The sequence below is a fragment of the Fistularia commersonii genome, chromosome 21 (assembly GCF_037954325.1).
Source record: "Fistularia commersonii isolate RoL2024-O1a breed Wild chromosome 21, RoL_Fcom_v1.0, whole genome shotgun sequence".
Lineage (NCBI taxonomy): Eukaryota > Metazoa > Chordata > Actinopteri > Syngnathiformes > Fistulariidae > Fistularia > Fistularia commersonii.
The window spans coordinates 11,677,922-11,946,789 of NC_141304.1; the positions used below are offsets into that span (position 1 = coordinate 11,677,922).

At 41.5% G+C, this 268,868-nt stretch overlaps 11 protein-coding genes and 9 non-coding genes across 23 annotated transcripts; 10 read left to right on the plus strand and 10 right to left on the minus strand.

The window, feature by feature from the left end:
- The first annotated feature begins 10,426 nt into the window (after positions 1-10,426).
- Positions 10,427-19,371, plus strand: gata2a (GATA binding protein 2a). 2 transcript variants are annotated; one of them, XM_086169047.1, is made up of 6 exons: positions 10,427-10,784; positions 10,974-11,420; positions 12,144-12,718; positions 15,126-15,284; positions 17,384-17,509; positions 18,214-19,371. In XM_086169047.1, exons 2-6 carry the CDS (start codon positions 11,195-11,197, stop codon positions 18,511-18,513), a joined length of 1,386 nt encoding a protein of 461 aa, XP_086025173.1. In that variant the 5' UTR covers positions 10,427-10,784; positions 10,974-11,194; the 3' UTR covers positions 18,514-19,371. The 2 variants fall into 2 exon arrangements, with proteins under 2 accessions (XP_086025173.1, XP_086025174.1); XM_086169048.1 differs by having other exon boundaries at positions 10,428-10,784; positions 12,144-12,719; positions 15,139-15,284.
- Positions 19,372-77,720: 58,349 nt separating this feature from the next.
- On the minus strand, positions 77,721-90,302 carry LOC147222318 (inter-alpha-trypsin inhibitor heavy chain H3-like). The gene is made up of 21 exons (XM_086168807.1): positions 89,307-90,302; positions 87,360-87,383; positions 86,648-86,805; positions 86,464-86,568; positions 86,232-86,394; positions 86,018-86,128; positions 85,808-85,936; positions 84,973-85,089; positions 84,727-84,895; positions 84,208-84,333; positions 83,758-83,939; positions 83,099-83,284; positions 82,269-82,408; positions 81,973-82,133; positions 81,750-81,779; positions 81,623-81,661; positions 81,246-81,359; positions 80,940-81,141; positions 80,432-80,607; positions 80,201-80,312; positions 77,721-79,540 (listed from the first exon to the last, which is right to left on the minus strand). The coding sequence occupies exons 1-21, from the start codon at positions 89,427-89,429 to the stop codon at positions 79,396-79,398; spliced, it is 2,712 nt and encodes a 903-aa protein (XP_086024933.1). The 5' UTR covers positions 89,430-90,302; the 3' UTR covers positions 77,721-79,395.
- Positions 90,303-90,452: 150 nt separating this feature from the next.
- LOC147222319 (inter-alpha-trypsin inhibitor heavy chain H3-like) lies at positions 90,453-102,197 on the minus strand. Its single transcript, XM_086168806.1, has 22 exons — positions 102,050-102,197; positions 101,303-101,332; positions 100,826-100,849; positions 100,549-100,703; positions 100,333-100,437; positions 100,069-100,231; positions 99,855-99,965; positions 99,603-99,731; positions 98,717-98,833; positions 98,476-98,644; positions 98,258-98,383; positions 97,960-98,141; positions 97,135-97,326; positions 96,914-97,053; positions 96,642-96,802; positions 95,791-95,817; positions 95,129-95,200; positions 94,911-95,024; positions 93,601-93,802; positions 93,315-93,487; positions 92,059-92,170; positions 90,453-91,285 (listed from the first exon to the last, which is right to left on the minus strand). Exons 1-22 carry the CDS (start codon positions 102,161-102,163, stop codon positions 91,147-91,149), a joined length of 2,757 nt encoding a protein of 918 aa, XP_086024932.1. The 5' UTR covers positions 102,164-102,197; the 3' UTR covers positions 90,453-91,146.
- A 2,198-nt stretch (positions 102,198-104,395) lies between these two features.
- On the minus strand, positions 104,396-107,274 carry mustn1b (musculoskeletal, embryonic nuclear protein 1b). The gene is made up of 3 exons (XM_086168810.1): positions 107,178-107,274; positions 106,981-107,104; positions 104,396-104,739 (listed from the first exon to the last, which is right to left on the minus strand). The coding sequence occupies exons 1-3, from the start codon at positions 107,184-107,186 to the stop codon at positions 104,627-104,629; spliced, it is 246 nt and encodes an 81-aa protein (XP_086024936.1). The 5' UTR covers positions 107,187-107,274; the 3' UTR covers positions 104,396-104,626.
- trnae-cuc (transfer RNA glutamic acid (anticodon CUC)) lies at positions 106,753-106,824 on the plus strand. The gene has a single exon. It is a non-coding gene; the product is annotated as a tRNA-Glu (tRNA).
- Positions 107,275-109,293: 2,019 nt separating the features above from the next.
- Positions 109,294-109,365, plus strand: trnae-cuc (transfer RNA glutamic acid (anticodon CUC)). The gene has a single exon. It is a non-coding gene; the product is annotated as a tRNA-Glu (tRNA).
- Positions 109,366-109,427: 62 nt separating this feature from the next.
- On the minus strand, positions 109,428-120,385 carry stimate (STIM activating enhance). Its single transcript, XM_086168808.1, has 8 exons — positions 119,421-120,385; positions 116,960-117,008; positions 116,782-116,877; positions 116,488-116,609; positions 115,656-115,768; positions 114,512-114,589; positions 114,147-114,290; positions 109,428-111,275 (listed from the first exon to the last, which is right to left on the minus strand). Exons 1-8 carry the CDS (start codon positions 119,635-119,637, stop codon positions 111,162-111,164), a joined length of 933 nt encoding a protein of 310 aa, XP_086024934.1. The 5' UTR covers positions 119,638-120,385; the 3' UTR covers positions 109,428-111,161.
- trnar-acg (transfer RNA arginine (anticodon ACG)) lies at positions 111,848-111,920 on the minus strand. Its single transcript has one exon. It is a non-coding gene; the product is annotated as a tRNA-Arg (tRNA).
- trnar-acg (transfer RNA arginine (anticodon ACG)) lies at positions 112,216-112,288 on the minus strand. Its single transcript has one exon. It is a non-coding gene; the product is annotated as a tRNA-Arg (tRNA).
- Positions 114,967-115,038, plus strand: trnae-cuc (transfer RNA glutamic acid (anticodon CUC)). The gene has a single exon. It is a non-coding gene; the product is annotated as a tRNA-Glu (tRNA).
- Positions 120,386-120,479: 94 nt separating the features above from the next.
- On the minus strand, positions 120,480-145,274 carry sfmbt1 (Scm like with four mbt domains 1). The gene is made up of 21 exons (XM_086168811.1): positions 145,183-145,274; positions 139,965-140,022; positions 139,770-139,864; positions 135,952-136,195; positions 135,075-135,163; positions 134,020-134,272; positions 132,074-132,171; positions 131,838-131,939; positions 131,295-131,454; positions 130,093-130,175; positions 129,212-129,338; positions 128,837-128,950; positions 128,630-128,672; positions 127,913-127,980; positions 127,684-127,823; positions 126,771-126,880; positions 126,283-126,458; positions 125,050-125,231; positions 123,800-124,024; positions 122,852-122,980; positions 120,480-122,685 (listed from the first exon to the last, which is right to left on the minus strand). The coding sequence occupies exons 2-21, from the start codon at positions 139,987-139,989 to the stop codon at positions 122,545-122,547; spliced, it is 2,604 nt and encodes an 867-aa protein (XP_086024937.1). The 5' UTR covers positions 139,990-140,022; positions 145,183-145,274; the 3' UTR covers positions 120,480-122,544.
- A 1,975-nt stretch (positions 145,275-147,249) lies between these two features.
- Positions 147,250-171,744, minus strand: prkcdb (protein kinase C, delta b). The gene is made up of 17 exons (XM_086168278.1): positions 171,607-171,744; positions 159,485-159,615; positions 158,968-159,240; positions 156,350-156,518; positions 155,282-155,313; positions 155,105-155,190; positions 154,585-154,714; positions 154,384-154,484; positions 153,684-153,762; positions 153,342-153,469; positions 152,034-152,207; positions 151,737-151,828; positions 151,557-151,619; positions 150,510-150,648; positions 150,202-150,390; positions 149,549-149,677; positions 147,250-148,406 (listed from the first exon to the last, which is right to left on the minus strand). Exons 2-17 carry the CDS (start codon positions 159,591-159,593, stop codon positions 148,248-148,250), a joined length of 2,052 nt encoding a protein of 683 aa, XP_086024404.1. The 5' UTR covers positions 159,594-159,615; positions 171,607-171,744; the 3' UTR covers positions 147,250-148,247.
- A 7,006-nt stretch (positions 171,745-178,750) lies between these two features.
- fgd5a (FYVE, RhoGEF and PH domain containing 5a) lies at positions 178,751-211,052 on the minus strand. 2 transcript variants are annotated; one of them, XM_086168468.1, is made up of 21 exons: positions 210,797-211,052; positions 206,522-209,225; positions 200,422-200,539; positions 199,488-199,546; positions 198,591-198,621; positions 194,977-195,128; positions 193,540-193,696; positions 187,775-187,865; positions 187,633-187,683; positions 187,470-187,528; positions 186,715-186,786; positions 186,495-186,563; positions 183,473-183,556; positions 183,303-183,382; positions 183,089-183,185; positions 182,827-182,964; positions 182,601-182,703; positions 182,382-182,518; positions 181,354-181,482; positions 180,930-181,084; positions 178,751-179,926 (listed from the first exon to the last, which is right to left on the minus strand). In XM_086168468.1, exons 1-21 carry the CDS (start codon positions 210,804-210,806, stop codon positions 179,890-179,892), a joined length of 4,533 nt encoding a protein of 1,510 aa, XP_086024594.1. In that variant the 5' UTR covers positions 210,807-211,052; the 3' UTR covers positions 178,751-179,889. The 2 variants fall into 2 exon arrangements, with proteins under 2 accessions (XP_086024594.1, XP_086024595.1); XM_086168469.1 differs by having other exon boundaries at positions 179,738-179,926; positions 181,381-181,482.
- Positions 182,229-182,300, plus strand: trnae-cuc (transfer RNA glutamic acid (anticodon CUC)). The gene has a single exon. It is a non-coding gene; the product is annotated as a tRNA-Glu (tRNA).
- A 22,709-nt stretch (positions 211,053-233,761) lies between the features above and the next one.
- Positions 233,762-243,257, plus strand: uba3 (ubiquitin-like modifier activating enzyme 3). Its single transcript, XM_086168779.1, has 17 exons — positions 233,762-233,786; positions 236,156-236,276; positions 236,360-236,440; positions 236,535-236,617; positions 236,712-236,792; positions 237,378-237,421; positions 238,158-238,222; positions 240,133-240,288; positions 240,397-240,499; positions 240,627-240,740; positions 241,662-241,715; positions 241,867-241,903; positions 241,999-242,080; positions 242,170-242,270; positions 242,347-242,410; positions 242,494-242,548; positions 242,661-243,257. Exons 1-17 carry the CDS (start codon positions 233,767-233,769, stop codon positions 242,747-242,749), a joined length of 1,350 nt encoding a protein of 449 aa, XP_086024905.1. The 5' UTR covers positions 233,762-233,766; the 3' UTR covers positions 242,750-243,257.
- Positions 243,258-243,798: 541 nt separating this feature from the next.
- tmf1 (TATA element modulatory factor 1) lies at positions 243,799-253,981 on the plus strand. Its single transcript, XM_086168200.1, has 17 exons — positions 243,799-244,066; positions 244,168-245,567; positions 245,771-245,874; positions 246,274-246,400; positions 246,569-246,674; positions 246,953-247,095; positions 247,453-247,619; positions 248,213-248,369; positions 248,693-248,785; positions 248,887-249,043; positions 249,903-250,095; positions 251,859-251,928; positions 252,005-252,097; positions 252,218-252,331; positions 252,421-252,579; positions 252,725-252,850; positions 252,942-253,981. Exons 1-17 carry the CDS (start codon positions 243,931-243,933, stop codon positions 253,080-253,082), a joined length of 3,486 nt encoding a protein of 1,161 aa, XP_086024326.1. The 5' UTR covers positions 243,799-243,930; the 3' UTR covers positions 253,083-253,981.
- Positions 250,996-251,068, plus strand: trnar-acg (transfer RNA arginine (anticodon ACG)). Its single transcript has one exon. It is a non-coding gene; the product is annotated as a tRNA-Arg (tRNA).
- A 291-nt stretch (positions 253,982-254,272) lies between the features above and the next one.
- On the plus strand, positions 254,273-267,498 carry eogt (EGF domain-specific O-linked N-acetylglucosamine (GlcNAc) transferase). 2 transcript variants are annotated; one of them, XM_086168202.1, is made up of 16 exons: positions 254,273-254,331; positions 255,618-255,861; positions 256,781-256,881; positions 257,132-257,240; positions 257,472-257,566; positions 257,647-257,751; positions 259,444-259,550; positions 260,577-260,680; positions 261,354-261,446; positions 261,920-261,991; positions 262,466-262,552; positions 264,537-264,605; positions 264,933-264,994; positions 265,114-265,233; positions 265,589-265,691; positions 266,360-266,638. In XM_086168202.1, exons 2-16 carry the CDS (start codon positions 255,670-255,672, stop codon positions 266,504-266,506), a joined length of 1,566 nt encoding a protein of 521 aa, XP_086024328.1. In that variant the 5' UTR covers positions 254,273-254,331; positions 255,618-255,669; the 3' UTR covers positions 266,507-266,638. The 2 variants fall into 2 exon arrangements, with proteins under 2 accessions (XP_086024328.1, XP_086024327.1); XM_086168201.1 differs by lacking the exon at positions 254,273-254,331 and having other exon boundaries at positions 255,560-255,861; positions 266,360-267,498.
- trnae-cuc (transfer RNA glutamic acid (anticodon CUC)) lies at positions 257,895-257,966 on the minus strand. Its single transcript has one exon. It is a non-coding gene; the product is annotated as a tRNA-Glu (tRNA).
- trnar-acg (transfer RNA arginine (anticodon ACG)) lies at positions 258,529-258,601 on the plus strand. Its single transcript has one exon. It is a non-coding gene; the product is annotated as a tRNA-Arg (tRNA).
- Positions 267,499-268,868: the final 1,370 nt, after the last annotated feature.

Genomic DNA, 268,868 nt, shown 5'->3' on the forward strand with positions numbered 1-268,868 from the left:
AGAGTTGCTTTTCGTGATTTCATGAAACTTAAAATTATAAAAAAAAAAGTTCACCCTTGTCTCAACTCCTCTTTATAATCCCCATCTCCATTTTGGTGTGAATTGCAGGCTTCTAGAAATACTTAGACTAATGAGACTGAATAGATGTCTGTCTTAGGATCCACTAACTTTGTTACGATCAGTTTACTGGAGTAACATTAAGGTCATGAAGACACTTTTCTCTAAAACAACTTCATTCTGTGTTGTGATTTGGGCCATGAACCATCTCTCTAATGTCTCTCAATCGCATTCGTACAGATGACATGTTATATTCAAAAACACTGAGAATGCTGTGCGACAATTTATATATTTTTTCCTTCCCATTTATTGAAAATGCAACAAAATAAAAATCTATCTATCTATCTATCTATCTATCTATCTATCTATCTATCTATCTATCTATCTATCTATCTATCTATCTATCTATCTATCTATCTATTCTAGCAATCAAGTCAAACAAAAAAATCAATAAAATAAGTGAACAAATGAGTTAAATCAAATTAATTGCTAAATTTCACTGTTTTAATTTTACAATTTTTTATCTTAATGTACTTTATTGACTATTGAAAAAAAATATAATCTTATAGTGCCACACTAATCTGTATCTCATAGCTGCTGTTTTTTAAGGAATCCCTGCCTTATATTACTTTGCCTAAAAATATATCTTTTAACAGTGATATAGATTCATCGTGTGTTCTACTGGTGTTTCTTTCAGTTTTTTTTTTTTTTTTTTTGATTTAAGGCCCTTCAGTTTTTTCAGTTCCAACCTTGTCCTCTGGCCCAGGATGTGATTACCAGTCGCAGAAGAACTGCGGTTTATCTGTTGGCATAAGCAGAGCAGAATTCTGTTTAAACCGGAATTCATGCGCAGCGCTGTATCCTGATGTGGCAAAACGTGCATTTGTGCGCGTTTGAGGTAGAAGAGGGGATTTGTACAGGGTGCTGGTCTGGTTGGGCCATGTGGTTGAGTTTTCATGGCCCTCCCCCTGCATACATGAAGTAGATTATTATCTCCCTATCCTGAAGTGTAGTAATGATGCAGAGTGTGTTGTTTCCCTATCTGCCCCAAATAATGAATATGCAAAAATATAGAGCAAAACTATGTATCATTTGGAAAGGTAATGCTCAAGTCCTAGACCTCACGACGTGGTGGTGATTGATTACATTGAGGGCTCACCTGCACCACTCTCCCTCTTAATCTTTCTCACTCTAAAATATACAACACACACACACACACAAACACACACACACACATATACACATACACACAGAGGCAGAAGTCACCAGTCAGGGAACAATATCCTGCTCAGAAGACCCTTCACAGCACACCCTCATAAATCACTGAGACAGAGCCACCACCCTCACTGTCAGCATGTTATTGTGCGCGCACGTACACACACATACACGTGCACACGCTCAGGTGCACGTCCGTCGCGACATACATTCATGCAGTCCAGTCAATCCTTCTCGTCCCGCATAAAAGGATGTCAACAAATAGGAGAAATATGAGCTGAATTCAGACTCGCAATGTGCCCTCAAGTAAACCCCGGTCTACATTCATTCCCTCTGGCTCCGCATGAAACACGCATCCTCACAACGGCGGGCCTGTGTGCCGCTCGGCCCCTGCCGTCCGCACCGGCCATTCCTCATTGACAGAGTGCCGGGACGAGAGGATGAGAGGCTATGAAGGGCGAGCTGAGGGACGGATGAAAGCCTTACAGCTCAGGTAGCGGCGCTCTGCCTCCAGCGCAGGTGGCAGGTGTGATCCGCCCGGGTCCAGGCGCGTGAGGGTGAGGACGGGGAGGACAAAGAGGGCGTATGTGGCCCTTGTTGCAGCTGCAGGAGGCGGGGAGGAGCGGGGATGACAGATAAGACGGTTCAGACCGACGGAGGAAGAGAAAGACGGCGTGGGGAGTGCGGAGATGGAGATGGGACTTCAAACGGGGGGGATTGGGCCCTGGGTGCAGAGAGATGCATTCTTGTCTGGCAGTGAAGAGGTGGGGACAGAGAGCGGGGAAGATAGATGACAAAAAAAAGGCACACATCAAAGTGAACTGGCATGTTCCTCCCAATGCGGATGTTTACATCACACACGTTTACTCCAAGCCTATATCAGTGTGCATATTGATGTCAACCTCCCTCTCTGTGTGGATTTGTATCGATGAGACAGTAATCCTCTTCCCTTGTAGCCCTTGTGTGCAACTGTCCACAGCTCCCACTAAGACCCACTGATCTCTGCCACATGGCGCTCCATCAAAGCACCGATGGTCATGCCTCTCAGGGCAAGTTTTGCCAAAAAAACATGCCCGCATGGCTCATATATGTCCCTCAGTGCAGAGGATAAGCGGCAGATGAAGGTCTGAGCATTGCTTTAGACTTTGTATCATCTCGGATCACATGAAGGCGAGAGAAACAGAGCTTCCCCTCTGTTAAGTACTCTTGTCTGAGCCTGTGCACAGCAACACACACACACACACACACACACGTTTCCTACATTCTCTATCAGACCTGATTAGAGTGACAGGGGCACTTCCCATTGGCTGTGAGAGTGGCCCTCTCCTTCCCAGGGCAGCCAATTTCCCCTACTTCAGAGCTGATAGGAAACTTTGATTGTCCACCAAGCTCAGGAGAGACAAAGACATTTTTCCTCTTGCAATCCACATATCGCTCCATCACATCTCTTCTTACAATCTCCCTTCCCCACTTGCTCTCTCCTGCTCTCCCGCACCACCTCTCTTGATTCTTCATCCCTTATTTCCATGGACACATACGAACTTTCGGTCGCGGGCCGCAGATTGCCAGTCCATTAATCCAGCGCTGACTGCTTTGATGAGCAGGAAGTTTCATTTCATGTGGTGACATCTGCGTCCTGTGACACAATCCCACCCGGTGTATATGCTCTACTGACTTCACTCGCCACTCTGACACCGGGCCAACGATTCAATCCTGCGAGCGCATTTTTCTACGGTCTTGTCCGAGGGTACAAACTAAACACATTGTGGTGCGGTCAGCCCGAGCGAGGCGCTTAAACATGTGGCGAGCCAACAGGAAACATCTTCGTCTCTCCTCCCCAACCCCCCCCCCTCCTCTGCCTGATGCTGGCTCTCCATGAGAACACACTTCCTGTCAGACCTCCTTTAACTTCCTGTCCAGCCACCGGGAATCCCAGCTGGAACATTCCAGCTGTGGAGCAATGCTCCCTCCCTCCCTCCCTCCCTCTCTCACGCTGACACTCCGATTATCAAAATTTGCTTAGCCCTTTTGGACACAATCATGCCTAGGGTATATCTTCTAAATAGCATGTGCACATAGGAGGTGTGTGTGTGTGTGGAGGGGTGGGGGTCGTTTGCTGCTATTGCGTCCTCTGCTCGCCAGGGGTCGCTACATAACAGCCCATTTCCAAATTTCCAGGCGTCGCAGCGCTTGTCTGCCACGGTGTGAAACTCTCGCCTAGATGCTGCTGGGAGGTGGGAGGTATGGGGGGGGGGACACATGGGCTCCTCTATCTGCTCTTATTTATATTTGTAGTTTTAGCGCACGGAGCTATTAGTCTAATGGCATTAAATGAAATGGCACATGCATTTGTATGAATGTGTCTTCACGTAGGAGGGGGGGGGGGATTGCAGGGAGGGGGGTGAGCAGGTTTGGTGACTTTGTGTATGACCTTTTCAGAAAGGGAGCTAATCCCGAGCTATAATAGACTCCAGGACCGATATGGAAAACTGCTGCACCGTTATCTCGGTTGTCTAGGAGACCATCAGAGCACCGGGGCTGGCGAAGATGCCACGGTATTAAAAGGGAGTGTGTGCATGTGTGTGTGTGTGTGTGTGTGTGTGCATTGAGAAAATGTTTTTTTTTTTCTCCCTTATGTGTCATAAGTGTCACTCATACATACTATATTATATCGCATGCTCCACTGTGGATCAACCTTTTTTTTTTTTGTCCAGCAGCATTTTATGAAAAATATAAGTCTAATAAAAAAAAAATCTTGCAAAAGATGGGCGCGGATGCAATGCTTGGTATAACTGTCAGCAATGGGAAGACATAAAATTAAACTAAACGTACAAGATCTGAATTTTACGAGACAGATTTCTGTCTCCAGCGGTGCAGGGCCTGATTCCTGGCCCAGGCGATCTGCAGAAATGGCCCGCTGCCCGGAACAACGCGAAATCTGAGAAAATCAACGTTGCATGGGGAAATATGTCGATTAAAATATATATACTTTTTTTTTTTTCAAACAGCCAGACAAAGGTTCTATCAACTCGCTCTGTATTTGAGAAACGGGCTTAAAAATGCAATATGTAAAGCTTAATTAAGTGTGACTCGGAAAAAAAAAACTGAAAATACCCTGTTATTCTATAAATACTCGAAATTGGCTTTTGCAGCGTTTCTCAAAAAAAAAAGGAGGGGGGTTAAATTTCATAAATGGCCGCATCCAATCTGAGATGGCTCTAATCAAAGAGATAAGCATCATATCACAGTGATGTATGTTTAATATAGCTTGTATTGATATGTTAAGTGTGTGTACCGATGGTCTGGCCAATAAACTCCCTCTATAATGCCAAATAGAGACCCATATTGGCTGCGATGCCACAGCGCGTAAAACGTGTAAATATCTGCTTCTATCAACCTGCAGGATCTGCCCCCCCCCCCCCCAAACACACACACACACACACACACACACACACACGCACATGCACGCACGCACACAAATGATGCATTAGATGCATTGAATGTATTTGTTGTGCAAGTTTGAAAAGGCGGCGATAATCTGGGAGGGAGAGATAAGGAACACCAATTTATTCAGCAGCACTTTGGACCCCGCTCCCAGCCTCGGTCGGCGCTGACACCCCCAGCAGTTTGCTGATAACGATTAGGCCATTTATTATCTTCACAGAGAACAAAGATTGCGTGGTGCCGATGAAATATTACCCCTGGTAATAATCAGAAGAAGAAGGGCCCTGGCATCTAATGCACTGTGCATATAATATCATCCCAGATGAAAACAGTGCACACGCACGGGTAGCCTCCTGCGAAACATGCAGAAAATTGATAACCAAAGAAAACCAAGGGGCCTGTTATTTTATTTATTATTATTACTATTGGTTGTTTTGGGTTGTAGTGGAAATAATACTATTAAAAGTAGCAGTAGTAGTCGCGGTATTAGTGGAAGTAACACTATTATTACACACAAACAAATCTCTCACCTGGTGCGAGATGTGTGTGTGTGTGTGTGTGTGCGTGTGTGTGTGTGTGTGCGTGTGTGTGTGTGTGTGTTGGACACACATATACATTCACTGTAGCTTATAATCAACTTTTTCCACAAACACAACATATTCTATCACACTGCGGATTTGAAAATGACTGCGTGACACACACACACACACACACACACACACACACACACACACACACACACAGGGGTAGTGTATTGAACATGGGGCGCATGTCAAACGGTATTTCGTTTGGTTTTTGTTTTCTTTTTTTTCCTCTCTTCTTATGGAAAACTCGCGAGAACTCCAAAACGTTATTTTAAAGAAAACTCTAGGGAGCACGAGCCCCGGGTAGCAGAGGTCCTCGCGCCCCTTGCACCTGCCTGGGCCCGGGTAGCGCGCACGAGCGCGGGTCGCGTGCAGGAGATTTCAGGGGCTTTGCATGTTTTAAATATATAAAAAAAAAAGAAGAAGAGAAAGAATGAAAGAAAAGAAAGAAAAGTAGTTGTCGCTGCGGGGATATAAGGCACAAAAGAGAGGGAGGGAACCGTCTTCCTCCGCTTTAATACGTTGACAAAAAAAAAAAAACGTCAGGAGGAAGAGTGGGGGGGGCATTTTGCAAAACCTCACTCACTTTATGCAAATAAATTTGTTTTTCTACAGGTTCAATTAATAAAAATCAAGAATAAAAATTTATTCTGTTTAAGGGATTTAAAAAAGAAAAAAAAGTTCAAAGTTATTTCTTCCCGTTTTTTTTTTTTTTACTCCCTCCGCCCCCGCCCCCTCCCACCTTGAAAACGCACACAGCACGATGGGTATCTTCTTGCCAGAGGAGTTGCTGTGCGTGTACTTTCAGGGTCGTGCACGCAAAGCAATCCCGGTGATAACGATTGGAAAATTAAATGTGGATTTGCAGCAGAGCTGCGTGATTCTGAGGGGGCGAAAAAAAAAAAACGGGGGTTGGAAGTTGGGGTGGTGGTGGTGGTGTGGGGGTGTCTCTCCGATCACCTCCGTGGGACGTGTCCTGCTGCCAGATCGTGTGTGTTTGCTTCGGACCCGGAAGGAGGGCTGCTGGCTGACGTGCCGTTACGTGGCCTCACAACTTTCCGTCCACGCGGAGGCGCGCCGTGGAAACAAGCGCGCTGCCGCGGCTCCGTTCCGGACGCACCGTCGCCAGACTACAACGCGCGGTCCCCCCCCCCCTCACATACACACACCACCCCATCCTCAGTGTCGGTTTTGTCTTTTTTTTAAAAAAAAAAAAAAAAAAAGGAAACGCCACCCATCAGAAAAGCTCCGTTCGATAATTATTATTCTATTTAAAATTATTTTTATTTTGCCGTTTCCTCGGAGGGAGGGGAATCGGATGGAGGCTCGACGTCTGGTTGGTCTCCGAAAGCGCAGCAGCTCCGCTCCCATCCGGACAGGTAAGAGAGCCGCTCCGCTGAATATACATTTCTTTTTACATTATTTATATTTTTAACGTTTTGCAAAAAAAAAAAGAAAAAGACCAATCGAGTGTATTATTTATGCGGGTAGTTGTAGAGCAGCGTGTTTCCATCGTGCACGCCGAGTTTTGCAGAGGATCAATATCAGCTTCACGTTTGTTAGTAAACCGCAGCCTGCATTTAAATTCAGAGTCGGGACTTTCACGGCGATTTGGATACGAAGAGTCGAAACCTTCAGCCAACGAAAAGTGGCTTAAAACAAGAAGAATAGCTAATCCCATCCGTTAAGATTAAGAATTAGGCTCTGCCACTTTCGCCAGATGCTGTCCCCCCTCTTATCCGTTTTAGATTCAATATTTTTCTCAAGATTCGATTAAGACACAAATAATAATAATAATAATAATTCTAAAAGGAAAAAAAAATCACATTACTAAGCAGTAAATGACGCGTGTTTTTATTCACTTGCACACTCGGGAATATATGTGACATCCCCGGAATTAAAAGACCCGTATATGTATATATTATTTATTTATAATGTGTTTTAAGAGTGGGGCGGGGTGCCTCCGACCCACGCGGAGGAGAAATGGATTATTGGGGTATCATCGGCGTGATATTGGTGACGACACAGGGGTTCGGCTGTCACGTTTAAGAAAAAAAAAAACACGCACAATGACCGGGGCGATGCGTTTTCATCGGCGGAGAGAGCAATGCCATCGGTACAATGGCGGAGCAGACACGGAGGGTGGGGTGGAGGGGGTCTGGGTCTGGGTCACCCCCCATCCACCCTCCTACCCAACCCGCCCCTCTCTTACCTGCTCTCCTGTCTGCATCTTTTGGATCGTGTGTGTGTCCGTGTATGTGTGTGTGTGTGTGCGGGAGAGGAGTGTGAGTGCGAGCGGATTCTTTAAATCACGCAGGACATCCGGGGAGTGGAGCAGCGTGATTGCTGGGGATTTTTAAAGTGCCCGGGAACTGAATTAAATATTCAGGATTTATAGAAACTGAGTTTCCATTTGTAGTACATATGTTATAACACACCAGTATATAAGAGCTGTACTTTCTAAGAGATTTGTGGACATTTTTGAGCGGTTTCACAAAAAGGATGAACACCAACATCTCCACATTTTCCAAAAGATTTAAAAAAAATGTCACGTCACATACCAGGCCTGTGTTTTCATTTTAACACCTGATCAGCTGGACATCAGCCCACTGAAAAAAATGTTGTGATGTCACAAATCCGCCTGTTAAAATCTAAATAATAACGATGAAAAAAAATAATAATCATAAATTTTCCAGAATATCCAGCCTCTAAAGCACCCGGGTGGTGTTACGAACCGCGCCGAACCTTTCAAGTGCAGGATCAGCAAGGGATCTCCGTGACATGAGATATGTTGCGTCCTGTCTCGAAATGTTATTATTCTGTGCACAAACTGCCCCAAATGGGAAGTGAGTGCGGCTGTCGCGGCGTCGTCCAGGCCCCCACCGGCCACCAGCCACCGCTCCCAGCAGATATATGGCCGTGCGTCTGGGTGCCGGTGGCTGCAAAGCCCCTTGGAGCCCGGGTTCGATCTAATTAGCTGCGAGTAAAGGGGACAATAATGCTTCAGCTGGTTTGTGTCATTCTCTTCTCCCTGGCTCTGCTTATCTTCACAAGACCCACATGGCTCTTCGTGCACACAAAGACTCAAACACACACACACACGCAATGAGACGCATTCGCGCGGTCACACACCTTCACTCTGGATAATGATGGATGACCGTGCCCAATGGGAACAAACAGGTAGATAAAGCCAATCCCATTTAATAACAGCATGGATCGGAATGATAATCTTGTTGTTCATTAGCCGCTGTGGCTGCACAGCGATACAGTTGTTACACACAGTTCTCACCCACTGCAGGAGGTAGGGGTGGGGGGTGGGGGGGGGTGGCTTGGTTCTCCAGACTGGGAGAGCATCTCTCTGCACCAAACAATGCTGCTGTGTCCTTGAGAAAGACCGAGGAAAAGCGAAATACCCCCCCACCCCCCGCACACACACACACACACACACACACACACACACACACACTCCATCCTCTCCTGTCTTTTGTTAAGAGCGAAGATACAAATGGGATTAATGAAGGTAGAAATTACAGAGAGCTAAATCCTGCTGAGTAATCCATTTGGCAAACATGCAAACAACAATGGGGCGCGCTTGCAGCGCCTCTAAGGCCCGGCGGTGTGCGCAACACACGCACGCTGACCGCGGCGGGCTGCTGAGGAGAAAGGGGGGGGGGTTGTAGCAGGTTTGACAGGAAAGAAAGAGACCACAGCACCGCAACCCCCGCAAAACGGAGAGCATCATTCGTTCATCCTTTCGTCGCACTAAGCGTGGAAGGTTTTTGTTTTTTTTTTCCACGCGAGAATAAATAACCCGCGTTAATGTGAGCGCGGTCCGTGTCGTTCCGCAGGTAATCCGTCCTCCGCAGACTAACAGGCGCTAATTTGTTGATTTTAGAGGTTGACAACCTCATCAAGCCGTTGCCCGGGGCAACGTGACAGCTACTTTACGACCGGGAGTCCGTGCAGGTACCGGCCACAGGATTAGACCTGCACAGCGTAGAGGGCGTGGATCCCCGCCACCCCCTCCCAACCCCCCCCCCCCCCACACACACACACACACACTCCACCCCCCCCGTGGATCATCTTGTGACGTCGGGATCCCGGCGACGGCGTGGCGCCCGTGGAGGCCCGGGGCGCACGCCGAGCATTCCCCGTTTGTCACACGCCAAAACAACAATTTACACACACATTAAATGTACCACTGCGATCCCCCCCCCTCACACACAAACGCATACACACTCACATTCTAGTATTATTTTCGCTTTCAGTAAAAATGTGCGTGTCGCGCTCGGATTAACAATAAACTATGGGAACACAATGTTAAAACAACGCTGTTGAAAGTTTTTGGGTGGATTAATACCACTTTGAACATTTTTTTTTTTCCCATACAGGTGAGCCCCCCCCACACACACCCAAACCCCCTTCCACCTCGCCCAGCTAAAAGAAAAAAGTGGCTGGGTGGGTTTTTGGATAGTATTCTTATGCAAACCGTGCGTGATGGCTGCGTCCACAAGACAAAACCCGCTGTTTTCACAGGAGGAATGCGCCGCCGCAAATTAAAGACAATTAGGCGCTCCCAGGACCGACGGGCCAAATTTGGGGGTCATAAATCGACTCCTCCTCTGTTGTTTTAAGAGGTGCTGATAAAACGCCTTGTATTTACATAACAACCCCCCCCCTTCAATAGAAAAAAATGCGGCTCGATCAGCGAATAAAGTCTTTAGAAGAAAACAAGCATGTTGGTGCGTAAACATGCACAAACAATACCAGTCTAAATTAGTTAACATTCCTGTTTTTTTTTTAATGGTTGGGTTCTGATAGATACGACATTTAACATCAAATATCACAACGCGGTGTTTTTTTTCCCAGAAATCTGCAGCCCCTCCTCGGGGGAAAATATCAGTCTTCAACCGTTAAAAAAGGGTTTATCACGGACCGATTGCTCATTCAGTGTGAGCCTCATGAGAGAAGCCCGAGAAATTACACCGCTGATTGATAAGTCTTTTAGTTTTTTCTCTTTTTTTTTCCGGCGGAGGCGGCCAGACGCAGAAAGAGGGAGAGTAGGATGCGGTGAGCCAATTGCAGCAAGCCTGGCTGTGATTGGCTGAGCTTGAAGCCCCGCCCACCGTGGCTTGATATGGGAATTTACTGGCGCCAGCCGCATCAGTCTGCGCCACATCTCATTAATGCTCTCGCACCGCACGGATCAGGAGGTTTTTACACATCCGATCTGCAGCAGCCTCTTTTTTTTCCTCCCCTCCCTCTCTCCTTCCCTCCTCCTCCTTCTTTCTCCTCCTCCTCCTCTCTCACCCCCCTCCCGGCGTCAGCTGATCCCCAAACCGCAACAGGTATCCGGAGGAAACGTTTGCATTTTTTTTTTTACCCTCCTTGTCTTTTTTTTTTTTTTTTCTTGTTGCCGGGATGCTTTTCTTCCGACGCTGAGACGCGCAACCGCCGAGACCAGCCTGTTCCGGGACTCCCGACGTGCGTAAAAACAAAGTTCACCTCACGTGTCTCCGATTTGGTTAGATGTAAACACGGAGGATCGGGCTTTTGCCGTGGAAGTGTGTGTGTGTGTGTGTGTGTGTGTGTGTGTGTGTGTGGAGGGGAGGGGGTTGAACACGCCGCTCTTTTAACATCCTTCTAAAAAAAAAAATTCCGTTTCTTTTGCAGGTATCGACGAGGAGAAAAGGAGGAGACCGGGTTATTTGAGGATTTTATTTCTCCGGTAAATAAGCCGAGTCTTTACGCAGCTAAGGGACTGTATTATAAGGAGGATTTAACTCCCCCCGCCGCCACCTCACACACACACCTTCGGAGGTAAACACCAGCCTAAAAACAAGCCCGACACAGAAGGAGGCATTCAGAGGGAAGGAGGCGGCCGAAGCTCAGCCATGGAGGTCGCGGCGGATCAGTCCCGGTGGATGGCGCACCACCACGCCGTGCTGAACGGCCAGCACCCGGACTCCCACCACCACGGCCTGAGCCACAACTACATGGAACCGATGGCACCTCTGCTGCCCCAAGACGAGGTCGATATGTTTCTGAACCACTTGGACTCTCAAGGGAACCCGTACTACACCAACTCCCGGGCCAGGGTCACCTACAGCCAAGCGCACGGTGAGACAGGCTTTAAAACGTCTTTGCAGCAGCAGCGGCTCGGAATCAAACTGCGAGATAAACTTATTGTGCATGAAAAAAAGTATAATAGGAGTTACAAAAATGCACGTGCATTAAAAAAAAAAATACGTGCAGATTTATTTATTTTTTGAATTTATTTATCCCACAATTTCCACCATGTGCAAATAATTTACCCGAAATGTCCTTAGTGACATTTCTAGTTGAAACATGAAAAAGGAATTTCTAGCAAATGACAGCGCGAGGAAAAGGAAGTGTGTCATTTAACCCCTCTCTGTTGGGGCAGGGGTTTCTGCAGGGGAGAGAGAGGGGAGAGAGAGAGAGCCACTTCCCGGATATAAAATAAAAACCGCAAATTTACTAATAACAATCTTTACTCGGGGAGCTGCTGCCGATGAAATTACTGCCCTGCAGATACAGTTTGCTGCTTTAGCTGTTTCTCTGGAGGATCTGATCTCCTCGAAACTGACAAGGCTGTGCGAGGCTTCTCCTCCACATGGAAACCCGTATCTGTCTTTTAGAATTAGGATTTTGTTGAAAGTTAAATGTCGGGCTTGGGTGATTCTGGCCTTTTTTCCGGTAAGAAATGCGTTTGTATTCCCTCCCCGTCGTGCTGTGAAAGGTGCGATTCACGAAAGAAAAAGTGAAATTCAAAAACGTCTTTTGTTTTTTTTTTTTTGTTGTTTTTTTTTATTTTAATTCCAGCTCGCCTCGCTGGGAACCAGGTTTGCCGGCCACACCTTATCCACAGCCCCGGTATTCCCTGGCTGGACCCCGGAAAAGCAGCCCTGTCCGCGGCCCACCACCATAACGCATGGGCGGTGAGCCACTTCAGCAAACCCGGCCTCCACCCCACCGGCTCCGGCTACCCCTGCAGCAGCAGCACCGGCACGGCTCCGGTGTCGTCTCTCACCCCGGCGTCTCACTCCAGCCCGCACCTCTACAGCTTCCCCCCCACCCCGCCCAAAGACGTGTCCCCGGACCCGGGGCCTACCTCCCCGACCTCCACCTCCACCCGGATGGACGAGAAGGAGTCGATTAAGTACCAAGTGCCGCTGGCGGACGGCATGAAAATGGAGAGCTGCAGCCCCCTGCGCGGCGGCCTGGCCTCGATGAACGGCCAGGCCCCGGCCACGCATCACCCCATCCCGACCTATCCGGCCTACCCCCTGCCCGCACCCCACGACTACAGCGGCAGCCTCTTCCACCCGGGCAGCCTGCTGGGGGGGTCTTCCTCCAGTTTCACGCCCAAATGCAAAAGCAAAGCCAGGTCGAGCTCAGGTGAGTCTCACTTGAGTGCATCGTGTTCATTTTTTGCATGTATTTTTATTTAAATACAAGTGAATAGATCTGTATTTAAAAGAGAATTTACTTTTACAATAATTACCAAATTATTATATATTGTAGGTTGTTTGTTTTTAAAGTTAAGGTTCTGCTCCAGCTTATTTTGCCTCTTCTCTACATGTATGTATACTTCTCGAAAGTTCATCTAACTTAGAAGGGGGGCAACTTGTTGCTCCTTGGACACAAAAAACAAGATGGCCCTTTTCTTCCCCCTTCCAAACTCGCCTTGTTGATTTGTTTTATCTCTGCGATCGCATCTGTAAACACCTTGGCTTCAGATATAGTCGAAACCGACATGAAACTGGAGTTGGGCGCTCTCCCTCACACTCACCTCAACTTTCTCTTATAAGGAGAAAAAAAACTCATTGCAACATGGCTTTGAAAAAAAAATATATATATATATTGGCAAACAAAAATTGTGTTTGGCAAAAGATGAAAACAAAATTACAACTATAATAAAACTTTTGTTTCATCACTTAAAAGGGGTATCATGTAACACGGTGACCTCATGTACACACATTTCTTCCATTTTTAAGTGGCCTTTATTGCAGTTAAACACACACACACACACACACACACACACACACACACACACACACACACACACACACACGGAGTCACGACGCCCTGGCTCCTGCCATATCCTGTATACCTCCGAGTGAACAAATCACGACCTCCACCCCCGCCCACCGCCCGTCCTAACAAAGAGCAGGCGACAGAGCCCCGCTGTTTGTGTTCTTAAGCCCCGGCCTTGGCGCTCCACAGTGGAGGCACCGCCGGCCGCGGAGGAGAACACTCAGCATCGTGTCCTATCGAAAAAAAAAAAAAAAAAAAAAAAAAAACACCAACTCGACTGTTTTTAGCTTAAAAAAAAGAAACATGCAAATAAAATTAAAAAAAAAAAAAACAGGATTAAAAGAAAAAGCAGTCTGGACGAGCACCTGATTCAATAGAACTGTGAGTTAGGGTGGGGGGCATTAGAAGGAGAGGGGGTGGGGGGGTTGAAAAACATTTCTGTCTGGAAATGGCTGTAATTTTCCTACATTGTTGCAGCTGCTGAATAAATGCACCAGCAGAACAGCGGACAAGTTGCTCCCCATGTTAGCGGCCCGGTTATCAAAACTGCCATCCATTGTCCCAGTGTTGTTGCCCCCGCCCACCCGCCCAATACACCTGGGCAGCGCTCACAGGCAGATCCTCAGACTGATGGGAGCTTTTGAAGCAGAGAAATGTTAGACTGTGACATTTAGAAAGGAGCTGGCCAGACTACGCTCGAATCAGTTACACAAACATATCAGCCGCGGTGATAAAAAAAAAAAGACTCTTATCACTCAAAGTGATGTCCAGTGCTAGTAATGGTGATTGATTGTTGTACAAAATGCCACAATGACATTTCAGCTGTCAGCAACATATACCTTGCAGTGGCGCCGCATCCTGTTGAGCCCCCCGAACCAAGAACTTCTCCTTCTACCCTTTTCTCACAAAGCTTTTCATCTTCACACTTTTTTTTTTTTTTGCCAAATTAAATTTCAACACTTAACATTACATGACCCTCCCTCCCCCCACCGCTGGTGATGAATATTTATAGTATTATAGCTTACGCCTTAATGTGGTTCCCAGATTCGCAAAAAGACTCGGGAGGAAGAGACGGGAGGTACAAAAAAAAGGGCTGAGGTGCATTTCAAAAGGAACATAGCTTTTTGCTCAGGTCAGATTCTATTGTGGAGCAAAGGGAGGGACTTTGGGTGTCGCTGGCATTATAACAGGAATAATGAGGTGATGCTCAGGGGAGAGAGGGATACTTGAATTAAATGAAACGGTCCGTTTAGCAACAGGCTTTCGGGGGCTGGGGTGGCCGGGGGAGAACGGTTAAAAAAAAGAAAGCCCCTTTTTATTTCCACTTATCCCACAAACGAACAGTCCGTGTTAAAATGTCATTTCAGTTTTTTCGTTCGGAACCCCACAAATTCCATCAAAATCAAAACATTGTCGGAGTTAAAGCCACGATGATTGTTGAGTTATTTGCAGGGACACCTAATGTCAACGTGAACTTCGGTTTCACGTTTTTGGCCCCCTTGAGCTGATAAATAATGTAGTTTTAATTTGATTGCGGGTCTCATTCGTCTTGTTGGACACCTCTGGACATGTTCTGGCCTCCGCGCTCGGGATCAGTTTACATAGGTGTCTTTGTCCACGGTCGCCATGCTCATTGCTGAACGCGGTCAGCGCACGTGCTCTTTTTATCCGGGACCATCCAGGTGATCCCTCTGTGTCCGGCTTCTGCGGCGCCGCTGACCCTCAGTGAATTTTTTAATTATATAAAATTTCCTCTTGTCTCCTCTTGAATTATATGCAGAGGGCCGTGAATGTGTAAACTGCGGTGCCACCTCCACCCCTCTGTGGCGAAGGGATGGTACCGGCCACTACCTGTGCAACGCCTGTGGACTGTACCACAAGATGAACGGGCAGAACCGGCCGCTTATCAAACCCAAACGCAGACTGGTGAGTTCTACTTCTCTCTCCATCCCTGTGCTCTGGGTGAAGGCACCCAAATATGAGCACAAAGCAGATGCCGGCAGCACAATTCCAGGAAAGTTATATTTTCCCTATGATCTTCCTGGAATTGTTTGTCCCTCTCACCCCCTGATGATCCGCCTTCATGGCCTGTTACAATACTGCTACTATTGCCATTGTTCCTGCTATCATTATTGCTGGTACTTCTGATACTGTCACTGATACCAATGCCCATGCTGCTTTAGTTAACACCACGCTCGAGTAAATGAAAAGCATGGACACGTAACATTCCTGTTGCTGATGCACAGCCCCTTCTGCCTTTAACCCCGCCGAGGTCGGACACGTTTCCGTGTGGCAAAGGCTTACTGACGGAATGGATTCCATATAATGTGGTCAAAATGTATTATAGTTGTTTTTAACCTAATCGATCAAACTCAACTAAATATATAAACAGTGTTTAGATTTAAAATATGAGGGAAAGAATGGGATATGAAAAAAAAACCATTTGATATTATAAACAGAGACTTAATAGCAAAAAGCTCATCGTTGCTCATTATAGGGGTTGATAAATCAGTGTTTCTCAACAAAATCTAAAAAGACAATATTGTCATAAGTATAAAGTAATAATTAGATCTGAGGTTATCATTTTATTATTATTTCTTTTAATTAGACAGATTGGGACACCTCAAAGTGTGGGCTCGTTGGTGTCAATGGCGTGGCCGTGATTTGCCTGTTTTCCCAATTCGTTATTTACAGGCTTGACGGTTGAAACAATGAAGGTCAAACGCATTTTTTTTTAAAAAGAAAACATTAACCTGCATATTATTCTTTAGCCTGGTTCCTTGAACACTTTTTTTTTTTTTGACTGCGTTGCTGCTCCACGAAAGGTCCATATATATTTTTTTTTTCCACTGGCTCGACTGCGTGCGCCTGTAGCTTTTTGCATTTTGCAGCTCAAGTGTTTGTCAGAGTTGTGTTCAAAGGGGCATCCAGTTGTTTCCTATCCGGATATCTGCCCGGCCCAGATAAGGAAGTCAGGCTCCCGGCTGTTTCCGCCTTCAACCAGCGCGCTGCATTCTCCATGGCCAGACTGACATATACTGTAAAGAGATTATCACAACACTGGAGGAGCCGCTTATGTGCTGTGGAGAGACAGACCGTGAGGGCGGCCATTGGAAAATAAATGGATTTATGTTCCCCTTTTTTTTTTTTTTCTTCTTTTCCTCTGTTTTGTTTGACTTTATCGTCGTTGCGGGCGCACCGGTGAACCACGTGACGCGCCCGTTCGCTCCACGCGTCACCGTCTCTCGTCCCCGCACGACGACGCCGCCGCCGCCGCAACTGCATCTGACCCGCAGAGTAAACGTTTCTCCACCTGAAGTTGATTAACAGAAAAAAAGCCAAAAGAAAACCTGGATGCCGCTCGGAAAGCATAAGAGCCCGGGGGGTGGGGAGAGATAGAGAGGGAAAAGGAGGAGGAGGAAGAGGAGGGGGTTCTTGCATGTAAAGTTAATGTTTCTTATTATGTGTGAAGAATTGATCCGTAATGGACGCGGGAGCACGTTGCCAGGCAGGACACCGGCTTTTTTTTGCAACGACTTGTAGCCCAGTTTTCTCGGATCACGACAAAACAGAGAAGTTTTGTTTTTTTTTTAATACAAGGGCTGCATTATAGGACGTTTAAAACTGGCGTACTTATTTAATTCATTAGAAACAATTATTAACAGCAGACGGGCGCAGACAGACTGCACAAAAAAAAGAAATGTCCTCGTATCTTAATGCACAAATAAGTAAATACGATCATGGCAGTGGCGGTCTGCGTTTCTAATTGATTTAAATATTTTTTTCCAGTCCGTGTTTCGCCGCTTTTGAAGTTTTTTTTCTCCCTCCCCCCTCAGCTTGACCAGTTCTGTGGTTTAAGTTCGACTATAAAATACACTCGAAAAACAAACACACGCACTAAATTCTACTTTTCCACGCGGATGAGTGTGGAGGTGGCCGAGTGTGACACCCCGACGCGTCTGAACGGCTTTTCATCCTCTTGTTTTTTCTCCCTCCCCACTCCCACACCCACTCCCACTCCACAGTCCGCGGCACGACGCGCGGGCACCTGCTGCGCAAACTGCCAGACCACCACCACCACCCTGTGGAGGCGCAACGGGAACGGGGACCCGGTGTGCAACGCCTGCGGCCTTTACTTCAAACTGCACAACGTAAGTAGCCCGAAAGGAGGAGTGTGTGGGGTGTGTATTGTGGGGTTTGTGTGTGTGTGTGTGCACGGTGCTGGTCTTTAGCTGGTCAAGTGGGCGGACAGCTCGTATCGATTCAGACGCGGAGCAAGTGTGAGAGTGTCAAAGCAAAGCCAGCTCACCCTGTGGAGCAGAACCAACCGCCACCCCTCCAACCCCCTCCCCGTCTTCTTGTTGTTTTTTTTTTTATATATAATTCATTAATCCATCGTTGCCTCAATGGGAGGCGTTACTCCCTGGAGAGGCTGCAGGGTGCAACTTTCATTCATGGTAACGGCGTCAGTTACACTGATGGGGGATTTGTCTGAGGCTGGTTCTTTCAGTTCCAGCCAGGCCCTTATCCCCATGTGTTCATATTGACCACCGCCACTGTGTTTGGTTTCTAAATTACACAAAAGCCGAAAACGCCCCCCGACTCACCTTATAATTCAGCCATATATGCAAAGCAGCTGCTTATCATTTATAGCTTCTATTTTGCCCCAGTCCTAATTAGAATTTTGGGGGGGTTACAATGAACAAAGTGAAAACGTGCGTTGTTTTCCCGGTGATATAAGTGAACTGGAATTCACAGCAAAGTAAACCTTAAAGAAACGCGAAAAAGAGATATTTGTGTCATGAGTTGCCGCTTTTGTCTAGGATGCCGTGATCTAATGCGCTGCTCCCTGCAGGTCAACAGACCGCTGACCATGAAGAAAGAAGGCATCCAGACACGCAACCGCAAAATGTCCAGCAAATCCAAGAGGAACAAGCGCTCGGGGGACGGCTTCGACGAGCTATCCAAGTGCATGCAGGACAAGACCTCTCCGTTCGGCGGTGCCCCCGGCCTTACGAGCCACATGACCCACATGGGTCATCTACCCCCCTTCAGCCACTCCGGACACATGCTGCCAACTCCTACGCCCATTCACCCTTCATTCGCCCACCCCCACCACTCCAATCGCTCACCAGTCTGGGCCGAGCCTCACTGAGGCCCCCCTAGACCCCATGACTTTCGCCGTGTCGCCATTAGCATTAAATGGCCCCCACATTGCGCCGGAAGCTGTGCAGACTTGTTGCATCATGTACAGTGGTTGGAAGGGAGGAACTTTCAGTTGGACTTAATAACCGAGGGGCCGCTTCAAGTCTCGACTTCAGTGATGGAGCGATGGAACTGGCGGGCCTTCTGTGGACTCTGTGAAGAGCTTATGCCATGAAGGCCGCCCAGGAATGGAGTGAACGGACACAGTTGTCATTCCTTTTTTTTTTTTTTTTTTTTTTTTGCTTATTTTTACTAAGTCACTTTGGTACCCACCTCTCTTTGACCCTGTTACAGGTGACTCATGAGAGCGCTTAAAAAGAACCTCTGTTTTTCACCTCATCTCATTTTGAGGATTCACGCGCCCAGTTCATCCTCGGGCTGTAACTGCTGTGGACACACCTTCCTCTCTGGAAGTCGAACGCCTGGGCGATCACCGAAAAGCCGCGGACCCAGACTACAGTACCCATAAACCAGTGCGCTCCTCATGCTGGATTGTACTCCACCAAAATGTTCACCTGGTTTTAATAATGGCCTTTTATGGAAAAAAAAGACACAGTAAATAGAGTGTTTATAAATGCTTAATTGCTATTGTTCTTATATTTGATGTTATAATTATTGCTACAATAATTTATTTTCACTCTTTAAGCTTTCGTCAAAAACACATGGAAACTATTATGAATTCAATTTCATGGTTATTACGCAAGGAAAAACACTGACCTATCCTAGATGAGAAGTCCATGAGCTGTACGTTTTTATCATTTTCCATCTCACAGAAGTAAAGAAAATAAAGTTTAATACTGAAGCAAAACCTGTCACTGCCTTGTTACTTAGTCCGTCTCCTTTTAATCTTTTTTTCTTTTTTGCATCTAAATGTAAAACCATTAAGTAGCTGTATTTTACAAAGAACCCCGTCTGGATGTGCCATTGACCCCGTGTGAAATTGCCTAAAAAGCATCCACACAAGAGTTCAGCGGCTTCTTGGCAGCTCCGTCCAGACGAATGTCTTACCTACTTAACTGACCACGGGGTGGTTTTGAGGGTAGCAATTTAATTGACTGGATAAAAAAGCCACTTGGCTTCATGACACACAATGATACACTTAATGACTAACAGCGATGATGCTCTCTTACCAATCACTGGGCCGTGCTGTTTTTTTTTTTTTTTTTTAGTTACCTGGAACACAAAAAGGGGGGAGGCCATAAAAAGTACCGGACATCACCCAAAATTTTCCCTGAATTAAAAAAAAAAAAGAAAAATAGGAAGTTGGGAGTATAGTGGGGTCAGTACTACAAACCGGAAAAGCAGCATTATAGACACAGGCAAACGTATGATGAAGAGTGCTTGATTATTAAAATCATAAGCGATATCAGATGTATCAAGGATAGCTCTGTGATCTTTAAAGCGTGGAAATGCTTTGGTAAGGCTCCTCCTCTATCTGTGATGGCACGTTGTTAAGAGAAGGCTTCTTTGTAGAGCTAAAGGCCCCGGGCTGGACTATTGTACCCAGACAGCAGGCTCCAACGATGGGCTCCGCAGTTATGCATGCCCATGTGCACGCACATGCATGCTTGCGCGCACACACACACACACACACACACACACACTTACTCTAAAATACAAACAACCAAGCCAAATTCACACCATTATTTCATCAAGTAATGCACACAACATCCCCTTTTTAATCTCCCAGCCAGAGTTTTTTTAATGCTACAAATACTGAGTCATGAGTGAAGTTCAGAGGGAGTTGTTGTCCCTGTGTCTACAGCCTCTCTTGGCTGCGGTGATTGGAGTGAGAGGAAGGACAGCGGGTCTTTAGCGGGAGAGAGAAGAGGAAGGAAAGGCAATCAGGCGACCTGAGCAAACACGTGGGGGTCTGCTCAGACCCTTTGCACACAGATGTTCATGCAGCTGAGGCTGCCAGGAAGCAGGCGTCGACTTGGTTTCTCCCTCATCCCTTTTTCTTTCTATGTTTTTATTTCGATTCTTTTCCCACCATCAACTTTTTCTCTTTCAACACTTGTATTTTTCTGTTACTGTCCGCCATACTTTTCCCTCTTTGCTGGTAACCCCCCCCTCCCCCTTCGCTCCCATTTGGACAATTACGCTAAAATAAAGGGGTCGAAGAAATTTCAAACAGAGCCAGACACTAATGAGTCTGCTCGATTAGGGCCAATTTGAGGTCATCATCACTGAGTTCAGCGTGCCCTCACACACCCACAGAACAAACCATCCGATTAAAGAGTCCAAAGTCGACTTCTACCCCTCCCTGAACCCTCCGCCCGACTCACATCTGCTGGACTGCAGCGAAGGCCGATTTACTCGGGATTCCCGGAGGCTTGATCACTTCAAATTGGAAATAATGTTTGTTTCTGGATTTTTATAGGCACTGTTTTATTTCATGACAGGCTCAAGAACTTTGTTGTCAGCGAAAGCTTCATCAGTCAATACGCCGTTAGTCTGCGAACGCGTGCTTACAACTCGTGGACTATATCAGTGTCCTTTTTTTAGAGTGGGGGGGTTTGGAACCCCCCCTCCCCCCCACCTCCGTCAACTTACTGAACACCAGTGAAAATGAAACACTCAGCTGCCAAGAGGCAGGCTAGCTCTGCGTGTGCAGCGCAGCACTGTGAGGGCTGTGCTGTGTGCAAGCCACGGCTCCAGCGGGTTGTGGGCTGCTGCAGCCAGCGAGCCTGCTCAGCTGGGCTTGGCCAAACTCCAGGAGCTCGAGAGGGGGGGACAGAGAGAGCCAGCACTCTTCAATGAGGCCCTCCAGAGGGAAAGAACAGTCCTCCCAAAAATAATATAGCAGTCTGCCAGGCCAGTGACTCCCAGAGCTGCCTTCTCCTGAACGCGCACGTCCAGAGACATGAGCATGCACGTGTACGTACGCGCCAACAAGGACAGTGTGTGTGACAAAGCCTCTCATGTTTGACACAGAGGCAGTGTTTGTGTTTGCGGGAAGCGGGGCAGCATTTCATTTCCTAAGGCTGCGAAGACATTAGGTACCAGCCACATGACATGTACATTTGCTCTTGAAATAAATATCTGTTCAGATTGGTGATGCTTTTACATGCCGTAATATGAGGATAATGTGCAACTATCATTATTAGATCAACAACCACAGAGGACATGACATCCTTTTCAAACTGACCTTATGAATAATGCTCAACAAAAAAAAAAAGAGCCATAAATTGTAATGGTTCTTATCTTTGCGATCAGAGAGACGTCCAATTGCAGAGATGAAGCGGGAAGCTCCAGATGCAGCAGCAGGGTGAACATGGTGGCCACCTAGATCACAGCATGGAGAGGTTTACGACTTCAACCTGGAACTGGACGTTTCGACTCATCATGACTCCCTCCCTCATAGACCCCCCCACCACCTCCCCGCTCCTTTTTGGAGTTTGTCCTCTGCAACCCTTCCACCACCATCTCTCCTTGCCTCGCTGAGCCCCATGTAATGCACCATCACCCCCCCCCCACACACCCCTCTGCTACTCCCACTCTTTCCTTGTCTCCCACTCCCCCAATGTATTTGTTTTTTCATTAAATTGAATTAGGGGAATCAAAAGGTATCCCAACCATTCCTTCACAAAGTTGAGTTAGGGAGAGAGGGACACTGAAGATGAAAGGAAGTGGAGTGCAGTTCAGATGCAGGTCTTAGTGTGTGTGTTGCAATGGGGGTTGACCTTTGCTTGGGCCTAACTAAAAAAAGCATCACTCTTCCCTAAGACCCCTAGAAGGATATTAACACGGCAAGACAGGACAGTCCTGAAATAAAATAAACACTTGACATATTTTCCTGCGTTTATCTGTTACGGAGTTAGTTGCTTGTTTCTTCCTATTGGTCCTCGTGAATAACTTTTATCTCGTTTTTCTTCTGTATTTGTTCGGAACACAAAGCAATGCAGGGACAGAAAATCCTGTTTGGCATTAATGAGACAGCAATGCTTGTGCTTACACCGAGGTGTATGCTGATGGATGAGGTTGGATCTTAAATTCGACACATAGCTCAGGCGATTTGCAATCAGCATTACGAAATACCCCAATAACCAAGTGGAAGAGCTGCAGACTTTAGAGGGGTGTGTTTTCGACGAAGGTAGAAAAAAACTGAAGGTAATGTTAAACAGTGAGAAAGAAATAAGCCTCGGCACCAAAAAGAAAACAACGCCTCTTTACTTTTTAAAGTTTTCATATGGGAAAAAAAAATCAAGTGTCATCAGCAGGATATCTGGGCCAGAAAAGCACAAAAAGCACGGCAAGAGATCATCATCATCGCACTTAATACTCTGTTCCCTCCTCCAAATACACACACACACACACACGCACACACACACACACACACACACACGCACACACACACACACACACACACAGTGAAATCAAAAGAAATGTTTCCATCTGAACCAAAACCATCTGTCTGCATCTTCAAAGGGATTTCTTCAAAGTTTAATGCATCGCTTGATTTCAAATTATACATATTTGAAACACTTGAATTTTATTTCATCCATCGAGTTTCACTTGCTCATTTTAATTGCGAGCTACAAACCCATTTGGTATGATAGCATATTGTATGTATGATTTAAACAGATCTGACTGCACTTTCTACTTTCTAGTTTTAGGACAACAGCAGTCAACTGGTGCTACATCATGAAAATCAATCAATAAATAATATTTTCTCTGTGTTTTTACAAAGTATGGCAGTTTATCATAATTCAGATTTGCCCACATGAGGCACAATTTGGCTTTGTGTTTTTAGTCTTTAAATGTATTCTAGGGCACTCTTTAATTTTGATTCTACCAAAGAACAAGCTCAATGCTTGGGAAATTAATGATGAATGCAACAGAAGTTCTTAAATTACTTGCACGCACAATTTAACATCAAGTCTGCGTGTATGGCAATTTCATATACGAAGCCAACTGAGTAGAAAGAGTTGTTTAAAAATGTTTTAATAGGTCACATTCAGAGCAGTTGTATGGGAACCAAAAATAAACATATTCTTTTATGGACTCATAAAAAAAAAGACAAATTCAGAGAAATACAGAGAATTAAAAGAGTCTCCTGGGAAAAATTCAGCGAAACACCTGCTGAAAGCTTTTTTTGGAAGGAACCTCGGATTGTACTCGAGAATAAATCTAATATTTTAGTAATAAACCATAGCATGTAAAGGAAATGTAAGCGTTGACAGTAACAACGGACACTCATAGAAGCCGAGTTGACAGATTGTCAGCGATGACCTTCGCTGACAGGATACAACCACATCCTGACCTGCCAGAACACCCAATCTCACCGATGATCTCTTCAAACGTCAGAAATTAATTTGAAAAAGTGTTTAGATCTTGCATTCCTTTTTCCATCAACGTGCTGGTTACAGTCAGTAAACCACCTCTTTGACTGACGGCATGAGTTTCCAAAGCAATTAAAGAGAGAAAAACAGGAAGCGAGACTTTGAACAGGAAATACTTACATTGTGGCATTAGCACCAATTAAGACAAGGGGTTTGGGAGGGACAGTGGTAAGAGACTGATTACAAGAGGGCAAAAGTTTGAATGGTGTCAGAAGAAACCTGCTTGGGAGATTTCATCCTGCTTGCTTTTCTTGTACTTGGTGAGATCACATGATGATAACTATAACCAATTAAATCTAAGGGTATTTTGGCAATAATAATGACAAAAACTAGTTGCTCTATCATCTATTAGGTAGAAAAGAAACATTCCAGAAATTGTAAAATTGATTGCGTCTGTGACGGTTCTCAGGTCATGGTCTATAATAGTCAGATCTTCTTGTGGAAAATGAACTTTGTTTAGTTTCTTGGAAATGTTTTACCTCTCATCCAAGAAGCTTTTTCAGGGCTGAAGAAGCCATAAAATGAATTTTAAATACATACATTTAGAGCAGAATGCAGAATGAAATGGTAAAAGAAGGCAGTTGATTGTCTCTAATACTGAATTGAGCTTCCAGTGGTGGTGGGGATTTCACCTTGTTGCTCCTTTTTTTGGTTTGAAAAAGCAATTTCTACATGGAACTTAGCAATAACGCGGTTTAGGGATGCATGGAAATACACACTTTTAGCTACTTTTTCATGGTTCCTGATGAACTTCCCGTCTCAAACGAGTTAACCACTTGTCAATCTCAATTTCAAAGGATGTTACTCAGTCTCTCAGTCTGGCGCCCTCTTTTTATACACAGTCGCGTTGAAATGAAGCATTCAGCTCGCCTAATCACATGAACTTGCAGCAATACAAATTAAGACCTTCATGAATTAACATCATTCATCTGACTGTCCCCACTCTCTACCGTGCTCATACATTCTTTTCTAAATAAGTGAGTGTGTAATCAGCTTAAAAAGGTAGCGGTTACAGACAGGGCGTGGACATGCAGAACGGCCCTCTTGTCTCTCAACTTGCCCGAAAAATTAGGTCAGTCCCATCTCACCTGGGACGAGGGGCATTCAGGAGGTTCACCTGGAACAGGTTGTGTTCAGATCTCATTCATGCATTTTTCTGCTGCGCTGAGGCACCCTACCTGCCTGCTCCGACAGACAAATCCATCCCCACTGTCTGAGGACAAACGAGCCCATTCATCTTGAGGCTCCCATTGACAAAACAGGGAGCAAATACAGTACTCATGCCCTAGAAGGCTCTGGGGAGTGAGTGTCTGGACCCGCCATCCCCTTCCACGCCTATATAATATCTTCACCATTCCCAGAACTCGCTCCACCCAATTAGCTTTCACAGGCAGGTAACTGGAGAAAGGTAAAATGGGACAGTCCAGGGCACAATGGCACCGAGCCAGGAGTGAGAGGAAAGATCCCGGTGCCTACCCCTGGATGGGCCCTCTGGACTCTCCCACAGGGACTTCCTATGCCCCGCTCAGACACCCAAGCTATTCATCTACCCATTGTAAGCTTACGATGGTTACTAGTCAGGTGGATTAAGTATCAGGACTGTTGAGTGGTTTGTTCTGAATACAGCATACTTCCCTGGCATCGTTGTGCTTGTCCTCACAAGCCATGAAACACACTGTAACCTTGCATTTACACTGCAAACAGCGACACGTAGGGGAACACAAACTTGCCGATCGATGCCCGGCACAATCGTCGACTTACGTAACGTTACCACGGACACATTTATTTAATGGTTAATTCCAGAGGTGGCAAGATTCAAAGTTATATTGGTGGTGCAAATAGCATGTACGGATGTGGCCATTTTTTAAAAGAAGTCGTTTCGCTGCGAAAAAAAAAAATGATGCAACAAAGCGGAGCCAGAAACAACTTCTGAAACAGACAATTCTGCAATTATTAACACGAGGGCTCCCAGTGTTGACACATCGAATTCATCAAAAATTATTCACATAAATACAATCAAGAACCAAGTTACCCAGAGTCAAGAAAAACTGTGGACAAGAAAGCATTTAAGTCGTGATCAAAAAATAAATTAAGCAAAGATACATTTGCTTAAAAGACATTTTTTGTATGTAAGCATCTAACAGCTGTTTAAAATCACAAAATACAAAAAGGTCAGATTGTTTTGATTAACTTTTTCTCATTCTTAAAACAAATGACGGAAAATGTCAGAGAGAGAAATTGTGGTTGGTCAGTGCAAGTAGGCATTAATAACGGCACATTTTATTTATGTATTTTTTTCAGATAAAAAAGTCCTTGGAACCCGCTCATACGAAAAGTTGTTTTTCAGAGTCATTGTGGTTTACATCATACAGACTAGTGGTTTTCACGGGGGCAGATAGGTTCACTGCACATTGCACAATCCAATCGCTTATGAAAATTTACCGTGGATGGTTCGAACTTCATGGCTGTACTGGAAATCTCTGTGTTTTTCCAAAAACAAAAAACAGTGGCTTCATTTTTGAAGGATTTTGATCTTATACTAGGAGGCAGATCAGGGAGGACTGGATCTATATTTGAAAGTCTGATAGAAGGAATAAAAAAAAGCTGGGCAGGTTTAATTTCATTCCTGTTGATCGTGTCACTCATGTAAACACACAAGGCAAAGGTATTTCTTGATGACTTCACAGAGATTTTGTTGTGTCTCCTGTTTTTGTGTGCTCAGTGGTTGTCAGGTTTGTAGAGATATTCAACATAGATAGCAAAAACTGTCCCAGATACTTCTTTGGCTGAAATTTGGCCTGGAATAATGCGCTAACTTCAGTTGTGGCTACACATGGGTCGACTTGCATGTAAATGGGCATACATATGACACGTAAACACTTGCAATCCGGTCTTGTTCAAAATATCTGGGTCCAACAGCAGATTATGTCCAAAAATACATGATTCTGGGACAAACAAAAGACACAGAGAGGCCGGTCAGTTTCGATTTACATGTTTTTTTTGGGTGCTCAAAGACATCTGTACCTTCTTTGATACTCTTCAAAAGCATCCTGCCTCTTCAGCAGCCACTACACTCGTGGACAATATAACTGGCTACAGTATAAATAGTCATGGCTACTAAAAATTTGCCAGCGTAAAGCACTCTTGTTATGATAAAAATCAACAGAACAAAAGGCGACGGTCTTGAAAGAGTCCTAGATTTTACCACCAATCTATCCTGGTGCAAAAGGTTGAAGATGGGACAGATATACAAGATAAACGCATTACAATGACATAAAATAAGCCACAAAAAAGCAATGACAGAGTGTGAACCTCGAGAGGTGATAATGAAGTTGCCAAGCTGTCCCCACACTATTTGTAATTCATGCTACATCGTCATCGTTCTCACATGTAATGGGAGCCGTTGATGATCATTATTGTTTCTGCCCTTTAAACTAGCTGGCTGCTGATTGACGATTAGGAAAATAAACTCAGTGCGATTTGATAACTGGATGTGAATTGAATGGTTGACAGATATGAGTATAAAAAAAAAAAACATAACTCTTTTGGGGGGGGGGGCATCTGTAATATTATTGCTGAAATTACCAACCTATGACTTGTCTAAAGGGTAAATATGTGATTTTTTTTTACTGTCTTACACTTTAATCAGTGGGACAATGTGCTTCATAAACAACCATTAAACCACTGCAGGGTCATGTTGAAAAGCGGTGAAAAAAGATGAAAGCATTGTTTCTCTGGGGCATACTTGTGGAGGCGATGAGGATTAGATTCTAACATTAGATAACATGGGAAGAAGGAAATTTCTGATATTTTTTGACATGACAGTGTTCAATTAAACATGTATCATTCCTTTTCAATATGGCCATAATAATATAAATAGTATTAGTCAGCATTCCAATGGAAATGCAAAATAATGAATCCCAGCGATAAACCCAGTACAGTCGGAAGTCTCGTTTCCAAGAGAATCACATGAGATTCGGAGAATGGACTGGACACAAACAACCTGCTCTTCAACTGTATCTCTGCATTTATGTTTGGAATTCTATAAACCAGTTTCAGGGAAGGAGACATGCGCAGGCCTGCAACCATTTCATGGTAGATGCCAGAATTTAGACGGAAATTATCAGTGGCATCACACACACTCACAGACGCACGGCAGGCCTATCTGTAGAGGATCGGTATGAACGGGCGTTGTGCTCACTCATTGGCTCAGAGATGTTGCAACCCCAGCACCTAACTGGTCCTTATCTCCCCTGAGCAGACTGCACAGCGTGATATGCATCTGTCATATTTGTCGGAAAGAAAAGACACCGCGGTTAGAGCACGATGAGTCAAAAAACGGTCCAGCGACATAAACTCCCTTCCCTGCGGTTTCTGCATGACAGCGGCCATTAGCTTGTTTGTGTCGAGTCTCTGGGTTAGGAGATGCTGAGGACGAAACCTTCCCACACTTCTGAGGATACAGAATAATCGAAGCCCAAATCGTGCTATTTTCTCGCATGCGGATGTCTTTGTGCGCCTGATCGGCGAGTGACTGTGCCTACATGCCTGCACTGGTGTACGTTTTATTCATCCTGCGTAAAAATGTGGGGGAAAGGGAAGATTGTCATCATTCCATCATGGCCATCACCATGACGACAGATAAGGCCCTGTTCTCTTGTCGTCATAGCGGCCTTGCATCTGCTTCATCAGCTGCTGTGGCAAGCCGAGCCTGTGGCTGTGGGCATGAGTGTAGAGTGTATCTGAAGGATATCTGACCGATAAGAGCCGAGAAACATCCAGCAGCACGAAAAGTTTAGGCCCGGCTGGACGCATTTAAGGTTGCAAATATTACAATGTCATAGATATGCCATCTCCTCATGTACGTGGTTCCTGAATCGAACATGGCCATTCTTCAAATGGAAATTAAAAGTAGCACTCATGTTTAAGACTTCTTCCTTTCGCACCTGATTAGTCTGCGGCCAAGGGTCACGGGGGCAAGTATAATCTAGTCGAGTTCTTTTTTGCCGTGTGACATTTATGCCTCTGATTGACTTTTAGCCTGCCAATCTATCATGAATTGGCATCAAACACACACTCAAACACATTATACACACAGAGGCAAGCACGCAGGCATTCATGTAAGCCGACCCACACATAGAGAACATCTAATCCAGCTAAGCCACCCTGCCAGTTGAAAAACTGGTAACACGGTTAATCAGCCATGTAAAAATAAAGACAAGACCAAATTGGCTGATAGAATTATTCCATTTACCCGTCTGATTAAAACATTTCACCACTGCCATGGTTCAGTGGAGATCATCTGGAGGAAAAAAAAAGAAAACATCACATGAAAATTAATTAAAACTCAGTGATGTAAATGGCTTCATTCAATTATTGGTGCAAATAACAAGCTATGTAGCATGATAACTGGCACATACAGACAGAACAAAAGCCGCGAGGAAAAATAAGGAATCGTAAGCTACTTTGAAACCCTTTGAAAGGGCAGCATCGACTTGTGAAACAGGAGACATTTTCCGAAGACCGAGGAACACTTACTGCCGAAAGGAAAGAAGGAGCGTTTTTACGACAGCCCGTCGGCCGGTCGCAATGCTCTCTCCGGCCACGAGCTCGCTTGACCTCGGGTCAGCGCTTCGCAGTCCTCGCCCTTGGTGTGACATCATAAGCTACGGCGGTCAAAGAGAAGTGTGCGGAGACAGTAGGGTAAGTACCGTACGAACGGCTGAGAAAGGCAGAGTGAGACAAAGGAAAAGCGTGGTGACTGAGAGAGGGCTCTCTGATTCGTTTCTTTGGCAGGATGACAAAACTGTGCGGAATGCTGTGGAGAGGGGAAAGAGAAGTGATCAAGAGCTCAAGAACGAAAAGGGGGGAAAAAATAGACGACTGCTTGAGGAGAGAGGCCTGCTGAATACGCCGGGGTGGCAGTGCCTTGGACTGATTCATTTCCCCTTTCCCACACTATTAACGCTCTCCAGTTATCCCTCCCGCTGACTCTTTGTAAACGCGCAGCCATTAAAAACTTGACTCGCTGTACAGCGACAGATTATTAACGTGTACGTTGAACACGCGAGCGGCACCAACGGGGCAATTAAGAAAAATCTACAATGGATTTAGACTACGCATACAGGCAGCGGGCACACACATCCACAGACACAGGAGGCTACACACACCCAAACACACAGAAATTACAGTCAAGAGGGCAGCAGCCTGCTGCCTCTGTCAGCCACATTTCACAGTGGCGCATCAGGGCCAGGCATCCTAGGCCTGCAGCCAACCGCTGCTTATGCATCGGGCAAATGCTCTCACCTCGGCCGCATGTAGTCTCATACACACTCGCTAAGCAGGAAAACACCCCAGTCACACATAGCGGCTGCGTGATTAATGTAGTGGGAGTATTCAGCATGACAGTGTTACTTTCTATGATTAAGAGCCACACACAGCCACTCTGTTTTCTTTGAGCCGCTTTTGTGCCCATCGCTGTGTCCGTTCTTTGTTCGCCGACTGAACGGCAGCAAGCCGGCACTCCACTTCCCGGAGAATTACCACCTTAGCATAACGTTTCTTCTAATTTGACAGTGATGAAATGCTGGGTAATTTGATAAGACTTCTATTTGACTTTATTTCCATTTTAATTCTTTTCTATACTGAATACTGGAGAGAGATCTATCTGTTATTGATAGCCGTGGAGTGTAACAGAGATTCACTCGAGTGCTGTATTTCAAATGTAATTTTGCGCCGCCTCTACTTTAGTATTTCCATTTTGTAAGACTTCATATGTCATCGGGAAATACTGACTTTTTTTTTTTTTTTTTTGGACCGCTCGGTTATTTGACAGCTCAATAAGGTTTCCGTTGGAAGATTTTAAACAAAAAACTGCATATGAACTTCCTGGTTTTGAAATTGCCATTTGGATTTTCCCCCCAAAATGTGATTGTGACTCGTGTGACATTCACCACGGGTAGAAAAACATCACCTAGCGCGCGACCAACAGTTGAGAGCCGGTGACATTCATTGGAGAACAGGTTTGTGGTGACAAGGTTGTAACATGCATCAAGATCCTAACGGCTATAATTGCAATACTGTTCTTTGTGCACAGAGAAGTGTATCTTCTAATACAGCAATGATAGTTATTCTAGAGTGCTGAACTGAATGCTAACTCAGGTCATGAGTCATTTGCTCAGTTATTCAACAGTTTGAATGTAGTTTGGCTTCATTATATGCCCATCATGTGACAGCAGTCAGCCAGAGTGCCCCCCTCCATGGCTCCTCTTGCCTCCTCTCTGTCTTCTCATGCCCGTCTCTCATCCCCCTACCCCACGCTCTACTGGCGCCTGTACGGTTAGTTAGGGATTGCCACAGGACATCATGTGACAAACAAGCAAACACACACACAAACAGGCTGCCCTGTGCTTCCACGCACGCACGCACGCACACACACACACACACACACACACACACACACACACACACACCAACAGCCGTACGAGGGCCAGGGTTAGCACCAATACATTCATTCGTCATTCCCCCTTCCATTGACTTCTTTCATGTGGGCTAACTTGAATGAGCAGTAGAACTCAGCAAACAATAGAATCCATTCTACTGGCAGCGTCAAGGCTGTGTGTCTATGTGTATTAGTCCCAGCAGAGGCCAGACACACCTTGAGGCAAAATGTTATCACTGACTTAGTAGATACAGGCTTGCTGAATTTAGGATCTGTTTCTTGTTTTTCTTTGTGACAAGTTAATTTAGGCTGGTTATGAATCAGTGTTTCCAAAGTACCCAAAGTATAAGCGTTGTTCTTGATGACTCTGTGGCCATTAATTTTTTTCTGAGAAAGAAGACAGTTCAGGCTTGAAGCACTTTGATTCATTTGGGGGGTTTTCTTGTTTTGAGAAGTATGGATGTTGGAGCAACGAGAAATGTTAATATCTTAAAGAGAGAAACCATTACAACGATAACACCCTGTTTATCCTGGTTGATCCCGATACTCATTACTTGACCTTCTTACCTACAGTATCCAACCCAGCCGCGGCTCCCCTGAATTCCCCCCCCCTTGTCTGGCTGACTTCCAACATCTGAAACTCTAGACAACACTGGTTCTGCCCTTTCTACAAAATTTAGGAAGCCATTAGCAACATCAAATCATTACTTCAGGAAAAGGGAGAGAGAGCAATGCGTGGGTGGCTTGAGCAACGAGGAAAGAGAGACAGAGCAAGAACAGGAGACACACAGAAACACAGATATCAGATTTCTCCTTTTTTTAGTCAGTCCATTACAATCATTTCTATTTTGCTTGCACATAATAAAGTGATACTCAAAATAAACCGAATCACTGACCACAAGGGCTAAATTTAACTAACTCACTAGGTAAGTCATGCAAGCTCACAAGAAAGCAGGAGCACAAAACCTAAGGCTCAATCACAGGCTGCGATTATTTCATTTTTACATTAGAATAACTCAACATCTTAACCGCGACCCGCGGGTAAAGATTCCGAAAACACAAACGGCTCAAACCAGCACAGGGAATTTTACCTGTTGTATGTACAGAACAACTTGATCCTCCGGTCATGTGCTCAAATACTTTGCTTTGCCCGACTTTCACTCTCCCCCCCTTTAGTTACTGCACTGTCACCCCAACACTAATCCAGTTCAAATGTAAACAGGCTTAGGTCTTCATTCCTCACTTAAACCGTATCAAATGTATCAAAGCGGAGGCTCAGTGGTGTCCCTGGCTACAGAGGGGTCAGACCAGGGCTACACGGGGCCACACACTTTACCCAACTAGGCCAGCCGACTGGTTTTTCTGACCAAGAGTGAGCATATGTGCATGTGTATAGCCACTTATTTGTACATAACACAATATATCAGTGTGTAATCATATGCGAGTGTGTGACTGAATGTAAATGTTGCAATGCACTGGGTTAATAGGTCAGTTCACGCTTATAAAGGGTATGTGTATATAATTGTGTGAGCCTGTGTATGTGTGTCAAGGAGGGACATGGAGATTCAAAGCTACACCAACCAAAAGTGAAAATATGTGAAAGGTTGTCTGCAGGCTACGTGCAATAATACAGTCTGTGTCTGCAGTAAAATTATTTCTCTGGTTAAGTCAGAAGCCCCGGAGGAGTCCTCGATGGCCTTGAGAGCACATCGCTCTGAATGTCCTCTTTTTCTTTTAAATAACACATTGCCTCTCAGAACTGAAACACATGAATTTTGCAAGCTAAAGCTTCTGCCTTTCATCTAACATCTAAAACAAGTATTTTTAACCATGAGCAATTTATAAGACATAATCAGTTAATCACAATGCCACAAGTTGTTACCAGGAAAAGGATTTGTTTACATAAGACTAACAAATGTGTTAAATTCGTCCATTTTATGGCTGATTCCTATCTGCCACTGCAGACTCATTTAAAAAGATAATTTGGTCATTTCTTGTTTTGTCCTGAGGGGAATTCTAAGTCCTCACATGTAATGGTTTTCTCCAAATACAATCCTTGCTGCTACCCTTTGACCCTTTTTACAATGTGTTGGTTTATTCATGGTTGAAACGTATGTGGGAATCAACCACAACGAAAGCTCTCATTGTATTAACAATTCCTGCTCTATCATAGATGAGAGGAGGAGAAGAACCGTCCCAGGAGACGCTTCAATTCGTTTTCTTGTCAAGCTCCAATCTCATCAGCAACAAATAGCTTATTGCTCTTTCAGACGCAAGAGCTAATTGAATACAATCATTGTAATTAGCAAACCTGGAACCATAGTTAACAGCATTTTAACTCGGCGAATCAAAGAGCGAATACAGAACTAATAATGATAATAATAGTCAAAATAATATTTGATTTTCACTTCAGTGATTTTCTCCTAATGTAGTAAATAGTATTATAACAGCCAACATATTTTTGTGGGCTCCGAAGCTCCCTTAGGGCCTTCAGGCAGAAAGGACCTCCTCCAAATCTCAATCCCAAGCCCATTACTCTTCCTCGGGCACTCAACTGTCAATCCAGGCCTGATGTGGGAACCCAGTCTTATCTGATCCCCCAGGGCTCCCACAGGAGCTCGTGGAGGTAGTTGCGCTGGAGCGTCCAAGCCAAGCCAATGCTATAAACGTCGCTTTACAACGCTAGCATGTAACTTTCACCCCATGAGGTGAAATTTTAAGCAGGCAGTCACTGCATAAAGTGAATAAAATTACACACGAAGACCACTGCAATGAAAGTGACTGTAACGATACAATTACCTTTTTTTTTTTTTTTTTTTTTTTTTTTTTTTAAATCATGAACAGATATCGGGAATAAGCTTATGGATAATCAAAGCTGTATTCACATTCCAATTGCAATGAAAATACTAAAATAAGGATTTAAAAAGCATGTTCTGGAAAATGTCAATCAGACATCATAACCAAAACCACAGGACTGTCACTCTAGGTTAACTATTTCTAAGTAATACACATTTGGACAATGTCATGCTCCTGATTGTTCCAGATAGCTGATTGAAAAAAAAAAAAATAAAAGAGAGAGAGATTTTATGCGACTGGATGCCAGTCATTCTGAACGAGACGTGTATGTAAGAAAATAACTGAAAATAACTGACAAAGAATGGCTGTCACACAAGCCCTGTAATGAAAAGCCCAGCTGCAAATTATGGGAGTAATCAAGCAGAGTGGATGGGACTGCACTTAACTAAGTCCAACACTTAAGTAGTACCTTAAAATGGTAATTCTTTAAATGGCCATTGCTGTGGAAACTAGCTAACAATCTGCTTTCGCATACCGAGCAGAAAAGGTGAATCTGAACTGCGCGAAAAAATCCAGTTGCACTGATTTTTACCGCATACGGACGAAACACATCGCGTTTTAACAGAGTTTAGAAATAAAAGCACATAGAGTAACAACATACAATAGAAATGTCCTATTTGTGTTTTCACTAAATTCTATTCTCTCAAATAAATAGCACATGAACAAAAGATTCATTAAAAACATGATGTGTAGTAACCAGAATAGACTTATGACAAATGACAGCAGTTAAATCCTTATTTCCTTCCATCAATAGGCCATTAGAATTTAAGTGAAAGCTCTATCAGTGCGTTTGTCCACCTCTCTGTGTGTATGACATTGCATCAGTGTGTTGACTTGTCTCCTTCCGTTTATCGATGGATTCCATCAAGCCCCGCAGAAATAAGCTTTGTCAGGTCTTGAAGCTAATCGTTGCCAGGCTTGCCAGCAGACACAGATCAGATTCAATTGGAGCCTTTTAATTAATAATGCTGTTTATCGTGGGTGGACATCAGGTACTGGGACGCAAGGGGGGAACATTGGGAACTCGTCTTTGTAATTGGGAGCCCTGATTAGGCTCCGGATGAAGCTTTTAAGCCAGCAAGGTTATCAGTGCTCCTCCCCTCTTCTGTCATCATCTCGTCAATGAGGACTCCCATTTTCTTTCACTCTTGTCTGATCACCTTTATTATATTATCTGTCCCTGTTCCTGTTTCTCTCCCCCCCCCTTTTTAATCTAGCCTGCGCTGCCTTCCACAGGTGTCTAATGTGATTTCCTGCAGGCAACCCACTAAAGGAATTTTATACGTTATATATTATTTCACCTTCCCCCTGACTTACAGAGCTTCAACCAGGCTGCAGTGTCTCAGCACTGAGAAGGCTGGACAGCTCCTGTCCAGTCTGATGTGAATGGAGAATTATTGATCCCAGCAGACTGTGGTTAAGGGGGTCCTAATGCATTTACACTCACCACAGTTCCTCTACACATTCAGTTTGTCCCTCTTAATTACAGTGACACCATTACAGATCCATACAACTCCCCTGACACTCAATGACTTTCTCTTATCCCATTCTCCTCTTTTACCCTCTTTTCCCCATTTTCTCCTCCACCCTCTGCCTCTGTCCTCTGCGATCCCTGGGGTATTATCTCTAACGGTGTAGTTCTAAAAGCCCGTCTGGTGCTGGCCTGGATGCTTTTGCGCTTTCAAATAGATTCAAATTGACCAATAGCGCATAGCAACAAAGAGGAAACGCCCAACCGCCAACTGAGGTTTCGTTTTGTTGTAAGTGCCTTTAAATAAGTAATAAATAAATGATTTCCACCGATTATTTACATTTCAGGATCTTAGCATCATATCACATTGCTCTCTTGGGAAATTGTAACAAAAAAGCCCCACACCTCCATAGGCAATCAAATAATCTAAATTTCATCATGGAGAATTTGGGATGTCAATGTATAATGTCTGTATTAAATTACTGAACGTTGAACTGTAAAAGAATGTCCACCACAGAGCAGTGCAGGGAAATTACAAGATTGATAGAAGGATCAAACTAAGGAAAATGAGGGGAAAGAGATAAAACATCATTGTTTTACTAGTGTGAATTACTGCATCTTGACAGATCAAACGACATTTATGTTAGTGTAGTGTAAAACGTGTCTTCCTCTCTCCCTCCCTGCACCTCGGCCGTCTTCTCTCAGTACGCTCATGATCTCGAAGGAATGTCCCACCCCGCCTCCGAGTCCAACTATTAACCCCACCTCTACCTCCTGAAAAATGATATTCTTACATCTCCGTCCAGACCTGACCTTTTTGTTACTCCTGTGCCTCCTCTCTCTTGTGTTGCATGTTGATACCAATCAGAGAAGCCCTGGTCAGCTAAAGGAAAACATCAGGTACAGAAAACCCTGATCTTTTAAATTAAAGGTTCCTATGAACCAACACACGGATGACTAATAGCAATAATAAACGAATCATGCAATAAACCACATTAATGTCCCATGTGACTAATATCTAACAAGGAGATAATGGCGCAGAGGGCTGTACTGAGGAGAACTGTGATCTTTGTCAGCCTGTTTGGAAAACACATGTAAATCTTTGGAGGAAAGTCTTAAAATGTGACACGAGAGAGAAAGAGATAAGAGGAACGTGGGGGGAGTGTTGGGACAATGAGACCAGTGCTTACATTCCAGTCTGTTTATGACAATGATCATTTTTAAATGCCTAGCCTGACACTTTAAAATGCGATTAATTTTGTCACAATCCAATCGTTAAGTTGAAAATAAACTGTGTCAAAGTGCCTTTTCATTGAAAGCGTTTTGCCTGGACAGTTTGGCTAAAGCACGGGTGTCCTGTCTGTCCCTCGCCGACAGATGTCAATTTGACTGTAACTCCCCGAGTTGTTGGCTCAGCAAAGGGCCAATCTGTCCTCTCAGTCCCGCTTTGTGCACGATTATACAGAGTAAAATAGCTGCCAAAAATTCACCACAATAACCCTTTAATGCCAAACATTTTGAGCAATTCTATCTGATTTAATAGTGTTTAAATTGAAAAGGTATAGTCACACATTGGTAAAAGCTATAGTGTATGTAAAATAGTTAAATAGTAAAATAGAAGAAAGTGTTTGCAGTGTAAAAATGAAATAATCATATAATACAACCTAAACAATATAAACACTGTAAAAGTGATCCTGAAATGTCGATCAGTATTCCATTTACTACATTGTTTTTAAAAACAGAGTGTAAATAATCTATTGGTCTGGGTCATTGTATGCCAACATACAGAGGGTACTATTATCAAGTGGTCATTCTTGTAAAGTATGGATTAATTCTTTTGTATCCTGCATGAGCACCTTTACCTACCAAACATGGTGATCATAAAAGGGATATATACAGTAATCTAAATGTTTATTTCTTCATTTTTTGTACGATTGTTTTCTTTTTTAATGCTACAACCATTACATTACATTACATTACATTACAGTCACTTAGCAGACGCTTTTATCCAACGCGACTTACAAAAATTCCAATTCAATAACCGAAAATCCAAAGTACCAATAGTTGTTATTCAGAAGTCACCACTCTGCCAAATAGCCATCTCAAAACCATATACATACATACATTCATTTCTCCATTTATTTATTTTTTAAAAGCATTAAAAGCATCAATTGCTCGGTTAAATTATATATCGTTGTCAGTCAGTGACTGTCCACTTTGTGGCCCCTTTTCATCCTCAATTATTTGAATAATGTATTTCAAAGTAATTTCTTATGTAGTATAAGAAATAATGTATTTCTTATGTACATCAGAAAAAAGAAGAAAGACATATATTTCATTGTGTTTCCTCAATAGCTGTTTGAAAGTTCCGTATATTCCTCTATATAAGCACTGCTTATAATGGGCTTCAGAGCTTTCAGCTTTTGCCGTTGTAGGAAATTATTATGAAAAGAGTTATAAATGTTTGAACTACATCAGAATCCATGAAATAGTGACAAGTTTCCGTGACTATTTCTAAGATACAACTACAAAACACTGTGTTTATTTGAATGTTTGGATTCAGTGTTGGATAAGATTAAAATGAATTATTTAATTAATGTGCTATTCGTCAAAGGAAAATGGAGATGTCTAAATAATTAGCTTGTATATGTGCTCCAGCACATGCCACCATGTGCTTCATGCTGTGGACTGATTTATTTGCTTTGCCTTGAAATGCTTTGCCATTAAGCCCGTACCACTACCAGAGTCTTTGGTTTCTTTTGTTGAAGGTTCCACTAATTTCTTTTATCTGTTAAGCTATGAACAAATTATATAAGTTGTGTCGGCCCATTGTGCTGTCAAAAGGATTTAAAGAGGAAAAACACAAAACGGTTGTGATTTTTGCTTGTGGGCCTTTTTTATGGGAATGTGGCAGTTTTCAATTTGCCCTTCTAAGCTCATTTTATGTAAAAAGTCCTAAAGTAAATTCAGTAGGCTGTATTTAACAAGGCAAAGCTTGTTAAATGTCGCTTTTTACATTTTCAGTGGAGGGATGCAACATTTTTGTCTAATAAATCCCCACAGCCCACCATGATAAATGAACAATTCCTCATGCAGACCACCCCTCATGAGTTCAGTTTATTATTTTAGTAAGTGAATTATGCTATTTGATGCCGTTTTATCCGGAGGAAATTGTAATATTAAGACCTGTCGCACTTGCAGTTTACGAAGCTCGAGCTGTTCGGTTCATTAAAATACAATTGAAAGTACCTTCAATATTTCCAATTTACGGCTTTTCAGAGACACATATCATACCGTTCAATTCCCTCCATTTATTTTACATTGTTGATATTCTTGAGCACGTTGATGTTTAAACCATTGCAGTTTAAATTGCTTTTTAAAGAACTGCGTATAACGTACCATAAAATGTTTGCAAACAAATCCATCTTCTGTTTATAGATAATATAATAAGACAAAGGAGGATTACTCTTCATCTATCAGAGTATCTAAAACTTGCCTCACACCTTGACAAATAAAAAATGGTCTGTCGAGCTTTTTGTTTGCTGGGCTGAAAAATAGAAAATGAAAATCATAGAATGATTAATTAAATGCCAAAAAAAAGTTACCCCGTACTGTGACAGACCGGAGGATGACAACTGTAATATGATGAATGACTTGACGATGCTGACTCACGTCAGTTTTGTGTGAATGAGTCACCCCCCTGCTACCCACTGTATTGATCCTCTCACATCTCAAACATCTCCATTTGGTGTGGTCTTAAGTGGTTGAACTCGGGAGTTCTGTCCCGCGGCCCATCCGTTGGCTGGCTCCTAATCCAGTTAGGGCTGAGGGGGTCTGGCGTTTCCCGTCTTGGCTGAGCAGGCTGTGCTAAATGAGGTTTTTACTTGCCCCGAGGAGCCCGACTTAAATGAACCCAGCTAAATGAACACGTGAAGGAGAGAGCTCTAGACACAAGTTGACTCGGAACGGAGGAGAAATAAGGACAGTGACAGTTATTATCAGGTAAAGTGATCAACTAATCTTGTAATCGATTAAATGTGGATCTTTCAATCAATTACAGAGATGTATCCTCAAAACAAGAAAGAGAACAAAGCTGCTGACATCTACTGGCAAGTATAAACATGTTATTTGGAAAATAAGACTATGGTAATGCTATAAAGCTATTAGTGACGCAAAATGCAGAAGTCTACACAGTAACCAGTCCTCTTCCTTTGTGCCACTGCAGCAAGAACTCCATTGTGTATGAGTGTATTTATAATACGTAGTCACTGTTACGAATGCTTGGTTCCCTTTGGAACGGTTAGAAAATAGCTCAGTCCAAATCCCTTCACTCTTTCTCTTGTGCACGGACACACAAACAAACAGCCCTCCACTCCACCCTTTCCCACTGGGTCCATGGGATGGGCAGTGGACTCAGGGGAAATGAGGTAACTCATACACACCCTCTCTCTCTCTGACACACACACTCACACACACATACGCACGCTGAAAAACACAGTGGCAATGCTGCAGCATTTGGGCCTCTGTTCTTCACTGTCCATCAAAACTGTCAATCTCTTGGCTTTTCTCATTGCTTTCCTCGTTGGACCTCAACCCACCTTTTAAGACCCGGAATATTTTGTTCAGTCAGTTGCCATGGGGATCATCCAGATGTTGGCCTCTGATTAGCTGGCGACGGTCAAATGAAATCAGAACAAGTGAGATAAAATCGCAGGGGCAACAGAGACTGGAGAGAGTGGTGGCTGCAGGCAGGGGGAGGGTGTGTGTGTGTGTGTGTGTGTGTGTGTGTGTGTGTGTGTGTGTGTGCGGGGGGGTTGAATAAGAAGATGTCATAGGACTTATAAAAAGGGAAGATAGGCATTAGTACACTGTTTGCTGGCGCATTCATATACTTAAATACATTTCACTGGTTACTGCTGTGACGCTGCTGTGTGGTAGTTTTCGCTCAAAAGCAACCTCCTGTTTGTTATCTGAATGAAAGACTGACATAAGGATATGTGCTTCCTGACAACAGAGCACATTTGACTCCTCTCCTTCATTCACTATGAGTAAAAAAAAAAAATGAATGTCTATAATCAGCATTAATTCCACGCAAAGGCTGATGCTAAGTGACCTGTACGACTTTGAATTTCCAGCGAACGCTGTACTTTCCCTCTGGTGAGACTGATTCCTCCGGTGATATGAGCGCTACAAGCGCACATTCAAATGGCTATTAAACAAAGTCCAAACAGCGCTTCTCTTTTCCCCTACCTGTCCTGCAAGTACCTAATCACATCCCAAGTCCCATTTCCTGTCAATGAAATTACATTAAACATCTCCCTCTAGGTCCTTGTCCAAAGTGACCCCAAACTCGCAGTGACTGATAAGAGTGATAACTAGGTAAAGGCTGAAGCACTTTGTGAAAATAGTTACATTGAGAGGAACACAGGGAGCTTGGCCCTGCCCCTGCTCTCTCCATTTTCCAATAAACTCCAGCAATCAGATCAGAGCTGCTTTAAAAGGACGATTTGATGGTAGCAGGCTGCATTAGCTGCTGGTGTTCTCTCAATCCAATTAGACAGAGACAGTGACAGTTTCCAGCCAAAAGAGGCAGGTAACACACACACACATACACACACACACACACGCACGCACACACGCACACACGCAGGCACGCACACAAACAGACGCACGCACGCACGCTTCAATAATTGTTATTTTCAAGTTGTTGTAGTCATACTGGCATATTAGCAGCACCTTCAGGGTATCAGGGTAAAGGTCACAACCCGAGGCTGGGTTGCATACCTGTGTGCAGACACACACATTTATTTTGTTGCATGTGCATGTCAGTGATTTATGCATCTGAAAAAAACTCTCTGCAATAGCTTCCATCCACAGAGGACTGTCCATATGTGACCATCCAATTACCCCTTACTGTTTAATTATTACAAAATACTGCATTTACCGCTCCATACGTGAAGTCTGACAGCTGACCGGCACCAGGCCAAGTGTAACGGGAAGTATCATAAAAATGGCTGCCATATCCCAGAAAGCTAAAACATCTTTCACTGCAGCCACTCATCTTCAAGACTTGAAGCAGAGAGAATAGCCTCTCAGAGTGCTTATCTGGTAAGATAACCCTAAATGATGCAAACTGATGGCTGGGTTATATGAGACTGTAAGTGTGAGGTAGAGACTGAAAACTCAGGTCGTTATCACGAGGTGAGACTGAGGAGTGAGACTGTACTTAACAGATTTAGACACTCAGTGAAGCCAAGCACCTGGACACGGTGGAAAAGGGCACAGGGCTGACTCTCAGGTTACTGTGTAGCCTGTCCGTTTAATTCAAAGAGGTAGAGAGAAGATCTGCACAGGTGAACGGCGGAACCATAAAGTACAGTAAAAGCTTCGTATGTCCCTGATTCAGATCACGCGTACGCTTGGTTTTGATCCGTTTTTTTCAACTTTGGATAGTTCCACAGTTCGGTCCACTGCTCGCCTCTTCAAACCCTCCGGCAGCTTTTTACAATGTGGGCCGCACATACGAGCAAAAGGAAGGTAGCTGTAGATGGAAAGATTGAAATGAGTTTAATTCTTCAATGCCGAGAGCTGATAAAAGCAGACCACCGGGTGTTTTTTGGCGTTTTATGTTCAAAACATTTGTGCTACGCTGCACTACCTGACGCCTTCTGATCCTGTTGCTGATGATGGACTGTGGATCAGCCAGTTAATTTAGGCCAGATAAAAGCCTCTCATCTCTGCTGAGGTAGATTACTGTAATAGCAGCCTTTTCATCTTTTGATCTTTTTTACTGCTGCGTATGTTCATTTGCATGTGTCAAGAGATACAGATTTATTTAGTGCGCTTATTAATGGGAACAGGAGGGATTCTAGATACTAAAACCTGAGGAAGATTAACACTGACCCCCTGGATCTTAGATGCATGCTGTTTCTTTACATACATTTATGAGCATTATCTGTGTTTGCAAGTACTGGCTCACATCCTATAAGACTGTAAATGCACATTCAGGCTTGCTGGAGCTACCGAGACGCGTTTAATCTTATGAAGCAATTTTTTTTTTTTGCACAAACAGCTTTAAGACAAGAGTGCAAACAGAAAGTGGTATATTAAAAGATGCAGAGTTGCAAACCCACAACAGGCAAATTCCGGAAAAAAACACAAACATCCCGTCTTGTCTGCCCCCTCACTGACAGTTTGTTGGACTTCTAAGCGTTCTCTTGGGCCTCGGCCTGTCATCCTCCCGTCTCGCTCAGCTGCCTCACTACGGCAGATATGGTCGATGCGGACGTGTACTTTGTCCAGATCATCCATGAGATGAGATGAGAGGAAGTGGGAGGTATTGTTCTTCCTGTGGCGCTAAGCCCCTGGGCGATTACCCTGTCAGGAGAGAGAACTCGTTGCTGGAGCCGACTGCCACAAACTTGCACTAAATCCCAACTGATCGCAAAAGAGGCCGATTTTACACTTTAGATTCTTCCCATCTCTTAATGCGGCCGATGAGGCAGAGGATCTTCGCCTCTCCCTCATCTTATCCAAACGCTGCTATCCTCCGCAGCCGGTAGCGTCAACCCCTAAGCTTGCGCGGCGGGGATAAGACTCAACGCCTTGTCAGGCCAGATCAATGTGATTTTACAATGCGGTCCGAAAGAGAGGCCCATATAGTCAAGTAGGGCTAAACACCAGAGCATACCCCCTTCCGCAAGCTCAAGCGCTGCTCAAATGTAACTTGCCATCTCCTCATATGTGGCTTGCTCAAATAAGATACCGTAATCTAACAACAATCTTGTACACAAGACCTGCAAACTGGATCTCCTAAATCTGACTACCTCACACATACCTTGACTATCTCTCCCCTTTACTTACTCTATCTGGTAGTTTATCAGAGGGGATGATCTCTCTGAATGCCTCATTGAACCACTCCGTCGGTTTATCTTATCTATTTTCTCAGAAACACTCCTCGGGACAGTTCTTCAAATTCCTCTTCAAGTCGTCAAAGCATTTTTTTAGTGAGATCACTTGAGGATACAGTCCCTGAAGATGACACTATCACATCTGTGTGTGCTATGTGTGTGACAGAGGATGTTGATCTTCAAGGGGAATTAATAATAATACAGCAATTTTGATATTGCATAATGCAGTCAGTGAGTTTATTATTATGATTTTCTTTTTTATTGCATTTCCCTCCGCAGACAAGAAAATGAGGAAAGGGTTTTTGTTTGAAAAAAAAAAAAAAAAAGGCTCAGGGGCAAAATGACCGAAGGTGAAGTATGAAATAACAGCAATATTGTGCTTCATCACAGCCTTCAGCTGCATGATGACATCCTCCTCCCTGCCGAGTCCTGAAACTGATTTCCTGTTAGGCTTTGATTATCAAATCAGGTCTCACCATCCACTCCCTTGCCTCTCTTCTGCCTCCTTTCAGATTTACAAGTGACAACTGGGAATACAGTAGAGCGTAAAGCTCTAGCTATAATAAAAAAGGTACTCAGAACAGAGTTCCTTCCTCAGGATGGTTTGTCTCTTCCTCATTAAAACATGAAAAACCCGTATCCTTTGAAAGCCCACAGTGCCTCAAAATATGTTACTCTTCTATCTCTGAGTTTCGGTGTTAAATCTGGATTAAAAGTCTCAGTAGATTCATGTTGTGAGCCAAAAATATCCAGAATTAAGCAACAAAGATGATGGGAATAAAAAAATGTGCGTACATGATGGTCCCCTCACAATAACACCAGTAATGACTTGCACGCACATACAATGTTCCCTTTGCCTGACCACATTCCTGTAAAGGGCAGCCATGAATCTTGGCCAGGAATTTTGAGTACTGTGATGGTAATGCAGCCCGTGGCAGCATTTCTCCCGTCCATCCCCTATAAAGTCATTCCTGGGTGGGCAGGAGAGCCCCACGCTTTCCTGACCTCTATCCATCAGCCACAGGGGAGTGCTTGCCTCTGCTCAGAGACTGGATCTTAAATCCATCTTTTAGCATGCAGAAACAGCTACATCTAGATACAGACACACACACACACACACACACGGACACTCACATCCCTTCCAGCAGAATTGGTTAGGACGCCCACAGGTGTGGAAACATGCGCAAACATCTCCAAATGCTTATCATTCAACTGTGAGATAATGGTGTCAAGTAGTAGACTTAACACTTACAAATCCATTTTCTATGCCTACTATTTAGAAATGACAAATGACAAATAGCTACCAGCAGTCAGAACATGTAAAGGGGAATGTCAAGAGAAAAATGCGAGTTCTCGAACAGAGCACATACTAAAAGTAAACATTCATATTTATGTTTATCACTAAGCGCCTCAAGTTGGACATGTTCCAGATACATGATACCAACGGGACTTTTCGGTGAAAGACATAAGAAATCGATAGCAGACATTGAATTGTGATAACTGGCATAAATGCGTTCTGTCTCGAATGATCGGCTAAGAGGCACGCGATCGATCTCACGATTGGTAAACGTCTCACAACCGCAAACACTTCTCAGTTCCGATCTTTTCAAGAGAGTGTGATGAGAAAATCAAGTCAAGTCAGATTTTATTTATAAAAGGACAAACCACAATTGAGTTGTCCGATGTCTCTTTTAATGTCGAGTGGGTCCAGACCACCCTCTTTAAAATTATTTACAGAAACTAAACTATCTCCAAAGAGCGAGCACTTGGTGGCAGTGTCAGGGAAAGACGGCGGACCTTTTACCCGCTAGAGACCTCGGACAGATCCGACCTCGGTGTCTCGACCGTTCGTGTTCAAAAAAGAGAGGGAAAGACGGACAGAGAGATAGAAAGAAAGACTGTGAAAGAGAAAGAGGGGGTATGAGGGTTGACAGAAACAGGCACAGATCATCCATTACTACAAATACCAGTAGCACTGACAGTTACATGGTAATAGCCGATATCAGAGAGCAATGACGCAATGATGAGGTCATTAATACAATTATATACAATTAGCAATACCCCATAACTCTTGGTCTGTTTCTCACGAGGGTGGGGCTGTGAGGCCCATGCTGTCACTTCCTGTGCCCGTAGGCCTCAGCCAATCGCCATCAGATAAAGGCCACCGCCGTTCCAATCAGAGCCTGGCCACAACTACACATGACTAGACAGCGGACACGATAAGGACCAAACTCGCCAGGAAAAATGTCTAGATCTCAATTGTAGCCCCTTCAGAACCCGACCCTCTCCCCCCCTTCCCACCAAAATAGTTGTTTGGAGACAAGGTTTCTTTTTGTCTTTTGCCCATAATTACGTTCCCTTTCATCTGCCCCCCTGTTCCCCTTGACCTCTACTCTGGGGTCAGTGGCCAGGATATCCCACTCTCCTCAAGCCAATAATGTGCCTTTTAGGGGGGATGAAGAGGGGCATTCATGCCAGGGCAGACAGGAGAGCAGCAAAGAGAGTAATCACTCCATCACGCTCTGCCCCCGTCTGTCCCCGCTTGTGCCCAAACATCCCAGCAGCTCGCCTCGTTCCTTACATCAAAGATCTGAACCCAGACTGTAGCCTCGGCCTCAGCCCTGGACGGCACAGAGGCTGACTGTGTCACCAGCCGGGGAGAAGCAAAGTGCTTCACCCATGTACTTGTGATTAACATGGAAACCCCCCCTCCCCCCCATGGAGATTACAGTATCACAATTGGTGACATAGTGACCATATTTCTGCAGCTGAAGGACAACTTAAAACCTACATAATGACTCATGAAGGGGAGGAAGGGTGACTCTTGGGAATTTTCCATTAACTGGACTTTAACCAGTTATGCGGGTGTTACATACATTAGCATTGTTCCTGAGCAGCGGTCACAGGTGATGGCCTGGCAAGTTCCTGGATGTTGTGTGAGCAGCACCGCATGGTGTCAGGTTATGCAGACATTGCGGACGTATTTTAAAGTGAAACACACAAAAGGGGTATGTGGCACCTCTGCGGTATGCCTATAAATACCCGAGTGTCTGAATTAACCGTAAAAGCTCTCTTGACCTGCATGCAAAGAACAATAAGTGAGATGCGGGCTTTTAATGCAATGCTAAAAAGTGAATGAGTGGAATTTGACAAAAATCTTTCATGCCGTCAAGATCCATGCATCCTGTCTGTTACAGAAACCAAATGTATTGTGATACGGCAAACCTGACTTTCGGGTCTTACGTGTTCTTTTTGTTTTGGTGAGGATCTGAAACACCAGGCTTGATTTTCCTGATTTTGAAGAAAGGGCAACGGTGCATGTCAGTGTCAGCTACTCACACAAAATACTTTAATGAAAAATCTGTGATGCTCTGCCTTTATCAGCGATGTCAGCTACTGGTTTGAACAAACCTCAACCAGCCTCTGACCCTTTTCACTGATCAATGGCTGGATTAATTGTTGAAAGGGTGGAAGGAGAGGAGAAGGACTGTGGAGGGGGAAGGGGGATCATTAGAGCCTGAGGCATGGGAGGGTTAAGATGGTGCCCCCTTGCTGCGATCGTGGGGGTTAAGATGGTGCTGACAGGCAGAGAACGCAAGAAAGATTTAAAAGGCAAGCGGAGGGGAGTTTGAGTTGGAGCAATAAGGACTAGAGAGCTTCAACCCCCACTCCTGCCCCACTCACCTGGCAGCAAACAGGGCGGCGGGCCGTCAGATTAGGATCTGAGAGGGGGAGATAACGAGTTTATTGCCCCCTGGACGGGGCTGTTGGAGCCAGCGAAGGAGGAGGCCAGGCCAAACAGGCTGAGGTTGGAGGCTGAATGGTGGTGGGCGTTTGTATTTGTTTTAACCTGGGGAGATAGATGCAACCAGGCAGGTTCTATTCGAAGCAGCACACTGGGAGGGCTATAAAACAGGCAGAATAGTTACAATACCGGCAACAGCAATAACCTCTCCGAGAAGGCCATTAATCAAATCCACAATGCGCACGCAAGAAAAAAAAAGCATTCTTATGTGCATCTGCTTGGAAACACGCACATACTTGAAATGTTTTTGTTTTTCAATAGGTTAGCAAGTAGCTGCACAAAAGTGATTGTCTTGTGTTCATTTAATAACTGATATACCATCGGCTTGCAATTTCTGCAACTGTGTTAATTTTTTCTGAATTAAAAAAATGTCTATGGGCCTTTCCATAAATCAACTTTCAAATTGATCAACAATGCGTGCTTTCATCTTATCTCCTGAGTTATTGGAAATGGAATAAACCTGATCCTATTACAAGCAAACACTGAACAACATATGAAATCTATATGTATTTCACACCTCTATGATCTTTTGTCACTGAATTCTGAGCACGTACTGGGAGCCTGTATTAGCTTTGCGTGTCTGGCCCAGGCTCTGGAAGAGAGATAAGGGGAGCGGATATGAGAAATATGAAAAATAGCACTGCGATAGGATGATCAGTGAGAATGAGCAATACAGGCTGTGGTGACAAATGGGATAGGGAGCCAAAGAGGAGCACAATGCAAAACAGCATTAGAGCCAAGGACAGAGTGGTTTTCCAAGATGAGTGGAGATGAAACAAACGAACAGGTCAGTAATAAGCCCCTGATATCAGCCATTTATTTTACTTTCAAGTTTTTCAATTTTGCATCATTCATTAGAATCTACTGAACACTGAAACTGAAATGTAACACAGCAGAAAAACGGCACGTATTTATTCGCATTATGTAATAAACTGTCTTCGGATCGCAAGACAAACGTAAGCCAAAGCGCAGGCAACACCGGAGAAGACTCGTGCTTCTTGTTGTGTGTGATCTTACAAAGATAAGATTAGATTACATGATAAGTTTTTAGGTTTTCAGTGAATAATCCATCCAAACAATTGAAAATGGACAGACACCCAAAACATCAAGATAACACACACAAACCCCCACTTTCCCTTTAGCACTCACTCTCATAGACACACTCAAAGAGATTTTGGGGCCCTGCGGAGCGGCACGTGAGCAGCCCTCTGTCAGCTGTGTTTGCAGTGAGGTAGGCGAGGGGCACCCTGCGCCATCGAAAAAGAGTAAGCGACCCCGGGAAAAGGGAGAAAAGAGGGGTGCTCTGTGCAAAGGCCAAGGCCTGGAGAGGAAAGAAAAGAGCAGCCACAAAACAGCTTTCCTCAAGAGAGACAGAGAGAGAGAGAGGGAGGGAGAGAGACAGACAGACATACAGGGAGAGAGAAAGAGAGAGGCGGGGGGAGAAGAGGGTAGTTGGAACAATACCCCTTCAGCTGCAGGTGCAATGGCTAAGGCTATGTGTGTCTGTGTGTGTGTGTGTGTGTGTGTGTCTGTGTGTGCACGGTGAGCGCTTTCTTTTTTGTGTTAATTGAGCTGATCTGTTGTCTTTTCTGTGCTGCAAGTTTAACTCACAGCTGATTAACATGTGGCCTTTTGGAGCTCCCGTGTGTGCGTTTGCGCGCGTGTGTGTGTGTGTGTGTGTGTGCGCGGTGTTTGCAGAATAACAGAGTGAGCGCCTTTTGCCAGTGTGAGCAGAGTAATGACACAGGCTAACAGAGAGAGTTAACTCGATTTGCACTTGTATGGAGCACAGAGCAATGGTTAACACATCTGAATAAAGGCTTTATGTGCTACATGTTGTACAAATGGAAGTGCACAGAGGCGTCACTCAGCCACTAGATTAAATAGCATACACAGAGGATTAAAGGCTTTGTACCTAAGAACAGTAATGCAGTATAACAGCCACACATTCAGCTCACCTACTGTATTTCCTTCCACTGAGTAATATTTCAGGCATGACAATGCAATAGTACTATGCGTAATTCAATGATGTACTGATGTGTTTTCCTACACAATTTGGTGACAGTTATTATGACCACAGTAGGTTAAACAAAGAACATTTTAATATTATTGAGTTTGACATCAAAACACTGTGGCAAATGAACTTAATGAGGTCCCGATCCTGACGCCGATGGTCTGTCCCTGACAGCTGCCCCATGGTGAGAGATTGTGATATTCAGTCCTCACAAGACTGGCCTGCCCTGTTTGGACAACTGGTTCCTATCCCTGCACTCACATGAGACATTACGGCCGAAGGATGAAGGCCCCGCAGCCTTAGGGCACACTGCGGCCAGGTCTTAGTGCTAACACACTGCTGGAGAGATGCCCAAGTACCACCCACCGGCATTAAAGGTGGTCTTCACCTACACAAGGGAGCAGAATTTGTGTGTTTAAAGAGTGGACCCATGCATATCAACTCACTCTCACACACATACGCACCCTCAAAGTGAGAGCCCGAGGGCCATCAGCAGGGAGCTCAGACAGCCCCAGTGTGACAGAAACATAGAAACATGTGTAGAGCCTTGGAGAAAACACACTTTTTACTGAGAAGTGTGTCCCCCGTTCCTTACCCATCCCATACCTCGCTCCATCCCTTACAAAGAAAATGATTCGGAGAGAGAGGAATAGGGGTAAAGATAAGGAACCGTGATATGGAAGAGAGAGCGAAGAAGATAAAGACAGAAACAGAGATTTTGCTCTCCACCCCTCTCTGCAGATATTACTGCTTAATTAAAAGGGCAGCATGTGCTAAGTATTATTCCAGCTGAGATCTCTATCTTCAGCCTATGTAATAAGATCTTCAGCAGGCTTACAGCTAAATTTTCGAGCAAATTTCCTTCCTATTCTTTGCCCTTATTTCCTCTTTGCCTATATGTGTTTTGTGCTGTCGCTGCAATCTTTTTGCGTGCCTGTACTGCAAGTGTGTGTGAACCGTGACTGTTTTGCATGTTAATTAATGTAATATTTTGTACACCACTCTGGAGTGTGTAAGTGTTCTCGTGAATGTGTTCCAATTAAGAAACATCCACCAGGCACAAATTGATTTAGACACACTGTAACTGTTCTCCTATATTTACATATTTGGGAGACAATGAAGAATGTGAACAAAATGCAGAATTTACAACAGTGCCAGTGCTTAAAACACGATTTTTGCTCGAGTCTTACTGAGGGGCTCGCTTCCCTAAAACCGTCAGTCCTAGAGATGTTTCCCTGTTTCCATCTGCTCCATATCCAGGACATGATTCACGTCTGCTGCTAATGCGGTGTCAGACAGCCATAACAATGCTGTTGCATATGTCAAGTGTAATGCAAATCTGGACAAATGGAATTATTCAGAAAATGGAAAGAATGTTATTTCATTTGTATTGCTCAAAATCCAAAAGTGAGCCTCATAAGGGATTTGGACATTTTCTACAGAATACACACTCTGAAACTTTTACAGTATTAACCATTCATAGGGTGATGTTAATAAACTGGAAATAAGTGAAAAAACCATAGCTGAATTTGATAAAACATTAAAATGGCAATGAAAACAGAAAAGGTGTGTCTCACTAAAAATATTCCAATGTAGATTGTAGAAGTCACTCGATGATAATGACTTGGTTCTTTTTCAAAATAAAAAGGAAGAAAGTGAGTAAAGTAGGCTACAGTGAAACGATTGTACACCTAATTTACAATCCAGTTTTCCTCTCTTTCCTTAAAAACGTGACCATTGTTACCATTCTCAAAAAGCAGGAATTACCCCACAACATGAATGGGAGACTCCACAATCTGTACAAAATTTGTTTTAATAGTTTAAAGATAACAGTGTTGATGTGCTCCCAGCCTTAAAACAAAACTGACCAAATGTGTTAAAGCAGTAGAAAAACTACATGAAAATGTGGTAAAAAAATGCACTGCACATATTAATACCTTTAGACCTCTAATTTGGAAATCCCCCTGACAGAGCATGTAAGGAGAAAGGAAAATCTTCAGGAAAACAAACAGAAAATGGATCTTCCGTTCAGGATGAATGACACTCCAGTAAAAAAGTCATAATACACTTGAATAATACATTTACCAGCTGACAAAAAAACAACAAAACTTAAACTTCTGATTGCACTTTGACAGAAGGGACAAAATCACCAACTCCTCTGTTAATGGAAACTTTTGAAGAGGGAAAAAAAAACTCCAATCCTAAGACAGATTCAAGATGGAGATTTTTTTTTTTTTTTCACACAGAGGAAGAGACTCACGAAAAAGCTGAGTTTTTTTGAATATTAACAAGTCCTGGAAGGAAAATAAAAATATCACCTTCTGAACGTTTCATCCTGGCATGAAAGTGAGACACAATAACATTTAACACAGACTTGTATGTGCATTGGGGAGGTGGCCCTGAACCCCTTAAACATTTTTTTTTCTCAAAAGAGTGGCTTTGGACTCACATTCAATCATCTGGTAAATTAGTTTAATCCTGCAGCAAATCTGTCCCTCTCCTGGGACGTTTCCAGAGGTGTCAATCCGAGATAAGGTCTGTATTACAATAAAGCCACCAATCCACATGGGGGGCGCTGCTCTTCAACTCTTTCATACAATCAATGGTATTTAATTTATGGGAGCTGGAAAAACATTTTCCTTCTAAAGGAAAGAAAGAAAAGACAAGGGTCGAAAGCGGGCCTGTCCAAAATGTTACCTTTATCATTTTGTGTTGTTAGCGTACGCACGATGTGTATATAAACATCAGTATTACCGCTGGGATATGCATACAATGTGTATTCATAAGTACTATCAAAGCACTGTGGTGTTTGATTTAAATTTCATGATAGTTAAATCATATTTCAAATAGTGGTTAATTTCTTATATGTATTATATCACAGTGGGTAAACAGTGTATCTCTTTTGGCATCTTTTAACAGTTGGATACACAGAAAGATTCATCAAAGGAATAAACAAGCGTCAAAACATATCGGCAGAAGACCAAATAAGATCCCATATTCACACGTGTGCGCGCACAGACACAAACAGACACATGCACACACATCAGTGTATCCCCGTGTGGGTCTTTTTAATGTGGGTCTCCTTTGAGTCTCTGCAGAGCACTTCTGCCCTCTATTGACTAAAACCAGGACTGCAAAGATGTTACAATAAAGGGTGTGATTAAATAAGGCTGGATAATAAAAACGCATATTGCACGAACAGTGACATTAACTGCAATAAGAGAGAACCCAGAAACAGAAAAAAAACCTCATTGTCACTCACATGGGAAACACTTAGAATGCAATTGTATTACATATAAACCTAAGTCAAAACTGTTGACAGTTCAGTGTAGAAAGTACAAATACAAATTTAAGTATATGAAATGTCAGCACTTGGAACGTAGGAGGATTTTGGGGGTAAAAGATTAAATCATACAGTATTTTGTCAATTGGTAAATCCACTCAGCATTACAACATTATATGATGATAGTTCCAAAAAATTAAATCTGAGGCAGTCTCAAATTATTCTATTTCACTGCGGCACAAGAAATAGTACATAAGCAGTGCAGTAAAAGGGGGAAAAAAAGCACTTGATCAGAATCTGCACTATTTCTTCATGTATTCATGACTTGGAACTGCCATTGGTGGATGACTAAAATGTGTGAATAATTATGTAAAGATGCTATACTTATTCTATCCTGGTGCAAGCCAAAAAAATAAAAACTAATTTGGGACGTACTTTGTAAATCTATAAAGCGTTCCACAAACAGTCAGCTGGGAGCTGATACATTGCAGGAAGGCATAGCAGAACAGGGCAATTTAATGTGAATCATTTTAACATTAAAACAAGTGGGAGACAGAGGAAACAAAAAGAGCAAAGGAGGAAAGAAAACTTCAAAATGGTCTTTGAGGAAAATGAGATCACAGGCTGCAATTATATAATTCATGTCAACTGATGGTGGCGATAGCCCAAGAGGAATGCTAGTGTGCACACCCCCAACACACACACACACACACACACACACACACACACACACACACACACACACACACACACACACACACACACACACACACATACTTTGAAACACATATACATGGATAAACTCCAGCAGGAGAAAAGCCCTCTTGACTACATTTTTAAATGTTGGAAAGTTATGGGGGTCACATGAGGGTCAGATACAGGAAGAGCATGCGTGTGTCTAAATGTGTGTGTGAGTCAGGTCCTGAACACTGGGCCCCTGATAAAAGCACTTTTTTTCTGATTTCTCCTTCGCTTTTTGTCTTAGTCCATTTGGTACTTCTCCGTTGAGTTTTGACGAAAGTCAAAAAGCCAAGCGTTCCCAAATGTTTCCTGATGCTATGTAAAAATTGGAAAGGGGGAGTACAGTTTGTGTCCAAAGTGTCCAAAGTTTCCATGCATGTGTTAATGCGTGTACATGTAAAATACGTGATGGACAGCTATTTACAAAGATAGACATAATTTATTCTACACGACACATAGGTATACAGTATGCATGTGAGTGTGTGTGTGTGTGTGTGTGTGTGTGTGCATGCACGCGTGTGTGTGAGAACACGCGCACTAACACAAAACTGGTGGGGCCAGGGGGTCTGCTGCTAAGTTCCCAGGGAGTCTCACTGGTCTGATGGAGGCACTTTGTCTGAAGCTGGAGCAGACTACAGCAGACTCCAGAGGAGATGCCTATCAGCTACTGGCTATGCTACAGCCTAGAGGAGAGAGGGAGGGACAAAGGGGGAGAAAGAAGGAGAGTGGGAGAGCAAGGACTACAGGGCAATATGCTGAATGAAAAGATAATCGACATCAACATGGAAATCAGAAAAAACTAATTGCTCACTAAAGATAGAAACCAAAAACAATTCACACAAACATGACTTTTAGGTCTGTATCAAACGAAACCAAATATTTACTTCCTGTGAGTCGAGTACAGCAGACACCAATATCAGTGAACTGTGACGGTCAGATTGGGCTAAATCCCTCAATGGGTGAAGTTAAAGAGTCCAACTACTCTCATTGACAAAACTAACCCTCTGGCATGTGGCACGCCGGAGATAACAATAGCTACCGAGGCCACGGGCAAGTGTTGACAGGCGGAGTGATGTATAGTCATACTGGGGCAGTGTCAGGTCAGAGACACAAGAAAGGTCAACATAGAGCATGATCTCTCCAGGTGTGGCCTCCCGTCTCAGTTCCAGCGGCGCAGACACACTTCACACATGCGTCATGCTCGTTTTAATCCTTCTAAATGATCTCTGTCAGGTTAAAAAAGGATATGCAATATACAGTTCATCTTTCATTCTGACAGGTATTTTAAGGTGTTGAGCAACGATAGTAACCGCAAAATGTGGATACAAGGAAAAATGCAATTCTGTTCTGTCATCATTTTCTCTAATCTCTCTCTGATTACCACGGCAGTGCAGGGTTATGGATTGGGAGGGAGAACCGACATCGTAGGAGACAGATCTAATGTCCGCTGTCTGCAGCGTGGCGACTTCTTATTTAGAGCGTGAGGGCGAAGAATATGGTGAGGGGGGAGTTGGGCTGGAGGAACTCGCACTGTGACCCAAGGATCTCCACGGCCTCAGTCAGTGGAAAATTAGATTACAACATTCGGACCAGGGGGTGACTAAGGATGGGGCGTCGAGAGGTCTAAATATAGAGGGCTCAGAATGTCCATAATCACTTTATACAAGTTAATAGAACAAAAAGACTTATCTCCTCGTCGCTGTCCAGATTGTCTATTCTGGTGTTGAGTGTCTGTATGTTGTGAAGTTTCAATGCCACAAATCCTATTCAGCTGTGTTACCTCCGTGGTGCCCTTTTTACAGGGAAGGGGAAAATGAAGTGAACGGGTTGAGCATAACCAGTGGGGATATGTTTGAACGGAGGGTTTCGACACGGTAGCGGCCAAAACAGGCACATTCAGACGGTGCCTTTCCAAGAATCTGGCACAAATACATGAAACAGTATGTCCGTTTGGATTAACGGTTGGAATGATCAACCCGGGGAGGACTTTTTTTTTCCCATGTCAAAAAAGTCCTTGCTATATCTCTCTAACTGGGCCAAAGGATACACATATGCCACATATTGAATTTATTGATAATTGACTTTAGCTTGATATAAATCAGTTGGGCAGTCAGTCAGGACTCTCTGAAACACAGAGCTAAAGGAAGTCTGGTAGACAGACACTGACGGCAACTGAGAATGAGCGGTGGCAGCAGACGGCATTGGTGATGAGACAGAGAAGAGAAAGAGTGGGGGCTGGGGGTGGGTGATGAACAGAGACAGAGCAGAAAATTGAAGTACATGTAACATGACACAAATGGACAAAAGTATTTAGCTAATGATTTATTATTAAACAGAGCAGGCAGCTCTCCCTGGCACAATCCCCCAGCCTAGTCCAGGCTCTGGCCCTATTGTAGAGAGATGGAGAGGCAGATAAGCTGGGCTATAATGGTAGTCAGATGGCAGGTGGGCTGGCCGAATCCGGGGTTAATCACTGCTAAGTGCTGTGGAGAGGGGAGGACACGGGGTCTGACTGAAACACTGTATCCTGCAGGGCAATGAGAGGCCAGGTAAGTCAGCCCAGGTAACTCACCTCTGTCTCCTGGAGAGACAGCTGGACTCCTGCACTGGTTGGCTAATGGTGTTAACATCAACACATGTCTCACTCTCTGTCTTGCGCTTTCAAATCATGTTAGGATCTTTTGTACGTGCTCCATTCTGCCTTATTGCTTGGAGCATTTCCGAGTAACACAAGTGATTTAATCTGTCTGAGAGCAAGACGAGAACACTGTGTAACAGAGCAACAACATAGAGGGGCCTGTGGACTTTTAGAATTGTGCTAGTCTAGGGAAAAACGTCAACTTCAACTGCTGATTTTTTACACTGTACAATAGGAGCATGCTAATATTGGATGGAAAAGAGAGAATAAATTACACCAATAAGAAAACCCTCACCGGGATATCTTTTACGGTGCAAATGTTTATTTTAACAAATTATGGCTGAAAGGATAGAACAAGATAAAACATCCACACAGCCACGTACATTAGTATCAGTTCAAACATATCTTTGGTGTATTTTAATTTTTACTTGAGCTGCCCTCTGTTGGTGGGTGTCTCCACACTGTGAGCAGCAAAGCTCCTCGAGCATATATCAGGCTACATGCGAAAAAAAACAGCAACATGCAGTGTCTCCTGCCTCAGCATGAAATGCAGGCAGCCGTGCATCGAAACATAAGATGACAAACCCGCAATGAAGGCAGTAATTGAAACAACATTCAGGTCCACCGTTCATGTCTCACTCTGGTATCCCTGCTGCCATCAGGCCTGTCTCCCAAATCATTCCCAAACGTCCGGGAAATCAAAACAAAACACAAGGAAAGGAGCAGAACTTTACAGAGCAGTGACTCCTGATGGGCCATTTCTGCTGGAGACTTCAGTCTGCGAAAGGAAGGCCTTACTAAGCCCTTAACATGAAACAGGCTGCTACTCTGGGCTACATTCAGCCGGGGCCATCAAAGCTGTGCACTATTACTCCGACACACATGAGCTGCTGTGTCTGAAAATACAAGTTGCATAAAGGGAGTCTGCACTGCATGAGGAGGAGGGGGGGGGGGAATAAACCTTCCCGTACGCGGGGTTGCGCAAATTTAACGCTCACGCATGCATCATCGCCTTAAACCATAGTTACACATGCAGCTCCATCAACTGCTAAGCTAGTTCATTTCTCTGCCTGCTTCCATAAAACAGACTTGTCGTAAACAACAGATGAAGTCATCTTGTTTCAGAGGAGGAAAAGAGGAGAGGTCAAGTTGAACAGAGAGCCTTAGTTAAATCATCTGCTTGTAGTAAACAGTTGAGAGGAACATCTATCAGCCAGGCACGTGGCGCTGACAGTATAATAAGGTAGCCAGTGCTGGAGCGTGTACTGAAAACAGATGAAGAGAGCCACTTCTCTCCAGAGGTAGCGGGGACGAGAGAGTGAGAGAGAGAGAGAGAGAGAGAGGGAGGACAAACAGAAAAAGAAAAGTAGCTCATCACCTTTTCCATCAGCGTGGCGGGTGGTGCTGGTGAGACTGAGCACAGTAACACTGCGGACCCTGTTCATAATCACAAGGTTACTGTTCATTGTTCGACGTGACCCGCGGGATATGAGTGACAAGGTGGGCAGGAGGCTCTGTGCTACCGTGCGGATAATTACCTCATGACGACAAAGTGAACTTTGATGTACAGTCTCCCACTGTAATATTTTAATGACCTTAGAGCTGGTATGTGTGCCTGTTAGTGTATATGTTTGTGATGAAAATGCCCATACACACTCAACATGCGCACATGCATAACGGAGAGTACTCAGACTCATATACTCTCTTGCTGTCTCTCTCTCTCTCTCTCACACACACACACACACACACATACGCACGCACACACACACACGCACACACACGCACACACACACACAGCTTGATGTCAATCAAGTGGGTGTCTAATTAAAAGTAACAGGAGAAAGCTGCTGGGGACAGCAATTGCTATCGGACTCCCATTTTCATATGAATGGCTTTTTTTTAATTAAACTCAACAGCTAATAAGCTTCAGTATCCAGACCATGTAGCAGTTTAACAGACAAAGAAACACAAAGAAAACACACATACACACGCATGCATAAAGGAGAATGGGTGATGAGAGGTAAAGACAGAAGGTTGAATAATGAAGAGTCAGAAGCAGAATGATGCATTGCCTTTGAACCTGTTGGCTCTCCTTTGTTTGTGGAGGCGCTTTGCCAGCAGCTATTGTTGTCAACAAAGTTTATTTAGTATTGATGGCATTGAGGAGCACAGTCAAACAGTATTTGCCTTTGCCATGAGACAGGGGGAAATTAAAGTGAGGAGAAAGAAAGACTAAAGAGAACTATCTTTTTCTCAGATGAAAAAGAGTCTACAAACAGTTTGAGCACGTGCATTGGTTATTCCACCCCGCAGCTGAAGGGTAATTATACATTTTATTTGACTTGAATGGCTGGCTCACACATGAAACTAAAGAAGCTGTGTGGAGAAGAGAAAGGAAAAACAATTACAGTATTTTACTAAATGATTCGGGGTATCCATAAATGGCATTGAATGTATCATGTGACTTACAAAAGTAAAAATGTCACAGTAAAATTCAATCTCATTTCCATCAATGGATTAGGAGCTATTGAAACAACATGAAAAAAGGAGAAAAAAAGAATTACAGCTAATTCAGTGACATTAATTTAATGCTTAGCGGCATGGTTATATGATGTTCAGAGTTATGCTGCCAAGCTCTAACAATGACATTTAGCAGCTCCAAAATATGCTTTGTTCATGAGCCAGACATAATTAATGTGTTGATCCTCTTCTACATCAAATTAGAAAAAGCATTCAAATCCAGTATTTCTGAAAAAGGATAGATTTTCTCCTTCAGCACCCCTCCCCTCTCATATCAACAGTGTGTCGGCAAACACATATAATCGCACCAGGTTGCCAAAAGCTGTGTGGAGAGAGACAATGGGCGAGAAAAGGCTAAATAAATGGGACGTATGATTCCCATACTGCTAAGATTTCTCTGTGGAAGAGATTATGGTTCAGTTCTAACAAACACGACAAATCTCCATTTTCCCAACCTTTTACAGCAGATAAAGGGCCTTGGATCCCTTTTCCACACTAAATCCCAGATCAACTTCTTCTTAGCTATTCAAACCACCCAGCAGGTTGTTTCTAAAAGGCTTGTAAGTGAGCGAAGAGATAGCCAGCTCTGGCATCTCAAATGAGCTCTGCCGTGACTTCCTCTTTCTTACTTCTTAAGAAACTTCTGAAATCATGACCCCGAGAAACATTTGCAAACTATAACAATAAAATTAACTTGTAATGAGCAAAATAACCGCACATCAAACGCCGCTTGATGGTGAAGCGCAAGCTCGGAAGAAAGGCACCAATTTGCAGATTACATGGCTCATGACTACCGAAGTTCAAAACACAGAGAAATTGGTTGTGAAGTGAGAAAAAATGGCCCTTCCAAAATGACTCCGAAGCATTCTTTAAACTTGTGTAATGGATATGCTGCGGGCAACTGGGCGAATTTACCATGCAAAGAATCTCCATTCTGCACGCAGAACTTCAAAGGCTAAAGGAACTGAGTTTCAGGGAGCCACTGGGCACGGGGAGAGGGGGGAATGAACTCGGCGATGCACATTTGTCTCCCGGAGTGACAGAAATTGGCGGGGGGGTGTTCTAAATGAGAGATTTAGCTGATCTAGGGCAGAGTAGCAGTTCAGTCAACACCACAGCGCTCCTCAATCTTCAAAAACAGAGCAGAATCATAGCAAAAGGGGGGAAACAGAAACTTGAAAATGAGATTTGGAGGGAAAAAAAAAAAAAAAAAAAGAGGCAAGACGTGTGTCAAAACTGCGACCGGGACCGAAGACATTTTTCTCACCATTGCTCAGACGTAATAGAGAGTGAGCAAAAGAAAGGTCAGGAGATAGAAGATAGGGAGATAAATGGTGACTAGGCCAAGTTGTTGTGCTATATTTTTCTCTATTAGGCAGAAGTCTTTTGTGTTGTTGTTTGTAGTGGAAGCGGGAGCAAAAGATTACATTAGTAATGATAAAGTGACCAATGCCTCGCTGTGTCTTATCATCAGATTACACACACGTGTAATAACAGATTAGAACTGGAAAACACCGCAAAACCCTGATACACTCTGGGCTGCTGTGGACAGCTAATATCACCTGTACAAGTCCACGTACAGAGAAAAAAAAAATCTTTTTTTTTCTTTCCCAAAATAAAAACCAGGGTACAGTCCTCAGTTATTAGAGGTATAAGCATGCTGAAATGTATGCACTTCCTCAATGTCTCCTTCTCGTCCACAGTGTATTACTCTGGTTGAATATTTAAGCGTCTCTGTAAAAAATAAAACAAGTATGTGCAGCTTATAAATTAGAGGGTTCAAATTCACTAATTAATAGTGCAAAAGGTCCATGAGCTCAATACAAAACCTCATTTTAAGAAACAGACCTATAAGCTTGATTTGTGAAATGACAAATATTTTCAACCCATCAGCGAAATATTTAGGGAATAATTGCTTCAAGATTGCTTACAGAAAATAAATGTTATAGTGAAGTGGGAACACATTCTGCAATTTACCTTTTTAAAGGAATCATTCATACGGATTTGTTTTGGAAATTCGAAATCCAATAGAATGAGCCGGTCGGATTTTAAGAATTACAACTGCGTTCATTGGAGCATATCGCATATCTTGGTGTATGTGTGAACCGGATCTTCGGGCCGCTTCTACTGTTGACATCTTTTGTAGGTAAAACACTGAACAAGGTCATGGAAATGTTATGGTAAAATGCCAAAGGGTCCGATAGAAAGTTGCTCGAGGCAACAACGTGTTATTTAGTTGCCTCAAAAGCATTTTTTTAAAAAAAGAGGCCATTGCTCATATTGCCTCCGCTTTCACCCTGCACCCATTCTCAGTCTATCCTCCACCCTTCTCTCGCTCACATGGCAGTCTCCTTCTCCTGTTCTGGAGTCTTATCTGATGGGAGCGCTGCCACTGTTTGCATAAAACACTGTTTATAAGGGGTTGCATATGTTAAAACATTAAAACACACATTAGCGTGCACGCACACACACGCATACTGCATGCAGATGTGCGCACACTGACAAGTTGAGCTGTTCTGACCTTGCTAAAAAGCCGGGAAACTGACGTGCAGTAGATTTGTTTAAATAAGGCTTCTCCTTTTATATTATCAAGGAAACAAAATAAAGAGAACACACACACACATGTTGTGTAACTACAGTTATGACATACACTTTGATAACAGGATTTGTGAAGCATTTAGCACAGTTTAATGATGAGTTAATTCTTATAATTTAGTTTTTTATTTAAAAAAAGCAAACATATGCAATTTTATTCCTTTAATGAAATGACATAGGAAAAACCAAACAAAAAAATTAAATACTACCATGACAAAAGAAACCTATTTTGATCAGGAGAGTGCTAATTGTGAACTTATTTAAACCTTTGAATAAAACATACAAGCAATGAATCTAATAGAAGTAGCAGTGCAATTAAAAAAATCTTTATTAATTCGATGCTAATTATTTTGACAGTGAATAGGATTAGTCTTCAAATCCAGGACTAAGTATTACCCTAAAAGCATTACAGAAATAGCTGTTCAAATAATCCAATACATAATTATTATTTAACATATAAAACCTTTTTATTTCAAATGAGTGCTCTCACAGATTCATTTCAGACTTTTATTAGGAATGAAAACCACAATGAGGTATCACACACTCACTACTGATCTCCACTTCACTTCACTTCTATTGATTTTACTTTGCCCTCTTAAACCAAACACAGGACAGTGATAATTGCTGTGGCAGCCTCATTTAGTCTTTCCATCAGTCTCTCTTCATTTTCCCTCACTCTGCCTGGTAAGCTGACCACCAGATTACCCAATTAAAATTCCGCCATTTGTTTTCTCTAAAAATTAGGTTACTTCTGCAAATTTACACTGATTTACTTAACTTGCACAAACCTCAGGCTACAGCCATTGAAAAGAGTCTGCTGTTGGCTCAACATGCAGCTTGAACTCTGTGACTTTTCCTTAAGTTTCCCTTCACCCCATTTCATCCCTCTCTATTCTTAGACATGGGAACATTGATCCATGCTCTTTGGGGGATTTAAACCAAAGATATCGCCGCCTTTTTGATCAAGGTTAAAAATAATGAACTACACCCAGTTTAAACAGGGAAGTATATCATTATGCTATTTCTTCTATTCTAAGTCAATCAGAGCATATCTTTAGGGGACATTTTCATCCAAGCTCGCCTCTTGAGAGAATGACTTGTTGATAACTGAACTGCCAACAATTGCTGTCTGTGCTTTGGTCAGTCACGTCAGCCTGTCGTTTCCTGTGTGGAAAGAGCCCTTTAAGCAGCCAGGGAGTACAGTTCCCAGGAGGTTGAGGAGTGCAAGTTGTGTACGGACTGGAAAGGGTGCTGTTAAAAGAGACAAGCCTTTTGGCCTGACACATGACCTGACAACTTCCGGGTCGTGCCACGATAGCCCTGCTGAGGGTTATTCAGAGTGCCAGCAGTTTTTCACATGACCTCCAACACGCCACATTCCTCAGCCCTAATATCACAAAGCCCAACCCCCCGCCGGGCCGATCGGACCCGTGCAAAGTATGTCGATCAAGGGCGTTTGATGTGTGAATATCAAACCAGGGCGGGTAAGTGTCCACAGCTGAGTCATGGGAGTTAATGGAGGTGACAGCAAGAGCAAGGGTCTTAACCACAGCACACTTTGTCTGTTGACAAGCATGACTGAAGATCATCATCATTAGAGTCTGTGTTTTCAGCGATGAACTCCTCGTGAACGGATTGCGGCGCTCATTTGTCATGTCTTTCATCAGAAATAAACTACTTCCTACAACAATTGTGTCAATTTGTGACTCTATGAGGCGCACGGTATGAAAACTATCCCAAAAACTCTGTTTCTCGGGATTAACAATAATCATTATAATATGTTACGGTGACCACGTAAGGAGTCAAAAATTCAGTTATTTTGTGTTTGGTAAAACAATACATTTTAGTTGGGTCTTAAACTCTTTTTGTAGGTTATGGACATTGACGAGCACTTTTACCAAATGTATTCATTGTACAGAATTAAAAATACCACCTGTGGCAGCCTGACTAAAATTCTGACTGAGGACTATTACTTGATATTACTTTCTACTGCATCCGAATCTGTTGATTTAAAATGAAATTAACTGTGATCAAGGTGAAAACTATATGTTCACTGTGATTTTATTCACAAAGGTCTGACGGATTGATTTGACATTGAGTAATAGAAAAAACAACTTTTGTTCTGAGGGAAAACATAGGGAAAATAGTCTCCACATGTAAGGCATCGTTTACAACTTAATAGACTGACAAAAAAAAAAACTAGTTTAACTGAAATGACTAACAATGAAAGACATTGAAAGACAATACTTTTACTGGAAAACAATCAGTGCATACAACATGCACACTATGTGAAAGACAAAGGTTGTACGTTCATTATGAAATGGTGGGGTTAAATCATAATTTACTACATTTCATCACTCCCCAAAATTTCCAAGAATTTAAGAGAATTTACCAACTTTTGCATACTTATATACATAGAACGGGAGGTACTTTTAACAGAAAAATAATGTTGATCTATTTTCCCATTATTTGCCCGCTCACTGGCTAGGGAAAACAAATAAGGGGTAACAAATGATCTGTCATATGCTCATGCTTTTGCTTTAATTAAAACCTGTGTATCCAAATGATCTTATATTCTTGCCGCCGCATACAGATAGATCAAGCCATGCACTGGTTTGTTATTAAATGCCAACACACCAGAACAGAGTTTTAGTTGCAGGTTGGAAGAGGCTTGCAATACAGTGAAGTTGATGTTTTACGGTTGTTCTAGATTGTCTGCATTTTCATCAGAACCAAACAAAAACAAACAAAAAATGTTTTCCCATATTATACCTTCTCTGATGTCCAAGCTAATGTAAATAGTATATTTTCCAGCAATGAAATTCTCCTTTAACCATTTGTACTTTTGTCTGGTTCCAGACTCACATAGTGCCTTCGAACCTCTGGGTGAACCCCCGACGCTGTGCTCAACTTTCACCGGATAAACAAGGAGTAGTGTCTGGAGTCATTAGGGTAGGCTGGAGGTATTTAGAGGGTGCACTGAGGTAATGTGATGGGTTCCCACAGCTCAGAAACTTTGTTTCCCTAAAGCTACGGCAGGCAGCAGAGTTTAGGGACAGACTAATGGACAATCATTATGCTTTCTGGCTTTGTTCACTCTCATTTATACTTGTAGTGTGAGAACATGGAGCTTCGAGCCCCCCGGCACAGAACGACAGTGATATCTGCACTTTGTTCATTATGCTGCATAAGTGATATCCCATTTTCCCATTTCTTGGCTTTTATTCATTTTAATTCATTCTCTAGTTGAGCCATTTCCCTAGCTGTCCTGCTCCACACAGGTCTGTACTCTATCTCTTAATTCCTTTCTGATTGGTGGAACCAAAAGAAGCAAAGTAAAAATGAATAAAAAGGCATCTATAAAGTTCAGCCTGTTCAAACTCAATACTAAATTATCAATGTCTTTGAAGCCAAAAACAGCTTTGTTTTACTTTGCTAAAAATCACAAGACCCCCTCCAAAGTATGTGGATGTGGTGTGGCATTGCTAAAAGCAGTTCATCACGGCACATTTGAAACAAAAGACAACTTTTATGTTTTCAGTTCTGTTGTTTGCCGAGTTTGATAACCATTTTTTTGGTTACAATGGTCGACAGCATGCTGTCCTCCAGCCACAGTAGCTGTCCAGTCTCAGCTGGGCTTGCATGGACAGAAGAAAGGCTTGGGCTGAAGTAACATGGCTGCAGTTGTTAAAGTATGCTTGAAAGACAGCCAAAAGAGACAGACATGCTAAACAGGGCCAAAAGAAAGCTGAGTGAATTGTGTGTGCATATATGATGTGTGTGCATTTAGGGGCAGCAGGGATGGGAGATGTCAACACTCCTTCAGAGTGCCCATCTCCATTTGCATAATTTCCATTCTTTGTTACTGGCATGGAAAAGCAGATACTCAAACAAATCGAAAAATTGACGAGTGAACAATGGTGGCCTGAAGGGTCACTTGCCGAGGGCGAAAATGTCCTAAATCGTGGTTTAATATTTTGTCAGGCTACTTTTGTGAAGGACAACTTTGCTAGAAGTCAGCAAGACCCCTGCTTTGTTAGATTCGATTAGCAAAGAATGCTCCATATGAATAGTAAAGAAGAAAAACATGCCTCTCATTTCACTTGTCAGAATCCCATGACTCTGACTCCACTGCAAGAAAAAAATGAATTGGAGTAGATAAAGGCACAAAGGATGGTAGACATATGAATGATTAATGTTCATCCCTCCAAAGTCGTGTTTGAGATGCAAAATCCATTATACCAATGTGCCAGATGCGCGACGCTAGACTCGACAAACACTTCAAAATGAAATAAACCGCGGCTCGGGTGGACAGTGGCTTTAGAAGGACATATAGTTCATGAACAACAAGGTCTAACTAAACTGCGCAAGTTCACAAAAAAAGGCCTAAACCTCTGTTGGGCAGCAACGGATGCGGAGAAAATGGGCGTTTTAATAGCTTTGTGAAATCGCCGCTGGTAAAAGGGCACATACAGCTGGCAGAGGGGCAGGTGTAGAATGTGACAGGGTTGATCAAAAGGCGAACGAGTGCCCCGGCAGGCAGGCAAAGATGGATGATGGATGGTGTTGATACAGGAGGCAGAAGCACTGCTTTATCTGGGCAGCACAAGCCAGACCTGCCGGGGTGATGGGTGGGCTGTCAGCCCTTTGTTTATGGACCACCACCCATCTCCCATCTCCTATATACCCCAAAAGCCTAGATCACTCAAAAATAGTAACTACGTCACCTCTTTTTGTCTCCACATCTCTCGCCCTCATCCTATTTCATTGTGTTTTCAAACAAATGTCATTTTGTTCTCCCCACTTTGCTTCAAAAGTGCAGCGGAGAAAAAGAAAAGACTTTGTCCCTTGGTAAGCAGGTATAATATAATAAATATAAGACTTACTGTAAAAATTGCAAATGTTGATAATGGAATATGGCTTGCAGACTTTTAAGTCAACAGATGAGGAAAAAGAAGAAAGACAGCAGAGGGAGGAAGTGAACCTAATTCAACCGTATCCCCACGAGTTGCACGCTTCCAATTAACGATTGGTTGGTTTATCAGTCTCCAACGGGTGATTGCTGTTTTTAATCATTTTCTTTCTCTACATGGTTCCTTTCCCTCTATCAGTCCTTCCCACTCTTATCATCTATCCCCCTCCCTGTGCTGTTTCGCTTCCCACCCCCTCCGTTCAGTGGTACGGTTTTGGTTTCATCATGTTCTCATGAAACCGTGAGCTCAAGCTGTGTCCAGCAATGTCTTTATGTTAAATAAAAACTTTGATGTGAGTTTAAAATCTGCCTGTGGCCATGTACTGACACTGCAACTTCCACAACAAAAAAATTATCCGGATCCACATGCCATCAATGCCCAAAACAATAGTGTGAGCAACAAACAAACGGAGCCTGAACAGTTGAGAAACTAAAGCCAATCGAAATAAGTTGCTTTTATCAAGGGTGCCGAAGTTAGACAAAGTATGAGTCTTGTGATGAACAAAGAGGACGCTGAGACATTTTCCCCCGACTCGTGCAGAAATGCAACTGTGTTACTCTGAAAAAACAAATCAACATCACCCCTTTCACCTGCCTTTGTTACCGTGATGGATTTGGTGACCTGAAATGTGCCTGTCATACTGATTGATAAGTCCACTGTAGGTGGTTCAGGGGTGGGGGTATGGTAATAAATGGGTGATGATGTCCGGTTGACAGAGCGGCAGTTACGGCTTCTTTAATTTACTCAGCGCCTCGCGCTGACAGAGAGTCATAATAACGTGACATGGTGCAGTAATGGCTATGCTCAGTCACCTCTTGGATGGAGGAAGACGGAGGAAGAGGGAGCGGGATATCTGCTTGTGTTTGACTTTTTGGGGTTTGTTTGCGGTAGTGGTTGCGTCCGTAGGGACACGCGAAGATGCTCACTTATTCGATGCTGCCCCTTCTCCTTCTGGTCAAGGTGTTATTGAGAGAGGTGGTGTTATCTCTGTCCATAAGGTCACCCGCCACCTCGCTAATGAGACTACACCAGCCATACCAATCCCAGCGAGCAGCGCAACATGTCCGGGTGTGTCGTCGCTAACCACATCCCACTGGGTGGGCTATAACTCATCTCCAGGCGAGGATAGGGTCTTATCTCAGTCCTCCTCCACAGGCCTGCCACTTTGCCTGCTTTGTCTTAAGGAAAAGATTTTCTGGTGCCCCAGTGTGTGAGTTATAGTTGGGGTTAAGGTGACTGAATAGGCCTGTCTGTTTGGGCTGTCTCAGTGGATTTATGTCTCTGTGGGCAGAGGAATTTAAGGGTGTGTGTGCATTAATACAGTAAATGTGTTTATAACTGAGATTGATTTGCTCCAGTTCGGCGTCTGCTCACCATAATATATCCCATCTCATGAGGTGAAACAATGTTGTTATAAGTTTAATCATGTGAAGGACATTGTTATAGTTTCATCTGAGTTTCGCCCCTCCCTCTTCCATGTGCACATGCACACACCCACCTACCCCATCCACACCGCCTCTCTCTGTCATCTTGGCCTATCAATCAAAAATGTATTAAGTCCAGAGTCGGGCCCGATCAAAGGCAGAATTCCTGGGAGGAGAGCAGATAAGACCTATCTCATTAATAAGTGCTTTACCATCGTAGGGGCCCGCGCGCCTCGCCACACCCTGCCTGCCTCCCTTTGATATCTAATTATCCATCCGTTTCATTCTGTCAGAGAGGGAAGAGAGGGACGACTCAGAGTGTCATCACAACCAAATACTGTTGCGTGCGTGTCTGAGGATCAGGACAAGGTGCTACAGCACGAAATCACAACAAATACCAACTCAAAATGCGCAGAGACTGGCACATGTAAACAGATGCAAATAAGATGCTTTTGCAAAGGATGCCGGGCCCTCTTTTGTAGGGCACCCCTCCTTAAAATCTGTCATGGATGTAGTGTGAGCTCAAGATGGAGAGACAGATTTATTATACAGGCTGAAATGCTAACAGCTGACTGCTATGACCACGGGGCAGCTCCGAGTGTGGAACTAAAGACAGTTTACGTAGCGATGTTTAAAGGAAAGAAACAAGATATTAAAAGATCAAGCTAACGCACAGCATAAAAGGGACAATGGAGGGAGTGCACAGGTTAAGACGATTTTTAAGAAACGCTGGATAAAGATTGATGGCCCAAAGCGGAAGAATAAATGAAGAAGGAAGGGAGAAGTAGACAGGAGAAACGAGAGAATGGGAAATGGGAGGGAGAGAAAGACTAAGGCATTCTTTTCCCTCTTCTCCTTGGTTTTCTGTAAGAGAAGCTCAGGAAGATAAGGCTAAAAGGTCCGTCAGTCTGTTGTGGAACAATCCGTTCTGTGTCTCTCCCCTTTTACTCTCTTTTTCTGTCTCAAGATACTGCCTCTCTCTCTGTCTAATGGCACAACTCAGATTTCTAGTGATGCCTCTTGTGATATGGCTCATCTCTGGTGGCATGGTTTACTGACATCACTTGTCCGACACAGCCATCCCATAAAGACAGAATCAGCTTTAATTCTACTGTGATGGAGAGAGCTCGGCAAAACAGGTTGGGTAATTTCTCCTGTAAAGACAAAAAGCCCCTCAAAAAAGCTGAGACTCAAACTAGTGTCATTTATTGATACAAAGAACAAGTATTCAAAGCCGAAATAAAGGGCTGAAATTATGTCGTCTTCATTAAACGGAGGAGTTCAAACTCCCGTCTCTAATCGCTCAAAGCAGAGCTTGGAGATGAGCATAAACCAAGGAGGATTTGGGAGAACAAAACCAACACAAAACACAGAACCCACATGCATAACAAAGACTCCCAAGTCTGCCTCCCCATCCCGTGCCTTTTTTTTTAAAAGAGACCTTCATCTTTTGGTGTTACAGTTATGAGGAGACTTTCTTCAAGAGGAGAAAGGAGGCCTGTCAAAGATATGGGTCACGGTGTTTACAAAGATGACTTTTAATCCAATCACAGTATCCCCCTGCTTTTATTTCCTGTTTCATGGGATTAAAATTAAATGAAACATAATTAAAAAAAACAATTAATTTATGACTGAATAACATACTTTTCGGTTTTATGGGGATGCTTTAAAAGGAATTTACAAAGCAAATAATTAGAGCCAAGGAAAGAAATTAAGTTTCTTAGACCTGAAAATATATTTTGTTTTCTTAAGAATGGCATTTTTTTGATGTAAATCCATGCCAACAATGCCCACAAAGCACTGATAAACAGATCATTGTCGGAGCCATGACTGTTTTTCTAATTCTAAAAAACAAAAAAGACACCAGTTAATCAGCGAATAATCAGCTACACATATACATAGCGCTCTCACAACCACTCTCTGTCTCTCTGACCTGTTGTAAAGCTGCCTGGGGGTTTAAATAACTGTCTGGTGCCATGCTGCCTCACCCAAAGGCCTTATGGGAGATGAAGAAGGGGTCAGCAGGGTTTAGTGTGTGTTTGTGTGTGTATACACGTGAAGGTGTGTGCCTTTGGCTTATATTGCGCATCAACAGATGAAAGGCTAAGAATGGAAAAAGTTTGTAAATGGAAAAACATGAAATTAGTTGGACAGAGTGGCTGCGGCGAATTTAAGTCATGGGGTGTAGGAGACGACAAAATTCATAACAATGACCTATTCACAATAATAACTCAGTGTTAACAAATACAGTCAAGTCACAGTGCAGCATATACGTGATTTTGTCGAGAAACATTGAAAGATTTAGGGATTATATTCCCTCCTATGTATTTTACAAACATATGTATGTTACCCCAATAAATATAGAACCAGGAATCACGATTTACCACAAACAAAACAATGTAATGATAATTATGGTGGCTGTCATTATCATCATCATTGTAACATTTGAATCTTATCCATGCTGTAAAAAATATTCATGATGCAGGCAAATGCACGTGCACAACGACAAATGCATTTGAGGCAGACTTGAGACAGCTTCTTTATATTTCTTACACCTGGCCCTTCCTCCTCTACCGGGTATGAGAGATGATCGGAGGCCCACATGCAGATGAAAGAGGTCAATCCCAAAAAACAACTGCTTCTCGTGCTAACCAGACCTCGAGGGGCTGCCTGCCTGGGTGGCAATACTTTCCTCCGTAGATGAACGGATCTGGTTATGATTTGGTTCAGTGGACACTAAGACACATCAGTCTCTTCCCTCATTCTTTTCTGTTCCCAGGATGCATTGGCTAACATGGGCTGGAAGGAGTGACAGAGAGGTCAGAGGGGCTCCAGTCGACTGAGCCCTGAGGGGGAATCCTGGTGAGGGAAAGGAGAGTTGTAGCTGAAAGCGGGAGGGGGGGGTCTCCCTCAGGACCCCGGCCCCTCCCAAATCAAAAACAAACAAATAGAATGGTTCTCTGATCTAATCTGGCAGAACTAAAGCCCCCCAAACAGACAGCCTGAAGCAGCTACTACACTGGTCAGCATGTCCTGTGCCTTACAGAAAATCAGAAGCACTGTAAGCAAAAAAAAAATCCCATTGTCTTTTACATCATAAATCAATACACAAAACAATCCAAAGATTGAAGGTTCAGTTCAGTTTTTGCCTTTCTTTTTGGTTCAATGTTTCCCACTTTGAACTGCAGGATAGCGTAGCTGAAAGATTAAAAAAAAAAAAACACATTGTCGCAGATGTCACAAAAACTACAAGCGTTAAGTTCTGAAATGAATGTATTCGGTTTTTTATTTAGACCAAGAGACCAGTGGCAGGATCCTTTCAGCCTGCTGACAATGGAAGCTGAAATGTTTGAGTCTTTAGATTCTAGCCCTAAAAAACAAGCTGTTTCTGTGTTGAAAAACGTGCTGCGCTTCAGACATCAAACTCAACTTCTCACTGGCTAACAGACACCAATACAATGCAAAACAAATTCCCCTTGCTCAGCAGTACACCCAATTGCAGTGCAGTGTTCTGTCAGGTGACTGGTGAGAGAGGCTGAGGGTGAGATTTGACCAATCAGGGGTCAGGTTGAGGTTATCACAACCACTTGAAAACTAAAACAGATGGAGAACGTATTGCAGCGCGACTCAACATCTACTGTCGGACTCATATCTTTAGGGCATATATTCTTCCGCACCGCTGGACGGGAAGAATGTCAGCTTTACTTTTGGTTTGACATTCTTGCTCATGTTACTTTAGAAATATGTGATGCTTGGAGTGTGGATCGGTGACTTTTAGTTTTTGACACGAGACATGTGAAACTTTGTCTCTTTGAGGAAGAAATATTACAGAATCAACTAGTAAAATGTAAAAAAAAACACCCTCATGATATATATAAATAGAATCTTTGTGGCAAGGTGAAACCCCACCCTAAATACCTACAATTATCCAGCAATGGGATAGAACATTAATGTTTGGTGCTTGAAATGAACTACTAAAACACTGTTAATGTCACACTACAGTACTGAAAGCTTTTCTTAAAACATTTATTCTACCTGTGCAGACTAATCATTTTATGGAAATGGGAGGTGGGCAAAAAATCTCCCAAAATGGAGAAGAAAGGATGCAATATGAGTTATTACATTAGGTTTGAAAAGGACACCACATGAAGAAGTGCCAAATTGTGTGATTTTTTTCAAGGTGTGTTTTTCTTTCTTTTTCAAAAGCAAGAAAATAATAAGTAACTCTGTTCAGCTGTGATGTAAACGGATATATTTTAACCTCTGCAACCATGTGTCACCTTTGCCCTAAAGATCATTCCTTACGTTTGTCAATTTGCTCTTACATTCTGCCGTATTTTGTCTGTTTTTTTCATAATTGTTTGCTTGTTTTCATTATCCCTCCATCTGGAATACAACTCTCTGCAGTGATAAACACAAGGCCCCTCTAAGTCTCTTTCTTCCTCATTCTCTTCCCAACTACTGGCACCTAGATGAGATGTAATTGTGATTAACTGCGCCGTGACAAGAGGACACAAGACTTTCGTCATGTTGGAAAAAACAAACAAACAAATCAGATGAGATAAAATGATGGAAATATGTACAATGTCTTATCACAGATGCTAATTGTTTCCGTGTGGGAGGGGAGGATGGCCATGAAGGGGAACGTTGCACGTGGGGGATGGGGGTGGAGGGAACTTGAGAATATCCTCCGTGTGCCTTTGGCCTGCGCCTGACTTCAGAGCTAAGCCCTCTCTCAAGAGAGGGTCAACATCAGGTTCAACTTTTCACCTCGGCAGCACGAGAGAACACACTAAATACCAAGGATTACACCATGGCGCACAGCAATATTGTCTGCCCTTTCAGTGTGTTTCAGAAAAGGACTATGGAGCACATTTCAAAACCACAAAATTCAAGAATGCACTTCCAATATAAAGCAAATGCCACAACAAAATGCCTGCTGTTGTAGGGTGAAGCATTCTTGATATATACTTGACAAAAAATATGAGTGTATTTGACAGAAAAACAACATGTATTATTTTGCAATAATATGAACATGAAAAGCTGCAGCACAGTGTAATCACATTCAGACACATTTTTTTTTGTATTTCAAATTACTAACAAATCACATTTTCATTACAGTTTGCACACTTTCATCTCATTGCACAAAACAAAAATTTCACTATCTTTATTGCCTCTTCCATGTTGGGGACAAGTTCGCAGAACACTGTGGCAATTTTACTGCTGCGCACCATGCAAAGTTTTCTGTGCGTGTGTGTGTGTTCAAGTCAGTGCTGATCAGGTGTAACTGAACAGACAGACAGGCGGCCGGTCGACTGGCGTCAGTGGCCACACGCCTGTCACGACACACCACACGCTGAGGAACCACATACCGCAGCACCCACATCGCGTACATACAAAGAGCGCTCAGTCCTCTACATCACGCACCAGGGGCAGCAGAAATGTGAAATATTCACACAGGGACAAAAGGTAGAGATGGCTGGTGGAGGAGGGAGACCATGGAGGTGAGGATGGAGGAAAGAGCTCATAACAGAGGGGTTGAAATAGTCCCGTGACGTAAAATAATAACATGGGAAAAACGTTCAAATATACGAATGTTTAACAATAAAGTTGCTGTTTAAAGTCAAGAAAAGTCAAAAGTAAAGTCAATAAAATCGTGGCTACAAGCGAAACATGAGTCGGAAATGCGATCAAAAAAGGCTGGAGAAATTCAAAAGCCGTAAATGATGACTGGAAACGTTGCTCCAATATTCTTTCCAAAAAAGCAAAGATCCTAACATATCTGAAATATATGCAAATTTGCACCATAACTTGCAAGTAATGCAATGTTTATCAGCTACAGTAACTGTGCGGCTTCTAACAGCTAACAGGTATTTTAACAAACACATAAAAATGACAGAATTTACCTTCTACCACAACATTTAAAGACGTTACATCTCTCTCTTAGGGTGGTTGACAAAAGATTGAGGACTAACAGTCTTTCATAGCATAATTCACAGCAAATTAATTATTTATACTTTTTGCTATTAAATGACACATTTTACATAGTACGAGATAGTCGTACTGATGGTGCTTTGATTAAAATCTGAAATTGTTTTTAAATTGACTTTTAGGATTACAGGGTGGAGAAAACTGTCAGCTCGCTTGTTGCTTTCCTCAATTTGACCTACGCTCACTGAAAGCGATGATGCGGGAATGTTATATCCAGAACAGCACAACAACTTTTGAGCTGCAGTTGTTGCCCCCCCCATACATATTGATTTCCTGAATTGGAAGGGTTTTAAGTTTATTTTGCTGTCAAGTAATAAACAGCGATCTATAACAAAGCTATTTGTTCACACTAAAAATAACCATTACTACGATACCACAGTAATGCTTAACATTTTATCGATGACACATACACTACAATTCAATGACTCTAGGATACATTAAATGCTTTAGATTTATTAGAAAATATATTTATTTAATGTATTTATTTAAAAATATATTCATATTTTATAGATACTTTAGGGGATAAAAAAATGTGATCATTTTCCTTGCTGCAACTAGTCACACTTGAGGTATTTAAATGTACTGGGATTGTTTTGTATTTAAAGTGCAATAAAGTGAAATTTCAAAAATCATTTGGGAAGAAAAACCCTCTGTAAAGTTAAGTTATGATTTTTTTTATTTATTTACCTTACAATATTCACTTCCAAGTGGAACTTCAGAAGCCACAGATGATTTACAGCTCTCTCCCACCCTCTGCTGGAATGATAGGAGACCTACATTAACGCGCTGTCTTAGTTGGACAACCTCCTTATTAAACTTCCTTTAGGTTAGGCTGACCTAATGTTTCTAACCTTGCAGGGATCTAGGGGATGAACACCATAGATCTTAATGTCAGCCATGTGTGAAGAAGTCGCTTGAGCATTTTCAGCAACCAGGGCTGGACAAAATACAGTGGGGCCCTCTCAATCTACTGCCCGGCACCCTGAGCCCTGCACATCTGGTGTTAATCAGCAGAGCTTACAAAAACACACACATGCAAAGAGACAGACACACACAGGCAAACACTTCTCCAAATATCCCCTTAAGAAAATCCCTCTCAACTTCTGAACTTCCAACATGACTGGGGTCAACACACTTGCCCTGGATCTATTAGTACACACACCACAGACATGTAATAAGAGCTGGTGAGTTGTTACAGTACAAAGGAGCGCTCTCTCGCACCTCTTTCACACACACACACACACACACACATACATACACACACACACACACACACACTTAGCCTCACTGTTTAGCACAGCAGGAACCATCATTCTACATACAGGATGCAAAGACGAGTTCTTACAATGAAATACAATAACAATGACAATGAAATTTCCATTACATTGCAAACATAGTTAGTGCATGCAGAACGATACAAGTCCTAGAATTCACAAGAGGTGTAAAGACAATAATACACCGACATAAATAACAAAAAGACAAATAAAGAAAATTGGAATTTAAAAAAGGGTGGATATTAAAAATAAAAAATCAAATCGCACATCGTGCATGAATAATTTATCTATTAAAAGAGCGCATTTTTAAACGGCTTAAGTGTGTCGTGTTGAGTGATACCTGTTCAGGTGTAGCTGAGGGGCTCAAAAGACGCTCGTAGAGCCTCGTCCACCCTGAGAAACCCTAAAATGTATAAATAAGAAATTGTTATTTCCCAAACTAATAACACGAGAAACATTCAAGACAACTTTCAGTTGTTGTTATTTAATAATTCATTTGGTTCCACATGAAAAATGAGACATTGAATAAAAGCTGCCAAGGACTACAAACGCTAGCTTTGCGCAAGCTACTTTAAAATCATTGGGAATTAAGCTTTAAAACAAATCCCTCGCATCTCGGTAGGCCTACTTTTTAAGACACATTTAACGAAACGTAAATCTCACCACTTTGTGATTCGACAAGAGTTTTCTGACTTTTGTGTCCTGTATGTTTATTTTCTCTTTTAATGACGTCGTCGCCGCAGGTCGAAGTGGCGTCACCGGAAAGCCGTTTATACTCACGTCTCCAACCGTCACTGCACTTCCGGTCACATCATTTAGCAACATAAACAGAAATGTCTCCAGTAAATTCCATTTTCACACAGAATCAGAATAAATATCTCTGAGACAACCCAACACATATTTAATGCATACACATAAATATTGTTTTATTGTGGCTGGGTGAAAGGTAACTTCAACATTCATTTTCAATCATGCTCAGATCTAGTTGCTTGCAATGACATACAGTAATTTTGCAAGTATGGAAATGCATGGGAGAAATATAAAAAAAAAAGTGATTCTTTTTGAAAATTAAAAGCAGAACTTGAACTTTCTCCTGGATCGCATAGCTTTTCAAAAGATTCTAACCCCTTGAGTTCCTCTGGTAGACCTCAGCAGAGGAATTCTTGACCTTATCTGCTTAATTGCACAGTGTAAACACCACGGTTTAAGGAAAACACCCAGAAAAACAAAAAAATATGATCTATTTGTGACAAGTGAGCAGCCACTAACAAAACCGCTGGCTTGCTTGTTGAGTCTGAGATGTCAGCACTTTGCAGAGTAGTGATATTTCAATTCTGGACTGTTTCAGTTTGTTTATTCAAATTTTTTCTCTGTGAAATTAGTGTAAACGCACAAAGCACACATTATAGATTCTGTGCATTTTATGGGTGAATCGTGTCACTTATTGCCCCCCTGTCTCTTTGCTCAAAGAAAGAAGAGATCACACAGGCACATGGAAGAGGAACAAACAGGTCCCGAACTGTGCAGCTTTCCAATTATATGCTTCACTCGCATTCCTTTAACGCATCAGAGGGTAGATTTAAGGACAGCAGCCGCTTGTCATCTGGGTCCCAATATTTCACTCTGTGGGCTGCTGTGGTAGTAAGTGATGAACAATTGGTCCATCCATAATACTTATTTATTTACTTAATTATCCACAATTATAGTGGCACGCTCCACTCCAGTTTCCAGCTCCATCCAAATAGCTGACTTGGATATTTCTATGTGAAGTTTGCATGTTTTCCCCTATTCTGCATGGGTTCTGGCTTCCCTCCTCAGACCAAAACATGCAAAAGACTGAGTGAAGACACTAGATTGTCTGCAAGTGTGAATGAGAGGGTGAATGTGTCTTTACATGGTCATCGGACATGATAACACGTGATAAGCGAGTGCTGGTCCAGGATGTACCCAGCCTCAGCAAACACTGAATAGCATGCATCTCTCAGCCTGAATGTGCCAGAAAAGCAATGTTTGTAATGAATGAATAAATAATGCATCCTTCTTACAGGTATCAGCACAGGGACCAGGACCAGCAGGCGGTTATTTGCACTTCTAAAGATGCCAGGGTTTCAAAATGTATTTGGATCGTGGATCAACAAGATGCGGCGACTTTACCACTGCTGGCCAACAAATGGTTTAAATGTTGATATGGTGAAATTACATCTTGTGTTGTGCAGCTCCAGCACTGTCCTGCTCAAAAGTGAAGATTAATAATGAACAAAGATAATCATATCATTAGAAATACAAAAATTGTACTAGATCCTTCATAGCAGAGGAAACTCAGATACCTGAAATTTCATGCCCACTTTGCACATTTAAACCAAGATGACACATTATGCGAAAACAAACTTTGTGGAAAAGGGACAAAGCAATGGTTGTTTTTCCCTTAAACAGTTAAAGAATTTTATAACAAATAATGACCACCCACTAGAGAGGCATGCAGAGATTTTGTTCTGACTTGATGCATATTTGAACAGGAGTGTGTGTGTGTGTGTGTGTGTGTGGGGGGGGGGGGGTGTCTGGAAATGAAAAATCTAACTTCCCCTCATCTCTAAACCCACTTTCTGCAATAACACAAATATTGACACAAAGATATCTCTGTGTAAATCAAGGTGCAGGTGCCAAAGCACAGCCAAGTGTGGTAAAAACACACATATTGTGGCTGGCAGTGTACACACTGTTTAGGTCATATCAGGACAAGGCATTCCAAAGTATTATCAGTTGTGCTTTTTCTGTGCGACAAATATGAACATCTACGAAAAATAACAAGGCACAACTGAATGCGGGGAATTCTTGTGATTTTAAGCAGGTCATCAATACTATATGCACATTACAACTTTGGACATAAATAGTTTTATTGAAAGCATATATAAAAAAGATAGAGCACCTGAAACCTTGTTGTTAGAGAATCAGATATACAACACATTGGTCCTTTATTAAATCTATTAGGCTTTATTTTATGTTGTTTTTTTTTAGAAACTGATAGAAAATTATATGTTTCAGTGTGGAGCAGATAAATGTAATCTCTGTTAACATCACTAAAATTGATCAACCTAACTCATTATCACTGAGTGGTAGGGAGCGATTCTCTGCAGGTTCATGTGACTCAAAACACAAAACACAAAAAGAAAACTCATGTTATTGCTCCTTGATTTTGTATGGTTAGTTTTAAATGAGACAAAAAAAGAAGAAAAACAACAACTACAAAAATACAGAATATATTGTGTGACACATTTAAAGCCATTTGTTAGCTTAAACAACAACCAAGAGAATTACCTCTTTGACATATCATTTGATGAATGGATGTTATCAAACAAGTAACAAATCTGATTCTATCAAATGTCAAATGAAAAAGTGGTCTGTTTTTAAAATATAGCAAATACACATGACTTTTATATGGTAAATGACTATGCTATCAGGGCGAAAAAGACCAAATGAGATAGCATACATCCCCATTCTGAGATAAATGTTCACTGCACTAAGGAACTTAACCATAGGTTGAATGCTGGATTACAGAAAATGGGAAAGAAAAGAGCATTGTAAACACCTAGATCAATAATGACAATAATTAGCCTTAATTCTCTTTGTAATGACAATTGTATGATCTAAAGTAGAAAATGAAAACTTAGGTACTTAAAGCTTGGTGTATATTTAAAATGTTTACATTCATGGAGGGAATATTTATATCAATATCTGCAATTAACAACAATTAACAAAATACACATCTACATTGTTTTTCAGATTATTTATCAACTTTGAAAAAAGCTTACTTTTTTTTAAGAATCAAAATAGTATAAAAAAGGAATATACATCATTGTGGTTCTAGAAACACTAAATGATAGAAGAAAATATATTCAAAAAAATAAAATAACAATAAGCACACGACCCAGCCTCATACAGATTGTGCTTTTAGACTAACAGTGAAGTAACTACAAATCATAGTGGCTCTGTCATATTTCCTCCATGAGAAAATATCTCGTCCCCCATCCCTGTTTGTGTACATTCATACACGAGTTTGAAAATGTATATATGAAAATGTATATAATTGCTTTAGCTTATGACGTTTACTCAGTATAATGGTACTGAATTGGATGTCCAAATCCTAAATTATCTTTTACTTTAGATGTTGTGTATAAACTGTGTTTTCCACAGTGGACTGAAAACTGTCAAGTGCTTAGTCCACTGGTTCAGGGGCCAACTGAACCTCCTAGTGGCTGTGGCCAGAAATGCAGACTAATGTAAAAAAATGTTTGCCTTATTACCATCAAACAATGTTGATGGGATATCATTTTTTAATTTGAATTTACATTTTCCACAATTTTCACTAACACTGAAAACAATAAAAAAAAAACCTGATCAAAATTCGGCTTGTATGATGTCTTGTAGAAGAATTTCAAAGCTGTGAGTGTAATGTGTTTAAATTGAAAGGCACTGCTATTGATATCATTTACAGTACAATGCCATGGTGACATAATTTATAGCTCTGATTTAAACCCAAAAAATCTCACTGAGTTAAAACGTTTCCGACACAAAAAGGTCCGGCACAATATAATCAGCAGCTTTCCCATCGACGAGACCCATTCCATTATTGTTAACAAACCAGCAGGACACACTTTCCCCATCCCTCACATCTGTACTGAAGTCCCTCTGCCAGTGTCTGCAAATGAGAGAAAACCACTGGTGAAAATATGGATACACTATTACATGCACAGGAACACCCTGCATTTATTTAAGGGTATTACTGAATACCCTTGAGGTGTTTTCAAAAAAAATCATCTTGCAATTTGGGCAGTATTGTGGTACCTCTTGTGGTACCTTGGCAGATTCTAATATTCTGAAAGGAAATTTAGTGATTAAGGAGGTAAGCCTTCATTTAACAGCATGACTATGGAAAAACCTTATAATGAGATAAAATATAGGAGTGATATAAGAACATTTGTAAACGGGTAGCCTGAAAATTAACAAATGGGGACTGAGGATAAACAAAAGGGAAATAAAGAGAGAGAACATTTCTCTTAATCATACATGCAAATTTTGAGTGCTTGAAGAAAAAAACATTCACTTATCAAAACTAGAGAAAATGTCACTTTTGATTTTTAAAAATGCAATTTAAAGCTCTTTGTCATTCCAGTGTGCGACAGACTTCTGAACAGCAAGTGCACCTCAAAGCCTCTCACATGCATTTTAATAAAAGTGAGATCACACCACTTCTTATTGTGCTCAACATAAAGATTAAACCTTAAATGATTGTATATTCTTTATTTTAATGATGTCTAAACCCTAAACTTAAAACTCCAATCTCAAGAGACACGCTTACCTGGTCACATTCAGTGTGTGTCCCTTCACATACATGATGGCATCTGCTTTCTTCTCCACTTCTGCTGTGGTTGAATCTGTCACTTCATACTTGATGCCATGGTAGAACTGACCTTGGGGGGGCAGAGGACAGTTCTATTCAGATAATTACTTTTTGTACAAACATAAAACATCAATTAAAGCAGCAGATCATCATCAGGGAAAACTCTCAAGCATCTCATCGTGTTCCCACCGAGAAGGCCGTGGACTGAAGGGGACAAGTGGTGACTGTCCAGTGTGTAGAAACCCAGGTAGTTCTGTTGTTGATGTCGTCTCCTCCACACCTTTGTGTGTCTGATGACCATGAATTTAATGGCATGTCTCAGAGTGACGGTCAGGCTGCAATTCTTTGACAGCCTTAGGTCCATACTGGAGGAGATCATATAGAAAAAAAAACAAAAAACACATGATTATGAGAAATTCAGTGGACCTGTTGTCGTTTGTTACTTTTGTTTCTTATTTTAAGGGAGTGAAACATGTCGCAAGGTACATGGGGATGTTTTAATCTTACTCAGCAGCAACAAATGTCTTTTTTTTTGTAAAGTCGCTCTTTACTTTGTAATCTATTCTGCTTCCTCTAAAATGACATTTTCCAGTTTCATTTAATTTTGAAAAAGAAGATTCGGAAAATCTTCACACGCTAGTTACAGGTGACATAGTTCAGACATGTAAGATAAGCTTAACGTATGAATACAACTCACTTGGTGTTTTTAATCGAGGTTTTGTCGGACCACAGAAGAGTGATCTGCTTCCCATCTTGGAGCACTGAAATATTCTGGGTGCTCACCTCCAGCCTCACCCCAAGCTGCCGGTGGATGATACCAAATCGCCCAAAGTAGGTGTTCGGCTTACTGTCTGGGACAGCTTTCTTCTTGCCGATAATTTGCCCGTTCACTACAAAGCCTGAGAGTAAATTAGATGTTTAGTGTCCCTTCTTCTGTTTTTTTTTTTTTTGGGGGGGGGGGGGGGGGGGGGAAGCGAAATTTGCTCAAAAAGAGATTTCTTACCTGATTCGGTGTCTCTCACCAGGTTAAATATGTTTCCAGGTTTGTCATTAATGTTAAAGCAAAGTGCATCATCTTTGCTTGGAAGCTCTATCATGAAATGTGGATCTCCATCCACTGTGCAAGCATCATTAAAACGGAATGAGTGACAAAATGTATATTTAATATTTGTTTTTTCTCAAATACAACGTCAAACTGACAAATAATTATTTCCCCAGCAACATAAACAAATAACTCTCTCCTCTCATCTCATTAGTGCAAAAGACTTAAGTGTTTGGTGAATAGTACAGTATCATTATTTTAGAAAATAAGATAAAGGAGACTTGCAGAGAGTCCAATACACCACAAAAACTGAAATCCCCAAAATGCAATCACTATACCATCAGACTGCACAGGATCATCGAAGGATGCAGGATAAGCTAACAACATGAAGAAAGTACTGTTAGTTGGTCCAAACTAAAAATGACCAAAATCTCCTTTGAATCAAGTGAATAGTGAGTGTCTTACCAGCCATCTGCTCTGCCTTCTGCCGCTCCCCTGTGAAATAGGACAGGAAAAAGTGCTGACAACTCAAAATAAACTTTACAACACGCAGAAAAGGCTCAACTTTACATTTGAAACCCTTGCGCATCTTTGAATGACGTTTTTTTGGATAAAAACCATAAATGTACGCTCTTGTTTAGTCAAAGAAAAATGTTAAAAATACTTCAACGGGTCAAATTTCTGTTACCCTCTGTCATTTTATCAGCGATGAGAGGGCTTTTATTTCCGTCCTCCGTTTCAGGCTTGATGACCAACAAGGAAGTGAGCGGAGTGACAAAGTTGTAATGGAGGGACATGTCGAGGATTCTGTCCGTGATACGCTTCTTCTCCTGCTGAGAAGCAATGTCCCTGAGGAAAAAATAAATTGTTAAATGCTTATCAATGACAAATAGTGTATTATAAGGAGTCAGGTTGATTAACTACATCGTGATTTTTTTTTTTGTAGAAGGATAAAGCTGACATAAGTTGTACAGATAAAGACACCTTTTCTCCAGTAACTGCTGGATGGTGAGGTAGGCCCACAGGCGCTCTGTGAAATTCCCAAAGATGTACTCCTGATCTGGGTACACGTCAGCCCAGTTGACTGAACTAGGCTTTCCCTGCACTTGGAAATCTGTCTCAGGCTGTGGGAGATGAGGTATATAACAGAAAAGAAATGAGAAAAAATAATTTCCACTCTGTGTTTGGTATGTTCATGTCGTCACACGATTAGAGACACTGGCGATTTCAACTTGCAATGTACAGCAGATGTTGTGGGTTGATTAAATTTGAAAGCAATTTTTTTTATTACTCAAACATTGATATGTGTGACAAATATAAGCTATTTCTAGTCAATAAGGCTCATATAGATTTTTTTCAGATGGATTATTCCTTGGATCAAGTGCATTGTGAGAGAAAAAAAATGTAAAAGATATCATTCATTTAGTTTCCTTCTGATGATTTTTGAGAATTATCGGATAAAAGAAAATAATCTTGCACACATGCCCTGCTCTGCATGTGGTGCCCCGATTATTATTATCATGAGGAGGATGAGAGCGTCTGTGATCTGAATGGTCTGGTTTCCAATTTTTGCCGGATAATAAATATTTTTTTCTGATCCATAACCTTAATCCACCTTATGACTTCAGAAATTAGGATCCACTGTACAATTACATGCTGGGCGCAAATGCATTCGGAAATCCGCATTTATTGAATAAAAACTCTGTATTTAGAAACCGCTCGATTTAATGCTCATTCAATATTCGTTCATAAAGGAACTGATTGATTTGTCAGGAAGGAATAAGTGCATGTACTGGTTTCTTTCAGTTGCTCACCCCCCGGCCAAACACATCCACCAGGAAGTTATCCTGCAGGCTGTTGCCAAGACGACCAGCCACCACGATCTCCGAGCCGTTGAACAAATAGCTGTAGTTACTCTTGGTCACGATGGCCACTTCATTTTCAGGATAACGCAGGTTCACCTCTGAAAGCAAAGGGCTGGATATCTCCTCATAGAAACCCTGTAGCAAAGTCCGCCCAAACACAGCACCAGTGTCTTGTTATTCAAAACAACAGTTACACAACATTTAACCATTATTGAGGTATAGAGCGATGTGTTTTTTTTCTTCGTTTAAAATGTCTATTTATCATCAGGTTAAAAGTTTGGTGTTCCCCTTCAAGAGCCCTCTGTTTAATATGTATTAATATGTGTGAAGTAATATGTAAAACATTGAGATTATCTACTGAGATGACCTCTGATACCAAATTAAAAACCTATGCCCAAATGTTTTCACTGGGTGATGGATTATCACTGAAACATATTTTCGTTAATGTGAAATATAGATCATTTTTCGAGTGCCTGAAATGATTAGTATTCTATTTTTCATGTTGACAATTTTTTTTGACTCTTGTTAAAAAAACATAACCGACCACATGATTGACCCTGGGTACGCACTGAATATGGATGATTAAATAATAATTTAATACAGCTTGCCTGTAGCTGAAGAGCTGCATCTGAAGCTTCAAAAATTCTCCGTGCAAGTCCTTTGTTTTGTTTGCTCATTACATCCAGGAAGGAGTAATCCACATCATTCCCAAATCCAAGACAGAACAGAGACATCCTCCCCTCAATAGCCTCACGCACATTCTTCTGGATTATCAGCAGTTTGGAAACTCCTGTGGGATTAGATATGTGAGCATGAAACACAGGTTCACTTGTAAAGGCTCCAATTGTATGTCCATGGTTTTAACAATTGAATTCTTTTGAGAATCAAATTGTTCCATTCATGAGCCAAGTTTTAATGCACAAGGTAGTATAACTCCACAAAATCATGTTTTTGTCTTCTTTTTAATTATTTATTAATATCAAAATCAACATTATTATTATGATTATTATTATAGCATACTGGATATAACTACGTTCTTCAAAGTTATGTTGACTTACCAGAGTTTGGCATTCCGTCAGTCAACAAAATAATCATATCCACGCTCCTCTGTGGAAGTTTTCCATTTTCTCTGTCTCTCAACAACATTAAAACTGCCTTTATCAGGGCGTCATTGATATTAGTCGCTAAAAGGAAGAGACACATTGAAGATATTACAGTGTTTACAACATGGACCTATGAGTTATGATTATCTCAAACTCTTAAATGTGACAGAAATGGCATTACAAGAAAAGCAGAACAACTACATGATTATTGGAATGATGAATGTTGGCCTTGCTTGATTGAAAGGTAGGACAGACAAAAAATGTAAATAATCCTCTCTGATGATTATTTATGTTTTGAGTTTCAAAGCCATATGCGACTATTCCAGTTAATCTTTTATTGGCTGGTATATTACAAAGAAACCTGGCAACAATGGTAGCAAATTGTCAATAATCCTACTTTATATTTTTCTGAATACTTAGGACGAAATGTCATCATTGCAAAACAGAAGTTGACATTAAAACCGGCCCTCTAACCTCCATTGTCTCTTATTTTCCTGACGTAGGCAATGGCCTTGTTCACATTGTGTTTGGATGCTTTGGTAAGAGAATCTTTCCAGGTGATGATCTTATTATCAAACTGGATGATGGCAAAGTGGTCATCCTCGTGGACGTCTTCCAGGATGGCTGCCATTGCGATGCGGGTCTGCAAAGTTTCACAAGTTCACGTAGCTGTTTTTTGTGCTGAAAACGCATTTCACTTGCTTCCAAGTTGGTTTTCACCTGCTCGATCTTTCTTCCGCTCATCGAGCCGCTCCTGTCGATCACAAACACCACATTCTTCGGGACCCTGGGGAGGTCGGGTGGAGCGAAGTAGTGGACAAAGTATCCATTGACAATCTGTGGAAAAACATAAATAAACATGGAGATACGACACAGTAGCACGTTTGAACTATTAACGGCGTTAAACAGAGACGCGGAGAAAACTGGTATTTTTTCTGAATCACTGTGAAGGACGGCAGAGGACAGTTTCAAGATATCATCCGGTGATTTCAAACGAATGTAAAAAGTTCATTTTATTCTTGTTTTGTTTCACAAATTCATGCTATTTTAGCAAAATGTGACCTCACGAGTTCATCCTTTTGCATTGTATTTATATCTGCTGAATATTGAACCAAGCTTGTTTGTTATGTTCATGTCGTCACACAACCAGAGACACTGGTGATTTCAAATTGCGATGTACAGCAGATGTGGGTTTTTTATAGCTAAAATATTGGTATGTGTGACAAATATAAGCTACTTCTAGTCAACAAGGTTCATATTGATTTTTTTCGTGTGGATTATTTCTTGGATCAAGAACATTGTGAGAGAAAAAAAAAAATGCCTGACTAAGCCTGACCTCCTAACTATTTGTGACAGCCTTGTCTATTTCAAAATAACATTTGTGCAGTCATCTCAAGCAGTCATACTCAGACATTCAACTGTAGCCAAAAGCTATTTAGAAAAGTGCATTTCTTTTCCAATGTTGATGTTCAGAAATGTTGAAATGTGTGAATCGACGCCCGCCCGGTGTCGGCCTGTTTCACGTGCAGCTGTACCGTCTTTGCAGGCGGCTGACCTGAATTTCCCCGAGGTTTCCTGCCCGTCTCACATCATACCGGACGATGAAATCCCCGTCGATTAAGGTGCCCGGACATTTTGGACATTTCCTCTGCTGTTCCAATGTCGGCGAAAAAGAGATATACGCCTGAAACACAGAGATCCACTTCAATGGAAAATACCACATGCGTGTTTAACCTTCCATAAACTGAATAAATTCAGACTTTACCTTGGTGTCTGTGACTGTTTTCTTCACCAGCGGGAGCAAATCGTTGCTGATGAAGGTTCCGGTGGCTTCAACAAAAGCGGTTCCCTGGGGCTCGTAGATATTCACAGTAATCTGCTTCCACAGACACCCATCATTAATGCCCGAGATCAATGTTTACATCGGCAACCGCTGACCAACAAATCAAGTCGAATAAAGGCGGTGAGTTATTTTTAACCTGAAAGTCCTGGACCGGTTGTTTGGGTTGAACTCGGGTCAGAATCTCGTACCGGCCCTGATTTCTCTGAATGAGCTCCTCATAAGTCAGAACAAACGTCACGTTGCTTTGGGCGGCAACATTGACGGATACGGAAAAAGTCTCCAACTTTCTCCCGGATGCCCTGAAATGATTGAAATTCATTAGGCGGGTGTGATACCCCGGTCAAAATAATTTCTAAAATTCCCCGTACTTCACCAGTCCAGATGTTTTTCCCGAAGAAACAGCCTTTTCATACTCTTTTTTGGCTTTTTCTTTCTCCTTCACCTCACCAGCATACACCTCACCATCGATTTCCCTGGCGGGGGGGCGCCAGACATTAATTTGAGGTGAAGAGATCCAGTGGTCTTTGTAATGATAATTTAGTTCTCACTTACATGGTGAAACCGGTGATGAAGGCCGTCTTCGGCAATTCCACTTCAAAGAAGATCTCCTTCGAGACATTCGCATGGTTCTGAGCGGAGGAGGTCATTACGGTGCGAGCGTATCGGGACGCCACCGTACAGTCCACTAGAAAGCGATTCACCTCCACCATCTGCACGACAAAAAATCAGGGCGCCAAAGAGTGTTAGTGTGAAGAAAACGGCATTTTTGGCAACTGGTGGTCAGGTCATCTGTTTTATTTGATTCTATTATCGAATGAAATCCCCATTTGATTATCTAATCACGTCTGTTGACTGCAGTTAGAAATCTGGGTCCATTCAGGCACACAGAGGAGATGAGGAGGGATAACCCGAAAAATTAATAGTGGCAGTAATAAAACTCCACCTGGCCATAAACCTCGCTGATGAAGAAGAAGAGGAGGAAGAAGAAAAAGGAAATAAACACACACATACAGTCAAAGGGGAAACCATCTTGCAACAAATTTGCCATCTGACCTCTGCTCTGTTTCAAGACCACTGGAAATAAGGGCTGATAAAAGAGAAATGAGAGAAATGAACGGCTAAACAATAACAACAGTGAAAACAGAAGTCTCGCGGCCCGTAGTTTTAAGTTATTCGTTAGCATTATTGTAACCATGTTTAACAAGAAATGAACTTGACGGCAGAGCAGTGAGAGGCTCTTTGATGTTATTATGGAGTTACTTACATTCAAGATCTCTGTGCTTCTTTTCTGGAAAGACAAAAAAAAGAAGATCAAGTGTCTGGACTCTGGCAAGAGAAGACAGTTGGTTTGGGAGCGGCGTTAGAGACGCATCCTTGTCCAACAAGAGAGTCGGTCACTCAAGAGAGGAGGAGGCCTGCTCTGCTCATTGAGGGTTCATAGATCCTCATCAGACACAACCAACCCCGTTTAAACTCATATTCGGTCTAATTAAACCTTCGTTTCTTTCCATACAACCCATGTATTAATGCATAAAACCCAGTTCAAAACAAAAATTAGGTAGCCCACCCAACTTGTCTTTTTTTTTTTTTGTTAATCTGGGAAGGTTTAAAAGTCATACAATAAAATACAACAAGTAATTTCTCATTTCATTTTGTGATGATTTCTTTATCATCTGTATTAACTCATGGCCCGGGGCTTCTCTGGCTTCCTTTACCATAAAATAGAAAAGAGAAGAATTGTGTAGTATTAATAAATGCTAATCAAAGTACAACTATTTTAAAATCTTATTTTCACTCATTTGCTTTATGAACCTGTGGTAGCCGGTGCTATAGTTCCATTGTCTTCTGTGCAATAAACAAAGTTAAAAGTATGTAAAAATACAAAAAACTGTATGAAACGTATATCCATGTGTATTTACAAGTACATGTATATGATTACATGTAGTAATTATGTGTATAAGTAGCCGTTGTTGTACAATAAAACATTTTTATTTATTCATTTTTATTTTCCACTATTTTATTTATTTTTATTTATGAGTTTAATTTTGATTCTTCCCCACTTGACTCTGTAGCAGGAGCTGCTTTCAATGAAAATCAATTTTCCCCTGGGAGATCAATAAAGCATTGTGATTCCGATAAACATAAAATTAACTGATTTCTTGATCAGTCAGTGGAAATTGTTGCATTATATTTAACATTTTATTTAGTTATTTTTTATTTTCCTTTTTCAGCAACGGTAACGGATATTCTGCTGAAAAAAAAGATGTTTTGATAGCCTTTTTTTTTACATGTGCATTTATTTTGACTGATCACTTTTAACAAACTCATCTTGCCTATAAAATTATCTTCTTTATATCATGTTTGGTCTCTTTCTTCAAAAAGCATGAAGGAACATGGCTGGAAAAAATCAGAACTAAGGCAGATGTGGGGATAAAGCCATGTGGAATTTATACGGTAAACAACTGGTTATAAATAAAGAAGAGAATAGGATGACAATAATGTGGAAATCATCAGTGGAAGAGGAGGAACACTTCTGCCCGGGAGCAGAAGAAAAACTGCATCCCCGCCAGAGTTCACTACAATATTCCTCTTTGTTAAATATATTATGGGCTGACCAGAGCGGGAGGCTTTAGTCTGCTGCAAAACTTAAAGGATGTGTACTCTATTTGAATTTTTTCTTGGTTGTTGTCCCCAAAATTCAAAACTGAGGATGCCCGAAACCAAACATATCCAGCTTTATAAGACACAGCTCCAGATATTTAAATCAGACAAGCGACCAAATATTACAAATATTGCAGAATATGTGCAGCATATGGTTCAAACTAAACTTAATTTTCAGGTGAATGTGCAGTTCATTTTAAACACCATCTGCCATATTTTGCAACCGCAATGATTTTTAAATCAATCCCAGTTTGATGTCAAAATGAACTGCAACACCGTGATCCAATAGAAGCCCCTTATTTTGAATTGAACTTGAATAACAGGAGTTTTTCCCCCGGGTTCATTTTTACAAGCGGCTTAAAATAAGTTGAGGTTATACAAAGAAAAAAGGTTTTGAGCCAACCTCTTTATTGCTGCTGCGGCTCAGGTTTTTCTGTTCAGTTTTCACACAAGACTCAAATACTGAATTCATACTGACCCTTGATATATTGCTTTTCTTCACATTATATGAGGGAGCCGGGCTGGCCTGAGTGAGCGGCACATGAATTACCTTCATCAATGCACTTCTGCGGGAAACAAGCACAGCTCCTGAAGCCAGAGAGAGAAGCTCCGTGCAGACAAAAAGCATCGGCAGTAGGGCCCTCCGTCGTGCAGCCATGTTTGGGACGTTCATAAAAAGGCAGATCCAGAGTAAAGACTGAAAACAAGAGTGGTGGGAATTCAAGGCATGTGGGGATCAAGTCTTCCTGTGACAGCTTTACTCCGCCCCTCTGTACTCCAAGACGGGAAAGTATCGCCCACAGTGTGTGACTCATGCGTGTTCCCAGTAATTTGGGAGGCACGGGATAGGAACAAGATGATCCTCAACGACATCCTGACGACTTGCCTGCTAAATGCTTGTTTTCGAATCTGATTGTCCAACAGTGCGCATTTCAATGCAGGAATCATGGAGATTTCCCTTTATAGATGCATTTCTGGGGGAATTTTTTTTCCGGAAAGAATGTTTCACCAATTAGCTTTATTCGATTTGACGCATTTTAAGACAAGGCCTCCTCAAGCAAGTATCATATGATGTGGGCTGATATGATATCCAGTGATCAAATCAAATTATTATCGTTTTTGGAACTGGATATTCCTGGTTCGATTCCCGGCTCCTCCCAGCTTGTTGAAGTTTTGTTGAGCAAGACAATAAACCCCAAACTGCTCCCCTGGCGCTGGTCGACAACAGCCCATGGTTCATCCATGATGGGCTAATTGCAGAGAACGAATTTCCCCATAAGGATTGATAAATTATTATTCAAAAAAACAACATACTGTATATCCTATTTTTATTAATTCATTTCTTAAAAAGATAAAATGACTGAGAAAAACACTTTTTTTTTCCTTTTTTTTTTTTTTTTTTGCTGGTAATAATTTCATTTAATTTTTCCAAATTCATTTGTCACATCCCTGAGACCTTTTTTTGTTTTACGCCTCACTTTGTGGCAAGAAATTATGCAAAAAAAAAAAAAATACAAGAAATTACTGAATTTTTTTTTTTTTTTGCCGGTAATAATTCAATTTAATTTTTCCAATTTCATTTGTCACATCCCCGAGGCCTTTTTTTTCGTTTTACGCCTCACTTAGTTGATCAAAATCGTGAGAAGTGGGCAAGAAATTATGCAAAAAAAAAACAACAACAAGAAATTACTGAAAATTTTTTTTTTTTTTTTTTGCCGGACATAATTTAATTTAATTTTTCCAAATTCATTTGTCACATCCCCGAGGCCTTGTTTTTGTTTTACGTCTGATCAAAATCGTGAAAAGTGGGCAAGAAATGATGCAAGAATCTGGCAGAAATTAACTCAAATTACCCGGTTTGCGAGGGAGAGACATCAATTTTAAGAGAATCAACAACTATTAGGCCAAATGAGATTGTGTAGCAACACAATAAGGGCAAATAGAAACCGAATACACGTAGTTGATTGACAGGAATGTCGATCTTTTAATGTTCCTTCTGCATGACTAATCATAGTATCACATTCAAGTCATGTCAAGTTAGATTTTACTCATAAGGCGCCTGTTTGATATGGAGTTGTCTCATCACACCTTACAAGTAGAGCAGATCCAGACCATGCTATTTAAATTAGTGACTAGCCTACATTCCTCTGGGAATGTTGCCAAGCAGACACTTTGGACAGATCCCAGCTCAGTTTGAGAAAACAGTTTGGAAGCAAACTGCAGCTGTGATTACTCTTTATCACTAACGATACTACAACACAAGGAGGACATGTCAAATGTGTGCAAATGACACACATTTGGTTTATATAACTGATTGGATTTTATGCATGTATTTGGTGCTACTAAATTGAATCCGTGCATTTATGGGAAGGAAATTGAAAAGGCTGTCTTTAAGTTGTTTTGAAAAGGCCCGACACGATATAGTCTGAAGCGTTTCCATCGATGAGGCCGGTTCCATTACTGTGGACGAACCAGCAGGGAACGTTCACCCCATTCTTCGTATCCCGCTTGAAATCCCTCTGCCAGCCCCTGGGGATGAAAGAAGAGAATTTGAGCCCATAAAATCAAAACCACATTTCACAGAACAGAAAAGTGGTCATTTAGGGGAGGCACTCCTAGTATAGGATGCCGCGAAGAGCGAAGAGGATGGCATCTACTGCAGTGTTTTTTATATCAGTGTTTGTGTCGATTCCTTTCTAATTGTGTGCAATCACGCACCCGGATGGTCCCCGACACTTTATGTGTGCTGTTTCAGCCTGAGGGAAGGATTTGGCCCAACCCATCGTTTTGATATCGTAAAAAAAACACTTCGCCTTGTTTTGTATTTTTCTCGCGGACAGGGATCAGCTCACGATGCAGAAACACTGCCCTTGATACTATTTTTCGGCAGGAATATCCAATTCAGCTGTCATATATTAACAGCTATTAATAAAGAGAACTTGCTTGCATTTTCACCTGGTTCAAATCAAAAGCTTGCCAATTTCATTTGTTTGCCCGGTGGTTGTTCTCTTTTCTAGTGGCGAGGGAGAATCAGAGAACAACCAACGGCAGACAACCAAGGCTTAAGGTCACGGCGTTTCTGTGGTATGTTAGATAATCACATTTGTGTTTACTATTTTTCTGCCTTTTCTCATTCACTTCATCGAAGAAAGGCTGTAAGAATCGCCAGGAAATTCTATTTTGCTAGAATTCTCCTCATTGTCTGGTGACATATAAATTTCTAATTTATTTGTGTTCATCCCCAAAAAGGAAATAAAATGAAGCCATGGTTTGAGAGGTTTCAGGCACATAATGGTCAGTACCTGGTCACGTTAAGAGTGTGTCCTTTCACAAACATAGTGGCGTCTGGCTTCTCCGGGACTTCACCTGGACGCAGGTCTGTAACCTCATATTCAATTCCAGGGTAAAACTGACCTAGAGGATGAAATGGAAATCATTTTAGCGTTGCATCGTTCTGGTGCTGTGTCTCCTCCTCACTTCAAGCTGTTGAGACATAGTCATGTTTGGATATGGCATGTTATACTGTATATCTGTTGTTAATGCAATAATGATGATGCAGGATTTTTAGAATTGCATAGGATGTAAGAAAAAGTAAACAACTAGAAAAGCACATTTCCAAAAGACGTATTAGTCAGCAATGTAGTCCGTCGCTGTTCCTTGTATTTCAGGGGTTGGCGACCCGCGGCCGTTTGAGCCCTCTAATACGGCTTCCTGTGGCTTTTGAAAACAATTAAAAAGTATTTAATTAAAATGTTTTTCATTTTACTTCATTCATTTTTCAGTGCAATTTTAAATTTGATTTGAAGATTATTACGGTCTCGTAACATCAAAATAAAACGCGTTAAAATATTTTTGCACACGTCAGTAAAAGGATGACAGCACACAGAGGACGGCCTTTTTTGGTCTGCTGCCGGTGGATAATTTAATTTCATAAATAAAAGGAAACAAATAGACATTGAGTATTTTGCTTCCACCCAACGTTTTTTTTTAATATAAAAATGTTGTTGCATGCAGAAATGTTCTCTGCAATACATATTTTGTTTATAAATAGCATAAAGGAAAAAAAAACGTTACAGTATATGCAGTGTTAATTCATTTTAAATTTCAAAAAGGTTGTGTGGCTTCTAGTGTTTTCTTTACTGTGAAAGGGAAAGGGGTTTTGTGTCACAGCAAATTGCCACAAGTAATGGTCATTCATAGTTCATTCCATCGGAAGCAGGAATAAACAGCTGGGACACACAACGCTGACATATTAACATGGAACGACAATAAAATTTCTTTTTAATTAGCAGTCCTGCAACAACAGTTCAGATATATCAAAGGACTCATTTATACTTCACTGAATTTTTTCAGTGACGTGGGGGGTTAATTCACTTTTAATTAACATTTAATTTTTTTTTATTTTGCATTCATTCATGTTCTACCGCTTATTCTGCACTCAGGATCGCATTTTTTTTTTTCAAGTTGCTCAAAACTATAAATGGTGATTTACAATGAGTATTTGGCTGACCCTCCTTCCTTGCTGATGCACTGAGGCTCGGAGCGTTTGGTGTCTTACCTAGCAGGCCGTGAACATGGGGGGACAGCAGGTGGGTGTCCACTGCGTAGAAACCCAAGTAGTCCCGGTGGTATGGATGCATCGTCCACACTTTGTGGAGCAGGATCACAAACTTGACGGAATCTCTGAAAGTTATCGTCAGACTGCGATCCTTGGTCACTACAATGTCCATACTGGTGGAATACAACAGAAGTTAGAGAGGACGGGAAGAGAACTGAAAATCAGGCCATTCTTTTGGATGGCCCATGTATGAAAGAGAGGATATTCACAACTCACAAACACTCACTTGGTCCCTTTAAGGGAAGGTGTGTCCGACCACAGCAGCTTAAACTTCCTACCGTCCTGGAGCACTGAGATGTCCTCGGTGCTCACTTGCAGTTTCACCCCAAACTTCTGATGAATGATGCCAAAACGCCAAAAGTAGGTGTTGATTTTACCATCGGGGGGGATCTTTTTGTCTCCGATGATCTGACCGTTGACCAAAATACCTGAGAAAAGAATTTTCAATTTCGTCTGTTTTTAACAATTCAGAATAAGAATAAGAATAAGAATAAGAATAAGAATAAGAATAAGAATAAGAATAAGAATAAGAATAAGAATAAGAATAAGAATAAGAATAAGAATAAGAATAAGAATAAGAATAAGAATAAGAATAAGAATAAGAATAAGAATAAGAATAAGAACAACTTTATTTATCCCAGAGGAAATTGTTGTGCCAGTTACAAGAAAAACATAACAATAATAAATAATAGTAGAAAATTGTATAAACGGTAAAAAAAAGGGGAGAATAAGAAATTCAAATAAACTATGAAGTGCCTTAAATAACAAGTGAAAACTATAAGGTGTCTTAAGGTCTTAAGTACCAAGTGAAAGATAAAGGAGTGCACAAGAGTGCAAAAAGATATTGTACATGTAGCTGTTATGAAATGATATATTGCAGTATGAACATTCACTGATCGGAGTTGACGTTTGGATGGTTTGCATACTGTATTGAAATTAAATTTACAATTCAAAGTCAAAATCAGCTTTTTTGTCAATTTCTCCATATGTACTGGACATCGAGATGATGTTTCTCAAAATCCCACGGTGACAAGAAATTAACAAAATAACAATAAAAACAGAGTTCAAATTAGCAGTTAAGTGCACTGTTACATTAAACAGAACATTAAACTATGAGGTATAAAGTATAAAGTGATTCAATAGCACTGCCTCAGCTCATGGCTTCCTCCTCTCCGATTGCGCGAGCGACAGAGGAGCAAGTGGAGAAGAGTAAGCAGCTCATTGCTGCCTCACTTTGGGTCTTTTTACCGTATTTGAAAAGGAAAATACACAAATTCAGCTAAATTGAAAATAAAAATCATTGGAAATATTTACAATTTTTTTTTTTTGATCATTATTTGTTTTTATGATGACACCGCATGTCACTGAGTAGCAGCATGATGGTTTTCTCAGTAGAAAGTAGTAGCATTGCAAAAAACAAGTTGTGGCAACAACCAGTGGCTGTTAAAATAGTGTTTCCATAACATCTGTCATCAATGGGACGGAGAGTTAAACTTCATCAAACACATTAAAATGCACTGAAATGCTGGTGCCAACCTGATATTGGGTCCATGACCAGGTTGAAAATGGTTCCCGGTCTGTCGTTGATGTTGAAGCACAGAGAGTCGTTTCTGTCTGGCAGCTCGATCATGAAATGAGGATCTCCATCCACTGAGAGGAAGATGAAAATTACCATAAAAATAATCAAAAGAACTTTAAAACGTGTGCTTTTTATGTGCAGACTGAAATGGTTGAGCATTGACCTCAGAGCTTACCAAAGTACAAGGGTGGTGCGTTGCTGTAATAATTGGTGTTTCTCGATAAGAGGACAGGGGTTGGTATATAACCTGCAAAAGAAAAAAAAATCATCCAAATTAAAAGGGATATATATCTATAACTATAGTTATGTGGGTGCACATATGGACACACACACAGACACACGCACACATACATATATATATATATATATACACAACACAAACAAATGTGCAGGTGTGTATGTATATATGTGTGTATATGTATAATAATAATAATAATAATACATGGGATTTTTATTGCGCTTTTCATGACACTCAAAGACGCTTCACAAGTAAAAACAGAAAGAACAGAACATACACAGAATTATTGGGAATTATTATCTGATTTTTTTTTTCTTTATTAAAAAAAAAACCGTGTACATATATATGTGTGTATATGTACATGTATATATCTATGTTTATGTAGGTATGTATGTATGCATGTGTATTTATGTAAATATATCTGTATTTATGTTATACCGCTATATACATCTATACGTATACACACACACACACATATATGCACGTATATACACGTACTGTATATACATATATATACACATCGTGTGTATTTGTGTGTATTGACTTGCTATGATGCACAAAGTGTCTCAATGTCGCCTGTAAAAAGATCTTTTTCTTACCTAACCGTTCTGCCTGTTGCCTCTGATCTGTCAAAAGCAGAGAAAGAGAGAAAACAAACTTGGTCCATTCAGCAGTTCAACAGAATCAATGGCTTAAACACCGTCCACAATGCTGCTCATCGGTGTTACCATCAATCTTTGGCTTTTCAGAGGCGAGCTAGTCAGCAGCTCGGTCTGACTGGTGCATCGGTCAAGTAATTAAAATCTGATATCAGTAAAACACTGGATCAATGTGTTTTATATTCATTTTTATCAGGGGTTTTGCAGGACGAATAAGTAATTCAGCTGTTAACGCTGGTTGATTTTTACTTCTAATTTCAGGGTTTAATGTAAACCACTTTGACTCGGATGAAGGTGACATCTGGCACTAATCCTGCCCTGTTTGAAGCAGTGTTGTGACGCAGCCAGGATCCTATGTCTGCAAGAAAAGTCTACAATATGAGATACACATATATATGTGTATATATGTATATATGTATGTATATATGTATATATGTGTGTATATATATATGTGTGTGTGTATATATATATATATATATATATATATGTATCTCATATTGTAGACTATATATATATATATTATATATATATATGTATCTCATATTGTAGACTTTTCTTGCAGACATAGGTCCTGGCTACATCCCATATATATATATGCACTTATATTTTTTGTTATATTTGTGTTGGAAGTTCAATATGTATTTTAATGTAAAGTTTGGATGTCATTAATAGGCACCGGTGTAATCATGTGTTAAAAATGCTTCACATGTTTGACCTTAAATCTCAAATATCAGCGTATTTGCCTGTATCAAAAAATCTTAGATATGCCTATCAGGATTCTGTCGTCTTACCCTCTGTCAGCTTATCAGCGATGAGAGGACTGTCTGTCCCGTCCTCCGTCTCAGGTTTGGTGACGACCATCGAGGTGAGCGGTGTGACAAAACTATACTTCAAGGACATATCCAAGGCTCTGGCTGTAGCATTTTCTTTCTCATCCGAGCTGCCACTGTTGCTGCAAGACACCGTGAACACATACTTGTGGGATGATAGGCAAAATTAGCCACAAAGATATTTGTGCTTCAGCATTTCGGGGCTGAGCTTCGGCGAAGCTGTTGCGACTGACCTCTTCTCCAGGAGCTGCTGGATGGTCAGGTAAGCCCACAGACGCTCTGTGAAATCCCCAAAGATGTACTCTTCATCAGGGTAAATCACATTCCAGTCCAGAGTGGAGGCCTGGCCTGTAACCTTGAAATCCTCCTCAAACTGCCAGGGAAAAAACAAAAAAACATAAACCAATGCTGTAAAAAAAAAAAAAATCAAGACAACTCTGTATCTTGATCTTACCCCCTTTCCAACCACCTCCACCAGGAAGTTATCTAGATCGTTGTCAGCGAGCCGACCAGCTACCACAATCTCTGAGCCGTTGAACAACTGGGTGAAGTGGTTGGTGGTCAGGAAGTTGGAATCAACAGCGCTGTCAGGGTACCGTAAATCCACTTCAAGAAGCAAGGGGCTGGACACCTCCTCAAAGAAACCCTGGAATAAATTCATAGCAACATTTTAAAGAATATTTCCGTCATCATGCTATATAATAAAAATAATAAAAATGTATTATTATTATTATTATTATTATTATTGTTGTTGTTTTATTATTATAATCATACTTATTATTATTATTATTATTATATTTTTTCTTGCAAATTTGAACTAACTCAATTGTTTCATCTGTTTCTTCTTCTTCTTCTACTTCTTCTTTTCATTATTATTATTACTATAAATAAAAGCAATGATAATAACAATAACTTATTGTTAATAATATCATTATGTGATCGCATATTTGGTCTGGTAACATGGAGTGACTGAAGGAATGTTTTCTGAAGCAAAGAAAGAAAATAAAACACCAAAATAAATAATGTTGATATCATTGTACTATAATTCAATAATGTTTATAATTATCTTACTGTTAAGCATCTTGGTGTATTTATTCGTGTGATTGAGTTTTCGGTTTATCATATGATCCTGTTGTTCCTATTTTTCCTGTTGTCATTGGACTTAAGAGCAATTTGTTCTTTGAACATGTAAAGCACCAAATAAAGTTAAATAAAACGAATATACTGACTTTTGTATGTGGCAAATACAAAAGTCCAACAAACGAATTAAAACCTCCACCTGAAGCTGAAGTGTTGCATCTGAGGCCTCGTAGATTTTGCGGGCGAGGCCTTTGTTTTGTTTGCTCATCACATCCAGGAAAGAGTACGCCACATCGTTCCCGAATCCAAGACAGAATAGCGACATTTTCCCATCAGCAGCTTCACGCACGTTTTGCTGTATCACAGATGGGGTACTCACACCTTTGCAGAATCAACATGCACAGTACATATTAATTTCATCCAACAGTGTTTGCTCTGATAAAAAAAAAAAAAAAAAAAACATAACACAGACTATTCTGGGGTGTTCACATGCTCACCGCTGTTTGGCATTCCATCGGTCAGTAGAATCATCATGTCAATACTTCGCTCCGGGAGCCTCTTCGCCTCTCTGTCTTCCTTCAGCATTTTGACAGCGGTCAACACTCCGCCGTTGATATCAGTTCCTGGAGGAACGACATTTAACGATTATATTTTCATCCCTTATTTCAGTCTTGTTTTTAATTAATCTGTTTATTTTGACATTTTTTCCCTTAACCTCCGTTGCTGTGAATTTTCCTGGTATATTCCATGGCCTCAGTCACGTTCGCTTTGGTTGCCCTGCTTAATGAACTTCTCCAAGAAATGATATCGTGATCAAACTGTATAATGTTAAAGGAGTCATCCTCCTGGAGGTCATTGAGGATGGCCAGCATTGCTTCCCGAGTCTGGAGGAGAACGACATGCAGTCAGAGGGCAGAACTTGTGTGTATCAAAGTATCCGTGGAACAGCGTCCCACCTGGCTCATCTTGATTCCCGACATTGAGCCGCTCCTATCAATTATAAACACCACGTTCTTGGGGACTCTGGCGAGGTCGGATGGAGCGAAAAAGTGTACAAAATATCCATTGACAATCTGCAGGCAAGAGAAGCATAAGAAGAATGTAGTTGAAATAAAAGAACTTCACTGAAAAGAAAAAAAAAAATCTTCGAGTGTAGTTTTACAGATTGGTTTCCTCTACACACGAGCCCCACGGATGTCTTATCGCTACAACCATTTGCATGTAAATCGGTGAAAAGGCCGGATTTAAATGTATTTCAAGGTGCAGTTGAATGTCCATTTCCTCAATTATTTCATTCCAGGTTTAGGGAAACGACCAGTTAACAGGCAGCGGGACAAACACAACTTGCACCCCCCCCCCCTCCCCCCGTATATTAAAAACAATAAAACCAACCATATAACATTGTTAACTAACTAAAATTATAACAACCGCCTCAAAAACAAGTGGAATTTGGAGACTCCTATATGAGCCTGGAAAACAACCTGCAACACTATTCTCGATAACTACTGCACTGAAAGACCCTTCTATAACACTGGAAAGTCTTATTTAGATACTTTATTCCACTTGGATTACTGCAAGGTATCTTATTCAGACACGTTTCCTATCTCATCTGATTATTTCATTTTTTTTTTCCTGTTAAGTAGATGCATGCAATATGATTGATCTGTGCAATGTGAATTATGTGAATGGGATCGATAAAGTATCTCTACTACAACTAAAAACTGCTGATTCCAATGTACAAAAAAAAATCCCAAATGCAATCGGTTACAAAGATTGAGGGCTGAAGTACACAAATATGGTGATTTTGCAGCATTTTTATTCTTACGGATGCTCGTTGCTAACCTGAATGTCACCGAGGCTCTCTTGACGATTCACATCATATTTGATGATGAAATCTCCGTCTATCAGTGTCCCGTCGCAACTTGCACACTTCCTTTGCTGCTCCATAGTCGGCGAGAAAGAGATGTGCGCCTGACAAGAAGAAGCATATCCGGTCGACCCGATCTTATTTCTTAAATACTTCCCACGACAAAGAGGTAGATATTATTTTTCATCATTGAAACACAGACGGGTAATTTGCAATATGTTTCATACCCTTTTCTCTGTGACGGTTTTCTCCACCAGGGGGAGCAGGTCGTTGGAGAGAAAAGATGCGTGAGAATCTAGGAAGGCAATTCCCTGAGGCTCATAGATGTCTGTCACAATCTGTTTGCACACACACACACACACACACACACACAAGAAATATTCAGTTATGAAGCTGTTCAACACCCACGTGTCAGCATTTGCATGCGTGCTTTTGCTCGACCTGGAAATCCTGGACCAGCTGTTTGGGCTTCAATCGGGTGAGGATCTCATACTGGCCCAATTTCCTCTGGAGAAGCTCCTCGTAAGTCAGAATGAAGGTGACGTTGCTCTCAGCTTCAATGTTGACAGACACCGAAAACTTCTCCATCTTTCTCCCCGAGGCCCTGGAATGAGACACGCCATGACTTCTAATGTCGAACTTGAAACATTTGGGGATTTTAAATGAAAGAAAAAAAGAGAGTCCATAAACCGGACACGGTTTTACCTCACCAATCCGGCGGTCTGCCCTGAAGAAACCGCCTTCTCATACTGCTTTTTGGCCTTTTCCTTCTCCTTCACCTCCCCGACATACTCCTCACCTTGGATTTCCCTTTCGAGACAAGACCAGATATGAGCGATCGCCGAACGAATAATTGAATCGGAGAAACACAAGGACGCAAACACAGGCGTGGATGATTTTTAGACACATGATCGGGCTAACATGCTGAAGTTGGTGATGAAGGCCGTCTTTGGCAGCTCCACTTCAAAGAAGATTTCCTGCGACACGTTTGCTTTATTTAAAGCCGTGGAGGTCATGACGGTGTGTGCAAAGCGAGACGCCACCTTGCAGTTCACCATTACGCTTTGAACCTCCACCTGTGACACACAAGAAGGCGGAAAGCGAAACAAAAACAAAGAAAATAGGGGATATGCTTTCTATTACAAGCAGCAAGAAGCACTTTTTATTGTTTGACATTTTGTGTGACCGCTTTTCTTACCGAGGCCTCAGTTGTACTTCTTTTCTGTATGAAAAGAGACAAAGGAGATGATGTTCTTTTCTGATATTAATAATATTTAAACCATGATGGAGCTATTTGTAGAATATAACCAAGTATTTGTATTTTCGCATAAAGATCATTCAACTCTTGACTATCGTTGGATGTTTGAGGTTATTTACCAATTTCAAATATTATTCTTACCCACCATTTATTCCATGCTTTTCTTCGTATATAAATTATGGTCAGAAAAATCATGACATCCTAAAATCTTAAAGTTGGCGGTCAGCCATTCACTCAAATAATCAAACATATTATGTAATTAAAGGGATTATTTCTGAATCTGTGTCTAATCACCACCCCTTCGAGAACCTCTGAAGTTTAGTAACAGCTGAGCTTTTAACAATGACCAAGGGATTATTTAATAATGTTTAATAAGAACCCCGCGGCCGTATTACATAACATGGAAAGACTGAATACCTGCAATGATCTGGCAACACCTCCTATCTCCTGAAATGCAAACACAGCAGAGTGGACCACCATGGTGTTAGTATGTCAGTATGTACAGGCTGATGATTTTACGGTTTTATTTGTCCGAATACACGCTCTGACCGAATTCAGAGATTTCAAACGGTAGAATACAGATAACAGATGATGCAGAGGTTTTGTTGACTCGTCGCTTCTGATGTTAAAGGGTCAAAATCCAACATTTCATAAATGTCGTAATGTCAACATTGGTGAAAATAAAATATGTACTTTGTGGAAACAGGAGGTATTTGAACTTTAACAGGTTCTAATTTTGGAAGATCTCAAATAATCAGATAACATAAAAGTTTACGGTACCATGTTAGAATGTAAAAAAAAAAAAAAAAAATCTTTTCATTAAATGTCTTTTTAAATGGATTGTTGTAGGTCATTCTTCAACCCTGGTCCTTTACCACTGGTTATCGCCGTCTTGTGTTTGTATTTAATACCACACTCTCAAATACAGATCTGAAAAATGAATGTCGATATATTTTTCATTTTTTAAATCGCAATTCCAGATCAGCCTGATTTTTATGGCTTTAGTCAAATCTAAAATCTCCTTACGGGCATCTCTCTCATGTTACACTAACTTTGCAGTTTTGGGATCACCACATTAAAAACATTCAGTCGACTGTAATGAAAAAAAATGAAAAGCAGGTTATATGAAAATATATTAAAAAGTGTGTGTGTGTATGCGGATACCTGTGCGGCATCGGGGCTCCTGGATATGACAAGAGCCCCCTGGGCCAGATTCGGCATCCAGAGACAGGCGCTGCCCCAGAGCAGCAGCAGCTGAACGCCCAACAGTCCAGACATGATCGAGCTCGACTGAACACTGGATGAATTCACCGCGGAGGAAACAGCTCTCTGCCCAGGGGGAGGGACACACATTGGGTGTGTTGTCCTGAATCGCTGACCAACAAGCTTTGACTCAGAGCGCAGGAGGCCCGAGGTCAAAACCCTGAAGCCTGTAAAGCTCAGAGAAAATATTACTGATTTGTGCAACGGTGAACCTGGAACCAAAAATCACTCGGTGAGAGAAATCGCTGAAGCATCAACCAGCTGCAGCAAAAAAAAAAGTAAACTTTCTCTGATTGCTATCGCGAGGCGGAAGAAAAATGACGCCATTTACAGATTTAGGTAGTTAATTGAGTTCAGTTCAATTCTGTATGTTTTTTTTTTTGACTGAGGGTTCTAGTTCAGTCACAAAACCTTTTCACTTTTGTTATTTTGTCAGTAGCCCGCGGTAAGAATCATCTCATAAATGATGGAGAAAGAAATCGTTACCTTAACGTCAGCAACAAATGATTCAGAAGTTATATGAAAATGAGCCAGAGATTATATGAATAACCATCAATACATTGCCTGAAAAGTGGCGTGTATGAGAAAATTCGGCACTCGATGTCTTGTTTGGTCACTATTTACAGTTAAAGGTCAGACAAGTGATTATGTGTTCAACCTCCTTCCACTGATTTTGAAACGGAAACATATTAGCGATGAAGCAGAAACCGATCAATCTTCATAACCAACAAAACACTCAGTGTTGTGTATATAACATGAACTTCCATAACTAAGCGTTTTTTTCCCACGTATCAGAAACCATCAAATGTTATTCTGAATATTATGTTTGTTTTTGCCATAATCCTCAGCCCCGGAGTGAGATATGTGTGCTGACTTAAGTGCGTTCCCTCCCCTTCCAGCAAACCATGTGTGTATGTGTGTGTTTTTATGTAATTTCCGTGGAAGAGAAAAGTGAACTACTGTATGAAAAGCAGAAAGACCCACTTGTGTGATTTTTAAAACTTTTTTTTTTTTTTTAAATACAGTCAATAATCATCCATCACGCACTGATTAGCTCCAGATTTAGCCGGTAGGCTAAGTCAAAATGCTGACTGGACGACATCAGTGAAGGTGACTGCTGTACACTACCGGTGAAGGACGGACTTTGAAATTCAGAGTGTGTGTGTGTGTGTGTGTGTGTGTTTTTCACAGAAACCGAAGTACAGGAAAAATTACAGCTAAGGGATCAATGGGATAGAATCAACCCGTGAACCATTTTTGTACAATTTTGAGCAAGTCGTCACAAAAAAAAAAAAAAAACGGTACTTCATTGTTGGGATGCTGCTTTAAGAAGACAAGAGATTTATCAGCAGGGAGGTTTTGGTTTATCGCCTCGGGTGATGATGGAAAGAGTCGAGTGTGCCACTCTGACGAGAATATGGCTGTCTAAGATGCTGAAGAATACCTGAAAATTTGGAAACAAACAATAAAAAAAAAAACACCCCATAAAAAGTCAGCATGGGAATAAAAAAACCTTTCCTTCCCTAAGGGACAATTCTTTGAAAATATGAAAAAAAAAGGCCAACATGCATATCTGGAAATGAGATTTGTAACTTAAAAAAAAACATTAAATTGACCTTAAAATGAGGATCGTGTTAATAAGCAGGAATAAGAGAATGGTGAGGAAATTCATGGCTCTTACATGAAAATTAGGGCATTTTAAAACGGTCAGCTTTGTATCTGTCTGGGGGATTTCAGATCTTTGCTGGATTTAAACTCCAATCTGTGCTTGTCTTTAACAAGCAACTACCAGATCTGATATGCAAACAACATAATGCAATGTTTCTGAAAAGCTAAGCTGCTGTTATTTCAGGGTCACTCGCTGCACATATATTGAATTCACACAGCTATACGGACGTTAAATTGTATTTCCACGGTGGTGGGATTTTGTAAAAGAGGCCAACTTCACACTTCTGGTATTTTAAAGTGAAAACTGATTTATAGATACAACATTAGACAATATGAGCTGAGTGACCTCTGCAATATTTGCTAATTCCTTTGCTGCAACCAGTGTCCGGTCTTGACCAAAGCAGTTTTCTGACATGAAATGAACCCTGTCAATGTTACATTACCACAAAACAATTCAGTTTGTTTAATTATAATTATATTCAATTGCATCATATTATTTTGCTGTACCTGAATTCACTGAGATGAAATTAACAAAAAAAAAAAAAAAAATCACAAAAAATAAATACAAAGCATATCTTCTCAGGACAGGGGCGAGATCATTTATTTATAAAATCAGTCAGGTAAAAAAAAGAAATCAAAAAAGCAGATATTTCAATAAACATGTTGAAAATTCATTTAAATCAATTGAGCCCTCTTGATCCAAATATGTTGTTTTTTTTTTTAAATGAGCTTTTCATGACCCATTTTTTAACCCCAATATTTATTTTAAAACAACGTTCTGCTCACTCGTGCTGCTCCCACGGGCTATGTCTATTTGCTGAAAACGCTGGCTCCAGGAGCTTTGGTGGTGGGTTTCGTCAGACACGTCTCCGCCCCCGTCCTCACTCCGCTGAACACAGACGGGGCCACTTTGCCTGCACGCTCTGAAGGCAGACGTTAAAAACATATTAGACATATGTATATATGGTTGATATAAAGAAAAGGATGGGTTGTGTGTCTACAACCCATCGCAAAATTTTACACCAGATCACACATTACATTCTAACCCAGGGGTGGGCAATTATTTTAACTGGAGGGCCACATTTCTTATTTATTTTTATGCGCGGGCCAACTAGGTATCATGTAAATTGAACAAAATGAAAATTGAAATATTTCCTTTTTTTTTGGCATTCATTATCATATAACTGTACCGACATTATTTTGTATATAATCATCCATACAAAATTAAACCAAAAAAGGAATTTCTAAATTCAATATTGACTGAAAATACTTATTAAAATATTCAAAGAAGATAGTTTGGCGGGCCGGATAAAAAAGCAAAACAGGCCGGATGTGGCCCGCGGGTTGTAAAATGCCCGGGTCTGTTCTAATCTCTTGCACAGTACCTGGTCCGGTACCAGTCTGTGGATCATTTGGTACCAGTACGCAAAGAAAATCTTTCTCAGTATAAATGTAGTTTTTTCATCAAATCTTCCGGATCTTATCTTGAAAAACAACTGTTTCCGCCTTCGCCTTACTGCCGCACTTAATATTGTAATCACCTAATATTAAGTATAATCATCGTATTCAGATAAAATAATGTAAACTGACAAACGTTTTTATGATTTGAACCCCCGCGGCCTCGACATTTCATACATAAAACTGGTCTCTGGAACAAAATAGGTTGGGGACGACTAATCTAGCATTCAGTTTCTGGTTGTCTGATTTCATCGAGGCTTTCAATAGCAAATAAGTGATGGAGAAACTTGTGTAAACTCCAAAGGCCGGGTTGTATCTGTGCACCGAAGTCAACATTCAAACTACCGGCAACTTTATGGACTTTATAACATGGGCGGGACTGCAAAATCAAATATAGAGGTATTACAACTGTGCGTGGGAGAAATCCTTCAAATATTACTATTTATTCCGAAATAAAATCAAATTACCGAAACAAGTACAACAGAATAAAACTGTACTGTGTTTTGGAGCCAATAAATACAGCTTTCAGGTCACATGGTGTTCCTGTTAGTATTCTGGGATGGCTGAAAGTCATCAGGCCAGAACCAACTCACCACTGTAAGCACGACCCACTATGGATCGCCTGTTTAACTTCGGAGAGTGAACAAGAAGATGCTGTTTGATTATAAATTAAATGTTTATAAACACAAACATCGTTCACGGGTTGAAGGCGATCCAACCAGCAGTAAAGAAAACGCCGTGTTCACTCGGACCTGAGCAAATGAACTTCCAGTGACGCGCAGGTCATTTTCTTTAAAGTGCCGTAAATTCCCATGCACTGTGAAGTAAAAAGACTGACTGATGCTTTGGGCACTTTACTTATAGTTATAGTTATAAGAATAAGAGTAAGAACAACTTTATTTATCCCAAAGGAAAGTTGTGCCAGAGTTACAAGAAAAACATAACAATAATAAATAATAGTAGAAAATTGTGAGAAAAAAAAAAGTGGGAGGGGGAGAATAAGAAATACAAATAAACTATAAAGTGTCTACGTAACGAGTCAAGACTGTAAAGTGTCTTAAGGTCTAATGTACCAAGTGAATATCGTGATATGTATATCATATATATATATATACCAAGTGATATATCATCACCCTCTTAAAATCATCATCAGCATCATCATTTTTTTACAAAAATGTTTATTTTGGCCTAAATCATCTCCTCATGATGTTGACCACCTCTGGCAAAATTGCCTACGTGCTCAGTTAAACAGATTGTGCCATTTAGTAGAAATGACCCATGTCAAGAGAGTATCAAATGGTTCAGTCTTTTTTTGTTTCCTGAAAAATCTGAAGGCTATTTTAAGGGGGTGACGATATGAGAACACCACAATTCACTCACACGGTAATTATATAATTTTCGATAATTGCTCAATAATCATCGCGTGATGATCATTTTGCTGTCTAAATAAAGAATAATCTTCCTCCCCCATCATCAGATCCCTGGTGGTCTAGTGGTTAGGATTCGGCGCTCTCACCGCCGCGGCCCGGGTTCGATTCCCGGTCAGGGAACTTCCCTTTTTTTTTTTTTTATTAAATTGATCGAAATCTAAAAAGTTCCAACGATAACTTCTCTTCTTTTACGCAAAAAATATATGTACTATAAATGTGCTTATAAGATGGTTTAATTACAAGAGAAAGTGCCTTCAATCAAAGGTCTCAACTCACCGCACTCCACCATGACCTCATAGGTCTTACTCTTGACCTCGCCCTTCAGTCCCAGTTTACTGCGCGCTCCCTTCAGGTCCTCCTCCTTCATCGGCGGACGTTTCTTCTTCTTTACCTCTCCTGGCTGGAGAATAGCGACAGCAGAAGCATTAGAACCCGCGTTCACCGTTGACAAGAATTGACAGAGCGTTTTGTACCTGCGACATGTTGATTTAAGTCTCCGCTCTCGCTGTCGGCGTGTTGCTTGCAGTTATCTCGTCTTTGTCTCCTGCAAGCTGACATGATATATATAGTGCTGCCCCAAACCCAGCATGTGGGTTGGACCCCCACCCTCCGTTCTACTCTGCCTGTTGTCAGAGTGTATTATTAGGTGTGACGTGACGGATGGTACAGCTGGAAAGGGTGTCCAGTTTTCTACAATGAGCTTACGCACTAACCGTTGATAACTCATGACACCGTTGAGTGGCGGTCAGCTTCCACATCCGCCCTGCCGATCCTGGCAAAAGTCCTTTTTAAATGAGTGTTGGGATCTGGCACCGGCTCCGGTTAGGCAAGCCTGCCGCGCCTCGCGACAGCGAACAGCATCCAGGACTCTGGACTGATTTAAGTCTGAAGGAAGTCTGAAGGAATGTCTGTCATAAAAGAAAAAAAAAGACTTTCCAGATACGTCAACTCACAAATCGAGGGCTGAACCAAGGAGCTAAACTGGGAAAAGCGTCTGAGTCACAAGAAATCATTGAAGATAACACTAATAGATGCACTGTCATAGGGCGGAGTCTGAAATTTAAATTTAAAAAGCAAATCTATTTAATCTTCCAAAAAGAAAAACTCTTCCTTTGCGCTTTTTTTTTTAATCTTAAATTTTTGTTTTATCAAATTCTATGAAATTTCCCGGATACTCAAGAAGACACCAGAACATGTTAATACATAAAATCCAAATGATACCATACGATACAATACAGAACATTTTAGGTATGTGTAAAAACACACAGTATTAGAAATAATGAAAAACCTATCTTGAAGGCATATATGTCATCTCCTTCATGGACATGGATCACACACTGTGAACGTTTCTTCGGTCTATTTTTCAGCTCGCCCTTATAATGACAACACATGTTGAAATATGGACCATGATATAAGCGGTTAATTATGGAAATACTGAACTGTCAGAATCAAGTGATATAAAACCCTTGATTTCATTTTAAATATCTCCTATGAGAGCAGCCTTCATCATTTCACGGAAGGAGGAACAGATTCCGCTCTAAGCCGTGATTTTTACCGTTGAAACATGGAAAATAATAGCCTTCTATGATCCCCGAGCAAATTGCGTGTCAGCGCAGGTGGCTCACGTTGCACGGATGTCTGTCTGCATCGGTGTGTGTTTACCTTCTCCTGAGCGGTTAAATATAGGCCTTCACTTCACAACCAGCTCAAGTGACACAAATGACAACTGGCTTGTCTGGCTGTTATCTTGTGTGATAGTAAACTTAACAACACAGCAATACTATACACACTATGATATGTACACACACACACTCCAATTGAGAACAAAATCATAACTTCTTTCACTTTCAGCTTTTCCCTTCAGGGGTCGCCACAGTGAATCAAGCCACTCTATCTCACCCTATTCTCTGTATCCTCCTCCCTCACACCAACCAACTTACCTCCACCTCTCAAGATTTTCCTCCACCTCATACAGCATCTTTGTCGATGGAGATTCCCGTCTAACCTCATCTGTCCTCCTGTCCGTCACCACTGCAAACCAGAAGGTGCTCAGGGCTGATGGAGTCCCACCTCCACCTTGAACTTCTCTGGCAAACCGCAACACTGTCTCACAGCTCAAATATGTATCCCTGCATCTCTTGGCGCCCTGTTGTATGCTTTTTCTCGGTCTACCAAGGCACTATGCAGCTCCCGCTGACCTTCTCTGTACATCTCTGTTAGCATTCTCAAAGCAAATGCAGCATCTGTAGTACTCTTTCTGGGTGTGAAACAATACTGCTGCTCACAAATGCTGCCTTCTCCTCTCAGTCTATTTTCTACTACTCTTTCCCATTGTATGGCTTATCTACTTTATCCCTCTATAGTTACTGCAATTCTGCACATCTTCCTTATTCTTGAAGATTGGCACCACACCATGAATATAGTACAGACACCCAATACTTTCGCTTAAAAACAAACAAGCAATGACAAATGACAATGACAAACTCGCCTGCTTCATTGTTTTCCTAAACCTACATTATTTATATCGAATAATTGCAGTTGTGGTACGGTAGATATATTATAACCTTTTATGCGCTCGCCAACTAGCAGTCCCTGGTGGTCTAGTGGTTAGGATTCGGCGCTCTCACCGCCGCGGCCCGGGTTCGATTCCCGGTCAGGGAACTTCACTTTTTTGCTTTAGGTAAAAGCTGCCATTTCAAATAACACAAATGTCACACCACTGCCCTGCCATCTCACATCCTTAATTTATTAGAAAAGCGTTAAACATGATAATGTATCACCTTTTGCTTGCCCTTTTGTTATTATCTACCGTTTGACCTTATCGGGTACGTAAGTCCTCTTCGTCCTGGTTGATCTGAGAGTTAACAAGACAGATGCCTCAGTCCGTGTCAAAATGTTAAGACTCTTTAACGGGAAATCACCAGCAGCGCCGTTATCGTTATAGTCGTAGTGAATGTAACTCTCCTTTTACTTTAAAGGGACCATAAGTCGCACCACATACATTTGCACTCATGCAACCGTCAGACGCTGGTTGATACAAGTATACTGATTCATAAAAAAACAACTTTCCCCCGACTGTCTGGTCCACAGTCACCTTACAGTTTAGAGGTCTATGCATGTCACATTCTGAACATCAGAGCCTGCTGAATGCTGCTTCATGCTTCAATAGCCCTGGTTAAACAAAAAACAACCAAATAAAAATACAACAATAATAAACAAAGACACAAAAATCACCCGCAGCTAGGTGTTCCTCAGGCACATTATTGTAACAAACAAAAAAAAAAAAAAAGACAAAAGCTGTGGGGAAAAAACAAGGATGTTGTACCAAAAAGGTTCTCGTTGTAAAATGTAATCATAGTAAACATTTAAAAAAAAAATGAACAAGTCCAGTTGCCACTGTGAGATTTTACAAAGAGAACCGTGACCTGGATGACTGAGAACCTTCACAGTCACCGAAAAGGTTCCCGTGTCACTAAAGAAAAGACGTTTTCGACAAAGCGGGGCTAATTTTTTGGCCTGGCAATGATCACTCAAGATGTTGAAGAAAAATTCTGACGACTCAAAACAAGATATGACATTTGAAGACAAGCGCGTCAGCGAAACAGTCACAGACAAGACGGAGAAATTGCACTCACGCTCGAGGTCGCACTGATATTTAAGGGGTGTTGAAGCAGCGGCTCTTGCAGCTTGCATGAGATGCTGCAATCCTGCGTGTGCTTTCTGCGGCATGAGTAACACCAGATACAACAAATACAGTAGTTAAAGTTTTAGCTACACTGGAAACTTACAGATGCACCAGTGAGAAAGAGTTTTGCAACAGTTTCTCTGGGTTTGACATGGGTCTAGTATCAGGCACTCACTCACTCAATCACACACACACACTCACTCACTCACACGACACACACACAGACACACCAGGCCATGGTGGTCCTCTATACCGGAAAACAGAAACTAAAATTCACATCAACTCTACATGAAGAATACAATCACTTTAGATGTGAGTTTACGGTATCAGATGTAACCAACTGCATGGGCTTCCTTTTTCATTTTGAGTTCTTATGCAGTCAAAGAGATTGTTCCACCGGCCTAATCCAAGGCAAAGCTCTCAGTGCCACTGGCATCCATTCAGTTGCATTTAAATAAATGGTTTAGTGATATAATCATAAAATATTCTGTCCATCCATGATGGGGATTTTTCCTGGAGACTTTAACCATTACACTCACTCCTTGAGTGTACGCTGTCAATATGTAGCAATGAAGTACCTGCTCGCCTGGAAAGTAAAATATAATAAAAAAATAAAGAAGATCCTAGTGTGGTAGTTTAGTATGACAGTTTGGTGTCGAGCACAGTCAACTGGAAAGGTATTTAAATTCCAGTCTGTTCCTCTGTGGAAAGAGGAATGGGTGAGTTCTAATGGTGTTTTCACAGAGGACGCCAGCCTTTGAGATGAGGTTTCTCAAACGGGGATCCCCATGCGCAACTTTTTCTTCTTAACGGTCTTCAGACCAGTGAGCCGCCGGACGTCATCCTCATCAGATTCATCCATTTCATCGTCAGCTGAGAAAAGGATCTAAAAAAACAAACAAACAAACAACAAAACACTAAGTAGCTGAACATGAGAACAACCTACAGAAGCAGCCAACATAAAGTAACTGATAAAAGCTGGACCACGTAACTATATCCGTGTCACTCTTCATAAGGTGGGACTACACTGTTACAATTTAGATTTTTGTAAAAGTCATCGGGACACCGCTCAGCCACTGAAAGCTTTGTGAAGAGGAAAAAAAGAAAAAAAAAGAAAAAAAAAAATCACAATAAAAATACTGCTTGGACTTCTCTCAGTTACCAGCTAGACTTAAATAAATGTGAAATTGATGCTCGATCTTTGAAGGCCATAATAGTGAGAAAAAATGGTTGATATTCATCTCTTTAAAAATATTTCAAATAGTAACTGATATTTATGGTGGCATCAGAGACTATAAAATGCATATCTGCATTAAAAAAAACGCTGTCTATGTGAAGCAGACAAAGAATAGAGTGGGAATGTAAATGTGATATGTCTCAAGAGCCCTGCTGGTATTGCAATGCATTATTGAGCTTGAAAAATAAAATAAGATAAAATAAAATAATACAAAAAAATAACGAGCCAGCCAGGAGTCGAACCTAGAATCTTCTGATCCGTAGTCAGACGCGTTATCCATTGCGCCACTGGCCCGCTGCACAGACCCACGGTCACGGAGCCGGGTGATGTGCAGCAGACGAGCCCGCGATTCGCACAAAAAGCCGTTTACTGTTACACGACCTCTGCGGCACTGATAACAACGGCACTGAACTGAATGATTTGCTATGCATGTGCACCGAAGACGCAGAATCATAAATTGCATTACAGCCTTAACATATAAGGAAAATATTGTTTGATATAGTGTTTCCGTTACAAATGTCTTACTTATATTTACATATCACTTGAATTTCAATACAGTAGCCTAATTTTAAGCAATTATAAAAACATCCGAGCCAGCCAGGAGTCGAACCTAGAATCTTCTGATCCGTAGTCAGACGCGTTATCCATTGCGCCACTGGCCCATTGAGGGTGCTAACGACGAGAGTGACTTTAAAACCCCCTTCTGTCCCGAGCGTAACATCCACGAAACCCGTGAGACAGCCCGTGCTTTCGCCCCTGGGCTGAGGAGACGACAAACCTCCTAAACCCGCTCTGGCGGTCCGGCTGCGGGTCTTCCCGCACCACAGCGTCGCCCCGCCGGTCAGCCGCGGTGCTGCAGCGCGCCGGTGCCGCAGCGCGGCGGTGCCGCCGGCGGCTCGTCGCAGCGGGACGCGGGTTTGTGGGCATGCAAAGCTCACCAGGAACCCCTTGTTTCCACTTCTTAAATTCAAACAGCTCGGATGTTCCCTCTTATACCCCTTTGACCCATTATCTCTCACATGATGTCATTATCACACAGAGAACATAAATATTTATAAACGACAACGCTTTAAGAGATTACATATTAACCCCCAGAGGACTTTCATAAGTAATCAATTGTAGTATTATTTAAACATTTTAATTCATTTCATTTAATCTAGTGAATTATGTCAGATTCTCTGTGAGCAAAGGTTCCTCTACTCTACTTTAAACTCTATTTGAGAAAAACTAGCAGTTGTCTGTCTTACATGATAAACAAACAACAGGCAATGAAAAGTTTACAGTTATTCAACTGCATGTAATTATGATGAAATATTATACATCATAACCTTTCTTCTTTTAACCTTTCGTTAAAATATATCATTGAGCCACGCTGTTACTGTAAACAATCCCCGGAGGGAAAATGTCAACAACGATAAAACAGCAGGCAGCCCGTGCTGCGATCAGTGCAAGAAATCAGAGGAGGAACAAAACACAGAAGTCAACTTGTATTCTAATCTTTGACCCATGTAAAGTCCACATTTGAGAAAGTTGTTAAAAGAAATGAGTTGGTCTCCATCGCAATTGACCTAAATAGACCTCATTAATGCACGGCCTGAACTGATAAAAACGGGAAATGTTAGTGTGGTAATGAATAAAAGGTGTCATAACTTGGTGCTTGAGACAGTGAGCAGAAAAACTGTTTTCTACGTATGATTTTTAATTAGCCTTACATGAAGTACGGTCTAATTATTGTTGTAAATTCGCACATAGCTTCTTGCATATAAGCAGTTTCTTTCATCTTTTAAGTTGCCACCCTTTTGAGTAAAAGGTTAAATGCAGAGACAGAGACTCAGCCTCATTATCCACAGTTTGCAAAGTATTTCTATCAGAAAGCAGAAAAATAAAAATCCATCGATATGAAAGAAAGCTAGATGTGCATTATTTGCCCTGGAAATCCCCTGGACTGAAGTTCATGGAAGAGATGACAGCTGCAATAAGGGGCTTAAACTTTGTTCTAACCTTGGAATGATGATGTTATTAGCAAGCATCATACGGGATTATTAACACCTCTCAGGTGTGCCGTGTACGTAACCTGCTGATTCCTTGTCTGGATCGCTCCGCTCCGGGTTTGGAGCTCGCCGTTGTGACTTCATTTACAGTGGTTGGAGGTGTGTGTGTGACGCCGAGTGGGGCAGACTCTGCATTGGGCTCATCTGCTTTATGGGCTTATAAACTAAATGGGAATAATGACCTAGCCGAAGGAAAAAGTCCCCACTGACGGACACGTAGCTGTGGATTTATACTGGGAACATAAATCAAGTCTGATTCCTGTTAATTGGTATTCGACCTGGGTGATGTGTGAGTTTTAATTAAATCTTGACACGCTCAATGTTTCACTGTATGCTCACTGTACTGTAACAATGTATACAATACCCGGTCATTAAGGAAGGCACTACAAATCAATTTCAGTGTAAGAGCTTGAATAATGACAGTGTTTTGTTTTTTAAATCACAGTTGAATCACTCTGGTGACACTTACCTCTGACTCGGAATCGTCGTGGGACAAAGCTCGTCTGTAGCGTACCTTGCTGTTCCCTCTCGGATCCTCTTCTCGCTCCTCGAGCTTTGCTTTTGTCCTGTGCTTCTTCATTAGGAAATTATCTACTACCCAGAACATTAAGGCCTGGGGGAAGCACAGAAAAATACTGTCTTGAATGAGATCAATGTACATTCTTTTCACACTATTTACGGAGAATGGAATACATTACTGTACAAGAGTAGATCAGGGAAACAAAAATTAAAATCTCAATAAAAAAAAAAAAATTATCAGAAGATCAATAATAACTTTATTTGAAAAACTGCAACATACAGAAGACAGAAAAACACACAGGACAGCAGACTTACATTGATGAAGAATGGAACGATAAGCATGACGATGGCCAGTTCCAGGTTAGGATTCTCTATTGGATTTAAGAGATCCAGCTGCAACATACAGCACACAGACACACACGCATAGGAATGAGCATACACAGCTGCAAAATCTTGAACTAAACGTTGAAAAAAAAAAAAAAAAAACAGCACTGCAACGAAGATACATTTTTCAACCGCACAAATGTGGGTTTTACAGAGGAAACATGAGATATGATCACCTATTGATTTCACATTTCTTTCAAGGCAGCCCTGCTTTATTATTCTGTTTGGAATGGGCCGCTTCAATCAACCGAACCAAGGATCTAATCATTGAATGTGACCAGTTCAAGAACCAGCTTGAGTTCTGTGCAAAAACAGTAAGTTATCATGTGACTAATACATGCAACATACATTGATGTGGCATCCAAGGAGTCTTTTGGCTCATCACCTCCCTGGTGGTCTAGTGGTTAGGATTCGGCGCTCTCACCGCCGCGGCCCGGGTTCGATTCCCGGTCAGGGAATATTTTTTGGCTTCCACTATCCTCTCATCCTTATGCTTGTTTCGCGGATCCCAACTGATTGATTGTGCCCCACATCACATTCTGATGTTGCAGCTCAATTTAAAAGCAGGTGTGTGATTGTCATAACTAAAATCTTTTGGAAGAGACTTGCAAGATGATATAACTGATATAAAAGGTATATGCTGGGAATTCAATGCCATTATAATAAAAACACCCCAGTAGGGATCCTTTTGTATGCTGCAGGGCGTGTATGCCAGCAGTAGACAGTATGAAAGTGGAATCAGCCATCATATATTTACATATCAAAACTTTGTCTCTGTTGAATAACAGCGTGATTGTTTTAACAAACTGTAGAGTTAACAAAACAGACTGAGCCGTACGGACTGGGCTGCTGCACATAAATAGCACCATTTGTACAACAAATTGGTTGCTTCGGTTTCATGTGGGGTCGGTGCGAAAGTTGAAACTTCTATTACTCTTTTCTGTGCAATCTCTTAACAAGCAGTTTGTCAGAAATTGAAGGCTGTCACCTTGGTCTAGAATTTGACCGGTCTCAATTTGAAAATTGAAAAAATACAGTGTAGTTATACCACCGGTTCCTACAGATAATCACTGACCTTTTTCCACTCGGGGATGAGGAGGACCAACATAATGAGGACTTTCTCAAACATCATGATGAGGATGTAGAGGATACACTGGCCCAGCCACGCGGTACACTGCACAGGCTCTCCTACACACAAAAATACCATCAAATATTAACTGTTATTCAACTGTAAAGCACAGATCCAAACAAGATAATAATATATAAGATAAGATAATAATAATATAATCTGTGTGATGCAAGAACTGATTAGAGAAGCATTTACTGTAAGGATGTCCATAAATATTGGTCAGTTGGCTGATTAATTCCAGAAAAAACATAAAAACTCTCTCCGCTTCCCAGAGGTATCGTCCATCTAAGCAGATATTTCCTGCCGTGGGTCTTACAGACAGATTGCACCAAGCAAACCACAGAGTATGTCATTATGTTGCTATTTCTGAATGTGAATGACTAGACAAGCCCAAGGTCTGAAAAATGTGTCAACAAGTTTCTGTTCTGTTTGTGTTGTTTTGGCCGGGTGGGTGGCGAATGAGCAAAGCACAGAAGATGAGGATATTTTTTTTACAGGACTCTTTGTGACAGGAAATTTAATTAGTTTTGTTAGTCAAGTTATTAAGATGCGAATACCCAGGATACTATAAGTTATTATTAGTTCCAAACAATTTTCCAATTTTATGCCACAAGGCATGATATTCCTCCACATAGTTTTGTTGTTGCTGTTGTTTCTGGTGCTGTGTGGTACAGTCAATGTTAGACAGTGCATTTTTATCTTGTCTATTAACATAGGACTTGCCATGACAGGAGATTAGATATAACAAGAATGAGCTGGAGCACAAAACAGTCCTCACCATATTCTCCAAAGCGAAGAGAGTCCCACTGTCTCCACTCTACAATAGCACTGACCACTCGAACCCCGGCATAGATTATCAACATACCCAGAGAAGCATCCAATAGGAAGTTAATGAGGTATCTAAGAAACAGAGAAGAGAGAGGAGTTGGGCATTATTAGCAGCTAGGGGTGCTTTTTTTTCATAGACACTCTGCAAGTTTGATTCAACAGTTATGGACAAAATATTCAATTGATCTAGAGGTTAAAACTCTTCCAAGATTGATTTTGTTACAAAGTGACAGGGCTGACTCACAGTGAGCAGGGATCCTCCTCTGTGAGGTCTGACAGGTAGACATTAGCAAAGTGGATAAACAGCATTCCAATTGCCTGTTTTGATGTGTCAAGGAACCTGTGGAAATACAAGCTCTTAAGGCACCGCAGTGGGGTTCGTTTGATGCCTTTTCCAGATGAATTAATTCCTGCTTCCTTACCAGATTCTCCAGGGTCTCCTCTCATGTTTGGGCTCCCTGAAGCGTTTCACTGTGGATACAGTGGAGAAGCACAGATGGTGGGATTCCCAACAGATAGTGTATTCATGGAAAATGAAATGACAAAAAGAATCGATCCATCTCAATCTCTCTATTTGTCATTTATTCAAAATTTCTTTCCCTCCAGTGAGCTCGCAGAATTGGTATCACCCCCCCCCCCGCCAAAAAAAAAAAAAATCTTGAAATTGAATAGCTATTCAAGCTAAACATAAGCGAGACAATGCAGGCGGTACAAGGCATGAACCTGAAGAACAACAAGAACACTATGCATTTGGTCAGACATTACACAGCAAAATTAGAACATGTTTTTCAAATCCTGGCAAGGTATCAGAAGCAACAGCTGTGAAATTTTTGGCTGGAAACCGCGCAGGGAAATTAAAGTTTCAGATTAAGTCTGACATGCGTTTTGTCGGTACTTGTCGAACAAGAAGTAACAAAAAGTTCAATATTAAAATAACCCAAGCTCATGAACACCATGTGACAGTATTACTGCTAATCTGGAATGTTTAATATATTCAGGCTGTAAAAAAGGGCTTCCTCTTAATTAATTCCTGTGTGTAAAGAAGTCAAGGAGGTTTATGCAAGGCCGCTCATTAATGAATGCGGCAACACAAATGGAGTGGCTTGTCTTTCACAACACCTTTCCTTTCTGACCAAGATAATCGCTCTAAATCCGCTGTCAAAAGGCACCAAAAGGCTCCTCCAGACAATCCCATGTCTCAAAATGCTCACTTAGTGGTGCAGCACAGCCCAAACACTCACTGAGGGCCTTTTGTATTTTCGTGTGGGCAAGATATACCATGAGTGTGACTTCATTTTGTCTTAAACAAGCCATGCGACTTCAGCCCGACCACACCCTGCGTGCAGCTGGGTGTGATGTGTGATTTGGACACAGCCAGAGGTCTTGGCATAGTCCTTGTGCAGAGAGAGCTGCCTTGAGCAAAACAGCTCCAAAGTGTTGAGCATTCCTCACTCCTGCCTGTGAGGCAGCACACATGAGGTCACAGTGCTACCAGTGCAATGCCAGACTCTGACTCAATGGAACTATTTCTTTGTCCACAGTCTGCGTTGTTTCTTCCTATACTAGTGTTTTCCTGTCGGTCTCACCCTATACCGCGGCACCCTTCAGGAAGTTGAAAGGAAGCCTGTGTAGAGAAAGTCTCGAAATTTTTTTTAGTATTTTTTAAAAGAAAGTTTATGCAACTATGGGTTGGGCTTGTTATCTGATGAGAGGCATTCTTAAAACAAAAGAAAAGTCATTTGGAAAAACAGAAAAACAAAATGTCAGCAAGTGTAGGGACACGCATCTATTTATGAATATGGACAAATTAGTTATCAATTTTGGACTGTGGGAGTAAAGTGGAAAACCCAGAGAAAAGCCACGCAAACATGGGGAGGACATGAGAACTTTACAGAGAAAGGCCCCTGATGGAATTGAACCAGGAACCTTCCTGCTGTGATGCTGGCCTGAAGATATTCCAATTTAAATCCAGACCCCTTTCTTTGCACGTCAGTTTTCCAAGTTGTTTACTTTGTCCAGTCAAACCACTTGTCCTTCTTTGACCTGTCAGGAATTTTGGGCACCTGCATTCTGCAAAAACGTCACTGTTTTTTTATCTCCAAGCTGGTGTTCATGTACCGGCATACTACTTTTGTAGCATTTATGATGGCGTTTCCAACTACCTGCATACTATTTTTGTGAAATAACAGCATTTCCAACTAAGCTAAGGTAAAAGTGGGTTTTGGCCTGATCCCAAATGGAAGTGAACAAGGAAGCTCCTTGCCGTGAAGGTGGCCAGCAAAGCATTTGAAGATATTTCAATTTAAAACTGTCCGTTTACTTTGCACATCACTTTTCCTTGTAGTTTATTTCTTACAGTCAAATCACTTGTCCTTCTTTTATCAAGCAGGGATTTCAGGGGTCACATGACCTGAGCAGACAGTTGGGCAGTTTTAGCTCTGAGCTTTTCTCAGGTATTTGTAAATAACTTTGTGACATTTATCTCAACATTTCCAAGTAAGATCAGGCAAAAGTGCGCATTGAGAAAAAAAACATTGGGGTGATTAAAAATTGCCAATTCAAATGGCAACATCACCAAAAGTCTGCTTATGGATAATGTGAATTTTTGAGTTAATTCAATGCCTTAAGGAAAAAAAAACTTGGACACGTTTCCATCATTCATGACACGCTTTTAAACTGATGTTACAGAAGCCGCAGCAGAAAGTAATCCTCATATGCAAAGCACTGTTTGGTATCTACTTCAACAAGAAGAGGGAAGGTGATGGTTGCAGGGTTTGTTGTGAGCCTCCAAGCTGAGTTGAATGTGGGATGTGCTGCTATTGGATACTGGTCTGATTACATCAGCAGCAGCCGCTGTCGTGCGGTTCAGATGACCATACTCACGCATCAGCGTGCTGAACGCCATCACGGCGAGAAGTCCTTGCAGGAAGATCCCGAACGAATCCATCAGGGCGCCGTTCTCGCAGCCCCGGCTGCCCGGGGTCGGGGTCGGGCTGGAGGACGAGTTGGTGAGGGACACGGGGGGCGACCCCGCTCCACCCGGACCGATCGGTGCCACGTCTCCGGGCTGAGACAGCATGTTCACCCCGCTGCCAGTCATGGCTCGGAAGGACTGGAGGTTCTCGTAGTGCCGGGGTGTAACTCGCACAAAAGGCCGCGGTGGTGGTGGTGGTGGTGGTGGAGGGTTCCCACTCCTCACCGACAGATGTTGGGTCAGCTAATCGATATGTTAAACGGGGTCGTGCTAAGAGAAAGATGGTGGCATCCGCTCCCCCGTAACCTCATTCTCCCACTTCAAACAGCCATGAACGCATGGTTGTGGTTTAACCCTCTCCTCCCGCAAAAACAAGCAACTTTTGCGTGTTTGCTCAGAGGGGTTCGTTGCGCACGACGCTAGTTACCAATAGTCGCTTGGGAAGCTCCGTGACCGGGCGATACATTTCCTGCTTCGACTGGGAGTATGGGTGAGCTAGCTTTACGAGCGTGTACACATGGTAAACTCACGGGAAACGCGGATTTAGTCGAGGAGATGCCTAAAAAGCCAGGTTTGGCTAGTTCTGCGCTGCGTGTCAAAAGTGTTTGGGATAAATGTTAGCCAACAAAACCACCAGTGCAAAGGAATCAGCGGCATAGATGCTATCACTAGCCTTATCTACCTAGCTTTACGCTAACTACTCCCCTCTGCTAAGTTAAAACTATCGTGTATTATTAGTCAAAAACCACGCTCACACTGGTCCCCGTCACCTTCGAATGCCAGGAGAACAGTTCGTCGCTATTTCCGAGAGAAGTGAGTAAATTCAGGTGATGAGTCGCTCACATCCAGCTGCTTGGCCGCACACAGCAGTGCCCTCTCATGTTGACAGGCGCCGGGTCACGTGATCTCGCCGGCCGTGAGGTGCCTGCTGGGAAATGTAGTTATAAAAAAAAAAAAATCAGCCGCGCTCCTCGTTCCTTTTTTTTATTGCGGTGTCATTAAATAATTCATATTATTACAAGAAATAAAAATCTGTTACATAGCTCGTGAGTACAACTGTAACTCCAGACAAATGAGTAAACAAAGAAACGTACAGAGGCTTCTGTGTCACAGAAAATCAAGCACATCACACCAAATAACACGATTAAAAGTGGTTTTGCGAACCACAAAGAAATGGTATCATTGGTTTAAAATCCCCAAATTACTCTGACAGTGAATTCATTGCATAACAAACTGTTTCAATGTTGTGTCTCAAATATGCTGCAAAGGATGCAACTATTCTTTAACCACAATGACGTTTTGACTATTTTGTGCAAATATACTGTATATTTAGAGCATTTACACATTTCTTATGCAGCATATTTAGCTAAATCTTTTGTCTGACCACCCTGTTGCACTAGAAGATATTTGACAATGTACACTATATACAATCATGCACTGTTCTTCGTATCACCATCTAGTTCATGGTTTCGCTTGGATCTGCATTTCTAAATATACAGCAAAATTTTACATGGAGCTTAGACGAGATAGGAATTTGGTCTCTTATTGAAACAAAGATCCGATTTTCATCGATAAGCAATTACATACCGACCGATACCTTTTACAAAAGGTGTTAAAATACATGTCTGGTGTGAAATCTGATATTTTTTTTTTTAAACTCGTGACAGGTCTTTGAAATCTGCAATGTCAGTTTTTAAATAACTAGTGAAAACTTACAAAATGTATTAAGCATATGCAAATTGTACAGTAGTTTTACTTTAACACTAGAACAGAGTACAACCGAGCGTTTAAAAATGTGGCGTTTTCAAACAGTAAAATGGATTTCATAGAAAAACAATGGTTGTTTTCAAATGCTGCCATTATACATATGTATGGAGCAGAAATAATGAACAATTTAACAGTGAAATTGAACTTGAGAATGTGTGAAATCATCAGGTTAGATGGCATGACAACTTCAGTTCTGCCTTGAGCAGCCAACAGGAAATAATCCATAACTGGTTAAACAAAATATTTCGGGGAGAATTTTATGACACTCTGAAGACACAAATAAATTAAAAAGCCTTTATTACAAAGCAGTCAGGAACATACGGAAAACTGAAAAAACAGGTGACTGCACCCCAATGCTAAAATGCACTTGATCTAAAGGCTTTTTCAACTTATTATGAAGGCTCCAGGGGTCTTTCTCATTGGTACTTTACCAAAAGATAACCTGAAGTACTTTTATACCCTGTGCAGTTATTCTGATTAGTTCATTTTCCGTACCCACGCATAACCAAACACAGCTTAGTCTTCTGAAGGGTTCTAAAGCAGTGGTCCCCAACCCTTTTATCACCGCGGACCGGTCAACGGTTGACAATTTTACCGCAAACCGGGGGGGGGGGGTACACGTAGATTGTTTATATTGTGACTATAATAATAAACGTGAATCCACTGTGTACTCGTATGCAACTTTATTAGCAGCTTCCTCGTAAAATTGCGCCAACAACATAACATGAGTATAATGAAGGCTTCGTTGCCTCTTTGCCCCATATTATGCAGAGCCGCTTGGTCTGTGGGAATCAACTGTTACGATAAATCCGCGTTTCAAGTGGTATTGTCTGTTAAATCTTTCTTTTTCTTGGAAGTTGTAGGCTCTTCTTCTGTCTCTTCACTAGACCTTTTCCTTTTCGAAAAGAAACTTTCCATCTGATGTCTGTTTTTTACTCATTTTGCTAGCTTGCGGGTTACATTTTTGCCGCTCAAGTGACCGAGATGTAACCGAGAGACTCCGGTCATTTTTCAAAATAAAAGATTTTTCAAAATAAATATTGTTAAGACTCAGATAATAAATGCAACGGATTAAATTGATTAATTTTTAGGCGGCCCGGTACCAATTGATCCACGGACCGGTACCGGTCCGCAACCCGGGGGTTGGGGACCACTGTTCTAAAGGATGTCCAGTGTTAGAAAAGTCAAAATGGGAAAATACAGTGTTTTTTTTGTTTGTTTGTTTTGAAGCATCATTACAAATGTCCCATTCCTGCTCTCCATCAGCTACGTGGCAAACTGTTGATAAAATGCCAGCTTGACTCTTTCAATGTGGTGGCACAGTTTGATGGCCGGTCCCAACTTCAGGTCCATGCACTCCTGGACAGTTGGGAGGTTCAGCAGGAGAAGTGCCTGCCCGTCAATCTCCTGTAAATGCAAACAAGATGCAAAAAAATATTTTTGGTTTGAAGGGTGATAAAAAAAGAACATAAGCTCTGTGACCTTTGCCAATAACTTTAGCATTTTTTTACTGAAGCAGACTGAGGTGAGGTCTAATACCTGGAGGGTAACTTAACATGTGTGTATTTCTTACTTGGTCCAAGAAAATCCTTGCAAGAGGTGCGCAATCAGTAGTCCTGATGAAACGAACCACGTCGGTTACGCTCCATTCCAGGGGGCTGGTGTCCAAACACAACTTTTGGGGAGGCTCAGACTTTGAGGTCTGCAAACATGTGGTTTCATAAAACATAAGAAGACGCTTCTTAAGGCTTTTCAGAGTAGAAGACTTTACAGCGAGTTTATTACACATTAATAGGCACAATGAAAAATAGAAAAATCGTAACAGAATGCAATGAGGTCAAACCGTCATTTAAAAGGGTCACTGCATAAGTGTATTTGATGAAAAAAAAAAGCATGATTGGGATGTTCTAGTAGCCAGACTATATAATCTGCATCTGTAGAAAATTATACAGAGAAAAGATTTTCTGTGAATTTTGGAGGATTTTACGGTTTGGAAGATTTATCAGCAGCAGAGCTTTAGGGATGGTTTTGTCAGCCTTGTCATATGTCCAGTTTTTGCTGAAAAAAGTTCTAGAAATTGGTCCCACTGAATCTGATCATCTCAAGATCATCTTTGGTGTCATCGTCCTCACATTTCTGGTCATGGAATTTCACACTGAGACTAAACATTACTGACAGACTTTTTTTTTTTTTTTTTTTTTTTTTATGAATTTCCAACAATGCTTACAGAAAAGTCTCACACACACACACACACACACACACACACACACACACTGACATGTCCTATTTTTCCAAAGTTACCATAATACTTCTAGTTAGCATTTTGATTTTTTTCCCCACATGAATGCATATATTTTTTGAACATTAAATGTCATCGTATATTAAATTATTGAGCATTATACTTCAATTTATCAACAATAGATAATCATGGTGGTTTTTAGATGTTACTCCACTCATACTAAGCTAACATGGCATCGGATCACATTGTATGTGGTTCACACTTCCATGTTGCGCTCCATACCTTTGGTGACGGTGGTCGGTTTTCATCGTCAGAGAATGAAGGAGAGCGGGGTTTCCGGCGCCGGCGCGTGGGCCTGGGCGTTGCTGGTGGGGAGGGAGAAGGGGTGGTGGGCTGCGACTTCCCCACCGACGGCTCTGAATCATCTTGGAGATCGTCCTGTAGCTCAGAGCCCGTGTCTTCACTAAGGGAATCATCTTCATCTAGATCCTCTTCCTCCCCGCTACCCTGCTCACCACAGTAAAGGAGGAAAAAAGAAAAAAAAACATGCCAAATAAAGGCAGGGTGATAAATCAGGTTTTAATACAGTCGGATTAACAAAAACTTCCTTAGGTTAAAAACTCAAGTTTGTTCTTTGAGGCAAATATTTCATCAGAGGGGTTCATTAAAACATCCCTTGCCTAATTGTCTCAGCTCAGCCTTTTAATCAAGGTTCTATTACAATGCAGCTCAGTTACTATGGTTACTCTCCACTTTTGTTGTGGCAAGACAATCAACAAGATCAATGCAAGAAATCTTAAAAGTAAGTCCACAGAGGTCACCCAAAAAAGAAAAATAAGAGAAGAGGGGCAGAAGAAAGGACAGCGTCAGACAACAGGAATCCATGGCGACGTGAGTGAGAGCAAATTTTAATAAATCAATCATTACGGCCCACATGCTGCTGCTCAGTTAGCATCCCTATAATATTAACATTGGTGGTTGAATTCACGCTTGTCTGCAAGCCGCAGTGTACTTGCGCAAGATACCAAACCCAAGTTAGCCCCGATGGCCTGGTTAAGGTCTTGCATGGCAGCTCTGCTGCTATAGGTGCGAAAGTGTGTGAAAGCAATCTAGTGTAAAGCGCTTTGAAATTGCAAAGTGCAAAAGGGCTATAAGAGGAAGCCATTTACCAAGCTTTTTGAAACTTGTGTGAGCTATCTTTGTCCAATGAAATATCTTGGAAATCATGCACCTTAGTCAATAATGTTCCTGACCCATGTCCTCCTTCAGAAAACGTTCATCTTTAAGAGATTGGCAGTGGCACCTTGAAAATTGTTTTAGGATAATGGTTGATAAAGGCCTTTTGGCAAGAAAAGAATTTTAACAAAGTAAAAAGCAAAGTAGTAAGTCCTTGTGGTGACTTTATGCAAGTCTTTTTTTTCTCCAAAAGGTAAAACTTGGGAGAAATCTTTGCCTCGGTGTTTTAATCGAAACGGACAACATTTGGCATGTTTACATCTCTTGACGTGCGCTGAATTTTTTGTGTGTGCTACCTGTGGCGACCCGGCGGGCGTGTTATCAACTGAGGCCGAGGATCGTCTTTTCTTGTGGACAAAGAGCTGCTTCCTCCTCTTCCTCCTCCTGCCTCTTCTCTTCACCCCGCCTTCCAGATTTGTGTGGCCGCCGGGAGGACGGCCAACACGTTTGCTCTTCTTCTTTCCATAATAATACGCTGCTAAGAAAATAAGAAACGTGCAAATGCTCACGCATCTGTAGATTTTTCCATGATAAAACAATGTAAAATATGATCTTAGGTACGTGCACTTATAAATATTCCAAATGGGCAGCGTATAAAAGAAGCTTAGCATTAGCCTCGTGGGAGAGGAAACATAACAGAAGAATAAAAGCATAACCGTCGGACTCTTGCAATCAAATTACATCAGTTCCTCAACCCCTACAGTGAAGCACGGCGGTGAGTAAACAAATCAACACCTTGGAGATTTGCTCAGTTGAAATAATTTCCGCATCAGATAAAAAGAAACTGAAATGAAACTGTCTGCATTCTGAAGCTCCTTATTTACTGAATGCAAGAGTTTCTCACAATTCAAGTACATTTCTCTGCATCGTACAATATTCACTGAGGGCGCCTAAATGATTCCACTTATCATTTCTATTCATGTGAGATAAATTGAACTGAACAGGTATTTAGCATTAGGTACACATTCAACCCAGTACAGAAGGACGACTGATAAATATTTATTTTTACCACCTTCAGTTGAGTAGAATCAACCCAGTCTAAAAGGTGCGTCTTGACTTAAAAGTTGGAAAAAAATGTCTAGAAGAAATATGATGAAATCATTTTTGGGCAAAATTCTAGATGGTTCGCGATCACGTATTTTCAAAAAATACTAAGGCTATGCAAGCGCTGCTTCACACAGATGAAAATAAATCAATCATATTTCGGACCTCGCAAAGTACAGTTTTCTTGAAAATATGGCTTACCAAACTTTCAAGAAAATATTTCTTCTAGGGGCGGTGGTACATTTTAACCAACTTTCATTTGCTTTATTGCACCTTTTCTTGCATTTTTCTTGAACATTTTTAAACCAAAGAGGGTTTCCATTTTCCCACACGGCTGTCATGAAACACTCTTTCAATCATTACTTTTTTCCCCAGAGTTAGTGTCCCCTTCTGGCAATGTTTACTTTTTCTTGTGTACCCACCCAGACCACTAGAGCAGTCAAGGATCATCACTTAAGTCACCTCACACTGTGTAATCCACTTACTGTATTTAGTCTTAGTGAGGACAGAGCAGTTCTCCGAGCACCGCTCCAGAACCATGCGAGGTCCAAAAAGGTTCGGGCAGCATTCTAATTTGATGCAGGTCTTCCTGCAGAAGTCTGCCACACGGTCTGCAGTGCGGACTATTTCCACTGTTGCTCTGTAGCTCTTTCCCTTGTACCTGATGAATACAAAGAGGCATTTTGAAAATACTTCCCCAATATTGTCACCAAAAAAAAAAGCCTCTCCTTTTGGTTGTTCCTTCTCGTTTCCAAAACTAACCATCCGCTGTTGGCTAAACTACCGCCTTAACAAAGTATCTGGCTTTTGTGCCGGGTTCCGGCGCACAGATATCTACTTCCACTTATAATTCAAGTATGTTTTTAACCCAGCATGTGTTCTAAAATAGTCCAGCTGCATACACTTGTACTTCCTTTTTGCTTTCTAAAGAGTGAGCAAATGTTGAGGCGAGGACTGAATAGTTTCCTCTCACTTGGCTTTGAGTGTCTCTCCATGGCCTTGCCATCGGCTCTCCTGGTCCAGCTGCAGCTCCCTCAGCACGCGGCTCGGCTTGTACGCGGAGTTTATCAGCAGAGTCAAAACCTGCATGCAAGACGCGCAAAGACACGTAACACTTAAATCTTATCTGTAACACTATATGCAGTATGTGGCATGACACATATATTGATCAAATGCTCTTTGGTTAAGTCAAAAATGTCCCAAATCATGTGACATTTAATAGATTATCATCTTCTTGAGCTGTATGTTGAACTGCAACATTTAGTCTCTAAGCTTACGTATATTTCCACACGCTCTCGAGCGAAAAAAAAAAAAAAAAAAAAAAAAAAGACATCCAATGTGAAAGGAGCAGAAAAGCCGCTTTTCAGCACAAGTGGAGCAGAATCTGTCAGGAGGGTTTTTGTCATGGAAAATGGTTGAAAGGAAAAAAAAGGATGATAGAAAATCAGCCACAATCTGCTTATTTATTCAAACCTAGAAGGGGGGAGGAGGGGGGGGGGGGGTCACTGAAATAGCGGCTTCCTCTATGTGACTGCAGGACACAATAGAGATTACAAAAAAGCACAGGGTCAATTTTGGAGGCCATTCCAAGGACAATGGTTTGGTGTCAGAGAAGCCCCAGAGGTTTGACATACCAGCTTAGACTGTGGATAAAACATTTGAGAAAAGATGTCGAACTACCAAGTTGTAAATTCAATGTTTCTTACGCAGTGGGTCTATAATTTGGGGGGGGGGGGGGGGAAAGAACAAAAAAAAACGGCTATTCAGAAGACACGTCAAATAGACTATGTGGTCTAATATGATTCTGTATATGTTTTCTGTCTGGACCCAGTAAACTTGATAGGATCACGTGATTATTTTCACAGGGGAAATTCTGCACATCCTACCTCTTTGAGCACAAGGACACAGTTTCCAGGGCCGATGAACTGAGGCAGTTCAGCGATACGTCCCTTGTTCAAATACGGTCCGGAAAAACACCGATGGTTAAAGTAGATCTTGGGACAGCAGTACTTCCCGTTGCTCTGGCCTGTGCGTGGACACAAAATGAGATGCAAATGAATGCAGCGAGCGCCGACTTTGCCGCTGCGTCTACGAGACCCGAGACATTTCGCTCACCTGTCTCAGACTGGTTCGCCATCTGCTGCTTCACAGAATCAGGGGACGAAGACTTCGGGGGTGTTCGGCTACGAAACCCGGGACAAACTGAGTCAGGATATTTAAACACCCACTAGTGCGGAGCTCATTTAAATGGAATTGCGATATCGCAGCTTCTTTTTCCACCCCCCCTATCAGGTCGGGCTTTTTATCACCTTTAATAAGAACCTTCCCGGTATGAAACCGTAGCTTCACTTTGCATCGCCCAATCCTTTACCAGACAAATATAAGCCTCAGAGTGTCATCACACAGCGTTGGAACACCCTGGGATCTTTAAATTCAAAATCTACACCTAACTGTACAGCAACGGTGTGTGTGTGTGTGCGTGTGTAGGTGTGTGAGAAACACAGTCGCTTCTTCTTTTGCTGCACAGGCGCATCCTTATGTTCCCATGACGAACCCACGCACAAGCATTCACAGTATCATGCATCATCTTCTGATTCCCTGATGTGGCATTGAAGGTTCCCCTTCCAAAGTGTGTGTGTGTGTGTGTGTGTGTGTGTGTGTGGGGTGCCCCGCTTGCAACACACAATTTATACCGAGATATAGATCCTGAAATTGTAGCGACAGTAATGTAACTCCGTGGTTGCCAGCTGCCATAACTCCCAACAGCGATGAGACGAGAAGACTTGGATTTATCGACCGATAAAACAAATCACCAAGTCGTCTTCTACTCACTGTTTCTCCGGCTGCACGACAGCAATCTTCCTCTCTTTTTCAACTGAAAGAGAAAAAGACAGGTGTGAGTTCAGTCACACCGTCGCATTGCCGTGGGCTATTTGGAAAAGAAAAAAAAAAAAAAAGAATACAGCGTTTGTTGTTTATACATTAATAAAAGACTCATTAAAATTTTGACAGTTCAATGCGATGACTAATGTTGTGTACCTGAGGGCTTGATGGGGTAGACTAGTGGATAGCCATTTGTCTCACACCAGCTGACGGGGAAGATGTCAAGGGAGTCGACGTGAACTATCAGCTCAGGCATAGGCTGTTTTAATCCTGGATACACAAAAAAGCTATTAAAAAGTGCTTCCAATACACAGCTTGTACTCTAACTCCAAAAATGATTTTTTTTTTTTTTTTATATGGACTGCTGCTATAATCAATCCATCTGACATTTCTGACAGAAACATCTTGTCGGCTTTAGAAAGCCGCAGTCAAATCCAAATATGTCGAGGCCCCCGAATGTCATTGCTGCAGCGTTTTTGCGGCTGCTTTCATCATCTGAAGGAAACACATTCTTTCAATATGCAATCTCACCTTCCAGGCTGAGCCAAATGTATTGGCCTTTGACCCTTGTGACTGTTGCCACATGAATGTTTTCAGGTGACAGCGGGTTGACCGCTTCTAGTTTCATGGATTCTTTGAAGCTGTGCTCACACAGCTCCTGGAAGATCAACAGAGAGAGAGAGAGAAACAAATCAAAAAACAAACTTTAGACCCAATTTATTGTGCAAGACTGCTGTGTTGGGTTGGCGGTAATGAAATAGCTCAATATTTTGTCAGCGGGACAGGAGCGGGCAGAAGAGTCAGTCACAAAGAAAATAATCCGTCTATCTCAGGGTATTTAAAGTCCTTTCTTATCTCCAAATTAATTCATGGTAAAGTATTTTCCATGAATTCAGATTTTTCTGGATCATTTGCAGGTCATTTGGAAACTCTATAGAGCACTATTTATAGACTGCTGCAATTCTAACAAAGGAACTCCTTGCTCAAATTCACATCCCTTTTTTGTTAAAAAAAAAAAAAAAAAATTTCTATGATGGTTCTTATATTCATCAGACATCTCTCTAAAAAAATATTTTAGTTTGGCAATCACACAAGGTAATGGAGCAGCACTGTGAGATGTGACGGGCTAGTGACTATTTACGCGAGCCCATTGTGGAGTAAAATGTGTCATGGCACTTCATAAAAACAGCACAAAATGATACAGGTAAGCTGTGAAATGTTAAATTGAATTGTCTTTCAAAAAAAAAAAAAAAGATGCAGGAACACGGATTTGCAGAAAGTGCAGATGACTTTCAGTGAACTCGTGTTACAAGGCTGCGATGAGTTTTGCTCTTGTGTTGCCGGACACGGTGCAATCCCGGTGCTTGAATGGAAAATAAAATAAAAAACAGGTCAAGCGGTCACTGACTTACATTGGGGAAGCAATGCTGAGGAGCTGCCTCGGCCTCGCACTGCTTCAGGTAGTCTGCCCAGTCAAAGTCTGGCCCCTGGTATCCTGTAACATGATGGAATATGAAAGGGGAAAATGTCAAATTAATTTCCCTGGAGGTAACGTCTGAAATGTGAAGCGTTGCTTTAATACTGTCTGTGATGGACGACGGCGTTGGCTGCGTTCGCTGCCGGTGAATCTATTTTTAAGGCTTCGTGAATCACAATAAGATTAATTCTTGCATTCAATCTGGTTGCAACATAAAGTGTCAATAGCTGTAATGTTAATGCGTATTATTTTAACTGGCTGTCAGTATTAGCAAGGCTTCATAAACAAGTCGGTTATGGTGCCGTAAACTATTACAGAAACCTTGTCGCTTTTATTTGGCGATCACACACAGTTTCAGGCATTATAACCTTTATGTGCTTATCACAACCTTACAATCTAACAACAACAATAACACATTTTAGGATAGTATAATAGATACTTTATTAGAACACACCACTGTTGTGTGTCCAAACCCTGGAACCTATTGAAGTACAGTGATCCCTCGCTATAACGCCGTTTACTTTTCACGGTTTCGCTACTTCACGGATTTGCATCGTGCATTGTGTTCTGCATTCTGATTGGCTAAAGAGTCACTCCGCTTCTTCTCTACCTGTGCGTCAATAACGTTGCAGTTTAATATGTACATGTACGTAAAACAGCTTGCCAAATTTTACATTACTTCCGTGCAAATTCTCTTAAACCCATAATGTTGAAAAACACTCTGGACCGACAAAAGCACCTGCGGTAGATGCTATCTATCGCAGATTAAGTTAAACTTCTGGACATGCTAAAGGAAGGTAAAAGCTTTGCAGCTGTAGGTCGGCATTATGGAATTAATGAATCTTCCGTTCGTTCCATAAAGAAGGAAGAAAAAAAACATAAGGACGACAGCAGCAATGTATAATAGAGTATTTAATTTTATAATAATTTAAAAAAAAAAAAAAAAAAAGGTTTCTACTTCACGGATTTTGCCTATCACGGGTTCTTTTTGGAATGTAACCCCCCGCGAAAAACAAGGGTATACTGTATAAGAAAACGGTTTCTAAATAAAGTGGGATGTCGATTAAGAGTAAAATAAAAGGTAAGCCATTCCTCACCAAACGGGCTAAGATAGAGAAACAATGCATCACAGCAAACCTGGCGGAGGGCTGAGAGGGAGTCCATTCTTCAGACCCCACTGAGCGGGAAATATCCCCGGACTGTCTCTGTGGCACAGGAAAGAGCGCCCGGAGCCTTCTGACTCCTCCATACCACAAAGGTCATCCATTGTCACCAGAAAATACTGCTCATTGAAGACCTGCAGTGGAGAGAAATTCAATTTGGGATGGTCGCGCGCAATCAAAACACAGCCAAAAAGTCATTTCTCCCCCCCGCCCACCCACCCACCCACCCACCCCCGATCTTGAGTATATTTTGTTTTTTTCCTCGGCACATTGAACACTGTGTCAAGATGAAAGTAAATTCAAGGAGACCTGCTAAGCTGTGTCACTGACTGAGTAAAGAAAAAAAAGAACTTTCAACTGCTTTGTATGTTCAAGCTCTGAAGGCGGTAATTCCTTCAATAAGGGCAGTAAAACATGTTGACAAGGAAGAAAGAGCATAAATAAACTGCAGACTGTAAACCTGGGGAAACGCCATTGTCGGGCAGGTGAAGCAGATTTGATAGGAAAGTCTTGTTACCTTGGTGACAGTGGCAGGTCTGATGGAAATCGGAGCGGCAGGGTCAACAGCTTCCAGTTTCATCCCTTCCTTAAAACAATGTGCGGCAATGGCGGGCTGATCCTGAGACACATTTTGCGTTTAATGAAATACGTTTCGGGTAAGTGGAGGATGTCACAGCTCTTTGTTCGGGGGTTTAGCAAAGAGAGAATTTCGGGGGGGGTTGGGAAGAGACGTAGGAGAGCGGTTGGCGGTACCTTGCCGAACTCTGCGGACAGAGCTTCATCCTGAGGCAGCTCGCTGATCCTCTGTTTCACCTCCCCCCACTCTTCCTCCGTTCGCAGGCCCAGCAACTCTGAAACACAAGCACCCATGACAGCTGCTGAGGACCCAAATTGTATTATCTTAAAAAATTTTAATTTATCTTTGATGAGGCGCAAACAACATGACCGACTTCGGGCAAAACAGAGTGGGAATGTCTGCTCGTTGTTTCCAAGCTCCAAGTTGTTTTTTTTTACTTTTTTTTTACGACATTTCTGTAAGCCACACTGTTGTCTGGTGTTATTGTCAGTTATTTTCTCTGTTGCTATTCGGCTGGTCTGAAGGGAGTGTGCAAAGTGTGAATTTCAATGCATTGCCTAAATCACCATATTTTTACAACTTATAAGAAAATAGCAGTCTTGAAAAAGAGCTTCCACACTTTTAACCACTATAAACAACTATGTTGCCCTATAGGAGCCTGGAACCCCAGAAAAAGCTTGCAGGTTCTAGAGCGCTCCCTTCAGGGGTCACTGCGGCAACTCAAAATAATCACTAGAATTATTATGGCTGAAATCTGATTCTTATCTTTAAATAGCAGAGAAACTGATTCTCGCATTCAGAATTTGTACAGAAATGACAAAGATGATATTTTTCACTGGTAACATAAAATTTGCACGGTGACCTTGAGTTCGAGCTCAGTTGTGACGAAAAAAGGAATCGCCTCCAATTCCTTTTACAGCGCGTGCGGCATTAAACTTCATTTACTTTCAGATCCATGTGAAAGCACGGATCTATCTGATCCTGCAGAGGAAATCAATTTCAAGGTTTTAATAAGACGCCAGGTAGAGCTGCGTGACTACCGTTAAATTAATGAAAAACAATTATTTGTGTCACTATTAAGCTCATAAGAAAATGTCTCCTGTCTTTTTGTGATATTTAATGGAATATATTACTTTCACTAAAACGGGGAGTTACATTTATGGTAAAGGTAAGGATGAAGTGTATGTAAAAGCCTTGTCAGAGTTGTGGATAACATCTTTTGTGTTTCTTCAAGATAAGTATAATTAGGGCTGAGCAAATCATAAAAGAAAAGAATATCACCATGTTCCAAAGCAATTTTTGGAATATTAATATGTATCACAATACCTGTTTTGCAATGGAAAAAAACTTGTCCGTCTGTCATAATGAGTAGGCAATTTTTATTTTAAACGCTTGAAAAAAGGCTTCTGAATGCAGATTAGAGGACAATATACTTCCAATTAGTTCAAGTCATTACTGTTATTATTATTAGTAGTAGTAGTATTAATGAGAATAATAATGATGATAATAATAATAATAAAGATAATGAAGGAATTCATTAACTAACTAGAAATACCATGTTCACATTATTTTGTTATCTAGCCTTTAAGCCTTGGAAAAGGTAACAAGCTGAATTGACAAAAGACATGCAAGATTAAACTGAAACAGTTAACAAGTAGCCTCCCTCCCTCGCTCGCTCTCCATTGACCGCTGTTACGCTGCAGCGCACCGAGCTAAGGCAGGAGAACATAACTGTGCGCTCTTCTGCAGAGAAATGCAAGGAGAGATGCTTTCATAGATATTTCACATTCTTGTCAAGCACTAGATATGAAGCTGACATTTTTAAACTCTGTCGGGTATCGTCACATTTGGAAAAAACATTTTTCTATTTGCACAAGATCTTTACAAATTTCTTTTTCAAAGGATGACTTAGAGCTCATTATCTAACAAAGAGAACGATACAATAACTCAGCGCCACAAAATGACTGACTTGTAATGGATAATTACAGTATTAATAATTGTCAATGTGTCCGGTCCATGATTGCCTTGTTCCTCCCTTCGAAACAACTCATGCAGAAATCACAGTTCCCTTCCTTCATTTGTTTCTAAATATAAATATGAATACAAAGACGGAGCTGCTGACCTGAAGGGGGCTTGAGGGTGCAACCATGCTCCGTCGCCCAGCCGGTTGGATGGAGGCGTGGGTGGAGGTAGAAGAGCCAGAGGGTTGCGGGCGTGTCCGGGAGGCCCTCCGTACCCACGAGGCGCAGCTTCAGCCTTCCTCCGACATTCTCCTCCACCTCGGCGGCCCAGGCCAGCCCCGGGTCGACGCCGTCCTGCAGCTCGACGTAGCAGCCCGCGCTCAGCAGCTCCACCGGGTCCCGGCCTCGCTGGGGCTGGGAGAGGGTGAAGGGGGGGGGGGGGGGGGGGGGGGCAAACAAAAAGCTGAAAAGTGCAGACAATTACAAACCATAAAGAAACACACGCCTAGGCAAGGTGAGGAATTTGCGCCGGGAGAGAATGCACGGTGTAACCGAGTGGGAGAACCGAAGCCGATGAAAGCCGAGTGTTGATGACTCTGAAGGATTTCACAGACTGTTCTTACGCACTTTGCGGCGCAAACAAAGCCCAGGCTTGTATTTTGTGTTACCGAGGCTTCACATCAGACGTGCGTGCAAGATTTCAAAATAGCATCACAATAAGATCTCACGCAGTCAAATACATTTTCGCATGCATTCAAATCAACTTTTCAAGTTGTTTTTTTTTTTCCACCCTCTCCTTAGCTTCTAAACATGGGCATTATAAACACTGCGAATGCTTGAATATGTAAATTCCCCCTGCAAGGACAATAAAAACAAACAAAGGCAGAGCACGACAGTTGCTTGCTTGTGTGTGTGTGCTTGCGTGCGTTACAACAGCACGGTTAGATTTAGATCACCTGGGGGAAAAACTGTCGACTTTTTGTTTTCCAAATGTCAGTTGCTTTTTCCTATTTTCAACTACCTTTAACTCTTAACGTATTGTCTTTTTCTCTCTCTCTATTTTTGTTACGCTGGAGAGGTTGTCAAATTTATCACAGCGTTCTTGATGCTATAGATTGCTCTCTGCAGACACAGGCCCGGGAAAAAGCCCACCAAAGCCCCACCCTGGGTGTGAGTAATTTTGCAGAAGGGCAGCGGCGCCATTTCCTTGCCTTACCAATTCCAGCAGGTTGGCAGGCGCGCTGCACTCCTCAGCCAGGACCTTTTCCAGCAAAGCCTCCCAGTCTTGGTGTTTCTCACGTACACCTGCGGTTGGTCCGACACACAAAGTGCATACTTTATTGATCAACCCTCCAGGTGGGCTTAGACTCAATCCCACAACCCGGCTGGAGATAGGGTAGATAGATTATTCTATAAAAAAAAAAATGATTTGGATTTTTAAAAAAATTCGAAAAGATTTATTTCAGGGGTGTTTATTAAATGTCATTAAATATAAATCTTAGCGCTGCGGCAGCTTGCCAATTTAGCATATTTTACAGCCTGACTTTCTGAACTAAAAATTTCTGAGAGGAAAAAAAACATTGCATAAATTTTTCCAATAGAACAGATAAATTCATCACCTGAAAGATAGCAAAACTCCGCTCCCAAACTGGGCGTTGACAAAATGTACGGCTCAACTTGACATTTTACAAGAAATATATTACGGTTAAATACTTGTGAAATGAATGAGGTTATAACTGGGATGTCCTGAAAGTGATATATCGTGATCTGTGTGAAGACACAGATTATTGTACACATTCTGTGGTGAAACGGAAGGATAGCTTGGTAGTGCAAGAGAGAAAGGCTGCAGCATAAACAGGCATAGGTGGAGGAAAACACCGTAGAGAGGTACAGATTTTATACTTAAGCTGACACTGGGGGAAAAAAAAAAAAAAAACACTCAAACGGTGCTTGGTCGTTATTCTTTGAAACAGCCGAGGACAATTGGAAATGTTGCTAAAAATCCATCACATATATGAATAATGCAAAGATAATTGCCCACCTTCAGACGTGACATGGAGACACGCAATACCGTGTCCCGAACAAAGACTTACCCTCAGGGGCTCTCATGGTCTTGCCATGCTGGCGGCTCCAGCCCAGTGGATGGAGGTCGGCCGTCATGATGTCACACCAGAAGTCAGCGCTGCGGTTATCCTGATAGCCTTCGTAGCGTAGCAGCAGCAGCTGGCCGCATGTTGTGATTATGCTGGCCACCCAATATGGACTGTCAGCCTCTGAGCGCAGGCACACCTCCAGCTTCATGCCTGGGGTCAGTCCTGTCTGTAGACCCTGGTCAACCTGCGGCAGCCATGGAAGTGTGCAGTTAGCATGATATCATCAACCTGATTACTTGCTTGCCAGTTGGGATACAGGTGCCGGATTGCACAAGTCAAAATAGTCTTAATAAGGCTGCCGAAATGGCTGCGGCGTCCCTCGGACATGACGGCAGGAGGCATAGAGGGCGGCCATCGCAGGGAACCCGGAAAAGGGACACATTGCCTGACAGCCGCACTGAGAAGTTCTGGATGTGGGGAACGGGGTAACGGTTGTTTGCGGTCAAGGTGTTCAACCCGCGATAGTCACCACGACCCGTCAGCCTTGGGCATCATGTGCCCAAAGCCTCACATGGGCCCATGATCCCCAGACGCTCCAGGGTAGCAAACTCCTCCCTCGCGGTCCCTTGTGTGGCGAGTCCAGGCGCCTCAGCCACGGGAAAACCGGCGGCCTTACGGTGGGGATAAAATGCTCCATGCCGTGTCCTATCAACCTGGTTGAAAATGTGGGCATCTTCAGCGACAGAAAACCCACCAATAACCATTGATAAACATCCCTTCAAACCCAAAAATCCTCCACCGATAATGGCGGCGAGTAATGAACTCCCACTCAAAATGGCGTCCATCAAAGCTAACCGACAATGACGGTGAACCGAAGGTGTCAATGGCAAACCCGGTTGGCAGCGCTCAATAGTGGACAGCTGCCTCTGGCCCGAATGTCCGCCTGCGTTGGTGGAAGTAGGCTCTTCTGCGAGCCAGAGTCAACCAGGAACCTCAGGCCAAACCTCGAGACCCGGACAAATAACAACCGGGTGCATCCACCGGCGCCCACAGCTGGTACTGAGTGCGGGCTCTGCCATGCAGGGGGGGGGGACACACCGCCGTGCTCTGCAGCCGAATCGCTGGTGGATAAAACAGATGCCAGTCCTACGTCTTCTCAGCCACGACGGCTGCATCCTCGTCTTCTGGCGCCGCCCGCGAGGGCTCCGGTGCCACACTCTGCGTAACGAATGGCCCGGTAGTTAACAAGATGCGGTCGGCCTCTGCCGCCAAGCTGCGGTAGTCGCTGGCGGCCAAACTTCAGGAGCCAGAAGCAGAAAAACATGGAAAAATATGTCAAAAAAGGAACCCGCCGTCGTCTGATCCTAGCAGTGACTACATGTCCTCCATAAGATCAACGGCAAAGCCGTCCCCCAAACCGGGCATGGAAAGCAGCCTGTCGTGCAGGAGTTTGACTCTAATTTTGAAACAACTACAACCTTGAACATCCGGGATCACCGATATATACCCGGCTTCAACACGCCCCCCAACCCTTCATCCCCTGAGGTGAGAGGCCACACCCTCTCGTGTCCGCCAGTTTGGTATTATCGCAAAATCCGTGTTTTCAGTGACGTAACACAATCAACAACCAATAGACGAGGAAAAACAAAACCGGTAAAAGGAAACCTGGCAGAAAAACAATAACCAGAGCAATATTGGCGGCGGAGACGGTCTTTTTTGGCGGTACGGATGAACTGGAATGGCGAAGCAAAACCGGATCAATATGAAACATCCAGAGAGAGTAGCGGATGGCGGAGCTGTGGGCGGAACAGCCCGGCTTGTACGATGTCAACTCTCCAACACGACCGAGTGGAGAAGGAAAAGCTATTGACCAAAATAGCAGAGGCTCTGCAAATACCCGGTGAAAACATGCATGGTGGGGGAAAAAAAACTGTGTGTGTGAACAATCTAGTTGTTGCCTTGTAAATAGTGACCCTGTACGATTCACAGGCTTTGTAAAATTCAAGCCTGAGACTAGGCTGCAACTAAAATCTCTAAAAAACATGTCTTACGATGTGAGCAGGTGTGAGGTGATAGTTTTGAAGATGAAGTCTTTTCTAAATATTTTCAAAGTCTTCTGATGTATGGGTAGCATAAGATGCATGATATTACCTCCATTAAATAAAACTCTCACACTTGCAGTAACTGGTGTGAGTGCAAGCATATTAGTGAGTGCAACCTAGCTGTCAATCGCATGATTCCAAACCATGCAACTGATAAATTGGGGGGGGAAATAGGAAGACGGTGGGTCACTCAGAATTGTCTATTATTCTCTTTCCAACTGATCCTTCTGCAGGTATGCTGTCATACCCACAAACAGGATCGGTAAGAAAGTATCCACAGCGGTGCCGCGGAAAGACCAGATCAACCCCCTTCGTCACACTCGATGGCTCAATTCGGCACAGAGAGCGGAGCCTCTGGTGGGCCTGTAATTATAAGTCTGCGGATGAACTCCTGCTGCAGAGTGCAACATATGGCAGCGCCATTGACGACCAATGGTCGGGGGAGGGGGTTCCTCACCCCTCTGGAAGTCAATTATCATTCGTCTCGGTGATGCTGAGAACTAAGTTGTTTAACTTCCAGCTTCCCGATCCTTACCACTATTAGGTGGAAAGTACTTTGTGATTTAAAAAAAAAAAATCGAAAAGGATTGTGTTCAACTGGATCACTTTGCAGCAGCTGTGGTTTTGTACACTCTTTTGGGGGATTATTAGTGTTAAACACAGACCGATAACTAAAATGGATTTTTCATTATTGGGATTGATAATAATACATCCTTCAATTTAAGTCAGCGGTTGCATTAAATGTTGTCCAATTCAACCTAATTTCAGCCCCGTGCAGCTGATGATCAGATGCACAGGATGTTGCTATTATCTTGCTACTCCTATCAACAGGAATTAATCATTTCCGAGCAGAAACACACAGTAGTATGAAAAACACTTCATTAAAATACAATACAATTGTGCGTTCATAGAGAGCACATTAGGCTTGTTTAGGAATCTATTTTTTTTTCGTATACGGGTGAATTTTTTCTCCCTCATTTTGTCAATTTGAACATACATTATTGACCTTATGAAAGAAAGACGTCCGATGACAAAAAAAGGCAGAAGACAAAAAGACCTTTCCAATTACATAGTTTGGAAACAAACATGTGGTTCAAATTGGAATTCATATTCATTTTGCACACAAGACGGCGAAGAAGACAACGCTCAGACATTAACTTTTGAAGATTAGAAAACTAAACATTGGCAGCACTGGCCGCTTTATATCTCTAAATTAAATGGCGTTCGTCCTGATGTTCATGTCGCGACCTTCACTCAAGCAAATTCAATATCTAAACGCTGTTTGTGGACAGCTGGTCGCCTGCCGAGAACGTAGGAAGAGCACCGTCAGTGTGTTTCGCATACAAAAATATTGATCTGAGAAGTTTTAACAGCGGCCGACTAACCGTCGTATCAACGTCACACGGTTACCAGCCTTTAGAAATTACTGACGGCGGGGGCTGAGTGTTGAAGACAAAAAAAAAAAAAAAAGCAATGAACAAAACCCATTGCATTTTGGGGAGGAGGTGGGGAGAGCCAGGATATTGTGCTGACACGGAAAAGAAAATTTACTCTGGGCTTTTCTTGCTGAGACATCCAATAAATGTCTATGGTCCTTTCAGATTTAATAAAGTCTGAAACAAAGCATTGGTTATTAGGGGGCTTATTGAGCACTTTGATTATGAGAAGCTAGTAAAAGCTATTAAGTCTCAGCTTTTTAAGGCGGGCAAAACTCACGTGTTTGAAGGCGTGATGGGGAACGGACGTCGCTCCCGTCTCCTCCAGGTAGTCGTCCCAGTTAAAGTCGCATACATCCTGAGCAGAGTCTCCGTCTGTAGCGCAGCGACGAAACACATTTATTCCTTCCAACATTTTTATCTTACTCATTTCATGCAGCTGCTGTTAAAAAAAAAATCATAATAATAATCTCACCAGACTCAAGTGACTCCTGACTCATGCTGGTGCCCCCTCAAGGCCAAGATTACGAGCTCTGAGGAGGAACAGGGCGGTGGATTATTATCCGGAGAAAGTAAATGAAAGGCTCTGGACCAAAACTCAAACACAAAACAGAAGCAGGAGAAACGTAGAAAAGAAAAAAAAATCACACTGTGAAGCAGCATCCTTTCAACCAAGGCTATATCACACCAATATCCGCACAGCTCAAAAATCTAAGAACCAGCTGTTTTAAGACAAAAGCTGCGTATTATATGAATGCAGACAGTCTTAGCAACCATGATACTGACTGGCGGGAAAGACATCCCAGCCCATCGAGTCAAGTGAGGCAAAATTCAACATCCAAACCTGCTGAACGGACAATGATTTGGAATTAATCCTGGTTTTCCCAGCAATTCCAGATGCGTACTTTCAAAAACGGGGCAATATCTTTGACTGAGTAATTAACACTATTGAAGAGTCTGTAAATGGCCCTGGACTCATGCAATACAAAGGAGCGGGAGTTAATAAAACTGCATTATATTTTGCGAGTCACCCGGGAAGTAAGTCAGTACCAAAGTAGACGGCGCGCACTCTAGTTAAAGTAGGCTATTCTCATCAGCTTCAGCTCTCCTCTGGGAAGTTTGAAAAAATATAATCGTGTACCTGCTTTTAAAGGCTCTCAAACAGTCGCTTGGTTTGAATGTTAGTCTCACACACACATACACACACACATCAGGCTTTGTCACATCAGACTGACCCACGGCATTGTGACATGCAGATGAAATGAGCTAATGCAACAGCAGAGATGGCTTGAATGAGGGGGAGCGGCGAGCGTGACGCCAGCGGTATATGGGATGTGGAGGGGAGCTGCTCTGTCACGGCGGGTCCATTCAGCCGGCCTGTCAAGCTTGTCTTTGTCACATCTGACGTCTCTATTAAAACCATCAGACACAACCCCCCAGACCACCGGCCTGCCACCATGACCCCCATGCTCCACCAGAATCTGCACCACCTTTCACCCACGACCCTGTCTCAGACTCCCTCGGTCTCCCCAGCCCTCCTTCCCTCCCTCCCCTTAACACACACACACACACACACACACACACACACACACGAGTGTCTTATTGTTCCTGGGGGTCATACGCCTAACATCGGGGTGGAAGAAATGACACTGAGACAGAAATAGGAGCGCAGAGCTATTGATGATTTAAATATTAGTGCTTTTCTGAAAGCAGGTGGGAGTGGGAGCCACTTTTTCTGCTCACAAGCTACTTAGCATTTGGCGCTAAAAATATGAAACAAAAATTAAAACAAATGCCATTTTTTCTTACATAATATGAGTAAGTACAAAAACCCTGTGGCAGCTACAAATAATCTGAGTGTGTCCAGTGTATTGAGGAGAAACTGATTACACTTTTATTCAAATTTTTCTTGATTTTTTTTAACTGATCTTTTTTTTTAGTTCTAAGTGATTTCCAGTGATTCAGTTTAGTGATTTTTTCGCCCCCTAAAATTGATGTTCATTTCAAATTTGAAAATACCTTACTGATAATACAGAGATTAAAAAGTAACCGGCTGATCAACCAACAATAACAAAACAAACAAGATAGTGAGTCATTTTGAAGATGAAATTAAGATTTTGAAAATTCGTAAAAATATTATATTTTACAATGACCAACGTTTCTGTGGAGTTTGATAAATATTAGAAAAACAAATGTTATCCATGGATCTGAGAAAATCAGAAAATAGCGCAACAGTTCTAAATGTAGACACCACAACAATATAATGTAATGAAAAATGTAATACGCAAACAAACAAATATAAAACAATCTGTGTGTAACCCACCACTACCTCGAGCTGCTACCTCATCACATTTGTCACGCCTCCTTTCTATTTCTGAATGCTTTGCATGGGTCTTAGCTGAATCAGACGGTTTGCAGAAGCCACAATGATCAACCGTTTGCTTCTTGCAAAAAAAAACCAAAACAACAACCTTAAAACAGTTTATTCACTGCCGCTTTTCTAAACAGCTGTCTCTAAAAAAAACCTTCAAGACCAACTTTGAAGACTTATTTATTTGATGGCATGGGACGAAAGTTTCCGCGGCGCTCAGCTTTGCAACAGCTTCTACATGAACTGTCACGACAGGAAGAAATGCTACTTCCCCTTGTTTCGTACGCAATGACTGGTCTGCATGGACCACAGCGACCCACAGTCTGACGGTTGTCTTTCTGCACCAGCCCACACTCTGAACTGAAAGAGAAAGGGCTAAACGTGCACACACCCAAACATACGCGCATGCAAGCTCTTTAACAGCGCTCAGTGAATTCTACTTTCATGAGCACTTAGCATGTGATGGGCCTTTTTAAACAAGCTTTCCTGAACCTCTGGGGGCTGTGGGAGGGAAATACAACCTGACAAGATGCGTGTTCACACACCGTGCAGCCTTCAGTCAACAGTAAATACAAATAAATTAGCAGCCAGTTAATTGTCCATAAAACCCATCTGATTTTATGTTGTGCTGTTCATGTCCATATAAAAAAAAAAGAAGTTTTTTTTTTTCCCTGAGCAGCGCACCAATTTGCTGTCTCAATCGTTATCACAGTTTTTTTCAAAACCACCCGCATCATCGGAGTGTTTCAGAGGTGAATTTCCAAAGGCTAAAAAAAACAAACCCCCAACTTGTTTTCTGGCTGCTCTCCACCCGAGCAAAGCCGGTCGCGTCTCAGTCTCTGACATTTTTCGCCCGAGTGAGTAATGATGCTCGCTGCCTTGACGAAACACCTCTGAGAGCTAAAAGTACAGACCTCCGACCGGGTTTATATAATTGTTCCTATCGAAACCCGAATGAGCAGAAGCCGACTAGTTTCCTCACTAAAATGTACAAATGACCCGCTCCTTGGCTGACATATCAATTAAGAACACCGGGATGTGAACGAGAGCGGCGTTAATGCCTACGGATACAAGATGGACCGCTGCCACCGCTGAGGTGAGGCGCGGCTTCCACTCCAAATGCTAAAAACTGTGCGTGTAAACAATAACAAAAGTTGAAACACATGAGGGATCCGCTGAAATGTCGGCTCGCTACTTGGTAAACACAATGTGGAGCAGGGAAGCAGATGATCTGGGGGTGGGGGAGTGGGGGGGGGGGGGGGGGGGTTTCGACCGGAGCTAAGTGGTTGTGATGATGCCAAAACGGCGGTGAGTGAGACGAGGATTCATCTGAGAGACCCCTCCTGCGCTTTAACTACCCTGTGGCATCAATGCTACTTTAGCTCAGCCAAAAATGGACACAAAGCATTTGTTCTTATGGAGTTCCTGAGGCAGTGGGAGGTTCCTGCCGTCATTCGGACGACCACGGAGCGTCATTTTGACTCAAAGAGTCCTGCTCATGGAGCAAAAGTTAACGACGGGGAGTTAAAACACTCATATCTGCTGGTACTATATGTGTTTCAGTATAAACAAACTGCACAGAGTAACACGGCCTCCCTGGTAGAGGGGAGGAAAAACAAGAGAAGCTTGGAGAAACAAATGCACGTCAAGTCCGAGAGAACCCGCTGTAAACAGATTGCGGAGAGCAATTCCACCGAAACAAAACAAAACAAAAAAAAAAAAAAAAAAAAAAAAAAACTGCAGTCAACTGTGGGGGTGAATATTTCAAGTGTAATTTCCCCAGAACTGGGGAGCACCGCAAATCCCATTCGCCTCTCGGTGGTGGCAGAAAACTCACAGATTGACGACTCAAGAAAAAAAAATCCACAGGGCGCTTTTCTCATCCCCGTCCTCATTAGGCTCACATCTCACTGCATTTCAGACCAGAGAGAGAGTGAAGAAAAATCAATTTGAGAAGTGGGGGCTGGCGGTGGGGGTATCACTTTTACGAGATGGCTTCCACCTGCCAAAGCTTTTAGGGCCGGTGCCGTTCCTACGGCAGCTGCCAATCCACCGGTCCTGACCATAACAACACCTTTATATAAAAGCTATTAAAGCCATTATTGTAGCACGTCGGTGAGAACCGTGTAACTGTTCGCGCTACAGTTATCATTAATATGAGATCATCTACGCCGTCCCCTCCCGACCCGTCACACCAACCTCGCTGTCTCTCTTCCGACCCTAACTGGTCGAGGCAGAAGGCCTCCGCACCGGTTAAAGGCGGTTGTTTCCCTGCAGTTGGGAATGTTGGATTTCTGCAAATTATTTTTTAAACCACTTTCTCACTTGTATTGTTTTGTTTCTCCCTATTGTTTCTTCAGGATATGTATTTTATATATATATATTTATTTATTTATATTTATATATGGGTGTGTGTGGTGTCCTTGAATGTTGAATAAAAAATATATATATATTTTTTTTATGGATTTTTATTATTATTTTAAAGTAGCGGTCGTCCAGAGCAGGGGGACAACTGCGGTGTGATTTGGCGCTTTAGAAATAAAATCTGACTTCAACTTGAATATCAGTTGCCGTTAAAAAACCGCCGGTTGCACAATAGGGAAGTTAGGAAACATCAACCGAGCAAGTTAACCAGCTTAATATTAGAAAAAAAAATGATTGTTGAGTAAAAAAAAAAATACTTGTTTGTTATTTTGCACGTTTGGCGTGAGCTGCGCGGAAATCGTCAGAGGACGTTGCCACATTTATTATGTAAGGCTTGGACTTGGATAAATACGGAGTTATTCCAGGCCAAAAAAAAAAAAAAAAAAAAAGGTTGGGAAATTTCCACGCAATCGCTGGAAAGTGAAAGGAGCGGCGGATCCCGATCGTGAAACGCAACGGCTTTTGCGGGAGATCTCAACTTTCACACTGAGGACGAGTGGTGGTGGCGGGTGGAGGAGAAGGAGGAGAGGAGGAGGAGGAGGAGGGAACACGACAAAATAGCGATCGCGGGAGGGGGTTGGAGGGGAGGGGAGGGGAGGGGGGGAATTAACCGGCTGATGTCCCCGGTAAACAAAACCCGCGGTGCCGCCCGGGACCCGGCGGACACATGGCCCCGCGGCCGCCCCGTGTCCGAGTCAAGTTACCGGACGTCACGGCTCCGAGCAATAAGAGCAAGCTGGCGAGCAAATAAGGGCGCTTACACTCGACCGAACCCGACTCATCTTTTTGAGAGACGGGAAAAAAGCCGAACGCGCCACCGTCGCGTGAAACACCGACGGGAAAACGTAACCGACAGCGCGCCGTATTTGAATATCGAGTCGCAAAATTCGCCTCTTACCGCTAAGTAGTTTTTCCAAGTGGCTTTTTTAGATGCCGATCCTCTCCGCCTGCTCGCTTCGGGGGAACGTTACGCTTCCCGGAATGAGGAAGGCGAACCCCGGTGCGGCTTTTCAAAATAAAAGCGACGGGAGCGCGGTTGTCGTAGAAGACCGTTGACGACCGTTAAGCCTTCACTTTTATTTTGAAAGGACGCCGTCGGGGCACTTCCGGTATGGCTCTCGCGGTGCTTCGTGAAATTGACGCGGTTTCTCATTCACGACCTCATTCCAATATGGCACAAACGGCCACTGCGCATGTTCTGCCGCCTATATGCTCTGAGCCCGGCTACATCACACTGACTTCCATCTTCACGCACACACACACACACACACACACACACACACAATAAAATATCACACGACCACAAGCGAGAGAGAGAGAGAAAAAGAAAATAAATAAATAAATAAATCTCGAACACGTACAAAAGAAAACAGCAAAAAGCTAAACCACCCCCCATGTCTGTATACATTCTCATAAGGTTTCTTCAGACATCCGTTGGAGGTTTTTCCTTTTTTTTAAATTCCCACTGGAATCAACACTTAGTTACTGATTGAGCTGTAATTAATTGCCCATATAATCGACCCACTTTCGTTAAATGGAATATATATATTTTTTTTTTAGTCACGTTAAAGCTTCCGTGTTGTAATATTTTCATATCGGCTCAGAGTTGATGTGAGATTGCCATCCTCTGCGCCCGGGTTTCAACTAAACCAAACGGACAAACGGTCGCCAGTTAAATGTTAAGCGCGACATTACTTTTTCTTTTTTTTTTTGATATATTACACACACACAAAATCACAATATAAATGGATCAAATATTGCATAACAGCGCGCTGGCACGATACTTCTGCTGCACAAAGATCACAAGTCGGGTTTTAGAGGGTGGGGGTGGCTGGAGGGGGGCAGGAGAAACTGCTGGAAATATGCGCTGACACTGTGAATGGAATCCTCCGAGTCCATCTATTCTGCATAAGAGATGTGCTTTCTATATCAAACAAGTGAATTTCTCCTTTTTAGAAAGCGGGTTTCTGCAGTCCGCAAGCCCTAATACGTCCTCCGAAAGAGGTTTTTGCTGGTCACTTGGACCACACTGCCTCACATAATCCTCCACAATAGACCAACCCTTTGGATGCCTATTATGACAAAAGGGGAGAAAAAAAAATCCGCGTTTTGCAATCGCTGAGGTGGAAACAGACGCCGACAATAAATATGAGCAGCAGAAAAGCGATCGGGGATGAACGAATAAATAAGAAATAAATTTAGAAAAAAAGGGCAAGCGCCCCCCCCCCCCCCCTCAAAAAAATACTGTATATTCAGTCGTTTTATGAAAGTGTTGTGGCTCTCCTGCGTTTTCGCACATGAGACCGCAAGTAGGGGGATCCGTGAAGAAACATGCAGCTGACAAGCGCGGATTTATTGTCTGCGCTCCATCTAGGATCATTTCTCCAACCTGACAATTGTGTCGGGCAACTTTAATGCCGCATTGTGTATTTTTTGGGGGTGGGGGTGGGCTTGTTTGTCAAATGTTCTGCATATTTCCTTTCAACTTCGCGGGGCCGATCGCTTCTCCGCGGGTGGATTTTTGCGTCCACGGGCAGAAACACGATGAGATAATGTTTTTTGGGGGGGGGAACAGAGGACGAGGACAGGTCATGAGACCGTGTGCACTGCAGGAATGTCTCCTCTCTGCTGTCACCCGGCGGACTGCAGTTGCGGCACCTGACCGCTGGGGCGCAGTAGCGCACAACAGGTCCCTTGCAGTCAAAGGCGCAAACCAGGCTGTGGCAAAGTGAAATATTTTGATGCACGCGCACACACGCACACAACTTGTGCTGCAGACGTGAAAGCAAAAAACAAAACAAAACAAGGTTTTCTGTGTAATTCACTGGAATAGAGGGAATGGCGGACCGGCTTTGCCCAGCAAAAGCTAAAATTCCCATGATGTGTGTTTACAATGGAGTTTTTGTCCTTGCGGGGTTTATTATTTTTTTTGCAAAGCTGGTTAAGCAGAGAAGCAAATATCGTTGATGGTTATGTATCTATTTTTAATAATCAGATGTAATAGAACAGGAGTGTAAAAAAGTACAGAATTTGTAGAAAGCATATAATATAATGATGTACATATCGTTTTAATTGTGCAACTGTCACTGTTATATTTGTATTTAACATCCTTCATTCAAGTAATTTATATCATAGCCTCTACGTTCTAGATTAATGCTCTTTGCAACCAAAACAATATCCTCCCACAGATGACGGGTCTCGTACCAGTTTCTGCCTTTTTCGCCCCCAGTATGTCTGATGACAGTTTAAAATAACCAATGAGCTCTGATTCATTTCATGCCATAAACTGTTTGTTTCCTTCTCGTGTACAGCCTGGGGTTAGACACATCGCGCACAAAGGCGTGCAATGTGGAGCTGGTCAGTTCCACTAACATGTCCAGATTTAAAATTTACTTTGGTGCAGAATGCAACAAACAAAGGATTATTTCCCCACCAGACAATGTTAAGAAGTATTGTAACTTGATTTGCATTGAAAAAAAAAACAACCCTGCACACACCCACACACTTAGATGGAATCCGTAACATTCACAGCTGGGGTGTTAAAGGAAAAGAACAGTAGGCAAAGCACAGGGAGAGTAGGGACACCACAAAAACCGTGACTTGCATTGAAGATGGTATATGTATGTAAATATTCCCAGCATGCTAGTGCATATAGAGTGAAATTTCAAGATCCAGTACATGACATGATTTTCATAGATCCAAAGAGTGCAAAAGTTAAAAACAGATATAACTGTTTGCCCTCCAGTATTGATTATGCTAACACTGGTATTTGAAGTATTTCCCTTAATTTCCTGGATTACTTTCCTCTTTTATACATTTGTACAGTATGACAACAGAAACATAATCATTATCTTAAATACCTTGTAAATACCCTGGAATGGTTTCATTGGGAAAAACTGGGAAAGAGTTTATTTTAGAGAGAGAGAGAGATACTGTTAAGACCCTGGCCAGCTACTGTGACTCTCATTTGGTTATCATTTGTTGCAGTTTCGGGTTGATAAAGGAAAAGCCAGCGAATGCAGCCTGATCCATTGAATCGATGAGGTTCTTGTCGCCTTGGGAGAGACGGGGTTTCTCCGAAAGGAACTCTCTGTCAAAGTTGCTGCAGTCGCTCGGGGATTTCTGTGGGAGGCAGGAGTTCATGCAAATGATTATAAGTAAATGGTGTCCTAGATATACAGTCAGGTGCATAAATATCAGGACAATGGTGCAGTTTTTGTCATTTTGCCTGCCTATATCAACGCATTGGATTTGAGCTTAATCTCTCAGGATGGAAACGAGTGTAGACTTCGCCTTCAATTCAAGGGCTGCAACAAATGTAATACACATCATTTAGACATTTCAGCCATAATTTGTGGAGGCTCAAGAGCAATTTAGCACTGTTTTGTTTCTGTCCTCTTGATAGTCTGTGAAAATTTAAGCAGATTAAATAGCTGTGTTTTGAGACAGGGTGTTTCAATTGGACATGGATCATTGGACGTGTCTGCAAGGGGGACATACAGGTGTCATTGCAAATCACAGAGATAATTTATCGAATCCAAACATTGAGAAAGTGTCAGAGAAATACCAAAATGCAGGGAATCCACAAACCAACTCTCTGCTATGTTTGCAAAAAGCTAAAAATAAATAAATAAATAACACATTAAGGAGTTTTTTTTTCTTGCTGAATAAAAAGCCTCTCACAACGTGTAAAGAACTGTGACTAAAATAATCCCATTAGGAATGTAAAGAGAGTTTACGATAGCGTGGGGTCCACTGGTTACCCCCTCCTAAAGGAAATCCAGAATAGAATTTGCTAAGGACCATCCAAAAAGCCTCTCTAATTCTTAAGGAGAACTCTTTAGACAGATGTACCCTTCATGATCGAGAACTACAATAATGGTTGGCTGGAACACATAGGCATGTGCGGACGCCACTGGACTTTATTGATGCTGTTAAAAGCAGCAGGATGGATTCTGTGGTGCACCGGGCTGGACTCTGCTCAGATTCAGCAAAATGCAGTAAAACTTAAGAACAGCTTCACAGTGCAGCAGTGACCATAAATAGGCAGCAACTTCACGCGGCTGTTGCGAGAGCCTGGATCTAAGTGGAGACTCAGAGATGTTCATGGGTTTGTCCAATTACATTTGAACCTCTAAAAACGAGGGATTGTTATTTGTTGCCTGTAAAATGATGCCTATAAAATGTTGTCTTCTAAAATGACAAAGATCATGCTGCCGTCCAAATGTTATAAACATGTAGAGACAGGACCACAATCATCTTACCACTTTAGGTTTAAAAGGGGGCTCCACTTCTCTCTTCTCCAAAGCGATCCAGTCTATTGTTTTGAAGAATGGATGTGCACGGATGTCATTCACCACACCCAGCCTCTTACTGGGATTTCGCACAAATAGCTGGAAATGAAACGGCAGCAAACCATAAATCTGTGTATGTTCATGTGGTAAAAATTGACTCTATGCAGTCAGCTTGAATGCTGCCTTTTTGACCAATATGTGACAATGCATCACTTAGTATAAACACAGATATCAAGCCTGCGTTTTTAAATTCCAAATTCTTACCTGTTTTTGCTATCTGCATCCTAAATGGTTCATTCTCTGATAAATAGTTAGTGAACAGAGCAACTGAGTCAATTTTTAAAGGCTCGCTCTGCCAACTGTGAGGTTACGTGATGATTTATTTGGCAATCACCACCAGCCTGACATAAATCCACAAACAAAACGAAAATTATGTATAAAGTGACAGATATTACCCTAAAAACAGCAACAAAGTGGCTATAATAGCAGAATTTCAATTCACTGATGATTAAGCTTAGACACACTCAACTTAGGTATGTCATGGCCAAAGCGTTTGAATAATGTTAATAACTTCTGCATTTTGTTATATTCTTTTTTTTCTCCCGATGTCATTTATCAGCTACCTGTTCCAGTAGGGACTTGGCTTCTTTGGTTATCCAATGAGGATAGTGAGGAGTATCCATCCTGATGGACTCAAACAGCTGGTCTTCGTCATCACCTTGGAAAGGTGACTGGCCGATCAGCATCTCATACACCAGGACACCGAAGGACCACCAGTCCACAGAGAAGGTGTATTTCTGCCCCAACAGGATCTGAGATTGTTTGATAAGACAAGTGAGAAAAAGGCAAGGGGAGTATGGACACACACGGCTACTGTTCATTGAGGCGAGCTCACACATGAACACACACAGGGCTCACACATGGGGCTCACCTCTGGGGCGATGTAGTCTGGTGTCCCACAAAATGTGGTGGCTCGGGCCTCGCCAAACATGTTTTCTTTACACATGCCAAAGTCTGCTATTTTTATGTGTCCGTCCTTGTCCAGCATCACATTGTCCAGTTTGAGGTCTCTGTATCAAGACAGGAAAAGATTACAACTCGCTTAAAATAAACATGGCTACGAAAATGAAAGTGCAAATAAATACTGTTGTGACAAGACTCTTGATAAAAGATAACATATTTTTTTTTACAAAGTCTCATTATGCACCAGTCACTGCCAGTCTGTAGGATATAAAATAACTGCCAGTGTGATTTTGGTGCAGCTTGTAGGAGGGATGGAACATGGGCCGCCAAAGAAGATGTTAACTTGAATGATGGTGTCAGTTGGATATACATAAATACAGCTGAAGGCTGAGCTGCTAGTCTTAGTGGAGGTCACTTCTCGTTGCTGTGTCTGATCCCTGCTGGGCTCCAGTGCGAGAGCAGCACAGTCTCGATCTGAGGCAGCAGAATCCTCTTTGAGGTGTGTGAGAGGATGAACACACATTCTTACCCTTTTCGTATACAGTGCAAACTCAGAACTAATTGACAGCAAAGTGCTTTGTTTCCGAACTGCTTTCAGTAAATATCTACCGTTCTCTGTATTTGACTCGCATAATGATATGATGGGTACGGAAAGCAATTAAGGGATGCTGAATGTGCTTCAGCCAAAGAAAAGAAGTCTTAACTAAGACGGATTATGGGTCAGTCTTACAGTGAAGAAGATTATTTTCACTTCTTGTATTGCAATAATATATCATAGCTGATGAAAATTAAACATTAAAAGAACTTGCTAATTTAGTGGACAATTTTGATTCGGTCTACATCCATGTATTTAGGATGAAGTAATTACATTACAGGCAGCTTGATGTACTGCAGATGATCACCCCAAAAGGGAGTAAGTTCCAGCCTCTTCTGGAGCAATACTAGGTTCAATATTTAATGTGTGTAACATTTATCTACCTCAACTACAGTGGCTCTGTGTGACATTGGCTGTTACCTGTAGACAATTCCTTTGGAGTGGAGGAACTGCAGTCCCACGGTTATCTCAGCGGCATAGAACCTGAAAGTTGCAATGTGCAAACGATTTACAATTCGCTTGTGATCTCGATATTGTTTTAACGGTGCACAGTTGCAGAAAATGGTAACTGCTTAGTGATTCCTTCCATGGTGTACTCACACGGCCCTGTTAAGACTGAAACGGCCTTTGTCTTGAATGTGGAACATCAAGTCCCCTCCATTCAGGTACTCCATCACAAAGAGGAGGTGTTCCTGTGTAAACAACACGTCATTGTCAGCCCGATGAATGAAACAACAAAGTGAATGAGGGAACTGGTTCGGATACTGAAGGATGGAGGGAATGTTTACTGGATGTCTGAAGGTTAGGGAACTTTCAATCTTAACTGCCATAGCTTATGTTTCATTTACAGTCAAGATCTCAAATAGCAGCCAATGTATGTTTAACATGTGTGCTTACTTTTGTCTGGAAAGTGGAGTACAGGTGGGCGAGGAAGGGGTTCTCCCATGCTAGGGCCAGGACTCTCTTCTCCACCATAGTGCACTCCACATCGTCATCCATGAGAACTACATCCTTCTTCAAAGCCTTCACGGCAAAATACTTTCCCTGACCCTTCAGCTCAGCCAGCAGCACCTGAGTTGTCACGGCCACAGCAGTTAATCAGAGGGATCATTCCAGCATCAAGCAACGTGGTAAGAGAGTATCCATAGCAAACTACATACATGATTAAGCAGCCAGCGTTTGGTCGATGTAATTGAAAAGCACTGCACCCTAGCAACACGTGTCCTTGATATATGCTGATATACTTTTCAGTGTGTAATAGGCCAGCCCATATTAGCTTTAAATATTTGTCAGATGTTACCTGGCAACTGTAGCAACAGACACATAATTATCAATTATGTTCCTTTACAGGGTTCCTACTCTATTTTAGGTGTCAATTTCCTTTTTTTTAAGATTTATAAGCATCAATCCAGCAGGTATGAGAAAGTCTGCAACAAAAAAAAAGATGAGCGCCAAACACGATCATGTGAAAGTGCTGTTTCCAGCAGTTACGTTTGTGATCAAGTGTGCTACCAATAATTACAAGATGCAAAAATGAGAATTCTTCTATAATGACTGCTTTCCTTTGAAATGAATATTTTTCCATACAATTCAAAATGTTCTTGACCACAGGGTAACAACAAAATTTGCATATTAATATGAAATAACTCACTCTTGTTATCTGGTCTTAACAGCCCTGACAATAGGAACATAACTAATATGAAAATAGGACTCTCTTTTTCCTGGTCTACATTAATTGAAACTTGATCAACTGTTTTCCAGGTTCTCCAGGACACGTAAGAGTGCTGCTTTTCTATTTTCTACTGCATTCATTGTGTTCTTCAGCCTCAGTGTGGGATGTAATGCTTTACAGTCAATACTAGGACAGTATTGCTTTAAAAAGCTATTTCTAAGCACATTTAATGAAAATGGTACAACAGCAGATGATTGGATAATAATTTAAAACACAGACACAAAGAGCATACACTTTCTTAAGAATGTTTGAAAAGCTCACTTGTAATGTGTTTCATTTTCCACCTTTTTAAATTTTAAAATGCTTTTCATTTGTCAAGGAAAGAAAAAAATGTCAAAAAATCTAATCCACAAGACTAATATCTCTATCTAGGGCCAGTTTTTATCATTGAAAGTGAATTTAACTTGTGTTCTAAATATTTTTAGTTTACACAATCCTTCCAATGGAAGGTGGAAAGCGGGATTTAGGGTTACCTTGCCAAAGCTGCCTTTTCCCAGCACCTTGTGGAAGATCAGCTGGTTAATGGAGAGACGCATCCGAGTACTTGAAGGGGCTGCTGGAGTTGGACTTTTGTCCTCCGGCACCTTCGCACCCCCACCTCCTACACATCAACACATAGATACACATAAACAGTTAATCTCTACGTATCTGAGAGTCAAGTTACAAAAAATGAAACATACATAGAGGTCATGTGCTCAAACATTAGAGAAAATTTCTTGTGATGGAAAACTAATGAGGCAACCACATCCAGATAAAAATAAAGTGAGGCCAAAAATCTTAGTTGCACAGCGTGTCCTGCTATGAAAACATCTCACCTCTGGTGTCTTCTGTTGCAGCTTGGATGTCTTGGTAGATCCCAATATCTCCAACATTATCAGACTTCTTTGAGGATTTCTAGAGAGTGAAAATTAGTTTTGAAACAAAGTATGGATCTATCATTAAGATGAATATTCCCCTTTCATCTTCACAAATATGAGTGTGTTTTCTCTTCCTATATGACAGTAATGTGAATATATTGCAGAGAAAATATGAAAAGTATGGACTTCATATTTATTTTTACTGTTTTGTCATTTTATGGCGCAAAAAAACAAATAAACTTGATGAAAAAATAACTGGGCCACTGTAATTTATCACAGCTATATGAAAACACTTCGGAATGAACAATACCTGAAAACGCTTCATTTAAATTGACCCCTGAGGATCAGTGCTTTGAACTGAATTGAATAGGTAGGTCAAAACTCACACAGCAAAACTGTAACTTAACCATAACCTTTGACCCAATGAACATCCATATGAGCTATTCTGCATGTTTCAAGATTCAAAGTGTTTATTGTCATATGTACAGTACGGTAATGTGTTCCCTTGTACAAGAATGTCTTTATAATACCCAACTGGTTCATTTGCAGGGCCTTGACTGCGGTATTTGCAGCATCTCTGGAGAGACTCACCCCACCCTTTGCTTTTTCATAAACCACAGCAACAGTATTTCTAAATACAGAATTCAGTAGTGCAAACCTGCGAGACTTGAGACAGGGCTTCAGCCAGTAGCTTCTGGTTGATTCCGCACAGATTGGCGACTTTCGTTTGACAGTAACTATGGACATTCATGCCACAGTCTGGTCAGAGGTGAGAAACATGATTTAGTGAATAAGTTGAATACAAATAAGTGGAGTAGACATACAAAGACCTGGAAAACCAACAAAACACTAGATTCACCTTCACATTTCAGACCCTGTTTGAGGAGACCCCACAGCAGACTGCCACAATGGTCACAAAAAGTAGGGCTCTTGTAGTTGTAGTACTTGAAACGATGTGGCATGTCAATCTTGAAGCGCTCTTTCTGGAACTACATACAAACACACACAGGCAAATTGAGCTCCACAAGACTAAATTCTTTCTTGTCTTTTGTGCTTCTGAATATCATGCAGATTTCAGATGATATTAGGTGGCTGACAATGGGAACTCACATGTCCACTGCTTATAATATGGACACTATACTGATGCCGTAAACCCGGGATTGACCTCCTTTTGTAAAGCACACTACACTCGAGAATTAGTACCGACTCAAACGGATTCAAATGAATAACTGCACAATTTACTGATTGCTTCACTTGCTTGTAAAGTAAAGCAAAATGGGATGCCAACGCATGATTAAAAAAAAGCGGGAGAGGGAAGAGAAAGATAAGTTTACATTGCAGTAGCAGAAGATTAGTGACACAATATAAACTTTGCTCACCATAGTGTGTCGACTGTTGGCTGCTGTTCCAGTGCACCTGCCAATGATCATGTCGATGCATCGCTTGTGAATTGCTGCATTGCATTCTGGGCAAAATAAACAATCAAATACTGTGTTAACCAGGGATATTAAAGATGTGCAGAAGGATCATATATGCAATAAACAAAAAGAGCTCACCCCTGCACTTGTAACCTTGCTTGTTGAGGCCCCTGTATGGCATGAATAAAATTAGACGACTAGAAAGTATAATCCACAAAATACCACAAAAAACCTTTAAATACACCCTCTTGGCTTGATTGTAATTCCAATGTCATTGTAGCTCTAAGACTTAATGCTTTGTTTCTTTTATCTTTCATTTCATCGTAATATGCAGCACTTTTAAATTGCATCTTTGGTCTTTGAATTTGTATTAGCATTTGAATGAGAGGGGGACATATTTGTTTTAGAAATGCAGCCTCAGAGGTATTGCAGTCTTTATAGGAAAAGTGGAGATGGAATATTCAAAGTATACTACAACAACAGAACCTGTAATTAAATATTGGATGATGTGATAGAACACACATCATTGATCGCCCTGATGCAAAGTAACAATATTTAGTCTTTTCATCAACCTGATCTACACTACTTTGTGCCTCCCAAATTACAGCATTTATGGTACTCAACTCTGATGACAAAACCAAAATCTACCCTTGTATAGCAATATCCTGAGAAAAAAAATGTTCACATGCTAAAGAAAAAGAAAGTGGTTGACTCTCCATGTCTCCATCTGATTTGGATAAATACTAATGTATTTTACAATTTAAGGAAGGGATTTGTGCAGCTGACTTACTCGGAACACAACATAAGAGTTTTGCAGATTTCCCAAGACAGCCTAAGAACAGCAAAGCTAATGTTTTTTTCAACCATTACTGACCCCTCTGGACTGCAGATCTATTTAGAACCAGAAGAACTGCCACTAATTGGCCTTTGAGAAGGCTCCTTGGGGAGAAGAACTTTTCTTTTTCTTTTTAGACAACCAATGTTTCTGTCTCATTTTCTACACAGGAAACTGGAACTGAAACAATGCTTTGCCATCTTTCCGGTCAAAAAAGGAAGAAATAAAAACTGACAGGTAGCACAGCAGCCACTGGATACCAGAATGGCTTTTAAATTAGTCGTGCAGAGGAAATACTCTGAAGAAGGGTAAAGTAGAAGAAACATTTGATATGCCAACAAACTAAACCAAGGCTGGACTTTGCATCTCACCAAAGGAAGTCTTTGCACACAGAGCAAAAGGTGGGCTGGCCAAAGAACGTAGCACAAAACTCATGGTTCTTGATGACGTGAACCTTGGGCTGCTTGACTGCTCCTCTCCTCCTGTTTAGAGTTGTCACTCCTTCCTCCATAGAAGCCTTCACAGATGGCTGCATTGACACTGAGAGGAAAAATCAAATGACATATAAAGTAACTGTTTTGAATGTCTGGACAATAAGGGCAGCTTATTATTACACATAATATTGGAATATTGTTACCTTAAACATTTTGCTGTAGACGTAATATACCATATTAAAATGCAATGATGTGGGTATTCTTTTAATCATCAATTTAACAACTTTTTTTTAGTGCTTGCTATTACTTTTCCAATCTTCTAATGAACTTGACTACTGTTTGTGATCAGTCATCATCATAATGGTCACAGGATTTTTTTTTTTTTTTTAGTTTGTGTGTTTTTGTCAAGAAGCCCTCTTGACTAGAGGAGGTCATAGGAGGCGGCTGCATAATGGAGTGTAAACTCAAACACACATTCCTGGAAATACACCTTTGGCTGCTGCAAGTTAGCTGGGCAGAGTGAGAATTCACCCAAGGAAGAGAGCAAAGGAGTGGTGCGAGTGGTAAACAAAGCAGGCGGAGACTCTGGAACACAACGCTGAGATAGGGAGGGTGTGTAGCTGAATGGCAAGGAGACGGGAAAGTTTTAAAAAGGAGGAGGAGCTTTTAAGGACTTGGCTGAGACGGGGTGAGGGAGAATCACTTGTTGAAATTTTCTCAGACAGATGTTTGAGTTTGAATGGTGCTACAGTGAATTGAGCCAAGAGGTATGGAAAAAATAGAGAGGGGAAACTCAATGACAGACTTATAAAAAAGAAAGACCTATAAGTCAGACTGTTCACACATGCCTAAAAATACTCTCGGCTGATTTGCAGGAAACCTGTGGAGTGTGTAGGAGGGAGCAGATATAGTATGGAGCTATTTCATAACAGAAAGGACCCGCCCTGGCCCACATGGTTCAGCATGCTCTGACTACTGTTTTTTTGTGCAGACATTGCATCTGAACAGAAACAGTTTGTAAATCTCACAAAATCTAGTTCTCTCTGGACAACAGCCCTGCAGTTGTGAGATGGCAGCTAACAGCCTGCCAGTCAGCCTTGCTCAGCCATGTATTGTCCTTACACTGCATTTTGAACAGTACTCGGTACTCAGAACAGTACTCAGAATGGAAACTATTGAAATTTTGTTTAAGACCAGAGGTTTTCAAAAAGTAACATGAGCTCAATGCATGGAATTGAAAAATATTTTTCATTTCTCTGATAGAGAGGTTCATTCATTTCTCTATTGATCGATCTGTGTGCTGTCTGCATTAATTATTATCACTATTTTATTTATTCAACATTACACAAAAAGGTAAGGCTTGAGTGCAAACAGTCACAAAGCAAAGATAAAAAATTGTGGTAATGGACAAAATCAAAAATCAAAAAAGATGTTTAAATTTGAGAATGCGAGATGAGTTCATTCTAAATAACTTCATAAAATTCATCAAGAAATGATAAATCAGATATAATATTCAGATATACTCAGTAGAAACTAAAGCATAACACTTTCAGAAAACAGAAAGGTAAAGCGTCTCAAGTCATTTCCAATAAGATGATTGTGAACGCAAATTCCATGAACACACCTGCATTCACCTGATAAAGTCAGAGCTAAAAAAGTTTCTAGGCTGAAGATTAATCAGTAATCACTGACAGCAGCGTCTCCTCCCCTCTGTGAGACCTACAGGAACTTAAAGCATACGCTCTTCTTTCCTGGAGCAAATGCATACACACTAATGTAAAGCCAGGGCTTCATGCTGCCAGTAGAGGGCATGACATCTCAGCAGCAGATGCTTTCCTGCTCAAGTGCTGCAAAGTAGGAATGAGAAAGCAGAGAGGGGGAAGGGGCTTTTAGAAACAGCCTTTTCAGCAAGGAAACTCCACTGTCCCAGGGGAAGCTATTCCCAGTCGTCCTTGTAGTTGAGATTCTGCTTTTGCCACCGTGGCCCAGGATTGATTTTCAACCAGGGAAGAAATAAAAAAATAAAAATACTGTCCATATCCATTTTTTCAAATATAAGATTCTTAAAATGTTTTCACAGTTGATCGTTTGACGTGTTTTCATCATCATCTGATTTACAGCAGCTGGAGGTGTGTAACAACCGATATGATGTCAGGTAAACATCCTTGAATGTTTAGCCACATTTGTTACAGCCACATTTGTTACAGAGAATTGTGTCAGCCCAGAATAGCACATTTTAACATGTCAGTATTTACAGGTAACAAAACTTCCATATTGACAAAGTAACATGTGGACAATAGACACTTGCTAAACTGACAAGGAACCCTTTGAAAATACAAACAGAATACTTAAGTGCAAAAAGTATTCAAGCATGGTCTGCTTGCTTACATGATACTTACTGGATAGAGTAACACCCTTATAAGGCCATGAGCTCTAGCCTTCATGTTCTTGTGTCTGGGTTTTACTTACATTTGACTAATATCACATGGTTAGAGAAAGTTTAAAGCTGATGTGAAACTGGTTTTCCATGGGATCTCAAGATGCAGCACTCTTACCTGCATCACTGTCCTCCAGAAAGAACTGTACAGCCATCTGGACCCTCCCCGAAGGATGCAGGTCCACAGAGATTTCGGCGCGGCCGTTTGTTTTAGATTGCTTACAGCGCTCTGCCAGCACAGACACACCAACGGTAGCCTTGGCCAGTGGCTCATGGTGGCTCTGCATGAGAGTTACCTCCAGAACACGCCCCTCATAGATATGAGCATCAAAAGTAGAGTTCCAGGCTGGAAACATGGTGGGCTTCCTCTGGATCAAGGTTTTTCCTCGCTCTGTGGAACAAGATCCGAATCAGTTTGTGAGAGACAATGCCACGATCACTCTCTAGTGAAAGACACAGCACAGGGACTATAGCGCTGAAATGTCCCTTGAGCAATTAAAAGCTGTTTTGCTTCACAGACGCTGACTGTTTAGTCAAAATTCAGAACATCTGGCATCCTTACTTACTATGCTATTCTTTACAGTCTAGATGAAATTATGATTGCATAAAGCAGGGTATGCATCTGCCACAAATACCTGTGTTGATAGACTCCTTCATCTTGATGGCACAGATGGGAGCGTCAGAAAGAGGAGGCAGGGCACCCACATCATAAGAGTTGAGGGTGATACGGAGGAAGGGTGCCATGGCAACTGTTCACCTTGGCCTCCTGAAACATTGACATTGATCAACAGTTAAACAGTCACTTAAAACAAGCATGCTCATATTGTGCATGAATTACGCAAGTCCTGAAATAAGAAGGAAGAAAGTTAGTGACTTACAATGACCTCAGATGGGAAAGAGAGAGGAAGTATGAGTATTAACCAAAAAAAAAAAACAACTGCGGAAACTACCTCCTGCCAAGCATGAAATAAAGGTAGAAGCAATCATGGTGAGATCATGGTGTGATTAAATGAAATATGTATAAGGTGACATTTCTAATAAGAGACAAATGTGTTCAGGAGAAATATAAATAGTGACTACAAATCTCCACATTTCTACTGGTTGAGATGTTTTTCAGACTTTTTAAGGATCAGTTATTTCAAAACTTCACAAGGGAAAGTGAAAATGAATGGAAACAAGGAGGACTGTCATATATAAACCAATGATGGGATGCCCCATGCAGTTTTAATCGTAGTAATTTCTTTCAGTTCAACATTTGTGGTAGGTGGTTCACAGGTTTAGTCAAGATCATTCCCCTTGAAAAGACAAAAAACGACATATCTCACTGATAAAAGTATAACTTTTGTGTATTACTGGAGGAAAAAGGCGATGTTGTTTCTGTATCATTGTTGCAATGGTACTTTGCTCTCCTATGACCCTGCAAGTTAGCTGGGCAGAGTGAGAATTCCCCCAAGGAAGAAAGCAAAGGAGCGGTGACCCTGGAGATAATTCAATTTATTCGTTTTCTTGGATGTAATGTTTTTGAAGAAGACATTTTGACATTTTCGCCATGCAGAAGACACATCAATTCATGCATTCCTAAAGTGTACATTCTATTAAAAATGAAAAACGAAATTGCTTATCGCATATCAAAAGGGAACTTCAATGAGGCAGTGAGCACATGCTTCAAAAATACCCTATCCCTGCCTCATTGAAGCAGAATTGCTTCATGGGGAAATTTGGTCAGCACTGTGTTTCCTATGTTTACACGAAAAGTATTTATTTCAAAGGATCAAACAGCAGTCTTAGCAGAGTCCCACAGGCTAACAGAGGCAAGTATCTCAAATATCTCAGTTCGATTGCCTTACTCATGTTCTTATCTGGACAGACGCTAGCATTATGGGGCACCAAGCCACTTGCTTTAACCCTAAAATGCTAAGTCCGAAACATTTAATGATTTGAACCAATCCTGGAGCTTATGCAAAAAAACAAAGTCCTAACAATAAAGCTGCCCTTCAAGGTCAGTTCATGAAAGTCACACACATTTGTCTCCTAAATATGTAGATGTTGGTCATAACATATGCAAAAGCTCAGCCCCTGAATAATAGCTAACTGTCTTCAGACAATAACGGGCACTGGTGTTTTTTTTTTTCCTGGGGGTGTTAAAATAACAAGAGGTTGAAGTTTACCGATTACAGAACAAGCTATCCCTAATGTTGAATAAACAAACAGTAGTGAAACTACATGAAGTTTGCATGTTTTTTTCTGCGGCAAACTTGACACAGATGCCTCATCCCGAAGCAGATGGACCAACACAGCATATTAGCCCATGTTCTTATTCCCACTGCAGCAATTACAACTCAATGAATAATTCCTCGTGATTTTCCACATTGAACTTTTTGTTCAGTTTAAAATTCTGGCAGTTGACTATTTAAAGCTGTAGTCTCTTGAAGTCTCTCTCAAAGTTATAACAGAGATGCGTCATGCCAGCAATATGGCGAAAAAGTCATTACATTTTATTAACTAGCTGTGCTATAGAGCCACATTTCTATCAATTAATCTGTTAGAACTAAATGCCCTCAAGATTGAATGAGACTGGCAGTTTCTGTTTGAATTATTGATCATTTGTGAAAACAGAAGTTGTTTTAGGTCTTCCCTTGTCAAAACTACTTGGTACACACGGTGCAAACTACTTGGTACACACTTACATACCTAGAACTCCTCCCATAGTTAGTTAGAACAAAGAGAAATGTGCAGTATTTATGTGCATGATTGTCAGCTTTCGGAGGTCGATCTGATGATAATTTGACCCCTACTTAAATCCAAGTCACGTCTTACTTTGTATTCTACATGGCGCGTTAACTGCAGAATCGAGGGAAAAAAAACACTCACTTAGAATATTGAGGGAGTGTCAGGGAAGCGTTTTTCTTCAATACCCAGACCAATGTGCATCTTAGTGGGGAATTTTGTATTAAGTACACTTGGCAAGCCTCAGGTGTTGATTCAAATTTTGTCTGCAGAAAGCTTGATGTACTTCCTGTGAAACTATTTCACTCAGAACCTCTGGCCCTATTTCGAAACTGTAAGAATCCTTCAGAAAAAAAATCTGTCCGGGAAAGATTCTATCTTGCCATGAGGGCTCCGCCAAATGTCTTCTTTAGAATGAACTTCTTCTAAAAAAATTAAAGTTGCTAAAGGGAAACTTTCACTATGGTGCTGTATAAAGTTGACAGACGAGCCAAAAAATGTGTTCAAATAGGGTACTAGTATGTCAGGGAAAAAGAAGGACAAACACCATGGAAAATAATATAAAAATAAAGCAGTGGGATAAAAAAATGGAACTGCACAAAATCAATGACTATCAAAAAGCATTAAATAATGGATGAAAGGAAGGCAGGTTGGGTTGATCAATACTGATTTTATAAACTGTCTCACATTTCCAGCGAGTTTTTCCAGAGAGGGTCACAGTGTATCAAAAAGGCTAACAGGAGGCAAAGTAGCAATTTTCCTATTCAGCGCATTTTGAGGAAACTTGGGGATCTGGATAAACACACATTGTCTTAAACTCAACATGGAAACTTCTTCCCTGGTGGTTTACTTAAACTATATACTATCTCGGTCTTATGTGTGGAACCGGTTTGCTGCTTGTGTTATTTCCTGCCCATGTTCAAGTACAATCAGGTGAAGTGACACAAAAAAGATTAAAAACACCCGTAGGTTTGCAGCTAATACACAGAATAGCACAATATGAATGGTGCAGTAAACGTCTACGCTATTGAAAAGGGCAAATGAACTGAGAATTTAAGCAGTGTGAGCGCTATTTGTTTTCTCTTCTAATTATCATTGGACAGACCCTGTTTTTACTCCCTTTCAAGTGGAACAATTAATTGCAAATTGCCGTTTTGATCAGTGTTGGATCGATATACACTGAAGCATGTTTTAATACTTGTTCAGCCTGTAGTAGCATGCAGAGAAACTTTTTGGTAGGTCAGTAAACAGTCTCCAGTGATTCCCTTATTTGTTTCCAAAATAGAACATGCAGGTAGTCTAAACATCAATACTTGTAACTTTCATTATTTTGAAACTAGAACATTGCCTCAATTTTACAAATGACACTTGATAATTACAACTGAAATTTTTGTTCCAAACTGAATACCATCTTGCCATTTGAAGAATTAAATTATTGTTTGCTGTCATTTGGTATAGCTATCTACGAAAACTTTTGATTAGCACCCTTAAGTCGCCCTTGTTTTGATACAAATATAGGTTAAAAAGGCCAGAATCTACTCTTGCTTCCAAGGATTCCAAGTACAAGAGTAAAATATCCATATAATTTCTGACAGCTATCACAAATTATCTTATATCCAAATTTGAAATTTTATTTTCTAGACAAATAGGGTAGTGGCAGCTGTCTGTACTCACAGATTTAACCAAAGACTTGAAATAGTCAACAATTAAGAAGACGGTCAAGCTATACAGAAATAAATGCAGACAGATGTGTTTTTTAATATGGTCACATCAGTCTGGGGATCACTGTCAGAGCACATGTAATCAGTGGAAAATTCAGGAAAATCTGGAAAACATAACACACTATCCACATTTTACTTTACAATTTTAAACTGAGACATTGTAAAAATCCAAAGCAGCACACACCTAGGCTGTCCTGTGAGCCTGCCAGGGATCTAAACAAGCCACAGTTTCTGACTGTGGTGAATTTAGAGACCATTACAGAGCTCATAATATTGCCCACAGAGACACACACACACACACACGCGCGCACACACACACACACACACACACACACACACACACACACACACACACACACACACACACACACACACACACACACACACACACACACACACACACACACACACACACACACACACACACACACACACACACACACAAGCCATTACAAGAAACAAAACATGTTGATTAAAGCATGTGACCCAAGCAAATATACACACACAAACTAAAATATAGTTTTCACAGCACACTTCCAATTTCCTCAGAATTTTACAAACACTCCCCTATGTACACATACACTGAGATTGCCACATTACAAAAAGAGAGCTTTGTTTCCCTGGAGAGAGTGGAAAAAATGAGCACATGCAAATGGGGAAGGGGTGGGTACCAAACAGGGCAATCGAGAGAGGAAAAGCAAAGCGATAGACAACAATCTGAAAGAAAAGCTGGCTGACATGATAAGACTGAATGCAACGTGAATTACAAATAGCATCATCAACGGAATCATCAACCATACAATTACCAGAGAGTGACATGAAATGAAAACTAGCAATAACAATCATTTGCATAGGAGGAAGTTTGAGGAGTAATTCTATCACTGTTATTATATCTTTTGAGAGGTTAGGGGTGGAGGGTTGCATTTTAATTTAAAACTTGATTCCTCAGGGATTATATTTCATATGAAAACACAGAATTCAAGATTTTGGTATATGAGATCATTGAAAGGGTAACCCTACAAACAAAATAGTTTATGTAACATTGAAACAAAGTCAGATATTATTTATATGTATCCTGTATAGACAGATTGATAGATAGAGGTTAAGATTACTGGAGTCAAATGTTTGGTATGTAGCTTCAGTATGTATGTTGAGACGTCATTGACTGTAAGTAGTAATCAAACTGGTCAGGCAGGTTGGGAGCTCTTGTCAGCCTGTCATTGGAATGTTTGAACCAAGACAGGGATAATTACACAGAGTGACAACAACATTCTTCTAACATTTGTTCACAGCATGGAAAAGAAACACAGGGTTTTATAATTACTGTGTGCTGCGTGACAGCAGGGCTATGAGGTATAATGGCAGTCTGATAATCCACAGGTTGCTGTTTCTCCCGAGACACTGTCCCTGTGTCCTTGAGCTGGTTACCCTGGTGGGCACCTTCCATGGCACCCTGCACAACAGTGTGTATGAAACACATCAGAGGCACTCAAATCTAAAACAAGCAGCCATATAGTAGAACAGCTGAAACATTGTTTCAGTAAACTCTAGGATAATCATTTCCCTTATCAGTTCATCTGTCAACTATTTTCTTAATTCAACACTTAGTGAACTGTGCTGTAAAATGCAATTATGTTTCCTCCTACAGCCCAAAAAAATGCAGTGGGCTACATGAAAACTGTAGGCTGTATGTGGGGGTGAATGACAAAGTGAATGGCTGTATGTCTCAATATGTGGCCTTATGATCTACAAGCAACTGGTCCTGAATGAACCCTGCATCTCACCGGTTAGCAGGGACAGGTTCTCTAACACTCGCTACCCTAAGTGAAGATAAAGCAGTATGGACAATGAATGGGGGATTTCCATCACTCCATTGGGGGCCTTAGTATTATCTAAAGAACCCATTAAAATGGCAACATGTTGAATAATCCAGTTTAACTGTTTATGAACAGAACTTGTTGCAAGAAAACTATGTCTACATCCACATTGGCTATGAATATCCACCATTACTGTTCTCATTGGCATTAAGTACATACTGGTATATCCTGGGCTGCAAACTCAAAAAATGTCTGTATTCCCATTGCTTCATTGAAATGTAATCATTATCATTATCTTTCCGTAACCATGACACATCTTGTCTTCAAATCCAAGCTTTGAAGGATGCAGTAGTTGAATTGGGACAAAGCCACTCTTCAGTTTCCAAAATATTGGATTCCACCATTCTATTAAAACAGTGGAACATTTATTTATTTAAGCAAAACCAGGTAGTTTACACTGTTTCCAGAAGTACAAGATGATTAATAACTATAGTAAAGGTTTCCAATATTGTTGTAGGCCTACCTGTTTTGTCCTCCATATTTCCTTACCCTAGTTCTAAGCCGGATATCTAATTTATAGTATACTTATATAATTTACATGTAAATATTAAGAAAAGAACCTTAAAATTCTGGATTTTACAATATAAAAGCTGAATTTAAAAATATTTGCCTAGGGTCTCCGAGGTCAACTGATAATCTTTTTAAATAGCTCCAACATAGTTACGTGTCCCCTCGGGCACCCAATTGCAAAACAACCACAATTCTTAGACTTTTTCGTTTAATGTGGAGATAAACCAATCTTAAATCAAAGATGGCAGTCAGCACTTCAACCACAAAGTGTTCTTTTATAAATTCCAGATCCAATGCGAGTACTGTAGCACTTGTGTCAGACTTAACAAATATGTGACTCAGCATAACCGGAGTTTCCACGGCAGACATCAAAGCATGTCGCTGTAGGAAAGACACGAGAAAAAATGAGAAGACAAATATTAATGGGTTCAATTTGTTTAGTTTCAGGGTCTTCATGGCATTCATGTCCTTACGTCCTTTACAATTAATGAGCCACAGTGAATTGTTGTTGGTTAACTTCGGTTTTACATAAATAGAAATCTGCAACATTAGCTTGGTAACAGTTTTTCTGAGAACTGTGATTCACCATCATCAAGCCCAATACTTAAGATAATACTTTCATCAGTTATATGTTTACATCGGCAATTCATACAGATGTTAAGAAATCAAAACTAGACAGACTGTTTCTACAAAGAACATCTGTGTCATTATGAAGGCGGACTTTTCCTGATCGGAAAAACATTCATATATCATGTAACCATTTGTGTCGGCAGTAATGTCAGAAATTTTAGTCGTGTGTTACTACCAAGGAAAATAACCTATCACTTGAGAAGTTTCAATAGCACTTAAAACTTTCCATGCTGACATAATCTACCAGTTATTACAGCATGAGATGAGGGTTCGGCTGAAAAATGCCTTTGTTCGTGGCTTATTAAACTTTGAGGAAATAAGTGAACTGAGTGCACTGAGAAGTGTGCATGACATGTTCAACAAAAGGCAGGCAACACAACCATCCTGTCCTATGATTATCACAAAAAAAAAAGAGCGATCGGTATTTCTAAGTTGGCTTTGTTTCCTGAATGCGACTGTAGCATAGCAAAACATATACACCGCCCTTTGCTTTGTCTACATCAGTACTATTTTTTTTTTTTTTTTTTTTTAAACTCAAGTACACCTAAATGTTTGTTTTATTACAAAGAGGTTACGCTCAGGCACAAGACAATACCGAAGTTGTTGTTGTTGTATCGGTAAAATAGTGCTCAGTCTCAAGCAATGGGACAATAGGCTTGAGCAAAGTATATGGGTACTTCCTGTGAAATAGTTTTATCATCAAAGATGAAAATATGGAGGTTTTTTGGCTCATGTTTTTTTGTCCAAACAGTGAACACTTTTATCACGTGATCTTAATTGGAACACTTCCCATCACTTCTTCAAAGTGAAAAAAATACATACAGGAGTTCTTTCATAATCCAGTAAACACAAGCAGATTCATTTGGGAAGAAAAACAGCACACGTTTATCTAGCAGTTGTTAAATACCCAACAAGGACAGAGTATTTCAGTTTTACAACTTTATTGATACTGCCTCAATGGCACTGTGACTCAAAATCAGGAAGTGTCATATTTCTTCAGTTACATACTCTAGTCTGAGACTTGTTGTGGGAAAACTGAAAAAACATGAAGGAAAACTTTAGGCTTACACCACAAAATACATGCATATCATGTGATCAAGAGAACATTGTTTTATCGAATTAAATTGCACTTTTTACTGTCCTTCAAGGGACTGCTGACAGATGTCTGACAAGGAGATAAGGAGTGGCAGGTCAAATGAGAGACACAAAGGTACACAGCAAACCTAATGACAGCATGAAACTGTCTTGCAAGTTGTTAGCCTTGCAAATGGAGGCTGAACAAACTAACTCCAAGTGATTACAATGAACCTGAACAGGCTATTTTCACCTCATAACCTGGTGGGGGTTTCTGTGTAAATACTTTCTGGATCACTTAACTACTGGAAATTAAAAAAAGAGCAAAAATTATATAGCAATTTTTGAAATATAGTGATCCTATAATGCAGCAAAAGCTTAATGTTAACGAGAAGACACTCAGAGAGAGTCCATTCTGAACTTCTCAGAGACAGCATAATATTTAATCCTGACAGACATATATTCGGAGAGAAACAATCTCCTGCATATATCAGGGCTTTGTCTGAATAACCTGAATCGTGTGAGCCATCTGAAGCCCTTATTGGCCATTAATATTCTTGCAGAACTTGAGCACCAACTGATTCAGAATTAATATTGTCGGCGGTTCATCGGGTCAGCTAAATATGTAATTTGCCAACTAAAACTGGATGAATATTGTAAGAAGCTGGCAGAAAGGGGAATATAAGCGAAGGTCCGGTGAGGGATGAGATAAGTCTACATGGATATAAAAGGGGCATAAATGCAGCTTATTTGATAGTTATGATGTTACAGTTTGGGACGCTTAGAATCACCTTGAAACAAATCCATGCAAATAACAAATTTACAGTTTTATCTACAACAGACTGAAAAAAATGTCGTCCACTCGTCTTTCAAGGATGTACAGTTGCTGCATACATTATTGTTGTCGCTTTAACCAGTCATGCTAAACACACACGCACGCACACACACTGACCCTTAACAAAGCAGCCTTTAATGAATTTCAGGAGAGTGCTTGACAGAATCAAAGCCCTCTTTTCTTTCCCTAACCAAAGTTAATGTCTAACACCCACCTTCACACATACCTCCCCTTCAATACACACACAGGCGTTCAGGTCAAAGTTGGCCAGGAAAGAGGTTGAGAATGGAGTTATTGGTTCAAACTTAAGGTCTTGGTGATAGACTTTCTTGAGTGCGACTACCCGTTAAAAGTTTTGGCGGTTCAAACTAAATTCCAAGCTAAGCAATAGAAGAGTCAAATGAAAGCTGATTTAGATATCAGAATTACAATAGCCACACACACACACACACACACACACACTTCAGTGCTTTTGAGGAGATACTGCCCTTTCTCATTTTCTCTCTTAACCTCTTTTGAGCTCTGGCATGTCAAACCTGCTACACCAGCAAGGAATGAATCCTGCCTGTGTGCAGAAACGTGTGTGTGGGAACGTGTGTGTGTTCCCTCCACATACATTTAGAGTGGTGTCCATTTCTGCCGTGCTCACAGTTCAGAAAGCTTTAGTTAACTTTAGACAGTATTATTTGAGCTGAAAAGAGCACATCTCTGTTTGACTGTGAGAAACAGAGGTATATAGAAATACAACCTTTTTTACCAGCCAGCGACTATTTCTAATATTTCTAAATGTGATGCAAAACATCTGTTTTCTTTGGCTGTTTTTTGATATTGATAACAACTGATACAGCAGAATATTAGAACTGATTGAAATGGCAGACGAATGAAAATTGCAAAATATGTAGCCCCTTTCCCAATGTTGATATATTTCATGATATCTGCGTCGCTGTGATCAATCATGTATGAAGATATGCAAGACAAATAAACATGTAAACAAATGTAGCACTATATTAGGTTGTTTGATTTTTGTTGTTTTTATTTTTTTCAATTTCAGCTCATTTCGGGTTATCCACATGTAATGGACACATGCACTTCAAAAGGAACCGAAGAGATGGGCAAGCCCCTCTGCAGAGTACAGGACAAAAGATATATTTACAGGACAGCAAACAAAATGAGGCAGGTAATACTAGAAAGAATGGAATAAAATATAGAAATTCATATCATTTAATACCTATTACTTTCTTAAATTGCTCTGGTAATTCACATAGTTAAAATACTGCAAACTTAAAATGACCGTTCCCTTCAAAACATGAATTTAATTACTTAGATCGATACATTTACATCATGGACAGTAAGACAAGGTCAGCACTTGGTGTATGCCTTCAAGACTTGGGTAAAGTGTCCTTTTGTGGTAGAGGATGCCAAAAAGTTGACAGCAATGTCATCATTCTTTGTTGGCATCAATTTATCATTTTGCCTTGAAACTCAGTAACTTCAGGTTAATGGCCTGCTTTGTTTCAAGGTAAATAAAGAATTGGATGATATTTGCTGAATATTTTCCTCAAAAAAACATTTCAGTTGTCTCAACAATGTTGCCATTTCCATAATCTTATCAGGAAAGGCATCTTTATGAAGGCTAAAATTGACCTTGAACAAGTTCTAGCTTCTAAAATCATAAACAGCAGATACAATCACATGATAAACAGTAAAATGGAGAACTGAGACAATTGTGATTTCAATTAGAATACATTTCATCAGCAGCTCCTGACTTTAAAAAAGGAAAATACCATCAAAATGTAAGCATTCATAATAATAATATATTGGCACAAATAACCCACAGAGGCAGGAGATGTTGCTTGTGTCACAAAAGTTTAATTGTTTTTATTTTCCTCTTGAATATTCAACTTCTGAAAGCAGAGGATTGTGTAACTCACAAAAAAAACTCCTCTACAGGACAGACTGGATGCTCTCTGAAATTATTGAGAAAAAAATCCAAGACATCGGTGATTGGCCAAATTAATTGTAAACCAACTCCAATCTAATGCATCTGCAGGTGTGTGTTTCTCTGTTCAAGGATTGGAGCAGTGTGAGTAACGTCCCAATGAGGAGATGTCCACAGTGTCCTCTGAACTGCTCCTACAGCCACAAGCCAATATTGACATAGCAGTGACTGCAGGCAGATTGTGTTACTTGCACTTACTCAGCTGCAGTGCCTCCAGATGCAGTCTTGCCACAAACACAGATTTGTGTTGGGTTTGTGAAGACAGACTTTTGCAAGCTGTGGTGGGAATATTTCAAAATAGGATCACATGTCTATTATCCCTGCAGAGCCTGACCTGTCAATGTCAGGCCGCTGTCACCACAAGAATGAACCCAATCACAACCTCCTTGTGACAAAACATAGTCTGTCACCACCTTTCTTTAGTAAATAAGCAGCATGGAAAAAAAACACACAAAGAATACAGATTTAAATTTGTTCTTCCTCCAAAAAACAAGTGTTACAAAGGGAAAGTCCCTTGATCTTCTGACAGTGCAGGTAGCTAGACTTGTGCATCTGCAGAACAATACAAACCGGCTCAGATACAAGTCTGACAACAATGAGCCAAGTACTGTTTACCATGAGTATTTGTGTTCACTATGACCATGGCACTGGCAGATTGAAAACACAGGATTGAAACTCTTATCCAATACACAATTCTCTTACACATCCCAAACAACACTCCTCCAGGCAAAAACAAACAAAAAAAAAAAAAAGCCTTTTTAATCGAGTAAAACAACTACAGTCGATTGTAGAACAGGTTTGCCTGTATCTATTTGCACATAATGAATTTCAGCTTTCGATGGAAACACTTGAGTAACTTGCAACTTATATGATGATTTATATTGTATTAGTTTATAAGTATTCAAGCGAGCTCCATCCGCAGTCTCATGCTCGCGTGCTTAAAACTGAAGCTTCGTTGCCACGGTTACAACACTAAGCTAAAGCAAATGTGTTGATTCAATTTAGGTTCGCGGCTCTTTCCTGGGCTTTTCTTTGGGCTAGGCTCTAGAAAACAATAAACCCACGACTTATTTAATGTGAGCATCGAATTTTTTACACGAAAATGTACAGTAGATGCAGACAGGGAGAGGAGAGGGGAGGGAGGAAATCCAAAACAGCAACTCCCGCGGGCCGCGGACCAATACAGTAACTGAGCTCAGAAGGGGGTTTTACGGTCGAACTTCAAACTTTTGCGGCAAAGTAAAACAGAGCAACGTATAGTCGAAGTATCAAAAAAAAATACACAAAGGTATAAAATGTAATTGAAAATAAAAATAGAAATAAAAAGGGCTTCGCAAAGAGTAAGATTTCTCAGTGACCGCCACCACGAATCTCGGTGACTTACCTCTTCCGCCGGGGTTCTATTTGTCGCGAGCTTGATTTGTCTGCGACCTCTCCCGCGGTTGACTTCAACTTCCGTGGGTCGGCTTCACGCCGAATGTGTTTTGTGTGCGTGTTTGTCTGTAAGTCTGTGCGTGGGCAGGCCGTGACCCCAGGTTTGCGTGTTTAGTGTGCGTTGCTCCGCCCGGCTTCTACCGCATCCCGGTAGCGGGCGGCGCGCGTCGCAGAGAAGTGAATGTGTGACGTCAAGCAGGTGACTTCCCCGACACAAGCGCGCACTCGCGTGAACGCGCACTCGCGGGAACGCGCTTCTCCACGCGGAGCGAGAACACTTCAGGGTCCACTCGGAATTTTCACGACGTAGTTGTTGGGTGACTTTTTCCAAGGTGGCGCGTCTCCATGACAACATCCACTAGACTCTGACCTGGTCCGGTGCAAGTTGAGATATAGATAAGACATCAAATAAGTGAAATAATCGACCGTCAGCCAATCAGTTCTCTCGGAAAGTTACGTCACCATTTCTTGCGTGAAATACCCGCCGTGGGGCCCCATCCCTCCATCCCCCCCACGGCTGCGTGGACATTTTTTTTTTTTTAAACCTGACTGACCGGTTCGTTGAACTCATCCATTTCATCATATCTTCAAATTATATTTTAATTTTAATTTTAATTATATTAATGATATTATATTATTATAAATTATTACATTATATAATTAGATATTAATTTTATTTTTATTTTTTTGCCAAATCCATAACTCCCGAGTAAGTGTTGACAATAATCATTATATTACATTTTACACACACAGTTGTTCGTAAAGGAAAATGTGTCCACACAGCCGTGACTGACCAGTTCGTTTAATTTATGCATTTCATCATACCTTCAAATTATGTTTTTATTCTGATTTTTTTTTCCAAACCCATAACTCTCGAGTAAGTGATGACAATAATCATTATATTACATTTTACACACACACACTCACACACACAAGTCTGTAGAGGACTCTCGATGAGGTGACCCACGCAGGCCCTGCCCACTGCATTTCCACACAAGCAACCTCTCCACGCCTACACAAGCACAGAGCTTCACATGGTGCTGAGTCATCAACCCCAACCACCCAAAACTGTGGCGACTAATAGAGGAAATGGGAATGGGCCTGTAAATGTAGACACCCCTCATCTCATACATGTCTATTTTTGGTGTGTGAGGACAACACTGATATATAGATTAGGAGATCAAGGCTGGACTTTGATACAGATTAATCACAAAAGGCCAAGAGGTTACTTGTCAGTGCGTCACAGCACTGTGGGAAAACATGCCACCCTTGGAAAGAAATAGAGTGACAATATGGCACTGGTATATTATTCCGAGCCGGTGATAACAACATGACTGATCTTGTGTTGTCTACCCAAATGCCCACATTGTTTTCCTAGTTTTGCTTTGCTTCGCAGAAAACTATCTACGATCATCTCTTACTTTGCAAACGGCTACACACTCGTGGCTTTTTTTTGGAAAACTTCCGTCAAAACAACTACCGCATCCATTTGTTCTTCCACTTTCCCCGAGAATTGCCAACAATGTGTTTCCTCTATTCATGCACCAGCGCCTCCAGAGTATCAAGGAAGCAGTAAGCAGTTTTCTGTCACATATTAGGAGCGTGGCACACATCCAGTTCTTTCCGAGGCTTGAAATAACCTGTTGCAGCTTTAAGAATCCGAGCTTGTTCTTGAAGTGATCTTTACTTCAAAAGGGGGAATTCCAAAAGTGATTTATTTATCTTTTCAAACCAAAAAGCTTTTGCTTTTTTGCAAAAACTCCCTCTCACATCATCATATGTCTCGTATTGAAAACCGGGCTACACCATTTGAATGTTCAAAACCCGATATTTATTATTGTTCTATTGACGTCTGAAAATTCTTTGCAAATTCAAGACTCACCTCAATAAATTGAACTGTCTCTTTTCAGAGACAAAGTGAAGACACGGGGTGTAAATGGACAATTTGCTGGCTTCGAACATCCGCGAGGTTTTGCACGACAGTTAACAAATTGCTTTTTGAGGACACCCGTGATCATTTGAAAATGCAGTGGGACTAGAGATAGGGAGAAATGACCTAAAAAGCAGGACGAGATTCCCCGAACATTCGAACAAAATCAGTTTTTCACGCTATGAGAGGAGCGGGGAGAACAGGGATGAAGAAACAATCTCTTCCACCAAGATGCGTGTCGCCCTTTGAGTCTCCTTCTGTCTGCTCCCATTTCAGTCCCCATGTTCCCGTCTCATAATTCACTCTCATCTCATCCCCTCAGAAAACCCGCTTCCATTGTCAGAGTTAAAAACTGCGAGCTATCTCATAAAGACGTTCAGCTGCTTTTTCACTCTTGAGCCTCGGGGTAAATGACATTGTGTTTTTTTTTTTTTTTCAAAGACCGGGTTGAAATTGTAAACATAGCAGTTGTATCTGTAAACGTATTATAGCCATACTCCATTAAGCCATGTCAAAGTGACTTGTTGTGTAAGGGGCTCAAAAAGGTTGACAGGAAACACTGACTGAATATCACCACTGTACATTCAGCAAAGACAGACCTTCCCTTCATGCTGTCAGTCGTACTTATCGTCCACGCTGTCGTGTTGCCACCGGGACTAATAACGCCCCAAAGATCAGGAGGCTCCCCTTTTCAGAGAAAAACTCGACCTGGTAGTTTGTTCATGTGGGCAGTGTTCAGTGGAACAACATTTTGCGATTACAGCATGGAAAGCTGCTCACTGTCTCTGTGTTCCTCATGTTAAAGCAAGACTCTCAGCCGAGAAAGAAAGCACCCTTTGACGGTGCGACTCTTGAGCCTGTTTCAATCATGAAGGTGTTTTTTCCGCCCCCCCGCACATATACACTGCTAAAAATCATAAACAACACTAAGATAACATCGCATCCTAGATCTGAATTTATGAAATATTCTTTTTAAATACTTTTTACTTTACATTGTTGAATGTGCTGATTAGAAAATCACACAAAAATGACATATGGAAATCAAATGCATTAACCCATGGAGGTCTGGATTTGGAGTCACGCTCCAAATTAAAGTGGAAACCACACATGACGGGCTGATCCACCTTGGATATAATGTCCTTAAAATGAGTCAAAATGAATCAGTGTTGTTTCCTAAGTGGACACTTTGATTTCACAAAAGTGTGATTGACTTGGAGTTTGTGTTGTTTAAGTGTTCCCTTTACTTTTTTTGGAGCATTATATTTTGCTGACCTCAGTCATTATCAGTTTGTAATGATGACCCAATCCTGGAATTACACAAATAAAATAAAATAAAATAAAATAAAATAAAGATATGATGCAATATTTTAAATGTATCTATATGTGTATGTATGTATATATATACACACATCTATATATCTATATATCTGTGTATATATACTGAAATGATTTCAGTATTTAGAATTTTGAAAAATACATTTCAATAGCAGGAATGCCTTGGATATTATGTTCATTGTTAGTCTTGGCCAAATGCTTGTTATATATATTTAAATATGTGTGTGTGTGTGTGTGTGTGTGTGTGTGTGTGTGTGTGTGTGTGTGTGTGTGTGTGTGTGTGTGTGTGTGTGTGTGTGTGTGTGTGTGTGTGTGTGTGTGTGTGTGTGTGTGTGTGTGTGTGTGTGTAAAATGTAAAATGTTATTTCATTTATAGGTAATATTTCACTTGCCAATTCAAGACATATAGTGTTTTATTGACTGTCCAAGGACATGTTGGGGATTTCAAAATTGAATTTAGCTGAATGGTTCTTTGCTACGTTTGCGGAGGCTTCTCAATTCAAGAACAAAAGCTCCTTTAACATAACAACCCGAGTCCGATGCTTCATCGAACTATGAATCATGTTTTCCAACCTGCTTTATTTTGTCTCCATTGACCGTTATCAGTTTCCTTTGGTTTTAAAATACCAGACATTCTTGTTTGCAGGGAACTTGATTTTTTAGCACTGTACTGCAATATACACATGCCGCATTGAATTTCTCTTCTTTTATTCACCTCCTGGGTGAGGATTCTAAACTGTGTGTGAAGAAGGAGAAGCTGTCCTTTACCTATATTTAGAGCCCCACCCTCCCCTCCAAAAAAAAAAAAAAAAAAAAAAGCTGAAGGTTATTGATTCAAAGACGCATCAAGCGTTAAGTGTCTCTTTGAGTTTCTGTTTCCCTGGCTACAGAAGGTCTCTAAATGTATTTTCAGTGTGCGAGTGTGTGCTGTCTGGTGTTTAAAGATGAACAACTTTCTTTGCTCTTTAAAACCCCTGCCTCACTTTCCCTGTGTCTTCGGTTACTTCCATTGATTGTTGGGTCAGTCACACTCTCGGGATCGCATATCGAGTGCAACCTTAATCCTCCTAGTTTTCTTCTGCCTATTTTTTGATGGCCGCGCAATCTTTCGTCATGTTATTGAAAATGATCTCAGTATCCAGTAACAGCCCAGTCAGCAAACCTTTGCCTTAGCTTAAGTCTGTATTATGTAGACAGACTTTTATAATGATTAATTATAAATGCCGGTTCTGAATGATGAAAGGACTTAGAAATTAGGGTCACATCTATTTTCTTCTTTTTAAAAAGACTCACACTGATTTGGTCAGTTCTTGGTCATTAATAATGCAGAGGTGGAAGAAGAAATAGGCCAAAATGTTTTGTGCTTTTATATTTTTCATCTTTAAATATTCATGGCAGCTTTCCTGGTTGCGCTTCAGCGCTGTTGGACTTGTTGCTTGGCTTTGTGAAACTCTTTGCCCAAACTAATGAAGTTATCCGAGAGGGGTTGTGTTACCCAGTGGTCGGGTGAAGCTTGGAAATGAGAAGCCCGGTCATAAAGGGATGATTGGTGTCATGGCCTGGTATATTTTTATTTTTGAATGGTGACATAGCTGCAGGGGAGGTAGCTGTAACGTTGTGGACAAATGCGTCATGTTAATCTGACCAAAAATTCCATGACATCGCCTGGTGTCGTGACAATGATAGAATGCTTTTTGTTTTTTTCAAATTCTAATAGTCTCACTTAAGTTGATTTACAGCTGTAAAAAAACAAAAAAACAACCGCAATATTTCTCAGGGTTACCCGAGGCAAAGAAATGCTCCACTGCAAGCGTCAGTTTAAAGTAATCATTCTCTTTCCATGGTCTCACTGTAACATGTTAAAAACGATAAAGTGGTTGCTGAAGTTTTGAGAACTTATTTATCTTTTGGCGAAAGAAACCTGATACATTTTCAGGTAGCAACGATAAATGAAGTGGAGAGATTAAATAAAAAAAACAAATGGAAAATTATGGAAAAAAAAACAAACAGAAAAACATGCAAATATAACAATAGGAAGTTAATTGTGCTTGGGAAATATCATTGATCCTTTTCCCCTGAGGTGCGAGTGCAGACACCTGGATGGTACATATCCAATTCAAAGGAGGATCTGAAATTATTATCGAATATTTTTTCAGGTTCCTTTTTATGTATATTTTTATTTATTTACTTAATACTATCATCATCGGCTGGCTGCTCGGGATGTTTTGCATTTTCAATTTAATCAAATGATCAATAATTGCATGCCACTCAGTTCAAGTGCAAGTCAAGCTTCCCCTCTACGGTCTGCTGCCCTCTGCTGCTGGGAGCAAACACATCCCTAAACTGTTTTTGCAGAGGCAGGTAGGAAGTGTCCTCACAGATGTTTGACAAGCCAAAGAGAGAGCATTCACTGTCTTTCCCAGGTGAACTGTATCCCTCGACTCAGCAGATGGTTATCTGAATCATAATGAAAAGACCTGTGGGAGACGTGTAAGAGAATTTTCAAAGCTCTGGTGGAGGCCCAGAGATTTGTCTAATCAGTGGACGCTCAGACTGAATGCTTATACTGAATGCTTATACGCTTAATATGTCATTGTTTTTCTTTTTCGGAGGATTCATTTGCCAATCCCAGTCAGGATACGAGCACAATATGAACAAACTGCAATGTTACTCAGATTAATACTGCTTAGATTAAAAAGAACAACCGCGTAGAATATTTTTAACAACATTAAGGAACGTGTGTATGGGTCACTGTATTAGTGATAGAATTTTTTCTTTTTTAAGTCACTAATTTTCTAGATAAATATTAAAAAAAAAAATAGTGTCTGTTACTGATAAAATGTGTTCATATGTGTTTGATATGTCATTAAATTTACTGATATTAAATTTACTGATATTAAAACTGCTTATATTTTGAACTAAATTTGGGAAAATGTCGTTTACGCTGCATAATTTTATTCTACTTTTTCCATTTTTGCAGAATGAAAAAATAACATTTTTAAGAAGACTTAAAAAGAAAAAGGAATTTAATTATAATTTTAAAATAAACAAATAAATCATCAGATTTTTTTTAATAGGTCTATGTGATGATTTGGTTATTAGCACACATGGTGTAATTTTTTCAGCAATTTTATTTCAATATGTATCTATATACATAAACATTTACATAAACAATGCACTATATGCAAGAGGTACAATCCAGTATAGATATGTCCAGTAAGAAGAAGATGGAAAAGCTGAACAGAGCTGGGTGATCACAGGTGTGCTTTCGAAATAATGGTGACACTTTACTTTAAATTCCATAGCTGTCATTCATAAGCAGTACATGGAGCCGATAAATGGTTTAAAACACAATATAATGGTGTTTTAAGAGGATACAAGTTCATTCATTTACTATCATAACCCATAGCTGGATGATGGTTAATACATCCATAATAATAACATGAGTAAAACTCACATGTAATAATATAAAATATGTCTATATAGGAAAAAGTTATAAATGTCGACAAATCTCCTACAATCACACTTTCAATGTTCTTCTATCTGCTTAAAAATGCATCATAATGTGTTTAGATAAAACTATGGAAGTTTGACACTGCTGAACTTGAAGACACGAATGGCTCAGGTGAATATATTCTGAAAAGTCGTATGACCGTGGTGTTCTTCAGCAATTTCCATCGAAAAAGGCAAATTAAAACTAGATTTTCTCATTAAGCGATATATATACAGCACGAAAAGGCATTCAAATAGCACATTAGTATATTCTTTTGTTACTGGACTGTAACGGTAGTGTTTAAAATACAAGAAGTTTAGAGGTTATTGGAGTAGATAAAAAAAAAAAAGAAAAGCAAAAGGTTTTCTTGGTCTCTATCGGAGACAAGAAGTATTGTAGTAGCATAGAAAGTACAGTTTAATTCCAGGCACATTCATTATCAACCACAAATTGTACTGCATTCAACCAGATAAAATAAACCGGCACTTCAGTAATCTGTAACAAATGCACATATTGGAATTTTAGCCAGTGTTTGCATGGAAATATTCGAAAACGGTTGGCACGATGGTGCAGTGTTCAGCACCGTTGTCTCAGAGCGGCAATAGTGAAACTGGTGAAGTGATCCCTCAACTTAAATTGCAAATGACCCGGATCCGGCTTGAGCTCCCTGCAACCTTACGTGCAGAATAAAAAGCAGTGAATGTATAGTCTAGGTCGTTCCATAGCTTTGCAATACCGGGTCAAGAGGCACTGCAAATACACCTTCTGTGGGAATTGAAAAACGACCACGGTCAAAAGCATTTCCATTCAAATAAATCCATCCTTCACTACAACATCTGAAGTCTGCGCTTCACAATGTATATTCAAAATACCAAATATACCCTTTCTATTGGCCGCCGACAATTAGAAGATGCTACAGTGTATTCATCAGAGCACCGAAGCTGAAGTGTCTTGCATGTAAAAAATAAAAAGGAATGTGCCGCTCCCTTGCAGAACAAGAGCGGTTTAATAATCCAGTGGAGACTCATGTAAAAGACATGGTTTACAAAAAAATTAACAAGAAAAAAAAAAAAAACAGACAAAGTTGGAAATGTTTTTGGCATGGCCCACATAATGAGACACACAGGGAATAACAAAGATAAAACCCTATAAGCTAGCTGCTCCTGAAAGGCGAAGGCTTTTGTGACGGCTCGGCGTTTTGACTTCCAAAAAGGTTTGCGTGTCAGATCGAGCTCCGACAAGTGGTGTTTCCACGTCTCTCCGCTGAGTTACACGCTTGTTGCCACCTCTGTGCGAGGCTTGTCTCAGATCCCTCGCATTTCCACATTATAATCCACGATAGGTCAAGCAGGATTGACAGGTCCTGAAGGACGCGGTCCTAGTTCAGATGCAACAGGTAGCTTGGTTTTTGTTTCTCCCTGGAGAAGTTCTAGCAGTCACAGACAACAGTAGTTGTTTATTGAACTGAGCAGGTGCTATAAAACAGTAGCTTCCTCCATGGCGTTGACCCATCTGAAACACACACACACACATACAAAAAAAAAAAACCAATATATCATACCTTTAAGGGGAATTTTTCAAACAGTTTTATATACGACATGGACACAGGAGTTGCGCGGGGGGGGGGAAACACCAAAGATATTGTTAGATAAAAATCTCCCTTCTGGAAGATATGAGCATTTGCAAGGGATGGGAGGATCAAACAAAAAGAAAGAGAAAGCCGTAGTAGCGTTTTTTAAAATGCTCTTTCTCCTAATAGACTGACATCAAAGAGAGTACAGAGAAGCGTATAAATATTATCTGACCAAGAGTTGCTGACTGACTGACTGAAACAACCCCTTACTAAGATATCAGAGAAATCCAAGATCTGGTTTTTAATACACTTGTAAAGCCTGTATTTCTAAAGTCCTTATTTTCAATAATACATACAGTGAATAATAGATGTTCTCTATCTCCTGCACATTGAATTAGATATGAGAGATGTATTGACTTTACTACCAACTGCTATGTTTCACTGTTTTTGCAGCGCAATGTGTAACAAGTCGGTGTTTTGCTCTTTTCTTTAGCAGAATTAGTGATTCCGCCGAACTAACCCGTCCTTATCATCTTTGCCTTTTGTGCAAAGAAGATGAAGTAAGTAAAAAAACTAAGAGAAAATGGCTTTTAGAAATAATTTTTTTATTGATTCTACCCGTAGAGTTGAAATACTTTGATCGTTTAAAAGAAAAATCAATAACGCAGTGTGTTATTTACAAATAGACTTTGATTTTCGCCTCAATTTCAACTCAGTTTTGATTCTGTTGATGGGGTTTTTTTTAGCAAACGGGTAAAATAGACACATTATGTTCAAGCTATTTTGAGAGAAATTGACATCTAAAGAGTAGAAATACACAGTTTATGACGCCACGTGCTCACATATAGGACACGGAAAAGAATACAAGAGAAATATTTGATGTCAGAGCAACACAAAATATGCCCATTCTAAGTTCAAACATTGAGTTGCACGACTGCTCACCTGCGTGCAGTGTGTTGATCGTCGGCTCTGAAGGTGTAGTAGAGCGTCTTCTTGTGGTAAAGATGGAAAACGTTGCCGCTTTCCTCTCCCTCCGGTCTCTCGGTCAGCTTGACGGTGAAGCCTTGCAGAGGTAGACTCTCTGAAGCCACTTTATCCTGAAGAAATATCCAGCAAGGGAATGTGAATTAAAATTAAAATTTCTGTACGTAGCTCTTACTGAATGTTCGGAGGTGAGAGAGGGAGGTTCAAGAGGAGCAAAGCCGAGGAACATTCGGATCGGTCTTTTCGAAAAAAAAAAAAAGGAACAGAGGGCACAGAGAGTCCCCGTGAGAGGCGAAAAGAGCGAACAGGTCGAAAATTGGGAAATAAAGGCAGTGTGTCGGTGTTTTTGGGGCTTGGTGTGGGAGACTCTGTGCCCCCTCACCTCACGGGATGTGAAGGTGTAGAGCACCTTGTCTTTGAGGAGGAACCACAGCCGCTTCCATTTCCTCTTGCTCTTCTTCCGGCGTTGCAGGCTGCCGCTCATGGTGGAGCCCTCTACGCCGAGAGACACCTGGCGAAAACGCACCGGATCGTTGTTTCGCATACATTTGAATGATCGACTTGCAACACAAGATTGTAACGGAATAACAAACTATTATAAGTGATATTCTCAACTTGCTGGGTGTAAATCGAAGGGAAAGCCCTGCTTCTAGAGCGCCTCACAAAGTTAAAATGGTAGCAGATGCTTGCCAGATCTGGTGGCAGATGCTTGCCACTGCACTTTTAACTGCAATAAGAAGCTTATTCCTAACCTTTTTTTTTTTTGTCTAACCATCTGGCTTCACGGTATTATTGTACAGGGAAATAATTGTACAGGGCATTTTACGGCCTGCGGGCCACATCCGTCCCGTTTTGCTTTTTTATCGCCTAACTAATTTCTTTGAATATTTTAATAAAGTATTTTCAATCGCTATATTGAATTTAGAAGCTCCTTATTTTTTTCTTTTTGTTTACTTTTGTATGGATGATTATATACAAAATAATGTCGGTACAATGACATGATAATGAATGATTTTAAAGTTGAAATAAAATGTTAAAAAAAATCGAAATATTCCAATTTTCATTTTGTACAATTTACACGAAACCTAGTTGGCCCGTGCATAAAAATTAAATAAGAAATGTGGCCCGCCAGTCAAAATAACTGCACACCCCTGTTCTAGACTGAACTTATGACAGTAAACACGGTGAATCTCGAATGTCAAGGGTGATAAATGCACAGCATTCGACCGGCTCGGGTTTCCTAGTTCTTCTAACGGATCCCTGGTGGTCTAGTGGTTAGGATTCGGCGCTCTCACCGCCGCGGCCCGGGTTCGATTCCCGGTCAGGGAACATTACTTTGTGCAGATACTCGAAAAGGCATTTAAAGAATGTGATATCTAATATCACTTGTTCAAAAATCATGTTGTTTACCTGGTTGAGGGGGGAGGAGTTCTTTCTGGTCTTCCACAGGCTCGGAGGCTGTAGGCTTTGGAAGACGGCGGACAGCGGGCGACTGGCCCGATGGGTCCGCGGACTGTCGTTGCTGCAGGCGCCCGACACACTCCCACCTACTCAAACCGGCATCATTTTAGAAGCAGATCAACAACGGCGTTTTTTTCCTGAATCAGAAAACAAAAATCTGACTTTTACCCCTTTTCCTGAGCTCCGCATAGCAGTGGTCACACACTTTGGCCACCCTATCTTTGAGGTACTTCAGCGGGTATCTGTTTCTAGAACAGGCCTTGCACACCACCTGTTCAAAGAGGTAAAGTTTACAGACTGCACAAGGACATAACGTAGTGTTACAAAGATATTTCATAGAATCTTTTAGCTGTCCAAAATTTCAGAGGTATTCTGACGTCGCTGTGGATCCGACCTTGCCGCAAGCATTGCAGTGGTGTCGTCTGAGAGTGAGGCTGAAGTCGGAGGTGCAGTTCATGCACATCATCACGTGAGACACCGGCACCATCACTGGAGCCGCCTCACCCAGAGCCATCCACAACTTCTCACGGGCCTGTGTGTTAGAAGCGGAGTGAACTGTGGTGTGAAAACTCCGAGAGCGAAACGGTCAGGATTCAGAAAACATTACTGTGGAAATTTGTGCGTTTTTGTTTACACTGTGCAAAGTCATCTCTCACCTCGCTACACGGTCCACCGAACGTGCAGAGTCCCGCAGCGTGATCGGCGATGGCTCGGCTTAGCGTGTGGAACCAGTCCTCCCTCTCACCAACCGAGCTGGAAAAAAAAAAACAGATCTGGAAATGAGCGGCTTATTCACCCCGAACGACCGGCCAATCTTGAAAAATTTTTTTTTTTTTTTTTAATTTTTGAATCTGCTTGCCAGATACTCACCTGGCAGAGAGGGTGATGGTGATGTCGGACACCTCAATCCTCAGGCAGTTCAGCACGTCATCAAGGAGAGGTTTGCTCACCTGAGGCACATCCATTCAGTTTAACCGACAGTCGTTATTCACAAATGCGGCGATGACGAGCGGAGGCCGAGGATTTAGATGTCAAAATACCTTCATTCCCGAAAGCGATAAGGTGTTCTTGAGCCGGTATTTTCCATCCTGCTGGGGGTAGGTGTACAGCATTATATCATTCATCTGATGGGGAAGAAAAAAAAAAAATGATAGGATGTTATTCATTGATCCGTCCAATAATATGCACTCGATTTCCAAAAACAACAGATTCTTGAAAATGTTCAGCAAGTAATACCACATAACAACCACGAGGGGGTGGTGTTAGTTTAGAGGCCCACTGAGATTGCAGCAGTAACCATTGTTTACCCTGTGTTTATTGCATTTCTCTCTGTATTTATGGCATCAAAACATCAGTTGAGTTTCCTTTAGCCGAGCCTTTGGACGTGTGTGCAAACCCTCGGCAACCAATTCCCATGTATGCACACAATAAAATAAGGCATTAGAAGTGTTTATTTAAATATAAGACCAAAGTACTATAATTCCCCGAACACACCAAGAGTCCATTGTGTTGTGTTTGAGAGGTATTTCATTTCTTCCCAGACAAAAGAGATGACATCATCGGTCACACCTAATGTGAGCTCTAAACATCCGCTGGGGCCGTAAAGACAGCATCCAGGAATTCTCCACCCTTCTCTGGGCTCCGGGGCCCGTCCTCGCCCTCCCGGCCTTCTCAGCCTTCGCTGAGAACCAGGACTGGGTGGAACCGGCCACCTTTACCACGACAACAACAACACAAACAGCCGCGCTAACGAGTTCCTTGGCCGAGGATGAAGACAAAACACGGCATGAAAGCCCTGCCCGAGTCTGGCCTGCGACCCCTTGGGCCCGCAGCCACCGCCGTTCATTCGCTCCACCCTGCGCCGCTCGTTTTCTCCAAGATTCCTTCCACAGAAATGAAATCTCAGAGACGAAACGCTTTCCAGAAACAATGCGTGCGCCTCCTCGACCCCGCAGGTCCGTTAGCGGGAGTTCAAACCCGTTGAACCCCGAGATCCCCTCGCCCGTCTCTCACCTGCCTCTTTCACTCAGCCGCCTCATTCCCTCGGGAGTTTTTTAGCTTTCCTTTCTCGACTGTCCTCCATGTCTGGACGGTCTCGGGGACGTATAGAATAGGTCTTAGCTAAATAAACACAGGGTCTCTGCATACGACATTGCTTTGGGGTCGGCTAGTAAAAGGTAAACTCGTAAATACGGCTCTAGATGTGCAGTTTAAGCATAATTCATAACATGAGACAGCAGTGATTGAACGTGAAACAATAGAGTGGGCTTCTCTATTTCACGTTATGTGTTTGTCTAACACCCCCACACCCCTCCAACCCCCTCAACCACCTCCTCCCTGCATTCTACAGGCTGTCTGGCCTTCATTTTGCTGTCAGTCCCCTCCCAATACACAGGAAGCCAGCATCCAGTGACCCACACCAAACATCCTGTAAGGAAGTGGGGCCCTGGAAAACAAGTCCTGAGTGGGGAGAAGAGCATAGGAGTGGAGAGAGACGTTCTTGCCGAATGGGTGTGGTGCCGAGTGGAGGTCTTACAGCCTTGGCCCTGTGACCCCCCCCCTCCTCCATAACACCTACCTTGCAGACAGACCTCCGCCCAAAAAATTTCTCCCCGCATTTTTGCAGATCATGCCGGCTTTGTTTTCAGCACTGACTCAATAACACAGCAGGTGCTTTCAAGAGAGGCGAGCCGTGTCAAATCAATAGAGACATTATTTTGTGTCTTGCGAAAAAGCTCGGGCTTGGAAAATTGCAGTTTTTAACACTGGCTAGATCTTTACTTGAATCTGTCAAGGGTGCCAAAGTAATTGGTCGGGCTGCATAAATGGGATGTTTTAGACAAATGTTAGCAAGTTTGATCCTATATAGCGACACAGAAAACGCTCCAAGCTTAAGCTCCGCGTTGATACGTGGCAAACCCCTTTCACCGCCCCAGCAGTATACCCAGCTTCACCACCAGAGAAATGAAAAGTAATTAGCATCGTAAATATTACCTTCCCGAATTTATACAAATTGTCGCCCCCGGTAACCGACCCCTCGCGGAATTACACATTTTCAGCGCCGTAATCTTATGATCATTATGGTGGCGTGAAAGGAAACAAATTCTATATTGCGGTTTGGGTTGATTTTACAGCGGTTTGTTTTGTTTAGAGAGGCGTATACTTCACCCTAAACCACATTCAGATTCTGATGGGAAACATTGCCGGACTGCAATTTTCACGCTTTGAATCTGGCATGTCATTCAGTGCACACAGGCAAGCCTAACACACACACTAGATTGCAACAGTTGAGGTTTATGTATATGCACATATGCTATCATTTAGAAATATGATTTCCCCACCGCCTCCCTTCATGTAAATAGTGCCGTTTAAAATGTGTATATAGCGGTCTTAATTATCATTTCATTTTGTTGGAGCGTAGTTGCTTTGTGTATAAAACCCATTATAATCGTGCCATATTTCGTGCCATACATAAATCAACACTTTTCCCGGGTCACTGATAATTAAATGAGGCAAAACGGTTGGCGGGATTTTCATGATATGTGAATGATGTGATTTTTTTTTAAATTTTATCTTATATGAGTCTTGGAAATCAAATAATGACCTTTCATACCATAATAACTAGAAACAGAGTGGAGGGAATAGCTCGAGAACACGATCTACCTCCCAGCAATTCCAAAACTCACTAATTAACACCCTATAATGAGTTAAAAGCCAAAGTGTGAGGTTGCCAAGCAACTAAGACTTAATTTCACCCAGCCAGAATAAACATAACTCTGTAAAATGACTTTTTTTTTTTCTTTCCTCACACAAATGAGCCAAGGTGTTGATTTGTAAGCTCCTCTGTCCTCCTGCCCCTCGTCTTCATCCTAAACTAAACTAACCGCCGATGGACGAAACCTCGGCACTTCGGGACACGCATAAGATCAGCATCTTTGCATCGGTTCTTAGCGACACATAAAAAGGCTAGTAGAAACCAACTTGGGATGCAGCTCAAAACGAAATGTCAATTTCTATTTCAGTTTTGTGATGAAGTCACAAAGGGAGTCACAAGGGGATTACCAGAAATAGATGTCGGGGTTGTCTGCTCTTCTTGGAGACCTTCATGAGCGTTCCCTCTTTCACAAACATCTGCCGACACAATTAGAATTAATGCATTGAAAAAGATGACAATTCATGCTTTATTCACACTTTTTTTTTTTTTTTTCGGATTGGGCTTGCATTGCTGTGTATTTAGCGGCGAAAATGTACAGCTGGCCAGACCCGGCTTTGTCAACCTTACCCTTCCGGGCTTGAGGAGGTCCCTCTTGCCTTTCATGCTGTATTCAATGTGAACCAGACGCAGCAAATTCTCCTGAGAGACAGAAGAAAGCGAGGAGATTGCGTGTGATTACCCGGCGATGGGTGCACCAGGAGACACAGAATGAAATTGACACTGTTTGTTTGTGAGTGAAACCGAGGGAGGCGGAAAAGGATGCGATACTGAAAACTGAATAGTGGGATACAGAGATAGAGGGAGCTTGTGTTTTCACAGTCAGTCAGCCCAAGTGTGTGTGTGTGTGTGGGGGGGGGGGGCGGGGTAAGAGCGCATGTGAATAAAAGAGGAAAAAATAGAGTGTGATAAACCTAACCAATGTGGGTCATGGGGGAGCTCGACAGAGGGAGGCGATAGAGACTGCTCATGTTTGAGAGGGAGGATGTAAATCTGGTCGACCCTCACAGACCCTCCTTTGTAACGATACACCTGGGTTTTTCTGATGACATCAAATTTGTTTCATTCAGGAGGCCTGCGGCGCAAGAGCGGGATAGACCTCCCCTTCACTCCGGCAAATCATTTTCAAGGGGGAGTCATAAGCAGGAGAAATCCTCAGCTGTCTAAATTCTTTACGCTTCATGTTTATCCGAGCGTTGCTCTTTCAATGCCAAGTGGAACATAAGGATGCATCTTAATAGCTTTTTTTGCAAAGTCGAGCTCCTCGTAGGATCTCCGCAGCCCGATTGTAATAAACGAATGAGCCGTGTCTTGGTTAAACTCACCCCCTGTTTGAGGTTGTCGTTGGCTTGGTCGGCCACCTCGGAAACGACCACCAAGGCAGCTGCGGCACAAAGAAAGAAAACAAAGAGAGAAGTGAGTTGAATGGAGATACGCTCAGTCGCCGCGTCTTAATGAAAACCTCCCTCGCAAATCTGCCGTTTTTACCTTGCGTGTCTTCGTATTCCTTCGAGTCAGGTGAGAGGTTGTTCAAATAATCTGGAGAAGATTGATAAAAAGGAAAGGCAGGTTTGTGTAAGATGTTCTTATGAGGCTTTTATTTATGTGTGTTGATGTGTGTGTGTGTTACCTGTGAGAAGCATGCGGTACTGGAGTGCTCTCACGATGACCTGCAGCAGCTGGTGTTTTAGAGGAACTTCAGCGTCCTCTGGGTTTTTTCTCTGCAAACACACCCAGGGCGCGTCGACGCCAGTCAGCATTTTAAAAGTCGCGAGTAGAAAAGCAGTCCGGTGAAGTTATATCAGCAATTTCTTCTTATTGCAACAAACCCACAGGAGGTGGAGGTTAACTCATAAACGCTCAAGGTCAAGGTCAAAAACCCGCTGCTAATCAAGGTGACCTCTTTTTTTTTTCTAGCAAACAAAAAATGTGAACAGCCTCAATTCTTCTTGTCAAGTCAGTAATTTGCAGGTGAAAGGGGGGCCAGGAAGCCGTACAATCAAAGAGAGCTTTGGAAAATCAATCAGGATCTTATTTAACCCTGACAGGTATTCATGCCCTGAGAGGGATGGAATATAGGGACACACACACACACACACACACACACATGGAGACACACACATACACACACACACACACTCAGGGCTATTATGGTAATTTTCCATTTGAGATATGGGTGACCTTTTCCAGCATTTTCAGGAATAGTGACTTTGGGAACATCCTTGCTAGACACGTATTATTATGTCATTTGACTTTTTGTTCACAGTTGACATGGGTAAATGTTGATTTGAACCAAAAAAACTAATTTTTTTCCAACAATACTATGATAATGAAACATCAACAGACCCTTTTTGGGACGATGCAAATACACACTGATGGCCTTCATTGGATATTAAAAATAAATAATATTAACAATGAATAATAATATAAAAGATAGTGATTCAACACTCCAAATTTGCAAAAATATACTATGAATGCATGACTAACAATCCAAACACCTCATGTGCTATATGTTGCCCGAGAGACTTAACTGCCCACACAAACACACACTCACACACAAGCAAAGACACATATACAAAAACACACACACATATACATAAAGTCTTTTCCAATCCAACTATTAAATCCTTGATGAGAGACACAGATGAGCACTGTGTGGGAAAGGGCTTCCTCATTCTATTCACACACACACATGCACGCATGCATGCGCACACACCCACGAGCAGAGGTCAAACTGGAGACGTTTGGGAAAAAAAACCATTTAACATATTATTGTTGTTTTCATCCAAAATGCACACAGAGACTTTTGTGATGAGATTACAGAGCTTTGTCTGAAAAGAGAGGGGATTATTTACAGATTAAACACACTAGTCTTGTCTTCATCACCAAAATGCTCAGAACGGCGCGCTCTACTGCTTCCACGAATTTTGCCTTTTCGCCCTTTCCACTAAAAGCCGAATGCAATGATAACCGAGCTTTCCTTAAGTGTCACTAGTAAATTTTCATCCATTTGGCACTTGTTAAGAGGAGGACAGGTGCGAACACACACAGACACACACCCAAACCGCTAGCATGTGATTTGCTGTTGGTGAGAAATGGGAGTATGACACCTCTTGCTGGGAGATCCTCACACTCACAGACAGTCTTGCACATACAGACACACCTTTCAGGCTCTTTCACAGCCAGCTGATCTGTTGCCCACACGCGCACACAACTGATCTAATTGGGGCGTTGTAAAGGAGGCTGCCTCTCTAATTAGCTTCTGTCCGCCTCATTGCCCAGCTGCCTTTACAAGGAACACACTCCATCACTCTCCCCCTCTATCCCTCTCCGTCCACCTGCTGCTCAGCCTCCTCCTTGTCCCGCACACGAGGAAAATACAAAACAAAACAAAAGACGCAGGCTTTTGCCCCAAACATGCACCATGACTTGAATATAAATCAAAGCCGGAGCGGTCATTTGGAAATACATTTCATAAAACCGCTCGATTCATTAAATCGGCGCATGGATACACCCCCGAGCTAAAAAAAAAAAAAAAAAAACACGGATGATGCTCGGAAGAGGAACACAAACGTATGTCCTCCTATCACTCTGTGCTGGCGTAATGTTTATAGATGGTTGGTAAACAAGGAACTGGCTGTGGAGAGGAGGCGCTAATCCTGTAAGGGTCTAACGCTGATCTGATCAGGGTTTGTGGATACTTCATCACTGTCATCACACCCACAATGAAATTACTACCACTTATATTGCTGTACTTTGCCTCGTAACAAGAAAGGTGTCAGGGAAGGAAGGAGGCCGGCGACGGACATGTTCGACGGAAGCTCGCAAGAGAGGAGCGGGAGAAGAGATTGGCTGCCGTTGATGAAGAATGAAAGGTTTTTCAATACAAATAAATGACTGAGACATAAAAATATATGGAATGAAAACCACAAATACCGTGAACGCTGCGGTTTAAACAACGATGCGGCTAATTTATAGGTTTTTTTGGAGGCTAACGAATTTCGTGCCGCCAAAACATTCATCCACGTCACATCGGACGGATGAAATGACCGTAAAATTCTGAGGCTGTTTAATTCTAACGCCGAAGAAGACGATGTTAATGGTTTTAGTGCGCAGGAGGAAGAACGAGATAGTGATCAGCTGGAGGAGGACAAAGGCGGGAGAGAAAATGGCTGGCTGGAAGGACTTTTCCTTTTTGTGATTTATTACTTTTTCAACTTTTTCATCAGCCGTGTTACAGGCACGGTTCGGGAAAAAGCATTTTCAGTATGTTTTTGTTAATGTTACCGGCATGTATTTAATTAAAAGTTAAAAAAAAAAGTTTCTGTGTAAAATTACATGTTACAACATGGACACCTGTGGCTTTAAGACAAGTGTGGCCTATATAGGTACTCATATATTTATTTAGTTAGATTTAGCCTGTGTGGCTTATGTTCGTTTCCAGAAATTATGGTAATCGACCGTCATTTGTTTAGGCCGGGAGTAAAACTCATTTGACTGAGGGCCACATGTAACATTAACAGTAAAAATGTAGCATAAATACATGTAAATACTCCTTATTGTTGTTTATTACTCATTCAAATCCAAAATGTTACACATGCATTCCCATTTTCTTAAAACAACCTTCCATCCGCATCAATTTTTCTCTTACTGAACATTTAAAGATCATTTGTAATCCACTTGTTGAAACAAGCATCAATGTGGAAACACTGCGATCTGATGGCGGGACGCCGTCACTTCGCATGAATTGTGGGAAATGTAATTTCTGGTCAATGCACGCGTTTGACTTATTTATCTTGAGATTTTAAGACCTTTTAATATGTTCTCGCGGGCCACGTAAAATGACGTGGCGGACCACATTTGGCCCACAGGCCTGGGCTTTGACACATGTGGTCTTGGCTGTGGGTAAAGTGTATCCTGACCCGCACAATCCGCCATGCACTCTCTCCCGTCTGCCCTCGGCCTCATTACAGCGAGGTCACGCACGCCGTGCAGGTCCCAAGGCGGTGTTTTGATTCAGCGCAGCATCCATCACTATCTCCTGCATCACACGCACAATAACCCTGCGTGGGAGAGAGGAAGAACGGCTACCCGGCTTCAGACTTACGGGCAATATGACAAAGCTGAGTGGAGAAGGGTGCGCACATAACGCTGAGAGATGCGGTGAACTTGTCGCAATTAAAAATGATACGGTCTTTCCCACTGAGTAAGCCACGTAAATCACAGGAAAAATTAACATTAGGTACAAGACGGTCTCGAGCCTGTAACATTGATATCAGGACATCTCATCGCTGTTCATATCAATCTGGTTTTTAAGTTTTGCTATTAAGAATTCATGTTTTTTTTTTTGGATTTCATGATATCGATTTCATGTTGAATTTTAACAGGGGCCAAGTTATTTATCACTGTGAGAGGCAGTTATTTCAAGGTTTTTAATTTGATCTTGACTGCAACTTGGGGTTACATTTTGCATCCTAATTATTTCTTTCATTTTGCTAATGGTACTTACAGGACTGTCTCAGAAAATTAGAATATTGTGATAAAGTTCTTTATCTTCTGTAATGCAATTACAAATACAAAAATGTCATACATTCTGGATTCATTACAAATCAACTCAAATATTGCAAGCCTTTTATTATTTTAATATTGCTGATTATGCCTATATCTTAAGAAAACTCAAAAATCCCATCTCAAAATATTAGAATATCATGAAAAAGTAATTTTTGTTTTTTTAATTCCAGATAACTTTATCACAATATTCTAATTTTCTGAGACAGTCCTGTATATGCTCTATATTTAAAGCATGTCAAGCGAGTTATTGATATAATAGTTTTTGACTTTCAAATGTCGTTGTGAACTCCATATTTTATCCATTTGCCTTTCTCTACAGACCAGCGGATTCACAGCGTCCGCAGTTCGGCATTAATGCATCATAACATGAACGAACTCCAAAAACGACAAAAACATCTGAAATCGACCTTGACCAAGGGCAATTTGGGCGAAATCAACGGCTGACAAAATTATATAAAAATACGCGGCAGGATGCAAGAGGTCACTACGCTCTATACGCGGCCAAGAGACTTCATCTACCACCATCCCTTCTTTCTATGTACATGAGCCCTGCTGACGTCTGCCAGAGACAAAGTTATCCCGGGAAGAGGACAGTTGCCATTGAATATTCACAAGCGAAAGACAGTTAGCGTGTGCATCTTCCATCTGTTTTTCTTATCAAGGCGGGAACATTTGGACCAATCACGTCAGCCACTTCCAGCAAAGCGGCGCACAGCATGGTGTTGATAGAGCGTGGAATTTGAGTAAAACCGGAGTTGAGATCGAACAGGCGTCCTGGGAAAACCAGGCAGTTCCAGTGAATTGCCAGCTCCCATTTTAAAAATGTTTCACATTTTCTCCCTTTGAGTGGAGATTAATAGAGCGACAGGGGAAGCATTAGCGCAATATAAGATCCCAAGGTGTATTTTCCTCATCCCCAATTTTTACATGATACAAAATGTAGTCGTGTTGGCGGGGCTTGAGCATTTTAACTGCTATTTTGCAATTTACAATTACAAATCCAATCTGCGCATGAATGAAAACTCACACCCTAAGCATGAAGAGGACGTGTATCTCGTCTCCGCATATTAATCCGTCTCAGTCATATTGAAACCAAAACTCATCAGTCAAAGCTGAAACAAATGTTTTGTCATTTCTCTCTGTCCCAGTTGATTTATGTGCATGAGGGGGGGGTTCCACTTTGTAAACACTGGATCCATTTTATGGATCCACATGCAGCTGCATGAAAATTAGAAATCTATTGTTTTGGTTATCAATAGCTGGTTTTAATGCAGAACCACGTGCTTCTGGTTTTCATGTGTCTATTGTTACCTATGTGGAGTCAGCGAATTCTCTTTACATAAAGTGCTGATTATATGTGTCGGGATTACAATTCATGTACTCAGACAGTCAAGTGGATTAGGCACGTTCACTGTTTTTTCCGTCCATTTGGTGCTGAATGGATTTAAAACGCGACAGTAATAAATTTGAAATGTAGCGGAGAGTTAAGGTTAGCGACAGTTATGAAGGGCTACGTTTTTTTCATTGAAGCCGGGCGGCCAAATCTGAGCCGAGAGCTACGAGGTTTTTATCTCCGCACAGTGGAAACACCCATGCGGCTTGACTTTCCCCAAAACGAATGCGGAACTTGACATTTTGAATATATATGACCCCGAGGAAAATGCGTCCAGTCCCCCTTTTTAAAGAGGATTATTTGGCAGCATGCAGCGATTTAAACCAAAACAAAAAACATGGTCTATTGGCGCCGTACGAATAGCCCATTTTGGCAAGAGATGCTGTCAAGCGTTCCCTTCATTTGGTCAACGTGTCGTCCGCGAGTTTTACCTCAAATCTCTTGACGATGGCGGCAAAGGCCGGGTTGTCCCTGCAGCTCTCCTCCAGCAGGGACATGCTGCGATCATACTCGGAGATATAGGTGTCGAACACCTTAAAGTCCTCTTGACGTGACAGGATGACGTCGACCACCCTTTGGCTCTCCTCCCTATGCAGAGAAGTCAAACGCATTTGAGATTTAATGACCCGTATTGTCCGGCAGTAAAATGTAATGAAATAAAAGTAACTGTGCTATCCAGTGCATTCCAGGTGTGAGAAATGTACTTTGAATGTGAGTACATGTGTTTCTCATTGGCCTTGTCACTTCAGCGTCGGTTATTAAATTCCTCCGGCTCCTCAGCGGGGCTTGACAAACCTTGACAGAGTATTCTGTTTGCGGCCGTGAGCTGCGTAACAAAGTAAACCCTTACCGTCTTTACATGATTAAAGTGTAATTTGATGTGACTGCTCTCCGTAATTGTCTCTTAAGGATCATTTTTTTGTCTCTTTTTTATAATATTTGAGTGTCAAAATGAAATAACGAGGCATTTATGAAGATTTATGCCGAAACATTAACACGGACATTGTGGAAAGGAGATGGGAAGCAACCACGCCGAACTGGGATTAATGGAAGATATACCCCTAATTTCTGCAAGAAAAATTGCGATTCAAGGGACTTCAGTAAAGTCCGAAGTATTTTATACTTACAACTGCCGGCGGCAAATTTCAATTTAACACCAGATAGTCATGTTTTGGTGCAGAATGAGGAGAAGCAAAACAGGTTTCACGATAAATATAGATGTTTGACGCAAGGGTTTCAGGATTTATGACGTGTGAATGCCTGCTTTTGGCCAGCGGGAAGTTGAATTTACACAACATTAGCATCACCTGCAATGAGAATTAAATGTCCGGGCATTGAGATCATGACCTACATTCAACGAAATATAAATCTAAAAATAATCTTGTGTCCTGCTGGGACCTGCTGGGAATTAATATCCAATATGATCATATCAGAAAACACCATTCTTTCAAATTGATTCATTCATTGGCCTCTAAAAATAACTTGACCGATGGACCGGCTGGATTCTCACGTTCCTCCTTCTCCGAAACAAAGACATTTCATCGGAACAAAAGTACAAGAGAGAAAAGTGCCATTTGCACGTGTGAACCGATGCGCTTTAGGTGTCGCCTTTTGATTGAAGAATTATCTCTCTCATTATCACATTGTCTAACTGTGCATTTTAAAGCCCGTTAGGACGGCATGAAGTGATTATTGTGACCTCAGAGGAGAATTAATTATCACCCCCGTGGATGTCTCTCTACTCCGCCGCGCATCCGTGTCCCATTAGTTTGATGTAGCTTTAGCTTTTTCGACAACATAAAATACACCGCTACGTTAAATTATATGACAACATCGGAGCGATCGTCGTTGTCCAGGTTGTTTCGTACCACTGACTAATGCGCTCTTCCAGCTCCGTGAGGAGGCTGCTGTGGAGGCTGTGGATCTGAGGGAGTGCACCGAGTATTTCCCCCAACCGTTGCTCCTCCAGGACCGGCTCGCCCTCCTCGCCGACTGCCTCGGCCACGGCGAGCCTGAAGTCCTGCGCGGGATTAGAAAGAGGCGGGATGAGAACGCGGAGTAGGCATGACGGCGGGCGTTTGACGGGGAGGGACAAACGCGAGAGGAATGAAGGAAAAGGGTGGAAGGAGGAAGTGAGGGAGGGAGCGGGAGAAATGAAACAGGCGGAGAGGAATGAGGAATGAAGCTGGGGAGAAAATGGAAGGAAGGAGGGAAGGAAGGAAGGAAGGAAGGAAGGAAGGAAGGATGGTCAGATCCTCCTAAACATCCTTCCTGTCACCAATCCTTCACATTGCCTCGCGAAGGGACGGTGACCTCCCGTGACACTACTTTGGGCTCCATCAGGAAAAGGCGGCTGCCCCTGCACTTGAGTTAAAACACCAGGTGTTGCATAATGACCTTGGTACAATGAGAGTTTTGTACACAGCGGCTGTGTTTTTCTTTCTTTCCGCAGACAAAAAAAAAAAAACGAAAAGCCCCGGAGGAATGTGGTGAGAGAAAGCCTATTAAGAAGATAACAACACGTGCGTAGTTGTATCGATAGTGACAAACAGTCAGCGGTACAAGCAAGCGACTTTGTTTCGGCAATTAAGTCGGATCCCCAGGGACGGGCTTTTATTTTTCTCATTCTCTTTTAACTTTAACTTCATATCTTCCGACGGCCGTACATTCGGTTTTAATCGAATGCAATTACAGACGCAAATTTCAAACGAAGAAGAAGTAAGAGAAAGAATATGCGATATTATGAACGCAACTTATAGATGCAATATTTGCCTAGAGGAGAATTAGCTATAATTCAGTGTAATTAATTATGAAAGAGCTAAAATAAATACTCAAAGAAAAAAAAAAAAAGGTAATTTATTCTTACTCATTCACCCTTTCGTTCATAAAATCACGATTACTTATTTTGTATATGTATGATTGCAATGTTGGATATTCTTTTGTTGGCACAAACACAGTTGATATTATTTTTTAAAATGATCTATCTTCACAATGTTTACTCGTGAAAAGGCTAAATGCCTATATTTTACATTCGAGAGCCTTCCAAGTCGAGTCGGTGCTTCTACTCAGATCAGCTTTTCACGCAGCTACCTCGGTATAAAACGTATGTATGTCGCTATCTTCGCTAAAAGGATTTACATGACAAGTTAAGACACAGGGGAGAGGGGAAAAAAAAAATGGTAGAGTCGTTCATCCTTTCAGGATACAGGGACACGTTGTAGCCGAAAGTAGGTGAATGTCAGGAGATCCCAGCCTGCTCGGAAATCTGTTTTCTCCGCAGGCGAGGCTGTTGACAATCGTAACATCATACATAAAACCACGGGCCGTCGGGGGGATGAGCCAATCGGAGCCCGTTTATTCCAGTTCTAAGTAAAGCAAAGACATAAAACAAATACAGATGTCCCAGTCGGCCATGAGATAATGCGGTGACACTGGGCGCTCCATAACGTGCCGTTCATCATGCGCACTCCATCTCATATGAGATACCATTCATCAGGTCAGCTTCTCGAAAGGCTCAGAGGCTGCGGCTGGCTCGGTCTCCCGGGTTACACACACACACACACACACACACACACAGTGATGCGTGAATGAGAGGAGCTCTGGAGCTTCACTCTCAATTTTCTTGTGTCTATTCTCTACCGTTTTTTTTTTCACGTAAGGGAAGGGGGGAAAGGGGTTAAGAGCCAAATTTAAGCAGTTGGTTGAACAGCCGCTCATGCTCAGTCATAACTCAGCAGAGAGAGTCTGGTCTGAGGTCAAACGCCACAAACCCGTAGAAAATAATAAGTCCCTGCTTCATATACTGAAGCCGTTGTAGGGAAAATCATTTCGAGGACGAGCCTGGCTTCCCTTCCTATGTAGAGAAGGGGTCTGGAAATTCTTTGTATTCTTGCTATCCCTGATCAAACAATGGAACAATAGCTCATGCGTGGCTCTTGTTTGTTTTTCTCCCCAAATTGCATCGGTGCGTGTTTTGCCAGTGCCACGCTCTCTTGCTGATTTACGCTTTTTCTCGCTAATCAGAACATCAGTCTGTATCAAACACTAACTAATATCTCAGCAGATCGCTGCATGTGGAATAATGAGACCCTATAAAACACTGTACCCATGCATTATGCAACAGGATGATGAAAAAGCCTTCAATGTCACCTTTGAAAGGTGGCAAAAAGATTCAATTGAGTGGCATGGCAACAATGTGGATAAACACCCGCCAAGGTCACCTGCTAAAAAGCAAAAAATTGTGAATATGGATGCCACACAAAAGAGATGCCACAGTGCAGGTTATACAGCGCGCTCCTGCCTCGCTACCTGTGCTTTGACGCAGCGCGGCTAATTAATATAACAGCGCGGCGCGATAAGGCTGCAGACTTGGGTCCATTAGAGTGGTCTATTGTATAATATTTGCATTATTAGCACTTAATGGCATCAAATTACACATCTGACAGAGCAGCAGCTTTTGCATCGAGCGCAAGCGTTCATAAATCACAGTTGAGGGGCCACACATAAGAAATTCAGGGTATGACCTCAAACAAGGTTACAAGGTACAGGCTGACTGATGGACCTCTCCAGGTTCAATGACTCTACCTGTCAGATCTGTAACAGCAAACATAACCTTAATAGCAGCTCTGCCGCGCTGTACCAGCCATACCTCTCCAATAAAACTTTTTCTCAAGTGTCCACCGATTTATTTTGTGTGGTTGGTTGGATAAGATTCTATCTTTGCGATGCCGACCCCGGCTCTGACAGCCAGCGCGTGATCAATGATATGAAAAAAAAAAAGTTTTTAAATGTCTGCTCTGCGCATGACTGACCTCACCTTTAAATCCCAAGTCACGGATTACGGCGGTTGGAATCGGGAGACGCAAATGTCGACGCACGGAATGACTCGGAGGAACGAAATGAAACTTTCAAGTGATTTGGCGAATCCCGGTTTCGTCAAACAATTGTATCTCTCAACATATTTCTGGCGATTCTTAAGAGTACTTAATTTGGTGATCGCTTTTTCATACCACAATTTGCTTGGGTGATTTCAAACTCAATTCAAAACTTGATAGATTTGAAAATACCTGTTTTTCTCCCATTATAACCGAGCTAAGATTGCGATTTTCCGTATATCAGTGTTAAAAGACCCAAACAGCCTTTTCATGACCTCCAGGTGGCTGAGCGTTCGACTCGGCGTATCAGCAAAGCAAGGATGTAAGGACAGCATCAGCGAGAGCCCGGTGTGCACGCACTGCTTCACTTCACAACTGACCACACCAGAGTTAAGCATGTCAACTTTGTCAAGACCAGGAAGTAGATCTTGCTGCAACAACATTGATAAACCCTAAACGCGGCGTTATAGTAGGGGGGAGGTGGGAGACAGAGACTGGGGGGGGGGGGGCAGACGCACAGGACGCGATGTTATCAGATGGTTTTCTAGAAAGTGGGATAGGAAGAGGGAGATGCATTAAGAGCTAATGCTACGCCGTGATTTTCCTACCTCTTCGAGATACTTGAGGGCACCGACGTGTCTGTAAAACCAAAAAAAAAAAAAGAATTTAAATTAATGCAATGCAAATAATCCTTCCAAGTGGCCCCCCTGCCTGAAATTAAATCTTTGTGTTAGTGCGGCCCGTGGGTTTTTTTTCTCACATACATCTGGGGGTTTTATCCGGTGGGTTTAAAAAAAAAAAACGGTTAATGAAAAAGTAACTTTTTGAAGAATTTTTTGCTTCAAAATTTGAAAACAAAATGATTTTTTGATGAAAAAACATCTAGTCACATTGTTTTAACAATGTTTCCTTTTCTTATTTCTATGAAAACAAAAAAACGATAGCAAAAAAAAAATGGGCAAAATTAAATACATTGATTTAATAACCAGAATAGCCAACATTAGCCTTGTAAACATTGGACCATTTTCTAATAAATTCTAGTGTCAAATCTTCCCACAGTGACAAGATTTTCTCTTCTAGCAATATCTTTAGGGTGTAATTTCATCAATTCTTTTTTAATATTCATTTTTTTACAGGAAAAGTTCATTACATATAAAGATTTTTATAATTTACCTGTTTACCTCCTTTACGCTGAAACAAAGGAACAATTTGGACTTAGTGTCACTTTTAGTTAATGATTTTACCGGTCCGGCCCCCTTGACATTAAAATTGGACCGTATATGGACCAAAATGAGTTTGACATCCCCGATTTAAAGCATGCATGATGAAGACCTTGCGCATTTGGGATAAAATAGTGTATTTAATCAGTCAGAAAATGCCTTTATTTAATTGGCTGATGGAGATAGCGCTTCACACAGCGGGGGTACCGAAGGCAAAATAGCCCTTAAAATCTGCATGCGATCCGGCATGGGAGAAGCTCTCCTCCCTCGAGTGGAGATACTCACAGCCTCTCTGAGTCAACAAGCTCTTTGGCGACGTAGAACGCACGGGATCGCCCATCAATCTGTGCGACGGGGAGAAAGAACAGCGGGAGATGGATGAACAAGGCTAATGTGTAAAGGCCCTCTCCGGACACTTATTGCTCTGAAACATTAAAAGGAAAGGCGACACAGCAGCCGAGGTGACAGATGAAAAAGCGCTCCTGCTTCTTTTTTTTTTAGATATTTCCTGTCAAAATAAGAATGATTATTTCATTAAAGTGCAGCACTGACATAAGGGGGGGGGGGGGGGGGGGGGGCTTCTTAAGTTGAAATTCAGATGTATTATGTATGAGGAAATGTGTGTGTGTGATGCTGACAATGCTGGACATTGATTTCTAAGGCTAATCACTGGCTTGAAAACATCCAATTCCAGACATGATACTAAACCCATTTGATGGTGTTATTTTTTCCTGTGTTTGACATTCACACATACAGTTTTAAAGCGGGCTGATTATTATTTCCTCAAAATAGACCCAAAAGAAACCGAGACGCCGTCGCTTTTAATAGTGCAGATTATGTCTTTCTATTTCATTGCATTTAATTTGCTTTCAGGAAGACGGAGCAAGTTCACAACAGTTTAAACGGCGATAAAAAATATGAATCCCCATCCGTTGAACGTCTCATAATGGATGAACGCATAATGAAACGCTTGCTTTTGATTCTGAGAGCAATTAGTTTGTAATGCATTTTAAAGAAGATAAGCGCTCATTAGATATCCGTCTGGCCGACTTTTTATGGTATCAAGTCATTTTTATTTTAAAGCTTTTCAGCCTCTTCTTGAATATTTAAGGTTCAAACTTAATAAGAGTAGGCTGAAACATTAATGGGGGAACATCACAGCATGATTTCATTGTTTGACTTTTTGATTCAACGAATAATGCTGTATCTCGTAATTTACCTGTTTGTCGTAACTCTGCTCTGCGGCGCCTTCTTCCTCCTCGGAGGTTCGGCCGTGGTCTTCGTCGGCCGATTGCCCCGCAGAGACTGAGGTCAAAGGGAAAGGCTCTGTGTAGGCACTGCAAGGAGTTAGATGAAACAGTATGACAACACATTGAAAAAAATCCCATACAGCGCTCCAGAAATATCACAGATAATAAATAGTTAATGATATAATAACATCCACATTATAGCACGTCTTCAGCGGCTGTGGTTTAAACTGCCGTCAAAGAATTTTAACAACCAAATTACTGAAGCGTTTCACATTTTCTGCAAATCCGCTTCCATTCAACGACTATAGCAGGATTCTATCTAAATGCAGATGTGGAAAAAAAAAACAAAAAACCCTGACATACTTAAATTGCTCTCTTGCTGTGAAACTTCATCCTGCTCAGCAAATTACCTAAATGTTCACGAAGACTATAACTATATTTTTATGTAAACGATTAACTGTTGTATCGTGTATTTTATTCCTGCCTTATATATGAATTCCGGCTCTTGTCCAGTCCACTGACAACATTAAATCCCCTTTCCTGGTTCTCTCTTCCTGGCTCAGATGGCACAGTTATGTACAGTATGTACACTGATAATCCTTCAGTGCTGCTTTATCCAGATGGCGGTTGGCTGGGGCGGGGGTGGGGGTGAAGGTCAGTGCATGTAATCCTTTTAAATGCTACCTGTGGTAATTATAAGTGACCTCCGGCCCATTAAGACCCACTCAGTATGTTTATCAGAGTTTTTATTCCCAGAGTGACGAATCAGTAATAATCTAAAAGCAACCCCGGGGACAACAATGACTATTTGCAGCTACCTTGATCACTCATAGCGTAACTGTTTCATAGAGAGCCCTGCCATACGGGAGAACCTAAACACAGAACGCTCAAAGTAAATGATATACACAAAAAATGCTTTTTTTGTCTTATTAATAGTCGAGAAGTTCAGAATCAGAATCAGAAAAAAAGTTAAGACGGAGAAATCAACCCTTGAGTTATCTCCGATTTTGCATTCGCTATTTCATAAAGAGATGAACCCTTTTCTTTAAATTTGGTTTCTGCGCTGTACATCTTTTCCTGCCCTCTACAAGATGAATATCTACCAGCTTGGAAACACAAATTAGTCAATAAATAATTAAAAAAACACACACAATCCACAATAACTCCCAAAATATGAATTGTATTAATGCAGGAGCATGTCAACTTTGTATTAATGCAAGTGGCTCAAGACAGAGAAGTCATTTTAGTAGTCTATGCATTTAGGCAACCATTAAAAATGCAAACTGTAAAGTTATGACACCTGGCAACTTCATTCTACAAGCTGGATTTAATTTATTGGTCATAACTCACGAGACACCAGAATGCACCCAAAAGTGGAATATTATAATAATATGACAGCTTTTCATGTGAATTTATGCACAATTCCGTTTGGATCCGTACAACAATTCATAGAAAAGCTTACTATACACACACACACACACACACACACACACACACACGCACACACACACACACTGTTACTTCTGGGGGGGGACTTGGGAGCAGAAAAATCAACCTAGTATGTATTACTAAATGATTTTAGGAAAGAAACACAAAAGGTGAGAAGGACCAGAACTCGTTCTTTTCTTAATTCGGAGTGAAAATAAAGGAATTACTGGGGATTCACAGTTTTCGGTCTCAACCATCGACATCAACATCTGATATCAAATCAGGCGTAAGAAATGTTCAATTTGTTTCTTTGGTGAAGAGCGATTATGTTTCATGCTTTTGCAGGGAGTTTCTATAATTTCTCTTCCTGGTTACCAATTTTTCTAAAAGCCCAAACATAGCATGTGTACGCTAATGCGCAAATACTTTTAACAAGACCATTAGATTGAAATGCTATTAAGCCACCTGACTGTAGTGACTTTTATAACCCGGCAAAGTTAAATCTACTGTGTCAAATTCAAAAGAAGCAAAAATGACTGAAGAAAAAGCAGAGGGGATTTGATGGTGCCTATAATAGGTGATTCAATTGAACAGCTAAACTTTCTGAGGATTAAAATATTTTTCGGGTGCAATCAAATGCACCCTTTTTCACTCAAAATGGCCCTATTACAGAAAATAGGTGCACCTGCATAGGTTCATTTGTCAGGAAACTAGGGGGAACATGTGCATTAATAGAGGAATTATGAGAATGGCGGCTGTTTTAATTTGTTTTTGGTTTGAAGACAACACGCTTCTGTGAAACCTGTGCGATGTACAGATTGTTGAAAAAAACGGATTCCTTGATTCTGCCGACTTGCGATGTAATTTCTAACAATAACAACCCGACAGAGCGACTGACTCGATCATTACGCTGGCATTAAATGATTTTACAACCTCATTGTGAGCCGCCGAACTGCGTGCCCTTCGATTTTAAGAATGTGTGTATGACGGGTACAGGAGGCATTCCTGTAGGCGGAACAATAAAAAGCAGACCTGGAATTCCTGAAAGGACCACACCTCATCTTTTTGTTTAAGGGAGTGTCTGGGAACCTTCATTGTGACCCCTTTCTCTCACTTCCATCCTATCTGTCATCCCCTGCCTCCATCTCCCTGACTCCAGCCACTGCCCCACCCTTGTGCTGCATTTCCTGTAAACAGGCTGGTTGGAAGCTCCTAGGCTGGACACTTCCTCCCCGGAGATGACCTGGCAATGACCTCAGAATGCCTGGCGAGAGGCCTGGCGAGCGAACGACACACCCGGCCCGCCACCTCGCCACACAATCACCGCCCGGTACGACGACTTACTAAGATGGTTCCTTCATCGCTGCTGATTTAACAGTGGATGGAGGACGTGTAGCGGGCCGCGGCGGCGCTAGCTGGACTCTTGCGAGTGAAACAACAGCACAAAGTGTGCTACAGATGTGCAGCGCTGATTGTATTAGAATCACCAACTTTAGCACTGGACAGGGACAGCTGCATATCTACATTATACACATGGAGCGTCTTAAAACGGACATAAATAAAAATTACTGGTCTCAAAGGCGAATAAAGGCACAAATCGTGGATTTTCTTTTTTTTTTTGCTTAAACAAGTTTGTTTTTTTTCCCCTCTTGCTCGTTTGTTCCCACACTGCTGCTTGGCCAGGACAATTGTGCTGAGACTGCAGCAAGAGCTTCATTTTGATAAAGCAGCAAGTTTGTGTGAGCTTGTGCACTTAAACATGCATGTGCTCACACACACACACACACACACACACACACACACACACACACACACACACACAAACCGTAGCCAGGTCTAGAATGAGTCACAAATGTTGGTATGCCCTTTGTTGTGTCCACTTTGTACCATGGAAGCTTGCTAATGAACTTGTCTCTTTGCTTAGCCTGAACACTTCCAGCAGTAGTTTGAATAATGATATACATTAATCACCCATGGAAAAAACCACAGGTGGGATGAAGCCAAGGCAAATTTTATGTTGGCCACTGTCACAGGTCCCTTTTGTGCAGAGCTTTGAGGCTATTTGGTCAATCTTCTCAACACTAAACTCCCTGTTTTCTCTTTGTATATAAAGCCATGTTGACTACTGACTGCGTCCATGATAAATCACTACCTTCATCGGCCGGTCAGTCCGGGATACAAACGAAGCCGAGCTCTTAAGAGCTCAGAGGATGATGCACGAATAATAGCTTGGACAAATACCACACACACAGTGAGGATATTGGATGCACATCCATGCATTTGCACTCAAATAAATGTAAAACAGACCCCTAAAGAGACACAAAGAGTAGCCCTGGCAACAGAAGCTCCTCAAGGGGAAAATGGTGAAGTGGAGGTGACAGGACAGATAGGCTTTTTGCATCATTGTGAGTGGTGTGAGGCCTTCGCCGCACAATGAGCCCTATCGATAAGATCACCGACTGTAAAAGAGCCCACACTGGGCGATCATTGTCCGGGAGATGGAAGGATTTTACTGTGGAGGAATGTATAGAATCTAAAAGACGCAAATATAGGAACGATTCTCCATTCTCAAGTACAGAAGTCATGAAAAGCCACCGAAAGTGTGTGTGTGTATATACATACATGTATACATACTGTATGTGTATCAATATATACAAAATAACGGGAGGACTTAAACAACACAATGTAACTCCAAGTCAATCACACTTCTGTGAAATCAAAGTGTCCATTTAGGAAGCAAGACTGGTTCATTCTGACTTGTTTTAAGGACATTATATCAAAGTTGGATCAGCCCGTCATGTGTTTTCACGTTTTAATTTTGAGTGCGACTCCATATCGAGACCTCCATGGGTTAAACCATTTGATTTCTATTGATCATTTTTGTGTGATTGTGTCGTCAGCACATTTAACTATGTAAAGAACAAAGCATTCAATAAGAAGATTTCATTCATCAGATCTAGGATGTGATGTTATTTTAGCGTTCCCTTAGCGTATACACACACACACACACACACACATATGTATATATATATATATATATATATATATATATATATATATATATACATATATATATACACACATACACATACACAAGCACACACACCTCCGTGTAGATACGGTATAAAGGCATATTAATGCTATATATACATATGGATATGTCAAATTATTTCTATGTATATATCATATGAGTGTGTATTTGTATATATATATGTATATATATATACATACATACACACATGTTATCTATTTATCTATTATATTAATGGAATTTCATATATATATATATGTGTGTGTGTGTGTGTGTGTGTGTGTGTGTGTATAAATGAAATCCCAAACCAATTTTTCTATCTGTATGTAGGTATGAGATAGTGTAGCCCCAGGGCAAAATTGTGGAATTGGAATTGGCTCCACATGAACGATAAAAGGAAGGACATATGAGAAATAAAAAGACATTTAGAGATGGAAGAAGTCTACGCCAAGATTATCTTAAACCTTTTTAGGGAGCGCTCGGTAATGGTCTGTCTCTTTGACCACTCGCGGACCATCAAACAAAACTATTTCATTAAGACCGGGGAAACACTGTGGCCTGTAGCAGCTGGAGCTTTGACTGAGGCCGGGATAATTCGGTACCGTCTGCCTACCGTGATCCCTCACTCTGTCACACACTGCAGTAAAACCTGCGGTCCCTCAAGGGTCCAGTGAAAGAGAGGCAACGGTGAAAAAGCTACTTTAATAAAGGTACTTCTAAACTTAACCATAGGTGTCAGGTACAGAGGAGCAATTACGAGAACCGCTTTTGCTATTCTCCTTTTTCTTGCCTCCCTCGTCTTATATTTCTGTTTCCTCTCTTATCTGACTTCTCCTTGTCCTCGTCCTGAAACGTTTTCGTCTCTCACGCGTAAATCCTTGTGAGAAAATACTCGATCGCGAATACTTTCACAGCTTTTCGTTCCTAATTGCGGCCCGTGATGACTTAATCTCAAATGAATCATCCGTGCCCGGTCGGCTACGCAATTACCCCGGTGTGTTTGCCGCATTTAAAACCTGCAAAAGGACGCGGCAGCACCAGATGTGACCTCTAAATCCACCAAATTAAAAAAACAGGAGAAAGCTGTCCCAAAAGCCCCGTCCATCTTACCAGCGCCAGTGATGCCTGACACAGCAGGCTGCTCATCCCTCACTGATCTTCATCCTACAAGAGGGAGGTCTGATTCTACTCCATCAGGTACTCGCTGCTCATTCTACAGTATAAATATATCTGTCGGCTTTTGGATCAAGAGTCCATTAGAGGTCCGGCGCGAGTGTCCGAGTGGACAACCTTCGCTCGCTGCTACGCTGCGACGTATACTTTAAGTAAGTAAACATACAGAATAAATTATTTATAACCCACACCGGAGTAGCCTTGTTGTCCAAGTTGTCCTTTTTCAAATTGTTGAACAATGAACATTTTGCAATATAGTTTGTCCCTTTGAGACAAAACAGTGACACCCTGAAAATGATTCTGTTTTAGTCACAAAACTCTCCTTTTCCGGATCAACTCTAAGATGTATCCTGTGGAGTATAAAGGTTTGATCTGGTCTGTAGATCTGTTAAGTAGGTAACACAGTTCTTTAAAGGTTTACATGAGATTTACGATACCTTTCGGCGTCCACTTTGCTCATTTGCGGTTTGCTGTCGATCCCCGGGAAGCTATTCATGTCCACGTAGCCGTCGTTCTCATTGCAGGGAGCGGTCATACGGTTGGGGTCCTCGAAAAACTCGGTCACGGTGTGGGATCTGGTGGGCCTGCCGGGGATTTGGATGTTCTCGTAATCTGAACTCATGGCTGGAATGTTTTCATAGTCAGAGGTGTCTGCACTGGGGAAGGAGATGGAACGGGGTTTGGTTAAAGGCAGCGGCATCGCAGAGCGCCGAGACCGCTCCTCGAAAGACTCGACCCTCGAGACGACCCTGCCGAAAGCTTTGGGGTCACCTTTCCTTCTCTGGTGGTCTTTATAAAGGACAAGGGGGGACGATAGATCTGACGAATGCTGTTGAGCATTTAGAATGCGTGACTGGGGTTGAGGAGAGCTGCCTGTGCTTCGACAGTCAAGGTCGATGACCCTCGCCGGGCCGTGGTGGCTGGACTCCGAAGAGGAACGCGAAGAACGAACGGCCCCGTCACTAAAACCTTTAGATTCTGACTTCCTTTTGAACTTCAGTGCCAGGAAACGCTTAAAGGAAGACTTTTTTTTCTTAAGTTTCTCACTAGATTCGTGTTGGCTCAAGAGCGACGGGGAACTCTTAGTCACGGGTCTCTTGGTGATGTACGCCAGCTCGAAAGGCGGAGGTATGTCCACTAGAGACGTTGGCGTGGAAACACCGCTGGATGATTGATGACTACGCTGGGAGAAGCTTCCAGAAGAGGTTATGACACATGGGAGGGAAAGAGTGTCATCTTTCCTCTTTATCCTGATTTCATCATTCAGGCCGTGGTTGGCCAACGACAGTTCTTGACCCTCGGCCGAACGGGAGTACAACAAGAAGCGACGAGACTTCATCGACGGGATGGAGTTGACCCCGGGCGGCTTCACGTGGCAAAGCGGTTCGTTGTTCTTATCAAGAGCCACCGTGCAGTAGTCGTGCGTCTGGTAATCTGATACCGTCTCCTCCGGTACGGTCTCGGGAACGTAACCTGGAATTTTCCCGGAATAAGAACGCGAACGTGTCACAATCGTCTTTCTATCCAAGCTCAAAAAGTTCTCCCCCTCGGAGTCAAACCCCGCCTCTTCGTAAATGTGTTCCTCGCTGTCTGAATCCGTGTCCTCGTAGTAAGGCACGATATGACAGTCCAGTTCCTCGATGTCTTCTTCGAAGGCCTCGGTGGTGTGCGCAAACACCACCCTGTTGGTGAGCTCGGGGGTTCGGCCCAGGTCTAAGTCTGTCGGCACTGTGATGTTGCATAACCTGAGGCGAGGCTGGCAGCTTTTTCTTTGGTTAAGGAAGGCCTGTTCTCGTTTGGCCGTTCTCTCTTTTGCAGTTTTTACTCGGATGTGTTTCCTCTCCGTCTCCTCTTCTTCGTCCTCGTCTCCTATCTCGACGTAATCCTCTGACGAGACGCACTCGGCCTGCTCTAAATCGTCTGCTTTAATGCAGAGAGAATCGTCGATGTCTGCATACTCGTCCGCCGACTCGCCGTCTTTAGCTTTGTCTTCCGAATGATCCCTCGCCTCGTCCTCCTCTTCGATGTCGCCCTGTTCCGAAAAGACGGGTTTTTCATCCTCCGGTTTGTCCACGTCATCCGATGACACGTAATAAGGTTCCTGGTTCGAGCAGTTTGACTTTTGCAGTTCATGGGACGGCTTCTCATCGGCGTCGTCTTGAGCCCACTCGGGATCGGCGGTGCCGGTAACGTCCGACGGGACGGCTTCGATGACCGAATACGGCCCGAACACGTCTTCCGTGCTGGATGTGAATCGGAAACAGCCGGACACGTCCTTGGTGGCACGTTCCGGTTGCCATACCTCTGTATCTCCTGTTTCGGCCGGGTCGCAAGACTCGCAGGTATCGCTGGCGTCGTCCGTCGGGCCGATCACATCGTAGGGATACTCCTCTGTTACGGTCGGGAGCACGCTGAATCCGAATGCGAATCCTCCGGCCTCCAGCTCAGGCTCATTTATGAGCAGGTCGCAATGGACAGCGTCTCTATTAATGTCAATACCGTTGTTCTGCTCACCCCGGTTGAGAGAGCGCTCTCGATCACAGTTTTGTTCTTCCGCGTTTTCATCCGTGTCTATTTCAACATTTCCGCCAGGATCTCGCTCCTCTTCTTCCACGTTCGCTGCCGCCGTCACCTCATTTTCACCCGTCGGGAGTGAAATTTCAGATGTATTATTATCATTTTGATTGATTTCCTCTTGCACCCGATTCAAGTCACCGTCAGTGTTTTCATCCTCAGTAGTATCATCTGCAATGACCGTGTCTTCAGAGCCAACGCTGTCTATGTCGCCATCGTTATTAATCGATACCTCCCTGCTCCGGATCTCCTCTACGTCTCCTTCTATAATATCATCGGGCTCATCCTCCGCTTCACTCGTCTCCTTGTTTTCCTGCCTCTGCACGGTTGTTTCGTGAAGATCTTCTACCTCCCCGTCTGAGTGATCCAGGTCTCCGTTGCTGAGGCTCGGGGAGGGACATGTCTCCCCCTGCGGCGGGGGCTCATACAGAGGTCTGGGCTTGGGGGCGACAGGAGGTTTTGGTCCAATCACAAAGGAACAAGGCCTTGACATCAGCTTGGACTGCACTTTGATGGTCAGGTGACTGCGGATCTTCGGCCGAGGGACTTGCAGTGGCTTTTGGATGTCTACAAAAAAAAAAGCAAAAAAAACAAAAACAAAAAATAAAATCTGTTGAAGCTGTGCACATCTTGTTTTATATTTCATGTTTTTGTACATATGGATAGCAAAGTCTGAGTGTACATTTTGCAATGGGAAACACTGTTCTGGAGAGCGGTCTGTGACATGCATAAGGCTGCAGGGGACATTATCAGCAGGAAAAACAACAGAGACACACGGTACATAGAGGAGGAAAAAATAACACCTCACTGTCTGGGAAATGACATATGCATGTTGGAGAAGTGGATGTTAAACGTTGATGTCCGATCACAACCAAACTATAAAATATATCATTTAAAAAAAAGAATCGCAACACAAAATGTGTTGTGTACAGTGAAACAACACAAGTGACTGGTTAAAAATAAAATATAAAACATATTAAAAAATATGAAAATATAAAAAAAAAAAAAAAACGGTTAAATATGTCAAATATAAAAATATCCAAGTTATCACATTAACATTTCTTTCATTAATTGTCGGTGAAATTGTGATGTCATTAAAGACTGCTGATTATAAAATTTATAACTGTCATGAAACACACCCATACTTAACCGAGTGTGCACACCCCTGGCCGCTTCCTGTTATTGAGTACCTGCCCTGACGCACATCCTATTAAACCCTGTGTGTGTCTCTGCCTGTCCACTGATTTTTCTCCAGAAAAAAGTCTTACTGGTCTTTTTGAGCCCGTTTCCTTGATGGTCTCCATTTATCGATTCTCTTTCAAATAATGTGAACATGGACATTTTTAATTCACCGAAGAAAGTTCCTAACATGTTCAGTCCTCCTTGAAGGACTCCACACAGGATGTCCACAGGAAGGACATTAACAGCATGGCCCCCCGTCACTCCGCCGTGAACCTCTCTAGGAGTACACATTTTCAAAACACAAATGGACTTCCTTCTCCTCATTCTTCCCAGAATTCTCACAAAATACACACCGTGCAACACACACACACACACACACACATGCATGCGGACACTCACGCACACTTTTTTTCCCCCCCTTTATTTTTGCTGAAAAAGCCTTTTGAGTGTGTCAAAGAACAATAAAACTGGCAGAAAAAAAAACAAGGGTCCCGGACTGACAAAGCACCCAACTGCAAACAACAGGATATGAATTATGCAACAAGAATTCAATTAAACCAAATGTTTGGAAAACAAAGGATGAGATAAACAAGGGGACCTTGGCTTTGTGCAAAGTCACAGGATATACGATTTCAGACGCCGTCTTCATCCTGAAATGTCACCTGTTAACCAATACAACTTAATACGATTAAAATTCTGGGCTTGTTGCATGAACACGCAACTTTAAAATTTCCTGCACAAATGAGCCCACGCACTCTTCAAAAGTCATAAAGATGGTTAAATCAATTAATATCGGATTTCAACATTGAATATACCTTCCATACAACAACAACAAAAAGAAATCAAAGAAGAGAGAATCAAAATCAAGGAAATAAATAAATCATTCACATGTAACTGTCTGTATTTTATATAAAACATTCAAATTCCGTACTCCAAATTCTGGACTCCCAACCAACCTGTGTTCATTGTGGGTCAACATCATCCACGGGTGCCGACAGTGGCCATCCTTTTCCCCGACGCCGAAAGTCTTCCTCCGAAATGAAACTTAATCCAAATGCAAAGTCGTCGAGGTGAAGTCGAGCTGGAAAGAAGAGGACTTGCCGAACATGTCCGTCTCTCCGGTGGAAGTGATCGGTCGTGCAGGACGCCTCGGTGCGCGGAGCGGCAGATGTGTCTTCAGCTGGCTTGCATCTCCAACACTGATGTAACCGGTGCGCTCTTGTGGAGAAACAGGAGGTGCTGCCCGGCGCTTCCTGAGGCTGGACTTCACACCGCACACACTCTGCCTATGCAAGGGAGGATCAGCGTTCACTTGCCCAAATCATCATCATCATCATCATCATTATTATTATTATTACTATAATCAATCCTGTGATTATTATTATTATTATTATTATTATATAGTTTAATTCCTCTCCCTTCAGCTGCAGGGAATGTTCAAATCTTTGCACTGAAGACCTTAAAACACTTTATAGCCTTGACTTTGACACTTTATAGTTTTATTTGTATTTCTTATTCCCCCCCCCCTTTTTTTTTACTGTTTATACAATTTCCTACTGTTATTTATTATTGTTATGTTTTACTTGAAACTGGCACAACAATTTCCTTCGGGATAAATGAAGTTGTTCTTATTATTTTTATTATTCTTATATTATTATTATCATTACTATTATTATTATTATTATTATTGTTATCCTCATCATCACCATTATTATTATGTACTATAGAGTATGTTCGTAGGCAATATTGATTTTGGAATTATGGGATTATCATGGCACTGCTGGATGTCTGCATTGACAGCAAAGGAAGGGCTGATTTTAGATTAATCAAATTCAATCAGTTTGAGCTGATTTCAATGACACGGGTGCAAATGGAGGAATGAATGATGTCTTCGTTGTGACGCTTAATGAAAAATGTATCAACGCGATTAATGGTATGACCGCAGTTGGGAAATTAAACGTTTTCACAAACGCTCACGACATTCCCCTTTTCATTCTATGACAGATTGGAACATCGTGTATTCTGAAATCAAATATAGATGTGTTCATTGTTTTCTTTTGCTTTTTTGCCCACAGAATATTTCCTGGACCAGAGCGGTGCATAGAAAAGTTCCTAAAATCAGTTTCCAAAAACAGTTTCTCTAGGATACCGAAGCTTTCGCTATTGGCCAGGCTTCCTGGCTTAGCATCTGTTGCATGATTGAATGAGTGCAACCCTTTAAAAACCTCTCTTCATAACAGGAAACTTGCTCTCCCTGTTTCCTGCACAACAGGCTACACTTCCTTAGCAACAGATGGGAAAGGTTGGCAATGTTAACCCCTTAGGTAACCCCTTGCCGAAATGATTGACTGGGGCTGTGCAGAGTCTGGTCGTTCGAGGAACAGACAAACTTGACCGGTGGGACTCGTGGCAGGCTTTCAAGGACAGAAACACCTTGCACGGTGCACGTGGGTGGGGGTTCCTGGGATCGTTGCCTGCTCGTGGTCTTTGATTTGACAGCTCCCAGCGCTGGTTAAACGCCCACATGTTGGGATGGGAATATTTCACCTTTCTTCTTCCCCGTCTTCCACACACTTGAAGGTCAAACAATTGCACGGACCTCTGGGAATTTTTGCAGCAGAGTCGAATTGGGTAGTGATTGAGTAGAAAAAGCGCAATAAAAGAATCAACTGTGCCGTGTAGCCACAGGGCTCCTGACTGCTGCAGCTGCGCACGGATCCGCACGTTAGACACACAACAAAAATCCCATTCCAGATGGTTCAATGCGGGAAGGATTCAATTTTATCGGTCACAAACAGGCGGTTATTGTCTTTTCATTTGCATGAGGGTCATCTCATTAAAGAAAATAGTGCAATGTCTGATTTATCGCGCCTGTCGCCCGAGTGGCTATTAAGTATGAAATTATTTGTGTTGAGGATAAGGCCATTGTATTTACTGCTGTAAATAAGATGCTAGTTTGTGTAAAAGGATGCTGAGTAATGTATTTTGCAGCACGCTACATCAAAACAATTAAATCATTGTGACTCAGTTGTTTTGCTTCCACTTAACCATTATGAAGTACTGAAGCCAAGACACGACTGAATGTGTCAGTAATAGCACATTTATAGCCGCCATAAACCAAGCTTTTGTTTTTGAATTGCACGGCTAAAGATAGCCCTCACCTGGACTTTTGGCAGTGTCAAATGTATTTCCCTCATTAGAATTCTATTCACAGTTGGTACATTTGACCTTTTTTTTTTTTTTTTTTGGTTTCATTTGTGCAAAATATGTTTTGCTTTTGCAGGGTGTGCAAATAAAACCTGTCAAGCATATTGTGTCATGCGGCTGCAGAAAAGAATGGCTCGAAGAGAGTAAATATCCCACCAGATGTGGCACAGACGGTCAAAACATGTTTTTAGACAGAGGATACAAATTTCCTGGACCGCCCGTAGCTGGTTGCCGCGCTCTGTCACCCCACCTGGAACACGACATGACTGGAAGAGAAAAGGGCAATGGAGATATTAGGAAAACATGCTGTAGTAGCAGAGAACAAACCAACTCTATCTCCCCGCTACTCAGCTGCGAACCACTCCAAACAGGAAAGGGATCGGGGAAAGAGGTCAGCAACTTGTTCCCAGAGCTGAGACAATTCATAACACCTGCCTTGCCCACGAGTGGCCGCTGGACTGAATGGATATACGGCGTGTTCTCGATCTCCCGCTGAGACCACGACCATGTGACATCACACGTTAATGGCGCCAATGACCGGGAAGCACGAGTTGTTTTTGTCCCATTATATTTCCACACAACCAGGTTTGCTACAAGATTAATTTCTTCACAAAAAAGGAGGCAGTAAATCAAACCGCTATGCAAACCAGCTGTGGCGTATTAACTCCAGGTATTGATTTATGTGATACGCGGGAACAATCAGGTAGAGGTCTCTCACATTTTATCGTGACCAAAGCACCTTTGTAATTGGATGGCAAAGCGTTTGACTGCTGTAACGGATCGAATCATTATTGACACGTTTTTATTGATTGAAACCACTGTGAACCTCGACGCTCCTCCGAGACTTGTATGCTTGCCCCGAGCTCTAGATTTTTGATTAAGATACCCCGCAGGCAATGTCATGCATGTAAAAGACTATTTCAAGGGACGCTTTTACTTAAATGTCAGCATTATGAAGTGCATAATATCAGTGAGGATCAATTCAGCTTTTGACAAGCGCTGTAATTGTGCGAGACACTAATGCCCCCCCGATGAGCCTCAGTTGTCTCAATGCTGTAACCTAGGTCGTCTGACTTATTATGAGTGTAAGTGCATCAGCAGTGCACATACACACACACGTAGACACACACATATGATGGTGATCTCTGCAAGCGATCAAAATGTTGCACCTTTGCAAAAAACAGGTAGCCCATAGGTTAACTTTACCAAAAAGCCTCCATATCAAATCAAGCGTTGTTGACATTTCAAAAACGAAGACATGATAAAACATTTGCACAATCACGATGAACTACCGACAAAGCTTTTGTTGTTCTGCATAGGTTATGGAAATAATTTTGAACTAAATGCGCGTCTTCTTGTTTCATTGTGCACCAGGTCGTAATTTCAGTAGGGCCTTTTCTGATCCGTCTCGCCCAGAAGAAGTGTCAGCACTGGTCCATTACTAACAAACAAAGTATTTTTGCTCTGTAATAAAAAGGCCATGGCAACGACACAATAGCTGTCAGACTGCCATTAATTAACCCATTGCCCAGAAGAGTAGGTCAGACTCTGATAACAGAGAAATTTGTTATTCTTTTTCTCTATGGTGAGTAAGACAATCCTGCAGGCTGTACTGTAAAAACAATGATTTACTGGATCAGAATAAAATTCTCAAGATGCCCTATGAAAAACTAACACTCATTCCAAATTAAGCCCAACAGCTTTTCATTGGGCGAAGTGGTTGAGTTTATTTGGTCTGTGCCCCTCCAGGTATTTCCTGCATTAAGTGTCTCTATAATTACTATAGCGACAATTTGAGTATCGCGTTTATTCCCCGAAACAATCAAGTCACTTGCGGTCGGATAAAATGTCTGCATGGCATGATTACTATTGAAATACATAGAAACATTCAAAAGTCTGTGTGTGTGTGCGTGTGTGTATGAGAGAGAGAGAGAGACGGATTTGGTGTTAAAGGATCTGGAGGGAAAACAACATGATCGTGAAAAAGCCCCATGCCAGAATTCACTCTTCCTGTGACTGTTTTCATATTTTTCAGCCAATGGAGACTGGGAGGATGCAGATACTCCTGCTAGAAACACACATCTTTGGCAAAGCTTTCATACAGTCTCGAGTTAAGCAGTAGGTGTAATCGCAGTGTGTGAGTTATGCAACACAGCGAGACAGAAGAAACAGCATATTTTATACTCGCAATGACTGAAGCGTTTATTGCTGTGCGATAGTTGCAAAATGAAATATCGGCCTCGGAGATTTGTCACATGAATTAAAGAATCACGTCATTGGGCTCGGTATCAACACAACCCTCCTGTCAAAGCTCTGATATATCAGCGCCGTTCATTCAGTGTAAAAGCATGTTCATAAATTCTGGGTGTAATGAAAACAATGATTCTTATACATATTTGCAACAAGAAGGAAAACATATCTGGGGGCTTTCCAACCTCTTGTGACAATGCATCTTTCATCATGCTGCCCTGGAGCTCAGATATGAGTGAGCGTTTCAATGTATGTGCTTGTGTGTGTACACACATGCACCCTTGCTGGTCCCGATAGCAGCGCCAGTGTGTGCATGTGTGTGTGTGTGTGTGTGTGTGCCCGTGCGTAGTTGTTTTTACGTCTTACAGACCAGAGTGACCTTTTCCACAAAGATAATGGGGTGGCCTCTTAAAGCCCCCCCCAATAGAACCAGGACCAGACAGCTTCCTCCCTTCGACTTGTCTGATTGGACAATAACGACAGCCAGCAGTGCAACCTCTCCTCTTTGTGTCTCCGCGCTTTTGTTTTGAAATAATTAAGTCCTTGCTAATCTGGACACCTCCCTCACAAAAGGGAAATGAGGGATCCAGCGTGAAAATAAGATGAGGTAGTGATACGGAGTCCATGAGAAAGATTTTTCTTTGTCCTTAAAGATCATTATTGTAGGTTTTAATCAAACCAAACAAACTGGTATTCGTGTCATGGCACTGTGTTTTGGTGTTTAAGTCAGAGCATTAAGAAGCATCACTATGAAGGAATCCCAAAATAGCTGAAGTACCTGCACAAGGGATGTGTTGAAGTTACAGTTATTTTTCTGGTGACTCCTCCCGTAGGGCTGAAAGAGACCAATAACAAACATACCTGGTTATTGTGCACCAAGGTATAATTAAAACATTATTCTTAATTTTCTACAAACATAAATCATGCAATCGTTGTGTCTTGTCCATGTACCAAAACCAATCACACACGTGTCTACCTCTATCTTTCTTCGACCATGTGTCCAACATTAATTTTTTTTTTTCTCGCTCCTCCTAAAGGCTTTGCACTAATCATCACATTTTTCCCGTAGTTTGAAGCTTATTTACTAAAACAGGAATGAAGCACAGACCTTGCGTGTTTCCATTTAGTCGAGATTTAGTTCGGATTATTGTGTCCTGTCGTCACGTGGGTCTTGCCAAATGATGCTCGGATCTCCTTCACTTTTACATTGGCAGGACAATTTCACCCTTGTGTATATTGATGATCACAAAGTGACCCGACGGGAGATTCTTACGATAGGGCGTAGGAGCGTATCCTCAGTTGTTTAATTTTCTGGGTTTCCTTTCTTATTTTTCTCCTTTTCTTTTCCTCGTGCACATGAAGTGAAAGGAGAGGAACGGTCTAGCTGGGCTCTCAGATATTCTGCTGAGGCGGTTTCGGGCTCTCGTGATTTCTCAACCCCACCGGACCTTTGGGAATGGAGGGTGTGGCGGAGCTGGCGGTGTGGCGGGGGCCTTGTATGACAACAAAAGCCTTTTTTTTTTCTTTTTTTTTTTTTTACAAACATCAGCACAAACTGCTTGGTCAGTTTTCATTAGCAAATGTGGCAAAAATACCAACGTGCAGATAATACGCGTTGATTCGATCATTCCGTGATGTATCGGTCCCAACATTGTTCCAGTCTAGCGGTGCGGTTAAACCGGCGATAATGAAAATTCGCGGTCTTCCGAGACCTTTCGCGTGTGTGCTCAGAAGACAGAAGAGCAGGAGGACACTCGCAATAACATTATCTGTAAGTAATATCTGCCCCAGGTGATGGGTGTCATCCTGCGTCAATCAGCTATCCGTCTTATAGGCACAATGTGTTTCCCTAGCAACTCAGAGGTCAAAAAGGTCACTTTGACAAGATAAACCTCGACCGATCGTTACAGTAGTCGCAACCCATTGGCAGGTTAATATTGCCTGAGCTGTCATTATTTGGCGAAGTGAAAATCCCCCTTACTTGGCCTCGCGGGACTCCCTTTCTCTCCTCACCCCTCATTGACCCTATGGCCATTGTCTGCAATGCCCACGCTTGGTTTTCTCGCGCAGGGTCTTGAAACCCGCTCTGTCGTGTCATTTGATGGATTCAGCACCGTGGCGCCGGTGCAGTTACTGAGATTTAAATGTCAGCTGATGGAGCCACTTAAAATTTAATCAAGTGATAGAGATATATTGCTACATTGGGTGTCTTTTTAAGTGGCAAATGTTTAAAGATTGAAATTTTGTTTATGTCATGGGCTGAAAAATATTTCTTTCTCTGTCTTGCTAAAAAGGTTATGTGGCATTTGAAGGCGAAGTGGAGATGCGGAATATGATTTGTGGCATTTATTTCTGTCGTATTTTATTCAGTCCTGCTCGGAAGTCAAATTCTATCCCACATATTGAATTGAAAAGTAACAAAATATCGGGCTGTTATCGGGGAACACTGAACCGACAGTTCAGTTAAATATGGCATTATCATTGGTGTCAATAAAGTGAGTTTGCCTACAGCCTGTCGTGAAGCGCAGCTGTCATCATATTCTCTCCATCTCCCTTCACATGCAACATTAAACTGATTTAACCTTGACATTGACTGGAGATAGTGTCACGGTAAGTTTGCTTTTAAATGGCTTTTCCAACATTTTAAACGGTAGCTACAAATGCACAGCTATGAAAAAAAAGTCAACTTTAGGATATTGCAACACAGAATTTAGGAAATTGAAGATAAAACAAGGGAAGGGCACATTTTCATTGCAGCTGTAGAATTTCCACTTTGACAAAACCTGTATCCCCAAGCTTTATGCACATTTTATTAGCTCCATTGCAAAGTTTGCGCTCACTCCGATGTAAAAAGGCCATAAACTGGGAGAGATCCTCCTTTGGGGCAAACCTTACAATTAGATTTGTGTTCTCTTCTGAACACAGACAAGCTAATTATACGAAAAACAAACCTCTCTACACCTTTAAGCTCATTTCTCCTCCTTTCCTCCCACCTTCGAGAGTCAATTGCGTATGTGTGCTTGCCTGTGAAGAGGTTTGACCTACATTTTATCCGAGCCGAGAGTGTTCCCTCCTATCAAAATGCAGCGTCAAAGGGGTAAAATCTGTTTTTGTCACAAACACAACTACTGTCATTCAAATGAGATGTAATATGTGGCAGAGTGGCTTTTCTAGACGTCTCCTTGCGGAAGGCGGCAACCAAAGTGGACGGAAGCGGAGGGAAATAAGCCGCTGAGATGGAGCAGATAGATAGCATCGAGCTACCATTAAAGAGCTCGATGCCAGCAAAGATGGTCAGGGGAGTTTAAACAATTAAGATTGAAATATCTGCAATTGCGGGTTCCGGTTCAGTACTTCGGGGTCATGGGTGGGACGTTTGAGCAAATTTGGAGCGCTAAGCGCTTTTATGTAACACATTTTTGTTTTGAGTCGTAACCTGCAGAGGACAAGGCTGTCACGGTCTCATCTATGATGTGCATCCATTACAGCGCGGCATTATAATGGGGCAGAGCAACTGCAAGGGCAGAGCCAAACACTAACATGATTATGGTAATGACTGCCAACAGCTTCTCCTGTATGCGCCAGGGAGCTGTGCTCCGAAAAGCCAATTCCGAACAATTAATCAAAACTCATAAATAGACAAAATGTCAATGGCTTTCTATCCTGGCGTATGAGAGATTGGTGAATGCTGTTGATAACGCTAAAGCTATTCAATCACCGTGATGCATGGGGATTCGATGTTGGGGAATTTGGCAGGTCGTAATACATCATGTCAACATTTAGTTAACACCGTTTCCGTAAATGTAATTAGCCAGAATCGCTAGTTTACATAACGGGGACCTTTGACATTTTACTCCAGATTAACATTTTTAATCACGAAAACATTGAGCTGAGGGAGAAATATTGAAGTAGGAATGGGAACAAAGAGCAATTCAGACAAGGACCATATGATTTAAAATGTGCCATATTTTTTATAAAGTTTCATTTGGTCAGATGTAAAAAGGCGCAAAATTCACATTTGACCCAGCTCAAATTATAAATGCAAAAGTGCCCCTGAAAAAAACAAACAAATACATTTATATGGCAGAGCATACAGATTGAGAACTATAAAATCAGCATCCCTCTCCTAAAAGTCAACAAGAAATTAATGAACAACAAATTAATTTATGAAAAGCAGCAGAATATTTGAAAACATCACTTCAAATTGGGAAGAGAGGTCACTTTGAATGGGGTCACTTTCAGGGTACCACATTGTATTTATCTGGATTTGGTTAACTTCAATTAACTTATTAAACTTACATGATGCATGTTGTATATTTTAATCATTGCTAATTTTTGAGCAATCTTCATCAGCGCGAGGTCACGGGTTGTTTTTATAGCAAATCTATCTGGCTAAGATGCTACTGTTTGATTATTACAAGTTGAGCAGCAGTCACACTTGCAGGGTGTAAAATATAACACCTCCTTTGGTGAGCCAGCCTTTCACAGGAACATCCCACCTCAGCACATACACTACTTATACACACTTACGATAAAATGATCTCATGTTTGTGTGAGCGCTCAAGCATGTGTTTTAAAAGCCTGGGTTCTCAGTACCACCTTGTTCCCACACCGATCACGCTATTTTTTATACAAAGGTAGATCAATCTCATTTGCGCTCTGCCTGCATTAAGATAAACTTTATTTATCCCCATATCCCCATTGGGGAAATTTCTTTGTCACAGCAGCATAACAGTTATAATGTCAAAAATAAAAAATAAATATGAATTTAAATATAAATAGAGAGACAGTTAGAATACAGAAGATACATAGACATCCATGAATAAATAGACAGCAGAGAGAACAACAACAGTAACAACATCAGGAATAGTAATGGACAACATAATGAAACAGTGAGGGTGAAAAATACACAACCAGAACTAAACAACAATAAAAACAGAGTCACAATAGCAATGACAAGAATAGAAAAAATAAGCAAAAATAGGCAGGATGCATGCAGGCTGGGACCAACAAGGATAAGAAAGACAGCAGAGGTAGAGCATGGCGTGAATGGGTGAGGTAGTGATGTTGTGGAAGAAGCAACTACTACTTTTGTCACAGTAACCTAACAAATTAGGGCTCAGAATTTGGAAATCTTTTATCTTCCTTTTTTTTTTTTCATTTGTAGACACATGCAATTTCCATTGGCCCTTTCTTTTCATCTGCAATGCTGGCGGTTTTGTAGTATATCTTATTGGAAAAGCACCAAAGAAAAAATGGTATGCACGCTATCTCATTTTGGGTAAAGATAAATTGCTATTAAAGATATGGCCGCTAAGCACAAATACATTTTAACTGCAGTTGGGGTGAAGTAGCAGAGCCCATTAAGTTGTATTTCTTGCCAAAACCAGCATTTACAGAAATATTAGTAACAGCATGTCAATTGGTGGAATTAAAAATTCATTATAATGATAAAAGTGTTGTTGTGAGGGAGTGGATGGTTGCATCTATGTGTGACGTAGATTGTTGACAATATGTTTTATTTGCGTTTCCAATGTGTAATATCTAACATGAATTTCCCCACTGATGTTTTTTTTTTTTTGCTGTCGTTATTTCAGAGTTCAACATTGGACCAAACGTACTTTCCACATCATGTAATTGAATCTACTTCACTTTGTTTTATATTTCAGTCACGTCCAACAGCTGACATTAAATTGCCAACCAGTCCCGTCTAGCAGCTTCTGTGAGTTACCGCTGGCGCACAGTGCAAACCTTGTTGACGTTTGGAATTATCTCACACGGGGCGACATGTCACGTGTAAAAAAAAAATATCTATTGAATTCAATGATAATATGATTTAAAAGACAACAAAGACAGATTACAAAGACAGATTACAAAGACAGACAACATTTACTCACTCATACGTGGCGATTTTTCCAATTTTTTCCAATTAACCTGCTGCATGATTTTGGAATGTTGGAGAAAAAACAGAGAATGCGGAAGACGGCGAGCAAACTACAACATAATATGTTGTACTTTTAACCTGTGAAGGATGCCTGAATACCTAAATTGTGGAGTGAAGTGTCTCGCAGGAACAATTTTCCACGCACCAGTGTGGACATGTAATAATAAACAAATTACCGAGGCAAACACAGCTGCTAGAGTCATGGAGGCCGGCACATCAATTGCAAGAAATCAGTCATGCAAATGAGTCATTCCACTGGGTAAGAAAGTTCCTAAATCCTGGAGATGGTTAGGGTTATCCCACAGTTAGCACGCTACACTGTAAAGACTGCAGATGTTGGACAACCTCAAGCAAAGCTAAGCCAGTCGACATAAACACATGAACATCTCTCTTGACTCTTCAGCATCAAGAGCATCAAGCTGGCCATTGGGATGAATGAATGGCTCTCTTCTTTTGACATGTTCTGATTCATATCCTTAGATTTGACAGTAAATGATGGATATGACTAGATATATATTGCTTCAAAGATTTTTAAAACCCATAATGTGCATCGGTTGGAGCTCTAAAATTCAATTTCATGGTGCGCTGAAAACAGGTTGTGATAATATAATGCACCAATACGTTATGATTCTTGGGTAACAAACAAAAGGCTGCTTTTATTCAAGTATTTCACATCTTTCCTAGCAATGTCAGGTCTGGACGGATGAAATGGGTTGCTGATGTAGCCTAGGATTGTGGACTTTGACATGTGTATATATAAAAGATATCTTGAGTTGATCCTCCTGAGACAGGGCCCTCTGCAGAAAGGACTTTACGCTTTACATGTTTCCTGTAAACTATTCCGGAGGCCTCAAGGGACAGGTGTATTTATGTTACTGGTTTCAGGCAATATGAACATTTCAAAACCTTAATAAACAATGATCTTTTTTTCGTATCTCTTTGTCCGCATTTATGGTTTTATCGCTTTGCCTGTAACATGGAGCGTAATTTTTCAACCTCACTATCACCATGGGACAAATATAACCGAGACAAATATAGGGACCTTATCAAAAAGTAGCCTAAGGGTTCTTGTGTTTTCAGAAGAGCCAGCAATCACAGGTATACACGTTGCATTATCATGTCGCGAACAATATGGCGCAGGGGAACATGGTCTTATTGGATTCATCAAATGTTATTTCTATGCATTTATACCATGTTGTTTGATTTATGACATATTTTCACCTTAACATGTGGAAAAGGGTTTCTTCAGTAAAACATTAGCTGCTGTAGTGCCACAAAGCCAATACAAGTAACAGTCCAGACCGTCTCTACTAGAGATATTTTAGAGCAGATTGAGTGGAAAATAATGGAAAGTGGCCTAAGAACATATCAAAAAATATAAAATAAAAAAAAATCAACCCTCCCCCTCCCTTATAATTTTAGTCCCTTAACTCGTGGGAATGTGAGTGTGTTGGATTTGGCTTGTCAGTGAATATCGTAAAGCTTTGAATGGTTTGTATTTGGCACAGAGAGAGAAATGCTGGGCCATGATTGAGTTTTATTGATCCCCGCAACAACATCCCGCATGCCGAATCCTCATCTTGACAACTGTGATGGACGGCTTTACAGATATTTGCCTGGATTTGTGCATGTGTGCAATTGTGTGTGTGTGGGTGCATGAGTGTGTGTGTTTGTTAAGAAATCCAGGACAGACTACACATTGTCAGAAAACCAATTGCATTACTTTTTATATAAAAAGTGACTTTCCTTTAAATTGGCATATCCTTGAGCCAAAGTAGTAGTTTTACTTTGAAAATACAACTCCAGACTTTAACCTGGACATATAACTTTACATATGTGTAACAGCCAGTTTGAATTGTAACAAGCAACTCTGCCCAATTAGACAATAAAGAAATGATAAGAAAAGAAAATAAAGACAAAAGATAGAAGGGCTATGAAAATATTATTAAAAGGATAAAAAGAACAATACCCATGCTGATTAAAATAAAAGATTTACCTGCAAGATATAAGCTGGTTTAGAATTGTTTTGTAATAATAGTCTGCCTTTGCATGTTTGAGCGAATGCCAAAAGTTTTATCTCGGGACCCACCTTTTAATGATGACAAACCACTGCAACACAATTCACAATAGCTCTGGACTATAAATAATGACACGAGCAGAGAGAGTTTCTGCTTTCTTATTTCCATTTCCACATTACCGTGGCGTTATCCTGAATAAGTAAACAAGTTATGTCGAAGAGACATGTGCACTATAAGTCTGTTCTAACTCCGGTTTGAAATGGTACAGAAGACACATCCAAATTCTAAAATGCTGCTCGTGTAATTCAAAAAATATTCACGATCAACAAGATCTGTGTGTAACTTCCCTTTCCCATCACCTCTGAATAATGCACATTTGGAAACTCACAAATTTCATTAATAGTCAAACACTCTGATGACTCTGCTGACAAATATGATGAGAAGCAGAGCAAATATCTCCTTTAAACTGAATTGTTAAAATAACGGCATTGTTTCATCTTTTATTTTGTAATGTGTTCCTCTCCAGCTGTTAGGAGGAAAATGGGACTGGATCAATGGTTGTGTCATATTCATCACTGTCACTGTCTGTAATGCTGAAAAAAACACTGCTTCTTCTAACGTTAAAAGTGATGTGATCGCTATTTGATAATATGGATTATGCAGAGGATGCTGCTTTCTTAAAGGGTGTTGCTCAATATTTTCAGAAAAGATAGTGGGAAAACTGGTGCATTATGGGATATACTTCTTCTTTTCCTTTGACTTTTCCCTTCAGGGGTCGCCACAGCAAATCAACCTTCTCCATCTAACCCTATTCTCTATATCCTTCTCTTTCACACCAACTACCTTCATATCCTCTCTCACCACATCCATAAATCTTCCTTGGTCTCCAATTCCAGCATCCGTCTACCTATATATTCACTATCCCTCCTCTGTACACGACCCAACCATTTCAGTCTGAGCTTCTCTCCAAAACATCTAACATGTGCTGTCCCTCTGATGGACTCATTCCTGATCCTCTCCATCCCGGTCACTCCCAAAGAGAACCTCAACATCTTCATCTCTGCCACCTCCAGCTCTGCCTCCTGTCATTTTGTCATCGTCACTGTTTCAAGACCATACAGCATCCCTGGTCTCACCACTGTCTTGTACGCCTTTCCTTTCATTCTGACTGATAGTCTCCTATCGTGTAGTACCCCTGACACTTTTCTCCACCCATTCCAACCTGCTTGAACCCATTTAATATCAGTAAATAATGGCTGCGTAATTTGGCTCACCGCGGCTCAATAGCAGGGTCTTTTGGCAGAGCCGTCACCTTTTCAGTGAAATTGATTTTAGAATTGAACTGTTTTAATTCCACATAAACGGTCTGCAGCGGTTGGGCTCAGAACAATGGGAAAGATGTCGACACAGAATCGGGTACAACGAGGTATTTCTGATTTGTAATTCCCTGTTACTGGGCATAACAGAATCACACCTGTCCTCAAAACACATGGGATGTTGGCAGAGAACACAAACACAATTCGCTCTCTCTTTTACTGAGGCGGAGCATTTAATTTCAGTGTGTTTGGGTGTGCCGACAATACAAACAGTGTCAGAATCGGCAATCATTCATGCTGATGTTGAGAGGCACTGATGGACGATGCGTCATCAGTTTAGGTGGAGGTGGAGAGAAGACATAATCCCCTGTCTGCTGTGATGAGATAATGTGGTCTGAATGATGAAATGGAATATGTTTAAGATACTACAGGAAATGCATTTTTTTTTATCACAAACATTATAAAGCTATATCTGTATTTTGGCTAAAACGGTCATTAAAACGGTCATTAAGACCTTAAAACACTTGATAGCCTTAACTTTGACACTTTATATTTTATTGTATTTCTTATTCTCCCTCCTTCCTACTGTTATCTATTATTGTTATGTTTTGCTTGAAACTCTGGCGCACAATTTCCTTCGGGATAAATAAAGTTGTTTACATCTTATCTCATCTTATCTTATCTTATCTTATCTTATCTTATCTTATCTTATCTTATCTTATCTTATCTTATCTTATCTTATCTTATCCTATCTTATCTTATCTTAAAAGAAGTTGTTTTGTGCGTACATGTGTGTATTTCTCTGTCTATATTTTGTATATTATATTGCATTAGGTTAAGATAAGATAAACTTTATGGATCCCCATAGGGGAAATTCTTTTGTAACAGCAGCGTAACAGTTATAGTGTTGATGAATAGAATGTAAATATAAATAGAGTTACAATTAGGAGATAGCAAAAGACATCTACAAATAAATAGACAGCAGAGAGAACAACAACAACAACAACAACAACAACAACATCAAGGATAAGAATGGACAACAGAATGAGGAAAAAAGTCAGTAAGGGTGAAAATAGACAACCAAAACCAAGCAACAACATAATGTGACAAAAATAAAATAAATAAACAAAAATAAGCAGGATGGGAACGGGCTTTGACCAACAAGGTTAAAAAAGACAACAATGTTTTGGGCATGACACGTGTGAATGGGTGAGGTAGAAGTACAGATGCAGCTCAACCCAGTCAAACTTGTGTGCCGTCCAGACCGCTGTTATACAGTATGATGGCCGTGGGCACAAAGGAGCGTCCGAAGCGTTCAGTTCTGTACTGAACGCGGTGGGATAAGCCGTAGGCTGAATAAGCCGTAGGCTGAATAAGCTGTCCATCAGCCGCGGGTCGTCCTGCAGGGGGTGTGAAGGATTGTCCAGGATAGCTCCCAGTTTTTTCTTCACTCGCCCTGATGCCACCGATTAAAGATGGCCCAGGTTCAGTCCCACCACCTCGCGGGTTTTCCTCACTAGCTTGTTGAGCCTGTTGAGGTCACCAGCACACTATAGCCAAGAAGAGTGCACTGCTACCATCGACTGGTAGAAGGTCTTGAAAAGTCGGCTACAGACGCCAAACGACCTCAGTCTCCTCAGGGTGAACATCCTGCTCTGACCCTTCCTGCAGAGTGAATATGTGTTGTGTGTCCTGTCCAGTTTATTGTTAATGTGGACCCCAAGGTACTTGTAGAAGTTCACTATCTCCACCTCCTCACCCTGGATGGTGATTGGTACCTGTCTCCTCCAATTCTTCAAAAAAATCCGCAACCATCTCCTTGGTCTTGGAGATGTTGAGCTGGAGATGGTTCTGGTTGCTCCACCCAACAAAACTCGCAATCAGACCTCTGTTCTCCTCCTCGTCATCATTGTTGATGCATCCAAAGATGGGAGTCCTGTGGTGCACGTCACAGATGCGGAAACACAGCCATCCACCCTGACATACCACGGCCGTCCTGTGAGGTAGTCCAGGATCCAGGCAGTGATGTCAGGATGAAGTTGCAGACTCAGCAGCTTGTCCTTAAGAAGGGTGGGTTGGACACTGTTGAAGGCACTGGAGAAGTCAAAGAAGGTGACTCTCACAGTGCTTCCTGTACCCTCCAGATGGGATCGGGCTCTATGAATAAGGAAGATGATTGCATCCTCCACACTCATGTGCTGCCTGTATGCAAAATTGGATGTCCTTTCTTAGGTACTGGGACAATGCAGGAGGTCTTCCAGAGGTCAGGCACCTTCAGCAACCTCAGAGAGAGGTTGAAGAGGTGCTGGAAGACACTGGGGCTGATGTTGACCGGCCCACTGACTTTGCGCTGCCTCAACCTGGAGAACTTCCTCTGCACCGAGCTGGAGGTGAGGGTGAGGCCGTGGTTGGGGAGAAGGTGTAGGAGAGAGGTCTCTGTATAAGTATTCAGGGGGATGAACCCAGTTGAGCAGAACGTCGAAACGCATTCTGAAAACTAGTTGTTTTTTTTTACAAAAAAAAAATTCTTATCGTTGCATGCTCATGAATTCAGAACATCAGGTTGGACCAGTGAGTTCAATGATGACAATTTTCTTGGTACCTCAGCGGAAAATGTCACCATGCCAAATTAGAAAGAAATGAAAAGGTGACATTTATGAGTTTCGTATTAATTTAGACAAAGAAATCCTTTATATTGCTTTGCCAAACATGTTTTTCCGTCTCGATATGCTCATGTTGTGGTTTATACTGTAAGTATAATGTTACAATTGCAGATGTTAGTTCTGGCCAAAACTATGAAAAGAATCAGACTATAAAACACTGAAGGACATTTGAAGACAGTAACACAATGAAAGACTCTTGCCTCATCAGTGAAGACTTCAAACATACGCTGTTTATCACTGAGACATGTTTAACAAGCTTGCAAACACAATAAATTCTCATTTTGGTTGTTAAATGTGGTCTTAAATATGTAAATGCTGTGCATTTGTAACGGCAGGTTGAGTGCGGATGTGCAGACGAAAGATGCATAGTTATTTTAAACAAATGAAAAGCTCATTATTATGTATTACCTGATCGCGACTAACACTGTGGTTGCAGTTACAACTATTTTCTTCAACCGTGTAAATATAAGTGACAAATGAGTAATAAAGTAACCATATGTTTGATTAGGTGCCGTAGTTGATTTAAGTGTCACTGTGATGGTTTATTACTCATTGTTTCATTGGGTGGAAGATCTGTATCTTATTGTAATGAATCACTCAGTGGGAGCTTTGCAAATATTTTGCTGTGACGAAGTCGCAGCCTTGGAGCAGCTTTTCTTCTTGGCGCCACATCTATCAAAATTTCATCTGCCATTTATCTATAAATGCTGCCAGTCTGCCAGGAGACTTTATCTCCGATATAGACGGGTGTCAGGAGATTTTATCAAGTGCAACTATTCACATAAATATTGCTGTATGTCTCAGAGTTCTGACAGAACCGTCTCCGGGTTGATAATGAAAACTGTGGTCAAATGTCAGATCCCCGATTAACTTAGCTTTCAGTCTTTTTCACTTGTCAGGGGAAAGAAATGTGCCCTATTATACTGTATTGACTACAGATAAGAGAGGAGAACATAAATGAAGGGCTTAGTAACTTCATCAGGTCTGAGCCTTCGATGTCCTTGGGCATTGTGTGACTTTCAATGTTCGCTCAGAGTGATACAAACATTCGGAACTTTGCATTTTGGGCTTTTGATATGAAGTGTAACATTGCAAAGTAAAATGTTGAGACATATTGAAAACTTTCAATGGTAAGGCCTCCATACTTTCCACTCTCCAAGAGGAAACATTCATCCGTGTATGAATGAACTATGCAATCATGGCATTGTGATGTGCAGTTGTTCGGGGAGCGTTGGGACGTTCGGCGGTTTGCCCAGCAGATAAAGACACACGCACATACACACTGATCCCCGAATATTTGCAAAACTTACTCTGACACTAATTTTGATCCTATGTCCTTGCATCTTCCTCCCTCACACCAAGTGACCAGGATCAAGAAAGGGATGATAGGGGACCTAAATATCAGCTATATTTTCTGAGATAATCCTGAATATTCCAGGAGAGACTACCAAAAGAAATCCCTCAAAACGCCGAAGCACTAGATATTGACAGTCTGGTGAGGTTACAGAAACACTTTACACCGGTAAAGGGATGGTTGGGGGAGGCAGATTTGCTGTGGCGACCCCTGAAGGGAAAAGGCGAATTGAAAAAAAGGCACCACTAAATAAAATCCTTTTACTCCAATACCAGCGGGACAGCTTCTTTTCGATGAACCAATTGTTATCGATTTCTTAATGGGTATTAAAATATGATTTATAGTTGTTTTGTTGTTTGTTTTGACTCTGGAAGTCTGTGACTCCCATGAGGAAATTCCTCGGTCGCTGCTGTTGGATGTTGTTTCCACAATGTCTCTTTTCAGCATCGGGGTAGACAATAGTGATGGAGGAACACTAAGGATGGCAAAGGAGGAAGCATGCTGAGGAGGACAGGAAATAGGAAGCAGGAATAAATACAGCTGAAAAAGCTGGAGGGAATTTTCCAATTCAGTGACTTAAGATTCTCCAACAAGGAATTCCTGTGCTGTCCTTGAAAGAACCCCCTCCAAATGAGAAGAAAAAGTCTAAAAGGGGAATCATGGTTGATTGTAATACAAAAATGATACATCTGTCACAACAAAACAAAACAAACAACATATACATTGGTCTTTCTGTGCTGAAAGTGTTGTCCTGGAAGCTCATAAAATATATTTTAGATCAACTGATGAACTGCCCATAAATTTTCAACTTCACCAAAACAAGGTGCCGCTCATTACCAACCTTTATCCCCATGATTGGTATGGGAATACAAACATACACACACACACACACAAATGAAGTAGACGTAATTTCATAAGCTCAACTCCTACCTCACAAAAAAGTCAATTTTTGACGTTTGCATACTTGAGGTGTCAAATTTTTACAACTTCCCTCAGCATGTTGTGGACCATTTCAAAGACACCATGCGATTTTCAATTGTACTCCACCTTACTGAAACTATCCAGGACCAAACAGTCTGTGCAGCAAGGTCATGGCAAGTCCTCCACCCCTGCAGGCAGGAAGTGTCGAGCACAAATCGTCTCTGGGGCTCAGCCCATCTGAAACAGGAAGTACAAAGTGCAAACTTACAATGACGCCACACCTCTGGGAAGATGGATTGTATTGTTGAACACCTTGGTGATATTGCTACAACCCTGGTCCAGCTACTCTGAGACGATTCGGTGGTGAAACTGACCTTAGGAAGCTGCAGTTGTCAAATTACATTTCTTGTAGGGAGCAAATTGAGAAAGTGTACTATGTATTCCGGACCTATCATCGTCTTGGACTGAGGAAAGCCTCGGTAACATCGAACATGAATACATTTCAGATAGAATCCTTCTCTCTAATAGAATCTCTAAACTCTCAAGACGAACCAAAACAACGGTCATTAACCATTAAGCGGCACAAAAATACAGCTTCATACCAGAGAGGATCTACTTATCGAGCTCCACGGCAATTGTGACACGAATATACTCCAGGCAATTTAAGTGAAAGGTAAACACATCCATCACACATTAAATAATCAAATAAACACGTCCCATGCAATACATTTCCTGCTTCAGCATTAAAAAAGTGAACAGAGGACGCTCGCTTTCCTTAACTCTATCGAGACAGACCTGAGGAGCATTTAGATGTGCACCATCGCGGTACGATGACAATTATACCCTTGTGTGTTCGCAAACACATATATTGGGATCATATAGCGAGACAACGCTGTTTTGTTGAGTGTATACACAGAGCGTAATTACATCGTGAACAGTGGCAATAAATCACAGTCTTAATCAAAGCACCACAACTGAGAGACTCATCAATCACTTTACCAAAGCACAACACAACAGCGGCCTGGAATGTCTCCTTGTTGTGTGGCTCAGCGCTGAACGCCGGGACACATCGCTGTGACATATCATCATTAGCACAATCAGCACCACTTTGGACACGCTGACAGAAAGTCATCAAATGGAAAATGGATATGGAGATACACGGGGCCAAAAAGCTAAGAAATTCTGATGCTCGTGTCAATTCTTGTAAAGAGACATGCAAAGCTTTTCGCAGAGATACGCAAAATTCTTTTTAAAAATGAAGACCACTGACGGCCCGCTGCCAGGCTGGGTGTCGTGTTACTGATGGCTGCCACAATCAACTGTTTCAAGTAATGGCCCATTCAACTTCTCAATCTCTCCTTGGACGTGTTAACAGTACTTGCTTGTGATGGATGGCGAGGAGCTGGGTCACCTCAAAGCCAACGCAATGACATTTGGAGAGTCCCCGCTTAAGGCGCCAGAATGACAGATGGCATTTCAATGGAATCCATAAAAATATGATAACTAAAGAAAATATTTTCACAAGTGGTCCTCAGCTGGACTTCATTCAATTTGGCATTAAACATCTAGTAACCAGCATGCGTTAAAAATAATGCTGGAAAAGGGTTGGGTAATATTCAAAATAGACGATGATTAGTCTATTCAACAGACGAAGAGACCCACATTTCTACAAGAATACACCATGCGGTTAAATTCCACTTCAATGCTTGGACAAGGATTGCAAACCAAAGCTTAATTGCTAAACTGTAAAATAGGGGTGGGCAATAATTTTGGCTGGTGGGCCACATTTCTTATCTCATTTTTATACACGGGCCAACTAGGTACCATGTAAATTGAACAAAATGAAAATTACAACTCAATTCAATTTTTTGGGGGCATTTTCTTTCAACTTTAAAATCATTAATGATCATATAAATGTCCCAACATTATTTTGTATGTAACCATCCATCCAAAATTAAACAACAGGAAAAAGATAAGGAGTTTCTTAATTCAATAATGATTGAAAATACTTATTAAAATATTCAAAGAATATAGTTTGGTGGGCCGGAAAAAAAAGCAAAACGGGTCAGCTGTGGCCCGCGGGCCGTGAAATGCCCAGGTCTGCAGTAGAATAATGCATCATCATTTTAGTATTCATGCTTTACATGTTTTCCACTTTGAGAGAATTTAAGACACAAAAGTAACATTTTATCTGCTAAGATGTCAAGTGAAAGACTGGTTTTCGTAGCAGAAGCCATTTGGAGGGATTTAACAGGCAGAAAATGAACAATCTGTCATAAGAGTTGATGTGTAGGACGCAGGAATGACAAAATTGTGACGGGAGGACGAATGTGTCAGAGTATCTCCAAAAATACAGCTCTTGTAGGGTGTTTTTAGTCTAAAGTGGTTACTGGTAAAAGTGGTTAAAGGAGGGACAAATGGCTAACTGCTGACAGGTTCGCCGATAGCCATTTTGGGTAGCTAGTGATAATATTTGAACTGATGGTGCCCGCCCTGTGCCGGGGCGGACTTTTATTATACCATGAACAATGATGCTTCCATATGAATTACTTTCATAAGTCCTTAAAAATATAGTGAGTATCTGGCTTTTAACCCGTTTGAAATGTGTGAGTTGAGCTGAGGTTGGAAAAGAGAGGATAAGATGGGAGAAACGGAGAGGGACTGGCGTGGTAGGCAGTCAGCTATGAAGGACATGGCTGCTGCAGTTATTTTTAGTTATCAACTTTCGGAGGCTGTCATTTGGAACATCTCATTAATATCAGAAAGAAAATCTTGATGCTCTATCAAGCCATTCAAATCATGAAACTCATACAAAAGCTCTTTGTCCTTCTACAAACATGCACGCGAGTGCATGCACGCACACACCCACACGCACACCCACCCACCCACACGCACACACACACACACACACACACTGATACAATCCTACATTGGTATAATTAATTGAACATTAGGCAATCTGTGTATATTGAAGTTACCTTTGGTGCCCTCTGTGAAGTACACCTCTGCGTTTTCTTTAACATTAGAGAAGATCTGTGCAGATAGATTAATTACGTTCATGTCCCCAAAGGCATGCTTCTTAAAAAGGCATTCAAGTCCCTAAAAGTTTAATTAATTACACCATAATGAGAAATTAAACACAGGGATTCATTAACACAATGGCAACAACGTAAATCAGATATTTGAGATAGATGTCCTTGCTGGTAAAGCCATTAAGCTAAAGAGGAGGTTCTCAATTGGACGTCTTACTTAGGCAAAATGATCCATGTATCTCAACACTAATGCAGACTCTAGAATCAACTAATTCCAGACATCTACAGAATCATTAATTTTAATACAATGACAAAGCTGTTTTGTACCATTTGTAAGAAAGTCAAAGATTTAATGATCACAAAAGCAACGATGCTCCACAATGAGGGGCAGGGATGTTCATCAAATTAGAGCGCGAGCTAGCCAACTGGAACCATCTGACTCATTTTCCCCCTAGAGCAAATATACTCGAGAAAAGTGGGTCATATTATCTCTTTCAATCTTTCCTTGTTTATTTTAATGATAATATTAAACATTGACAGAGCAAAGTAAATTACCTAACGGCCTTTGCGAAGACATTGTTAAAATAAAAGATGACGCTCAACTTGGATAAAAGCATACCGGCATGTTGTGTACCAAATACAGCTCTTTGACTATGTTTGGTACAAATCGGGTTTGTATTATCGATGTGCTCATACGATGTAATGAATGAAAAGGTCAATCGGGGACAAAGTTACATTCATATTTAAGGATGGGACTTGTTTTGAGAGGCAGCATTTAATCATCAAAGATTTCTTTTTCAACCTCTGCGTCCAAGTAAAATATATGTATATCTTTATTTACAGAAAACCAGTCTTTTCATAAAAGTGGACATCTCTTTTATGACTGTCAGAGATCAACACTGATATTGATTGCCGCGTAAAAGCTATATTTAAAAGTTAAATAGTGTCCTCTGCTGGTTATATGCTAAAATGGCTGCCTATCTTGTGAACTGTGCTGCCTTCAATGTAATCGGAAATATATATATCCGACCGTGAAAATACATTTTAACAAGAAGGTACGCCAGTGTGTATCATCATATAATAGTCACTATCTATTTTAAATAAACCTTGAACTCTCCCACAGTAATTTTGACCGTTATATATATTAAATATTGTGGATTCCCAACAAGTATTTCCTACTATTAAGGGGAGCACTTGAAGGCGCGAAGGTATTCAAACAATATGGCGAACAGAGGCGAACCGTAAGTAGTTACCGAGGAGGACAGGAGAGACCTCCGATACTTACCCTTTTAAAGATGCTTTCAAATCTTTTTCACTTTCGAAAGCGCAGTAAAAGTGAGCTCTCTATTCTTTATCCTCTTTGCGGAGAGGAAAAGAAGGAGAGTAGTGTAGCTGACTAAGGAGTTAACGAGGAATTGGTAGACCTGCCGGAAATGTTTGTGGATAAAGGGAGGGAGAGTTCATGCTACCCATCTATCGAATAATGATTGTAAAATAAAAGCCTATTTGGCTAAAAGAAAAGCCAAACAGCAATTTAATGAAATAAGATATGGACTGTTTGTGTCTGGCACCTCGACTGGATAGAATATTTTGTTGTATCAACAACCTCTGCAATACAAATAATCGTTATCCAAGGTAAATGTTACCTTTTCTGACAAGACATGCTAGCTCCTCACCTCGATTGGGAAGCTCCCTTTGAGCTGGCTGGGTAGAAGAGAAGATAGAATAAAATAGAGGTGTGCAAAAAAAAAAGAAATATCAACGCAAATAGAGAGCCGATGTTGGAAACAAAACAGTGACTATGACTACTTCAACTTATGTTTCCTCTAAAATTCTTATTAATGTGATATTATTGCTGATATCAATGACAGTATGCAGCTTTGGTCTGGAGCAAATATATTTTATTTGATTGTTTTTTTCCACTAGGTCAATATGGGTGCAATCTGTAATCCAGTATTTGCATATTTTATAAAATTTATATTTAGCACTTGCAAGGAGGGGTAGAATGATGGTTGGTGAAACAGAGAGATAGTGATGGAAAGGATGTACAGCAGGTCTGGGTGATTAAAGACAGAGAGGGAAATATATTGACACTTGCTAGAAGATTGATGGGAAGATGGAAAGACTATAAAATACTTTGAAGAGCTGATGAATGAGGAAAATGAAAGAGAGCTGAGGGTAGAAGAGGTGACTGTCGTAGACCACAAAGTATCAGTGATAGTAAAAGTGAAGTGAGGAAGGCATTGAAGAGAATGAAGAGTGGAAAGGCAGTTGGTCCTGATGATATAACCGTGGAGGTGTGGAAGTGTCCAGGTGAGGCAGCGGTAGTTTCTTGCTAGATTATTCAACAGGATCTGAGAGAGTGAGAATATGCCTGAGGAATGGAGACAAAGTGTGATTTTTTAGAAAAATGGGGATGTATAGAGGATTAAAGTTGATGAGCCATATAATTAAGTTATGGGAAAGAATAGTGGAATCTAGACCGAGAGCAGAAGTCAGCATTTGTGAACAGCAATATGGCTTCATGCCTTGAAAGAGTACTACAGATGCAGTATTTGCTTCGAGAATGCTAATAGACGTACAGAGAAGGCCAGAGGGAGCTGCATTGTGTTTTTGTAGATCTAGAAAAAGCATATGACAGGGTGCCAAGAGAGGAATTCTGGTGTTGTATGAGGAAGTCTGGAGTGGCAGAGAAGTATATTAGACTGGTGCAGAACATGTATGCTAGCTGTGAGACAGTGGTGAGGTGTGCTGTAGGAGTAACAGAGAGTGAGGTGTGCTGTAGGGGTAACCCCTTCTTGTGACCCCCTTCTCATTTGCAGTGGTGATGAGGTTAGACAGGAATCTCCATGGACCATGATGTTTGCAGATGACATTGTGATCTGGAGTAAGAGCAGAGAACAGATTGAGGAAAATCTAGAGAGGTGGAGGTATGCTCTGGAAAAGAGAGGAATGAAGGTTAGTCGCAGCAAACAGAATATATGTGTTTGAATGAGAGGAACCTGGGTGGTAAAGAGGTGAAGAGACGGGTTCAAGCAGGTTGGAATGGGTGGAGAAAAGTGTTAGGGGTGCTATGAGATAGAAGACTATCAGCCAGAATGAAAGGAAAGGTGTGCAAGACAGTGGTGAGACCAGCTTTGCTGTATGGACTGGAAACAGTCCTACATGAAGGTAGATGGTGTAAGAAAGGAGGATACGAAGAATAGGATTAGATGGAGAAGGTTGGTTCGCTGTGGCGACCCCTGAAGGGAAAAGCCGAAAGGGGAAGAAGACCTTACCTACTTGCACTTCACTATAATATATATGTGGTGACTTTCAGCTTTGCTGTATGGACTGGAAACAGTCCTACATGAAGGTAGATGGTGTAAGAAAGGAGGATACGAAGAATAGGATTAGATGGAGAAGGTTGGTTCGCTGTGGCGACCCCTGAAGGGAAAAGCCGAAAGGGGAAGAAGACCTTACCTACTTGCACTTCACTATAATATATATGTGGTGACTTTCAGCTGATGCCTATGCAAAATGAAAATTTCCTCTGTATACACCTGTTGCATAAAGAATGACAATAAAGTCTGTCTAAGTCTAAATATTAATTATGCATTATTGTTGGCAGGATGGTCGTTGACGGAAACAGTGGACGGAACTGCGAATGGGAAGGGCGATGGAACCATGTGAAGAAATTTTTGGAAAGAACTGGGCCTTTTACGCATCCTGACTTTGAACCCAGTACAGAGGTAAAATCCAAGTACGCGGTGTTTGGAGATTTGCGTTTGCCATTTAACATGTTTTCACTTGCTTTGGTCTGGTGTTTATAAAGTCTTTACAGTTTACGCTTCGAGCCTGCAAAATCCTTGTCATTGGCGCCGGTGGTCTAGGATGTGAACTTCTTAAAGACCTGGTACGATCAGTTTTACTGTGATTATTATATAGCTATGAATATGAATGGATGGTTAACAATTTCTTTGTTTGTTTTCGCTGCTGCGCTGGCTCAGGCTTTGTTGGGCTTTCATAATATCCATGTAGTTGACATGGACACCATTGATCTTTCTAACCTTAATCGACAGTTTCTCTTCAGGTCAGTAGAACAACAGAATACTTTGTGTTCATGTTCTGATCATTACTAAAAGTCCCGCATAAGTCCTTACTGTTTTGTGATGTTTGTTGACCAGGCCAAAAGACGTGGGGCGACCCAAAGCACATGTTGCAGCTGAGTTTATCAACACTCGCATACCTGGATGCTGTGTTATTCCGTATCCTTTTGAAAGCGTGATTATTGTATAAAAAAAAGATTAAAAAAAAAGTAACTGCAACATCTTAGATGGTTTACTGAGGCACGAATTTATTCATCACAATGAATAAATCTTGCCTCCTATACATTGGAAATAAAAACTAAAGGGTGAAGTGATTTATTTTCTTGTTGCTCAAAAAAACTCAGAATATAATTAAGGACACTTAAGTTGATGTTTTCAAGTGCCGCCATAATGACTCAGGCATTTTTATGTTTATTCATTTATTCTTATTTATTTTTTATTTTCATTGTTCATTTTTATTTTATGCTTTAAATTATTTACTGATCATTTTGTTTTTACTGAGTAAGCATGAGATTTAGTTGGACAAAACGGGAGGATGATAATAAAGATTTACCAGTTTACCAGTTGATCTGTGAACTTCTCTGTAATGTCAATCATTCCAATCCATGTCAAATTTTATTGTGGCAATTGGAAACCTCTTCAAAGAAAAAAACAAAACAATTGCCATGATAAGATTTACATTGATTGACCATGACCTGAATGACTGAGAAGCTTCACACACACTTTCCTTAATCATCTTTACAGACATTATATGAAAGTCCAAGACTTTGATGAAGCATTCTACAGACGTAAATATTTTGCTTGCTGTATATTTTTCAATTTGGTGGTTCACAAGTGACAAAACAATTCAGCTGTCTTGTTATTATTAATGGAAAGCAGAATAGAATTGCATATCTTTTCGATACTTGAAGGATTTTTGATCACAAAGAATCCCATGCACACACATTCACACTTATTCATTTTGTTGATCAAACTTAATCGCATTTAAAAAAACAAACCAAAACAGCTTTTTCCCAATGCTTCATATGTGATTATTTTCTGGTTTATTGACCCCTCAGTCATTTGCATTTAGCAAGTATAACCATGATCCCAGAAAATGCCAAGGAATCCTTACCGGTACCATTTCAGCCATAATTCATTTTGGCTCTGTATAGTTTAATTTGATTGACAGTAAAACTTGTTAGATCCTGGACATTTATGTAGATGTATATGTCAACTACTAGTGTTTGTTATCATGGCTACAATTCATAATTTACTCTTGCCATTTAGACGTATTTGTCAGTATGACCATTTAAAGACAGGATCAATCATACGTTTTAACATATAACCCAGGATAGATAGACAAACATATGGTCAAATCTAAAAGTGATAGAAGGATACAATTTTTCATTTGTTAAATATTTTTTCCCCCCAAACTGATCAAACTATGTTTTTGTATTAACATGTAAAAATTTACAGATGCTTTAATGGTATGTTAGCATTCGACATTCAGATTGAGTTTCTCAACCTTCTCTTTTGTTTCAGAATTTCATATAATTGTATGCGGATTGGACTCAGTAGTTGCGAGGAGATGGATAAATGGTATGCTGGTAAGTGTTTCCTCCTCATTGCATTTTTTTGTCACAGTGCCTTGTATCTGACATTTGCCTTGTACTACACTGATACACTGAGAGCATTTATTCATGTATAAATGTTGCATTCTTTCAATGTAGGTACTCAACTATTTCAACTGTCCATTGGTTTGTTCCTGACATAAATTCCCTAAAAGAAGCCCCAGGTTCTAAATAGAGGCATCTGACATTCCAGTTGGTGGCAGTAGTGCACCACAAGTGATTACGAAGTACCATAAAAGCCAAACTGTTCCCTCATTTGTCTCATTCTGTTCAGTTATTTTGTTGTTATTTCATCTTTAGAAACCAAATAATATAAAACCCCTTTTGTTTGTAATAAAACACAAACAAACAAACAAACACAACTTTATCATTAGCAAATGTGCACCCCCACAGCAACTGATCATTCTTCCAAGGAGAAAAAAAATCCTTATCCAGCAGACTCAAATCTGCAAAGAGGAAAACATCCTATTGCATGTAATAAGACAAAGCGTCCTCGTAAGGAATCATAGAAAAAGAACGACTTTTGGGAAAATGACGTAATGGAAGAAATGATATGGATGTTGAATATATGTTTTCCTGTGAACGCAACGAAACAACTGTAAACCCAAGACTTGGAACAAACCATGATAAGGACAAATAACCACAGTCGAGATTAAATTGGGTTAAGGAGAAAAGTGATGATGCACAGATCTTCCCGAGCTCACATTTATATTGCATCACAACCTCATCATGTTTATTTAATAATAATAATTTATCCTTTATTAACCCTCTGGGGGAAATTCACTCTCTGCGATTAACCCATCATGGAAGAACCGTAAGCAGTAAGCATGCCGTCAATCAGCTCCAGGGGAGCAGTTAAGGACTCAATGTCTTGCTCAAAAACACTTTGACACACCAGGAGGAGCCGGGAATCGAACCAGGAGTGTTAGATTTCATTGACGACCTAGCTACCTCCTGCGCCATGCCACCCCCAAATGTTAACTCTTTTGGTCAAATTTCATGAAACTAGTGGTGGCCATCAGATGCAGGGAGGGATAACAATACTTAGCAGAATTCAAATCATAACATTGGTAACAGATCACACAATTTTACTGTCAGTGATCAGCAGGCCGCACATGTAGAGCAGCCCTTTGCAGCAGGATTCTGATCCTCTCTGCCATTGGCTGCAGTGAAACAGCAAGGAAGCTTAAAAATGTATGAATACATAAGATTTGAGTTCACCGCAGATGTTTCTCGGTTTAATTTGCACTCTCCATTTTTCAGTTCGACGCGTTGCAAAACACTCAGGGTAGAGGTCCCTCTTTGAGACATTTAACATTACAATGTGGTTTTCAGAGTAAGTAGCTACAGGATTTATATTGCAGCTCTAAAAATAGAGCTGCAGTTTAAATGGTGTGGGCAAAATTCTATATCAACAGTGAAATGAATTTATGCATGCACAACCCAAAAAATGTTATTTGACTGGTGCTTATGTGGTAATAGATACATCAGTGACCTTTCATCTTTTAATGTGCACAAACACACTCATGCAGACAGCTGGTATCTTTTCTCGTCTTGCAAAGACAACAGTGAATTCCATGCTCTGACAGATGGGAGTTCGGGTAATAGTCGACAGTCACAAATTGTAAAATGTAATATCAGGAAAAATTGCCACCATACTGGCAAACCAGAGTTCTCCAATCCAACCATTCCTACACTGCACATTGGATGATAAGTTACTTTTACTGTAATTTACTTCAATGTTGAGAAAAAGCTCTGTTAAACTGAAAATCCTGAACAAACTAACCCTTTTAAACAGAATTGCACAGATGAATTTAAATTTCCATAAGAACTATAACATGCATGTCTCTCTCTTGTATCTGAAATCACAATATTTTCCTCTGCAGCTGTCTCTGCTGGTTTATGAAGATGGTGTCTTGGACCCCAGTTCCATCATTCCTCTGATTGATGGAGGAACTGAGGGCTTTAAGGGCAATGCCAGAGTCATTCTTCCAGGCATGACCGCCTGCATTGACTGTACACTTGAACTTTACCCTCCTCAGGTGAGGTAGCCTTTTGCTTTACACACATTTACATCAGGACTGGATAATATTAAAACCACAACGCCACCTGGTCAGTTTTACCTGTCTCATTCATGTCTTTGTTTATAGATCAACTTCCCTATGTGTACGATTGCTTCCATGCCCCGCTTGCCCGAACATTGCGTAGAGTATGTTCGCATCTTGCAGTGGCCTAAAGAAGCACCTTTTGGAGGTACAAAAAAAAAGCATTATGTTTAAATCCGCTAAATGATCTTTGGACATAAGCAATGTGAATGTCACGAAAGGATCTGTGAAAATAGAAGAGTAAACTTTAGTTTCTGCTTCTGTACATTGCTTAGAAAATGTGGGCCTGGATGGCGATGACCCAGAGCACATCCAGTGGGTGTACCAGAGATCCCTGGAGAGGGCAGCAGAGTTCAGCATAACTGGAGTGACATACAGACTTACCCAGGGTGAGCGTTCAACATAGCTCTTTCACCAAATGAACACTGCTTCATTTCTTAAGGCTCCGCTTGGAGAGTGACCAAACCACACAAACCATATCAGCAGCTTTTAGTATCTCAAAGACACTTTTTAGGCCAATCAGTTGTCAGAACTACGCAATGCAGCCTTAGGGGGGCACGGGCCAGTGTTTCCCTGATCTGGTCCCAAGGCCGGATAAATGAAGTTAGTTGGTGTGAGAGAGGACGATACAGATAATCGGGTTAGATGAAGAAAGTTGATTCGTTGTGGCAAAAGCCCAAAGGTAAAGTAGTAGTCAGAACTACCCCCTCAACCAACATTCAGTATTTCAGTCAATCGATGGTTTTACCTATGAAAACCATCTAAATTACATGAATTCAATCAATGGAAAAACTATCAAAGTGAAAACATTGTAATGGTCTTCTTCTTCTTCCTCTTCTTCCTCTTCTTCTTCTTTTTCTTCTCCTTTCGGCTTTTCCCTTCAGGGGTCACCACAGCAAATCAACCTCTCCATCTAACCCTATTCTCTGTATCCTCCTCTCTCACACCAACTACCTTCATTTCCTCTCTCACTACATCCATAAATCTTCTCTTTGGTTATCATTACAAAATTCCTGTATTCCTCCCTGAACTCCCACTTTTTCAAATACATACAGATAACGCAGAGCAGCATTTTAAAGCCTTGTTTTCTCAATGGAGTTTTCAAAAAACTCTTCAGTGGGAGATCTATTTTTTTCCCATCTTAATATTTGGATCATGGAAAGTATCCAAATTTCCTAAAATGTCGTGTCGCTTTACAAATGATGGAGTTTCTCTATGTTAATAAAACATTGCTTTCTGTGAGTTAAAGATCTTGTTTTGACTTTGCATCATTAAGACATGTTCTTTTTCACTTTATGTTCTCTCCTAAGGTGTTATAAAGAGAATAATCCCAGCTGTTGCCTCTACAAATGCTGTAATCGCGGGTAAGCATCTGAACACTAAAAATTGTACAGGTTTGAAAGGACCAGGAGCCTTAATGTCTGTTTGACAGATTTTAAACCGGGCCACATAAGAGTTAATCATTCCCTTTTAGCACCAGGATGTGAATTGTGTGTTTGTGCTTTGATATCCTAGCTGCTTGCGCAACCGAGGTATTCAAAATTGCAACAAGGTGAGTTTGCGAAGCAGCACAATGCACGAAGCCAATATTTGTTTTTATCACATATGATCTTCAGTGTTCCTCATTATGTCACCTTGCATCTGCAGTGCCTACATACCTCTCAGTAACTACTTGGTCTTCAATGATGTCGACGGCCTCTACACCTACACCTTTGAGGCAGAACGAAAGGTTTGTCCACAAACTGTCCATTCTTCAAACCCACTTGCTTTTTGTTGCTTTTTTTAAGTATAACCTGTTAATGTCACATAATGCTGCAGGAAAACTGCTCCGCCTGCAGCCAGGTACCTCTCGACCTGCTCTTTTCTGCAACTTCCAAACTCCAAGAGGTGTTGGACTACCTGACTGAGGATGCCTCATTGTAAGCATGATTTACTTTATTCCCATTAATTCTACAATGAAATGTGTCCGTCAACAAGTATATTGAATTCTTTCAGGCAGATGAAATCACCTTCAATTACAGCAACCGTGGAAGGAAGGAACAAAACATTGTATTTACAGGTGAATAACCTTCGTACTAAAACAAAATTAGGAATGATCAAAGATTCAGTTTGAATTTAAATTCAGTTTCCATTTTTTTACAGTCTGTTGCTTCAATTGAAAAGAGGACACGGCCGAATCTGTCTAAAACCCTAAATGGTGGGCTGCTTTATTTATTGGATTTTTTTTTCCTAGAAGTGCCACAGCCTGACTGAGATATTTAATTTGTGAATATGCTGACTTAGATATGCTATGAACATGTTTTTTCCAGAGCTGGGACTAACCGACAGACAGGAGCTGGCTGTTGCAGATGTCACCACACCCCAGACCATGTTGTTCAGACTACGCTTTGCCTCATAGAACAAACTTGAGCACTCCCAGAAGTGGATGATGTTCTTCTTGTTTATCCACCTATATCTGTATCCAGAACCTGTTAAAATGGTTTGAAACTTGAACTGACATTGTATTGTATAGTTCACATTATAGTCAGTTATACTCAGACAAATGGTGTTGCTTGGAAAAGCCAATTGTAAGGTGGGCAAATGTTACAGGTTTCTGCCTGTATGTGTCATCCGTACGAAAACCTCAAGTGTGCTGTGCATGTACATACACAAGTTATGTTTTGTTTGGAAAATACTATGTACTTTTTTTATGGCTCTCAGTGTATAGAATATTTATTTTTTTCCCCCAAGAGTTGTTTTTAAGTTGTGGTCACCACTGAAATGTTAATCATCTGACAATTATAAGGCTGTGTAAACTGGAATAAAATAATCTTACAAGGCACAATTCTTGCCTTTGGTAAGCATCTTAATATACATAGGTGAATAAAATAATGTGGTTGTGACCCGTTGCTGCCATGTGCACAAAATGCTTTGCCTTAGGGCTCATTTGTTTATATTTAGTAATAAATAGATTAGAATGAATAAATGTAAAATTTTTATAATCATACTTATTTCACATGAACTACAATTTGTTTTTTCGACGGTAAAGGTTTCCAACGCCAGTGAGTCATTTCCCTGCTCAGACAGTGTTATTATTTCTCCCCTAATTTATACAGCTGACATTGTGACGTCACCATGCTACGTGGACAGGAAGTGGAGGGGCAGGCTAATGTTAGACGAGCTAACGCAACACTCAGCTTGAGAGATGACCAAAACAAATGATGACAGCCGAGGCACGAATCCGTAGACGGGTCGTGTTAACCAAGATGTTACCTTTAGCTTTATGACGGGGTTGCTGCTGTCGTCCCGAGGTGGAGGTTTCCTGAATTCCCCGAGATTTTGAAGTAAAGTACTGGCCAGTTAGCGACCCGGACCTGGACGGATTGACGCCGTATTAGTGCGCTAGCATTACACGGTGGCTAAAGCTAAGTTAACTTCACAGTTTTTGGAACATTCCTGTCGGAAACGCAACGTTATCGCTGAAAGCGTAGGATGTAGTCGTCAAAACAGCTGGTCACGTATAGTTACATCGAAGTCCTTTGGTCAGCGATAATTTCGGAGCAGTGTCCTGTACGCTAGCTAGCTAGCTAGGCAAACAGAATGAGTTGGTTCAACGCGTCCCACTTGTCTAGTTTCGCTAAACAAGCTTTAACATCCGCTCAGAAGTCTATCGATCGAGTTCTGGACATTAAAGAAGACGGACAGTGGGTCGACTCAACTGTGATGCCATATGATGGTGAGTAACGCAGCCTACACTGCTAACCGCCTGTGTTTTCACATATAAAACTTTCTCAATACCGTACACCGATAGTACTCACCCCGTTTTTTTTCTGTCAGATGTGACATTGTCAGAAAAGCTGTCGTTGAGCGGTGGATGGGGGATTGCGCAATGGGAAGCGCCTTCTGAAGAAAAGCCAGCTACCCCTCCTTCCTCGCCGGAGGCCATCACTACACCTGTCACCCGTACAGTTGTGGATGAATCCGAAAACTTTTTCAGTGCCTTCCTGTCACCTGGCGATGTACAGGGTGTCACCAAAGACCAGGTGGTGTCTGTACCCCCGACCAAGTCCCAAAGGAGGCTTAAGGAGAAGGTGAAGAATAGCAAAGAGGCACAAAACTCTGGATCGACCGATGAAAGTCATGACAGTGAGACAGCGGTTGATGGCCAGTTGGTGTCGCTTGAGTCTCCACCTGCAGCTGGTTACTCGGACACGATCCTCCTGCAGCCAGTTTCCCCCACTCCCGATTGTGTCGACCTTCCTTGTAACCAAGATTCAATGACGGCTGGTAACAGTGGAGTAAAACCAGAGGAGATCTCAACAGCATCAACTGTGAAGTCCAACACAGAGCTGACAAATACTTCAACCGAAGACCAAGTTGAGCAGAATCCCTCTGATTCTTCTGAACAGTCCACCATCCCCCCCGAGCCCAAAAGCTCTACCCATCCTGAACCATCATCTTCTCAATCCTCCAAGGAAGTACTACTAGAACCGAAAGACTCAAAGACTGAAGACCGTCAAAATGACACACCCTCCCCACCAGTTAGTGCCTTCTCCTCAGGGACTTCTACCACCAGTGACATTGAGGTGCTGGACCACGAGAGTGTGCTAAGTGAGAGTTCGGCCAGCTCCAGACAGGAGACCGGGGATTCAAAATCTGGCCTTCATTTGATGCAGGGCTCCTTCCAGCTTCTCTCTGCTTCTGCCTGTGGAGATTTCCCACGAATGGAGGACTACCCCAAACTCACAGAGAGCTGCGGGTCCTCTTCAGATGCATTTGAGCGCATCGATTCATTCAGCGTACAGTCGCTAGACAGCAGGAGTGTAAGTGAGATCAATTCCGATGACGAGATTCCTGGCAGTCGGACTCTGGCGTCTGTCACCTCAGGTCCTGCCCCTCCAGCAGTGGTATCATCTAGTGTGTGTCAGAAGCAGGAGAATGGCGTGGTGGACAAGGTAGGTGAGGGGGGACACGAGGAGGAGGAGGAGGAGGAGGAGGAAGAGGAGGAGGGCTTCACTGAAACCATGAGAGAGCAGTCTGTGGATGAGATGGAAGAAAGCGGGCGCAGTGCGACGCCTGTAAATAGTGAGCCGCCTGAGGAGTTGACAGAGCAGGAACAGTCAGAAGATAAAAGTACACTATCTGACCCCACCTCCAATGCAGAGGAGCAGCTCATTGAACCGATCACAGAAGAGATGAAAAGTGTCTCAACAGTTCAGATTTTGGAGCTTCAGAAGGTAAGGAGTTGACAGCAGTTTGATTCTTCCAACCTCATAGAGAGCATTCGCATTTATATGCAAAGTAAGCACATCGTGTGTTTTTTTTTTTTTTTTTTTTTTTTTTAATAATAATTTATTAATTTTTTTATTTTTTATTTTACTTTCCAATTCTAATACAGCACAAAGCAAATCAATAATGTCCTCTCACGGTCACTTTGTAGGTCATCGATGAGCTCTCTGCCAGACTTGAAAAGAGAGAGTCTCAGCTGCTTGTAGTCAGCAAAGACAAGGCTAAGCTGGAAGAGGAATGTGACAATCTGAAAGAGTGAGTCACACACTAGAGTCATTGTAACATTTTCAGTCACAATTGTCAGTAATACACTGCCATGCAGTTAAAGTGTTTAACAATGTGTTCGTCAAAGTAAGCAACTATTAAATGATCAATTATTAATACCACACCAGAGTCTGAAGTGCTTCATAAAGGCCAGTGTTTTTTGAAAATGCACAAACGTGATGGACAAAGTGCTTCTTTGAGATATCTACGTGGTCACTGTTTTTTTCCTGAAATACAATTTCACTATTTTGTCTTTGTTTGGTTTTTTTTAATCCTTGCACTGCCAGTAAAGCCTTAATGTTATCCACTGTGTAAATTTGTCATAACGTGTAAGCTGCGTAATTTTTTTGACAAAGAGCCGTTTTCCCAATGAGTGTGTTCATTCTCCAGTGAAGTGATAAGTTTGAAGGAGGAGAGCTCAACCGTTCAATCCCTGAAGGAGGAATTCACTCAGCGCATCGCAGACACAGAGAGGAAGGCTCAGCTGGCTTGCAAAGAGAGAGACATCGCCAAGAAGGTAACTGACAGTAATGATCTGAGGAGCTCGCTCATTCATCTGCTGTCTTTGCTGAGATGGCGTAGTAACATCACAAATAGTTTAATGATCTTTTTTTCTGTTTTAGTTTAATTACCACTAACATGTTCAAAGTGCCTGTACAAGTGTTGGCTTTTTTGTTTGCTGCAGGAAATTAAGGGTTTGAGAGAGGAGCTCTCCACAAGACTAAACTCTAATGATACATTGGAGATCATCAGAGAGAAGGAGGAGCAAATCAGAGGCCTCTTGGAAGAAGGTAATTATCAACAGTAGACCACAGTATTTTTCTCGACTAAACACTCTCAAAATGGTTACACAGGATTGAAAGAAAGGAAGTTACCAAAGCAAATTCAAACGTACATTTTCTCAAAATGTAAGAAGCGTGTAAGTAAAATAGAAAATAAGCCAGTTTTGTCAATGGCTTTGAATGTGACATTATACTTGATGTATAAATGTACTCGGACTCTGGCAGTGTATCAGTGTTGACTTTTTAAGAGGTTATATATGTATTTGTTCACTTCGTTTGACTTCTAGGGGAGAAGTTGTCTAAGCAACAACTGCAGCACAGCAACATCATCAAGAAACTGCGCGTGAAGGAGAAGGACAGCGATGCTAAAGTCACAAAGCAGCAGAAGAAAATCAAGGAGCAGGAAGAGGAGCTGAGGCATCTGCAGAAGGTTTGGATGCCACTGGATGTCACATATTTTATCCTTTCAAAAAGGATCCAGTTTAATTTCCTTTGAGATTTAGATGATGGCGGTAATCTGGAAAGTGGGATTCATTCCATAAACTGTGCTCTCAAGTAAACATTTATTTTGAATTTTTTTTTCAGCAATTTGTTGAATGAAATTTCTTTTTCATTTTTAAAAGCCAAATTGTTTAATCTTGAACAATTACATCTTCCTTCTGTGACTGTAGTTTTTATTGTGGCAAAATGGTTATATTTTAACAGCACGAAATCTTATCAGGTTTTGCTCATTTAGATACTGTTCTCGAAGCAGTGCACTTCTAAATACTATGGCATTTTTTTAAAGGTTTTGGATGGAAAGGAGGAGGTGGAGAAACAGCACAGAGAGAACATCAAGAAGCTGAACGCTGTGGTGGAGCGGCAGGAGAGGGAGCTGAGCAGGCTGCAGGCAGAGTCTGAGGAGCTGCAAGAGAAGAACAGGAGTGTTCAGGCTGCACTGGACAACTCTTATAAGTAAATATTGGCTCAACCTGCGATTTACACTAGATACGAAGGGCCAGGGCACCTCTCTCTTTTTATAAAGCCAGTTATAATGCGTTCTACTTCACATTTCACCATATAACTTGAGAGCTGACAGAAAATACACTGTGTATTATGAGGTGCTGTGATTTTCAACCTTGTGTTTGCATGCAAACTATTTAACCATTCTATCATTTATGCAGTGACTAGAATATACCATTGGTCCTGGAAATAATAAAGTCTGATAAAAGCTATTATCAGTTTATGAGAAGTCGCACATGCAACTGACTGAAACTCTACAGAGGTAGACATTTTTTTTGCTGGTATATGAGCTTATTTGCCTTGTGCTTCATCTGTAGAGGGTAGAGCATGTTACTAGTCAGGCCTGTCAATAACATCCCTATCTTTGCAGTGAAGCTTTAGCTGTAGCAGATCCTGAGAATCATTGTCGTCCTCTATTCAAAAACAGTTTTTGTGGCATTTCATTTTCAAAATCCAGAAGATAAAATAGACAAACAATAGTTTAATGCCGTGGAATTGGTCGCGCCGTTCTCTGTCCACGACACTAATTGTCATCCTGCTTTCAGAGAGCTGGCTGAACTTCACAAGGCAAACGCGAGCAGAGCCAGCGAAGTTGAAGAGGCTGCGCTGAGCAGAGAAACCCAGGCGAAGGAGCAGCTGGGCCTGGCTCTGGAGAAGGCTCAGGAGGAGGCCAGGATGCAGCAGGAGGCTCTTGCAAACCAGGTAACTCTAGCTGTTATTGGTGCACACTAACCAAACCATGCAACGGATTGCAGCGTATGTTAGTAAAATGCCCAAGAGACCCGCAGGTTGTCTGCGGTCTGAGCATCTCTGTACATGCGTTGTATAATAATTCAGTATCCCCAATAGTCTTTGATGCAACCTTGTTAAATACCACTTCTATAATTTTAATCCGTGCAACTAATGCCTCTTGCTAATATCTCCTGTGGAGTGGCTTATGATAGCAAGTTGTGATTACCCATTCCATCACTTCTAAAATGATATTCTTCCACACATCTACATGAACTCTTGAATGTGATGCACAGGTAGCTGACCTGAGGCTGGCCCTGCAGAGGACCGAGCAGCAGCAGGCAAGGAAAGAGGATTATTTAAGGGAGGAGATCAGTGAACTACAGCAGGTAACTTGATGAACGGATAATTATATTTCTGTTTCAGGTGTCCTTTTTTTTTTTTTTTTTTTTTTAACCCTGTCACTTTTTTTTCCTCTGATCTCCCACAGAGGCTCCAGGATGCTGAAACAAGGAACCAGGAGCTAGGTCAGAGTGTTACCTCAGCAACAAGGCCACTACTACGACAAATTGAGAACTTACAGGCTTCATTGGGCGGACAAACAGCATCCTGGGAGAAACTGGAGAAGAATATCTCTGACAGGCTCAGTAAGAGGCAGACGTTTTTAAAAATTATGCTGCATGCATGGCTACTCTGTTTGGCCGTTACCTAGTTACACAAAATTATGATTGGTGTTTTTCAATAGCCATTCTCCTTCAGTCAGAAAGGGTGACTTGGTTGCCAGTCTGAATGAAACTTTTTTAAGGTAAAATAGTTATTACAAACCTTTTAGTTTGAATTAAGTGGTGGCATAACATCTTCATTCAAAGTCTTCACTCGGAAGTCTTGTGAGTGTGTTAATCTGTTTAATCTGAGATTCTTTGATGACCGAGTGCCATGTCTTTATTTATTCAAACTGACCTCAAAGCCTGAAAATCACCAAAGATTTTTTGTTTTATTAAGATAAGATAAAGATAAGAAAAACCTTAGTGATCCCCATAGGGGGAAGTTCTTCTCACGGCAGCATAACAGTTGTACTGTCAATAAATAATGAATATGAATATAAATATAAATAGAGAGACAATTAGAAAAGAGCAAAAGACTTCCACAAATAAATAGACAGCAGAGAGAACAACAGCATACAACATCAAGGATAAGAATGAACAACAGAATGGCGAAAGAAAAAAAAAAAAGACAATGAGGGTGAAAATAGGCAACCAAAACGACAACATAAACAGAGTGGCAATAGCAATGACAAAAATAAAACACAATAAATAAACAAAAATAAGCAGGATGTGAATGGGGTGAGACCAACAAGGATAAAACAGACAACATGAATGACAGTGGGCTGACATGAATGACTTCTTTAGGGCTGCCATATTCAGTGCTTTTAGCAAATCATCGATTTAACTTACAAACCGGGCCCATTTTTAGCCTTTCTATCTGCTCCCTTCTTTGTTAAAACAGCGGAGGCCCAAGCACAGCTGGCCATCGCAGTTGAAAAGGAGCGGTCAGCGACTGAAGACCTGCTGTCCATCAAGTCCCAACTGGCCTCACTTGAGTCCCAGAATTCTCTACTTCGCCAGGAAAAGGCCCGACTGCAGGCACAAACGGAATCTGAGAGGAACAAGAGAGAGAAACTGGAGGATGAGAGCAGCAGGTAATACATCATCAAAAGGTCTGACCTGTTTTTATTTTTTTTATGACACTCAACTATAATACTGCTGCTTCACTAGTGAGTAAGGTGATATTTCGTTGATTTTATCGTCCTTACAGGTCATTATTATCTGACCCTATAGTTACAACCGCAACAAGCTCACTTAAGATAGGATAATGCTAATATAGTTTGGTTTACTTTTGTTTTCTGCAAAGAAGTAACATGTTCAATGATGTGGCAGCTTGTAATTGCCCGTGTTTTTTTCCTATGAATGTTTATGAAGTGGGGATGCTGATTGACAGTGTTATTTTTCACATTAAAAACACTCTGCTGACAAGTATATTATATAAGTATAATGTGAGCTTTCACACCACTGTCATTTGTCACTGCTTCGCTCCAATATTTAAGATAAGCTGAGATAAGATAATACCTTATTAATCCCCATTGTGGAAATTCTCATGTAGCAGAGGGCAGGTAACAAAAGACATTAAACAATAGCAATGAATATAAATCACAAAATTAAAAGACATAGACACCAACAGTAGAAGAACCAAAATAGATAAACTGCTACGCGAGTACAGGAGTAAAGTGACGTGAATGATTTCCCAACTGTTCCTCTAAAGAAATTGTTTTCTTACCGATCGAGATAAATTCTGTGATTTCACTTCCTGGTTGTGAAAAGTTCTGTGATGGGACAGATGGAAGTGCACAGGCAGGTTCCCTACACCTCCCTTGTGATGCTAATCTTCCACTGCAAAAGGTTTTGTTTCAAATCAGACCCATTTGTTTGTGTCGGTGTGAAAACAGAGGTCAGTGGGTGCCACACACAGAGGTACTCGTGCGTGAAGAACATGGTCTTTGTTTGGCGGGTTAAGACTGGTAGGGAATGCCTGTTGAGCCATGGGGCCAGTGGCGCAATGGATAACGCGTCTGACTACGGATCAGAAGATTCTAGGTTCGACTCCTGGCTGGCTCGAAACATTTTTGGGGGGGAAGGTGACTGATATGGTGTGCTCTGTGTGATAATCGAAGTCAACATTGTATTGTGAATTAATGAGAAGTACATCATAGCAACAAGTATTTATTTAGAATTTTATCGTAGTTATTTTAGAATTGATGCATATAGTTTTGAAGTCCAAGGCAGGAGTTCTCAAATGTCAGATGCCAACCTGAAGACTAGTGATTCAGATATCTGACTGCCATCAGTCTTTGGAGCAAACAACTGTTGAACTGACATTCATACACGAAAATAAACAATAGTGACGTCAGTATTACTACCGCTACGTCTCTTTTTGTAACTGTCAGTAGGATAAATGACTCCTGTCATTTTAAGCCAGCAGCTGATTTATATGAAATTTTAAGTTGATTTTTGCTGATTTATAAAGTTTTGTTTTTTTTCAGTTCTTGACAATATTTCATTAATTTCTTCCTAAATTCAGTAAAAAATGTTTATGGTTTCTTGACATTTTTCCAGACAGTGTCTCTCTGATTAGAAAATAATTGAAGTTGTTAAAAAAAAGTCAATATTAACATAATGAAACTTAATTAGAAACAAAAGTTAGCTTAGATTTTCACCGGGTTGTTTTCAGAGAAGTACATTAATTTTTTCATCCCACTGTCATTTTGGAAACACTTAGACAAACAACCAAATGTGGGACTTACTAAGCTGTGGACAAAGCGTTTATCAGGCTTATTACCTTTTTAATATCCAGTTTTCTCTACCTGTGCCTGTTTGTATTGACGTGTTGCATGTTGTCTTAATGAAGGGAACATGTTGAACTGGAGAATCTACGAGGAGAGCACAGTCGAATGCTTGAAGAGGCAAAGAAAGAAAAGGTACCTCGTTGCTTTCCTCTGAACGTTGTCTATGAAATAACTCCCTCACCTTTGTTGTTTATTCGCCTTTTACCAGCTCTTGCTGACAAATCAACTTGAGATGGAAAAGATGAAGGTCGAGCAAGAGAAGAAGAAATCCTACTTGGCACAAGAAGCACTCAAGGAAAAGGTATTGGAGAATTCCGAGCTCTAAATGTTTTGTCTGATTTCATGGGAATTTCTCTTTAAACAGGTGATGCGTATGATTTGTTATTTTAATGTTTTGGTTTTTTTTTTCTTCTCCCTTGAGGAGCGAAAGGTCCTGACATACGAGCCCCAAGGCTCTCCCACCCCCTCCCTGTCCCGCTCCAGCTCAATCAGTGGGACAGACAACGCTGGCCTGCAATCCTCTCTTTTTTCACAGGTAAACTCCTGTTTATTCCTCAAAGAATTGCTGTGACTGTGAAACCTGGGCCATATACAGTTCATGTATTTTGCTTTGATTTTCCACAGGATGAGTCACTCGACCAGTCCCATGGGACAATGACCATGTCCATGTCAATGAGCGGACCCAACTTGTACGAGGCCGCCAGGCTGTCGGGTGGCTCCAGTATCTTGGAGAATCTCCAGTCTCAACTCAAACTGCGGGAAGGAGAAATAGCGCAGCTACAGGTCTCAGCATTTATGGATCCGAAAGTACCGAGTGACATTTTTTATTTTCATCATGTCCCGTTATGTAGCTGACTCCAGGGGTTTGTATCTGTAAGGATAGAATCTCCTGCAGTTTAAGGGACATTGTTGTCTTCTGTCATTTTAGCTGGAGATCTCCAGTCTGGAGAGAAGTCGCGCTGTGATGGCAGAGGAGCTGGTTCGACTCACCAGTCAGAACGATGAGATGGAAGAGAAGGTGAAAGATATACCCAAGTTGAAAATTCTTCTCAAGGTGAGTAGCGGACAAGGAACGAATAGCTGATGCTGAAACTTTCCTCTTGAGACGTGTTATAAATGTAGAAACGCTTTGAATTTAATTTTAGGATCTGGAACAGAGGCACAACACCATCTTGCAGATGTACGGAGAGAAAGCAGAGGAGGCGGAAGAGCTGAGACTGGATCTTGAAGATGTGAAGAACATGTACAAAACCCAGATTGATGAACTGCTGCAGAACCAGAAATAGATTATTTTACTGGAGACGCTCCTCCAGTTTAAACGTCAGAAGAAATCATCATTTATCTTTCTATGATTTAGTTATTTATCAACATTGTTTATAAAGGCATACTGGGATAATGCATATTACGGCTCAGTATGAATGACAGCAGCTGTCCAAGAAATCTTCGGGACCTCAAACAACCTTTTGACAGACAACTGAAAGGAAAAAGTTAAATAAGCTGATGCTGTCATCAAGAAAGGAGGGGTTGGTGAATAGTCGGGATTATGACGACGACGTAAAACCTATGTTAGACCCACAGTCATTAGATCTTAACCCACCGGATAACCGATGGAAGATATTTCACTGACACGTAAAACAGTGCTCAAAGTTACAGGTTAAGTTCCCCAGCCCCTCTTACCCAGAGTGAAACCCATGTGAAACCCAGAGAGAGATTTTTCTGCACAGGACAAATTAAACATTGAGCCCCTTCCCCCAAAAAAGAAACATTGCGCCACAGTAGAGATGTTCTCTTAAGGAAATCCCTCTACTTCAAGAGATTTGTTGAATCTTTGTCTGTTCGGGTGGTTCCTGCTGGCACGGCACCTTACAAAGACACTTTTGAGATTTTTCTTTTTCCTATAATTTGTCACTCATCTTTTCTCCAATTGAACATAGTATTGTACAGACCTTTTAATTGTAGGAGACGGTGAGGGTTTTTGCACTATATAAATTCTTCCTTGTTTACTTCTTCAAACTTGGGAATAAGAACGACTTAGTGAGTATGTAAGACAATGTACAGAGAGATTTATGCAACTCCTTTTGAAAAAATCTAATGGTTTAATGCAGACTCTAACCTCTGATTGAATTCCAAAGGACTGGGTTTAAAATGATAAATATGTAAATGAATAAACATTTATTTGAGTGGTGGACAATGTGTCACTTTGAATATAAATAGCTCGGTATAAGCCAGAGTAAACCAGACACTGAAGAAGTACTCTTAAAACAAATGCAATGTGACTCAATATGGGCAATATTGAAGTGAAAGAAAGGGCCTTAAAAGATAACTGCGAAAGTTGTATGACAGATGGAAGGAGGAAAAGCACATTTAAATTTGATTAGGAGTTTGCTGTCCGATGCAAAGCTCACTTCAGTCTGGCGAAGTGTGAAATAGCGCCCCCTTGTGGCCGCCGCTGGAGCACAAGCCGGTTTCCGGTGTTATGGCGACCACCGGCAGCTGCAGCGCTTCAGTCCGGAGGAAAGCAGGCTGTGCGTTCAGGTAAACGGCATCTTCCTTCTGAATGGTTCAATACAACCACAGACAGCTACATTTGTTAAACTGACAAATTGCCGTACCGTGTTGATAAGAAATTCCTCTCCCCTCCCCGTCCTGGTTCTTTTGTTGCCGCGATGGTTCATCTTTAAGTAGCATTAAGGGGTATCGGTTTTGTAGTAACTAATCCTACGGTTACATTTAAACCACCTCATAAATCCTTAATGCAGATTCTGGAAACAAGTGTAACAATGTGCAACGGTATTATTCATCACTTAGTTGCGGACGAACAACGAGTTAGCTAATGAAAATCTTTTATCACCTCCACATCCCATCTGCATACCCAGTTAACAACGCTAACTTGCAGTATAATCGATGGCTAGCTAAAAGTTTTGATAGTTAACTTGTATTTTAAAATTGAAAAAATAAAAATTAAACCACACAAAAACATGCTTTCTCTCTGAGTCTAACATGTGGAAATATACACGAGTGGAACCTAAATACCATAGAACCGGTTAGTCAGCTTTAAGCTTTAAAATTATTAGCAAGGAGTTTAAGTTACCATTTTTGACTACAGCTGAGAAATAGCCTCTTTGGCTAATTTTGTCTTTTTTACTCATGTTTTATTGATGTGTTTTATGAAATTGCATTGCCCCCTTTTGAAATAAACTAATTTAATTGAATTTATATGGAAATTTTGTATGGAAAAAGAGCTCTCGGCTAATATAAGTCCATTCAGTTCATTTTATCTCACGGGAATGTGTAATAAATGCGCTGTTATACTTTTTCCCACCCCCCTCCACCTCCCCCAAAAAAATCTCCAGTTACCAGTGCCGTACTTGACTTGTTTTAACTATTTCGTTACAAACATAACTCAGTCATAGCATCTTTGCAAACCGGACCAGATATACCAGACAAGACATCCATCCCCAGTATAAACACTCCCTTCGTCCGGATTTGTGTCCAAAACATCGATCGTGGATATGGAAGCGTTTTGTTGTCTATAAACACTGTTATGGCCACCTGGGGCCGCATCTCTGGAAGCCAGCAATTTCCATTTGCCCCAGTGCACTTAGTTATGATTGCTAAGACAACAGTCGGAAATCACCAGCACTTCCTGCAACAGGCCCCCTTCCTTATGTGGACCTCAGATCCGCCTGGAGCAGTGTTCCCACACACTTGTTAGTACCCACATGCTTGTCTGCTGTGGTGTTGGGCTTTCAACCAAGATTACAGAGTGCAAGTCAGAGTCTATGTCTCTCTTTCCTTTTTTTTTTTTTTTTTTTCCTCAGAGGTCTGTGAGGAGAGGCGGGTTATCTCAGATGTGTGTGTGTAATTCTGACTATGCTGCTCTTGGTAGTGCTGGGCTTAGTTTTTTCTACCACTGTGGTCACTACTGAGGCGGCTGAGAACACCAGCCACAAACCACCAGCACCGCTGCTCAGCTCCCTGCCGCCCGAGCACGTACCCTATTTTCTCTACAACAACAAGAAGGTTGCCAAGCAGTGTCGCCTGGACCCGCTCTGTCCTTTTAAAGTAAGATATGAACGCTTCCCGTGCAACTGTTTTGTGTTTTTCTCAGCTTCATTTGATGTGTAAAGAGACAAAACAAAGTGTTTGTTAATTGCACGCCTGACAGTTTGGTTTATGAGTCTATCCCTTTGCTGCTTGTCAGATGTGGCAACTTAGCATCAAATAAAGTTGTGTGCTTATTTATATATATACTTTATGATGCGGAGAGGGGGAATGTCAGCAAGCTATAAGTATGTATGGCCTCTCAGTAGTTTTCGTTTTGCAGCTTACCACAATAATGCATCCAGCTCAAGATTCAAATTGTTGGAACACAATCTGGAACTGTGTTTCCCTATACAATGACCTTTTCATTTTGAGCTTATGCTTGGGGTTACTTTTCCATTTAAATTACTGTGAGAAAATTTGGGATTTTAGCTGTCTCTTCGTTGTTGGGAGTTAGCGACCTAAACCATTAAAAATGACATTTTCTCCTCCAACAAGAAGAAATTTTTGCCTCCCGTGACTGTCTGCATGACTCGGAGCAACATTTCACCTCTTTCTTGAGGACAGTTGTGTCTAGTAGGAATTACTTTAGCAGACATCTGATTTTGCCAAGACATGTCAGATGCCACTGACTGATGCCTAAAGTAATATATCAACTTATTCCCAGTCCAAGTATTTGGTCAAATGTGTCCCGCAACTGAATAAATAAGCAAAATCTCTTCAGACTGGTTTTACCTTATAGTAATTTGGGAAGATTCTTGTAAAGTAACAGTCATTTCCTGGGAATTTGCCTCTGTTCCTTACCTTACTATAACTCATGTTAGCTAAGGAAATTACGCAACAAAAAAGGGGGTTTAGAATTTGACACACACACACACACACACACACACACACACACAGAAGTCTACAAATATTAACATCCCAATTGTTTTCACGACAGGATGAACTGTTGAATCTGTCCGCTTGCTGGGGTTATGAGAAGAACTGTGATCCCGTGAAGCGCTTTAACTATCCAGTTTGTACCAGAGCTGACTCCGGATGGTAAATCCTTCGGCTTCCAATTCAATTTATTCGATTTTGAATTTATCCTTGGGGATTTTTAATGCTGCATCTTTTGCACAGCTTTAGCACTAAGCCACATTACATAGTTATTGCACACTTTTTAATTCATCGATATTGTCATTACCAAACCATAGTCTGAAGGAACAGTGTTTTAAAATCGGAGCATGTATCTTTAATGAACCATGTTGGCTTTGGCTCCTCTCATCTGCATAAATTACTGCTCTGTTAGGGCCCATTCACTTGAGGCAGCTCAAGAGCTTTTCTGGAAGCAGGCTGACTTTGGCTACGTCAAGGAGCGTCTCTCAGAGCTCAAAACACTCTGCAAGGCCACCAAGCCAGTAAGTCCGATCATTTCCTGAGTTCCCACCGGCCTTCTGAGTCAACAGGAAGAAACACCAGGTAGAGGCAGACAAAGTAATTAAGGAGAGTAAAGAAAAAAGTCCTCGCTACGATTTGCATTTTAACTGAAGTAGTATATCGAGTGTGTTAGAGAGAGATGACACCAAGGTTACACCTTCATTAGTATTTCTTAAAATCTCAGGAAATTCAAATGTCACAATTTCTCCCAGGGGGACTCCTCCTTGAAATGCAGTAGCCACACGCGTTTCTGCAAGGCGACTAATCTTTATGTGGACTTACGGAAACCGCGCAGAGGTCATGAAAGGTAATTATATTCAAAAGTGGCTTGTCCAACAAAGAAAATTCTGTCAATGACAGCGACTCGTAACTGTGATTGTGCTGTAGGTACAAGGAGGACTTCGTTCAGAAGGGTGAGATTGGTGGTCGGTGCAGACTCAACAAGCAAGCCCTGGCTGCAGAGGGCGAGCACAAGAGTCCCTTGCAATCCTGGTGAGACAGGACACGCACGTCCATACAGTCGCTCACTTTCTGCTCCTGTTGCTTTAAATGATAATGTTAAGAATCCAGTTTTAATTTGATGGTTATAGATGTGATACGCAATTGTAAAAGGGGAAACCCCACCAAAAAGGCTGTTCCCTGACCGGGAATCGAACCCGGGCCGCGGCGGTGAGAGCGCCGAATCCTAACCACTAGACCACCAGGGAGGTGTCGAAACTGAAAAATGAAGAATGACTGGAATGGATGACAACTGGCAGGGTGACTCTTGATGGTTGTAGTAACACCGGTCATCACTAGGTGGCAACTTTCCTCCATATACTTTGTGCTGCCTCTTCCCAGACCAATGCTGTACAGACATGTTTTGGACAAAATGTGCTATAATGTTCCACATCCTTCCCCCCTACCCGCTGAAAAAGCAATTCCAATACATATCCGTATTTTGAGCGAGGATGACAGCTATTTTCCAGTCAAATCTGATTTTTGGGGTCGCCGTCCACTCACTGTCTAAACAGGTTGAGCTAAATGACCGCATCAGTGTCTCATGTTTTCCACGATGTATGCTGTTTTGTGATAGAATGACAAAAAAGGCTCCATTCTAAAGAAAAATAAGAATAATTCTAATTACTTTCTTCGGGTAAGCAGTGGCAACATCAACGAATAATGTTGATGCAATCGCTGGACAAAATTCCCCAAATTGCTATTTACAGGGGGACAGAAAAGTGAAAATGTTTGAGGAATCCGGACGATTTTTTTCTGTCCTCTACCAGTGGGCCAGTGGCGCAATGGATAACGCGTCTGACTACGGATCAGAAGATTCTAGGTTCGACTCCTGGCTGGCTCGTGCTTTTGTGAAAAGATCAGTCAGGCAATGACCTCAACTGACGATTTGCCAGGCTTTTGTTAAGGTTTCGCAGTGATTCAGACCCTTGATTTGAATTGCAAACATGCTTTCTTTCTTGTTGATCACAAACATAATGACTTTAATTGCAAATGAATTGCACTAATAAACCTGTCTTTATCCTCATCTTCCACATTTACAAACCCTTCTGAAAAAAATCACTCGCAATCAGGCTCTCATTGAAGTATTTCAATTGAAAAGCCTTCACACACACTCTTGAATTTCAGGGCTTGGTTTCATTAGTACAATATTTTCTTTTCTGAAAAATATGTTGCAATTAAACATAACCAAATAATGTTTTTTCCTTTTCCTCTTGTGTTGAAAACAACTTCTGTTTTTCTCTTAGTAAGCAATGCAACTAGGTCTTAAAATCTGTGGACATGTTCTGCATCTTAAACTGTTAAATTGCTATTCACTGGCATTAAAACCAACCTCTTTTTATTTCAATTTCTAAATTGAAGACCATATCTCGTGTTCATCGTCTGGGCTCAGTGCTGCCAAAAATATTTTCCGACCAAGAATCATGAGATCCAAGTTTTGATCTCTGGCTGGCCTGTGTTGAGCTCAAATGAACAATGAAAAGTCTTGAATACATTTTCACTTTTGGGTTTAACAATTCAGTAAACTATTTTTCATGAAAGTATCAATGCTCATATCTAAAATGTTAAGAACGCTAATTATATCTGAACCAGTTAGCGTTACACTTTCCCACTGAATCCCCAAGTAAATAGTATTTTGCGAAGATCTGCCTAATATTAATAGTATATTGATCTGCTTTTCTGTAGGTATGCAGAGCTGCAAACATACACCGAGCTGGACTTTCATCCCATTCAAGATGATCACTGTGATATTATCATTGAAAAACCCACCGTTTTCATGAAGCTGGATGCTGGTAAGCGGCACACTGTACCTTCAGGAATCAGTCAAATCCAATTTGCTGCCTTTCTATATCTGCAATACAGGAAATGTGTAATAGATATCATGCTGTTTTGTAATATTTACCAGGTTTTCATTAAAAAAGTCATTCCTGCGGAGTGTCAATTACACCATCTTTCAAATGGAAATACAATGAAAAGTGGGTGCATAGATAGATATTTGAATTTTTCTTCCTAATGTAGTTATCCATCTAAATCGCAATATAACTATGTTATTTCCCTGACATCAAGAATATTGCCAGTAGACAACTTCTGCATTGTATTGACTCTGTTTGGCAAACAGATGTGTTTTTAATGATTTTATATTACCCACTCAAGACCAGTAGGGCTTTAATCATATGTTACAATAAATATTGTAATAGATAGTAGCCCTTTTTCCGTATTAATGTAGGTCGCCGTTTATAACACAGAAAAATATGTTGATTACCGGTAATCCAATTGGTGCTCATGGTATTGATCTTGTTTGTCCATGAGAAGTTAGACACGATAATTTAAAAGTATAAGTTTTACCTAACAAATAAAACATTGCAGAAATAATTGATAGAAATAGGATATATATATTATTTGATTTATGTAAAAAATTCATGTGAAATAATTTTGCTGCGACTTAAAGAATAAAAATGTTGATTCCAATTCTAAATGTAAAAAGGCATATATTGTCTGATATTGAATATTGTCTATGACATATCATAGACAATATTCAACATTAACCGATAAATTACATATAATTGATTTCCGGCTCTTGTGATTTAAAAAAACAATTTTGTTTTTCAAACAAATGTTATATATATTTTATCTAACTAATGTAAAAAAATCCTGTGAAATAATTTTGCTGCGACTTAAAGAATAAAAATGTTAATTCCAATTCTAAATATAAAAAGGCAATATCCGCGACATTGCAAAGACAATATTCGATCAACATTATTCGATTCATTTCCGGCTCTCGTGATTTAAAAAAATGTGTTTTTTTTTTTTTCAAACAGGTGTGAATATGTACCACCATTTCTGTGATTTCGTCAACCTCTACATCTCCCAGCACATTAACAACTCCTTCAGCGCAGATATCAACATCGTCATGTGGGACACGGTGGGTGTCTCACATTTCTCACTGGGGTTTTACGGTGAGGAGGAGGATGGGCGTAGACAATTCTTCATAGAAAGGTTGCCTAAGGTTAACCATCTGGTACCAAAATATAATCCAAGGAGCAACACAAAGCATTTTGCTTCAAGGGTTCAAGGGCGTTCCTTACCCAGAAGTTGACTGCTTTGCAGGATGTCTTGCATTGTAAGCTTTCTGACAATGTCGTCGCAGTCCATGTATGAGGAAGCACAGAATGTACTCGTTTTCGTGTAATTTGAATATTTCGAACCGTAGGTGGGAACCGCCGTGGGAAATCACAACTTGGTCTGAACTTGGGATTAAAAAGTCTTTTTGAGTGTGCACTCAAGTTTAGTCAAGGTTATGACCAGAAAATGTGAAAATCATTGTAAAAATGAAATATTAATATCAGGTCTCATGTTCTACCTTGAAAAGAAAAGAAACGGGAAATCAATCTTCAGGCCATGAGACCCTGCTCCACAAAGTTTTGTCAAAATCAGCCTTGGATTCTGCTCATCGAATGATGGCACCAAAAATACAACCTCTGAAGGAGAGATATCCACTTTTATTTTATAAACCAGACAACTGGTGTTGGCGGTTCATCTCAATGATAATTATGTTCTAATTATTGGCTTTCCTTTCTTTATCATGTTGTGACCAGAGTTTTTATGGCTATGGAGATTTATTCAGTGAAACATGGAAGGCCTTCTCCCAGTATGATATCATCCACCTGAAGACCTACGATTCAAAAAGAGTACGTATCGTCACTTTTTATGACATGGGTTGTTTTCAGATAAGTTGTGCGACATATAGACGTTTGCCTATCGGCGGTGATTAGGCTCAGTTCAAAGAATGAAACTTCTCGGATAGTTTTAGCAAGATAAAGCTCAGCAGCTAGGAGTTCAGTGTCTTGCACGACAACACTTTGACACACAAGGAGGAGCCGGGCATCGAACCGGGAATGTTCGTTTCCGAAGACGATTGCTCTACCTATTGATGCGCTTTTTGCAACTTTTTCACCTATGAGAGTAAATGACCGCGTACGAGGCAGATTGTGAGGCCATTACTTTGAAAATGTATTTGATCAATGTTGCCACTTAGGAGGTATATGAATAGCCAGTTAGAGGTATGACTCACCTTTTATGCTGTTTCTTCAACATCAGTGCTTTTCTTTGAATTACAGTTCATTAGCAATGTATTTATCAACTTATTTTAATGTATCCCTAGGTATGTTTCAAAGATGCCTTCTTCTCCCTCCTGCCAAGGATGAGATATGGCCTCTTTTACAACACTCCTCTTGTAAGTAAACTTCAACACACCTGTAAGTGTGTATCATATATTACTATTGTATTGCTTGACTATTTTATTATTTTTCATGATAATTTCTTCTATACAGGTGCCCTGAAACCCTCTTTGGTTACAGACAGGCAGTTCAAGTCATAGATTTGTGTGATGATCTCACAGGCGAAGGAATTGCTAATGTTATCTGTATAAAAGCGCATTGTGGTTTGATGTCCCAAGGGTGTAATATATTACAAGGATCTGAACAGATATACTGAGTTATGTTTATGAAACTCTCTTTTTATTCAGGTCATCTTTTTTTTTTTTGCGTTATTATATCAGAATCAGAATTATATCAGAATCTTCTGGTTCTGAAAATAACTTATCAAAATAACTATCAAAATAATTCAGTTTTAAACAAAATGAATATAATGTAATTGAATGAATGTAATGAATGAATGTAAATTTCATCCAACCTGTGATTTTGTACAGATCTCAGATTGTTACAGTGAAGGGATGTTTCGTGCTTTCTCCCAGCACATGCTCCATCGGCTGAACATAGTGCGACAAGGACCCAGGGTAAATACATCGTGCACGTAGAAAACACTATTGAACATTGATTGTTGGCTTTTTCTGGATTCTCAAAAAGTCTGAAAGAAGCGTTACAATTTGTTAATGTAACATGAGGCTTTAATTTGGATTAAATCCACATTGCAAAAATCTACAATCTTCATTTTACAGACTTCTTTTGAACAATTTACCACAAATGTTTAATAGGTTTAAATGTCTTAAATACTTAAATTATTACTTAAATAATTAAATACTTTTCTTCCTTGTAATATTATTTCGGCACCAATGGAAAATGATAGTATGTTTTTTCTTTTGTAAAAACAAACAATTAAAATCATTTTTTGTCTACGTAAATGGATTTATATTAATTGCTAGTGGTATGGATATAAACTGCAACTGGCCTGGTTGGGGGAGGTATCGAACCAGAGGGAAGCAAATCTAGGTTATTTATTTATTTGTTTATTTATGTAATAATTTGATATCCTTGATATTTACACATCTGGCACAATAATACTAGGAAAAACAAGCAACAAAAAAATGCTGGAAGATCTACAGTGGCAGAAACAATATTCCCCATTCATTATGAGTTTGCTTTTGGCATAAAGTAAGAATCCCCTTCCAAAGAATCAGGTGCAGGATATGGGAATAAGAGCACCAAAACCCCCTGGTCCTTGTTTTACTTTCAGGAATCAAAGCTGGGCGAGACCTTCATGTTAGTGAATTTTGGGATAAACTTTGGCACCCAGTATGAATTCAGTAGAAAAAAAATGACGGCGCACTGGAAATACAGAAAAAAGAAACCTAATACACAGTTTTAAATCCCTGGACATTTCTTAAAGAGTGGTATTTCTAAATTATCTTGTGTAGAATCATAGCTACTGTATGTAGCTGAAACGACTACAACTAATTATTGATGAACAGGAGACAATGGAGGAAAGCACCGCCTCTGAATCCCTGGATACGCCGTTAACCTGGGAGGCAAAGGAAGACCTGGATTTCAGAGTCGGCGCCTGAAAGAACTTTCATATCTCTGGCTCGCTATAACTAGCAGACCTTGGCCTCGTTGAAAAGCCTCTTAGCATGTTTCGAGCAAGGACCATGAATATACAATGAGCTGCAGCGCAGGATGGCAGAAGTCATGGGCTTTAGGAGTTGTCAAGAGACAGGAAAACACAGCAAACCTGAGGCCATAAAAGTGTTACAGGCTACCAGTGACTTTCTGTGTTCACACTCACATACTGTATATACAACCTATTGTATACACACGAATATCATATATATCCACACAAATGCTTATTGAGCTAGTTTGCTTAGGTACAGGAGATGTCATTTTTTTTTCCTAACATGGCACTTAATTTGTGACAGCAAAAACTACTCACCATACTGTTCCCTAAGGGCTCGAAAAGGACCTCTTAAACAATCCATATGCAGTATATTAGAACTGTGTATATTTTTAATTTCTTTCCTTTAAAAATAGTATCCATTACACTGAAAGCTCTATTACTTGCTTTAACTGGCTTCAATTTTGACAAGTTCCTTAGAGGGTATTCATTATTATTGTTATTATTATTATTATTATTATTATTATTATTATTATTATTATTATTATTATTACTATTATTATTATTATTATTATTATTATTATTATTATTATACTCCAATGGGTGAAATGGGTTACATTTTGGCATAAATGCTGATACCACAGATTTCTAAGTACACTTTCAGGACACAGGGTGGCAGTAGAAGAACATGGAAAAAGAAACGGGTTATACGCCGCGTATCAGAGCGGATCAGAAAACTCACACTTTCATTCCACTTAAGAAATGACTTATGTGATGCAGTATCACCTGATTTATTCTCTCCATTGTGCTGTTTACAACAGACATTTGACTTATAAGCCTCCAAGTTGTTTTGAATGAGCATCATGTTTTTCCCTGCTGCCTATCTTTTCTGTCCTTGGCTGATTGATTATTGGGTGCAATGCTGTTTTCAGGAGGGGCGACTTCGTGTCACCCTGCTGGCACGCAGCACAGAATACAGAAGGATATTAAATGAAGTGGAGGTGAGTCTTTCCTCCATTTCTTACTCCTCCCCCCTCTTGTACTTGTTCTTTTCCCTCTATCATGTTCTCCTGCCTGTCCTCCTTTTCTCTACTCCCCTCTCATTTTTTCCTCCATCCTTTTGTCTCCTCCTGTTTCTCCACTCCACACAAGTCCCCCAGCCACTCCTTCCAGGCATTGATTTACTGCCCACCTCTCTTAAGTGCCTATTTAAAATCTTATTCGCTATAAATAATACAAGTAAAAAGGCTTGTGATTTATATGGCCGCTGCCTGTATTTGTTTGGTCTCCCATTGATCAGAGAACTCCTCCTTCTGTTGTTGTTACAGCTTATAAATGCTCTCAAGACAGTCCCACTCCTTGAGGTCAGTGTGGTGGACTACAAATACAAGTGAGTTGTTTTAGCGTTTGCGTCGCATTTACAAACGAAACAAATGCGGCGCTTTTATTCGGCAGTCGTGCGAGGCGTTCGTGATTGACACGTGACTCCCTGTCTACCTACCCTTGCAGGGATGTTCCCTTTCTGGAGCAGTTGAGGATCACCCACAACTCAGACATCTTCATAGGGATGCACGGTGCAGGTCTTACGCACCTCCTCTTCCTCCCCGACTGGGCCGTCATCTTTGAGTTGTGAGTGACAGTTTGTTTGTCTGTGCGCGTGAAAGAGTGCGCGAGAGAGTCAAGAGAGGAGCACGGGTGAGCGATGAGTTTGGCACCGCGCCGTGCCCAAAGTTCCCCTCGACAACTCCGTGTGTGACTGTGAAATACAACCTAATTAACCAGGCCTTCATCACACCTGGCTCTGCTTGGTAGGGAATTGATTTCGCGCGTGTGTACCTGTGTGTTTGTGCAGAAATGTGTACGGACGGGAGTGTTTGGCCATTTCAGTGAGAAAATTTCAGTGCGCGTGCAATGCAAGAGACAAGGTGAGGAGAGAAAGAACGCAGACAGAAACAAATTAAGCTTCGGTATCTGTCCCTCCCAGATATAATTGTCAAGATGAGAGCTGCTACCGCGATCTGGCCCGGCTGCGGGGCGTCCGATACATGACTTGGCAGAAACAGGACAAAGTGTTCCCACAGGACAAGGTAGGGGAAAGTCCCGGAGCTGATACCTACTCGCACTTCCTCATGAGTTTTTTCTGCCCATTTTCGCCGTCCCACAGGCTCGCTTGAACTTTTACGTCGGGAGCTATTCTGTAGGTACAGCGGCATTGTGGCCGGGCAATCTATTGCTTTATCATGAAAATCCTAAAACCACGATCCAGTACGGTGGGTTATCCATAGATTTAAAATTGTGAGAAATAGTTTCCCCGTTCTACATCAAAACAGGAAATATTGTCACGTTGATCAAACATCTTGTTACAATGCTGAGCGGTAATCCGCCAGCTGGAAAACCCCAGGATTGTCAAGAAAACACCTAAAAAATATTTAAAAAAACACCAAAGGAGGTTTTTTTTTTTTTTACTTCTCAAGGTTTTCTTTGATATTCAAAGTCTCAGATTAGTGAAGTTGCTTCCAAAGTTTGATTTAACCGCTTGTCATCCCGATGGGACAAAAAGGGGAAACATATTGCGTCCGACACGTGATCATCTACACCAAAACAGATGTTGTAATATGTCATGATACTCATTTTTCACATTGCCTAGCCCTGCTTAGCAGTCTCTTGTCAACAGCATTGTCCCCTCCCCCGACAGCACAAACACATTCATATACTTTGTTTTTCTGCCTTTCCTTCCTTCACCACCTTTTCCCAGGGTCACCACCCCACCCTCGGAGACCACCCAAAGTTTACGAACTACTCTTTCGAAGTTGAGGAGTTCATGCGCCTCGTGCTGGACGCAGCAAACTACGTAAGGCGGCATCCCAAATGGCAGCGTCACATGCTCCACGATGAGCTGTAGGGCGACTGGGAACATCACGAAGCACGGCGTCCCGCCTTTACCGGGACCTAAAGTCATTGCCACATTGGCAGTTTGCTTTTTGTGATTTGTTTGGAGCAACAGGAAACATTGGCGGATCTCTGATTGTTTGTCACCTCCTATCAACTGCTTTGACAAGTCTGGATAAGTGGAAACCATATGCCGGACATCTTGGGTTTGAATAGCTTCCACCTCTATTAGTGTCAAACCGGTTAATGTACGAGGCCTGTGCATCCGAAGCATCTGGAGACTTGTCCTATGTTTCTTCATTACCTCCGCTGTGTCTATTTTATTCCACGCGACAAAGTTAGCTAATGAACAGCTGTTATATCATTCCTTCACATCCAACAACTTGTCACATTTGATGAGTGTCACATCTTGTCGGAGCTGCTGACAGTCGCAGTGGAGATTTTCAAATGCAGCCAGAGTACGCCAGTTCAGCATGATGTTTAGTAGTTGCAGTTTCACTTTACAGTCATATTATTGTAGTTTATAGCTGTCATAAATGCAAAAAAGGGGACGGAATTAGGTTTTATTTGTATCATCATGGTGTTTCTGTACTTCAAGTACTTTAAAGCTTATTCAGTACATGCTCGGAAAGTTAGTGCTTGTAAACGTTCACTAAAGATAAACAAGATAGTACACTCCGCTGCTTCACGAAACATATGAGTAACGTTCACCCAAATATCACAAACATAAGACGGGACTTTTAATTGAATTTTTGTTTATTTTTTATGAAGTCTAAGTATTTTATAAGTATATCATCATAAGCAGTTGACATGTTTGTCATATTCTTTTATCAACATTTGTTTCAGAGAGCTTGTTGGTTTTTTTTATTTGTTATTATTTACAGATGTCTTTGCATTGTCAGTTTGGGTCAAACGATGAGGTTGCTGCTACCACAGACACACAAGCCTTTAGAGTGCTCTTCGTATTACCTTCCTTCATACCCGGCCTGAAATCTAATTAGCACTCTGCGAATGCGGTCGGATAAAATGTAAGAGTATTCTGAGAGAGGAGTGCATCATCTTTGCGTTTTCTGGCCTCTCCACGAGCTTAATGTTTTATTTATCAATTAAATTCCGTTAAATGGAGTCCGACCTTTTTGGGTCAGGGTATGCCCGACCACGGCTTCACATTCAAAAAGCGTCTCATAGATTGAAATAAACAATTTTTTTTTAATTTTTTTTTTTAGAAATCACTGATGTCATCCCTGTCTGTTCTGGCCACAGCAGGCATCAGAGATTTAATTCATCTATCTATTAATCAGTCATTCTCTGTAGTCTGACCTTGGGGGGGGGGGCGCCTTGCCGGTTCTTGCTGATGCCAGACATCTCTTTGCTGTCGGTTTCATTACTTTGTTGAGCTGAGGCCTGAGAAAGGAAAGGGCTCTTTGCGAAAGGGCACTGGTTCAGTTTTTACTGTCACGATAATAAATCTGGATGACCTCAAAAGCTACTATAGTTGTCAGTAATGAGAATTGGCCACTTGGGGGCAGTACAACCCCGCACATGGACTAAGAACCCGGCGAGCGCCGGCACGATCCTTCTGTCAAGTGCGGTCCAGTGGGGTGAGAATAATGAATTCCCAAATATATCCAGTGGGTGACAGGTGTGTTAAATTGTGTTTTATCCAATATCTTAAGTTAGCTGTCAGCTAGGCGTGCTTCGGCCTGCTCTTTGTGGATGTTGTGTCTGAACTTTCTGAGTATTGACAGACACCGGGCCTGTCTAGGATGGACACTATTTATGGCCCTGCTCGGGTTACCGCCAGTGACCTCTTAAAGAATGAAGAATCGCTATGCGGGGGAGGTGGGGGTGGGGGGGGATCAAAAGCAGAGGAACCAAGATGTCTGTTCTCATTAACCTTCATGGCAGCTCAAAATCGATGACCAAGTCTTGTTTTCTAGCTTCAACCTAAATGTACCCAACCCAGAATCGCCCCCCTCTCTCCCCCGCCTTCCCACTACGCTCCGCCACTCTGACCCAAATTATGAGCAGTCACCGCTACTCCTCCGTCATCATTATCAAACGGGCTCCACATGCAGCACTTCGGGCCGCGGGGTGGAGATCCACGCAATGCTTGGTGGTCCCATTCTGCTGGTGAGGGGTGACGCCCGAGTGAGTGTCCCACACACTCTCGTGTAGTGTTTGCGCATTAAGACGGGCCAGAACAGACCAGTTCAGGTACAGAGTGAGAATGATGTCATTGGATTTAAAACTTTTTTTTTTTTTTTTTAGGTGAAACAGGTTTTATTTTGTTTTTCTAGAGTCTAGAGAGAGAAACTCCACCAGCTGCCTCTCCTAACTTTACCTCCCATTTTAGTTTGACATTTCTGCAGTGG

Bases quoted from the DNA above. Each gene is read 5' to 3' on its own strand.
- gata2a (XM_086169047.1), top strand. From the start codon at position 11,195: ATGGAGGTCGCGGCGGATCAGTCCCGGTGGATGGCGCACCACCACGCC. The intron at 15,285-17,383 runs GTGAGTTCTACT...CCCACTCCACAG, and splicing joins TCAAACCCAAACGCAGACTG to TCCGCGGCACGACGCGCGGG. The intron at 17,510-18,213 runs GTAAGTAGCCCG...TGCTCCCTGCAG, and splicing joins TTTACTTCAAACTGCACAAC to GTCAACAGACCGCTGACCAT.
- LOC147222318 (XM_086168807.1), bottom strand. From the start codon at position 89,429: ATGAACGTCCCAAACATGGCTGCACGACGGAGGGCCCTACTGCCGATG. The intron at 86,129-86,231 runs GTTAAAAATAAC...CTGTGGAAGCAG, and splicing joins AACCGGTCCAGGACTTTCAG to ATTACTGTGAATATCTACGA. The intron at 84,896-84,972 runs GTGAAAACCAAC...GAAACTTTGCAG, and splicing joins GCGGAAGAAAGATCGAGCAG to ACCCGCATCGCAATGGCAGC.
- LOC147222319 (XM_086168806.1), bottom strand. From the start codon at position 102,163: ATGTCTGGACTGTTGGGCGTTCAGCTGCTGCTGCTCTGGGGCAGCGCC. The intron at 100,438-100,548 runs GTTAGCCCGATC...TTGTCTCGAAAG, and splicing joins TTCATCACCAACTTCAGCAT to GGAAATCCAAGGTGAGGAGT. The intron at 97,327-97,959 runs GTGGAGGTTTTA...AATTTATTCCAG, and splicing joins ATGCAACACTTCAGCTTCAG to GGTTTCTTTGAGGAGGTGTC.
- mustn1b (XM_086168810.1), bottom strand. The intron at 104,740-106,980 runs GTGAGTTGAGAC...GTCTGCCTTCAG, and splicing joins TGAGGTCATGGTGGAGTGCG to AGCGTGCAGGCAAAGTGGCC.
- stimate (XM_086168808.1), bottom strand. From the start codon at position 119,637: ATGACTGGCAGCGGGGTGAACATGCTGTCTCAGCCCGGAGACGTGGCA. The intron at 117,009-119,420 runs GTGAGTATGGTC...CTGTATCCACAG, and splicing joins GGCGTTCAGCACGCTGATGC to TGAAACGCTTCAGGGAGCCC. The intron at 116,878-116,959 runs GTAAGGAAGCAG...GTATTTCCACAG, and splicing joins AGGAGACCCTGGAGAATCTG to GTTCCTTGACACATCAAAAC.
- sfmbt1 (XM_086168811.1), bottom strand. From the start codon at position 139,989: ATGAGTCAGGAGTCACTTGAGTCTG. The intron at 129,339-130,092 runs GTAAGTCAGTGA...TTGATCTTCCAG, and splicing joins CTCAGCATTGCTTCCCCAAT to GAGCTGTGTGAGCACAGCTT. The intron at 127,981-128,629 runs GTGAGTAGAAGA...CGGGTTTCGTAG, and splicing joins GTCGTGCAGCCGGAGAAACA to CCGAACACCCCCGAAGTCTT.
- prkcdb (XM_086168278.1), bottom strand. From the start codon at position 159,593: ATGGCACCCTTCCTCCGTATCACCCTCAACTCTTATGATGTGGGTGCC. The intron at 159,241-159,484 runs GTATTTGTGGCA...CTTGTTCCACAG, and splicing joins GAAGGAGTCTATCAACACAG to AGCGAGGAAAAACCTTGATC. The intron at 153,470-153,683 runs GTGAGATGTTTT...GTTGATGTGTAG, and splicing joins TGCAACAGAAGACACCAGAG to GAGGTGGGGGTGCGAAGGTG.
- fgd5a (XM_086168468.1), bottom strand. The intron at 183,186-183,302 runs GTGAGTATCTGG...TTTTTTTTCCAG, and splicing joins ACCATCACCCTCTCTGCCAG to CTCGGTTGGTGAGAGGGAGG. The intron at 179,927-180,929 runs GTGAGCAGTCGT...TGTGTGTTTCAG, and splicing joins GATCAACACACTGCACGCAG to ATGGGTCAACGCCATGGAGG.
- uba3 (XM_086168779.1), top strand. From the start codon at position 233,767: ATGGCGAACAGAGGCGAACC. The intron at 236,441-236,534 runs GTACGATCAGTT...GCGCTGGCTCAG, and splicing joins GTGAACTTCTTAAAGACCTG to GCTTTGTTGGGCTTTCATAA. The intron at 242,549-242,660 runs GTGGGCTGCTTT...TGTTTTTTCCAG, and splicing joins TCTGTCTAAAACCCTAAATG to AGCTGGGACTAACCGACAGA.
- tmf1 (XM_086168200.1), top strand. From the start codon at position 243,931: ATGAGTTGGTTCAACGCGTCCCACTTGTCTAGTTTCGCTAAACAAGCT. The intron at 251,929-252,004 runs GTACCTCGTTGC...GCCTTTTACCAG, and splicing joins AAGAGGCAAAGAAAGAAAAG to CTCTTGCTGACAAATCAACT. The intron at 252,580-252,724 runs GTCTCAGCATTT...CTGTCATTTTAG, and splicing joins GAGAAATAGCGCAGCTACAG to CTGGAGATCTCCAGTCTGGA.
- eogt (XM_086168202.1), top strand. From the start codon at position 255,670: ATGCTGCTCTTGGTAGTGCTGGGCTTAGTTTTTTCTACCACTGTGGTC. The intron at 261,447-261,919 runs GTACGTATCGTC...ATGTATCCCTAG, and splicing joins AGACCTACGATTCAAAAAGA to GTATGTTTCAAAGATGCCTT. The intron at 262,553-264,536 runs GTAAATACATCG...TGCTGTTTTCAG, and splicing joins TAGTGCGACAAGGACCCAGG to GAGGGGCGACTTCGTGTCAC.